Source organism: Ischnura elegans, chromosome 4 (genome assembly GCF_921293095.1).
Source record: "Ischnura elegans chromosome 4, ioIscEleg1.1, whole genome shotgun sequence".
In the NCBI taxonomy this organism is placed as follows: domain Eukaryota; kingdom Metazoa; phylum Arthropoda; class Insecta; order Odonata; family Coenagrionidae; genus Ischnura; species Ischnura elegans.
Window position 1 is genome coordinate 19049433 of NC_060249.1, and position 288358 is coordinate 19337790.

The following is a 288358-nucleotide window of genomic DNA, read 5'->3' on the forward strand; positions in this document are numbered from 1 at the left end:
ATTTTTTTTTCAACGTGGAGACAGTTAAATACGAATCATGCATTTCCGAGTGATAGGTATTTACCGAAGCCATGTATTTCCTTCATTTTTTATTGAAGCAGAGAAAATTTACCTTTACCCATGGAAACTTTGGGCGATAAAGATTATTCCAATTTTTTTCATTTAAAAAACTGATATTATATTTGATAAAAGTAAAAAATGTTCATGTATCGCACTCCATCTTTCAGGTTCAATATGGCATTAAATATTGCCAAGCCACTTATTAAATATTTCCACGGTCCACATCCGGCATCTTCATGACGAAGATGGGGCCTCATAAAATGAAACCTCCTTCCTGTTCGTTCTGAATGTTATTTCCCTATTGATTACATATCATGCCTTTAAATATTTGCACAGTCCACCTCTCCCGTTTTCATGTCGACGGTGGAGCCTCTTAAAAGGAGGCCTTCTTCCTGTTAGTGCTTGATCTTGTTTTCTTATTGATTAGATATCATACCTCTCCATTGGTAGTCCTGTAGGTTATGCATCATTTGTCCTCAATAAATTTTTTGAGGCATTTCATATTTACTCTAATGTACTCGGAGTTATATCTACTCACTCTTTCTTCCATGAAATTATCCGGAAATGAGCCAAATCTTTACGTGATTCATTCTGGCAGGAATATATACCAGAAGATACCAAATGCTAGTAAGGAAGTGGACATTTTCACAGCGCTTGAGTAAATTAGTGACCCATTCATTTCAAAGGTTCGGTGAGATAATTAAATAAACTACCGTTATGCTGCGCTCAAGTCCAATTTGTTCCCAAAAATCCTAACTCAAATATGAATTGTAGACTTTCGTTTATTTTGTGATCGTTTTTTATAGTTATTTATCATGACAAAGCCATAAGCTGCTTCAGCAAAGCATCTTTTTTATATTGACTTTTTAACTTTTATCTTGAGGTTCCAAAGGATTTTGGAACACTTAGAGTGTACCGCAACTGGTACTATCAAGTCATACAAGGATGTAGGAGGAAAATGCAAGAATGTTTGCTCTAAAGTGTTTGCTCTACGAATTTTACTGCGGTGAATTAAAAGGCTTGTTGTTAAACCTGAGGTTGAAACGAAGACACAGGCGGTGACGGATTCATAATGTTTTGAGGTATCACATGTACGTCCGCTCATTTTTTAGGTTATCACTCTTAGGCCGATTAACTTTAAGTGGTATCCTACTACACATGGACTTGGAAAGAGAGGTCCTTGTATGTCAGACTGGGTGGCAATTTTTATAATGCCAGGATAAATCACGCAACGGAAAAAATAAAACTTTTATCTGTTATAGATTTTTCGATGCCTTTCACTTTAATGAGGAAAGAGTTATTAAAATATTCTACAAATATCATTTAATTTTTATTACCTATACATAAGCTTGTCTTTCGTTACGTACTTACGCCTTTATTGATAATTGCATTCAGTACGATAGCTTGATGCAAATATATAAGTTTCAAAAACTATGTGTAATGATATTACAATAACATATTGCTTTTACACGACATTACAAACAAAGGTGAATGTAGTAGCCTGACTAGTAGAATATGCATGAATGCTCCAAGTAGCAAAGTGTGGTGCAAGAGGACTTTTAACGTACTGAATGTTAAAAGTGGCTATTGTTAAAATGCATCTTTTAAATATGATTTTCAATTCCTTTAATATGAGATGTAATGACCAAAATTTATTTGAGAATCTAAAGAAACTTTGCTCGGGAATGGTAGTAATTGTGTACGATATGAACTTGTAAATCAAAATAATGTTTGTACCTGACCGGTCTAACTCTATTATACATATTTGTATTTATTTTTTTACAATCGTTCATACTGCAACTATACATATGCGTATGATGTACGTTGAACACATGAATAAGTACATTAAAATCCAGAATAATGATACTCATAACATTATGAAATTATTAAGCATCATAAAATTATTAATTTTGAAATTTATTTACAATCTTATTTTTCCATTTTGCTCGGAAAAGGGAAAAAATCAGTCGTGGTATCTCGTTTTGCACCATACTGTCAATTAGTGTATAATATTTTATGAAGACGAACTGTCACATTTTTGGCTGTCACTTGTCCTGAATAGTGGCCATGAACGCGTTTCAAAAATTCGCAATCGAGATGAAATCTCAAGAGAAACAAACGGGATAGAATTAATTATTAAAGGGGAACGTACATCACCTGGAGTGGGACGTGACTCACGATCAGGCAGGAGTTCCCGTCTGGGGCACTTAACTGATCCGAGGGTAGCCGATAAAGCGTTGGTAATGGATATTTGTGGCTTAGAACTTGTGGGATCGGAATTAATTGCGATAGAATGTGAAGAGGGGGACCCTCACTGCAAGTCCAAGAGTCAAGGACGTACTCTGCGCTTTTTTCTGCTCCCGTCCTCAAGAGAGGGATTGCTCCCACTCCGCTGGTCTTTATGGACGTTTTACTCACTTAATACTAATAGGACGGGGTGGGTTATTATAACGCATGCGTCATATTTAAAATCAAATTTGTCTACTTGTTGATTACCCCGGTACTCTTAAGGTTTTTAAGAAATTTTTAATCAGAACTTTCAATTGGAGTATGCTTCTCTGCAAAAGGGAGTCATGGACATAGACAGCAGCGGAGAAATCAAGGGTGAGGGGCCTCCAGTGGAAGCTAGTGCTACTGAATGATGATGGGGATCAAATTAATTGACCGAGTTCTTTACACAATTTTATAAAAGCAAGTATAGGCTGTAACATCCGCATAAATTATCTAAGGCTATCAGACATCCAGGTTGTGTTAATTTCTTCTTGAAGGCCGGATCAATTACGATGAACCTATCACTTTTCGTGACTTGACGAATTTCTTGTTTCCATCTCTTTAAGTCATGTAGAAATGTCCGGAATATATCTAAATCTAGGTATTACACCGCAAACCGCCTCAACAAGCGAGCGAAAGGAAGTATTACTCAGCCAGTCGCTTAATTGTCGGAAGATACGAGAAAGGAGAAAGATGAAATTACTATAGACTTCGCTGTAAGATTAACGAGCACAGTTATTACTAATTTTTTTTTTAATTTTAGAATATATCGTCTTTAGCAATATCATGACCTTCCTGGATAGTCGTAACTTCTTACATAACTGGCAGCACGACTTCCGGAAAGGCAGATGATGCGAAACGCAGGTCATGCTCTTTATTCGTGACGGCGTTCTCGGACAGGATTCCCAACAGATATTTTGCCAACTGGTACGTGGGTGAGGCTATGCAACTTACAATAGGCATAGGGGCGCGCCATGTGTATGTATCTTCGGGAGACCATAGAGTCTATGTGGAGCCGGCGCTTGTGCGTGGAGGCAAGTGGCGGGTTCGAAAAGGGTGATCCAACTTCTAAACCAGAGCTATAGTCTCTCTGAAAATTAAGTCTGTTGGCTCCCAAGGAAGCTTACGGTAGGGGCTGCCCTGTAAAACATTCATGACTTTCCGGTAGTAGCCTTCGGTGTCCATAAATATGGTGGCATTGCCGGGTCACGGAAGGTGCTTTTTATTTGTCATGCTTGCTTAAAGTGGAATCGCAAGTTAAAGACCCATTGATACTTCGGCCCGTGCTTTTCCGTGAGATCACCAGGGAGTTTTCGTACCGTAGGATCGATGTCATCAATGAAATCATTGCAAGAAATTTTCTTAAGAGTCGGGGCGAAATTAAGACACTTTGACAGAACCGGCCTAGTTGGCGAGTCGAGGATCTGTGTAGTTTGACGACCAAACGTTTGGGGCCTAATGCTGGAACAGTCTAAATTGTGGCCGTCAATTTTCTGAAATACATGTTCTGGCTCTATTTTTCTTACTTAACTATCGCCATTGCGTCTCGATCGACATCTTGGGGCGAAATAATGGCTGCAAGGTAGAAATGAAGTTGTGGTAAAATCTTTTCATTGTCATCAACCCTTTTTCTTTCTCACGAATAAGTGTTAACCCGGGGAACGCCCGGAACCTACATGAGTGCTTTGTGGAAGGTACATTATATACATAAGGCTCCTCTATGGGGAGAAGACCATATATTTTGAGACATTAAGATGCATGAACTCTGGCAGAAAATGTTGAACGATGCACATGATTCGGAAAGACTTCGTTCTTCTTCCTTCTCGCAGTCAAAGTAATTGGAAATTCAAGTGACCGAGTTCTACTCTGAAGTTGCACCCTTAGAGTGCCCTCTGTCATTCGCTATTCCGTGTCGTTCCTAGGAATTCTTTATTTTCCGGTCACAGATCTTAAGATGAGCCTTCAGCCGTTTCTCCTTCCGCTTGTGGGCGAGTTTGGACAAGCGAGGTTTTCCTTGCTCTCTTTAACCAAGGGAGACTGACTTCTAGGAACAAGAAAGAAAATAAAAAACGGGGTATGTCGTTCACTGTGATCTCTGGGATATATTTCCTTTTCTGTAGCTATTTAATTATTTTCAATCCATGTCTCTCTCTTTGAGGACCACAACTTTTCCGCGGCGGTGAAATTCACAATAACTGACATGAAAAAAATTCCAGTGAATCAGCGATCGAACCACATATGAATCGCTAGCTGCAGAAAGGCATCATGTTCAAGTTGGAGGATTTTTCTTTTCTTTCTTTAAGTTGTTGCCAGGTGCAATAGTCAACGTTTGCTACCAAAAGGAAACATGTCCGTGCGGTGTTATAAGCATGACAACTCCTTCAATATTGTTTAGTCCAGGCCTTTTTTCAGTTAGGGGTTCGTATGTACCTACAGTTTGCCTAGCCTTAGTATAAAGAATGTCCGGGTTCATTGATTACCATGAAAATTTATCGTCGTTCGTGCGGCTAGGCTTCGGGTCCATGCGTTCCATCAAGGATAGAAACTCGAGGGAATATTGGCTACCACGAATTATTTCCGAATGGCAAAATTAGATTCAATAAAGTGAAGTCTGAACATGTGTTATCTGTTGATATCCATAACAAACTTCCATTATGCCAAGAATGTAAGTACAGAAAACCAATGGTCTGCGGTTCCATTCCAGCTCCAGGGAATGCTATCCAATAGCTTTTATTGGGTCTAGCTACCGTAATGTTTTGAAAACTTCATCAGTCCATGCTTGAAAATAAGTTTCCGCTATTTACAGGAGAATTATTTGTCGGATGCATAGAAAAGATCCCTTATTATAATTGTTCTTGTTTAATGTTCTAATTTTTTTATTTGCAATCGGCACCAAAACGTGAGGGATTCAATTCTTGAAAACATTGCTTTTAGACATTTCTATAGTTTAATGCAATATGCTAAAAGCGACACTTTCAGGCTATCGTCTTTTACATTGACAACGTATTTCCTTAAAGGTAGCTTTTATAAATAGGCAGGAGAAAAATCCGTGATGGTGTTACTAGAAATGGAAAACACGGGAATTTGGTGATGACTACTCCATTTCTAAATCACTTTCGTAGCAATGAAAAGCGTAAAATTAGAAATGAGTAGTATGAACTAATTCAGGTACTTGAGAGCATTTTTTTCGAAAATATATCGTTTTTTACCGTTGCGCTTTGGGAATTTGAAAATTCAGCTTCATGAATATAGCTTGCTTTTTTTTTACAGTGAATACATTTGCAATATTTATTTTAAATGCGTATTTTTTGCAATATTTTACAACATGACGTCTGGAAAAGTCAAAGTAGAGTCATTTAAATCAGCGCAAATTTTAATGTTTAAATACGCGGTTAAGGGTGCCCCTTCAAAATGTTGGCCTAAGAAGTAAAAAGAGAGTGGATACAAAAATATTTCAGATGTTGTATGGATTGACACTTAAAAAGAGGAATAAAAGCGGGTCGGTTGCACTATATGCATACAATTATTAAGTCTGTCATAAACCGGTCATAGGTAAGTTCCTATTATTAGTTCTGTCAACATAACATTAATTTGTAACAGATATTATTTTTATCGTATATTCACTGTGATTAATCATGTGATGCGTTTATTATCTCATTCTTTAAATCAAGAAGAGACAACCGTCTCAAATCTTGTTTGATATTTTCATTTATTAAGCTCTCGTGTATTTTACATGAGTTAAGATCCGAAATCAGAAACCAGCAAAAAGAAATCTTGGTAAGATATTCTGGCGATATTCCTCTCCTTCGTCTTAAAGAAAAGCGTCACGTTAAACGAGACGTTGGCCTGTCAAGAGGAGTCACTCGTTAAAACTCTCCAACATTTTGGATGAAAGAAAGCATCTCCATCATTCCCTTCGTTGTTTCGTGAAAGGCTGTGACACATGATACAGGATTCATCCAAATGAGGTTTCATGACGTTTTCCTTAAGATTTTATTGTGAAGAGAATAACAATAGTAGCGAGGGATATTCTATCTATGTGTGGCTTGGAGCTGCAGTCATTGCAGACCTACAAAACTGTGTAAGAGGAAAGGTGCTCTTACAGGAGATTTTACGGGACGCAAAGTGGTGACAAGTCGTTTAGGCACGGAGAAGGGAGGAAAATGAAGAAGCTAGGTTTACAAACGAGACCCTCAAGGATATTTTTTTGTTTTCTTGCCTCTGCCAAGTGAAGCTTAAAAATAAGCAGTATACGTTGCAGAATCCTTTGAATTAATATGAATCATAAACTAAAAGTTTAAATGCTTTTGTAAATGGCAGCTCAAAATAATTTTGACTACGGACGTTTGCTGACGCTTTGTAGCAAAAAACATTCTTGAAGTTTAAAATTATCTCCTATTAAAATAATGATAACTGTGCCGGCATAATTGAAGCTATTTTAAACCGAATAACTTTATTTAATCGAACTATAAAGCCGGAATTTTGGTTGTCACCATCAACTGACGTTAAATCACATGAATTCGTATTTTATTAACATGTTGGTGGTGTAAAAGAGGCAGCGGTTATTAAAAACGTAGTGATGATAAAGTAATAAAACATTATATATACCTATGCATTGAATTAATCTGCTGAAAAGCTGTTGGAAACCTTTTTTATAAGTCAACCTATATATAGATGAAAGAAATCGTCTTGATCAATTCTTACGTCCATCGTGCAAATGCTGGTAAACGGAAAAGAGTGTATAAAATCGTTTCAGGCTTGACATGGTGGAAGTTCGATAAATCCATGATAAAAGCAAAAATGGTAATTTCCATACCACCCAAAACTCAACTGTCAATCATGGTTTTAACTTGCTACGCCATTTTGAGGGACAAAAAACTTAATTCCGATATATGTCATATTAACATATTCTGTTATTTGCAAGTTTTTTTGGTCCCTCAAAATGACATAGTAAGTTGAAACCGTGATCTACAGTTGAGTTTTGAGTTATGTGGAAATTACCATTTGTGTTTTTACCATGGACAAATGAGGGAGGTTATTTGATGATTACTAGAGATTTTGTACGAAGAAAACAATTGTGGTTGCAAGGGATATTCAATCTATGTGCAGCTTAGAGCTACAATTATTGTAAACATAAGACGCTATGATAAAGGAAAAATGCTTCACAAGGAAAACTTATAACAAGTAGTTTACGAGTGGATAAGAGAGAAAAATAAAGGAGCTAGATATGTAAACGAAGCCCTAAAGTAACTTTTCTTAGACTACTAGTCGCTGCATAGTCTAGCTAAAAGTAAACAGCACAGGTTACAGAATCCCTTGAAGCAGCATGTAGAGAGGATCTAAGAAATTAAGATGGTAAAAGGTATCTTGGTAAGGTAGGCATTAGGTAGAGATGAAATTCTTTTGAAGGGAAATAGGAGGCCCATCTTTTCCCAAAAAAGCAAATGCATCTCATTTCTCTCGGTGAGCTGCATAAACCTCTGCGTTAAACTCGACACGAAGTGAAATAAGATAGTTTGGCTTAAGGCGGTTTTAATTTCTGGATTCATCTGGTGTGGAACCTATAAAATATTCGAAATTCAAGCATCGAGATATGTCTTTGCTTAATAATTTCATATCAAAGTGGATGAGAAATCTAACCCATGGATAAACTCTGAGATGTATAGGAAAATAAAATGTGGTCTTGTAAGCGGATGCCCATTTCAGATTTTTATTTGGAAAATTTAGCGCTGGTGGGTAGTTTAACTCTCCTTATCAGTATTAAAATGTCATGCGTAAAAAATGTCTTTTTTCTGTTGGATTGATTAAATTTTAACTCTCTGTTAGCATAATTTCTTAACAAAATTTTTGAAATTACCATTTAAACCAGAGCTAAAAAAACGTGAGTTTGTATAAAACACACTATTTAATGTTGTCAGTGAGCTCATGCCAAAATTTTAATTTTTTTCTAATATACGGTGGGTACCTTCATTATTATAAGATTTCTCGTTCAAGATAAACGAGACCATAATAAAATCTATACCTGTAAAAAAACATGTTGCTTCAATTTCTACTGCATGAAAATAAAGGGTTTACTTTTTGAATTGATGAAGTTTTATTATTAAAGTCAAGTGGAGTGAAAGATACGTTACATTGAAACGTAGTCATGCTTTGTTTGCGTTTTTTTTCATTCGGTCAGTATGGATTTTTTGCTATTTTGTTTTTAGATATCCTAATATTATTGTGCAATATTTTTAGGCATATTTTTACCTTTGTCTCTGATCGGTTGCGATTTAACACAACATGATATACTTCTATTGGTAACTTAATTGGTGGTTGTTATCTGAAGGGATAGTGTCGCATTAATGCTATCACTCGTACATATCCCTGATCTATCTACGAGATTTGTGAAGTCATTCTGGCTCCATAAATTTAAATGTTAGCGCAATTTAAGTTAGACTCATTTAGTTCCTCTACAATATAGACTCGCGATATACTTCGCCAATAACCTTCCCTCTGATTTCAGTTGGGGTAAAATTACAATTAGTTACGTGACCCTTCTTTTCAGCCAGCTTAGATTATGCAGTCAAAAGATTGTTTTTTTTTATGCTTTAGTTGCTAAGAATGTATGGTGCATTCAGGTAATTTAACCTCCGCCAGCAAAAATAAAGCAGGTACTCGCAATCTTCACGTTGGTGGCAGCATCGATCACAGCTTGATATGAATTGAACGGCATTCATAACAATACCTCCAATGGAATTTTTTCTCGTGGCAATTCTTGTAAATACCTCCAATTCTGCTCCCACCTATTCATATGAGATTCATTGAAAATTTTCATGATGAAATTCTAATCAGATGGAATTTTAAACCGAAAGACGGAAATGATATAGAACTGTTGAATCCGCTGCAAGTATGTACTTCATCATAATATGTCAAAAATCGTTGATTTGGTTTCACGCTGATTTCCATTCCTCTCTCCTATCTGCCTGCCTTTTTATAGAGACGTACCTATTTCTTCTCTTTCAAATCCTTCATAACCTTTCCCATTCGGGGCTGTCCCTTGCCCTTCTTCCCGTTCTCCCGTCCTTCAACGATTGTCTTTAGCAGGACATACTGTATAATGATGTGACCTGCTAAGTTGGAAACTTCTTAGGTCTTCATCTTAGAGTTCTAAATACTTATTTTTTCTTCCAGTCTTCCTAACGTTTCCTCATTACTTAGTTCGTCGATCTCTTTTATCCTCATTGTTCTTTGACATCACCAAATTTAGATTCATTTTTTTATTTAAAAAATCCTGTCCATTCACGCGAAATGATTTTTTTTATCCCCGGAAAGACTTCTTTGGATCGTTGGCACAGAATTCAAGCGCCGAGAGCACTTCGTGTGATGCTGCGAATGCTTCGCTCCGATCCACACATTCTCGTCCTTCCATGCGATTCGGTGTTCATACCTGGCCGCCTCCCAACCGACGCGACACGCAAAACAAGCGAATCCCGGATTCCGCAGTTGCGCCTGAATTCGGAATCGTTCCGTGTCCGCGAAAGCATTGCGACCTCGCTTCTAATTTCCTCCTCCCCCTCTGGCACGCTGTCTGTCTGCACGCCCTTAGCGTTTTAAGGTTTTATTCAACATTAAGTTGTACAAAAAATTTAAGAGATTGTGCGACATATCGTAACGGTAGTGGATACTCTTAAGCTAGTTTAGCACGTCGATGATGAAAATATGTGTGACATTCACCGGTGGAGCTCAACTCGTAAGTGTGAATAGGTACTTCAAACACAGCCAAGAGTGCATGAGCCCATCGAGGTCTTCATTCAATGTAACTTTCGAGTTGAAACAGTTCAACTTCGACGGCAGTAGGACTCGATGGTTATGGATAAACTGCAATCAGAAAATGCTGTTTTTACTATGCTAGCAAATGATAAAATTTTAGATTGTTTCTTTTTTAATTTATTTGTCACCAAGGATAACTGGTACAAATAAGTTTTATTTAATTACTTCACCATGCTGTTCCATCATACGTCACTGAATGCTGTATATCCTATCTGAGAGTTTGAGACTACTGGGATGTTAAATTCTGACTCAATGGAGCATACCGCACTCACTGCCCGGAACTCAAATTTAAGCTAAAACATTTCTGGGATTTCATTGTGGTACTATCAGTACCACTCTTCCCGATCGAAATTGGACCACCTTGCTCCTGGGTGACGAGGTAATTGGAGGAAAGGTATTTACTCTCCTCTCTGGACAAGATACCGCAACCTTCTCCCCTACCTCGTGCGAGCCGTCTCACGTGCGCCTATTATAATATCGCTAATAATGAAATTCCAGCACCTGTTTATCCCGCCAAATCCCTGAGAGCCGTCCTCTCGAACATCCTGCAAATTCGCAAACAACTCAGGGTTTACTCCCCGTACAGCAACCTACCCTCACCTTTCTCTCTTAACCAATGTCGTTTATAAGTCAGAAGTAAATTTAGAGGGGATCAGGTTGATATGGTGGCTACAACTACATCTACGTAATACCCTGCGAGCCACCTCTAGGGTGTTTGGCCGGGGGTGACAAATCACCACCATGCATACCGCTTGGTCATAGAAATATTACGCATACTAGCAAAATATACATGCTTATTCATAAAAAAACTTGCTAATTGTTAGTAATTCCTAGAGCAAATACATGCAAGGTTAGAACTATGAAAAAAAACATGCAATGAGTCACCCTAGCGAGCGATGCCATTAATCCTATCAATTGAGACAACGTTGCTATCCTTAATAGTACGAGGGAAGAATGACATTTTAAATCTCTCTGTCTTGCAGTGTATTTCTTTTATTTTATTCTCATGATCACGTCTACTATAGTATGATGGTAAACGAAGGATGTGATTCACGTCGTCTGAGAAAATATCTTCTTCGAATTTCCGAAGTAAGTTAAGCGTATACTTTGATCTACGCTCCTGTATAGATTCCCATCCTAACTTGAGTAACATACTGAAAACTCTGCACTTTTTGTCGTCACAACCCATCACAAATCTGGCCGCCATGCGCTGTACTCGATTGATTTCAGCTATTAGTCCTACTTCGTAAGGGTCCCATACGCTAGCAGCATATTCTAAGTGAGGCCTCACTAGAGTCAGGAGTATTAGCTTCCAACACTATGGGTCCGGGTTCAAATCCTTACGGTGGCAAATATTTTTCTGAGAAAGCGCGATCCCTGCTATAGTCCATGGTGGAGCTCACTCCGAAGAGCAGCACTCTTTCCGAAGGATGCGACGTGAAGCCGTGGTCCTCTTGACGCCTATCGTTCAGAGCAGGCTAATGCCGACACCGGGTTTCTGTCTACCTTTCCTTCCTTCCTTATGCCATTCCTAATGGGGTAAATGGTCTCAGCTGTTGGTTGCCTTGGTGACAAATAATTAAGTTGCCGCCTGAAGAATGTTATTATTCTCTATTTCAACATTCTTTCTTAAGCTAACTCTGGAACTCCCACCTTAGTGTTACCATGGCAATTGGAAATATGAGCAAATGAAATACTAATAATTAGGACCCCCGCGCACTGGCAACTTTTTCAAAGCGACTTTTTAGTTGCTTTGAGAAAGTTCTAATGAAACACACGGCATTGACTGTGGCCTCGCGCACCGGCGACTTTCTAGTTGCCACAGCTAAATAATTGCGTCCGGACCTATTCCGAGGGTGAGTAAACTGTTGCCGGCAGAAATAGACCACGTTTTTATAAACTAAATAGTTGCTTTGAAAAAAATTTCCAGTGCACGGGGGCCCTTAGATTTTTGAATTCTCATATTCCTTCTGCTTTTTAAGAATTGAATTGAATGAAAATAACATCTTCTACCGGAATATATAAAATGTATGCAGACAAATCGGACAATCGGACCAGCACATAATCTGGAATTTTGCCATTTCAACCATAGTTGCATGGACAGAAGTCTAAAATACCATATCATAAGGACAAATAAGATCGCTGAAGGAGGCTACACTGCAGCTAAATAGTAAGGAGAAGGGTACTACATAGAGACACTAACCCTTCGCGTGAGAGTTTTAATTTTTTTCTGCAACGTCGCGACGTTATTTAAATATTTTATTTATTTCATTTTTTAAATGATTAAATTTACTGTGGAACTACTAACTTTATATTTCCAACTATTCTTTTCAATAAAATGTTCCATATCTAAAGAATTTGGTCCGAATAGTAGATTTTGGATTATTTCAGTCTGAAACGCGAGTTTGTTTTTAAAAAAGTCAATTTTTCGGCGAAACGTCAATAGATTCGTGTTATACAGCTTCAACAAAAATAGTTGGAAAGATTTATGGTGCTACTTATAAAAATATGGAAGATATGATTTTTGGCCACCTTTTTTCGACTTCAGACCACTGTGCGTTGGTCGATTTTAAATCATTAATCGAAAATTTACTCAGAGTGGCGATGAATTTATTCTCAATTTTTACAATGGAGAATTTATACGCGTGAGGAATAGCTTGGAATAGATATGAAATCGATAGAATATGTCATCTCGAATCTATGGTTATTGGCTCTGATTATGACTTAATTCATCTTGAAATGCGGATCGCTCTGACGTCAGCGTTGCGCGTTAAGAGATTTAAAATCCATTAAAATGCGCGGAAGGTGAAAGCAAATTTAGTGGCCGCCTGAAATTTTTTATTATTCTCTAATTAAACATTCATTCTTAGGCTAACTCTGGAACTCGCACCTTAGTGTTACTATGGTAAACGGAAATATTAGCAAATGAAATACTAATAATTAGATTTTTTGAATTCTCATACTCCTCCTGCTTTTTAAAAATTGAATTGAATTGAAATACAATATTCTACAGCAATATATAAAATGTATGTATCGCCGTAGTCAGACAATCGGACTAGCACATAATCTGGATTTTTGCCATTTTAATCATAGTTGCATGAACAGATGTCTAAAATTGTTCTTGTCTGCCTGTTTATTTTTTCTTAAAGGTCCACCATATTTGTCATAAACTCGACGAATCTTTTTGCCGTCGTTTTGCTGTCTATTTTTGTATCTTCAGGACTTGAGAATCTATTATCCATAAATGTATAACTGCAACTGCTTGAACTGTAACCTATTTAAAAGTTTAAAGTCTAAGATAGCTAGTTTTATTGAAGCATTCTTCTCGTGTTTTCAACTAGACTAACCCAGTCGTATAGGCCGACGTTTCGGAAGACGACATGTCATCCATTCTCAAGGCGCTACTCAATGAATGTCCCATTTCACACTGTACCGAATCGACCGTTTAGCGAGCACAACCATAAGGCTCAGGTGTCGTCCGATTGGTTGAATATCATTTGAAATTCTTTACGTGCTTCCCTTATGTTTTTTATGTAGCTCATTACATACCTCCATGTATTGCTAAGATGAAAGCCAGTATCGCGATTGGAAATTTTGGAATTGAGGCTTCAATAGCTTCCTTAATTATGCAGTCCCAGTAATTTCGTGTGTGGCAAAGAATTTTTGCAACACCCCACCTAATGGCATCAATCATTATTCATTAATACTGTGTTCCGCCACGGCCGACTTCTCTGGTTGAGCTTATCTGAAATGCTCTCAGGGCTCTTTCTGCCTCGTGTCAATTGTTCGGCCTGTCTCTCCCACATATATTTTTCCACATTCACAGGGAATATGATAAACCCCTGGTGTCTTCTGTCCGATAGGATCTTTTGCCCTCACAAATCGGTGCCTTAATTTAGGTGGTGGTAGAGGGATGTTTTTGATATTATGACATCGTAAAATGGGATGGAATTTACCATATATGGTTGACACATATGGGATTAAGGCTTAGATGGATGTAGTTCAGTTGGTGCTCGTTCAGTTGAACATGTTAGTTTTGCAAATTATTCTCAAACCCTGAAGATTCAAAAATCATTGAGATTGCTAAACTTCAGTCAGAGGATCGGTTGATTTTATTAAAATGGTTTTGGTCTCCAAATATAACAAGATATAATTCTACTGTAACAATTGGCTGTGGAATTTTTTTTTATGATATCTATTGTTTTGGTAGTATTTGTCCTTGGTAAAAGGGGTTTTGAGGACTCTGTAGATCATGCTATGGAAGGCTGCTAACATTTTGTTAAGGTGATGCTTTTAGGTAGAGTGGAAGACGAGGTCACTATATGTTGTTGTGGTAAATACCAAATATATACATGTGCCATCTCCGATAGAATTGATCAAATTGAGAAAGTTCAACTTACCATTGTCTTGGAGTTCAACTGTAAATTTTATATTTTGGCTTAGAGAAGTAAGCATGCTTAGCAAAATTTTTATTTTATGTTTGCTTCCTATCCGCAGGCATGCTATGCCATATACTTTATGGAAACAATTGTGAACTTCCTTCAGGGGTGGGTGGTCATATCGAAATAACAGATTTTATAAATTATTGAGAAAAATGCATAATTATTATAAAAAATATCATCTATCGCTTACCTTACGAGAATTTGTTACACGCTGGAGAGTCACTCTTATTTTCAGGTCCGAACAGTAATAAAATTAAAACCACGGTGAAAATAAAAATATTTTGTTTGCAAAATGTAGCTACCGTCTGGCTTCTTCTTCACCTAATCTCCGTTTCGACGTACAAGACAAGACTACTAACTTGTAAGACATTTGTCGTAGCGTGTAACAATTTGCCAATCCCCGACTCATGAAGGGTAGTTACCTGCGCTCTCAGTTAATTCTCTATGCTGGCCTACATCTCTTTTCCTGTAGCAAAATGCTAGCCAGCCGGAGTTGCATGTGAGCATAGAAGTGAAAATCAGAGAGATTAAAGGTCTCAATGCAGCAGTTGTGATTCGACGATCTTCTTGAATCACCGGATCCAATCACTGAACAAAGTCATCGGTTGACACTCTCATTCTTCTCTGGCCGCCTGACTCATGTACGCTGGCTCTTTATCCTGCTTCGAAGTTTCTTAACCATTACCTTACGTTGATGTTACTTATGGAATTTTCTATAGTGACAGCAACGAATTACTAACGTCGGTAAATCTCGGCAGCAATGCGTTCATCAACTTGGAGAAACCGAATTACAGCTCATACTTCACTCCTGGCGGGAGACCATGTTGCTGTAGGCATGTTTAAATAGTCATTGTGCCTGATTCATGGACGTATCTTCTTTCAGCTTCAAAGTTTCCGCACCATTGCCTTTCTTTTCTGTCAATCATAATAGTCTCCCGCTAATAACTACCAATCGGAACGTGACGCGGTGACGCGTCATGACGTGACGGAAATACAAGATAGGAAATACTACAGCGCAATACATCTGCGCAGAACTTAATTAGATAGTCGCTGTGGTTTTTTCTTTCGCGACCGGTCGGATTTTGAAAAATAAATAACCCTCGTATTTACTCTTTGAGTTTGCACCCGCCCAGTCCATCCCAATCTCATGCTTTACTCCCCGTCTAATATGAAACCACAAACCCTTGTTTCCACCTTCTCACCTCGCGATGCCGCTTATTCCCATTCCATTCGACCGCCTCGCCTTCTCGCCCAACTCATCCCCTCGGTTCCTCTCTGCGCAGTCCCCCGCTCCCTCCCTGGCAACCCCTCTGCAGCAAGCCGAGCACCGTCAGATACGAATGCGCCCCCCCTCACTGAACCCCCTACTTCCCCTCCAAGGGCACCCTCCCCTTCGTGCCGTCTTTCGCGCTCCTCTCTGGCAGTGTTCCGCTGGCGAATGTGGACGCTTGACGCGACCAGGGTATTCTGCGCGAGTTACGAAAATACGCTTCTATCAAATCTTACCGTGAGTGTCAATGAAAGCCCGACGCGCTTCCCCTTCTCACCTCAGGGGTGAAGCAGCTCGGACCTTTACGAAAGTGCGACAACTCATCGATTCTGTTTTCTTGGAGTACTTCTAGCTGCCCATGCAGCGGACATTGCTTTCCCGTGTCGTTGTCTTGTGATTTTCGGTTCCCTCAAGCGTTTATCCTGCTTGCAGAACCAGGGAGTGCTGATTATTTCAGTTAACTTGTTCAAGGTGTCTTCATTATCGATGAGTATGACCATGGCGGGTAGTTAAAGTGGATTATAATCAAGAGGCATGGGTCCGCTTCAACTTACTAATTGCTTTAGAGTTCAGGCACACTTATGAATCTTTGTGTAGATCCTAAGCCTTGTCATTTTGTCTGAAAACTTTTGTTAAGTGTCGTGAGTTTTTGCTCTTGAAGTCCTGTGCCGATCAATGGACTGCCTATTCTTATCAATGAAACAGTCAATAGTTTAAGACCACTATTAGGAATAGACATTCTGTTTGGTGTGTGATAGCTGACCATAATTACTTCAGTCTTTGTATATATCCTCATTTGTGATACTGCGTTATTAAAATTCCTGCGAAGTGTGATTGGTTTTTCATCTTGAGGGTATTGAGTGATCAATGGACTGCCTTTTCTTATTAGTAGAACTGCTGATGGTCGAAGACAGTTATAAGGACTGAGGGGTTTCCAGTGGTGTGGAGAAGATAGAGATTAAGGATCATCAATCAAGTCGCAGCCTTTTGTTTTGTATCACCTAATCGTGCATATAAACTGTGGAATTGACATCGGTGGTCCGTGTCATCCCCTTCACGTGCGAGACGTCTTGTCTTCATTCAAGCGTGATTTGTGTGGGCGTCAGGATCGTTGATTTGCCGGATATCACTCCGGTCGTCGCCCGCAGAGGGGTTAGACAGTCGCCCGTGGCGTGATATCCCTTTTAGCGGCGACTGTCGGCTATTCGGCCGCCGAGGCATTTTCCGCCTCGACGCGGCGACCACTTCCCAGGGAGGGAGCAGAAATAATCGCCCCACTCTCCCACCGCCTGTCTTCCTCTCGGACGCTCCATTTAGATCATTGTATTTTTTGCCAGTGTTGAGGCTACGTCGTGAGTGACTGTGAAGTTTTCTTTCAAACTTTTTTTTCCTCATTTCGTGCTTCGGAAGTGTAAATAACAAGCATTGGAGTATGTGACGTGAGTGCCATCTGGAATGTTACTCTGCGAATATTTTCGGGAGATATCGTGAAAAAAAGTGGTAAACTGAATATTTTTCGTGCGTAAGAGTTTTCGGAGAGTTGCGATGTATTCTTCAAGTTTCACTAGCGCTTTTTGAGTGAACATGCCTTAGACAAAGCGCTTCTGCTCCAATCTCTTCTAGAAGCTAGACAAAAAATTCTTTCTTGTTTTCCTTGCGAGTAGTTGCGTATCGGATTCGCTCTTCCAGAGGATTCCTAATCAGGAAAGACATTTGTAGCCGAGGAGCGTCGTAATAGTTTTTCCAGCTATCTCAGCGCTTTCTTTCGTGGCTGCGAAATTTCGGGGCGGTAATTGAAGTCTGTGCAAAGTAAAGAGGGGAGCGAAAAAAGTGGAGTTAAAAGAAATAACAAACTTATCTTATACTCAGAAAAGTTCCGCCTTGGTGATTCCGTTCTTTTTTTATATCGAGAGAGCCTTTCTTAGTTGCTGGATTATGGGAGGGATTTTTCCCTTGTACGGGTAGATAAGGCAGAAGAATCCGCTGACGGATGAAGTAATGGAATTTTCGACGAAATTTCTCCCGGAAAAAATAGCCCCTTGTAGCATAAATCTCCACAGTTTAGAAGTTTTACCTATTTTCTATGCCTCTACTATCTAATATACTTCTGAATTTACTATATTGTTCCTGTTCTCGCAATAGGTTTCTCATGATTGTATAATTCTTTACGGGATTTTCTTTTCGTCTCTTTAAGGTGAGCCAGACCAGGATTACTCCCTTCGCGTGTCTTACTTGATCGCGCGCTACTCTTCGTGCACTAGAGATACTAGGAATTACGAGGGATTAATTCTAAATAACTTTGCCGGCGTTTCCTCAGCGGATTCGCCTCTTGTGCAAACTCCATTCCCCTTAAAGAGAGTTTGAATGTAACCATAACAATGAGGTAGGCACCGTAATTCACCTCAGAGTCGAAAACGTCGCATACACTTTCGCCGACTTTTTCACTAAAATATATTGCTTCTGATATAATTTAAATTATATTTTCTTAAATACTACTGTTAACCAAAAAGTAGCAAGGTACAGACTGCGTAGAATATTCCAAATTTCTTTTTCACACCTCCAGTCCTTTCTTAGGGCAGTAAATGTTTATTCTCCTCATTCAAGTTTCATTTGGTATGAGTAGTGACTACTAGAACGAGAAATATCCCATATTAAGCATTTTTTGCATATTCTCGCGGAACAGAATAGAAGTATTCAGCCCGAGGCCCACTCGTTGTTTATTGCCACAGTGCAATCGCCGTACAAACTTTCATCTAACAGCGGCATTAGCTCTTGTAGCGGGCGAGGGTGTTCTGTGAATGGTTAAGTTCATCGAAGCGTGAAGGTTTCCGGCGATACAATCGGTGAATGGGCCATAGTATTAGTCAAGCGGGTTAGTTCAAGGCGGGGTTTTGCCGTAAAGTGCAGCTCTGTAGCTGATGTTGCTCCGTTTAATAGCTGCCGGTCGAGAGCTTTGACGTTCTCCGTATCGTGTACCAACTCGATCGCTCCCTGACGATCACTAATTGAATTCAGCGGGAAAAGATATTATCAACTATTAATAATTCCTTTAAGAGTTCGTGTTGCGGATGTTGGCTTTGCTCCGTCAAAATACAGCAAGCCTAGTGCTATTACTCCCTGAGAATACTAGCAAGTTTGTTCTCACTTCGTGGTTACCATCAGTATTAAATTCAGAAGTGAGAAATTATTCCTTTTGGATCTGGATTTCAGTGAAGAATTATATCAGCGCGTGTGAATTTTATCCAGAATACTATACTACTTCTTATCCTTTTGGGTGAACCAAAATTTCTCAGCCACAGAGGGAGGACTAATGTCTTTTTTTTTAGTTTTGTGCGTATGAACCAGCGTTAAGATAAAGTGAAAATACTCGCCTGTGTCTGTTTCAGTGGACGATTTGTCGCTATCGACTTGGATTGCTTCAGTGAAGTGCGATCGTGCTGTGGAAAATAAGGCGCGAGTATATATCGGCGGGAGCGGAGTATATTGAAGGAAGAAGACATCGGACCACCAGCAAAGATACAAGACAGTGAACATGGGGCAAGTTGGAGGATACTTCGGTTGGCTGCTGATCTGCGCTGTCTCTTGCTTTCAAGGTATGTGCCTGACCAGTTTCAATCTATGCGTAGGCTTATATGATAGAATTTGGTAATAAAGGAATAACAATAACTTCCTGCCATGATTTCCAAGAGGGAAAATTAATTTGTTGTGTAAGATCAACTTCTTTGCTGATTTTCAAATACTTCATCGTTAATTCTTCGTAAAAACTTTTAGGGTGGTGCTCATCGTGATTAAAATATGTTCCTGCTAATTTTAGCACGTAAATGTTTGGAAGGTCCCATCAATTCCGATGCTTGTCGCTTTCTCAACGATTTTTGGTAAGGCAACGATTTTTCTTTGTACGTATTCCCGTGCTGTATCTTGGGAAAGGGAGGGGGAGAAAACGGAAACGCTCTGTGATTTAAAGCCTTTTTATCCTTCCTATTATACCGAAAAATAAGCAGACATGAAGAAATATCATGATTCGCACAAAAGTTTAAACGTAACTCAAAAACAAGAACCAGACTCTCTTTTTGCGAAAAACTTCCTTGACGCCAATCGTACCAATGATTTTGTAAAAAAAAAATTGGAATTGAAATGGACCGAAAATGGATTATCAGCAACAAATAAAAATGAGAAGATTTGCTGTAGACCCTAACACAACCCTTTATTGTATTCTATTTATATCTATTTCAGCAACCCTCACCCCTTCTTCCTGAGACACTAAATTCACATTAAACCAAAATTAAAAGTCAATATCTCATCCTATAATAACCCAATCACCCTCCATAAATACCCCCTGCTAAGAGTTATTTATTATTTGTTTTTATGCAATTGATTTGCAAAATTCCTAGTTAAGTTATTTTTCACTTGTTTTTATTTGTAAGCCTTTTGTATGATTTATTTATACACGTTTTTTTTTCACTATTATTAATCTATGAAAATCATACTTATGAAGGTTCGCGCAATAATATTTGATATGAAAAACCTGCAAGAGTTCAGTAATGTAAATGTACATGATGATGCTGCTTAGTGGAGAAACATGTTTGTACAAATATAAAAAGTTTGGTGGAAAAGCACGAATACAATTATTAGTATAATCACGAGGATGTTGAAATCAATGTAATACGTTTATATGATAGATATTGCATGGCATGGGCGAGATAATATGAAATTATTTAGGTATATAATACTCAGCGCCCAATTAAATAGTTTTACACCCACTTTCATAAATTAAATGCAGCTAATTGATATCATATGGCAAAGTTTCTTATTGGTAGCTTCACTTGAAATTGATTGCCTGATTTTAGCAGATTACACCTCACATTACTAATAGGGATTTTAACTTATTAGTGAATTTAGTACCCTCAAAGACAAAATAAATTTTAATTTCCTTAAAAGAGTGTGTTTATTATGGTGAGGTTATTTGTGTATATTACGGTCCTCTAATGCTGCTGCTAATTAAGGTTCCTGTACGACGGGGTTAGAGAAATTGAAATTCTTGATGAAACGAGGTGAATTAATATCTATAATTGATTGCAAACTGCACCACCAGTTAATTGTTTTTATAATGCGGTATTTTTGGTTATAACAAGCTGAGTACTCATTGAAATTTGCCTGTGCTGTTTCTCTTCACTCTCACTTGAAGTGGTAGAAATGCATCAAGCTCATTTAACGTTATTATTTCTTACGTTTCATAAACATCTCATCTGGGTCCTTGAAGTAGCTTTTGCATTTTATTGATAATAGTTATCGATAACTTTCCGGTATGTTTCACCAGATCTGATTTTTGGAAATTTCAAACAACTTTTTGAAGTACGCATATGGCAATTTTATTAATTTAACATCATAACGTTGTAACTCATGTCGAATATTCGAACATGCGCAAATTATGGGAAGAGATGGTGGATATATAATTGCGACATACCACATCTTTACAATTCGTTCTGACAGTACAATATTATCCAAGGCCACCGCGTTGGAAAACGTAAATAAATATTTATTGTATCATCTTCGGAGTGCACTTGGGTTCCCCACCGGGAAACCAAAGCTGCCAACCTTTCAGACATCCTTCTTCAGGGCCGATCAGCCATGTCAGTAGACTTCTAAGATGCTATACGCCAGGAAATCATCTGAGAATACACATTTTTTGTATCCTAGCATTTTACCTGAGGTCAAGACTGCAATATAATAGGGAATTGTGTGCGCCTCGCTTTTCTACTCGCTCAGATTGTCTTGGGTATTTGACGCGATCACACATACGGCTCTCACAGCGGAATTCGTGTTTGGGTGTGGGTTAAAGGGATTGATTCGTCGCCCAATGTGACCACACAGGACGCCCTTTATCGTGGTGGCTTGGTCGCGAACAATGGCGGACTGGAGCAGATCCGAGCGAAACTCTCCTCTGACCCATTGTATGCACTTGCTTCCCTCCTTACACCCCGCTTCGCTTCGCCCTTCGACTCCACTTCCCTCCCTTTCCTAGAGGAAGTATCCGAAGACGGTGACGGGGTAGGTTTCAGGCTATTTCCCTTGCTGCGCTCCTTTGGCGGGAAGGCGTTATAGGGCTTTCTTTTCTAGTTAAAATGACCTCTAAGGTTATGGGCGGAATATTATATAATAGTTAATCTCGCCGTCTACAATAGAACAAAGAAGACATAGCAGAGGAAAAAAATACCACCTTGGTAGTTAAAAAAAATATAAAATTTTATTGAGAAGAAGAAAAAAAAGGATTACGAATAGTCAAATGCCATTTTATAAAAAAACACAATTTTTTAAAATCTATGCATTAAATAAAAAGGCATTACTTTTCAACTTTCAAGTCATTAGATTTATAATTCTATTTCTCACAAACAAAATTTCTCATAGAACATTGGCAGCGCAGACATATTCGCTAAAAATAATTGATTATATAATCTTGTTGGTTGGGGTGAGTCACTGGACTCGCCGGTGCTGCAATTTCAATCTCGTCTTCGGCGCGGTTATTGAATTTTGAATAACGGGCTCGTAGAAATTGCATAAATGGTATTAAAAGCATCCAACGCGAATATCACCTACTGGCAAGATTTCGTCTCCAAGTGGCAGTACCCGGTGCCGGCTGGCAAAAGCACTTGTCGTAATAGTAAAGGAATCAGACTCGAGTACTGGTCAAGGATAATAATTTTTCTTCTGTGAAATTATTTCGCACATATTATATCTTTATTTCCTTCCATTAATTCAAGACGTTTAATAATATTTCTGCTAGATGGTTATTCAGATAGCCAACTTATTTCACGCAGAAGCATTAAAGTTAATGCTTTGCAGCCAGAGACAAATTATATGGTATTTATAGGGTTTTGGGTGATGTAAGGTTTTAAGCAATTTCGGTGTGTTACATGAAAATTCCTTGATATACTATTTTTATTCTAAATTCCTGTACTCATTACAATGTTTAAGGTTTTTTCACGAGACCTCCAAGAGTGCTTGTTACCACCCTCCTTTAACATTTAGTTTTTTTTAAATATTGAACTACTTGATTCGAAGCATCATTATTTCCTTTTTGAAAAAAGTTTGAAGAATATTTTGCTGATGATTTTAACTTTTAAAGAATAAAATTTTTGCCAATCAAGTTGACAAACGAAGTTACAGAATGGGAATGCTGTTTCAAAATCCAGAAAGAAAATGTAGATGTTTTTTCAGCAGACATATTTTCGTACAACCAAATAGCACCAAATGCTTTAAATATGTTAGCAGTATAACTTTTCTAACAGTGGCGGAATAGCAAACATAAATAATAAAATGGAAATTGATGATGCAAATCGGGGTTGATTGTCATGATGAAAACATGTTTTTCAATGCAATAAATACCAAACCGTCATAGCGACATCAGCACGATAATAGTCTGGATGTCAAAAGGGAAGTAAAATACCTATTTGCGACCTAATTCATCTGCACTTTAATTCCACTTAATGATCATTCACATTTGAAATACTGCTGCAAAACTGATTGGAACCGATAGTATCGGTATAGTGTAATTTATTGAATACAAGTATAGCCTCATAGTCGTTTTCATTTTATTGTAAATCCCCTTAATATAATCGGTTATGGTTCATATGAGCGGTATTAAAATTTGTATTTTTTGTAAGGTGTCATTACTTATTGAATTTCATTTCTCATTGTTAAATGTCATCATCGTTTTATTTGGTATGATGTGAATTGTCTGAACAATAACAATCGTTCAGCAAGTGTATTTCATTGAGTTTATTAAATTTACTTTCGAATGTATTGTATTCGTTGCAAATAAAATGCGATACAATTTATGCTTCTCTAGCTAACGTAGTTTTAATCGCTAGGCCGGTCCCCTTATTTGCGTAATTAGGAGGCCCGCAACTTTCTATAAACGAGTCAAAGGAATAATTGAATTAAATGTGACTTGGAGCACTACTTAAATTGAATGATGGTAGAATTTAATTGATATACTCTTTTATATCGTCTTTTTTATTCGGGTCCGATTGAGTTAATTTAAAATCTTTTTTTGTAAAACGGTATATGAATGCGATCTAGGGCTGAAATAAGTTTTATAGGTATTACTCAATTCAATAATACCTTTTATGTAAAAGTTGCTGTAGCCAAAATGATGGAAAGGGCGATGAAGCTATATTCTCCCTATCCATGAGACTAAAACATTTCCACCAGATATCGCCGGACACTGTGAATTGTATATTCTCCCTATTTTCTTTCTTTGACTATCGTAAAATATGCATGCACCAATGCAAAAGACTTTCAATTTTACGTGTCATTTTAACTTCCATCAATTTCTCTGTATCGTATTGATAAAAGGTTCCAGTATTTTCTTATTTCTTTAGGAAGTTCATCGTTTTACAATGCCATTCCCATGGAAGTGGTATACGAGGGCTGCTCAAAAAATAGGTCTAACGTCAGAATACAAAACGTACTCCATGTAGAAGTTATACTTTTAGGTTCTCTTCAAAGTTCTCTCCTCTCCAACTCACAAATTCTGAGGGAAACTTTTGGAAACAGTCCTGGAATGTTTATGGTTTGATGTCCATCAATTCCTTAGCCGCAATGGCCAAAATATCGAGAATCGTTTCAATTTCTTTTATTTTTAAAAGTAATTTTTTTTTTGCATGGGAAACTAGAAAACTTCGAGTTTCGGTGAACGATATACCTTGACAGGAACAGTAATCCAGTGTTTGTACAAAAAATCCCGAGTTCTGAGGGATGAATGCGATGAGCGTTTTGGTTGTAAGTCATCAGGCGTGAAACAAATTTCGAATTAAAGTGATTGTTCACAATTACAGTTATTGTTCAAAATCTCGTAACATGATATAACCGATATTTCTCTGACTTTAGCCAGCTCTCTGTTTATCGGACGCAGATTTTGATGTAACGTGGGTTATCAGTTGACGAGGAAGGATGCCCAAGACGCTCATCGTCTTGAAACGACTGACGGCCAACTTTAAAACGTCCATTCCACTTAAAAAATATATCATGCGTCATGGCAACGTCACCGTAAACCGTCTTGATTGTCTTAAAAGTTTCGCTTGCAGAATTTCCAATTATTACGCAGAATTTCCAAGTGACCCTTACCTTATTCTAGGCGCTCATTTTGAAATCCGCAGAACAAAAATACCCACCTCGCAAACAATAGCGTGGTAACCAATAATGTCAATGGTAAACATGCACTGTAATCATAAAGCGTCTAAAAAATATGACGGCTTGTAGCAGATTTGACTGGAAATCACTGGGTCAGAAGAACTAAAATTATCCTCGTATTTTTTTGACGGAACTCGTACTTTTATTGTAAGCCAAATAACCTATAAAACATGAATTAGTCAAAAAGTAGCGTCGCGTAAAACAGCTTGGTTAGGTGTGAATACAAGAAATTGTTGCTGTATCTTTTTGAGTCACGTGCCATATTTTTGAACCACTCGCGACCCATACAAATGTTTATTCGGGCTTGCCGTGCTCCTTGAGTGCTATTATTCTCTATCTACGCTTATTTATGCTAATTTGTACGCGGATCCCTGTCTGTTACTTAAACATGTATGTGTTGTCCATTTTTGGGGTAGTTTCGTTCTTACCTTTACTCATTCAACTCCCTTTCCTAAACTTAACGATCCGCTGAATAAGAGCCTTTACGTCCTGAACTTAAAGTATATTTTATTGTTCATGGTTGAGGTTGAAGGAAGTTGGTGAGAAATTATATTTATTTTCTTCTGCATGATAATTTCCAAATATACTCTTATCTTCGTTACTTATCTAATTGCGCCAACAAAAATAGATTTATCTGTTTGTTTTTCGTAATTTATATTTGAAAAACGGTATTTATAATTGGTTCTTGTTGAGATTGGATAGAGTCAACTTCTTTTTCACAACCATTTCAGAGCTAAGGATACCATATGACACTTGCCAACGTGCACTCTCAGAAACTTCTGGCTTTGCTGTTGAGCATCGGCTTTAACTCACTAGGAAACTTAAATGCGAGTTAATTTAAGAATAAATGAGTATTTGAGAACTTATCAGATTTTTGTGTGGATTTTTGAGAATTCATGGATTTATCTTTGCCAAATTGGGTTAACATATTCCTTAATGCATCAAATATATTTTGTATATTTTTATGCAGTTCTGTAAAAGCTAATAGCGAGAAAAAACCGGTGCAATATTAGTGACATACATTTATTTCCTTCACGTTTTCACGCGGGATGGAGTGGCATATTTATTAGGTCTGAGGTTTAGCATTGAAATTCGCAGAAACTGTTGAAAAAGGCGTGATCCTTCATTAACGCCGCATTTAACTCGTTTTACTTGATAATTTTAACTCTTACATCTGACGAAATTCATTCGTTCTTCTTCGGCCAGAACTAATATTAAATCATACGTGGATATGGGAAAGGACGTGTTTGCACGCAATTTCTGCTGAACAGATGAGACTGCCGTTGAACATGCGCAAATCAACGTTCCTAATCGATGAGACCTCCTACCCTCTTCAATTTCCTGAGTTTCGAATGCCACTCTAATCGCACGTGGTGTTATAATTCAGGGCTCATCTCCACACGTACTTTTACTACGTATCATTTTATTTGACACCTGCCGAAATTATTTTATCATGTTATATGAAATTAATTGCTCCCTTTCCTCCTTTACGCTTACTGATTTCTATCATTTGCGTTTGTAGATTACATATTTTGATCATCAATCGCACTTTCCCTGTCGTTTGGTATATTTTCTGTGTTTATGAGGAGTAAATCAAATTGTGGTATGTTATAAATTGAGAACAAGGGTTGGACCTAGCAAGAGCTTTAAAAATCACATTTCTAGTTTTAATTGTTGTGTGGAGATATGATAGAGGAGGACTGATTCTATCCGATAGAAGGCCGATTTCTGTTGCCGATTTTGGTCACATTTTAATCGGTCTTCAAAAATGTCCACGGCGGGGTGATGAGTGCATTGCGATCCACTTTTTTCCAGTAAGTATTTTGCAGAATAATGTAATTGTAATATATAACATTTTTTCAATTCTAGGAATATATATTTTTTTCATTTCAATTTAAGGTATAACATTTACTTCGTAATTTCGAGTTATAACATTGGAAATTAATGAATTTGATAGGTAACATCATCATGTTTATAAATTTGGGTTAATAACCCTAATTGTTCCTTATATTTCCTCGTGAAACTCGGATCAAATTGTCTGTCAGCGGCACGAGTGGTGACTTTTGTAAACCCATTTTAAATGCACGGTGGGTGACAACACATTTAGACACCGTCTTGAGGATCCTCTTTGGTAATATTCGTGTGAATGATAAAAGGTCACTAAGAAGGCTTATCTCTCGCTCTCAGCAGGTCATATTTAATCACTTTTCCTTTTGTACTATTATTATTACCTATTTAAAACTCGCTGTTTCAGCTGAAAATTTTAGGGTATATAAACTTGACTTTAGTAAACACTTACGGTCATAAAAATTCAAAATTTCTCTTCCACGAAAGATTGCGGCCAAATTTTAAAATTTCAGGTGAAAAATAAATGTTCTCAAGGCCATAAAATATGTGAAATTCTAGTCGATAGCATATGCTTTAAACAATATATTTGTCTCGAAAAAGGATAGTTGACCGGGAGAGATGCTTCTCCTTAAGGTCATACCCACCGAGCATTAAGTCAGTGGCTATATTATTAATTTTTGCACTTTTATCGCATGCAAATTACTACTTTTTATTCTAATTACTTATTAACTGAAAATATTGTATCAATATGAGCATCACAATATTTTACAAACGACCAAAAAAATTCTCATGCAATGCTAAGCAAAAATCGCAATCTTCTCTATGTGATAGATTGAAAATTAAAGTTTCTTGTGAACGCACAAATTTATTCAAAGACTAGACCGATTTCAACCTTTCTATGACATTCCCTTTTCCCTCCCTCCCGTTCAACGGTTGTGAGACGCTAAATAAATATACCACCCTGCCTATATATTTATTTTACTTCTTGATAAGGACCTGGAAAGGTAGAAACCAGTCGAGTCTTTTCATAAATCTGTGTTATTTAAAACAAAGCTTTATTTTCAATCTATTATTTCATGATTCTACCAAGTAACTTCGCAAGCAATTGATTTAATTCTCTATGCAAGTAACGTTGTTAAATGATAGTAACCTTATATAATGATAACTAGTCCAAAAAAGTTTTTTATTTAATATTATGCGAAGACTGCAATATCATATTAGTTACATTCATTTGCCGGTATTACGGTGAAGATTTTTTCCGTGTACGTTACGTAGTGACTGTTTTTTCATAGTTATGGAGCAATCTAGACGAGGAAGGCCAGCTGGAAGAGAGGAGCAGGAAGGAGGGAGGTAGGTGGAGAGATTGAAGGCGATGGGGATGCTGGAGAAAGGAGAGATAAAGGCCGATGTCTTCTAGGAGCGAGGAGGACCGAGTCGTGAGACGAAGTAAATGCGATACAGTTGCAGGGAAGAAAGGAGCTTTTAGGAGGGGGGTAAGATGGCGGTTAGGTGGAGAGTGTTCGGCGATTTGAGAATGCGGAGAACACCTTCAGTTATGTCTCTGTAACTCTCACTTCCCAGCATCCCTTAGGTTTTAGAGTTTTCGCAAAGACGGTTTCCCACCTAATGACCTCCACTTTCCCTCTAACATCTCCTCCTTTACCCATTTCGCCTCTTGTGGGAGTGATTCCGCTACTCTTCTGTTTCCAGAGCTGCCTTTCCTTTGCTATGCCCCTTTTCACCACCCACAAAATCAATTCTATATGTATATCACCTCAGAGACTAAATAAATTTCTCGATTTATCGAAGGCACTCGTAAAAAAACTACGAAACCTCAAGTATTTTTTTTTACAATGCTGCTTATAGCTTTTACTTCCGGGCCAATGGTTAATAAAAATATTTACTTTTGAAACTTTTTCAGAGCTATAGTGACTGAGAATGGATAGTATTAAAATCTAACTATAATGATAATCGTTTTGCTTTCCGTCTTATTATTTTTAAAGATGAGGAATGCTATGGGAAAAAAACGTCATTCATGTGCAAGTTCAAATCAACGCCTGAGAAGTGTTTGTAGAAATCACCATAATATTTTAATCGCCTCTATGTGTTGATTCTCCAACTGCCGCATATTAATACCGAAGATTAGCAGCATATAGCCTCCCAAAATTCTGTGTTCGATAAATTCTATAAACCCGAGAGAACTTGGCTCCTGGTCGTTGGGTCTCGGGAGAACTCCAAAGCAGACTTGCCAAGGTGTTGATCTATTTTAAAGAAGTAATTAGGAATATGCACCTCGACTTTAAAATTCATTTGCTAAAATATGAAATGGAAAATGAAAATGCATCAAGCTTTTTATTCCTAGAAATTTACTACTTTATAAATATCTGAATGCTGCTTATATTATTATCCATCCAGTACAAATACCTCAAGCATGAATAAAAGTGAGAGGAGAGAAATTATCATGATCGTAATCCTTCCAGACAAGTAAGCTGTCATCAGTAGCTAGTGAAGAAACCTGTGGCAAATATTCTCGATCCGACGGTGTTTTTCAGTGTGAGAAGAGGAAGGATAATTTTTTCACCGTTATAATCCGACCTCTTGCTAGGGCCAACCCTTGTTCTCAATTTATAACATACCACAATTTGATTTACTCTTCATAAACACAGAAAATATACCAAACGACAGGGAAAGTGCGATTGATGATCAAAGTATGCAATCTACAAACGCAAATGATAAATACATACATGATTACTGATTATGCTATGTTGTCAATAGTTGAAGACACATAATTTTATAATTAGATCATGGTATTATTTTTGGTGAGAGCTAGACGACTTATTATTCAGTGACGACAAGTTAGAGAAATAGAGAAATTTAATTCACCTGTTTGGATGAGTTATTTATAATATATTTAATTTACTGGCGAAATGTTAGCTACAGCAGAATAAAAATGATCTATGCCATGAAAAAGTGTAGCAGTGGCAGCCGAATATCAATCGCAATAGGAGCTAACGTCTCAGTTAATGACGCATTTTTTTATTTTTACAACTCCATCACATCGAAAATCGGGACGTGCTTGCGAATGGTGATATCGGCCGCGAGCAAGTGACGAGTGAATCTGCCGTTGCCTCTTGCCTTCGAGTTCTACTCGCGCTGGCTGTTTAGTCTACTTTTACGACCTAAGGGAGTCCGCTCAGCACTCTGAAACCATCGTGTCTCGCGCGCGTAGTACCGTGTAGAGAGCTGCAATTAGCCACCGCAAATAGGCGCTGGGTTGAAGTGTCGCCCGCTGCTCTGAGGACACAAATGTACGTACGTTCCCCCACCTTCCCCTACCTCATTCAAACCAATCTCCAGCCCGTGCCTTGACGTTGGTGTTTCTTTCTTCTTTTTTTATCCAACCGCGCTCAGCTGCGGTTCATTAAGAACCTCGGGGATTAGCAGCGGTGGATGGCTGTGTGTGACAGGAACGAGGTTGAGCTATGGGCTCAATAAAGTGCTCAAGGGTTTTCAACCGGGTGAAAGAGTCCATTATGTCCGACGTTTCGAGGTTCGTTACGGCCCTCATTTTGAGGGAATCTTGCTGGTAACGTGGGGCTGTCCTGCATTAATTATGCTTTCTTTACTCAGGTGTCTTCTCATTGGTTGGAATTTTCCGCGAGGACACTTTTCTTCTTTCCGATGCTGGATCCAATCTCTTTTTCACTTGATTGGAAACACGAGGGTACTTTATCCTTTTGTTTCCCCGGGAAAGCACCAGATAACTCTTCAGTTGGGTTCAGTTTTCCTGTTTCGAAGCGCGACGGAAGCAGAGGAATCGTTCACTGAGATCAGAAGTTGCATTTGTTTAAATCATTCGTGAAATAGAAGGGAAAAATTTGTGACTACCCAAAATATCTGTGCCAGTGAACTGATTCATTTTAATTTCCAATGAGAAAAAATCCGCTTTTCATTAATCAGAGACATCATTAGTGTTCTGGTTCATTTTCTTGTTTGGGGAGAGAACTTTTCCACAATACCGAAGAGTGTCTAAGAAGAAAAAATCTGCCCGAAATGCGTTTTTGGCGTCATCAAATTTCGGGTAAGCTTTTGACATTTTGCCGTGAATAGGTAAAGGGTTGGATATGGACTTTATGGAGTTTAAGTGTAACGGATCGAAAAACAGAAAAATATCGGCGCATTTATTTTTAAAACGCTTTCACAATCGTCAGTGGTTTTGAATTTGGTGAATGAGATCATTGCCTCCCTTACGCGGGCTTTTGATATTAATTTTGAGAAGGTGCAGAGAAGCGATGAAACGCTTGGCATGATTTCGTGGCGTCATCAACTTATCTGTGAATGGATTAAGGTAAACGTTTTTAGCCGCGAATAACTGCAGAAGTCGACGACGGATCGGAAAGCGGAAAATAAATGGGTTTCTTAATTCCTCAAACATTGCCACAATCGACGTAGCTATAAATGTGATGAACGATCTTATTCTTAATCCTGGTCACTTCACTTCACGGTCCAAAATAAGGTAGCAAACACAACAGTCCCCAACTCGATTTAAGTATTGCTCGATTTAAGGATAGAAATTCATCGGAGTATCTCTCTCTAAGCATTCTCAGTTCCCGCCTTGCGAGCGGCGTTTTTTTCTCTCTTTTCATCCAACTGCGCTGAGTCGCAGTTCATTAAGAACCCTACTAAGGATTAGCAGCGGTGGACGGTTGTGTGAGTGTCAGGAACGAGGTAACTGGAAGGCACGCCCTCAAACTCTCCCGCTCAGTAGCGCGACGGCAGCAATTCTAAAGCCTTCTCACCACATATCCCGGGCCGGCACCGTACGTTTGCAAACACGTAATCTAAAACGCGCGCGCGGTCTAGAGAGTTGGTTGGATGAGAGAGAGTGGGCAAGAGAGGGAATTCAAAAAATCTCTCGCTTGAATTAAGCGAGGGGATTTAAACAAAAAAAAAAAACAAATTTCCTCGGCCATAATTTCGCGAGACGAGCGAGTCGTCATCTGCAGTTGGTGAACTATGTTTCCTTTCTGAGTTACCTCCTGGCTGCCGGTTCCGCGCTCCGGTTGGGGAGGCCGAGTTACCCAGGAATGAGGACACTGGGGGCTGGAATTGTAATCAGCCACTTCTCCACATGTGGCGCACTTGCCATCTGTCGCGAAATGGCTTGCAATTGTTTTTTTTCAGCTTTGCTATGAAATATTAGTCATGTCCATTAAAATATGTCAAGGTCATTTTTTCTTATTAAACATACAATGGGATACACGAGTGCAAGAACCAGATAATAACCGGAGATGAAGTTACGAGAAAAATGAGAAGAAAATAATGGTTCTTGCACTCTGAGAGTAGAGCATTAGCTTTCAACGATGTCTTCTTAATTTATTTGTAACTTCTTCATAAAAATAACAATTTCAGATGGTAAAGGGGAAAAGGATCTTCATGTGTTAGTGGATATATCATATTTAGAACAATTGTCCATTATCTGGTTCTGCCTCTCATGTCTTCAATTCTACATCTTCAGTTACTCAGGTATGAAGCCCCAGTAACATATCATTTTCTCAACGAATGTGCGGACTTTACGTGATGGTCATGCATTTGGGAAGTTAAAATAATAAATACGAAATTGATATTTAAATGCCTTAATTTAATCAATATAATAACTGATAAATAACTAATTCAATACTTAATAAGTTAATCTACTAGGGCCGTTTGATTAGAGCGAGATTATTTCGCATTTCTCGCGAAGTAACTATCATTACAACAATATTCCGATTATTTGCCATCTATAGGTAAATAACGGTGAAATTTTGAGCTACTTGCGTCGTTTATTTTGCGTTTGATAGCCGTTTAAAGTAGACAACCTTGTGATTTTTAACGATAACGGAAAAAAGTTAATTTCGTGTTCTAGCTAAACATTATTTTTTGCATAAAAAATGTCGCCGAATCCAAGGAAAACTTGATAAATGCTATGAAAACTCTGCGCCATTAACTTAAATTATGACGGGGTGGTTTACTGAACTCCGTTGTGGTCGTACCAGCTCAAGTATCATTGAACGAACAGGACGCCCCGAAAAAGGTCGTATGCTGTAAATTGTCGATAAAATCAAGGGAATGAGAGTGGAAGTTCGAATAATTAATGTTCATGAAGTGACTGTTACCGTAGGTATGTCGAATGAGCGCTTATGTCACCTTTTACATGAATATTTGGGCATGAAATGCTATCCGCGTGATGGGTGACGCGATTATCCACATCGAGCATAAGCCTAACCGTATGAACACTTCAAAGAGGTGTTTGGCGCTGTTCAGCTACCCGAACGAGTTTTTTTGCCATTTCGTAACCGTGGACGAAACATCGTAACACAGCAGAGACCAAAGAATGTTCAAGACCATTGGTTTCTGTGTGTAAACGTACACCAAAGAAGGCTAATGCGGATCTGACGGCCAGCAAGGTCATGGCCACAGTTTTTGGAATGCACGCGGTGTAATTCACATGTATTATTTTAAAAAGGGCAAAACGATCACCTGCAAATATTACGCAGGGATTTTGGACTGGCTTGACATTGATTTGAAGAAAAACCGACCACATTTGAAGGAGAAAAATGAGCTGTGACATCGAACCATGCACGGGTGTTTAGTCACCATAGCAGAAATCCATTCATTAGGCCATGAACGGCTAACCCACGCAGCATATTCTCCAGATTTAAGCCCGTTCGACTAATTTCTGTTTCCAAATACGAAGAAATCGCTAGATGGTAAGATATTTAAAAAAATGGAAGAAGCGGTGAAATTAATGTATTGGGCTAAAAGAAGTCTATGTACAGAAGTAAAACCCTTTTTCGCCGAAAAAAATATCTATTTTATTCAAGAAGTCACGGATTTATGAAACTACCCTGGTTTTTCAATGGAATCGTTCACTTCAACCTGAAGTCGCAACTCATGAGAGAATGCGTTAGATGAAATAAGGAGATAAGTTAGGACGAAAGAAAAAAAAAACTCATCCTTTTTCTGCCATACTCTCTTGAGTTTAAAATAGTAAAACGCAAAATTACCCCGATTTTCATGCCTTGGTGACGTCATTAGAAAAATAATTAATTTACTCTTTAAGGGTGGTACCTTTACCTGAAGTAAGGGGTGGATAACAAGGGTGCAAACAATAACAAACCATACGAGCCCGATTAGCGAGGCCGAGGAATAACTTGTAAGCCCTGAACGCTTCGCAGGAGAGAGTGACGTCATCTGTTTATCCGAGGAAGAGTAATGGCGTCAATTTTAGTCACGAATGGCTCGAGAAGTTGGTGACCAATAGGAAAACGGAATATTGCGGTTCGTTTTGGGTTTACTATTCTATCATAATCCTTAGTGAAGAGTTAATGGGAAAGCGCATTATGTGCCTTGGTACATCTTACTTTTATCCGTGTATATGCCTCCCTCAGCACCTTTACGCGTTGGATTGCGACTCTTCTGGCTACACTAAGTATTTTAATTCTGCAGCAATTCCTTAAATTAGGTAAGACGCCGAGATGGAATTTGCTTGAAAACCACCGATGTTCCCCCTCTGTACCTTGTACCTCTGTACCTCTAAAATCTGTATCAATATACCTATCCTTATTTCATTATTACGGAGGCTTCCGCGGTGAGTTGATTGGTGATGGTTTTCCGGGTTTACACCGCGTTGATTCATGTTTTGCGGTGTAAACCCGGAAAACCATCACCAATATCCTTATTTCATTCTATTCTCCTAAAATATTTGCAATTGTATCTTTACTTGAGTCTTCCAAAACGCCTTATCAATTTTCATACGGTATTATACTTTCCTCTCATCTCAGTAATGCTACATACTGGATTCCTATTTTCCAAATCCATCTCATCCCATTGGATGCCTCTTTTAAAATGGGATAATACATGATGTCATTTGTTACATCCACTATAGTTACTGACGAGATAAGTGTGCCATGTCAAAAGTGTAGTCGACTGCTGGTTGTTTTCTATCACGCTGTCTTCGGGCTCTTAAAATAGAAAAACTCATTTGAGGAGATATTTATCAATTTAATAATTTTATGGATCACTTGGAGGGATAAATGACGGTTTTTCAACAAGAGTGGTGTCTTCCCAAACTCGTGTAAATTATCTTTTGGATATTAAGCCTTCCAGCTTATTTTATTGAAGGATTTTTTCAGGTGTTCGTCTACTCCAAGAATGGCTCCCTGCAATTAGTACTCTTTTTGGCTTATTAAATTTTAATACATTAATGATAGTTTTTCCTGGCGTGTTAAAATGCGATGTGTTCGGTGAGTGCTTTATATAATTTTATCAAATGAAAGTCCATTCATTATATATTTCATGCAACAATATTTTGACACTGTTTGTGGGAAAATATGTCCTGACTTGGGGCATAAAAACACCGAATACACATTAATCTTCAGAGTGGGAAGGATTTCTTTTGATTGTTATAGGAATGAAAGATACGGTCTTGAAAAACATTAAAATGGTACTTCACTACTTTATACCAACACATAATCAATAATACAATGTAACCAAAGACGTATTAAAGTACCTATGCCCATTCTAATTGAAATTATTTGAAGAATTGAAGCAGAAAAAACACAAATTTTTAGCTTCACTCATTGCTCTTACATTCAAAATAATAAATGCGTATTGGCAAAACTTTTATGATAAACAACTAGACATGAAAAGACGCATATGCAGGCAGACGTGGTAATGTTCTTTTTCGTGGTGGGTTTATGTAAAGTACTGAAAATAAATGAAATAAATTCCCGGGTATTGATACAATAACAGTCTGATTTGTTCTTTGTAGTACCTGTGTAGTAAAAATGGCAAATAAGGCTATCAAAATAGTCCAGGACCTGGTAAGGTTAAATGGGAATGCCCTAAATTTTTTCAATAATAACACGCATTAGAAAACCTTGGAACTATTTTCGGGCCTATTTGGAATACCAGTCCGTAATGCCTTCCGTCGTGTTAAAATTCATGATACACGAGAAGAGCTCATACCTTTGTTGTTCGCCATATATTTGAAAGTTCCTGGAGCCTCAATTGACAACCATTGCGCCGGGATGCGGGAATTCCACGCAATACTTTTGGTATTGTCGTGTTGATAAATATCCAGTTGAATTCCAAAATATACGAATAACATTCACTTTCTGGGAGGATTAACTGTGGCGTATCTACTGCATTCCCTCCTCGAAACCTCCAAAAAGACCGGGAAGGTCGCGGGAACTACTCTCTTTCACGCAACAATCGATCTTCATAAATATTCAGACTCGCGGTTTGGGTTTACTCTCGCTTTCAGTTTTTCCGTGCATTTCAATATCACCAAGCAAATCGCTTTCCCTACCTTGTGATTGCCAATTGTGAAAACAACGTAGTGGTCACGCCGTTGCTGATATACGGACCCTCCCTTTCCTGTGGGAAGATGATGTTTCGTAGTATTGAAGCTTCTCCCTTTCGGCATTCAGTGGGGATGAGAGGGGTATTAAAAAATAATGCTCTAATATTGTTCGGTAGAAGGCACATAAATGAAAAACAACTAAGCTTATGCATAAGTGTAATGTATTTCTGGTTCATACAGAATTTAAAACTTGTGAAGCGAAGCATGTGCAATAGACCTCTCCCCACGGCCGTTTGAGGCAAATTAATGGCTAGCACCCTCACGGTGCCACAACGTAATTTAACATACCGCTGCCTAGAAAACAGACTAGTCCAAACATAGTTCTCGGCTCATAGGCTTTGTCTCAACAAATATTTTTATCATAAAGGTTAGACAACTCTGCATTGCTGGATAAAAATATACTTCAGTGAAACTTTTCAGAACATTCTTAAAAATTATGATTTTTGGTTAGCTCACTTTCATGAGAAGTTCCCGGCCGTACTGTACCAATAATTTCAAGTTTGAATTTTTTTTATTTACATAACAATCACCATTGATCTGCAACATTGAACTACAACGATCTGAATGAAAATTTCATGCTCCTTTTTTAGTCGCTATTTTGGACTACACTTGATAAGTATCGCATTGTCCTTTTTCCATTTTTCATAACGGCAGCAGCTATAACGAGATGATTATTTTACATGCTTAATCTATATTCCTCATAATAATGAGTAGATTGAAGATCTAGGTTACATTCTTTAAGACCACGGTGTGAATTTCTCATAGTAATCTTTAAAGAGTTATTTTTTCGGTGATCCGTCTCACACAGTTAAGACCACACAAATTAATTTTATGAATCATCTGCGAGAAATTGTTTCCATTTCCAGAAAAAGAATGACGTCAGATACTGCCGGCATAGCTATTTAGAAATAGATCATTTTAGCGTCGACTTAGAGAACAGCTGTCTATTTAATGAATGGGAACTTTCACATCATAACTTTCTCAATTCCATTTTCAACATTCCAATTCAACTTTGAGTTGGGTGATATCTCAAGTAAATTGGTCGCCAGATCTCATTGATATTAGCATACTATCTACGATATATCATCTTTTACGCCAGTAGGAACATTTGTTGCCAACCCATTGCGTTGTTATCTCACTATCTTCCTCGCTCCCATCATCGCCATTGTCTTGCCGGTTTCACACGCTCGTTTCCGGAGTGTGTTTCATTCTACGCACATCAAGTCTCGGCCTCCGTCGCCAGTCACTTGCCTTGTTACGCTATGCTCTCGAGTGCACGTATTCGGGGAGCCAGATTGCACATTAGTACACTGGTAGGTACTACAATACCCGAATAGTCAGATGAATAAATTAATGCCCAGGGAATCAGACAAATAGCTCGCTACTTGAGGCAAAACTTTGAATGCCTCCGGGGTCACTTGATTACCTCGGTAAGTAATACTTGAGAATCTGGTTCAAGGAGACTTGGTAGATAAAGCTACAATCCCGTAGAAGATTTAGGTATGTGTCACTTGGATCGCTCTGCCATCAACAACGCGTCTGTAGACTTTAGTAGGTATATTTTAAAGCGCTTTGGGTTACATTGAGTGGGTGGCAGACTGGAGGATCCTCTACTGTAATATTCCTGCAACACCAAGCATAACTAACATGTAAAGAACGTTCGGCTTCATATCAGATATAGCCCTCACCAAGTAAATGAAAAAAAGAACCAAAGATAGCAATTTATATCAATAACAAAAATGATTATTTTAAATGGTTAAATATAGATTCATAACGAATGGACGGTTTGAGCTGCAGTTGATGAAATACGACATTAATCAATATGGATCTGTTAGAAGACAATCCTAAGATAGGCACTACGGAGCTCTCCACTCCATTCTTCTATTTTCTAACCGTTTTACAAGTACGTATTTCTTATCTTTAACACTCCTCCTTAACCTATTCCGTGAAATAGATCCGAGGTCTTCTTTTTTTCCTTCTTACTACTTACATGTCCCTTGACGATTGTCTTCATTATTGGCCATAATGTCTCAAGATATGCCTTTTTAGGTTTTTTCGCACTTTTTTCAAGGTTTTCATGAGGCTTCCCTTCTCTGTTAGTCTTCTTAGAATTTCCTCATTGTTCACTCGGCCGATTTAGTTGATTTCTATTATTTTTCTATTGCGCCACATTACGAAAGCCTCCTCTCTCGATTTCTCGGCTGCTGTCATCGTCCATGCCTCTGTAGAGAGCCATGCATGGCAAACTATCTCTCGGATCGCTTTAGCCTTCAGTTCCTCTCGTATTTTTCCTCCGGCCTCTATCCTGGCTTCCCCGTTTCCCACCCCACCATCCCGCCCACCTCCCCACGGGCGGAGCGAGACTGTGATTAGCTGCGCGCGAGCAGACCGGGCGCTCTTAATTACCTTCCGGAGGGAAGCAAAAAGACGGCGCGGCGTGAGGTGGCCGGAGGTGGAATGAAGGCCGTTTCACGGGCAGTGCCATTATGTGAGATCGGGGGAGGGGGTGGGAAATATATGGGAGTTGCAGCTTGAAGCCAGAAACTATGGAGCTCTATGAGTAGCCAGGAATTAATTTAACGAGAAACGACGCGATATGGGATTGCTTGTGGACCCGCGACGCAAGTCTATGGTCATATTCTTAACGCCAAACGGTAGAATAAGTAAGAAAAAAAATTTAATTAAGGACTTCTAAAGAAAATTAACTTCACAGCTTTACGGCTTTTAAAAAAAAAGCGTGGAGTGTACGTCATCTATCTTTCTCCATGAGAACCAACAGCACTGAGTAATATTTTTTCTTAGCCACATCGAAGTGCATTCCGGAGTTTACGTACTTCCCTATTGTATGTCACAATACCCTTCTTATTTTTCCTCTCAATAAGTCTTCTTTCATAATGTATATGGTTTGAGCTTCAAAACATAAATGAAAAGCGAATAAATCAGAGGAAATATTTTCAAATTCCTAAAATTACATGCTGATTTTCCATTGTAGCCAATATTAATCTTATCCTATGCTGATGTTTGCATTAGTTTTGTCAGGTTCCGCATTCGGTACGGATAATTTATTGCTATTTTTATATTAACCCGGGAATTAGACGGGAATGTGGAGGGTACGGGGGTGGGGAAGACTCAACCCTTCCGGAGGGACCTTCGCCTACACGTTGTGATAAAATCATATTATTTTTACCTTAATTGTTACCTGGGGGGGATTACCTTCTTCCACTTCTGCACGTATATAATGCACGCCAATTCGAGGGTGTGGAGATTGAGGGCGGAGTCAGTGGGAGGGAGGGAGGCAATAACTGAAACTCTGAAGCATTGATTAAAGACGGAATCGTGCGACAAACAATGTGTAGGTGCTGGTAGAGATGCGTGGGGGATGATGGGCAGCAGGAGGCGCGGTGATTATTAATTCTAAGATTGAGGGCGGTGGTGCTTTGGCTGGCATAGAAATCGGGGCAGAAATTGCAATGAAGGAGGTAAATAATATTGGTGGACGTACAAGTAGTTGAGGGGAAAATCGGTTGGCATTTATAAGTTTGGGGAGAAAAGAGGCGGGGGGGGGGGGGAGAGAATATCTTGCAGGTTTTACACCTGCGACAATTGCAAGGTGAGGGTGTGGAAGTGGTGACTGACTGCGACTTTTGAAGAGGGCGGGAGGCTTCAAATACGGTGTTCGGTGGTCTCTTAAATGTGATCCGAGGAGTGGAGGGGAAAATCTGAGAGGTGGACTTATGTTTTGAAAGGATGGGGTACAAGTCCTTCAATATGTTCTGTAGAACGTGAGCACCAGAAAGTAGGTGTTGAGCAGGTGCTCACGTTCTACAGAACATATTGAAGGGCAGGAAGGGAAGTTTCAGTCATTGCCTCCCTCCCTCCCACTGACTCCGCCCTCAATCTCCACACCCTCGAATTGGCGTGCATTTGGCACTTGCAAGCCAATAGCTTTCCGAGTTTGAACGTCGCATCCTAACGTCTCTTCCTAACCCCCCATACACCTCTCCCATCTATTCCCTTTTCCAACACTCTCCTTTCCTCCCCTTCTTACAGAGGTTGAGAAAGAAGTTAGTACTTCGAAAGCTTCTGAGTTTATTTTCCCGTGTGAGTGTTTCTTTTTTGTGTTTCTATGTTTATTGATATTGACTTTAACTATTATAACTTACATACATAATAATAACTTTATACACATATATAAAGAATCTTGAAAAAGTTTCAGCGGGTTGACCCGCTATCCTCAGTCACGGGAAAATAAACTCGGAAGCTTTCGAAGTACTAACTTCTTTCTCAACCTCTGTAAGAATCCTCGTCGTTTTTTGTCGTTTTTTGGGAAAAAATAGACAAATTTTCGTCACACGGGTAATCAGAATTTTACTGCAATGAAGACTTGCGATGGCATCACATTAATTTTAGCTCGTAGTCCATCTCAGTGGTCCCTTTTTCTTTGAATAATGCATGGAAAATCATTTTTATCGGTTTGGTGAGTGATGGTGGGGCTCACCTTAAACTGAAAATATTTTCCGATTTCTCGAATGATTCATGCGGAGGATTAAATATTTTAATTAAATATTTTGTATATTCCGTGAAATGGTCAAGAAGATGGCCCTAGAACGTAAATTGAATTTTTTTATGTAAACCACTTCTTCTCACATAAACTCTCTGCTAAACCGCATACACCCTCAGAATGTGACCACTTATTTTGCGCGACTATTAACGATGCTAATAGCAGTTATTTTATGGGTTGAGGTTTTGTTTCATTAAAAAAATCATTAAGATATCCAATGCGGCATGACCCACCGGTGGGTCGCTCCCGTCCTCCGCACCATGAAAAGGTAAATATACGGTTTTTACTCATTTTGCGGTCGTCGCCATTCATTTAAATGAAAAGTGTGAGACCTATAATACGATACGTATATTCAACTATATTCAATCGATGGTGCTGCACTAAGTTAAGATGTGACTAGCGGTCGGTTATTCCTCCGAGAACGATTTTGGTTTCATCCAGGCGCGAGAGTGAACCACCTTGGGGCACTGTTCTGGAAGGCCCACAAAATGAAGGATCTTTAGCCGTAGACCATGCGCCCCCGTGCTCCTCCACTTTCCTCTCCCCCACTCATCGGTGGAAAGTCCTCGATTGCAGTACCACTTGTAGACACGGGCTTGTAGATGAACCAGTGCGTGACCAACCGGTGGGTGACGCCGCGCAGATTGAAGTAATCCGTGACCCATCGGTGGGTCACACCCCAGCCTGGACCTGAGAAGGGAGTTTTCTGACTAACACATTACACGACTATAGTGAGCAAATAACCAATTCTTGTGTTGCCACTTTTTTATTGCAAATGATTTGCAAAGTCTATATGTTATAATGCATTGCGTAAACACGTCTGCCGGAGACATTGATTCGTTTCCCGTTAAATTGTGATGATTAGTCATACTTCGGACCTGTGACTCGTGCTTATGCCTGTATGATGCACGTGGTGCTTTCTAAATGAATTCTCTTACCAATCTCAGCAAATTCCAAATTAATCAACCATTGAAAGCGCATTAATAACTCTATTCAGAGGAAATATTAAATTTCCTGTGTAAGAGGACTAATTGAGTTATGCCGCTGTTCGCGGTCTTTCGACATTAGAATCATTTCACAATGTAAATTTGGATTAATTTCTTAGGCTGGATTCCCGCATCCTAGCGTGCTGGCTTGTAATACTGCATCTGGCTTGTAATACTAATCCATACTGCAAGGCAATAGAGGAACAATGGAATGAGGTAGGAAACTGCACCCACAAATACTCACGTTAGCATGTCACATGATTGTCGATGAGTGATTTTCAGCAGTCTGATGGTAGAACTTTGTAAAAATTTAATTACTGATGCTTGTACGGACATAGTCTAGGATGATGCGTTAGATCAGTGGTGAGCCGATTAATTTGAAATGCGTCACAATTCGATGTTGAAAACACGTTAAATGTGTGCTCGCCTGATGACGGGACACGGTTCACGACGCCAGTGCACGTTGTCGCAGCCAAAACCCGACGCACTCTGTGAGACATTTACATGGCTAGAGTACAAGCCATGGGCCGTTATATAGTATCATGGTAAATCTTACATAGCGATCTGTCTTTTCCTGAGTCACGGTTATTCAAAGTAATGCTGGGAACACTAAGTAAGGTTGAACATTTTTGAAGCGATAATTTTCAGTTTATCTGTGGCTAGCATTTTTCGTGAGTATTATAGCCTCTGTTTTGAAGATATATCTTTATCTTTAAGGCTTTTAGGCAAGTAGAAAAGTTTTTAGGCTCCAAGGGTTAATTTCTGTTATTCATCAACACTCCGCCAAAATTAATGGAGATAGGATTGGGAATATATCCGTAATATTGAGTTTATTCGCTATGAGAAATAATTTTTTAAATTGAAATAATGTTTTCCCTCCGATTAATTTTAGTTTACTTTTACATGAGAAGCATTGATATCGGTGGAGATGACCTTTCTATTACTGAATATTTAATTAATATATACCGAATGCTAAAAAAAGTTGTAGTTGGAGTTGGATTGGATTGTAGTTGGGTTAACTATGCAGAAATATTTTTTCTTTCGCTCGAATTTTGCATAAGTTTCGGTTTCCTTACGCCATTCCGCTTTGTACTCATAGTTCACTTTTTATTTTTATAATAATTATCTTTCTAAAATTTTGCATTATCAGTGGGGCACAAAATGCATTTATAGCACGATTAAGTAGGTAATATAAACATTTATGAGTGCTGTGTATGGTATTTAGGGTTAGTATTTAACATCGGAAAATTTTGTCCATATTGTACTATACCCTTACACCTTACAAATCAAAATTAATTTTCTATAAATTTTTAGAGTAAATTCAATGAAGAGTCTATAGTATTCATCGCTGAATGAAACGGCGATCAGTCACATTCCTGAGCCCTTGAATGAATAAGACTTCAGGTACATCATTTTTTCCTTTTTTCAGAAAGTTATATTTTCGTAACAAAGAGGTAGGATGATGCATTTATATGCAATTCCGAAAATTTCATAAAAGAATATTCCGATTAAATGATTCAAAATCCTGGGATTCTATTTCATGTTAAAAAATACTAAATATTTATCACAATTTCCACACATTCCGTCGATTAAATCTAATTAATTCTGATCGTAACTATATTAGTATTCCAATGTCTTCCAATATTGGCTTATTATTCTTTTTTAATATAAATTGCCACTATTGCAAGCCAACCACTTTGACTGCTTCCCATTTTTAACGTTTTGTTGTGAAAATAATGATAAACCTGTAGAAAGTAAAAAAAATGCAGCTCGGGCGCAGAGATGAAATTTAAATTGAAGTTATAGTCCTGAATGGAAGGGTATTTTCAGAAGCAAATTCAATAAAATATATTTTAATTTTCCAACGGTGGATGAAACGTAGGTCACGAACAAAATTAAATCCTAATCCAATTTGGCTTTATTTTAAGGCACAATGCAGTACAAAAAAATAAGCACACCTTTAAACGGAAATTCTCCCATTTCATACCCTTTGTGTCTCTGCTTTGCCTTTTATTTTTTTGCTTCGTCGATAGGATCCGTACCGGCCTCCCATCCCACAGGCGTCTTCCCCCGCTGACCTTACCCTTGCTTTCACCAGTTTAAAATCCCTCTCTCCCACGCTCTTTCCGCAAAGCTGTTCGAAAGCGCTTTGAAGGGAGCAAGAGTGGATTCGGCTAATGCATTACGTGCACATTGCTCTTTTTCTCCTTCTCGGAAGGAGACGGCTGCTGCAGCATAAAATGAATGAGTGGTATAGGAAGAGAAAGAGGGAGGAGTCGTGGATAAAAAGAAGAAATATGCAGTAATGGGGTAGAAATAAATACCGAACACGTTGAATGGAGTACAAAAACATTAATTGTCGTAGAATAAGTCCTGCACGTCATGTTGAAGAGGCATTATTACTTTACATTCAGTAAACATAATAAAGATAAACTGTTGTATGTTCTCTAGAAGTTTTAATAACCAACCCAGGTTTCAACAATACACTACATGACAAATGACATAGTGTATTGTCGAAACCTGAGTCGATTATTAAAACTTCTGTGGAACGTACAACAGTGTATCTTTATTATGTTTCCTGTCACCAAGTTCTATCTATATAATATAATTTCGACCGTTATTGATGCAGCGCACTATCTAATTTTTCTTGCGTTCGATTAGGAATAATTTAAGGATCTTCAATATAAAGGCCTTTATCTGAGTTAGCTTGGGGGTTAGACGTACTCTTTTATATTGAAACGAGAGTGGGAGAGTGAAAAGCATGATTTTGATATTATTGTCGTGCTGCAACTACAATATTTACATCATCTGGAAAAATATTAATGGTAAAAATGTATTTTAAATTCTGTAGATGCGCTTTTTCGGTGAGGAGAAAAGCAATAACTTGCCAAAACATTTAATTCAAGAATATTGCTGCTTCATTGCTTGTTTACTTTTGTAGAGATCGACAGAACGGCGTCGTTAGGCTGACTGACCCTCCAGATTTCGATCATGGCCGATGCTTGAAGCGGAATGAAAGAGGGAATGGAACGGGTGTAATAAAAAGAGTGCCGCACCGTTTCACGCTACTATAGGGAGTGGAATAGGCTTCCTTAACGATGTAGCAGAGGAGATTTGATGGCTTATAACAGGTTCAAAGATGTTGCTAGGGATTTGTCTCATTCTTTCATTTGTTTTCCTGCTGCAAACGGGCAAGTGATTTTTCTCAGATGATGAAAAATACATCAAATATTAGTTTTTAAAAATACCCTATAGTGCGAATTTAATATGGGTTGATAAGTATAATTTATAACTAATTATATATAATTATAATTTAACATGATGTGTGTATGAACAATGAGTCAATTCCTACATTAATCAATTTTAAATGGAATAACAATACATTTTTTCCCAATCTCTGTCATGGATAAACTCCATCTGTTTACTCGATGCTGCATATACCCTCTCCACACCTTGCGTCTAGTATAATCGCTTTTTAATCGGTTTTCAAACACGTCCTCAGCGCGGCGATGAGGTGAGAGCGATCAATTTCTCCTTAATGTTGGCCATATAATATTTACTGTCTCCAGGAATGGCATTGAAAGTTATCAATCTTATGTATCCAACCATTACGATTATAAATCTCGGCTAATTGACCCTATTTTGGCAATTCTCCGTGTAATTGACATCGCTCAAATTCGTCAGCGACTAGAGTGGAAACTTTTATAAACCCATGTATATTCGCGATGAGTGGCCACACATTGAAAGCGGGAATCCTCTATTGTGATAATCGTAGTTGAGAAAATGGTTAACTTATTTTTTGACTTTGCAATCGGAATTCTAATTTGTTTTGTACATTTTGACTCATCTAAAACAAGCAGCCAACCCTCAGAAAGGAAGGGACAACAAAAAATTGTTTTTCAGAAGAGTAGAAGAGAAGAGTACGAAAACTTAGAAAGAAGACGAAATAACTCAGTCGGCTATATTCTAATGCCTGTCCTAGACAACCATTGATGGACTAATGGATTTCAGGAACGGAAAAGAAAGATATTTGAGTAACCAGAACAACTAATGAGGGTTTAGCCGACCGGAAATGAAGGATGTTGCTGTCTTCAGTGCATCTTTGATGGTGGCGCTTGGGGTATAGGCCGTGCCTATCTAACCGAACGTAGTGTGTACGAGTCCCGCTGGGTAGATTACCTCTTGGGCTTTGATTATTGTATCATACATTTTTGTTTTTCTGAATCCCTGATGTAAAGGCAATAAGGTGTTATTTTCATGGGCAATTGGAGATAAATAAATGAATGTGAAAGAGAGGAAATATTAAGATGTGAAAAGAGAAGCTTATCGCAGGATAGAGTGGAGATTGGAATCCTAACAATCTTAGGATTATTAATCTGAGATGATAATGCTAACTTTTAAACAATACATTCGTAAAAAAATTATCTCAACGTGAATTTGAATTAATATGTTTTATTTCACTTACCATATATCGCGTGTACTATTGTTGTTAAATAGCCCTAATGAAGCTCATATTAGGGAAAAAGGTTGGCTGAATCAACGCCACTTAACTTTAGGTGGCATTGGCTGACTGCTCTTAAATGATATTTTTGTTTGACCAACGCACCATTAATTTCAAATGAATAAAAACACATTTATCTGCATCACAGTATACAATAAAACCATACCCCTCTACTCTCAAATCTTCAACTGCGAACTCCATAAGCTTCGAAAAAAATATGAGTTGCGCAGTGGCTGAGTAATGTCGTTATTTTGTGGGGGGGGGCACAGTACATCATTTTCTGCGGCTCCTCGGTGGTATGCAGCACCCATCTGCATTGATCTGTCTGAGGTCTGCCAAGTAGAGATAAATGGCTTTTAGACAACAATTAATTAATTTTTAGAGCATGGTTTGTTTTGATTGTGAAACAAATACTTTATTTGGTGAGCCACCATAAATATTGCCATATTTTCAATTTTTTTTAAGAAAATAAGGGGGGCTGGCGTCCCCCTCGCCACCTTTGAACCTAATCCGCCGCTTGAGATGCGCTATGAGGAAATATCGGAACGACACCAAACCAGTGGGAAATGCAAATGAAGGTATCGCAAAACCTGGGAAACGCCGTAAAATCGGCGGCAAAAAGGATTTAGCCAGCTAACGACCGCTCCTCGCACACAATGCGGGCCATTATAATCGAAGCAAATACCTTTCGGATACGCGAGCCTCTCTAACACACCAATGAGAGAGAGTATGGACGGAAAGAGAAGACAAAACTAGGGTCTCTGACGAGCCCAGGCATTATTTCTCCGTTTAATCCTCCGGCGAGGAACATATTCCAGAAAAAAAACATTAGCAAATGGTTTGCGAGGGCCTCTCCTATTAAATGGTGAAACTAATCCTAATCTCACCCACGTATATCCGCGCCTCCAACGAACCTCAATTATTATTTCTATTTTTTTGCTTTTAACTCGCTCACTGCCACTTTAAACATGAGCGTAGTGGAGGATTTTATCCACTCTTATCATTCATGTGTTCGTACATTAACCCCTCATGCTCTTTGGCATTGTTATAACTGAGACTCTTCACTTTATTCCCTGACTAGGAGCATAAGTTAAGGGAAGAAGTAAAACTATTTGATTCTATACTGTCCGTAATTTATAAACATTTTGACTATTCGTGTTTCAAAGATTTCCTTTCATCATGGGATTTGCTAACTCCACTAGTCGAGTCAATGAAAATTTAACTTTATGATGAAGCAAAAGCTTTGCAATTAGTGTAGTAAATGGTCATTAATTATGAGCAATACAGAATCAATGTGTTTTACTTAATTCAATTCGACATTCTGTTCCATCATATTTCACTAGGTACAGATTAATTCGGCCATATATTTTATCAAGGCACCGTGAGGTAACAGCCTCAATTAGTTCCATTTATCATATCCGCAAGAGTCAGTTCCGCTTTAAAAAAATAAGTAAAAAGATAGATACAATTATTGTTTTGAAAGCTGCGCTATTTAAAATTCACAGAAAACTGGTGAAGTCTTCAATGATCTCTTTTTTTTATAATTTGTGGGCAGTAAAGAGATGTAAATTGTATTCCTTGAACTATTATGCGTCCTTATTTTAAACGACACTCTTAAAAGTGAAATTCTGAAATATCATCTTTATGAACATTATTATGTACGCTGTAATGTTTTTAAATAATTGATCTAGTCAGTTGGAATAAATTGGGGAAAATATATCCCCTATGTATTGATTATGTATTAATTCCGTAAGTAATTTATGCGTTTTTAAAGGGGAGAGGGATTTTTGTTGTTGCTAGGAAGACTTCTACCACCATCGCAATTTTATTTTAAGGGTATTGGTGGAGGTGAAATATCTTGATGTCCCCAGCATCATATATTTTACATCAGATTTAGCCCTAAAAATTTGAATTAAGCGTGAAAATTCCATGTGATACTCCTCATTGTTGATGTTTTTTTCAGCCAATTGAATGTCTTTCATGAAGTTGAAATGCTTGGAAGCGAATGATTGACCGTATTGTTTTTGGAGTATGCTTCAGTCTGACGATTTGATCTGATTTCTTTAGTACCTCTTTTCCCTGCATAGTGCCCATCTATTTATAGCCCTAAATACCAGTGTTCCGATATTTTAACTTTCATATAATCCTTTCCATATTCCGTAACGGCCGGGTAGTCGACTTACCAGACCGGCGCGTGGCGTGAAATAGAATTTTCCTGCTTCATCGATTACGCAATATTATCCTTCATGCCTCACAAATCCCTTGGAGGATCACCGGATGGCTTTCCACGCCCCTGATCATCAAATTGGCCTTTACAGCGTTCATATGGTACACGGTATTTACATCACTGGTAGTTCCCAGGCCGGCCAGGCGAAATGGATGTCGGATTGAAACCGTCTCTTGCTTGACTACTGCGCTAAAGCCATGTGAATGGAAGGGCCGTACGTTTAAATGTGGGTATTAACGTCAGCTGCTATTATGACCAAATTCTCATAGGGTGTGAAGCACATTTACTCTGCCTGTCGACAAATGAGCCGCGCTACCCGCTCGGTTTTTCCGAGGCTCCAGTCCATCCCATTCAAGCTTGATTTTTGGTGCCACTTCGGATGCATTTTTATCTGTTTTCAAAAATATTCAGAGCGTAGCTAAGAGGTGGGAGCGATCCATTTTATTCTCAATATTAACTATTTAACTCTTACAGTCGTGAGGAATAGCATTGGAGAGTTTTTATAGATCACTTCATCGAAAATATAAATATTGGTTAACAGACCTAATAAAATCTTATTTATCCGTAAAATTTGGACCACTCTGCCCGCCAGCGACGTGAGTGGAGACTTTTGTGATCCTATTCACTTGCGCATTGGGTCACAACACATAAAGAGGCCGACTGATGAATCTTCAATTACAATATTCGTGGTTTTATATATGATTAGATAATAACTCCAATATAGTAAGGTAATAGTTGACATGAATTGTCACGGAAGCCAAGAGCGTCATAAAATTAAACCTTGTAAGGCAAGGTGCAAAAATTGCGATGCATGGAGGTGCCATGCCCTCTAAAAGCACACTCTTTATTTTATTTTCACTCTCTCTAATTAAGGCTAATTTCCGCTTAGGACTATAAAAAATTCTATTCATTGAGAGCATTCTTAGGCATCGTATTTTAATCAGTTTTCTAAAAAATAAATCTGAGGATTAGCAATTGACTATAGCATTTAAATTTTTTTAATTCCAGGGAACCATTGTGGCATGTATATTTGGGAAGGAATGGGTTTTTGAAACTCCTTTGAACCTTGTGTCATCATAATGAAATTTTCACTTCATATAGTAGACGTTCGTCAAAATTTCTCCAGCATATAAAGAAACTGAATCTGTGATTGTATTGGCGTAACGATTCCAAATTGAATTACAGGTTAAGGGACCTGAATCTACTTTATATACCCTGGAAATTAAAAAATATATGGCATGAGTGTGAAGTGAGTAAACCGTCACTAAAAGAGACCAATCGAGCGGACGGAATGATTCCTCTCAAGATGTGTGGCTGTGCAAAAAGAAAGTGAAGGAATACAGCCTTGATTAATGCCCCACTGGCTTTAGACCATAAATATTACTCATCCTGGTCTGTAAAAGACTTTTGCGCGCATGCTGGAGCATTCCTATCTCGTTCGCTTTAAATCCCTCTTCGCGAGCTGCATTAGCTCCACCCGCTCCCCAAGCCAGAAGCAATTCATCCTCATTCATCCCCTTTAGCGTATCAACGTCTTCTTTCATCTTTTTGCTCCATCGTCACGGAGGATGTAAATCGACGGTATTTGTAGCTGCGAGGCGGAGTAATCAAAGACGGACTTGAGTTGGAAAATTTGGACGTAACTTCGTTAAAATATTTATTCTTCTCCAGGTCTTGTCTTCCATTACGATTAAACACTCCGTGCCTGGACCGTTCTCTGGAATATATTTTTAATCATTAGAATAGGATGTTTATTTCTTCCTAGTGAACACAAAGAGAATCTTATGGTTCCATCAAATTGTTTAGAACGGTGCTTCTTGGAAATATTTGAAAACTTGAGACTCCTGGCTTTAATATAATTGGTTAAACTGAACTACAAATGTAGTATTGCACTATAAGAGCTAAATAAAGTTACTTAGTTCATAGGGCAAAGGACTTTAAAAATGTCTGTAGTAGCTATAAAGCCCTCTTCGCAAGTTGCATTAGCTCCATCCGCGCCAGAAGCCAGGAGCAATTCATTCTCATTCATCCCTAGTAGCGCATCATCGTTCTCTTTCATCTTTTTGGCCCATAGTCACAGCGGCTGTAAATCGTCGCTATTTGTAGCTGCGGAGGAATCAAAGGTTCTCTCGTGCTGGAATATTAAATGGCAAATTTGTCTCGTGGCGTGAAGGGCACTGATGATAGGCGAAAAGTCAATTAGAGAAGCTGGAGCGAGTTCTACGGCATTACAGCCTTGATTTATCCATCGCTTTAACTTTCATCTCTCCGTTGAGAAGCAAATAATTAATAACAAATCTGACGTCTAAACTTTTTAGTTTGGGTTCGTCATCTCTGTCTCTTAGAAAAAAACAATGTAATGGTAGGATGCAAAAAACGTATCGATAGTACTAAATATTAGTGAAATTCAAGGTGCGTGCACCAAGTAAAACACGTTTATAAATGCACTGCCTTTTCATGGAATATATATCTGATTCCCTTCATTTCGTTAAATATTGCGCCTGCTTCTAACGTGAGAGTGCTCGGGCAGGTAATTCGTTAACAGAAGATTTTGTTATTAGTGCATATTTTTGGTGATAAAGACATAAATACAATTCAGTTGGTACTATAAAATTATTTTTTAATCAGTGAATTATTCATTTAAGTATACCTCAGAAGCAAAATAATTAAGCATTGAGTGAGAATTTTATGGTGCACATTATTTATTCAGTATAAGAATTTAACAAGTAACAAAGGAGATAGTTTTGTAATAAATGAAAATTCAAAGTTGCGCCATTTCCCTTGCGCCATTGAACCAAGCTCTATTCTCGGTGTCCTTTTCATGCTGGCTCCATGCAAAATGTCTAGGTTTTATTTGATAATTGGGGTTCAAGCATTCATTCGTTGAGATGTCAATTCAGTCAGTGTCAACAGATCAAAAGTTAGATAACTTCAGTTGTAACTAGAAGATTGTGCTAGTTGCTGGATTTGGACGTCATTTCTTCAAAATTATTTCCATCTCCAGGGAACGTATTTAACTATGAGGAAGCACCTCCGAATCTATCAGGATCATTTTTCCGAAAAATTTTATTCTCTATAACAAGAAGTAATTTTCTTACTCTCGGGCGGAAGAATAGTCTTATGGAACATAGAATTGTTCAACTTTCTTCGTATTGAACAAACTTAAACACTTAAGAATTCTTACTTTATAACAAGCGATTGCAATAAACTGACAATGTATTTTATATCATCGGCAAAGCATGGCAAAAACAAGTGTAGATATTACAAAGGTATTGTGATTTAATACTAAATAGTACCTAGAAATAGCTGTATTGGTGAGAGAAAAAATTTAACCACATCAAGTGATAAAGGATTAAATCAATTTCCACCTAGCTATTCAATCAAATATTAACCATAAATGCCATTATATGTAAAAATATTATTATAAAAAGACAAGGAAATTAATATAAATTAATTAATTAATCTAAAAATAAATAATTTAAATATCATCTAACTCCATTAAATTTATCAATTAATTAGACACTGATTTTCAGATTCATTTAGATTTTCGGTATAAATTCCCTTAGCCTTAGAATGTGAATGCAGAGTGATGATTTAAGTCGTGTTGGGAGCTTAGGAATATTTCATTTCCTTAATATTTGTTGTGATTTTTATCGTTGGGGTTAGTGATTGCATTTCCATTCAAATATTTCATTACTTAACAAAGGTAATATTTCACACAATGGGACTAGTTTCTTTGCCTGAGTTTTAAGTGGTTGAAAATTAAATTATTATTTACTCATACTGTAGAGAGTGCTGTACTAGTATTGAGAATATTAGATAATGGTATTACAATTTTTCACGCCCATTATTTCCTCTGCGGCGGATATCGGGCAACACCTCTCTCTTCTTTTGTTTTGCAGCCATTATTTTGTTCACGGGAATACGCACCAATGGAATTCATCAATTTGTAGCGCTTTGGTATTAAGGGATTGCTTTCTGCAAGTTCGTGTTTGAATTGGTTGAAATGAGGATGCATTTATAGGATGATTAAGAATTTGTATCCTCTTCTCGCCGTTTCCATTTGTGCCACTTTTGCGCATGTTGTTCTTTCAAATCCTATATAAAATTTGCGTTGATCTCCTGATTTGATGTTTAAAATAGCAGTTTAAAAGTAGAAAAAACACGCGTCAGTCTTAATTTTGGAAGGCAGAGTGCATGATATTTAAAATGATCCCACTTTGGTTTTTTCGGTCGCTCTAGTATTGTTACTGCTCTCTGTAAAATATTTCTTGTAGTTGGCTTTTACTGCGATCTTACACATTCACTGTAAAATCTATACAGCTACATGCAGCATGCTATCCAATTGTTACAATAAAATTAAATATTTCCCAAATGTATTAAATTAAATCTTCGCTCTGTAACGTTTTTTCTATCGGGTTGTACCTACATCTTTTCTTTACAAGCATGTAGTCAAACCATGGCTTTTAGCTGATATAATGGAGACTCCTGACATTATTCATTAGTTCCGGTAACCACATTTTGCTGATGAAGAAGAAGGCGATTGAATTTAGACGCCAGGTGGGATATAAGAGGAATTTCTAAGAATTTTTATTGTTATTGTTTAGATAACTGTTTAGCTAAGTACTATTATATTATGCATTTTCGTTTTGTGGGGAAATGTTTGTTCACAATATTGTTATCTACTTGGTGGTCATTTTGCATTTATTATCTACTCTCCCGAAGTTATTATAATTTATTTACTTTACTTATTCTCTAATTGAAATATTTTACAAAAGATTTTTGACGGTGGCTAATATTGGCCACTGCAGCTGGAGCCGCAGAATTATATGAAATAAAAAAAACATCTCTGGAAACCTCGGATATAACAACATTGCTGTTAGTTTTCAATATTGCTGAGATTTTTTTTCTTACCCTCAACCTTTCAATGCCATTTTAGAAAATTCAAATATTCTGGAATTATTATACTATTGAGATTATTCAGCCGTCTCTATCAAAAGATAAATTTTACGTAAAGGGGCGAAATATGCCCTAATCGACTTTCTAATGGCCCATTTCAATGGTGAGTGTGTGTCAGAAATTTCGAATTTTAACTATGGAGTGGGCAATGAATGAGTGGGCTTCCATTTATAACGTAGTATATTGAGGATCTACATTAATAAAATGTTACAAAACACACCCTTTACGAAAATGACTCGGTGAGGAGGTATAAAAAACTATAGCGATAAAAGTTCTAAAAATTCATTGATTTAAATCATTGGAACACGGACTCTTTGGCTCGTAGCCCTAAAAAAATACCTAGGTATTCTCTGCCTCGAAAGAGGGAAAAAATCGGCCCTGTTATAAATTTACGAACTCAAACTGTTTATATCCACACTTGGAGCAGGTTAATGTGCGAAACGGTAGATATTTTTTTATTTTTGACAGTTTAATGGCTATAGAGAGTCAATGCTCGCTGTACTTGAGTTTATTTATTCCATCCGTGAAAATTTAGCTATCTATGGTTAGCTTCCCTTGTTAAGCTGCGGCGTTTAATGACCGTGACTGCGACCACGAAAGAAAATAAAAACAAATATAAAATTCAATGCATCAGCAACTCGTTAAGTATTTGAGCTCAGAACAAAAGCATGAATCGAAAATTGAGTTCGCAGTCATTTATAGTTGCGGAAACGCGCTATTTTTGGTTATGGCTCACAGTAGTGGTGTTTTCTCTGTGGATATACAATGGAGGATTAAAATATGCCGGTGGTTGAGCTGTAGAGAATCTAAAATATTGTCATTATTGTATTGATGTATCGTATGGAGTACTTTTTGCTCATATATTTTACTTATTTGAAGAAATTCTTCAAAAGAGGCGAGTGAAAAGGACCTTCTCCACACGGCACCTGGGCATGGCGACCGATACTCCGGTGTACATAAACGAGAGCCTGAGTCCAGGTCGGAGGAGACTCTTCGCTGCTGCGCGTCTTGCGAAGAAAGAAAAGGGATACAAATATTTATGGCTAAGGCATGGGACAATACTCATGAGGAAGAAGGAGAATGATCAAGTAATCACTCTGAAATCCTCTGATGACCTGGAGAAACTGTAAGCATTCTGTGAGTGAGTTATGTATGTCTTCAACCTATCTTTACTAACAAAATGCAGAGTACTGTTAATGATAGTGAATTTAATGGTGGCAGGTTCCTTGTCTTGCATCAAAATATAAGAAGTCTAAGAGCTAATTTTGATAAATTTGTATTTCAACTAATTAATCTCGATATAAAACCCGCTGTAATTGTTTTGACAGAAATTTGGGTCAATGACACTGAAGTATCTATGTATCAAATAACTGGCTATCGGAGTTTTGATGTGTGTAACAATAACTATAGGGCTGGAGGAGTTATTGCATATGTAGCAGATACTTATGAGTGTTCTTCTATTGATCTGGGTGAATTAAAAACTGCTGATATGGTTAAAATATCAGTAGGGATAAATGATTCTTCTTGGATAAGCATTATTGGTGTATATAGACTTAATTTTAATCCTGTTGAACATTTTTTGAGTGAATTGGAGAATGTATTAACCATCTCTAGTGAGAGGAATTTAATTGTAATTGGTGATATTAATTTATGTATATTACAACCCAACGATATTTCCTTTGAATATCAAACCCTTATGGCTAGTCATGGACTGGACCAGCTTATTCGAGTACCAACTAGAATTAGCAAAACGGGTAGTACATGTATAGATCACATTTTTTGCAGAAGTAGAGATAACTATAAGTATGAGGGAAGAGCGGACGATTGGGGTTTAACAGACCATCATGCTGTATCATGTTCTTTAAATATTAATGTACCCATTAATATATACGAACGAGTTTATCGAAGCCATTGTCGGATAAACTTTAACCATCTAAATAATAGTTTGCTAAGATGTGACTGGAATGATGTTTATTCACAACAAAATGTCAATGAAGCCTATGAAATATTTATAAATAAATTGAAATGCTGCATTGAAAAAGCTGAATACGTGTCAGACAGTAACAGATCGGGAGGAATGAAGAGGCCATGGATGACTTACGCTTTGTGCGGGAGAATTTCTAGGCGAAATTTTCTGTATAAAAAAATGAGGAAACACCCTGAAAATGAAAAGCTAAATAGGTACTACGTATCGTACACGCAAAGATTAGAATATGATATTAAAAATCGCAAAGAAAAGTATTACAGGGACCTATTTGATAGTAATGTCAATAATACCGCTGCTCAATGGCGCATTTTAGATTCACTCACGGGAGGAAAGCAAGGAAATGAGAATTGTGTAAAAATTAGAACTAGTAATGGTATCGTTGTCACTAAGTGCCAGGACATTGTAAACGAATTTAGTTCACATTATGGTAAAGTAATTCAAGAATTGACCCAGAACAATTATTTTGAAAGTAATACGAATAAATACAAAGAAATATTCCCAACCTCCAATTCAATTGACTCACTGTTTTTTGTTCCTACTGATGCGAAAGAAATTAGCAGCATTATTAAGGAATTAAAGTCTAAAAAATCTAAAGGTGTTGATAATATTTCCACACAAGTTATAAAAGAAGTAAATGCAAATATTTCGGAGGTCCTTGCCCATATTGCTAATCTAAGTATGTATACTGGAATATTTCCTAAACAATTAAAAACTGCAATAGTGATACCAATTTTTAAAAAAGGTGATAAAATGAACGTAAATAATTACAGACCAATATCCCTATTATCTGTATTTGCTAAAATAATAGAAAAAGTTGTTAAAGTCAGACTTCTTAAATTTCTAAATCAGCATAGTTTTTTCAATAAAAACCAATTTGGATTTATGAGTGGTAAGAGTACAGAGGATGCATTATTAAAATTCTGTTCAGAGCTGAACGACGGACTGAATAAGAACTGTAGAGTTGCTGGCTTATTTGTAGACATTACCAAAGCCTTCGACTCCATTAATCATAACATACTAATGAATCGATTATGGGAAGCGGGTATACGTGGAACCGCATATGATTGGTTTCAAAGTTATCTTTGTGATCGAGATCAATGTGTGCGTCTCAAAAATTGCTACAGTGAAAAGATTCGACTCACCTGTGGTGTCCCACAGGGGTCTGTGTTGGGACCCATACTGTTTTTAATATATGTAAACAATTTATGTGCTGGCAGGTTTAAAGGTCAATTAACGTCATTCGCAGATGACACTGCACTAAGTTACTCTGTTAATAGAGTTGATGATCTATATGAACACATACAAAGTGATCTATTAACACTCAATATGTGGTTTTCGGCTAATTATATGTTGTTAAGTGAAAAAACGAAATATATTATGTTTAGCATGAGTAAATCTACCTCAAACAAAAGTAAACTATACTATCAATGTGCAAATTGTATAAAAGATAATGTTACTTCCTGTGATAAATGTATTTTGATCGAACAGGTTAGTCACATAAAATATTTAGGTATATATTTTGACCAAAATTGTAAATGGAAGTCTCACATAAATAAATTAAAATCAGAAATGATTACTATTGTAAGAAAATTCTACTTCCTCAGATACATATGCCCTGAATCAGTGTTAAAAATGGTATATTATGCTCTCGTTAATTCAAGATTGCAATACGGAATAGCCTGCTGGGGTGGAGCATATTTTATCAACATTAAACCATTGATAGTGGCGCAAAAAAGGGTTATCAGGGTTATAACACGATCGTATAGGAAAAGCCACTCATTTCCTCTATTCAAAAAATTAGATGTCCTCCCACTAAGGCATTTATTCATTTATAAAGTCCTTAGAATATTCTATAACCGTAGTGGTGAAAAGGCCCGACCACAAAACTATGACATTAGAGCTTGGAGAAACTTCCATATACCTAGGCCGACGACCGAAATTTATCGACAGTCATACAATTACTTAGGGCCTAAATTGTTTAGTATGTTGCCGAGTAATGTAGCAAACTCGGAAAAAAGATGGGGATTTAAATCCGCAGTTAAAAAATGGCTTATGATGTGTGAGGAAGTAGAGTTTCTACTAAGAAAGGTGGGTTAAAAAGTTTACAATAAAAGGTATATTGTATATTCTATGTATGTAATTATGCGTTTATATAAGAAAAATAAGAAAAATAGTTATCCTTGTCCAAATATTTGAAATACGTTTTGTAATAATGAATGCAATCGGCAATAGAACAAATAACTGAATACAAAGAAATTTTACTTCTCATGTGTGCTAGCACCAGACCTATGTAAAAAGTTTATGATGGTAGCCCCAAAACTACTAAAAGGGGTACCTATATATTCCAAAATATTTAAGTATGTTCTAAAATGTAATATTTGATTGTAAATGGAATAAATTATATATTATTATATTATATTATATTCCTGCCGCAATAACGTTTTATCCATGTAGTAGCAAAAGTATAAATCTCTTTCCACACTCTTCAAGGCATCATTTAGATAAATGCCAAACTATTTTTTTTCTAAAATATAGGATATGAAATTACTTTGGCTAAAGATTACTAAATTAAATATATGATTCATTTTCATTTCTGAATGTATGAATTAATGTAACTTCTCAGTGCTGTAATAATACATGTTATAAATACTCGAATTGAATGTCATTTGATACATATTATTTCCGAAATATGTGGAAATTCATGGTGCAGTCTTCCGTCATAAATATATTTTAAACCTACGGAATGTCTCAATATACACTTAATTTATTAAAACATTTATATATTATCTAATATAAATTATATAAGGTTGACGTTTAAGTTAAATGGATTCTGTTGAGTAAATAATAATGTCATCTGTTCAACATAAAAATTGCATTACTCTTTACAAGGCCTCATTCTGAGAACAAAAAATGCTATTAACGAACGTAAAAGATAGTTGTGACATAGTCATACGGACATTTTTCTCAACCATGGCAATATCGTGGTTTTTATAAACAATTTATTGCCTATTCAAATTTAATATCGTCGTTGGGAGTGGTGATAGTAAACACCAAAATTGTTTTATTAACTGATAACAGCAGCTTTTAACTCAGAAACCAAGAAAACCCGAGAGCCTTCCCGTGAAATTAGGCAATTAATTTTCAATTGAATGCCACCGAAGTATTAAAAGGTATTTGATACGGTTAAATATTATACTAAATAGCTAATTTTGCACTGGTTGATTTCCTTTTGAAACTGCGAAAATATTTGTCCCCACTTTCAACTTTTAAGAAATTTTGTTCATGGACCATCCTGATGCCAAATGCGTCACGTCATATGTGATGTCCGTGTCTCTGCGTTTTGCAGCGGCGGCGGCGTCCGAAATGGGTCCAGGATAGAAAAGGTTATCTCCGCAACTCGCGTGGGACGTCTCCCACATTTCTTCCTTAAAGGGATGCGGTCTTCGATCATGCACGTGGAAATATAACCTTATTTACGTTATAATTTAGGAAGAAGGTCCCAATGTTAACCTGGACCTATAAAGCCATGCTGTTTATATTAGAAACTCCTGGCCTCATTCATGATATTTTTTGTGCACGAAAATTTCAATGGAGGATTCTCTAGTTGGACACAAATATCACCTATTGGGCATTCAACTGGATTTACAGAAGTCGCCACTGGTGCCGTTGACGGTAGAGCGATCAGATTTTTACTGGAAAATGAAATAGCTGTCCGGCTGCTGATATAAATTTATAATTGGTTTTTAATGATCCCACGAATTCATAACTTTAATGATCCCACGCATTCATAACTTACGAATGCATTTGCTACATGGAAGAATTGGATTGCCCTTCGCTAATCGCGGCGTTATTGATATTTTAAAAAACCGATTAAAATGCGAGTCAAGTGGAAACTCGAAGAAAGGTTCTACAGGATGAATTGGGACCTATTATATATGTAGCCGTTTTGGTTTTCAGCCAGTTTTTTTAGTAGCTCATGGGCAGTGCCATGCATAAGGAGTGTTGCGGTAGTGGCCCAGAGAAGGTCTTCATGACTCCTTACGTAAAGTTTTGATGCAGGAAACAATATTTTGCCCCAGAAATGCTTGTAATGTTTACATAAAAGATCGGTTGGCATGGGAGATATGATTTGCTTCGCCAATGTGGAAGTAGAGTTGAAAATAAAAACGAAACGACGACGAAACAGATTGCAACCACTTCCATACCGTCGGTGTCTTTCCGGCTCTCCATTTTTCCGTCCCCCAAGTAGCGTCTCTCTTTAAACTGTACATTTAGTAGCTAAATCATGGTTAACCTTTGACTTTTTCCTCTCAGGGAGCTTAATTTATGCCGTCTCGAGGAACATACGTTCAAAATTTAAAATTATAAGTAGAAGGGTGGAGGAAATTTCATATTGAACAAAACAATGTTTTCTCGTCAAATTGTGTTGGTGGGCTCTTCTCGAGGTTTCTTCCGGGCAATTTAGTCGATTTCCCATCGTTTCCATTACCTTACAAATGATAAACGATAGAAAATTTGTACATTTCACTCAGACCTCTCGTAAATCCTTACATCGTACTCGATTGGTTTCGACGATTGAGAGATATTTTCAGGGGCGAACTAAAATGCAGCTCGTCACGTCACCTGCCCCATGTAACTCTTTCGGGACCGACCCTTCTTCCTTACCCTTCTTCCCTTCATCCGGCCCTTCTACGATTGTTTTCATCAGGCCATCATGTCGTATAATGTAGCCAACTAATTTTTCGCATACTCTCCTAAAGATTTATAGAAAGTAGTCGAAGTATACACAGCTGAGTGGAATATAAAAATTTTGTTCCATTTTTTAAGTGCCCTGATTTCCACGAAGTATCGCTCTCATCCAACGGTTTGTTTCGAATATCGTCTCGGCCTTTGTTTCCAGGGGACTTGAATGAAATCTGAATGCTGACTCCAGGAATTCATAGAAAGAAGCAATTAGCTAGTTAACATAATATTTGACCAAATCGAATATAGCTAAATACTTTCGCCGTAGTTCAATAAAAATTACCTGATTTACAGGGAGAACCCTTAGGTGTTAATAGTTTTCACGGAATTCTTGGAGTCAGCATTCAAATTACTGGGAAAACAAATACAATATCGCTAACCTTGAAAATTCTCTCCAGCAGAAACAGTTCATTTTTATTGTTCCTGTTTGTCTGCCTCCCTATTTTTGCTACAATTACATATTAATAAATGGTCAAATTGAATTGGCAAAGTATTTCGCTGAAATGAATACTAGTTAAGAAATAAGTTTATTATTACATAAAATTCATGCCATGTTTACTAACCATACTATAATTCCACAAAACCTCTCAACCATTTTTGAAATAAGTAGCCTACAACCCCATTTTATTGCTTTATATTCTAAAAATGTAAGAATGGTTCATCTGTGTCATCATCTAAAAGTACATCTTGCAATTAATTCACTTTAAGAAATGCATGGTATGCTAGGTTTTCTTTTAAACACTGAAGGCTATCACGTAGTGAAAAAAGGTTAAATCATTGTCATCATTATAAAACCACTTCACAATTAATCAATTTAATAAATGCATGTTTCTCTGCCTTTTTTTTTAAACTAAAGGCATTTTAAATGTGATGCTAACATTTTCTTATAAATTTTGAGAAAAAGTAGGAAATGAGGTTTCCATTAACTCCAATATGTGGATGTAACCTTCTTCAAGCTGGGACAGAATGAGAGTATAGGAAACGAGTAGGGCGGAGTGAAGAGCGTCGTGTGTAGGGAGCATCTGCCACCAGCCAACCCCATAGAGTGCCCGCATTACGTATGCGTATCCGTTGAGGACGCGCTCTCCCACTCATGCAGTCCGACACTGGGGCAGGAACGGGGAGCCCAGGGGTGGGAGGAAGATGACGATCGAAGGGCGAAGGGGGAGCTGCGGCACGAGTCTACGAAATTGCCTCAAATTTCCTGGAGACTGAACCAGCCCGTGGGAGGAAGGCGGTGGAGAATCACTGAGAGCAAGTCATTGGAAAAGTGGTCGCAATCAAGAGTCTCCGGGATGGAGCGAGTACACGAGCTTTAAAAGCATGATCTCCCTCCACCTCTTTTGAATCACTTCGGTTGCTAAATGAAAATATATCATAAAAAAATCGAAAAAATATGGCAAAATTTTGCACTGCAGATGTTGCATTGAATCTTTTTTAAAAGCGTATCTTCAACGGATGTATTTTTAAAATACAATAAATCAATAACCAACGTAATAGTAGATGGCGATATTCTGTGGAGCCCAGTTACAAGTAGAAGGACCACTTATAAATATCAGTAGGTATGGCTCATAGATTTTTATTCACTGGCTGAGGTTTCGAAAAAGCTGTCTAATCTACACGCTGAAACTATCATATCTTTTCCTTTCGTTAAAGAGCCGCTCAATGAGCGCTCATGGCCACTGCGTTCCGGATAGATTCGCCGGATAGATTCGTAAATTAAAATTTTGTCCATTATCCATGTAAATTATAACTCTGATCCATATGAATAGGATTTCATCGCCTAATAGTTATTTAAAATAAAAATTTCACACTTTTTTGATTAATGAAAGCTACAAATTGTAAACCCATACACCAGTAGATTAATACTGTTTGCTATCAGAACGGGAACATGAAGCTCGAATCTGAAACCTGCGGTACTCTATGAGCGTCCTGGATATTTGCTGAAGTTTATGGTAGCCTATGATTTCTTTAATATATTACTACTGCATATTTAATACCATTTTGACTTTTTTCGTTGCTAATAATATGATAAAAGTTGTATGACTAAGTAACTCTCATATCAAATGATTTTCCTTGCTATTTCGCTAAAATCCTACATTATATCCTACAAATTATAATTAGTTTTTATACATCTAGTATAAAGAGTGGAAATTGAAATCCATTCTTTATCTTGAAGGATATGATAACGCAGCAATCTCCCGAAATTCCAAATTATTTGGAATAAACATAGCAAGAAAAATTCACATTCCAAGCTATGGACGAAAAAAGCCAATAAAATCCTTCCTCATGTCATTTATACGAAAGATCGATTAGGTAAACAACACAACGAGGAATCTAGAAATTTCCTAGCAAAATATTTGTCAATTAATAAAACGGCGATACGGTACTCTGTCAAAACACGATCGGAGGAGTGCAAAAGGTCCATCAACGCTATTATTGACATTCTATGCAGTAAATTTTTTTATTTTTTTTGTGTTTTAATTCCTATTTTTTTCTTTTTGTTCCAGGTAATTAGTCTAATCACGCGCAAAGCTGTTTGCACTGGATATCTTGTGGAACTCGACCGACGTCGAATGATGGGTTTACTTCAGGTAATCGAATTGAGTTATAATTTTTGTTGAAATGCGTTTGTTTTTTTAAAATGAAGTACAGGTTAATGTATTTGATTTGATGGTGCTATTGCTTCAGGTCTCATATTTTCAGTTATTCATGTGCCACTATTCCATTGACAAAAGGATCATAGCTTGGTCCGGATGAAATCTATTGCTGTTGCTATGAATGCTATTCCATTGAATATGTATGAACGCCGGACAAAAATGATTAAGACTTTTTGTTTTTCCCACAGCTAGATTAACTTTCAGCTTCCTATGACCTGCAAATAACTATTCAGGTGCAACAGAGGGCAAAAAGAGGCTGATTACAGTGTCTTTGCCACTCTTAGTTGCCAACAGTAAGCCATGTTTTGGTAACAGCATGGTCATATGCGTACCTCAATGAACTTTGACTCCTAAACCAACCCTGATGGTCAAATGGCAGTCGACGGATATTTAAGGACTTCTTTCTTGTCTCTGTCAACATTCCAAAGATAGGGTTCAAAGAGGCACCTATGTATCTCGTCAATACCTTAAGAAACTTTATGGTTAGGTAACCTAGTCGTCCAGATATCGTGGAGAATATAAGTGACATTTGACCTGCGCATGATCCTTCGATGTGAACAAGTGGACAATACGGGTATATTGACCGTACTATTGACTCAGGCGCCATTTAAAACCTAATATTCGACACCTTGGCAGCCAAGATTCTCTTTTGCCTTCCTTTGACCTCGGTGATGACCATACAAGAGCCACAGAAGGAGTAGTTGATAATAAAAGCATATATTACAAATATATAGGTAATAATAGTTTTTTTTAATTATACATTTATTTTGATGATAATGGCCGTAAATAAAAGTTATGCTTGGTAAACTCGCATCTTGATTTTACTTGCTATTTATGTTGATCATCTTAGGAGATTCATATTTTTTATAATTTAAAATGCCATATTCTGTTCACAATTACCTACACGTATAATATCTGTCTTTCATATATTATTACGCTTGGCTTTAACTTTGGAATATTATTTTCACCCCTGTTCACATTAAAAGACACACGGTTGAATGAATTTGTAGAATTACTTTTAGAAGTATGAAATACCATTTTTCGCGTGCGAAGCATTTAATTATATACTCAGAAAAAATATAAAAAAATGCTACCAGTATGCCAAGTCTCACTTCACTATTCTCAAATGCATAATAGCCGTGTCTTTAGCTCACTTGCGAAATCTTACCTCCTCGACAGGCTGTCTAATTTTCACCCTGTAGCTACTTACTCTCAGAGGCATGATTGACGTCTCGAGATGTAGTCACGCACAGGGAAGCCTTTTTATTCCACTTGCAATAAGCTAATCTGGCGTGCTTTAAATCCGAACTTCCCCGTAGTAATAAGCCTTTCAGGTCTCCGTCTGCAAGGATATTACGATTGCGTGAATTTTCTCGAAAACCGAGTTATATTTTATTTTCTCTCTCTTCCCCTCTGTCATTTTTTCAATGTTCTGATAAGGCACCTAGCGTTTTCTCAAAAGTGGTCGGAAATGATCCCATTGTGAGCGTGTTAAATGATTGAAATAAGTGGATCGTTTCATAGCACCGTTGCTGAAATTTGGTGAACATTTCAACTTTGAAATAAATTGAAGTGAGGTACACCCTGCTTGATTTTGCTGAATAGATTCCTTTTTCTGAAAACTGACTTGTTAACGAAAGGAGAAACAGTCATCTATTCCATAAATTAAAAAAAAATTGTATCACCAATATGCGTGACTGTGAAATCAAATGCCTTCAAAATTCCACATTGCAACTGCGAAGTGCATGTGGAAAAAAGTAATTATCCTACGAAATTATATAAATATCTACATTTTTGTTGTTGACCTGATATTCTATTTATTAAGTTTAAAATATTTATTCTATATTCATTTTAAACTACTACACCATTTAGCTGATTTCTTGGAATACTCGAGTTAGAAGTATTGATAGCGAGAACGATTTTACTTTCTATCGTAAATCCGGTTTTCAGTGGGTAGTCTTTCTGAAAAATATAGCAGTTTTTTAAAGCTGTTGCATATGCTAGTTGGAGTCATGAAACGTGTCCACCAATCTATTGACTTACATCAGACCATTTCTTGGTGGAATAAAGATATCTAATTAGTTTTCTTCGATGTTACTCTGAACTTGAAATAATACTTCACATTTTCTTACCTTCAAAGGAACAAGAGAATTTACATTAAACGGTCAGTAACAATGGAATCCAATGCAATAGTTAAAAATGGCCGAAAAGTGAAAATACTGGTTGATATTCCTGTATACCATTTGCCTCAGTATCATTATTTTGTATTTGAATGACTGATATTGAAAGAAATCGAAATTTTTTAACTACATCACGTCGAATAGCCTTGACATAAGCTCACATCAGATGTACTGAATCCTAATTCAGACAGCGTTTTCCTCGTATCATAATTAAGTTCCTTATTCTGGCCGAGTAATTATGGATATGTTTTCGGTTCACAGAATCGCTATGCTAAATTTTGACGACCGTAATTTTACGAGAATTTTTTCTAATCGTCTTATTTCCCAGACATGATGAATTAAGATAATTAAGGTATTATTATTAAGATTATATCTCTGAGAACGTATAAAGTTATCGTATTCGTTATTATTATCTTTTTATCTTATTTTCTGTGCTAGGTATATAATTGACATGAATTCGAAAATTCGTCCTAATTTTTCCGTTCTTTTAATTTAAGCTAAAATTATCAATTTCATTTCTCACGAAACCTAATGTTACTGCAATGTCCTAGATGACTATAATTAAATGTAAAACAAACGAATAGGAGTTTCCAGTCTCACCTTGGAGTATTTTTTGAATTTAAAATATATTTTTGCTATCGGTACCTAACAACTGGATGAAAACCCAGGCGATGATGATGTATGCCTAATTAACTATATAAAATATAGATGATTATTTTGGAAGTTAAAAGTTTTAATAAAATGGCGGTATAAATTGTTTTTCAACATGCATTTTTCCAATTTTTCTCATTTGGCTACAGCTGTGAATACTGACTAACTTTACTAATTCTGCCTTTAAACGCGGTTAATGGCTAAAATGTTTAATTTTTTTATAGAAAGTGATTAAAAATCTGTATTTGGCATACTATGCGTATTAAAAGAGTCCCATGCTGCGTGTCTTGTCGTAAATTATCAGGTAATGTCTTCTTTCCTGGTGCAACTTCGATAGCGCTCCATAAAAAAAAAATTTCATTTTAGTTCGTACAACGGTTTTCGAGTCAAAAATTCCTTTCATTTCCACAACTCTGTAAACCTAACGTGCGTCCGTTACTCACATTTCCTCAAAAACAACACAACACAAATCCAATTAGACATCCACACTAACTGATACTGCTAAGCGGTACTCAGGTATATTATCTGTTAGTGTGGTTGTGTTTAGCGCATTTGTTTTGTGTTGAGTTGAGTAGATTTTGAGGAAATGTGGGTAACGTACGCACCATCGGCAGATCTAGGGGGCGCCGGGGTAGGTTCCCCCCTGAACCCTTAAAAAACATGCAAGATTTTTAATACGGTCCCATTATCATTGCGTTCGTTTTGTATTACTAGGTATCCTTGTGCCCCCCGGAACAAAATCCTGGATACGACCTTGCTTGTGCCCCCAGAAAGAAATCCTGGATCTGCCCCTGGTACGCACGTCAGGTTTACAGGGTTTTCAGGAGCGAAAGGAATGTTTTAACTCATAAAGCTTCCCTGCTGGTGAATAGGGAGGCAGTGAAGGATGATATTCTAGTTTCTTTCACACTCCCTTGTGACTGACCATCGCTCGTATATTTTCCAGTTCTACATTTTATCATAGTATCGCCGAAGATTAGTTTTACTCATATACCACATATTTGGACGAAAAAAATTCCCCCAACAACGGAGCTGATACCTCACGGTTCTCATCCACTTCTGTAGCGGCTCCGCGCCCGATGCGACCCGCGTTGGGTGATGTGTGGCTCTCTTCCCCTTGCTATTCCTCTCACCTGCGGGCGACACTCGCTCATCTCGCCGCCATCAGCAAATGAGTACCCATAAATCATTTCCCAGGTGCTCCCAAAGATTTATATCCCCCAGCCCACGCACGCAGTCACCAGCCATCCCTCCGATCCGCCGTTTTTTCTCTCACTCACTGAGTTCAGTCGTCCCCTCCCCCAATCCACTCTTTTTCTTACTTTCAGGGTTCTTTTCCTGCACCTTCTCTTCGTCTTATTTCCCCTTCTCCCTTTTAACCGTCCTTATTTTTCGTGATTAAATCCCTTTGCTCTTCGGTGACAAAAATATGTTGGCCTAGCAGTCCCATGATTTTTCCATCTTGTTTCAGGTGTTTGTTTGAGTTTTGCATCAGGATAATAAATTAAAATCCTTGAAGCGTTAAAAAGGAATGTGAGTTAATAGATTAAAATAAAATAAATTTAAGTTAGCTTTATTTGAGCAGAGCTGAGGGAACATTCATGATTTAATTTCTACGGGAAGGGTTCATCTACATAATACCCCGCAAACCTCCAAAAGGTGTGCGGCAGGGGGTGTTAGGACACCAGCCGCTTACTAATAAAAAAAAATGAAGTGCTCTAACATATAGGGACTAGCGTTAATTAAAGTCCTTTATGGTTCGGGGGAAAAACGAATTCCCATATCTATCCGTTCGGCAAAACATCTCTCTTAATATATCGATCAGTGGCGGCTCGTGAGTCAAATGCTGTGGGGGGCGCACTCCACCGGGGGGTCATAATTTTTTAATATTTCGTGTATTTTATTAAGTTATTACGGCAATCTGGGAATTAAATTTTGTGATGCTCCGTTTTTTTCAACAAAAATACCTAGTTTTCCTAATAAAGCTTGATTAATAAATCCTTAATGCAGTAGACTCTCGGTCATACGGATAGGCTTAGTCCGGACTCTAGATTATACTGATCAATGATCTTGAAGAATAAAAATATATTTGCTGCGATATTTTGCAAATACAAAAGAAAATACGTAACTTTAGGTTTTAGCGCCTACATTCTTCGTGCGGATATACCCGCAATACACTTCTGTTGTTCGTTTTGCAATCATAATGCGTTATTTGTCAAATCTATACAATATTTGCAATTATTTAGGTAGCAATGACACTTGTAACACCTGAGGAGGGAGGGGAGTGTCACTGACTTCCACTAGGCAACAAACACTACTAGAATGCACGCGATTTGCTATGGCAGATGTAAACATTGATTGCGGTGTTCGCGTTGCTTCTTGAATACAATATGATTTAAAATGAATAATTAAACATATCTCACACGTTTTTAACAAAATCTGAAATACTTACATTCCTTTAGTTACATTGCAGAAGTCCATCCTTCTTTCCTTTTGTCCAGCAAAGTGATCAATTACACGTCGGACAACAATTTCTTTCCGACTGAACACATGGCAAGGGTACTAGTCTATAATAAACAAGGGACTTAATAAACAAGGGACGACACAAAATGGGCCGACGAAAAATACGACCAAAAAGAACAAGGTGCCTGGACACAGCATTGGCACAATTTTTCCCTATATATCACTAAATCAAAAACGAGCACTGTTGATTAATTAAAATTGTCTTCTTGAGTGTACACACAGCACAAAGAAACTTCTTAATCCGCAATTACGCACAGTTAACTCCTCGAAAATGATGTCTGAACTCATTTCACTCCGTTCTTTCCGAGAGCCTTGCCGTTACTATAAGGACGACTGAAGGGAGATAGAAATCGTGGTCCACTAATGCTGATTCAGCTGAGGGACGAATTTAAGGTCAGCAAAGGCATTCAAGCAAACAAAGGACGCCACGGACCATCTCCTTGAGTCTAATATTCATATGTGGTAAACACACTAAACGCCAACGGGTCCACTTGGAGTAACCATGTCTTCGAAATCATTGCCATGATATAATAGAAAATAAATTCTAGATCGTAAAAGAAGACGACTCTGAGCCACAGATGGGAGCTGTAAGGATCTCCGCACCATGATATGAACTCTTTGAAGCCACTTAAATCAGACCCAAGTGGACATTTTCCGTCAGACAGCTACCGCTCTGCCGATGAGGAATTAGGTGAAGATGAACTAATAGAACAAGGACGGCTAGAAAAATGATGAACCTACACTCAAAGGTGCATTCTACGAGGCACTTCTTGACATTCATTGAATGACTCTATTTAAAGTCACGTTTTACGGGTTAAATCATGTTCAATCCTTCACCCTATCACGCACGCACCTATTTCTTAAATTATAAATCAGTGGGGAGTGTTAACTGATTTTTCCCAATACTGCGCAGGTCTTTTGATAAATTTATCTGAAAAATAGGTTCCGCATTTATAATCATCGGGAAGATATTAATAAATTGTTAAGGCATAAATATTATGATATTAGTTTCCCCAAGGTTCTTGAAATTCGTAATCATAACAGAACTGCAGCAAATACTCGAGAATAGTTTTCCTACGTCAATATGGCCTTTAACTGGTTGGATTTTATGTGCTCCGGAATTCAAGCACCCAAAAACGCAAGCATAACGAGATAATTTATTTTCTGTAGCAATACCTACCAGTAATTAAAAATTAAAATCGTATAACTACACCCAGTACAGTGACCATTCTGATTCCGTAGGTCCCTTTTCTGTGGCAGCACCAAGTGGACGCCAGATTATACGCCCGCCGGGCGGCGCAGCGATGTCAACTCACACGTCGCTCTGCGCATTCTCGGACGACGTCCCAAGACTTCCATAAGGCACAACGTTAGACGCGTCATAGCACCAGCGGCCCCCACCACTACCACTCTCCATATAACTGCATGGGGATGGACTGGGACGTTCTGGCCAGCGCCCTACGGCTACAAATACGAACTTCTCGCGCTATTTCTTTTCGTGTTTTTCCTACACTTTCGATGTATGCGGCTGAAAAAACACTCTGATTAATTAGATGTATAATTATAAATTAATGAATATTTATATTTTTTACTTTTTCAAATATTTGGGAGGGGCGACGTCCGAGAGTCCTTATGGGCAAGCCGCCACTGATATCGATTCTATCGGACCTGGAAATATAGAGTGGCTCTAAAAATATGTCCTCTGTGTAGGTCTTAAAGATATCCATTCTCAATTTTTCAAGCAATCTAAGCCTAGCGCGCAGCCTCCGAGTCTCCAGCGGCTCCCAGCCAAATTCGCTTAACATCTTGGTAACGCTGTCTGTACGCCCGGTGCACTTTTTGACGAAAAGCGCAGCCTTCCTTTGTCTTTTATTCAGTTCACGGAATAAGTCTTTCTGCACCGGATCCCATGCGCTCTCTGCAAATAAATTTCAGCCACACGATTGTGAAATAAAGATATCATGATTTACCGTCTGGCATGATCTTGGTACATCTTATGGGACAAAACGTTTCCAACAACTTGAGTGGCGCCTCATTCGCTTAGTTTGGAAATTCACCATTTATTTCAGTTTTGGTATCTTCTGCATCAGTAATAGGTATTCGCACCCGGCGAAGAACCTCGAACCTTTCACGTCCTATGAGCAAGGTAATTCTGACGCCAGGTTTCTCTCCGCTCTTCCTTACCTCATAGCGTAAATGACCGTATTTGTCGGTCGCTTCCTCCAAATACCATAGAATGGCAGTAAATATTCTCTCACCTGTGTTGTGGTTCATTTATTTTTGATTTATCACCAAGGATTTTGTTGGTTGGCGTGCGTAGTAGGGGGTATTGCCGCTAGAGGGCGAAGGTATTGGAGATAGTGCTGAAACCTAAATAATGGTATCTCAGACTGGAAAGTTAGAATATTGAATCCCTCAGAAACGGGATAGACTAGTTTGATGGCTGCAAGGAACTATCCCGAAATGATAGTGAACGGGGAATAGGCACAAATGTGCGCAGTGTTCAGTGATTAAATACGGGGTTAAACACGAGGGAGAATCGTCCTGTTTAAGGTTTGCGTTGAAGCCTAGTCTTATGTTTTTGCCTCGAGGGCGAAGCGTGCGTTTGACGCGGAAAGGCGGGAGAGAGAGGAGCAGATGCGTCCCAGGAAAGTGGCATGATTTATTCGCGGGCCGCCGTGGTGGCGATGCATATTACATCCCCCTCTCCCATACCCCCGAGATGAGTGGATGTACGCCCACCCCTCGTTTCCCGTTTCCTTGTGAGGTCACCAAGACGCAACAGAGCTAACTCATTCTGCCAAGTCCAATTCACCAAATGGCCGCTACTTACGTAGCCATCTTCTGCTAACTGCTAACTTACGTAACATCTTCTGCCATCTCTTTGAAGTACTTTGGGACATAAAATTGAACTCCGTTCGAAATGGAAACGGGGTGACTTTGTCCGCCTATGTCACACCCAGTGGCGTAGCCAGCAATTTCGTTCGAGGGCCCGTGGGGGGGGGGGGGGGGATTTCAAAACCAATCGGGGGAAAATTTTTAAAAAATAAGGTAATGAGTAGAAGGTTGAAAACTAATTTTTACACTTTTCATGATCGAAAAAAAACTTTATTTTTCAAAAAATGTTTTTGTAAATTCATGATTTTTAAATTTTTTCTTTTCCTTTGAGACGAAGCAAAGTAATTGTATTTTTATATTACGTGGGGAGTCCAGGTCCGCCGGACCTCACTCGCTGCGCCACTATTCACACCGGTCAGAAGAAGATTAAAGGGGTTCTATACTTTGGATGAGGTAATTAGTCGAGCTGATCGCACTATATTCCGAAATTGATGTCCTGTTCATTCACAATGATGTTTAGGTTAGGCTGAGTTTCTGACTTATTACACTTGAAACTATCAACATTCTATTGTTGATAATGTTTTTGAGTCATTCACATCGCCCACAAATTTTCTTTCGCTTAAGGTAGAATAAATATCCCCGGAAGAATAACTAGGAGCATTGTTTTACTCTGTATCATATTAGCTTTCGGGATATATATTATAGCTTATGATTTTTTCAGCTAATATATGATTTTCGCATGAAGGACCAATTTTTATTGAATATAGAGGAGACTTTGACCCTCCTTTTTAGACGATATTCATCCAATAAGATAGAATCATATTTCATCGAAAATGACTCAACCTAGTTAGGCGGTAGTGTGCAATTTTGACCCCTCAAGTGCCCAAATGTACCTTAAACGATGGCTAATAGGGCTAATGTCTTGGCAAATGTTAGGGATTAAAAAAAATATTCAGCGGTAGATATGATGCCCAATCATAATTTATTAAAGCGACAAAAGTCTAATATTTCGAAAAAATCTGCTGGTCATGAATGCGTTAAAAAAGAGAGTAAAAGTGTCATAGCAAATGTCTTCTGCAGGGAATAATATATATGCAACGTAGAAAGTAGAATTTTAATCTTGCACGAGCATATTTTATGCAAGTATATTAAGTAATTGAGACAAAGTCACCATAGTTGACTGTTAGCAATGTGATTCGAGCGTATACGCAAATTTATTGTTATCTTCTGGGGTTTAAAATCCGTGTATAAAGTTACTGTCTCGGTCGTTACTCGATGGAACTTGCTACTCATTGTGACTGAAAAGCAACGACAATATAATTCCGCGCAATTTAGCCAACCAACCATAGCTTCGACGGAACACGTATGAGCAGGGATTAACTCTCTGTATCTTCTATTGCTAAAGTCAGGCCGTTCATCATCCACAGTACCTATTAAATATTACCACATATACATTATATCACGTTTCTAATCACATAGATAAACAAGCATGGAAAGCCAAACATTCAAACATATTTATTACATTTTCAAACAACGCCCTGTTGTATCGGCATTGGATAGGATAAATTAATAATAAGACATGCGGTAGATTTTAAGTATACCTATTGCTGTCGACTATTTTTCAGTCTGTTGGAATCATTGAGCTGAACTGCTCTTTGAATGTCAGTCTTCCTTTCCTCTTTCAAGAATATTTCACTCTATTTACTCCCTTTCCTCTTTATCTGTTTTTCACCTCCAATCTTTCCATTACTTTTGAATCCGAAAACCCTAAGTTTTTATGATGTAACCTTTTATGCTCCCTCGTTTCTTATCAAGCCTCTCATTTTCTTTCATTTTCCTCATTTACGCTTTGGCGTTCCTTGACCCGGCCCTGCGTAAACCATGACAGGGGCTTATTGCACCTTCAAGATTGCTGAATGGATCTATTTGGCTCACTCCTTAAATATATTACGGATTTAATTCGCCCGTTCAAAGCCGTTCCAATGAACACATTAAATAAGACACTTTGTGTGTTTAACGACTTATGAATCTACCCTTTCTTCTTTAAAAGTATCACCAGCACAAGTATTGAACTTCACCTTCTTTCCTTACGTAGGGCTTATTTTTTGTGAAGCGGTGAATCATATTTAAAGGCATATTTAATTGTTATCGAGAAGTCTTAATCTGAATTTTCTAAAAAATTTTAAAGTTATTGCGATGAATATGTTTAAATTTTAACTCAAATTATTTTTACGACCGAATATGCCACTTTTCTTTTCATGCTTAGTGATTCAATATATTTCCGAGTTTTTTCGTTGTTCATAATTCTAAAAAAACTTAGGGTAACAAAAAATCATGTGATTAAGATTTTTAACTTTTTAAACCTCTGTCAAAAAGATCCATAAAGCTAACTAACATAAAATAACTATAAATTTTTCGAGTCTATCTGGAGAGGTAATAGAGTTTTAGATTCGTGCGTAATAACTTCTCTTTACTGCATATAATCCGAGTACTCACCCTTGCCCCCATATTTTGGGAAAAAGCATGCTTTGACTCAAAGAAGTCATTTCAGGTGGAAATAAAACTCCTTATCGAAGTGGTTTTAGTGGTCACGCACGCAGTTTTTCATACTGTCGTTCTCAATCTACGAAATGGATCTGAAGAAAATGATTATTATTTTTCTGGAAAATACAGAGTTTTATCATTTTAATGATCTCTTCTAAAACATGCTATTTATGAGGCCCTGCGACAAAAGTTGAAGTCGATAATTTTTTTACGTTGTCAAAGTTATTTCGATTTTCGAACGATTTTAGACTCTAATTTCTACCTTATGCCCATACTAACTTACCCATTATCAGTTAAAAAGACACCAAAATTGTTTTCAAAAATTCACCAATGGCTTAGTCCTGGATATTTATAAGTTTCATAAAAGAGCCCTGCTTTGAATTAACCTAATACTATGCATCAGATGTAAGCGTTCTTTCATATTGCCAGCGTACCTCTACACTAAAGCAGAATGAAAGAACTAAAAAACCTCATCGCGCTCTATCGAGGGGTCGGGTTATCGAATAGTACCCAGACATGGAAGGTATTTGGATCGGACCCTCGGCGCACCACTGCACTGAAGGCCCCGTCAGACGATATTTCCGTCCAGATGTGCTCCAACGATAAGCAGATGCTTACTCAACTCTTTTCATGGAAGGCCATGCCCAGGTGGAATCGAAAATATATTACCTGCTCTTGAGCTCAGTGCAGCGGAGTCGACCTAGTCTTCCATACGGTTAGAGTGAATTTTCTGCTATCACTACCCCACCCTGAGAGCTCGTGGGAAACATTTTCATACGCTAGAAGTAAGTAGTTGTAAGGAGGAATTAGTATTTTTGGGAAAATTTTGTTTTAAAATAAATTCACAAGTCCTCCCGAGCACAGTACTGGTCAAAAGGTAATATATATTCTGTAGATGATGCACAATTAATAATGATAACAAAACTTTATTTAACCAGCGTAGAAACAAAAATGAGTGTAGCTGATCTCCTGTTCGGCATGTATTCTGGCATAATGATAATTTAATTCATAAAATATTGAATTATCATCGCCCTTTGCGCCTTATCTTTTGTCCAGTAAGAGAAAGCTTTTCCCTCCTGCAATCACTATTCCTCGCTCGCAAATCCCATACATCAGTGCGTCACGGAGGCCGGCACGACATTTTAATTTATATCCTAGCATTATTAAAATTATCGGATTGGCATACGGTAGCCCTTAAACCAGTCCTTCCCCAAACCCAAGCTGCGTCACCCATTTTCCCATTGGACTTCTTCTCTATTGACCTTTTTTTGATTGCTCAGTCCCAAGCACCAATTATTTTGGTATTTATTGTAGAACACAATCTAAAGCCTGTTTTTAGCCTTGAGGAGACATATTTTTGAAAACCAAACATCATTTTGCAAGCTCTACGCGTCTTCATTCTGACTGACCATGATTTTCTTTGTCAAGACTGAAATGACAATCATGGAAGAACCTAGGTCAGTCAGAGTACAGCATTGTGGAATTTACACATCGAAGTTTATGTATTCCAATCACTTTAGTGACTGATTTTAGATATTCCCTCCATCATATTTCCCACGTGGAGGCTCTTTCTCATAGCATTACCAATCTACTTTGATAATCTATTGTATATTTCTGTACCGGATCGGTTCTTCTTCTAATATTCTGGATGCCTTCTATTTTAGCACCTCATTAGTACGGGGATAGGATTTGTGTCCGTATATCGCCGATAGGATTTGTGTCTTAGGTGAATGAGGTATTGTGATGAATGGAATGAGATGAAATGATTGTTTTATGTTAGCGATTTCATATTTTTTATGTTTATTTACATATTTATGTTTACATATTCTATATGTTTCATATGCTAGGGAGCTTATTATTTCTCAATACGAATGATCCAGCATTGTAACATTTTTTGTGTAATATGTACAAAAGCACTCTAACTGAAGAACGAGTCGGTATCCCCAAAACGGAGTATTAACTCCAAAGGGGTATCTATGTTCCTGTAGCCATGCATTTCTTATAATTTATATATGTGTGGAACAACAAAAAATATTATTACATGAAGGCTCAGTGAAAATGGGTACTGCACTGCGTCCGTCGGATGGGGCATTTAGCCGTGGTCCCGTGGCGCATTTCGTTTAGAGCAGGCTAAAGCCGACGCCGGGTTTCTCTCCACTCCTCCCTCCCTGCCCTTTCCTCATGGCGAATATGACCTCGGCTGTCGGTTGCCTCTTCCATAATTCCACCTCATCTGTCCATTTGATCCTCAGTATTCACAGTACGCAGACAGGTTCCTCCACTTTTGCCAATTCACTTATTTATTCGTTTATCAGTCTTATGTCTTCGCTCTGCCCAACTCATTAGTCAGTCGTAATTCTTAGTTTAACCCTCCGTCAGTCGCGTCACATTTTGGAGCGTAATTTGTCGCGCGGCATCTCACAGGCGCTATTTAGGAATGGTACAAGAAAACACATGGCAATAGAAATATGTTTTAGCTGAAAAATCATTCGCACGATATATTGTTTCAAGCATGGTCATAAAATATATGCGTAACAATGATGGAGATATACATATTAATGAAATACTTAATACAGATTTTTTTACTGCAACAATAATGTCATCCATGTAATATTTTGATTACAATCATTAATGTATAGCAAAAAGTCGCGAACCCCAAGTTTAATGCTTTAAATAGTTGTTAATAATATTTTTTTTAAATTATTAAATGCATTTAAAAAGTTTGCAATGAATATTGCGAAGGAATTAGCATATAACGTATTGTTCCTCAAGTTGTCGCGTGGCGTCTACCAGACCCCGAAAGCAGCAAAATATTCGTATTAATTCCAGAAATGCGACGAAACATAAAATCATATTGAAGATTGATTCATACACATAAAATAGTAAGATACAAGGAAGGAAAGTTTCTTTACTTTGAAAACACGATGTGGGTAAAGAAATGAAAATGGCTTGACGCCTGGTAGACGCCTCGAGACCAACTGAAATTAAATACATAATAAAAAATAATATTTAGTAATGCATAGTATATTAATTAACTGGAGGGTTAACTGAAATTCAATATCATCATTATCATAAGTTATCTTTCCGAAGATTGGTTTGTTGCTGCTCTCCACTCTGCCTGGTAATCCTACCATATTTCCATATGCCAGCAACTGAAAAAAGTATTTCCTTTGGACATAATAATGTTTTGACTAATTGACGATACGAATATGTCATCGTCATTCGATCACAGTTCAGAGGCATTCGTATTCACCGGGACATAATATCGTTCATATTCTTCCTTTGCAGTAGATTGAGTCCTCAACCATTATTTGGTATTTCTAAGGGATGTTTTCATTTCTCTCTTTCCTTTTCAAATTCCTTTCTCACGAAGATAAACCACGAATTCCTCGACCGGAACCCTCCTTCCTTCACTCCACTGCCGCTTTCTGCCAACACCGCATGTCTTGAAGCGCTCTTGCGTGAGAACGTGCGATCACCAACAAGGGGAAGGGAGTGAGGTTCACGGTGGAAAACATTGAATCCAGATGGAAGGAATAGATATATTGGGAAACGGAAGGAGAGAAGAAGGCGTGATATTTTCTATTTCTCATATGGTAGGGTAGGATAATGAGGCATTGCTCTGCATTTGCAAGGTTTGGAGTACTTGCATGGAAAGGTATTGAGCACAAATATGAAAGTTTGTTGACCTCACTGCTAAGCTTGCTGTTTCACTGTTCACCTTATTTCGGAATACTTGCGTGGTGGATAAAACAGCGTATGATTTTCAACCGCAAGCGATCCTCATCAACGGGTTCTTACTATACATTACCTTCTGGCGAATCTCATCTAAACCTATTATATCTCATCGCCACTTAATACTGAAATATTAGAGGCATAAATACTTTAAACTCTAGTAATATGATCTAAAGCTTGAAATATAGAGCATGTTTTTCACAGGCCAACATCCAACGCGATATATTATTTTACTTCATACTTAAGACAGTAAATATGTGTCTTATTCTGATCTTTCCTAGTCACCCTTTGAAGAAGATAGTAGTTTTAGTTTGTCATACAATGCTTATTAGTTAGGATTGCTGTCTATATGCATATCAGATTTATTAAAATGCAAGATTTTCGGCTACTTATGCCGGCTCAGGGTTTTTAAACGGTTATATTTCCTCGGTGGCGGCTGGGTAAAGTCCTCGCCTCCTATACAAGAGGTCGCGGGTTCAATTCCTGCCAAGTTTTCCTTCTCCAAGGCATGGTAGTTCATGCACCTACAATCATTAAAGCTCGATGTAAAAGGCCAATGTAGGCTGTTTTTGTTGGAGTGGAAATAAAAAAATCAGTAAAATAATGTGAAAAAGAGTCATTAGTAAGTTCATTCATTTCCTTCTAGATTCAAGACGTCTCCAGGGAAGAGAGGAAATGAACTGTGATAACCATGCTGATAGATGATTATTTTGAAGGACATGCTTCCGTGGAACAATGTGAAAAGGCATCACTTACGATAATTGTATTAGCCAACGCCATTCTTAATGAGCATGCTCCCTAGCCTTTTTCTCTGATTATAAAGGGATAGTTTGGGTTCAAAGATAAGATATGGAGAGGAGGGCTGGCTTGCTCTGGATTGGAAGGGGTTCTGGCGCTCGGTAGTGAAAGGGCGTGCCCACGAATGGTCTCTTTTGCATGCAAGTGGGATGGTTGACCCTTTGAGACCGCTATCCGCCGCCGCCGCCGGCCCTTATCCATTTTTTCCCGGACCGCGACCCGTAATTCGCGCGATATCTCCTCCACCATCTCAGTGGTCCCCTCAATCCAAACCCACATCTCAACCAACTACCTCCCCGTCCCTCACATAACCCTTGGGAAGGAAGAATGCGCGGGTAATCCCCAAACAGAAGGCTTATCTTTAATAAGGTGTCGCACACATGCGCAAAAGAGAACGATTATAATTTATTCTTTTTACATAGATATTAACGTGCTCAACAAACGATGGATCATAAGTAAATAAAGGCTAACAAAATGAAAAACACACAAGTTTTACCGAACGGTTCCGGGTGGTCTCGGCCAAGAGAATACTCGGACGGCGGTGGCATAAAGTAGGGGCCATTTGACCACGTTGCCGCCGGGATCCTTGTGTAATTTAATCCACACCTGAAGAGGAAGAGGTGTTGAGTTTCGGTGGGAGGCGAATAGACCCCTCCCCTTCTTTCATTCCTCACTGTGCCCCTTTTTGCCTTCGGATATATACTCGTGCGTAAATAACCTTCAACGTGAAGATGCTGTAAAAAGCGTATAATTTATAATTTTTAAAAGGAACTTGCCAACATTCTTTCAAGATAAGTTCTACCAAAGTCCCCTACATTGCGATAATTCAACAACGAGGGAGGGGTTCTTGCCCAGAAAGATAGTTTTTCTACAAAAGAAGCACATTTCCCCCCCATTAGGTACACTTTTCTCCGTGGTAGTTTGTGGGATGCACTCAAAGAAAGAAGTCTTTCGGTAGGTATATCTCTTGCAGTGCCCCGAGTTTACATAACAAGTGTAATTAGTATTGATATTTATTATTTTTAATTTATGGTGACTACCTTCAATCACTCTTATATCAATTATCCAGATAGAACAATGATTGTAGCCATATCGCATCCACACGCTTGCCGCGTCGCCGTGCTCTTCGCCGCCGCCGGATAGAACCAGAGTCGACCGCACGCTCGAAAAAACAATTTAAAATTCGGGGTTGCAAGTTAGAGCAGGATTTTACTTCACGTTCACAGTGTAAAATCTTCATAAAATGACGTGCTATAAGTCACTTGGCGGAAGTATCTCCTTTTTCTCTACGTTTATGTAAAAAATTGGCTGAAAATAAGGTCCGCCAGTGTTATATACCTATCGTTATTAGTCTAACAAATTCTTAAATAACCCTATAAATCAAAGAAAAAATTAAGTTTTCACTAGGGTAGTGTAGCAATTTTGTCAATCAAATTATTCAATAAACCACTGCACGAGGATAAAGTTGGCAATTTTCAGAAAAAATCGAGGGCGGTCGTTTTACGCTAAATTTGTCCAAGTTTGACCTAAAATATATTGCAAACGTGAAAATAACTGGAAAGAAAAAAAAAACAGGAAAGTAATGCCTACCTTATTTGAAAATATTTATGCGAAGTTTCAACTTCTTAGATAAAAAAAAACGTTTTTGAAGTTTTGGCCAACTTTTTTCGATTCTAGACTGTGCGTCGACAGTGCACAGTGCACCCAGTGATGATCCCGAACAACTAGGGGTAATCATTGCAATAGGTCATTAACAGTACTTCCAATTTTAGACTGGTTATAAAATTGCACTGGCGGTTGCATGAATCAACGTAGCTTTCGAAACGCAATCAACGAGATGGGTTGTTGTTGTGCACCGGGCTTTTTCAACAGGACCACCGAAATTTATTTTTCGAAAAAACAATGCTTCGATAATATTATTGCTTTGAAGTTTTAATTACTTCTTGCAAGTTCCTCTACCTCGTAACGTTGAGAGTGTCATACAAAGGACACTGAGTCCTACATCGCTTCCGCGCCGTCTAACTTCAATTCTCTAATTAAGATGTTAGTCGTTGCATCGCTGTGATTCTCGAAGTGGTGATGTCAATAGCTCTAACAGCCCACCGCAGTTCGCACAGGCGTTCCCTAATATTTATTTTTCCGTCCGGTTTTCAAGAAAAGTCGTAGACACATTTCCATGCATCCAATTACACAAGCGGAGCCTTCACTTAACATCATAAGCTCAGAATCGTTGTTAAACAATCAAAATATCAGCAGTTAGTTGATGTAATTAGAAAAATGATGTAGGAGAAATTCAGTTTCTATATTTTTATTAGGCTTTGTTTTTAAATGATCATAAAAAAATCGTGAAATCCTAACACGGTAATATGTGATATCCTTTTAGTGGGGCGCGTCGATATATCGGCTTTTACCGCTTGGCTGAAAAGTGCGGCGCGCCGATATATCGGCACTTACGTTATTGTTGTTAAATTTGAGGACATTGAAGTAAAAAAACTTATATATCAGTAAATGTATAAAAATGTTGTGATTACTGTCCAATTAAATCTCATTAATAAAAAAAACGCTTAAAGATATCTAAAAAATTAACTATATAATGTTTATTTTTCCTAGTTGCTACATTTTATTAAAATACCCCCCACATTGTTCGACTGCTCCCCGGGAAGAATTGTAGCACTAAAAGGGTTAAATAGACAATTATGTATATATAATTATAATAGCCAAGTCATATTTCACTGTTATCAATTATTAACTACAATCTGGCTAATTTTCAACTATGTTACAACTTTTCATTAATGGATTTACGCACCATCCCATTGCTTTTTACATTACTGATTATGAACTATATGAGGGGTTATTTGTTAATTAAACTGAACTACATAGTTTATATCTTAGATTTCAAAGAATATATATGCGTCGATGATATATAACTCGAGGTTTATCTCCTTTAACTCTGATGTTGAAGATATTGAGTTCTGCGATACTTGCCCCCAATACACGGGTCGCGGACAAACACTCTCTCAGCGCTATGTGATTTCTCGGCCCAGAATGACCTTGATACAGAACGTTTAGCAGCTGTTCTCGAGACTAATTAATTTCTGGAACGGTTGTGGAGTGGAAGAGGGAGAAATATACTCATTTTGAGGAAGAAATAGAAGACTCGACGATCTGCAGCCGTGTGGTTTTTAGAACTGAGATACAGCCGAGGGCAGCCCCATGTAACATGTCATTGAATCCCGACAGTGTAAAGCGAAGGAACTACATAGAGCAGTAACATTCTGTTCACCTCGTAGAAGCTTGACTTAATGTGCCATTTTGAGCGCATTTAAGGTAGTTTTCGAAAATGTCCATAGCGTGGCGAGGAGTGTGGAACGATCCATGGATCATTATGTGCCAGTCAGCTTTTACTCTTGCGAAGAATAGTGTCGGAAGATTATGAGTTCTATGGACTATATAACCAAGACAATATTTTCAGTTAAGAGCCATATTTTTAGTTAATTAATTCATAAACAAAACGGATCGCTTTGTCACCAGTAACGCGAGTCGTGACTTCTGTAAATATATTTAAACGTGTGGTGACTGGTAACAAATTTGGTGGTCAACCGGGATACCTTATTTTGAAATATTTGTGGTATTTATTTTTATTCATATAAGAGTGAATTAATTTTGAAAAATACTGGGATTTTGAGGAGGTAATATTGATTTCCCGAAGTGAGGGTGAATGGGGTTGAAGCGAGCGGTGAGGCAGAGATGACCCAATTACCTTATGATATTGGAAACACCAGTCTTCGGGGGGTGCGAGAGAATTTTGGGGTGGACGGGGGATGGATTGAGCTATAATTAGTAAACAGGAGAGGAATACAGAATTTAGGATATGCGGGAGGGTGAAACCATGAGGAAAAGGGAAAGTAGGTATGTAAGGTATTTGGAACTGAAATTTCGGTTTTCTTACCCCTTGATTTCACTTCCTTTAAGGTACCTACATGTGCTTGGTGACTTAATTTTCCCTGCATCATACCCTTCCGCCGGCTCCAGATCAAAGATTAAAACATAGATATTGCTACATTCAGTCCTGCAAAAAATTAAATGGTTACGCGGAAACAAGTCCATAGCAATTAAGCGTATATTTATTATTCATTTTATTTAAAAAAATATTTTTAAAAAGTTTATTTTCCTCCATTACGTTTATAAGCCAATCAAAATTTCTTATAGCGTTATTAGAATATTGAACCATTTTTATCCGTATGACAGAGTTCTTAGTGTATTTCTCGCCATATCTAATACGGTCATCGGTATTTGAATCTTAATATAATGGTCATCGGCATCCTGTCAGTCATTGATAACCATTTATTATTAGTTTAAACATTCGGTATGGCAATTATAGTCCATCTATCGGACAAGACGGCATCGCAAATATCTGAAACAATACTTTGAGTGTGGCAGTATTGAAATTCCTTTTCTGCGGGGAAATTTTAATGACAACAAAAGAATTTTATTTACTTTGAAAGGTGGCTCGTACATTTGACGTTACAGGCTGTAGACGGAAGCATTCGCTCCATTTATATCTCCAAATATTGCCCTAAACCTTGTCAATTAACAAATTAATTTGTAACAGGGAGTTAGATTGAGGAAGGCATTACTTTTCTTGTAATGGTTTCTGGTATGAATGTCTTATTCTTCTTTTATGCTAATACTGTAAATTTTTATGAAATTCACTAAATTATTTTCTCGGAAATGGATGAGTTTCATTTTATGGTATATTTCTTTTCTATAGCCGTTTGTATTATTTTTTAAACTTGAATGATATTCAGCATTGATATTTGCAATCCTTTAGGTCATAAGCACTATGTTTGATAGCGCTCTTTTTTGGTAAAATTTTGTCTTAAAAATCTAACTAATTTAAATATAAGCACTCTTTACACTACAGCATTTTTACATTACAGCATTAGTTAAAGATGTACTCCCTAAGTCTGCTTGAATTCTTTGATCGTCTACACTTAATGCTGATCAGGCACGGTATCAATTGTTGGTATTTCTTCATCTACTATGCTCCTGGATGCATCCTTATATTTTCCTGCTGCGAAAGATCATTATTCATATTGAAGCGTTTTCCTAGTTCATTTTTTCCATTTTCGGACGACGGATATACTTCCGCTAGTCATACGGAGTTTTAGCTAAAGTAAGATGTAACGTCATTTAAAAATTTGCAATATAGTTTGAAATTATTATTTGCATTAAAATAATAATAATTTCAAGCTGTAAAACACAGTTTTAAATGACGTTAATCGATGAAATCACAGCAAAGTACATAGTTGTAATACATACATAAAGCAGGAAAACCGCATAACATAAAATTTTAATGCACCTTTGTCTTGGTAAAGTATTTATTTAGCAGTAATTTAATCATTGTACTCTAAGCTATATTTGGTTAGTTAGATGACGCAGATATGTCTCTGAATAAATAATACTAAACACGGATAAGGAAATGATCCTCGTTTCCCTTCGTCCAATCGTCTATCCTATTTGTCTTCTTTTATTTTGCACGCCGATGATAAATGAAAGGTCAATCGTGCGAACCGTGTTACGCGCCAGTGGTCCGACATCGTCGCTAGAATGAGGGGTCAGTATTCCTCGACCCTTCCTCGCTTTATGGCCGGGTACTCACTCAATGACCCGCCAACGGTCTCCGGTAATTTAACAAATCGTATTTTTATTTCGTCCTTTATTTTTTTGGTAAATTTATTCTGAAGCGGGAGATTCCTTTAGTCATTCATCATCTCGGCTTCTCATTCGCTGAAAATTTTCGTTGACGTCCTTCCAAGTGTTCTCCTTTCAGCCCAGCATTTCATGGCATAACTTAGCCTTAACGCAGCGGGGCTCTTGTATTGATTTTTCGGAAAAATATGGCCTTTTAGCGCTGAAAAGCATTAGAGGTGAAGTGGATTGATGCATTGGTATGACGTAAATGAATGGTTTGAATTTATAGTTTATATTTGTAGTAAAATATGCTCCTTGGAATTCGTCATTACACAATATTATAAAATGGGTGCGTGAAAATGCAAAATGCGAGTGTCGGAGTTTCATACATTTTCCAAAGAAATCATACAGTAGGTGTTTCACATTGTCGTCAAGGTGTTCATATTTATCAGTTAAAATTCAGTTCCCTCCGCGTTAAGGGCAATCAATTGGCGACCGAAGCCGAAATCTAACGAAAATGCTACTTTAAATTTGAAAATAAAAATTCTATTCAAACACTTTCTCGGTTTTAGAAAGAATGCCGGCCTCGGTGGCGGCGGGGTAAAGTCCTCGCCTGCCAAACATGAGGTCGCGGGTTCGAGTCCCGCCTGGGTAAGTTCCCCTTATCCAGGGCATGGTTGTTCGTGTACGTTTCATTGTTGAATTTGTTGAATACCCCGATTTAAAATGGCCTACGAGAGCTGTATTCGGAGGTTTAGGAATAAAATAAAATAAAACCTCTATTGACTCCTCGTCCCAAGATTATTGCCTTGCAATCAAAATTGTGTCACTACTTGCAAGATAGGCATTTCCTACTGACTCTCATTTTAGTGTTTAGAACACCCTCAGATGTGAATCTTGATTCGATTAATAGCTTACTGTAGCAAAATCTTCTTTATATGTATCACTGAATAGGTTGGAAACGTTAGGTAACTACTCATTTCATGCATTACGTTGTCTTCATTCTTTTCCATTGCTTTCCTGAAAAACCCTCATGGTATGCATACTATATTTAAAATATCGTTAGTTAAGATCTTAAATGAAGTCGAAAAATATGCGAATTTTTTATATCTTTTAACTCTACGATTTTTCTTACAATTAGGTGTTGAATATACGATTTAGCTGAAAGTTACACTAATATCATAAAATTCGACAAAATGATTATAACGAGATGGAAATTTTTGCGGCCCTAAAAACAGAATTTTAGTCCTAAAGACACGATATGAAGGACTGGAACCTATCGGCAGAGCTGGAATCCCATACATATCGACGGTATTGGAGAAATTACCAAGAAACTGAAAAGGCATCGCTGAAAAGGCGTGTAATTAATTCCTTCTTTCAGCCCTATTCTAAACCATCGAATAAGGGAAATTCATGTGGACTCGCAACCCCGAGCGTCTAACGGTTACCCTATGGGTGAGAACAAGTGTATGGGGGGAAAACGGGTAGAACAGTAGCAATGAGGTTGAAGGATTATCGAAGGCATCACAGACTCTCCAACCCGAATAATCTGTATTTGCAGACTATGTCATCAAACGCGGACTATCCATCATTTATGGTAGTGTAAAAATCCTATTTCTGAATACAAATTCCAAAATAACTATCCCATGGATAATTTTGAAGGGGAATTTTTAAATCGTTATTAAAAATATGTAAACTGAATGGCCTATTAGAATTGGAAATAATTAAAATAGGAATGTGAAGGGAGCCCCTCTGGAATGCCATTCAAGCATGCATTGGTAAAGAACGTCTGAGGTCAGCGGACTGACATTGAAACATTATTCATTGGGAAGAATTTATCTATCATTTGTGAAAATTAAATTATTATCTTCTCTTGTGAATGTTGCTTTGACATACTATTATGATGCTTTAGGGTGCTCAACTCCGATGGAGATATTCATTCCCTTCCATACATTTGAGCGCAGTGCGGAGATAAGTCAAAATGGTGCCAAATGTTGAAAATATGCCTATGTTCGCCGCTTGACTATATAGATGCGCTCGTTTTAAGTGCTTGGTTAACTTTATTTCTTTTATATGTCAGGAAAAGTTTAGGTTAGTTCCACCTTTGCGTTAACCATTTGTGTTGGCTAGAAATATCCAGATTTATTGTTCTAGTAAATTCTGTTTGAAATGCGAAATAATATTTCATTCTAAAAATTAAATACCAGTCTTGATAATCAAGTGGAGCTAAAGTTGGCAGATATTTTTTGCCTAAAAGTTCCAACGTTTTAAATATCTTATTCCTCAATAATGGTAAAGATTTATTTAATTGTAATTTAGTTTATGTCGATGTTACCGGCAAGTTTTCTCTTTCGCTAACAAAATGTAATGTTTATCATGTTAATACAATTTAATGAGTAATTACCAAATCATTCTAGATTTTTTAAATTTAAATAATAAACAAAATTTAAAAAAATCGTTATTTTTCACTCACTCAAAGTCTGTGTTGTCATTTCTTAAAGTGCAATTACACTTTATTTTACATGTAATATAAATTGTAAAATAAAATAATAATCTTTTAATAATATGAGTTATTCATTGTTTGATCTAAAATCTGACTGAACTTGAAATTACAACGGCAGTTTTCTTTCGATCATATTTCCACTGTATAAAACCTTACTTTGCTATCAGGCTAGGTGAATGTGTTGAAATATAGGTAAATAAGTTGCCTCTCATTGTTCCTGAATCCTCAGCCACAGTACTTAGTTAAATTAAAAAAATAGGGTTAACTCAGGATACCGGGTAGATAAAGGCATTTTAAGCAGTGTCTTAGTCCTCGGGGAGCGAGAAAAAGAAGTAGGAGGTCACGAAAGCGGCCGCATCACAGCCAAAGGGGTAACATCCCATGTCCCCGCTGCACGGAGCAAAGATCAGCGTACCGCGTTAGTGATTCTGCTGTGATCCACCATTGGCCTAATTAACCCAAATGCGCGACCGAGCCTTGAAACTCAAGAGTTTTTTTTTCCTCCGCAGTCACTGTCGACTGATGCCACTGTGACTTCGGGAGCTGTCCGTGTTTGCTCGACGAACGTGTATCATTTGCCCAAACGTCGAGTCTACGGCTTTAGGCGTCGCGAAATGTATTTAGCTCGTGTGTGATCCTTGCATATGGGAGACGTTCCGTGCGTGAATTGGACGCCTCTGTGTGTCTGAGAGCCAGCGGACCCTACAGCGAATGCAGCTGGCGTGGATGGCAGAGTACGGCTAGCTATACTCGAGTCCATCTTCTTTGTCACGCGCCGCTGTTATTCATATCCCGAGGACTTGGGCGAGTAGCAAATGAAAATTTGATGAAGCTCCGGGAACATTCATTTCTTTTTCGTTACAATGGGGGTCGTAGCTTTTTGGAAGGAAGCAAAGTAGAGTTAGTATAGGCTAGTGTTTTGTATAGCTGTAGGTAGGTAAATCTGTATTTTATTTTATTTATAAATTAATTTTACTTTAAATATACGCCGCTAATGTGATGCTTCCTATTTCGCTACCGCTTATTGGTTGTTAATTAGTTTTCGTAGGGGTTTACCAACAGCTTTTCTCTTGGGGTAGGGTAGGGAGAAGGGTCAAGAGAAACCTCGTGTCGACGTTCGACTGCTCTTATAGATAGGCGCAATGAAGAACACGGATTAATCACATCAGACAGACGGTGTGTTGAACTTGAAACCTTCTTCTCAAAACTCTGAAGCAGCGAATCTACGCCCGCAATGTCTTGCCAGTTATCTCCATGAGTGTAAATACGAAATTAATTTGACTAATTACACTGCGACATACCTTACATATTGTCGATGCTCGAAAGAATATTCATCTCGCTATGTGCAGAATGTGCTTTTTTCGGTATGTACTGTTGACAATAATACTATGAATCGTTGGCTGAAGACCGAAGACTCTTAAAAAGGTCATTTGAAGGACCTACATGTATTTGGAACCCTAAAAGACACTTCAAGGTTTTATAAATAATAATATATAATTTCGGATAACAATCCCACCCCTTTCAAGTGCCAAAGAAGTGTTTTTTTTATCTTTCTTAAAGAAATCATTCTATTTCGTGCTGTCGGCAGTTGGATTGAGTTAGAGGTATAAATGAGTGGGCACTAGCGTTGATAGGGTAAAAATCATTCTTTGTTGATGTTTTCAAAACCTGAGGCGCTTAGTTAGGGAAAATTTTCGTTTTAAGTAAGAATATTACTTTATCGGAGTAGTAAAAAAGAGAATGCTGCCTACATGGAACAACTAATAAGAGTCATACGTATTAGTTTGAGGATAAATTTTGTGGTGTGTATTCATAGGCAAAGCAATCCGATTGTAAAGTAAATCGACGGCAAAAACCTTCATAAAATTTTGAAACCTTCTTTAATGTATTTTAAATCACAGAAAATATATCCTACTACATTATTGCGGGCTCATAGGTGTATTAGCCTTAGAAACGTCATACCCATCTTATTTTTCCTGTGGTGGAATCCCTAAACTCTCCCCTCCTCTTTTCAGGGGCTCAACAACCACGCGAATTGTGATAGGTCAACCTGAAATGCTTGGGAGAGGAGGGAAATTACCCCTATTTTTACGCTTTTGTATTCTATACATGGGAAATTAAAGATTTTTCCCGTACTCTGTGCTAAAAAAGTGGGCGAAATCGGGGGAGTTTCGTCTTCATCACGGTAAAATAAAATCAGAGATATCTACTCGGGAGGAAGGCGCAAATAGTTTTCCAAAACGGGCAATGACCATGGCTAATGAGCCACAATATGTCATTTCTGGGGGTATAGCTCTCTACAAAATCGTACTTTGGGTAAAATTCCCCCGCTGGCTGTACCATTTCCTCCGTTGTTGCTTAACTGCGTCTTTTTGATATTAAATTCTTCATTTCTGGGTAGGACTGAATGTGTTTAAACTAATTCCTTCAGTGTCTTCAATCGTAAGGCTCCCGAAATGTTATTCCTCTTCATCCCGAATATGATGCATCTAATTGAAATTCAGTGGGTGGTAAGAAATATGAGGTGGTGAGAAGCCAAGGTGTACAAACAATGGTATCGTGGTGCCGGAACACCCTTCCGGCACTGGTTAACAAAAGAAATAATAGTCAAATAACACTTTCATCAATTTTGTTTCCTCAAAATTTCTAATACATACAATCGTAACCATATCATAATTTTTTGTGTTAAAAGTAAATAATAACTTGTAATAAAAAACACTGAATAATATTTCTTTTCTAAAAATAGGCACTGCTTATTTTGCCATAGCGTTACTGGCTACAAGTGTTTTTTTCTCTCATTAGAGTGAGAGAGTGAGGATAAGTTAATTGTTCGAAGAAATACACAAAAAATTGTTACCAAGGGATACGATTGAGTCTTATTTTTGCGCTGACATCGAGTGGAAAATCAAATGCACAATATCAAGCACCTAATTCATCTCGTTGGTTTTCAATACCTAATTTCTGTATCTAACTGTGTATAGAAAAAAGAAATCACTTGTACCCCTTGGCTTCTAAACCGCTCATATGTAAAATTGGACGGAGATAATGAGTTCAAAAGTTGAAAGGTGTTCCTGTTTGAGCGAAATTGATTTGAACAAAAGTAGAACAACGGAAATTTCCTTATACAGCAAAAGAGGGTTGAGGCAATCTCATAAATGCAGAAATTCAATTATTTAGAATGTTTTGTTTTGAATATTTGTTATTTTAACCATAAAAAATGTAAGTGTAAATTTGCTCTCAATGTAATGACAACAAACGTCTATTATCGTTTAGTTTCTAATTTAGCCGAAACTGAAATAACCAATACCCAAACTGATATCCCTTTGGTAATATCAACTTCTTAGTTAAAGATTTTTGCCTGTTTATCTGCTTGATAAATTACTTAGAAAACAGCATTTTTGAAAATCTATCTCCTGTTTTTTTATACTCAATTTAATAAATTTCTTACTGAGTATGCATATAGAAATTGTTAAAATTAGGATTAAACGAATCAGATGTAGTATATACTAGTGAATATTTCCATATAATTTCATGAAATGGTTCCAGAACTTCATACTTCGTAACTTACAAATCTCTCATACACTCCATAATATTATCTCCTCTTTACCGTCTTCTTCCGTATCTTGGCTTCACGTCGTTCGCCTTGTCGCACGGAGGAGAAAAATCTTTCTTCGTGGTTTTTCGAAGTTAAGCATGTAGATGAATAAGGCTCGTGTGCTTTGGGGTGGCAAATTGGACGCCACGACGACTCAAAATGCCTTTCGCCCCTCAACTCCGTCCGATGACCTCAATACTCCTTCCATTCCCAAATCTTCTTAACCTACGACGATCTACCAGTAGGCCAAAAGTAGCTGTCTTGGGTTGTGGAAAGTTTTCTCTTGTTTTTTTTTTTTAGGATTTCGACGTTTCAAAATATTACCATAGCTGAACCCCATATGCTTCGTACATTTTGCTCTTTGCACATCCTTGATAGAAAAGGCACTTGCAGTTTGTAGCGAGTCTTATGTCTATTTTTAGTCTTGACCAGTGAGAATCATTATAGAGAAGCTAGCAAAATGGCTTGAAATATTTTTTTACTGAAACAAAAATGCAGGTGCAAGTCTACAGGGGGTCTAAAAAATAGCTATTTTACCAGCTAGATTCTCGCGGATATTTCGTCCGCGAATTTTATTTCTGCTCCATTTTTGCAGCCTAGCGAGTTTTAATGTTCTATTGTGCGTATGCTGGGAACGTCTCGATTTTTTTACATTTTTTTCGGTCTTTCAGGAACGCTATTCCGAAGCAAAGAGTTATACTTAGATCTATCTCATAGATCTTTTATATTCACAAGGGGAGTGAAAATTGTATATTTTGTCAATATTTTCTGTGCCGGAGATAAAATATTTTTATGAGAATGTCGCGAAATTCCTTTCAATATCACTCGGACAGGCTCCTACTTCTGAGAGATTCTCGTCGCCAGAGATTATGCTTGGATTTCTTGTACTATTTCTGGATTGTAGACGTGTTGAAAGAATACTGTCGTCTTCATTGTGTAAAGTTAGAATAGCATCGGCAACGCTTGTCTTGAAGAGCCTTTGTTAGACTGTTAGCCTCTACGTAATGAAAAATCAGATAGAATGAAGGCTGCTTAGGATTTAGCCGGATTGACGTAAATTTTGTGTAAATTATGAAAATGAGTAAATAGTGACAGAATTATAGTACCCTATAGATGGAACATCTAATGATAATTCCTTATTTTTACAGCACTGAATGAAACAAATATTTTTGTACGCGGTTAAGCGCATAGGTGCAAAATTATATGTACCAAGTTTAAGTGTACCGGGACTAACCACGGTGATATCTTTACGGAGTCACCCGCAATTATGCTATACAAGGGGAGTGAAAATGGTATATTTTATTAATATTTTCTATGCCGGAGATAAAATATTTTCATGAGAATGTCGTGTCCTTGTATTATACTATTATTGTATATACCAAGGATGAAATTCGCCTTGAAAAAAAAATCATTTGGCTTTGTAGGTATTCGAACCCTGATCTCCTAAGTGCCGGTCAGATATTATATAAGTCACAACACCGAACCATCCCCTTTCTCGGCAAATCTCATGCTGAAAATCGGGAGACGTAATCGAATCCCAGTTAAGCCTAATGATTTTGTATCATTGCGAGTTTCATTCTTTTTTATTTTAAGTTAGCAGTGAAGTAAAAAAAATTTGCTTGAGTACTTACTGTTGTATGCCTTGCAGATGGAAAATATATGTTTCCAAAATATTTATGCAACATTTTGTTTATACCGGTTTTTACATCATTACGCTGAAAGATACAGCCATATGAGAGAAAATGATCCGCCATGATCCTTAATCTCAATGAATACTATAGAGGGAATAATTATTTTAAATACTAATGTACCTACCTTCGTACAACAGGCTTTTAGGCCCATATTCATAGGAATTCTTTACATGCATGTTAAGCATTAAGCATTTATACCTACTTGCCAATATTTAGTTTTGATAAAAATTATTTAATTTGTTCATTCAGAAGAGAGAATGGCATAAGAATCTTTGAAATTATCTCATTTTACAGTTATGTTTTTTTATAAACTAATTAAATTATTACTTTGAAATTCAATTGATTCATTTAGGAACTATCAACTAAAGGTAAAAACATTTTTCATGTCGCCTTTTTGTTTAGATTTTTAACTTAATTGAACTCTAGAATAAGTTTGGAGATGCTAACTCGTGCCAGGCTCCTTAAGAGACTTACAGGAACTCAGTCTGTAACGGAGTTTTAGACTATTTAAATATACTAGATGCAGTGGGGTCATTGCGACACGCTTTACTGTCACAGAAAAGCATGGAGGATTTACCTAGAGGCTAGTGGGCAAGTGCTGGAAATTGACGATGCGTATCCTAACGGGTGGGAAATATTTTTCGAGAATGCCACCTCAAGAAACAGTTTGGAAAGGAAGGAAGCTATTGTTGACTCAAATTCAAATGTGATGCGAGATATCTGAGTAAAATGAAATTTTGGTGGATTGACATTTCACAACGATAAATTCATTTTTGAAAGCAGATGAGAATCGAATTTCCGAGTGCGGATCCATGACCCTTTAAAAAAGTTTTATGCATTTATTTTCAAGTGTATAGAATTTATTTTGAGTGGACTTCTTATGAATTGCTGGAGATTACCTAAAAAAACTTCATTATGATTGAAACATGACCTTTCTGATTTAAGCAGATGGCAATTACTCCGCTTTCACTTTGAATAGGTCTTTATAACTTTTTCATACATAAAAGCCTGTATTTTGACGAACTTAGGCTCTCGACCCCTCCTTATGTTGGTTACTGTCAAAAGTACAAGTTTTAAACGATTATGAAATTATGGGCAATTATAAATGAAAATGCTAAAATATTTCACAAACATTTTCCAAGAGTGGGTACAATCAAATATTTATGATGCTATTTAACAAATATCTCAATTTTACTTGCTATTCGAGAAATTTTACAGGTGGGAATGATATTTCTATATACAGGTACAGAACTGTATGAAAAAAACACCAAACATTCCTAAGATAGGCCAAGACGCGTAGACATTCGTGCCCGTGATACGATGGTCGCTATCAGTGACTCAATAAGAACTAATCAAGAGATGTTAACAAGGATCCACGGAAAAATTAACTGTGCTGTAATAGAAGTAGTGATGTAGAGAAAAAAAGTTCACCATCATTAACTTTATCAATAACCGATCTTCATATCGGTTTAGAAGCACGGTAGTCTAAGTTGGGCTGCCCATGCAAAACGCATGCATGAAAACGGGGCTGCTAAAAAGGTCTTCATTGGCTCTAGAGAAGGGAAGAAAAGAAGGGGAAGAACGCGGAAGTGGTGGAAAGTCTACGTAGATTTCGTCTTAAGAAGGCAGTAAAGGAGGAGAGAGGGACTGGTTATTGAGGCTAGAGACGAATAGACACATATCAGTCGGATGTAGGAGGCTTGCTCGACATGCAGTATCTAGGAGCTCAGTATCTACTTATAGTCAGTTTTAAAACGTCATTATCGATTCATTTTTGTAGCCACTCTAATTGATGTACATTTATTAGAAATAACACCCTTCATCTAGTCACCGCGATGAGTACAGACTGCAGATCACTCCATTTAGTATCAATGTTTGAAACAGAGTATTTGCACTATCGAGGATTAGCATTGAAAAATTATAAATTTTTAGATAATGTAACCTTGGGGATGTTTGGTAGCCTTCTGCGAAGAGCACTTGGCTGCTGATCGAAAGTTACCGGGTTCAATCCCGGCCCCTTCGGCCCTCCACCCCAGACCAAATTTTTGGATATGAAAGTGTCCCAGGGAAAGGAACTGGTATGGTATGCTTTGGTATTTGGAGGAGGCGACCGACAGCTGAGGTCATTTGCGCCATGAGGGAAGGATGTGAAAGGAAGGGTGGAGAGAAACCCGGTGTCGGCATTAGCTTGCTCTTAACGAAAGGCGCCAAGGGGACCACGGCTTAACGTCCCATCCGACGGACGGAGTGTTGCGCTTGAAATGTCCTCCACACAACATTCAAGCAGGGATCGGGCAGACACTGAAAATTCTCTGCCACTGCCGGGATTTGAACCCGGGCCCACCGGGTAGGAAGCCAACACTCTATCCACTACACCAACCCGATCCCCGAAAGGAAATGGCCCCCTACGCTGAATGTGTGATATTTACACGCCTATGAATTATATTGTTGCGGTGATCTGTGCCCTCACCTATCCAAACAACCTTCAGGTCGAATGATAAGTATGTAAATATTATGTCGTATACTAATTTCGGTTAACAGCCCATCTTTTATAATATTTTTCCTTCAAATTTGCGTCATTCTGCCGTCCGCGTCACGAATGGTGATCTTTATAGTGACATATTGGGTGAAAGAAAGTTTATTACTGCCATTGCGTTTAGTGTCCCATACTGTGATATTTGTGACGCAAGCTTCTGTAATACCATGCTATCCATGGTGTCCATGGCAACATGGACTCAATGAACTGAATTTTAAGACCGCTTTGGCGGAAGGAGGTTGTCTCAGTGGGTAAATATGGAGTGCGTCAGATCGGACACGGACCGCTGTGGTTCTGAGTTTGGTGTGGTACGCTCCGAGATAAATTATTTGAGCCGCGTGCGTCTAAGGGCGGAAAAAAGGCCATCCATTTTCCCGGAATGGCCCCCCACGGACCACTTGATAGTTTTTCTTCATTAGTGCGCGGAGAGTTGTGTGAGCGGGTTGCGTATTCACGGGGATCGCTCTTGCCTTTTACTGCCTCCAACCACCCTTTATCCCTAGATTAAAAATTCCACCTCTCTTTATCATTTTATTTTACAACAGGCTATCACTATCAATGGCCTCGGAGGTGGCAGGGTTAAGTCCTTGCATGCCACGAAAAGGATCGCGGGATCCAGTCCAGCCTGGGTATGGTGGCTCCTGACCAGAGCATGGGTGTTCTTTTACATTTCATTGTTAAGTTAAAAACCCCGATATGATGGTGAAGTTGGCGGTGGTATAGGAATAAATAAACAACCCCCAATGCAATACTAAGTGTATTCCCTTAGAAAATGTAACCTGCACCGGCAGTGAAACCGAAACATCGAGTAACAACCGAATTAGATCTGAGGGGACGCCCAAACACATCTAAATATCAATGTAGTGGCCATCAAAAGCTTTAATCAAAAAGAACACATTAATTTGACCTTCATATCCCATCGTATTTGATACTTTCAATGGAAACATATTCATATTTTAAACAAACTTTTCCAACATCAATTCTGTCATTGTCCTCGTTCCTTTTTCTTCTTCCTACGTACCTACTCATCTTCCAGTCTTCGACGCCAAATGTATTCTCCACGACTTTTGCAGGATTCTCCTGTCGAACGTTAGATATGCTGTCATCCGTCACCCTTTTGTATGAGTGTACAAAAGTCCCCATTGGCGTCAATGCAATTCACTGGGAAACAAGCTCTAAATCAAGATTTCAACCATAATTAATGTTTAGGGCGATATCTACCGAATTAGTACCCTTATCATCATATAATAAATTTATCTTAGATATCTTTTGGATATTTGTAATCCTCTTACCAACAAAATCGTTGATTCCAAACTTATTTTGTACTTAACCCTCAAGGGTTTCGGTAGCCCAGGACCATTTTCTAGGTGGGCCTAAGGAACCGCAATTCGGGGCAGTAAATTTTTATTTAATTGAGCAAGGCACGATTGCTTCTGCTATGAATCTTCATTATCATATTATGGTAAACAAATGCGTATTCAAGGCGCTTAACCACTAAACTGGGGAGTATATGTTATAGTTAGCAACTAAGTATGGCGTTTGTTTAACGTAGGTTTAATTTACGAATGCTGATATTGGTAACAAATGGGTCGCTTCCAACTCGTCGCCGCGTTGCGGATATTTTTTTGGAAACCGATTAAAACATGAGCAAAGTGGCAGCATTAATCAAGCCCCCATGGAATGGAATGGGGCCTCCTCTCTATACTCCCCTTTCTGGTTTTCCTCGTTTGGAATTTTCTCGTCGGTTACGCGCCGTGCGGTATTAATTTTTTTATTTCGCCCGAGGGAAAAGCGGGTGCAAATCATTAAGGAACACAGAAAGGCCCCTGTAAGAGTGTACGCCTGCCTTTCCGTTAAGGCATTATTTTATTTTTCGAGTGTTCGAGCTTTGGGTTTCAACCTTTTTTTTCTCTCTCTCTTTCGCCTGCTTTCATCCTTATATTACGCATGACTCCCACTTTCCTCCTTCCTCTCAAAAAACTCAGCCCTCCTCGTTTCCCACGCACGACTCTTACCCGCCCGTAATTCACCCTCACGCAGCGTAATGCAGCATCCAGGGCACGCGCCGTAAAGTTATTCGGATGCAGTGTATTTCACTTCACCTCTGGAGAAGGTTGGTAGGTACTTGTAATTTTTAGGCCTCTGGGTGGTCGTTAATGCAGGTGCGCGGCTAAGTAAAATTACCCAATGTGTCTGAGCCGCGAGGCAGTAATGGTACTAGTGCGTCACTAACAGCGGCGCATTTTGCCTGGGACACCTTAGAGCGTGCGCTAGGTAATGGAGAACATTATGCTTTTACGCCACGGGCGAGTAAGAGGAGGAAAGCGGCGGCACATCGCATATACGTCCATCTTCCTCTTTCTTTTCCGGGTTTAATAAATGATGAAATAATTTAATTTCAAATAAAAATATTTTAAAAAGATCTGCTCCTTTTTTAGGTGTTTATTTTATCATTGCTGCATATTATTTATGCATCGAAAGTCCACCTAGATGACGTTTTTGTTATTCCGTTAGCACAGCATACCGGGTCACAGGTCACCGAAAGCTCCAATTTGGCTTTTTATCTACATTATTGTGAAAATGTCTTGGATCAATAAGTATAATTATATGTATCTACTATGCTCGGTAAGAAATTGTTTTTCCCTGAAACATGAAATTTTTTAACTCTAGATATAACTATGTCATAAAAACCACGAAACTCATTTCAATATTTTCACGCTAAACATTTTTTTTCCATTTTCCGCTAATATTTCAACAGAAATACACCGGGATCTAAAGAAAAGAATTTTTTTGAATGCAAGACATCATCCGACGGGAGAAATCAGTGAATAATTTCGTGGAACCAGAGCGTAGTTGCTGACTGATATTTATGATGGTGACAGATATATTTCTAGATTATTTTAATCATGCAAAAACTGTTGTTGGCTGATTACGTAGCTTATAAGGAAAACAAATGTCCTTAGAAATAGAAAAATCACTAATGAGCGTTAGGTTTTACATTGGAAGCTTATGTTCTTCGGCTATTTGGGTGCTGTAGTCAAACATTTTCCCCAAAATCTGCGAAGACTCTTTCTTTCCCAATGCGATAAAGATGACTCGCAGTATACATGCTTAGTAATCAAAACATGCATTCATATTGGAGTAGAACGGATACGAGGATGCCTGGATTTGTTCCACTGTAGACAACTTTTGCGAAAACTATTTCCAGTTCATTACGCCATCAAAGGGAAGTAAACCTCATCATGGTTTTATTCGATGTATTTTCTGCGGTCCATGTAGGAAGAGAACAATGGCTCATTGAAGAATCTTTTGGACAGGGAGGTATTATCACTTCGAGAAAACAATGGCTCAGGTCTCTGAGTGGGGAAAGAGGCACTAATGAGATTCTCCTCTCTGCGTGCCGGATGGGAAGTCTCGTAACTACGCGGACGACTTTCAGAATGAACCGTGTCTCGAGGAAAATGATAGGATCGGCATCTCCAATTTGTATGGTCGGGGGTAATCAATGAGGTGGGAATGATGGGGTTTTAGGGTACAGAGAGCCTGGGCAAGGGAAATGAGCATGTCGTTCAAATTTACCCTCTGGCGTCGGCGATTCAACTTCCTCCTGCCTTCATCGCGAAATTGTTGAGCGGATCACATTTTTCAACCCGTGCGGGTGGATGAAGTTTCAAATAACACTGTAGGAAGAAGGGTTCTCCGAATTTACCACTCTTTACCTGTCCATCATCCTTCATATGGCTTTAAAAATTGGATTGGATTGGATCAGAGCAGCGTAACGTGAAATTGTGATCCATAGTTTATCTAGAGAATGGAGAAGGAGCACCAGTTTAACCGATTCAGCTTCCCAGAACCAGCTTTTGTGGAGCATTCTGGCATTTGAGGCCAGGGAGGTTATTCTGTTTTTTCGACTGAGGGCTCAAATTCGGATGACGTTATTGATTTAGCCAAATACACAATAGATTTAGATGATAGGTTTGGAAGTGGAATGAATGGCCGCTTGCTGTGCACTAGTAATGGCTCAATTCCACGAAAACCGATCCTTCTTGATTGTTTATGATCGTGCAATTGACTATTGAAATGAATGATAATAAGCCAATACTTGCTGTTTTTGGGAAAGGATTAAAAAATAAATTTAAAAATGCTATATGCATATTACATAAAAATGTTTTTTTTTCCATTTTATCAAAGTTGTTATCTCAAGCAATGAATGATTCATTTGAAGATCTAAAAGCTATTCAAATGTTGCCATTTTGATTCGGAATAACAGAATAACCTCTAACAAGACCGTAAACAAGTCCCGGCAATTGAGTCATTATTTTGCTTTTAGATTTCGGGGTTTGGTGTTATTACTGTAAACGCAGTTTGTTCATATTCCTGGTTCTTTTTCTCCGAATAATCTATTATTCATGGTAAAGTTCTGCTACAGGAACATGTTTTTCATGTGCTGAATATCTGTTATCAATAACACAACCTATTGGTCGATTAGAAACACTTTATTCCGGCAACACCCTAAATCGTTCCTACATTTTAACTTTCAGTTTGTTTGCAAGCACCTTCTCATTTAGGCAGAAGGTGAACCGTTTGATGACGGCTATTGTTTATTTCGACTCGATGTTGAAAGTTATGGCAGAATTTTAATAAATAGAAGTGAAAGATACGATACTGTGAAAAAAAGATACGTTACACCCACTATATCATAAATAAACTGGTTTTCACGAGTTGCTCATGTCATTAGACCTTCATATCATTTATCTGTTCAGAGAGAACCGTCAATTAAGTTAAGAGTCGCACTCAAGAGTGTAAACAACAATAAATCACGCCAAGAAAACACGAGGGGCGGAAGGGTTGCTGAGACGTGGTGAGGCAATCGGTAAGAGTTCGTAAAGCTATCCTTTTATCTAGGAAGGGGTGAAGGTCTTCGATTTTATACAGTGAATATCCAAGAATGGTAGCGGCGGATCGAGAAAAGGGAAAATGCAGGTCTTTTTATTTTTTAAATTCTATCATGCCGACTCGGAAACGGAATCCAGGGTGGGCCCGCGAGGAAACACTCTCCATGTTAGGCCCAAAAGTCCGAGACTTTTCTTCACGGATCTTGGGACAAGGGAAGACAATGAAAAGAGTGATCCAAAGATTTATCCTCAGCTTATCCATCATAAGGAGAGTAAATTGTAATTGGCGACGAGACCGTTGTCGATGCCATTTCGGGAAGGAGAATAACTTTAATCGAGGCCCACTCAATGTCGGTCGGCGTCTCACAGCAAAAAATAGTTTGAGAAATTACAATGAGAGCCATTGTTGCTCTAACTGACAATTAATTTTAAACCTGACGACCGAGCTTTGCAATGATGGTTATGTTAATATTTCACTGGATCAATATGACAAAAATAAATTGCAAATAAAGAGTCAAATATTCCTTTTTTACTATACCAACTATTTTGCGTAGTGCGGTGCAGAAGTGTCAGTGGTTTTGTTGCTTAGGGATTACATTTCCCTAACTGAAAATTAATTATTACCATCAATACATGATTAAGCGGACTATTTTTCTGTGTAAGAAAGCGAGAAAGAGAACTCTCCGTTGTCGTTCCTGCCTTTTAATTTGTCCCAGCATTGGTTCTACTCTACACCGACGATAAGGCTTTCAGCCCCTCTCTCGTTAACACACACTTGCTCACTCATCAAGCTCCCACCTAGCACTCCGCCGTTAGCCAGGGTGACTCCCTTTCTCCCCCTTCGACTCACCTACGACTTCTCTCAATATGAGGAGATATTTTCTCGTCCAATACCCAGCCATATTCGTACGAAACAACAGTGTTAGAGGTTTTGGGAAAATACAATAAGAATCATTTGCACTAATATTTCTGCTGATTTTTTTTCACAACGATCCAATATTAATATAAAAATAATTCTGGTGTATATTTCTTTTATATTGGATAAATACGAAAAAAATCGGTGACAATTTTAGTGCCAATGATTCCATTATATTTTCCCAAATATTTAATACAGTTTAAGGGAAAGTCGCAGCTAATGTCAGGGTCCATAGCTGAGGGCGGAGGACAGCGAGGGACTACGGGGTGGGCTTTTGCGGTGATGAGGGGGCAAACATTCATTGCTCTGAGCTGCAATAATTGGAGGGGTGGAATGGCGTGTACTACGTGGGCGGCAGCCCTACTGGAGCCACGTCGGTGGGTTGGGGGACCTAATTTGAGGAAGTTTGTGACGGCGGGGTGCTTGGAATCGCCTCGCCAGGTGGAAGGGGGACACTTTTGTACATCTGGTGGTAGATATATTGTGGGGAGGTGTGTTCTTGAAAGGTTTGGTTTGGTGGGGTGGTACTGGGGGTATACAATTTGTGAGTGGGAGGAAACTGCGTAGGGTTGTGGGTGCAAATCGTTTTCTCAGAAGTATAAACGATTTTTGGGAGTACATCCATATCGTAATACCTCCCAAACCTTCTCAGTAGGCGTGTGGCGGGGGGGTGTTACGGCACCATCCCTAAACCAATAAAAGCAAATGTGCATATGAAGTTTCGCCCAGCACCTATTAAAGTCCTTTAATGCAGAAATGTTTCTCGGGTTTTCCACCGCTTAATGTTGTCTATGTCTCCCGACGTTTCGAGCAGCGCCATGCTGTTCAACCTCAGGGGATCTTCTGAATGCCATTTCTTAAAATTTGACACGTATATATGCACCTCATCCATGGTCAGGTGTAACCTGATTAGTTCCCGCGTTTTGCGCTTTTCCCGCCATTTTTGGTGCATATAAGGGATTTCATTATTGGTCTCCAAGCATTGCTGATTTGGAAAGAAGTGTCTCTGTTGATATTGTTGCGGTTGATACGGATATAAATGGCTTCCTTGACAAGGCGGTCCCAGTAGCCATGTGTACGGCAGAACAGTTTCGTATCTTTCCATTGCATGTCATGGTCCTCACTGATGGTAGGCTACGCCGCTGCAGACTTTTCCGATTAAGCCAGCCATAAGTACCTCTTATATTCCCTCTTCCTCGTTTAAATGGTCCAACTGGTCTCTCCAGTACATGTCTTAGCGCACTAGCATGGATTTTCATTTATGTCCTGCAATATGATTTCATAATGCTCTTTATTGCTCGGGGAATAACGAATTCCTATACCTATCCCTTCATAAAAATATCTCTCTTAATTAATTGTTTCTGTCAGACCTGTAAATATAGAGAGATTCCAAATTGATGCTTCCTAGGTCTCTTTGAGAGATATATGTTCTTAATTGCTCCTGCAGTCTAAGTCTAGCGCGTAGCCTCCAATTCTCTAGCGGCTCCAGCCCAATTTCGTTTAGCATCAGCGTAAGGCTTTCTGTGCGTCCGCAGCAATTTTTTTTGCATGCCATTATGACACTGAATTAAGGACGCAAGTGTTGACACTCGGTTTGTGGAACCAAAAGCGAGCCTATAAGAGGGAATGCTTACGGGAAGTGAAATTAAAGCTCATGCTCAAATGAAACCAGTTTTTCCTGATGAGATTAGATCCATCATAAATGAAATAGACTCCCCAATATCTCCTAGAAAACATATTTACCTACCATACTATGTTTTTCAATACTTTCAAGTGAAAAATACGGTGAAAGTATCGATGCGCGCCGCGCATTGTATTAAATGAAGATTTTACGTGGAATTTGCAAGATCTCTTTCATTTATTATCATGTGATATATGGTTTAAAGTCTGAAAAGTTTTAAATAGGAGGCCAATGATGAGTTTGAGCAGCAGTTTGTTTTTTTTTTCGCCTGCATGACCAGAAAGATCGAATTGCCGGTATGAGAGACCGGGCGTCACCAGGAATAACCGTGTTTCGGTGTCTGTTTACACTGCGTCGAGAGAGCTCTAGGACACGCTGAACCAATCTGCCGTTGTGAGGAGAAGGGACAAGGTGGCACACGCAAGCAAGCAGGCACGCATGCATAGCATAATGTCTCCCCGAGGCACGCCTTTCCAAAAGGGCTTCCTCCTATCTTCGCCCTGACACGCGCCCAGTACTGCCCTTGCGTGCACTAGGTAAGACCCACGGTCTGTTTGGCCAAGCCGCTTGTTTGGCTATTCTGTTTGTGAGCTCCGAAGCTGTAGCTAGGGTCTTGTTATGTCGAGAAATGGTACTGTGCCGAAGGACAGAACACATGAAGAGCTTATTTTGGGAGTTGTGAACGGGAGACAATGAGATAAATAGATATTCCTTACATATAAGTTCTGGACATTCAGTTCCTTGAAACGTTTGCATCGTAAAATAAGAAATAAAAACATCGATATCAATTGTATCATTTTAAATTAATGAATGCAAAATTTAATTGCGCAAAAAATGTCTTATTACATTAAAATTTGCATGTTTTTACTGGTGGCATTATCAAATATACGACATAGTTGACGTTTTACAATTTATTGATTTACAGTTTTGTTTCATACATCAGGTGACAAGTAAGTGGAACTTTTAACTGTTTGTATTGAAGGCCCTATTTCTTCCGGAGCAGATTTCCACAACCTAACATATGTGGCATATACCGATTTTATTGAGAAAATGGGTTAGCGAGAGAACATATGATTCTTTGTTAACCTTTTTTGTACATTAACATTATAGATTTTTTTCTTATACAAGTAGCTGTGACTTGATTAACTTATAAATTACAATTAAGATCTGATACTCCCATAGCCTATCGATTTTCAACCACCTGAGTCTGTCAAAAAATGGCTTAACGCGTTACTCTCTCCTTCGACGCAATTAACCTTTATTCTCCAACCCTTCTAGTAGTTTTTCCCGGGTAAGTAAATGATATCTCACTCATCATAGGCCGATGTATGAGTTAGTTTTTATTTTTAGGAGTATTGTTGACTTTGCGAACTTGGTAACACTTTATCAATAGGTTTATCCAGTTTTTTTTACCAACACCCCTTCTTGTGTGGGTGTTTCCTGCATTTTTTTTCTTCACCAAAAATACAGTCAATTAAAATCGTTATATATTTGCCGCAAATTTACATATTTCTTCATACATTATCCGTATTTCCATTTTTTTATAGTAAAGCACATTTTGATCTTACTCCTGTCGTTATTCTATGCAAATCAATGATATTTGATACAATAAATAAAATTTAGTTGTCTTTATATCTGTATGCAATATTTTTAATCACAACTTTAATTGACTAAGCAAATTTCTCCAAGCACATCGCTTTAATTTATTGACGAGGGAGCAGGTGGAAAAAGAGACTCCCTACTCTAAATCTCACCCCAACCATGGATATTTGCTTTTATAATAATTAATTTCAATAATTTAGTTTCCTTTAGGCGAGTGCCGCTGGTAGTTACGGTCCCTTAACGTTAGAGCCGTGCTCTTTCCTTGTCCGCTGACAGATTCCACGAAAACAACGCCTCCTAAGTATGGTGCCCCCCGGCCGGCTTCCGTTAATCTTACTCCCTCCCAATTACGTCTGAGTTGTTCATGTACCTGATAAACCCGGCGAATAAAGATTCAAAATTCACTAACTAATTACTAACTTTGGGGTATTCTATTATAAGTTTTCTTGGATATGTTACAATAGTATTATATATATTCAAGAAGACGAATAAAGATTCAATCCATGAACTTAATTTTTAAAAAGTGGAAAACAGCGTGGTATTTCGCGACGCCGATTCTATACTTACAAGGGGAATACACGACCTTCGCATCGTCGATCGAGCTCAAATTTTGCGATTCGGTAGTTTATGGGTACAAATGTAATATGCCGAAGCGAGACGACGTACTTCTCGTAAAATTCAGAGAAAAAAGCAATTAAAAATCGCAAAAAATGAAGCTGCGCTATATATCCCGTTATGAACGCCTTTGTTCGTGAAGTAGGCGACAGCCCTGTGGATGCGATATCCGACTGGGGGTGTGAAGGTAGCGAGTTCGATGCTCACGGAACTTTTTTTGTGTTAATTTTTAAGATTTTTATTGTTTAAATTTTTAAACTTCGTTTTCTTATCTTCGTTGCTACTATGGAATATATTTTTAAAAGTTTCTTTTTTAATATTTAAATCAGTAATGGATCAGCTTGGGATTAGGAACTGAGGATGAAGGGTGGATAGAATCCCGGCATCGGCATTAGCCTGCTCTTAACGAAAGGCGCCAAGGGGACCACGGCTTAACGTTCCATCCGACGGACGGTGTACTGCACAACTAGTGCAATCCACATTACACGCAGGGATTGAATTTAGGAGTGCCCCTTAATTCTTTACCGAGATTTGGATGTGGAAGGCCACTGGTACACTGCCTCACCACTCCATTTAATCCTTTATTTGCAATTTTCAGGATGGAACTCATCATAAAGACATGCAAAGCAAAGTGATTTGCGGCACCACGAACAAGCAGAAAAGGCGTTTTTTCCACAACCGCTACGACTGTCCATAATTTTTTAAGGAAAACTGGATGCTTGGGGACCACGTGCCACGTAATATAGATGGATTTATTTATTTATTCACCCCCAATAACCCCCGAAAACAGCACAATGAAAACTTTCCATCGGGAGTTTTAACAATCAGCAACAGAAAATCCCACACACCCATGTCATAAGGACAACCTATCCAGGTGGGACTCGAACCCACGACCTTCGGTATGGTAGGCGAGAAGCTATACCCGCCGCCACCGAGGCCGGCTTGAGCGGTGCTAAAAGATTATATTCAGAACGACACGAAGAAAATCCAATAGGGCAGTTTCCTTCATCAAAGAAAACGAAAGGCATTGATTGCGATTCGTTAACCAACATTAGTGTATTCATAATATACAAATTATCTGTTTTTAGAAATAACGGTCTAGACGAATGGCAATGGTCAATTTCATCCTCATTTGAAAAAGGCTAGATTGGCGCCGATGCGATGCCACTCCACGTGACGTCACAGGGGCCTATTTTCTATACGAGTAGATAGGAGTTTTACATCGTGTGAGTTTACCAATGCATGCATGAGGCACAGAGCTCAGGGGAACTTGTCTTAATAATCACCTATTAAAACTGGCTAAGGTCGGAAAGTTTTCTTCGTTTGATAAGGTATTAGAAATCCTTATTTAAGCCAAGCGCTACCAGCTAGCAGGGTACTCTGCTACCTGCTAGTATCAAAGCTCAAAGCCTCGCCCCAAGATCACCTTACTCGCGGAGCCAGAACGACGTCACACGGAGTTTTCCCGGCATTCATACTTAGCCGCCGCGTTTTCGCGCGCTTGAAAATTTTCACTTTTCATTTAATCGCTAAAAATAGATACTCTCCTCACTTTCATTTACTCTACGCGATACACAATAAAAATTTCGTCACTTTTCTCAGGATCTCTGACAGCCATGAAAAAGCTCTTCGGGGCAAGGGGGTTGGGAAGGGCAAACAGTTTTATTTTTAATCAGTCACACACTCTGAACATTTCACGCTACAATCACTGGCCTTTGAATTACTTTTCTCGTCTCGGCCGTAAGTCGTAGACACGGGGACCACTCACACCCACTGGGACCTCGTCGGGGGGGGCAGGGGAGGGTAAGGGCGTCTTCTCGTCAATGACGTCTTCTCCAGCTGGCGGCGAGACGTCCTGCCGTCGCAGTCGAGGGCGGAGATGATATGGGGGTCTCCGCGGAAGTGCCGGCGTGTCGACCTTCGCAGGAATGCAGCCTATCTCACGCTCACCGCCCAGATGATGCCGCACTGTTTGTTGACACTCTTCTTCGCCGGCCGCCGAGTTAACACTCGATTCTTCGTTACACTCCGTATTCAAGTCTGGGCTTGATGCTTCCTCTCGAGAGACAGTGGACTCAGGGGGGGAAACTTGAGGGATTTCACCAACACTAGGGGTGGGGGAGGGCTCACTTTGGGAAGGGGGGGCTTCAATTCGCGTATTCGGCGATTCTTGAGGAGGACATGTGGAATTAGTCATATAAGGTAAATTTTTCCTTGGTCTTCCCCTCCCCCTTCTAAACACCTCAGGGCGGAAAATACAGTCAGCTTCTCGCTTTTGTTTTTTGCACGCTCGATCAGCACACGCAAACGGAATTTCGCCAATGCATTCCTCCCATTCACTATCAGATACGGCCTTTCTCGGTCTGCCACGCCGTCTTTCTCCGTGGGGTGGGGGAGGAATCGAAAGATGACTAGGGTGGGGTTTCACTCGATCCTTATGTACGATCACAGTCCTATGCTGAAGCTGCAATTTTAAATTGGAGGGGGAAAGTACTTCTATCACCCTATACGGTCCTTTCCAGGGGCTGTGAAACTTTCGCACTTTGCCCGGTTTAAGAACTGGGTCCGTCAAGTACACATACTCACCCGCGACATAATTTCTCCCCCTTTTAGTGTTTTTTAATCCTTTAGCTTGTTCCTCATGGGCTCTGCGATTATTCCGTTTACAATCTTTCCAAATCACTTGCAGTCTATTTTGTAGCTGGGACACAAAATCGTCCACGGAAACAGGGGCGTTTTTCACGCACTCAAAGGGGGTCTTTAGCCTTTCCCCGAATATCACTTCATGAGGGGAACGACGTACGCTTCTATGCCAGCTTGAATTGTATGCACAGACTGCATAACCTACCCATAAATCCCAGTCATTGTTTTTGCAATTAACATAGTGGGAGATGATCTGAGCTATTGTACGGTGTACTCTCTCGACCCTGCCGTTACATTGGGGGTGGAATGGGGAGGTTTGTAACTTCTCTATGCCCAACAACCGACACACATTCTGGAAGAGTTCCGAGGTAAAATTACTACCCTGATCGGAAAGTATTTTTTCCGGGACACCGAACTTAAGTATCCAATCGCGCACCAGAGTAACGGACACAGATTCCGCGGTTTGATCCCCCAAGGGCGCCATCACCAAATACCGTGAAAAATGATCTATTATGGATAATACGTAACGATTTCCGCGTTCCGTTTTTGGGAGCGGCCCCACGATGTCTAGTGCAATGAATTGGAATGGTCGGTCCGCCTCCGGCAGCGGCTGCAATGGCGCCTTTGTCTTCCCATATGGCGACCTACGTAGACATGACACGCACCCCCTGACGTAATCAGTACAGTCTTTCTTCCATCCCGGCCACCAATACCGACCGCCCACGCGATACTTCGTGGAATTTACACCCATGTGCCCAGCGAGCCTATGGTCATGACACTGCGTTAGTATTTGCCTCCTCAAACCAGCAGGAACAACTACTTTGTGCACCCCTTCCTCAATTCGACACAGCAAGCCATCCGCAAATTCAAACTTATTCTTCCCGATCCATCCGATGCACTCTGCGTCTGCTTCTTGCGCCTCCTTTAGATTCAGTTCCTCCTCTGCAGCGACTTTTCTTACCTTGCGGCTCAACCCATCGGCATTCCCATGCAATTTCCCCGGCTTATGACACACCTCGTAATCGTATTCCGACAATTTTAATGTCCAACGAATCAACCGGCTATTAGGATCCTTCAGACTAAATAACCATTTAAGAGCCGCATGATCAGTGATAATGTTAAATTTTCGCCCATATAAGTAACACCTGAAATACCCTACGGCCCAAACGACGGCGAGTAATTCTCGTTCAGTGGCAGAATAATTTTGCTCCGCTTGATTAAGCCTACGAGATGCAAAGGCGACGGGATGTTCTTCTCCACCAATCTCTTGTGATAACACGGCGCCGAGGGCGTGATTACTAGCATCGGTAGACAACGTGAACGGTTTCCGAAAATCAGGATATGCCAGCACAGGGGTGGAAGTTAGAGAGTATTTCAATTGACTCAAAGCAGCCTCGCATTCAGCGTCCCACTCGAATGCCCTCCCCTTTTTAAGAAGATTTGTGAGCGGCTTTGCAATCGACGCGAATCCCTTTACAAATCGCCGATAGTAGTTAGCCAGGCCGAGAAATGACTGCAGCTCTCGGACGTTCGTAGGTGTTGGAAAATCTCGCACCGCTTGAATTTTTTCTGATTCCGGTCGCACCCCTTCACCACTTATCACATGACCCAAATACTTCACGCTGCTTTCCGCAAAATTGCATTTCTCTATTTTTAACGACAACCCAGCGTCACTTAGCCGCTGGAAAACAGAGCGTAACCGGACAACATGATCATCCACCGTGTCACTGAATACGATAATATCGTCTAAATAGACGAGACAACGTTCCGGCTTAAGGCCTCTAAGTACGCCGTCCATCATCCGCTGAAAACTTCCCGGCGCGTTCCTTAGGCCGAAGGGCATGCGTTTATACTCATACAGGCCACTATCGACAATAAACGCGGTTTTCTCCTGCGAGTCTTTAGCCATGGGTATCTGGTGATAACCACTCGTCATATCCAAAGTAGTGAAATAGCGACACCCCCCTAAATAATCCAAAGTTTCTACTATGTTAGGTAGCGGGTACACGTCAGGAATTGTGACAGCATTAAGTGCCCTAAAGTCTACACAAAAACGGTACGCCGGCTTTCCATCGGTAGACTTTTTTGGAACAATAACAATTGGGCTCGCCCAAGGACTGGAACTAGGGGATATTACCCCAGTTTTTAACTGCTCTTGGACGAATTGTTCAACCAAGGGCTTCTGGTGAAAAGGAATCCGATACGGACGTCGGTATATTGGACGAGCGTCACCAGTAGGAATATGATGTTCGACGAGATTAGTAACAGGGATGGATTCCTTTTCACTAAATAGTCCCCGAAAACTTTCTATTAGTTCCTGAAGAGGTTTCCTTTCCGACTCTGATAGGTGTGCAAGTTTTTCCGTGAGATCCCACCCCGACTTGTCCTTCTCCGCGCGTCTAATTGCTCTTTCCGGAACTTCACTAATTTCCACACCGTTTGCCGCGGCAATCGTCGTACCTCGACGTATTCTAATTCCCTCGTCACTCCAATTAGACATCATTACTATTACCCGGTTTTCCTCATCCACCCTACTCAGGGTCCGGGCAACGGCGCACCCTTCCACTTCGATCAATCTGGGTTCTATCACAACCATTTCTGCGCCCCCTACCGCCGCGCGTGGTACAGTCACTAGAAACCTTTTTTCCGACCGCGGCGGTATGTACTCCTCATCTGAAAGAATTACCGCATGGTCCTTGTCCGTAGTGATCCGGAACGCACTAAATGTCTTTTTCGAACGATCATTCTCTACCCCATCAGCCCCGTGCAGCGGAATTACACGCCCGTCTAGTTTCATTGCCCTTTCTGGAAGGTTGATTACACATCCGTATTTACATAGAAAATCTAACCCCAAAATCCCTTCAAAACCGCCCAATGTTTCAACTACTTGCACATTGATTGGATAAACATAACCGCCTATTTCTAAAGACACCGGCTTCTCACCATAACTTTTCAGCACCCGCCCCGCGACGCCTCGGATGCGATATTGTGACGGCTTCATCCCGCTCCCTCTACACGATCCCCGCACTAATAATGACACTTGGGCCCCAGTGTCTAACAGAAACGAGCACATTTTCCCTTCAACCACCGCTCGCACGACTAAGTCCTTCACTCCCGCACTCACCTGGACGGCTGGAATCAGCACTTCCTTTACCAGGGGTCGGCGCCGGCGGGACGGTCGACCCCTTTGCCGTTTAAATTGGCCGCCCGGCTCGATGACCCCTTCCTGCACTCACGAGCAAAATGGCCCTCCACGCCGCAGCTGTAGCACTTCCCACGGCGTTGGCTGCGACACTCACGGGCGAAATGGCCAGTGCGCCCGCAATTGTAGCACTCACGAGCCGTCACCTGGAACGCTCGACGACTGGGCGATGGATTACGCGGCGTCCTCTCAGCCTCCCGGATTCTCACTGCCGTCGCGACGGCGGCGTCGAAACTCTCGGGCATAGCGAGTCGGCATAGCCTGCCCAATTCGCCCGAAAGGCCTCTCAAGAAGGCATCCAAGGCACGCTGATCAGCCTCGTATCTCATTGCCTCCATCCGCTCCGGAGTTCCGCCGATTTCCGCCGTCCGCGCGTTGATCCGCCTGACTCGATCCGCGAACACTTCGATGTCCTCCTTCGGCTCCATGTGAATGACTGCTAGGAGCTCTCGGTAGAAACGAGCGGTCTTTTTCGAGTGATAGCGGTCGAGAATGATGTTCTTCCATGCCGAGTAAGTGGCCGCCGTCTTACATTCTAGTCTCGTGCGCTCGTACACCGCGGCTTCCCCACCCAGACGTAGCCGCGCGGCGGCGAGCGTTTCCCCATCGCTCCATCCGCTCAGGGACGCCACCTGCTGGACTCGCTCGAGGTAGGCATCGACGTCATCGCCGGGGCGACCATGGAAGGGTTCTATGGAATTTAGGAGGGTGAATTTTGCCCTCGCGGGTGAAGCGACCTCCTGCCCTTCTCCCCTGGCGACGACGGCTCTCAAACGCTCGTTCTCAGCACCCAGCTGCTCAAGTTTGTCTGCGAAGTCGTCGATCACCCGTTGGAGGTCCACCTCTTGCCCGCCGAAACTAACCCGACTCGCCATCTCGCCTTAGGTCGTCTCGTGTACTGCCCCCTGATACATATCGATCCCCACTTCGGACACCAGATGTAAGGTTCAGTATATCGATAGCATCAGGGAAAGGCAGGATTAGTTTAAAGGAAAAACTCCATTACTCAAGCAGGTTTATTGGGCACATCCGCACTCTACAGCCGCCAAACACACTCTCCGCTCTTCGTGGACGCAACTCCGATGGCCGTTCTCATAGCACGCCTCTCCGCGTGATATCTCCTCTATCTTCTAACTCGCGGCCACCCAAGAGGCTGCCTTCTGCTGACGCTGCACGGTTCTCACGCATAAGGCGATGGGGAGTGGGGTACGTTACAGGAAGGGTGATAAGACGAGACGCAAACCGCCAATGCAGCGGCCCGTGGGCGGTGGGTGGCGAGAGGTGGAAAAAGGAGGTCACGTCCCATCTTCGTGATACTTACATATCGTCATTTAAAACTCTAAAAGCGTGAAATACCTACTCGAGGAGTAATAATCTTTCTATTTAAAAAAATAATAGGTAACCACCCTATTATAATCTTACTACCTTTGTACCTCGGAGCGGCTATTTGTACTACTATTTACAACTCTGTACTAACTTACTGTTCCTTTTAATGCGGCGGTAATTGTGAGATTCCGCTGCGTCTGTATGAATCTCGATCCTAAGGTCTGGCACTTGGAGAAGAAGACCAATAGCTGAGGTCATTGTATAATCACGGAACGCAAGGGAAGGAAAGGTGAAGAAAATCCCGGCGTCAACATTAGCTCTTTTTAGAATTTACTCAGTGAACGTGTGCTGTGTGAAAAGTTATGCGGAAAATTTATTCACGATCATCGATTTTCCAACAGTTTGGTCTAATCATGCTATTTACTAAACTCTAACTAAGGCAATCCAAAATGTATAATTTTATATTTTTTTATATATTTAAACAGCTGTAGTCACCAGAAACGGAGTCCATCGCTGTACTTATCTTTTTATACTAATGAAAGGCATATTTTAAAATAAGCTACGCTCCCCCGTCATTATTATCTTTTATACGGCTGGTCTTTGTGCTCTCTATTGGAAAATATCAAAATATCGATGGTTAAAACTTCAGAATAAAATAAACCTATGAAATGGAAAATATTCCCCTTCTGCTAATTCAATTATTCCTTTTGATTGAGCGTTCAAAATACTAACACCCATTTGAAATCAGCGAGTGTAATCTGCCTCCCCACACAAATAATCATTAATTAACAGATTTTATCGGGCGGCGCTGCGACGTGACATTTTACGTGTTCAATTCACGAATAAGAACTCTGATTGGTTCACTGACCGCGGTTCCAACGCCATACTGAGCTTTAAAGACCCAAAAGGGTATTTTAAGCGTTGAAAATTTGCAAAATGTTGTGTGAAGAGCGAGCTGCCTGAATATCTGAAATATTATACGGTTTCGACCGCCCTCTCATCCTATTCATCAACCGTTCAGCCTACGTAATCCTCTGCTTCTTTCTCTCTCCAATTAATTGGGTGAGAAATTCGATATTTCTTTCCTCCTCATCCCCTATGTTTCCTCCCTCAGCCAGACGCATCAACCCCGGCGGTGTATGATCTTTTACATAGAATGCTCAATGACTACTTAGTTGCCCGCGGTTCGTGGAGTGCCCATTAATTGCAGTACTCCGTCGGGTAGGACGCGAAGCGGCCATCTGGTGTCTCGCGTTAATTTGATTCTTTTTAATACCTTACAACCGAAAACAGCGCTACTTGGCCATTTATCAGGGTTTGTTTTTCTCAGTGATTTCGGCTTCGAAAATGAGTTGTTTAAAACTCTAGCTATCATTTTAGGTTGACGTACTTGCCTATATCTTTACAATAAAAATTTAAAGAGAAGCATTCTACGATAAAAAAAAGTCTTGCGGTTTAGTAAGTAAATTCAGTTAAGCGGGCTTCACCCCGCCTGCAACGAGACCGCAATGTAAGAGCAGCTAAATGGCGACACCCGCTTTCTCTCCACCCTTCCTTTCCTTCTCAACCCCACGGTAAAATTGACCTTTGCTGTCTGTCGATTCCTCAAATCACCATATCATCCTACCCTTCCTATCTCCATCCGCCCTTTTCAATTCGGACACCACCCCTATATTTATTTCAGGTAGACTCCGAGCACTCCTCCAAAATCTTCCCTTTTCCCCAGCCTAATTTACCTTTCACCGCCTTTTCTCCTTTCCTCACATCCTACCCCACCCATTACCCCTTTTGGCGCTAATCACCCAGACTGTGCTATGGCTTTCCGACGTTGCTGTCATAATTTTTCCTGCCATAGATGTGTGCTCAACCTTAACGGCCATACTTAACCCTCCTCCATCCAATTTTTCTACAATTAACGTCCCATGCGTCTGGGTCTCAACTCAATACGTATATTTGCACTAACATATCTTCTCCTTATTTATAATCCTTAGAAAGGAGCCAGGAACTTGTATGGAAATATTGTTGTCGTGGATAATAATGGTTAATGTTCTTGAGAAAGATTTTTTTTGGGTTTACCTGAAAAAAATTATGGGTTGAAATTCTCTTAGAAGGAGGAAAAATAATAATGTAGGTGCATAGTGATCATGATATTATTTCAAGAGCAATGTGGCCAATAAGGTTCTAAAATATCTTCCACATTTTGGGCCCAAGTTTCTCTGAAATAAACTGCTAGAAGAAACTGAAAACCATTGGTCAGCCCTCTATATCTATTAAAACACAAAATATGGGGAAAAATTCACGGACTTATTCCTATATTGGTAGTTTTTCTTCAGGAACTGCAAAAGTTATGTCATAAATCTAAATGTAGGTGGCGGATATACTATCGATAATTCTTTTTTAGTATTCCATTGACAAAAATAAGCATCGTTAATCAGTCCATAAATTGGAATAGTGAAATAAATGTAATGGAAAAATTAGCCTTATGCAGCTCCTTATCCAAGAGTTGGTTACTACATCGAAACGGAGATCGTTGGCTCTGTGCATGTTTAAGTTGCTGCATGGAGGATATTGTATGGTTTCGGGCACGTGGCTTTTATTCTCGACTAAATCGGACCCCATACCGTCCCCTCAGTGCATTCGCCACCTTTTAGATGGCACGCGGCTCTCTACACCTGCGCTGACCCGCGCCCAGTGGCCAACCGAGGGGCTGCCATCTGCCGGATCACATTACTGCAATGTATGTTATCGTATGTAGAGAAGTCTACCGACAGCTGAGATCATTTGCGCCCTAAGAAAAGCGTAGGGAAGGGAAGGCGGAGGGAAACTCGGCGCCACGCAGTGGGGAACTGCCCAGAAAGCTGGCCATAGTGCATAAAAATTCCAAGATTAACCTGAAAGCTCGCAAATATGCTAATTTTGCTTGTATTGTTGCAACAATAGTTTGTTAATCATGGTGAATCGTCACCAATATCAATAGCAAATGAAATGCAACTACTTTTTAAAGGGTACTGAAAACAAATATTTCGTCAAACGGAATGTTTTGCTAAGTCTTAAATGTATGCAGAGCGTTCATATGTATATGCGTTAATATATATTCAAACGTTTGCATAAAATTACTTCCATAAGTGCAAAAAAATCGAGATTGAATATTTTAATTCTAGGATGTCACTATCAAAACGATGATTAAATAATTGTTACTTAGCATTGAAAAGTAAGTATATTACGAAAAGTAGAAATTTTACATCTAATGTAGGAATTGAATTATTGGAATTCAGTCAAAGTAAATAGGTTTTATATGTAAAACGTTAAAAAATTCCATAATTTAATAAACGTTAGTTGCACTTTTTTTCACCATGACTAGCAAAATTACGAAAAATTTAAATGAAAGAAAATGAAAATAATAAATGCTATTAAGTACATAATTGTTCATCCTTTATTTTTAAAATTACATCCACACAAACTTTATTTAATGTAGAATGCTCCTCTGTGTGTTCCAATGATGGAGGTAGGGACCTATATGTCCCCAAAAAATGAAAGCTGTGGATTTAAATAAGTCGTTTTTGGAGTCAAAATCTTTGGTAAAGAATGATACAGTAGCATTCGAACCGAGCGTTTCTGCAAAAAATGTTCACGAAAATGGTTGATAAATTAGGAACTTTTTGCGAATCTACGGATAATTGGAACATGAGAAAAGTTGAGAGCTCAATATTGCATCTGTCATTAATTCATGTACGCTACTTCTCAATGCAAATATGCGGCATTTCGGCGTTTTATATCCACAGCTCAAAGTCTGCACTCGGTCATTCAACGCAGTCACTTGGAATCTATAAAGAAGGTCCTAAACCGACTCTGTAATGCATGCCATCTTGGGATGGTACTCAAACTAGCGCTGAATTGTGTTTGCTTCTTCGGTTTGTTCACCAGCAAAATATTTTCCGTTTAATAATTTCGTTCTAATAAGCAACGAGTTCATTTTTAAACAAGTGTTCTTTCTTGTGTCATCTGCCTCAAATCCGGTCATGCCACGCACGGTATCATAAAACCTAAGAATTAACATACGGATGACTGAATTTACCAGGGATATCAAATATACGAATTTCGAAATAAAATATTCGGAGCTAGGTTACTCACTGGAATATAAAAAGCTGCCGCTCTGTTACTGAGATTTTTGATAGTCATTGCGCAATTATTTCCACTGGCTTCATGAACTTTCAGTGATGTATATTTTATGACGTACTATATGAAATATTCAGAAGAAACATCGATATCACATACATATAATATAAGTATGTTGGTTTTTTGAACGTATTGGACATTCAATTTTATCACTTGATTATGTTACATCAGTGGCATGGCAAAATTTAAACGATTCAGAGAATGAACTCGAGCGCTAAAAAATCCAACGAAATATTTGATTAAGGTGCTGGATGAATGACCAATATCGATGATCAGGTGAAATCACTAACATGAGTAATATTCTTCTGTCTTATTTCATACTTGTTAATATTATAATTTTACTAGTGACAGGCAATGCTAATTTTTTCTTAATTCAGCAGGTCTTTTCCGTTAGATCAGGAGGCCCCATTGGAAATTTTTCCCCTTTTTAAAAATTTGAAGAAAATATTTACGAGTGCTTTTGTATGATTTAAATAAAACAGTTCAATTTATACACATTTTAAGTACACGGCAATGTTTTCAGTTCTCCTGATGCTCAACTGTACATGCCCTCAATTGCATTACTAATATCTGCTTTGAATGGTAAAAGTCTTTAGTTAGCATCTTGTATTTAAAGTCAGAAGTTAGCATATTAAGTTTAAAAAACACTCGTTCCGAAGATACTCCGGTGCAAGGGACGGTCTGCATAAATGCATTGCAGGGCGAAGCTACCCACTCGCCTTCCCTGACCAGTCCCCTCCTACTTTTCTGCTATCATGTGACTGTGGGTGCTCAATTAAACGTCAATTTTGATTTTTTTTAGGGCTAGGGTGGGGCTTACTTGGTCTCTTGGCCTCCTTACCCCTGCCCCCAGTGAGCGCGCTCTGTTCTTCCGCTGAAATTGCCCCCACCTCCGCCCCACACACGCGGGGGTGGTTCATTGTGGGGGTGGGCGCAGCTGGCGAAGCGCCCAATCTTGCGTCAGCTGTTTCGCAACCCCCAAACTCAATGCCTCCCCCGCCTCTATCTCTCTCGTTGCCTCCGTAAGGGGAAGGATGGATCTGGTTTTGAGTGATCAGTAAGGCTTCGTTTTTAGAGCGTGAGCTGGGAAGAACACATGAGATCAGCGTAATTAAGGTGTGCATTACTTAAGGGTGTATTATTTTTAGGACCCTAACTGACTAACATAAGTAGTAATCGTGTTAAACGATTCTGTTCATATGTGCATACAATACCGATTCAGCAGAAAAATTGATTAAAATGACTCATGAGGTATCGGATTGTGACCAAATTTTGGGAAATCGTCTTCATTTATGTGTTTATGTGTTTTATATTCTGTCTTGGCATATAATATATTATATTTTATAAGTTATTTGTTTTGTTAAGAAGGGGAAATAAGTTTGGTATTGATATTCCAAAACCTTTTGTCTTTGTTATAATAATCGGTGTGCCTGCAATCTATTATCATTATTATTAGTGTTTGTTCGTATGGATATATATCCCGGTTAATAATTTTTTTAAATATCTACCTATTTCCATGTTGAAAATAAAAACGAGAGTCAATTTGTAATGGCTGTGAAATTTTTGGAGGCATTGGAGTTTTTTAGCCTTTGAACAGTGAGTCTTTTATATTGCAATCCTTGGTGTCGTTGGGGTAAAGTCCTTGCCTACGAAATCTAGGGTCACGGGTTCGTCCGGCATGGGTGTGCACCTATGCAGTGGATGGATGATTGTGTGCGTTTAATTGTTAAATTATGTGAATCCCCATATGAAGTATAAGTTATGCTTTTTCGGTGGTGCGGTAAAAATAAATAATTGTATATTTTCATCTATTGATTAATTTTAACGAATTACGATTGACCGATCATTTTTTTAATGCTCAATGGCCAAATTTTCCATCAAAGTAACTCTTGATGAGGTGACCATGAATATGCATGCATTTCATTGCCTTCCCGCATACACCGTCGTGTTCCTAGCGCTCCGAGCCTCGACATTGATGGAGGATAGGACGTTAATATGTCATCCACTGTGGTATGATGGCCTCAATGTAAGCAACGCACCAATTAAATTGGGGCAGTAAGGTCCCTTTAAGCTAATTAGCGGAGAGCAGCAAGGGAGGTTAAATCCAACAATACTCATGATTGGCCCCTTTACGTTTTGGGTACCGACCTTACCAGGAGAAATAGGTGAGAGATGTTATTCCCAAATGGTTACTAGACACTGAGTTGGGTTTTGATTAATATGAGCAGAATAGTGGCCGTATTAATGACAAAGATAACTGCTATGATGTCATGAGGGTAGCATTGAGAGGGGGCATGGGGAAAATGTATGGTATATCTAGAAATATGAAGGAGTGTGCAATGAAAGAACATGTAGATGAGATATAGGACTTCTTAATGTGCCTTCTCCATTCAAAAGGTTGACTTTCTTATTGTCACATTAAAAATAATCACTGAGAAGATGCAACTCAATGCCTGAGTAACTGTACCATGGTATAAAACTGTCCAGCCTAGGTGTACGTTTTATTCCTCTGGCTATTTTGTCACAAATCTTCTCGCTAAAATATTCTGTTGCTGGTATTATGGTTCTTCCCCTAAAAATTTGAAGTATACATTGAAACCATCTTAATTTAACTGTACTCAGCAATTCTTCGCTTTTTAGCATTCTTGTATTATATTTTCACTATAATAGATGTGAATGTCTTGTGCTTTGTTCCGTGATTCTAAAACCAATCTGCCTTTTAAATAGGTCAGCATGCGTTGAGAATGTCTGATGAAATTTAGAGGTAAATGGTTATTTTTTATCCAGGAAGAAAAATTATTTCTACAGTCAAGTTTTACTCGGAAAATGCATTTTCCAGAAATAATCTATGAGTGGGTGTATTGATAAATATTTCTGATGACCTAGTAGTGTGCAACTTGGGGCGAACGTCCGTTATGCCACTCGTTCCCATGTCCCTGGCCTGGGACCCTTGATGTGGATTGACCCGGAAAATGACGCCATGTGCGGGGCCTTCGTTTCAAGGGCTTCGCTTTGCTCTTATTAACCGTTCGCCCCCGCTCCCCAATCCAACCTCCTCGACCGTGTTCACGACGCCTTCTCCGCTGGCTGGCGAAATGGTCTGTGTCTGGCCGCCCATTTAACCGGGCTGACCTCAATATGAGAAGTCACAAGCTACTCTTTATGCGATCTCGTAATAACTATGTGTCATTCTACGCTAACTAATGACTGGAATGAAACCTTGACCTCTGAGAAACTGATGAAAATTGGAATAAATTTTTCTCATAAATTTTAAAACCCATTTGATTTGTTTTCCGTAAATCGAAAAAAATGGATAATTCATGGCCATTTTCTCTTAAATCAGATGCCTTTTTCCATTCACTCGAAGTGGTCAAAATATTGAAACAGTGGTCAATTTCACAGGTTTTTTTTTTTTAAAGTTTTAAAGAGTTGTGTGAAAATTTCTCGGGACCGCCATGGCCAGGAACTGGAATGCTGCCAACGTTTCGATGTCCAACTACATTGCCGTCTTCAGGACGGAAAGTGAATTGAGTCAAAGAGCGGCTCGCCTATGTTTGATTATAACTTGGTGTAATAAGGGTAGCACTTGATTGCTAAAAAAAATGAAAAATTTATTATTCTGCTCAGATAATGCCTTCCAATGCTGAATATTCCTTAAAATATACTATGTATTATTAAAACATTTTCATGATTTACTTCTGTGTATAAAACGTATTTTGTCCTCAGTTGTTAAGGACCTGCGATTGCTTCAGAGGGGATTAGAAGTGTTAGAGCGTTCTTGTCACGTAGAACTCTCCATCATTGTTTCTATATTATAGGATTTGGAATATATTTTTCTCACTAATTAGAGAAGCCATTTTACCAGTGTTATTCTGACTTGGGAGTAAACTTCCTAGTTAAAACTTTTGCAGTCACTAATTGTTTCATATGCTATCCACATATTCTGTAAAAAATGACAAAATTTAATTTCTGACCAAAATTCAGGCTCTTCAAATATTGACGAATGGTTGGTCCGGTAAAAAAATCCAGCCCCGAAAAACAACTGACTTTGTGGTACTATGGTATTTGGAAGAGGCGACCGACAGCTGAGGTCATTTGCGCCGTGAGGGAAGGGTCGGCAAGGGAGGGTGGTGAGAAACTCGGCCTTGGAATCAGCCTGTTCTTAGCGAAAGGAGGTAAAAGGACCACGGTTTAACGTTCCTTAATAAGTCCTCGGTGGGAATAAGTACGCTTATTTCCTTTTCTCTTACTTTTGCCTCATTTTTCTGCTGACGGCTTGTGTGAAAACACCCCCCTCCACATTACCATTGAGGCAGCCTGCGGGGTAGTATGTACTATATATGTTTTCATATCGATGGCTAAGTTCTAACAGCACGTAACTCAAATTCGGCCGGTTTTGGAGAGGTATCTTAAAAAAGTGTAGTAACATAAAAAAGTAAAATAAAAAAAACTGTTTGAATGCTTCTTTTTCAGTTTTATGAATTTTTGGTTTTTAATTTTAGCGTAAAATTGCAAAAAAAATAAATCTTTTTTTCTCTCATGAAAAGTTGCTATTTTTGAAATACGTGTTGTTAGAACTTAGCCATCGATATTATATTTGCTTCTGTGAAATTTTCTGGTGGGATACAAAGTATGATGTAGTTGACCGTAAATAAAATATGGGTAGTGACACCTTAAAGATAGCTCTGATCTTAGTTTTTTTGCTCAATCATCAGAGTCTCATACTTCATATTTTCAACTCATTGATTCTACATCTACATCTACATAATACCCTGCGAGCCACCTCTAGGGTGTTTGACCGGTCATAGAAATATTACGCACACTAGAAAAATATACATGCTTATTCATTTAAAAAATTGCTAATGATTAACTGGCACATTGATATTCCGATGGGATATACATAGTTTTGTGCTTATTTTATTCTCTAAAATCATGAAAAAATCTTTAAATATAATATGCAGGAAGCCATTATTTTGTGGTTAATGCCAAAGAAAAGATAGAGGTTGGTCGATGAGAAGATCTTGCAAGTGTACGTGAGGGGCAGTACATGCCAACTGTAGTCGAGATCGCCGTGACGTCATGTGCGAGGAACGACCCTACTGCAGCTGCGGCTATTCAAGCTATTTGTGCGATCGATGAGCCAGCGACCTTTATACATCCTCACATCGCCCTTTATTCCCGCTGAGTTCAGAGTTAACGGTCTATGTCATGGATAAATATGCATGTTTCTTGAATATGAGTTCGAGGAGATATATTCAACAGGAATTTCGGCTATTGCGTATGGAACCAAGATTGAAGCTGTATAGGAAGGAAGAGGCAACTACCCCTTCCACCTTTATGAGAAGATTATATTAGAAATCGTATTGCACCTGGTAACACACGCGATAACCTTAAGAACTGATAGTATTTGATATTATAGCAGAAGTATTTGAATTAGGATATGATGAATTTTTGAGCTTTAATAATATCTACTATCATTCACAACGATATCACAGGTAGGCTAAAAAGCTTAGGTCTCGTGTATGTTTCCTTATTGACTTCTATCCTGTTGTCTAAATTTTTGCTAATTTATTTTAATGTATAAGAATCAATAATTTAACAACACATTGTTTGACCAAAAAGGCGTAATGTTTCAATTGTTTTTAATATTTTTACACTTTGCTTTCCTTATTTCAAATGGCAGGCGACTCTGGACAGACAAATTGTTCTTGATGTCTCCGACTTTGTTGCAAAAAAGGATATATCGACTAAACATAATATTTTACGTTTATAAATCGTGGGTAATTTATTATTCATTCTGAGAGTGTAAGTTTAAGGAACCTGTAACATCTTTTACTTAACGCAAATGAATTCTTAATCAACTGTATTGAGAGAAAATTTAATGTTCATTTTTACCCCATGAATGCTTTGCTTTGAAATATATACAACCGCTTTTGGCAATGAAAACCAGAAGAAATCCGCTTGAGCACAACTGGTTTCCTGTAACTCTGGTACTCTCTGAATATGGGTGCCAATGGATTATGACGCGGTCGATTCAGTTACCAATGCAAAAACATCGACAGGTTCTCGATAATCAATGAAAACATCACCTAAGTTATTGAATGAAAGATATCGGTGTCTTGAATAATGCTGAGGGGCGGGATAGAAGCAGACCACGGAGACAGGGATGAACGACGCTAAGACGCCTGAGAGAGAAAAAGTATCGATTAAAATGCGTTAGTGCTGTACGTTGTACCGAAGATACGACTCGTGACTATCCTGGCTCATGGTAATTCAGGTACTGACGCACTGCAGTACACAGGAAATACCAAAAGAGAAAATTGAAAGCCTCAGCTAAGTACGCAACAGAAGTTGCATTTTTGAATAATTCAATTTTAAAGTCGTGAAAATGACATAGTTTAAAAGTAATGTTGAAATCTATATCATATTCTTTCAATTAACCATGCTACCATAATATAGTTTTCCAATTCTAGTTCTCGGAATCAATGCTGTTAATAAACTACCTTTAAAATCTCTTCATGATGAATATAATCTAACTTTTCCTCTTTTTTCAAATCGTCGTAATCAACAGTCGGCTGTGCAGAAATAGGTTCGACTTTAATGAACTAACTCAATTATCCCATCAGCTAATTTTTAAACGCCAACATAATTCCTCTGCTTTATATCCTTCGTCATTTGCGCAACGTGCCTTACTCGTGACTACCTTACCCGTTCTTCCCTTTCATCAGTCATTCAGCTCTCTTTTCCAAGACAATCGTGTTTCATGGTGTGGCCGATTAAAATGTAGATTCTCCTGCTCAAGGTGTTCATTAACCTTCTTTCCTAATCTTCTTTGAGCTTCCACATAAATCACAGGATTAATGCATTTTCTCTTCATCTTTTCCAAATACAGGAAAATGACATTAAACTTGACAAGTAAATTGATGATATTTCTTCATAACCCTTCAGAACTTGCAGAGGCTTCAGGTAATTTAGTTAGATATTTTACCTGCCGGTAGTGATTTTATCTTGATATGTTGCTATAAAAATGAAGATATGTTCTTTTTAACAAATAAGTCAGTATTAGCCATAATGTGACGTGAATGGTAAGCTTTTCCCATTGAGCGATCTCCTCTTTCTCAGAGGGCGCACCCTTCCTGCTCGATAGGTCTTTTTTGGTGTAATATTATTCGTCGTATCACCTTAAAATATTCTCGTTATATAGAGCCTTTTTGGCATTTACCTTTCAGTTGAAAAGGTTTCCTCAGAGTTTTCACATATCGATGGCTAAGTTCTAACAACACGTATCTCAAAAATAGAAAATTTTCTGGAGAGCAAAAAAACGATCAATTTTTTCTAATTGTACGCTAAAATTAAAAACCAAAAATTAAGCATACACCTGCCAACAAAGAGTTGTTTTTCGCTTGAATTTTTATTTTTAAATCTTATAACACATTGTTCAAGATAACTGTGTCAAACTGACCAAATTTTGAAAGATGTGTTGTTAGAACTTAGCCATCGATATGTGGTTTTTTAAATATTTGATATACAGCTAAATACTGGCAATATCTCAGGTGCAATCATATCCTAGCACTCAGTCGGCCAACCCTGTTCCTCTACCCGTTTATTATTGACCGAGACAACGGAAAAGTTGGTTTCAGAGGTATTTTACAGCCTGTATAATAATAGGCATTTGTGTCTTTTGTTTTCAGACTGATTCATTTCAGCCAATTAGCAGCTCAAATTTACTCTTCCGAAATTGTAAGTCTTAATGAGTGATACTTCACCAAAATACGAATAGAAAATATTCTATCGGTCGAGAGACAGGGATGCTTCTTTATTTTCGTTATTACCAATGGGCTTTATCATCAATTTTATAATATTTTTCATTGTAAAATTGTTTGAATAATGTAGAAATCAACGTATTTAGTTTGCCGATCCTACACCTGCTACCCCTTCTAATCGTGGCAAAAAATCGACGGTCTTAAACCTTAAGGCAATAAATCAATTACTTCACAAACTTCTGATGAGCGAGTAACCGTTTTTCAGCTATTCATCAGCCTTTTTCATGGTCTGCTTATGGTTCGTTGTTTAGATTCTAAATCACCAATTCCTGAAAAGTGTATGGTACCATTTTTATTTTCTTGTATTAAAATTGCGAGCAACTGGCTGAGTGGGGAATTTTTTTTTCAACGGAACCCATTTTAACCTTTCATCTACCGTATTGTACAATTGATTATCGATTGATGAACAGAGTGAAAAACCCCATAATCGTTCTGTGGCTGTCAACCATGTCTATTCTTTAATTTTCATTAGTGTCGAGGGGTTGGTGTACGTTAAAATTAGCACCATTGGCAACATATCGGCGTCGTTTATACGTCCTCCGGGCCAATAATTGCAGTTTGCCCCCATTATTGCTATTTCTGCCATTTCCCCCCACAACGCTGAAACGCTTCCCTTGAACATCGAGTCAGATTTTCGGAGAATTTTTATGTCTCTCATACCCTTCAACTTTCCTCAACCCACCACCATCTTGTTTATGCCCACACAAACTTCCTTTCCCTCTTCACGTCTCTCTCTCTCTCCCCATCCCTCTCAGTGTGCGATTTATGCCTTTCATTTCACCCTTTTCCCCTTTATTTCCCTCCCTCTCCTCGAATCAAGCTGTTTCATATCCGGGCCAAAGAATTTTTCTTTTACCCTTTTTTATTCTCCAGCACATCTTCCATATTCCATGACAACCCTTATTGTCCTTCCGATTTTTACCTTTACCCTACCCCTTTCCTTTAAATTTGTTAGTGCATTCATCATGAAGGGGATGGATGTGTTTATTTTTCATTTATGTTTTCCGAGCATATTTTTAATCTCGGGTCTCTCATGACGAACGCTCGCGCTCGAGTTCTTTGTTGGCACACAATCCCTTTTCTGCATTTCGGAGGCGTATGGGAATTTAGCACCATTGGCTTTTCATCCTTCCCCGTGCAATATATATCGTGGGTACGGTTCCGAAGTGAATGCCGTGCCTTCATTTTGTTGCCGGTAGAAAGAGGTTCATTCACGCGTGAACATTCCCCTGTTGCGCAGTGAAAAGAGATCGTGCTTCATTGAATCTTTTGACCCGAAATATCCACTTCTGCGCCTATCGGTCCCATGGATCATGTTTAATACGCTGTTAAAGCCGATAATACGTTGAAAACATTTAGGAAGCGCATCACTCCTTCTGGGCCGATTGTGTTTCATTTTTTGGTGACGTATTTCTGATTTAAAACCTACGCTGTTATCTAGAAAATTTTAGAGTAGTCACATGCATTTGTTCATTGCAAGTATTTTCCTATTTATCAAATGAAAAATTTTACTCCTGAGAAAATACCGGGCTAAAAATTTTGAATTGGGGATAAAATTTGAAAAGGGGAAGGGGAAAAGGGAAATACTACATATTACTTTCAAAATTTCAAGGTGATTACAAAAGTTTTAAGCGAGTAATTTGTCACAGAAAAGCTGAGCGAGGGGTATTCATCCTCTTCAAAACATTAATATGTCAGATATCATCAAATAAAGAGAAATGACAGGTGCCCAATACGAATACACCTTCATGCACCTAGCTCCTTATCATTCTTTGATGATACCCTTGATATTTATCATGCCTCAAACTTGATATCTTCTTTGAAAAGTAGTTTGCAAAGGCATTCATTATAAAATTAATTTAGTAAATGTAGGTAATTAAATAATCTAGGGAAAAATTACCGGCTGCATTCAGGACCCTATTGTATTTAAAATTATATTCCTAGTCGCCATTTTCCCTAAAACGGAATTAAAGGGGTAAAGGCTTGTACATTAGTGCGGAATAAATGGTGATCAGCTATGAAAATAATAACGTTATGTACTTAAGTGGGATGACCAATGGTGATTGAGGCGGGGAGGCTGGACCCTGTTGAATGGAAAGGTTCATCGTCCCGGAAACCTATGAGAGGTTGAGCTATAACGGCGCTCCTCATAAGCTTCACTTTTTGATCCATGCCGTGTAACTGCAAGATGCCATTTTGAGTCTATAATTACCTTATCCTGAGTATGTAATGTAACCAGGGCAGGGATTGTCAATCTTTTCTAACCTTAACGCAACATGTTAAGACTGGCATAACCACTTTTAATATAAATATCTTTTATTCAACTCTTTAATAGCAGAAGTATTTTTAGGACTTTTTTCCCTGTTGCATTTTCATTATTAATGCCCAATGAACAAGGAAAACGCAAACCTTTCCAATTCTATTGGTCTGTTCTACACATTTGGGCTTGCTAACCGCTTATTATCAGATAAACGTCCTAATACCTGTGCTATATATCAGATATGCTATATTAGTCAGATGGTTATGCTGAAACTGATGCCATTTTATGATTTTGTGCGTGAATTAGCACTTTAACACCCAAGAAAGCTATTTTTTCACTGTGTTAACTGCGAGCATGGGGAAATCACGTTAGATAATTTGCAGGAGGAAGAGGCAGGGATAGAACACTAGAGTTGGATGATGGGGTAAGTAGTGAATAAAGTACGCTTTCACCATTTGCATTATTCTTTACTCGCTTGAAGCATTTGATGATTTTCTGGAAAATTAATCTAAATATCCTATTACTGCTTACCTCTGTTATCTAGAGCGTAAGATTGTTGTAGTCCACCTCTCGTGCGAAGGATCTTGACTACCGCAGACCATATTTCCGTACCTTTCGTCAGTTCGATATCACGTTTTAGGCGCAGAAACAGAAATATTCCAGCTATCTATTGCTTCCGACAAATGTCACCGCCTCTCGCATCAATTGGGAATAAGATCTTTATTTGCTAACCTTTCCTCTCTCTTCTTATGCCATTTCAACCTCTATTTAATCTTTATATCATCTCACTGTAGTATTTTTTTGTATATGCACTTGAAATATAATATACTTAATACTTTACAAATGTTCTTTGTCTGGTAAATATGCATCTAACGAAGAAACGAGTTAAAACATCAAAAAATATGGTCTTCGCTTGCTGTGTATTTTTTTTATTGACATGAAGTGTAAAATTACAAAGCATAAAAAAATTACACTGTATTATTGCTGAGATTTAAGAATTATTAGTCAATGGAATTAGAAAAAAGAAGACAATTGTTTATGTACCTATGTAAACAAACGGGATCATTAATGAGTAATAATCACTAAAAATGTTTCGTTTTTTTCTTATTCTTTTTAGATTCGTTTACTTATAACCTAAAATCCGGCCTTCTCCATCAGGTGCGTGCTGATGACGTACTCTCAAAAATTTAGGATGTAAATATTATTGGCTTCCGCAACATTGATCCCTTGCTATACCATTTTCAGCGAGGGCACAAAGAGCGCGTACTGTAAACCATACTTTTTTCTACATGCGAATGGTATTCACTTGAGACGGAAGATATCACCTATCATGCCTCTCATCAACCGGTGGAGACGGCGGTTGTCTTCTCCATAGATATCGAGGTGGAGACAATATTAATCACTACAGTGGCACTGTGATATTCATTGGAGGCTTATTAATATTTACTTAAACGGCTATAGTTATAATTTCATATCCAGAAATAGTAACAGAAAAGTGCATTTTTCGTGTCCTAATTCAAAAAAGTATAGTAAGAAGTGCTTATTTGGAATATTTAAAAGGGTGTTACATTGTTTGTTCAATAGATCCTCCGTAAGTAATGCTGAAATGGGGTAATATTAATAAAACGCCATTATTGGGGCGAGAATGAGATCGTAATGTCCCTTTTTCTACCATCTTCTTCGCCATGTAACTAGCTATAAATGTTTACAACGATTTGCATTGTAATTAAAAATAATGCATGCACAATTTAAAATACGGACATAGATAAAAATTACGAAAAGCTTTAAAGAACATGTTGATACAGAGAATTACGAGCATACAAAATTGTGACAATATACTGATGTAGCACAGATGAATTGGATAATTTTTGAAAAAATTTAATTTAAAAACAATGAATGGCAGTTTGATTTGCTGAAATTTAACTATCACAAATGGAAGAAAACGTCAGTGTATTAATTTTTGCTCACTTAATTGTACGTATTGTACCGGTGTAATTTGCTCATCTTCATTAAAAAATTCCCCAATTGGGGAATCAAACTTACCTCACGTGTATCAGAAAAAAATTGCTGAGTACATACTTCAATTTAGATCAGGGAAGTCAGCTTTTTTTGCTCAATTTTTCACCACCTCTGCAAATTTTAGTTTCGCTCGTGCACTCCATGCCGTAATGGCTGTTATTAATTTCGTGGGTTAAGAATCGGTAATCCTTTTTATTTAGTCACTACCACCGGTTGTTATTCACCGTAAATTCAAATTCATCCTCTGATGCTCCATAATAATTCCTATAGTATTTCTTCTGCTAGTAATCCCAATTAAATTATTTCCGACGGATTACTTCAATGTACTTTTTAGTTAAATTTCTTATTAACTAAAACCTACATCTAGCTTTCGTCTCATCGCGGAGCCCTTCACATTTCGCGTAACGACTTTTTCCATTGCATTATTCATTTTTTCATGGGTTACCGAGAGAGATGAAAAAGAACCGAATTTTGACCCGAATTTTTCGTTTGGAGATACCAATCGGATGTGGGGGCATTGTGACTCTCTTTCATCCCGCGCAATCCATTAAGGTTGTGTGTCCCTTCCCTTCTGTTTTTGCTTCCCTAACGTTCATTCTCGCGTGCCTTCCTCCTTAAATAATATCGGCTCCACTGACACGCTTTTCGATGTCGTATCATTAAGAGGAAGCACTACCGGTATTTTTTAATTACGCATGTGTTGTTGACAGCTTAATGAATTATTTTGAAGCTTTAAGGTTATATGTATATTTCAAATTAGTACCAACATTTTTATTTACCTATCATTATAAGTTACTTCTTTTTAGATGTAAAATGTAATTATTTAAGATCCAAGCAAACGGTGAATAACACCAATACTCGAATAACTGTTGAGACTTTCAATTCCTACTCTATTGTAATTCACGAATTATGCAGGGAAAATAAATATCAAAACATTCTCTATCTCAAATTTTATGATTTAATTTTCGGTTGTAAAATTTAAATTTTTTATATGGAAGTAAATATTGGCTAAGGTTTACTCTTAGTTCCTGAAAAAATCCACAAAAAAGGAAAAAAATGCGATTGACTATGCGGCATTGACACATCCTCTTGACGAAAAGCATTACATACGAGGAGGAAAGAAGCCAAGGGGTAGAAGAGATTTCTTTTCTCAACAGAAATTTGGTAAAGGTAATTGTTAGAAGTAATATACAAACATTGGTTGCCAAGGGATACGAGTAAGTCTCAGTTCTGTGCTGACATAGAGTGAAAAATGTAATGCACCACTTGGTATATAATTGGTCCCGTTTGTTTTCTATGTCCAATTTCTGTTACTAACTGTGTAAAGAAAAAATAAATCCCTTGTATCCCTTGGCTTCCAACCCACTCATACCTAATCACTTATTCCTTGATATTAGAAATGGGCCTAGTCAATAATTTCAATCATATCGAACACCGATCACCTTTCACTTTTGTGAGTCAATCGATCGGTGGTCACTATCTTTGTCAATCACGACCGATTTCGGTCACTGCCTATATCAGTCACAACCGATTTCGTTCGCGAATGGTTTGTAGGAGTGATTCCGTTCATCAATCGATCACAGATAAGACGTCGATCGTGCATGTCGGTCGCTCACGACTGAGTCATCACTGCATAAGATTATGACGCAAAATTGAAACGAAATATTGTGGTGGCTAATGTTGTCTTGAGCTCCCTCTGGCCCCGGGTTCATACCTCTCGATGGAAAGATTTTTATAGGTTGGATGCTTGTATGTCTGCTTTTTGTTGGGTACACAGAAGGCGACAGCCAGGATAAGAAGTTAACCTACCAGTTAAACCCCTGGTGCTTTTTGGTATGGGGAGGCAAATGGTAGCGCCGGGTTTCTCTCCGTCCTTTAATCTTAACCGTTACCTCCTATCAAACAACCTAGGCAATTATTTGCCCCGTTGCGATCCCACTAAAAATACCAGCATATGAAATGTTTCCTCTTTAAAATATTGTTAAACATACAATATATCGATGTGCTTTCTTTCCCCGTTCAATATTTGTGGTCTTATGCTTCTTATCTCATCTGATTTGATTAAAAGCCTTCGCAAAATTAAAAATTTGTGAATTAAAGAAGAGAGAACTCATCAAAGACCATTCATTGCGTGTGCAACCATTTTAATTATAAACTTAATGGATATTATTAATTCCAGTTTTCTTTCTTGCAGGTAAGTTGGTCAACCCTTTGGCTGCTTTTTTGTGCTGCCTTGTGCCTTTGCCGACGCTGTCAATTTATTTGGTAAGGAGTGCTTACTTTTACGTAATAGTTATAAAACCTTTGTTGCAACTCATTATTATGTTGCATTTTTATTTGACGTCGGATGGGGAAATATAGTACATTACTCCCATTTGAATCATATTGGAGACTATTAAAAAAGTATATTATAAATAGTTACATCAATTTAGTAGGTATACAGAAAAAGTCTAGTTCATTGATTCGTTGAAAAGTTCTACTTTTTGAATTGCCATTTCTATAAATACTTTACTATTTTACTAATGTTATTTTACTTATGAATGATCCTTAATCTGAAGAAGACTAGCATTGTAAATAAATACGGTTATGCAGTAGTACTAGAATAGATAATTTAAATTATGGGAAAGTGGAGCAAAAATATTTACAGAAATAGGAATAATTTAATCACTTGACCTCTGTTATGAATAGTTTAGGACTAATAATTAAGGTAAGAAGCCTGAATATCCGAGTAAACGGTCTATTTGAAGTTTTCCGTGAAGATTTGTCCTCCGAATCGCTTCTACGAGTGAAGGTCACAGTACGAGATAGAGAGATGGAATTGGTTATTAAAGCAGAGAGCTCGTAATCAATTCATAATTGAGTAGTTCGAGGCGCATCAGGAAGGACGTCAGAAGCCGTGACGGCCTTACGTCGTACTTTCAAAATTCAATGGAAACTGGAGCGATACTAGGAAGTTGGTCTTTCATAATTTATAAACGAGCATTTGACATTTTCATGGCATTTCATCCAATAAAGTGTGTTTCATCCTCGCTTGTGACGTAACCACAGGGATGGGCATACAAAGCGTCATATTGAAGAAGCTAAGCTTGTTGGCACGAGATGTTTCTTAACTGCCAGGATTTCGACGATGATGATTTGTTATTTTCCAAACATTTAAGGAAGTGTAACTTGTTCCTTTACAGTAGGGTGGTGCGAAAAAACTCAAGTTACAAATTTCGGTTTCGTGCAAATATTTTTCCTCGGGGAATCAAGTAATCCATCCAACTACCAGTAACATTCTTCTCACAGCACATTGCGAGTTAGAATAAGATGTGATAATGCCAGAAAAAAGGAATGTAAGGTAGGGTGTTGCGAAAAAACTCAAGTTACAAATTTCGTGTCCCAATATCGCGGAAAAGTCGCGATACGTTTGTACAAGAAAAACAAAAAGAGAATTATTTCAACTTCTCTTTCTTTCCCGAGAAATCTTCCTGTGAAAGGTTCTCGGTCTAAGCTGCTACCTTTTTATCCAAACTTATATAAATTGGTAAAATTATAATTGTGAACGTAAAATACAAGGGGACATGGCAGCTTAGTGGCCAAGGCACTCCGATTACCGACTGGAGATTCCTGGCATCGATTGTCAAGTGTTCTAAGGCTTTTGCAAAAAATGCTAGAAGTGCGAGTCGACCAAGAGAAAGGTACTGCCTCCCTACCTTGAATTTGCGGTATTAAACGCCTATGGCTGAGTCTATAGTGAACCCTACCCCCTCATATACATACCAACCTTCGGGTTGAAACGCTGTGGCAGTGAATAAAAAACGTTATAATTGTGTCCTCCTTTCATCCTCAGCGGACATATATATATTTGCGACCGTAATATTATAAGTATTTTTACGGGGTAAAGGTCCCACCTGCCAAGCTAGGGGTCGTGGGTTTGAGTCCCGCATAGGTAGGTGGAAATGTGTGTTTGTGATCATCGTTGTTGTTTGCGGAATTCCCCTAATATAAGGGCGCCGTAGTCTTGTTTCCAGGTTCGTGAAGATAAATAAGGAAATAAGGCATATTAGTCATTTCTTCCCCTTCATTCACCTTTCCTGTTAAAATTATTGCAAATTACCGAGTGTGTCCCCTTATTTTTTTTCATTTTCTTTCCTCGAGCTCCCTGTTTTCATAACCTTTACGGTCTTCTCTTTAATCCGTAATTTTTCCCCCGGTCTCGGTCATTCCCCCGTTCGAATGTTAAACCTCTCCCTCTAGAATTCCCCCTTCCCCTATCGACCACTCCCCCCTGCGGCACGAACCCTCCTCCCATCTCGTTAACCGACATTTTTACGGTCGCGGCGTCACGCTCGTAAAATTACTGCCTCCGCAGTGGGGGCGGCGGCGGAAGCGACCTCGGGCCGGAGACACTGTCGAGTGGAAATGTTGCTTGTGTGCATACGGTCGGTCGGGGAAAGTCGGCGTTGAGGCAAGGCTTTGCCGGTTGGGGGGTGCAGATGTCGCTGACACTGGACGGATAAAAGCGGAGAGAAACATGGTAAAATACGGGAATAAATAAATCCGGGACTTTTCCAAGACCTTATCCGAAATTATGGGTTTCCTTGACGAATCCGAAAACAACTCGCAGTGTTCTAACCTTTTAGCAAAGTCCACGAAGCACATTTATCATCTCAGTGGAAAACGAAGGGGTTGTGTATGCAGTACGCTGAAAATACATGCATAAAATCTTACGTGTAAAGCATTGAAAGTAAACCACGGAATGAAAGTGGATATAATATCTATGGAGAACAATCAATGGAGAAATATATGATCTCAATGAACTTTTAGACCATTATCTACAATAAATGTTACATATAATGTATTGTACCAAAAACATTTAATGAAATTATAGCATCAATAGCTACATATCATTCCAGCATAATCACAAGGACTAATGGAGCTGAGATGACGTGGGAAATTTTATCTTGAATGCTTCCTTCAGAGAATAAAATGAGTAGTCGCGAAGTAGTGCTATGCTTTATATCTCTCTCGCATTTTTCTCCGCGAATCATTTAAATCATTTATAATAATAGAAGATCGTGTAATTTGCCTTTCTCCACCATGTCGTGATAGCTACATCATGACTTTCCTAAACAGTCGTAACTTCCTACAAGACTGTCAGCACGACTTCTGGAAAGCTAGATCATGCGAGGCGCAGGTCACGCTTTTTATTCATGACATTCTTAAATCTGGTGAATTGAAAAGACAAGTTGACGCATTATTTCCAGATTTAATAAAGTTTTAAACACGGAACCTCACAAAAAACGTTTATACAAATTAAAGCCATGCGGGTTCAATGAAACTGGTGAACTGGAAACATGACTTCCTGAGTGATCGTTAGTAAAAAGTAGTTATTGACGGGATTAGCTCTGATGTAGTTATGTCGCATCTTATTTTTCACCTGAAGGGAGCGTAATGGGGCCCAATTTTTTCATTATATACATGAATCATCTCTGCTACTGACTTAGCATAAAACACATTTATTTTCAGACGACACAGTCATGTAATGCGAAATAAGTAGTAATTTTTACTTATAAATTCTAGAATTGGATTTGAAAAAATGCATGGAATCCGCAGCATGAGTATGGGATATCTATTCTCAATTTCTTGAGCTTGATGGGATATATATTCTCAATTGCTATAACTACAAGTATTAGTTCATTGGTTATCAACCCATATCGCAAAATAAATTAAAATTATTAATAATTCTGTTCTGGTACTTAACATTGTGTGAATATATTTTATTGCGAATCATTAATGACAGCTTCCTGATCGAATACCGCGGTCATAAATTTTTTTAAATAAACACGCTGGACATGATTATCTTTGAAGATAAATTCCATACTAAAAAAACAATACTCATAAATGCTAATTGTTTAATTTATCTAAAAGCTTTTTTCAAACAATGCTCTACTTACTTTAATTCATGAAAAACTGGGCATTAATATTGATCCGTTAATATTATCTATGCATAATCACAGAAAGAAGTGAAGCATGGTTGACATGAAACTCAATATCTCGAATATTTCTTTTAATGAGGCTAAAAAAATATGTGCATATTTTCTACTTCCTATATCTTATTATATGTATATTCGCAAATGGAAAAAAATATTACTTAAATCGACGTAGGTAATTCTATGTGTTAATGCTTGCACGACGTCATATTCAATAAATAGTAGAAGATTGTATGAATGCTGAGGTAGCGTGCATTCGATTCGCGTGCCGCACGTTGACTAAACGTTGATTCATCGCGAGTAGCCCCGCTATTTTCCTGTTCCTGCTTCACCGGAACGAATGAAAAGTGTTCCATTAAAGATTAATAGGGCTTCGGTTTTTTGAACGTATATCATGCCTAACTTCATGGTGGTCTGCCTGACAGCTGAGAGTATCGTGGATAGAATTTCACCCAGATTATTTTTCTCTGCGTGGGTTGAGACAAAATCTGTTTGGTGTGGTGGCTAGTGTTGCCTTCTTTCTCCAAGGGACTGGATTCAAATCCCAGCGGAGGTTGAGGTTATTCAAAAGCTGACTAATCCCTGCTAGATTGCCGTGTACTTCAAGTGCAACTCTTCTTCCATCAGGTGGGTCGTTAAGCTGAGGTTGGCTTTGCGCCTTTCGTAAGGAGTACGCTAATACCAACGCTGGGTTTCTCTCCTGTCTTCTTTCTCTTCCATTCCCTCATGGCACAAGTGACCTCAGATGTCGGTCGCCTCCTCCAAATACCATGCTGAATAAAATGAGCATATTCGCTCAACTCTACTAGGCTCAACTATGTGGACGTTAATACTCGAAAATGAAAAGGAGACCTCGTTGATTTCCATTGATTTATTTCGTCCGTACGACATGTTTCGAACCGTAGAGGTCATTATCAAGTACAACAAATTTGAATGGTAAGAAAACATATATATGTACTCCTTGAAGGGGATGGGGGAGAGAGTGGGAGGAGTGGGTGTCAGGAGGGGGAGGGGAAGGTGTTGGGTTGGAAACCCCAAGTGGAGGTTGTAATGAGAATTGAGAAAACAACAGTTGGAGGACGGCACTGGTGAGATGGAGGGAAGGGGGGGGGGAGTTGGTTGACTCGAAAGGGTTTTCCCACGAGTCTGGGTTTAGGAAAAGGTAGGTAATCAGTGGGTGGGGAGTAGGGTGGTATGGTTCTGGATTTTTGTCCAACCGTGATGTTAAGGGACATGGGTGGACAAAAATCCAGGACCCTTACATCCAACTCCACACCCACTAATTACCTACCTCTTCCTAAACCCCGAATCAAATCAAATCGAAGTAAATCAGTGGAAATCAACGAAGTATCCTTTTCATTTTCGAAAATGAGCATAAATGACTGCATGATTGAGAGCAGACTGATTTGTGTTTCAGTCGTCGTTATATTTGAGTGGCTCAATCCTATTTTGGGGAGCGTGGTAGTTGTTGACGCTTGTTTGCGGATTGGTCCCGTGTTCATATTCCGGGGGAAGCTTCCGTTCACTCCCACTCAATGTGCTCCAGTAGTTACGGTGATGGAATACAATTCTGAAAATCCATGTTCGAGTCCTATCTGTGGTGACCTTTAAAAAACGTCCTTCTACTTTTTATATTGCAGAAACTTGCTATTAAATTAGGAAAAACAAAAAAATAAAGAGAAAAATTGGGAAACATCACATGCCGCAAAAAACTCCTCGCACAGAGAGAGTGAAAATTTTAGAGATAATTGTCAAAATTATATTTATAAGCATGCTTCTGTAAAAGAAAAAGTAGAAAGAAATATCGGAAAAAAGCACCGCACAAGAGACTCGATCTTCCTAGCTACCGATCCTTGCGCCACTAGTGACTAAAGTTGGAGTGCGTTAATGCGCAGGGACCTGTTTCACAGTAATACGGAAACTGCTCCCTAGTGGAGCCACCTATCGTAATATAAACTCTTTGGTGAGATATAACACTACCCCAGATGTGTGCATGTATTTGATCCGAATAATTCAAATCAGTAATAATCACGAGCGATTGATTCCAATGGGTTAGTGAGTCACATGATCGGAAATTGTTGCGCTTGAAATTTTTCTTTATGCCTCTATAGTATTAAGGCATCTACAATACAGCGAAGAAATGGAAATAGGAAGCTTTCAAAATGAGGTGTTTTATACAAAGATCGAATGGATAAGTCGTGTGGGTAATGTAAAAGTTCTGAAGAGATTTAGAGAAAAGTTGTTTGAAACGTTGGGTAGAAGACGAGACAATTTCTTCAGCTGCACCGTGAGACATGATGGTCTAATGAAAATAATCGTTGAAGGGCAGGTGAAAAGGAAGATGGCAGAAGTTGGTCATGGATGAGATGCATTAAGCCAGTGATAGAGGATATGGAGCAGAATAAATACGCGGGTATCAAAAGATTAACCAATAGGAGAACTGAGTGGAGAGCTGCGTCAAAACGATCTTAGGATTGATGACTGTTGATTGATAGTGTTGATGATTAAAATGTTCGTTCTTAGGGCGGTATAAGCCCTCGTAATCAGCCTTTGGAATGAATAATTGTGGCTTATTTATTCAATGTAAGGCGTGGTGGAATAAAAGCATTACGATGCCTACTTTAAATTAATATTTTTTTATTCCGCTCTCATTTAGCCTGGGTTACGTCAATCATCATTCGAGGAAAACTCTCGAGTTGAATCACTTAATGAGTGAAAAAAGTATTTGATCGTAATAAATTGCTTAAAATCAATTTAAACTCAATTATCAATTTATCTTGCTGAGTTAGAACCGGTTTTCTTCCCCGTTGATGATTTTCAAAGGCAGTCGAATAGAATAATCGAATATTAAGGTTTTAGAGATTTTTTTCCCACCAACATTGATTGGAATATGGATTTTCTGTCTTCGTACCGAACCCAATTTCAACTTGTTTTCTCTTTCTTTCCCGAGAAATCTTCTTATGAAAGGTTCCCGATCTTACCCACTTTTTATCCAAACCAATATTAATTATTAAAATTATAATTGTGAATGTAAAATACGAGGAGGCCTGGCAGCTTAGTGGGCAAGGCTCTCCGATTACCGACTGGAGATTCCCGGCATCGATTGTCAGGTGTTCTAGGGCTTTTCCGAAAAATACTAGAAGTGCGAGGCGAACAAGAGAAAGGAACTTCCCACCTACCCAGAGCATTACGATGGCTACTTTAACTTAATATTTTTTTATCATTTCGCTCTCTCTTAGCCTGGGGTGACTTCAACCGTCATTCGATGAAACCTCTCGAGTAGAATCACTAAATGAGTGAAAAATTATTAGGTTGTAATAAATTGTATAAAATCAATTTAAGCTTGAATGTTCCTCAAATGAAATGGTCAAAGAAATGAGGAAACCACTGATATGTGAATTGTTTTTTTAATTCTTTCAGCATGAAGCAATCTTATCTTGGCACTATATTCAAGAAGCAGTTATTTCTCAATCATGCAATTTTTCAATTTGATTACGTATATCTTCTGTTTGTATCACATTTTATCTCTCAATTATAATTTATGCGAATAAGTTACCGGAATTTTCTATTCTATAATGACTTTTAGTCATTTAACTACAATGCGTCCTTTTGAAGTGTTGAAGTCTTTTTCAAATGCTCATGTGCATAGCATCATAGAGATTTAGAGATCTTTTTGTTTCAGAGTAGCAGTGTATGGACGTCGCATTAGCACTTTCTATACGTCCCTGAGACAGATAATAACTAAGTAAATAATTCTTCCCTCATCTGGAGGACGGATTGAGATAAAATTATTGGCATCTTAAAAAACATAATGAATTTTCTTCCATGCATAAGATAGCCGAGACAAGTATCGCGTCCGTCCCTTTAAGCTGCCTGCAATCGCCCGGAGGCGGAAGACCCGGGCTGCTTCACATCGGCATTGCGGTCTTCGACCCCTCCCGAAACATTTGGAGCTTCCTACTCGGTCGCCATGGCAACCAGCATCCCTCCTTTACTCCTTATCTCTCTTTTATCCTGGTATACCTTTCTTGCTATCGTCGTAATGTTGCTCGGCAACCTCTGTCCAAACCTTACCATCGGACTGTATTTCAGTTATCGCTGAAGTCACTCATCACCATTGTGTCCTCAGGTAACCATTGTGTTCAAACCCATGCTTCCTTTCTCCCCTGAGTCATTCTGTAATTATTTTCACCGTCCCCTCTCTCGAAAGAGGAATAATTCGGGTCTGTTGCCCTGCTATTGTTTCGATATCATCTCTCTTTCTTACTTTATGTGACCCAAAGAGAGAATATCCTGATATCGGCGCAGGCAATGTGTGCTTTCGGGGTTGGATGCAAATAAGTAAATTGCAAAAGGAGACACATAAAAATAGTTACATCATTTATCCCTTGTTCAAGTGTTTTAAACTAAAACACTTTTTAAAATATACTTGAATACTATTGCAATTAAATGAGTGATATTTTCACGCTATCAAACTCATATGAGTTAATAGAGAAATTAAGATAACCGCGGTGTAGGCATGTAAATTACAAGGACATCGAAAAAGAAACTTTACGATGTCTTAGTTCTTTTTTTCCGCATAATGAAAACAAGGCTGACGTTCTTTTTTCTGAATAATGTACATTATTTTGCCTTTTGCCTTCATAGCTAAGGTAAGTTATTGCTGGCACTAGAGTTTGTCAACATGGTTTGTGTCCGAGATATGAGTTACCAAAGTTTGTTCTCTTTTCAAATACTACCCTCAAATACTTTTTATTTTTTATTATTCATAATTTCCATTAAATCCGTGATACATGCCACTAAATTACGTTTCAAAAATAGAGACTCTGTTTAAAGCTTTGCTCAATTGAACAACGGAAGTAATGATGCTACCCATTTTCTGAGCCAATTTTCGCTATTCATACATTTTTATCTCAATTTGAGTGCGAATTATTTTTGCACCGATAGCAGAACATAACTGTTTGAATCACTAATTTCATGATAGAATGAATTGGATAAGAAATTCTCACTGATTTATTGCATTACATATTTTAGATGGGTGTATACTTAGTGAGTGTTTTATATGGCTGATGAAAGCGGATGAATATATTGCTGCGTATGGGGGAAGATTATCCATTATTAGTCGCTCTTGTTGATTTATTTGATTTGATTATTGATTTCGTAACCTCAGGAAAAACTAAAAATATTGAATATAATATGCTTATCAAAGAGTTTTACTGTTGTATTATACTTAAAAATTTGGTAAAAGTTAATTTTTACTTTGAAATTTGAGCTATCAATTTATTTTTTTTTAATTCGGCAAGTCAAACTGCTTTTATTCCACATAACGTTTTCATGTATATTCCGTTAATCTTAACTTTTCGAGAATATTTGCATCTATGAAGTTGAAGTTTTTACACATTTCAAAATTTTTACTTTCCATTTGAAAAAAAAGGATGCTTGAATCCTACTACTGCAGGAGTGGATCCCCTCATTGATTTATATTCTTTTGCTGAAACGGTCACGGCGTCCCAGCGCTGCAGTAAACCACTTTATTCAACCCTAGTTTCAAAAGCGCGGCTTTCGTTTTTGGGAATTGATGGGATCTTTTTTTACCTTCTTTTTTTTAGTCGTCTGCAACATGTGTATCACTCTAGTCCGATGAAATCCCTCCAGATATCTCCGGTTCCACCGGATACATTCCTTTCCCCTTGTAATCGATTTTATCGACGGGGTAAACGAAAGAAAATTCTAGTTTTCGAGCTGGCCAATATTATCTCACCCTGTGCTGTGATACCATCGTCCCACGGAAGACGTTTTCACTCCTTTAATATTAGAACACGTAATTCATTTTTCCGCTCCAAGATGTGTTTTTTTCTATCCCTGAGAATGAAAAATACTTTTTAACGGAAAAAAGATTTTAGTTCTACTACGGCCTTATTTATTTTAAATCTATCATTTTGAACACTAAACCTGCCTCCTGGAAGAAATTGAAAACTTCATTTTTACCGAGCCATTAACGTTTTAAAATAGTTAAAAATCTTTTCCTTTCTATATTCTTTTTTAAACACTGTGATTTCAAGACATTTATACCGACAAACTTGGCTATCTAAGTCAACGTCAACTCTGCCTCACATCGCAAACGTTTTATTCGCTCAAATTCCTATTTTCTACGAAAAGATTTTTAGAAAATTATTAATTTTCCTCCACACTTTAAAGCATACAAATTCATATTATTTCCTTTTGATTTAAAATAACTCCACATTATATTTTGTATTTAATTTGATTCTATTGAATAATAAGGATGTTTCTTCTATTATTTTTCTGTTCATACGGAATTTGGTAGGTGCTGAATTGCTTACTATACTTAAAGCTTTTTTTAGATGTAGCTGTAGATTGTCATTCCTGTATTTTTTTACTTGAAAAGAAGTCTTAGCAATGGGGTGAAAAAATATGCAAGCCTGGAGTAAATTTTTCTCCAAAATGGGATTGTCACTGCTCGCCTAAAAAAGTAAGAAGAGTTACTCATCCGATAAATTCTGCAGGAAATAGGATTTTATAATACGGATAAGATCTTTCTCTGCGGAGAAGGTTCAACTTTAAAGACGTGCTTTGAAATGCTACACTTTATTCACACAGGAATAACATTGCATTTCTTGCTTGAATCCAGGTTATGTGAGCGTAGAGTTTGTTTAATGCTTTTCTTTAGTCAAATTCTCGAAAAAATTGAGGATGATGTTATTAATATCGAAAATAAAAATAATCTGTTGCTGTAAAGTGCATAAAAGTCTACAATCGGGAGTTAAATTTAATCCTTTTTTTCAAAACGTCTCTGAGAACAAATTATATTTATTCCATCGTTCCACAAATTAATTGAAGTTTCATTTCTTCAATATTTACCAAAAAATCCTCGTCTTAGTAATTGAAATATCTTTATAGGGTGATAAAGATTGTGAATCATTATTAGGTTCCTTGTATATGCAGCATATTAAGTGTAATAAGAAACATACATATTATAATAGAATTTGTCCTACTCAATTGAAAAGCAACTCTTGTGAGATTAGGAACAATGAGGATTTGATTTTTTTATCATGTTTTGTAGCTTAAGCATTTTTATAAATGTTAAAATGTTTTGTTGCATTATTCAGTTCATTCTTCGGGAAAAGATAATACTGTACGAGTTGTATTCAATATTGAAACATCTTAGATTAATATAAGGGCGTACTTAATAGCGTTTTTATTTTCTGCTACTAATATTTTACTTATTTACTTAATTTTACTTTTTCCACTTCAAAAATTTGTGGGCCTACTAGTTTTAGCGGTAAGCTACTGAATGAAAGGTTCTGGGTTCAGATCCCAGTAGAAGCCCATGGACGCCCCCAAATTAAATCATCGTAGAGCGATGTGGCACAGGAAACGATAGAATCACCAGTTCCCTGAATGTGTGAATATTTTCACATTTTAGTTTGGATTTAACTCTACCCTCACCTATTCAATTCAACCTACGGGCTAAATTTATCACCGAGTGAGTTATTTCACATTATGGTCATTATTAATCCAAAAAATATGATTGTGTTAAATTTGACCCATATATTACTGCCAAAGAGAACGTCTCGTGTTTTCTAGTAGCAAGAGTTTCCCATTGGTGGAGGGATCTGTCGTCGACTTAATCCGATGACAGTGGGTACAATCTCCGCTTGGAGCAAGTTTGCCGTGCACAACTCCAATCTGTGATCCTTACTCCGCCCTCCCTCTCCCCCTCCCCTCTCGTCGCCATGACTACCCTCTCCATCACGTTGAATTCCATTTGCACAGTCTCCGAATCGGCTTATCTAAATCGCTCCAGCCGATCGGGCCGCCTTTCACGGAGCACATAGGCTGTTGAATCGTTTTCTCCCGAGAACGATTTAAAAAGCCGTTGATTTTATTTTTAGCGAATTTTTAAATTTTAAAAGCATATTATTTCTAAATTTATAAAATTATTTTCAAAAAATAAATATTTTCAATGTGGGTGTTCTTATGATTCATTGTCTCGGGCGTTTTCTCATGGAATCAACTTAACACAGTGAAAAGTGAAAATTTGTAATCCCGTTTAAATTAATTATTGGATAACCCAGCTTCCGATGTAGTACAAAGCCATCTGGTTTTCATCACCAGATGAAAAAGTGCCTTTTTGAAAACTAGGTCCTCCGTTAGTAAATTTATGCAGAATTATAAAGTTGCATTTCATTATGGATGTTCGTAGTTACTCCACGGGCAGACGAAAGGGAGCCTTGCTTGGGTGAAGGGCCCTTCTCGTCTGCGATTCTCATTCCTTCTTCCAAGGCATCTTTATTCTTCATCGTGATTTTATAAAACGCTCTGGAAATGGTTATTTCATCATTTCCTTTCTATAGTATGATGGCTAGGAAATAGTCTCCGCCACTATTTGACCTAAAAAAATGTAATAGTGTGAAAATTATTGTGGTTTAGGCAACTGACAAAAGAGAAGGAGATAGGAGAATAGATTTCTAATTAAATAATTGGTTTCAAATATCTATTGATACAAGTGTAAACTAATGTATTATTATTTATTTAAATAAATATCCGGGGCCAGCAGGGGAAGGAAATAAGATGAAAAATTTCAATTCAGAAGGAGATGATTGGTCATAATGAACCATGCACATCCTTCTGAGCATAAAATCTATTTTAAAATTCGTGTGCATAATTGTATAGTTCTCATAAAATTTTTCTGTAAGAATTATATAACTAAAATTAGTATAAATGAATACAATTCAAGTAATTACATGGAAGTAGGATACGAAATCAATTGTTTAATTTGATTTTGAACATGAAGCATTGGTCAAATGACTTATTCTATCCTTCTAGTGAACAAGAAAATTGGCTAATTACACTTTTATTAAATAGGGGAATTTGTATAATTTATGTAAATTTAACTACAATTTGAAAGTTCACGAGAAAAATTCATATCCATATTTCCGTTTTTTTCCAAACTTGCTATCTCTGCATGCCATAGATATATTCGGTCTAGGAAAGGCTAGTATAAATTTCGAGAAAATCAGAAAGACGTGCATCAAACGGGTTAAAGAAATAGATACTTTTAATCCCTCTTATGAAGCTGGTTTGTTGTTTTGTGCCGCTAAAGAAAAACAAAGGGCTCCCCGGCAAATTCTAGGAATCTAGGTACTACATGCATAGAATTCCCTCCACATTGATGGAAATTTGAAACCTTTGTAGATGCATTGAAGAAGCAATCAACCTTCCATTTGTTCTAATCCTCAGAAACCATTCCAAAATGGCCATTTGGGAGGCATGAATGAAAGGTTTTACTAGTTAGGCATTCAAATAAGGAAATTGTGCGTTACACGACATCCATCTTATGTCGAGCTCACTGATTCATTTTCATATGAATAGCAATTGATTTAAAACAAAGGAAATATCACCTTGAGGTCCAGAAATTTTTATATTTTAATATTTTTTATTAAAAATATTAGATTGTCGAATTTGCCTGATTATGAGGATAATTGCAGATGTAAAACCTCTTTCAAGAAAGGTAAGATTTATTCTTTCCCTTCCGTTATTTTAGAAGTTGTACTAGTAAACTTAGGATGCTTAGCGAACCGGTGTATGGACTGACTGACCAGCTGCTACGGAAAAAAGGAATCCGTTGATTTTTTTATGCAGATGGGAGTGAGTATGCATGGAAGTATTTGTTGGCTACGGGCATGTGAGTGCTGAGGAAGTGCATTGAACGAAGAAGTGGCTGAGGAGAGACATCAGGATGGAGGAAAAGAGACGTCATGACGACTAGAAAGTACCTTTAAATGCTACCCGTGCAATCTTCTTTTCCTGTGAAGCAAGTTTCCACTGAAGACTGCTTTTAAGCGCTTTTTAAAAACTCTCGGAGCGGTTTGTTGGAAGAAATTCCCCACACTATGCTCTTTCTCGTTTCTCTTTCAGCAAATGTACCTTCCGTGCAACCCGAAAATACACTAAATATACTGGAAGCTACTAGACTGCCAGAGACTGCGTGCTAGGATTAGATTGCCTGAGCAATTGAGAATATACTATGCATTCCCACTAAAACGACGAAGTCCGTTTTTGTTCCTCTAGTTAGGTGAGATATATGAAGAGCCGAACGATTAAAGTTTTAGGCATTTCTTTTTCTGTCGAACAATGAGGGACTAAAACTGCATAAAAACGAACAGAAAGCGTAGCATAAAACTTGTCTACGAATTTGGCCAGGACCCGCGTGAGACTGACGTTGCGTGCTAGGCTTTCATTCCTTGAGCAATTAAAAATGGATGTTGTTCTCGGCAAAACTTAGAACCGCGATATATTCTAAGGTAGATAAATCATGGATTATATCTTTTATTTTATCCAAACGCATAGGAATATAGAAATAAGTAAAGTATAATTAGTAGGGAAGTATAGGAATTAGTATTTCCCCCAAACAATAAATGGTTTTAATGAATGCTAGGTGGGAACCGCATTTCCTTTTTTCATTTTCATTTTATGTAAGCGGCTGGTATTCTAGCACATCCTGTCACGTGCCCCTTGAGGAGATATTTGTGGAATAGTACGTATATGTGGACATCAAAATGCTTGGTGAGAATTTGTATGTATTTAAATCAATGTAATACTCACATTATTTCGTTTAATTGTATTTTGTTTTGGACAGCTAGAGCTCTAATACGCCCATTTAGACGATTTTCGGGATAATGGGTAGGCTGTAGTTGGACCCTTTCACGCCTGTATTCCGAGATGGAGTGAAATGAGACTAGTAATGGTGGAAGAACTCGGTCCACACAGTCTCGCGATGGATATACATTTCCACGGAGTATCTAGGAGCTCAAACTGGAGTGCATTTTGGAGGGGAGTTGAAAGAAGCGGATAGAGAGAAAGAGGAACCGGCCGTCATCCTCAGATGTTCTCTACGGTCCATCGTCACCGCCACCGCCCTGCAAACACAGAGTCCGCTCCCGACATAGTTGCCGACGGTGGCTCTATCTAGGAAAATAGCTCTTTTGTTGGCTGTAACGGGATTGAGTCCTCGCCTAGTATTCATTTTTTTTTTCGCCGGATTTTCCCGTAGTCGACGGTTCCAAACGGAGGACGTTTTTCGGCGGGTGCATCTGCTCCCTGCTACTTCGTGAAATGGGGTATTCCGCGATATTTTTCAAAGGGAGGCAACTCGCTGCCTGGTCCTCGCTGCTTTTAGTTTTTTTCCTCCCTCTTTTTTTTCGGAATCCTTCGCCTAGATCCAAGGCAGATTTGAGGTAATCGAACGGTTGGCTCCGAGTCTGTTGAAAAGAGGACTATTGGTTTAAGTTAAAGAGATGCTTTAGAGTGGAACTTCTCTTTATGAAAAATGATTTTTTAAATCCGGCTCATATTCCATTGAAGATTAGGGCATAATTCCACATCAAAGTGTGATAAATATATTTGCAGCGAATTACACCATAATGATGCGTATTTCAGTCTTAAAATTTTTTTGTGAATCGCTATGAGTCGGGTTCCTGGTTTCTTTTTATTTTGTCGTATACTTCAGTGGATATTACCGATTAAAACATAGGTGTCGATATTATAATATTTTTTTTACATTTTAATAGCTCTTATGCTGGCACTACCTCTTTCACAGAATATTTATTTCAACAATACCCGTATTTCTCTGCCTAGAATTGTCGAGACTTGCTTTTATGCCTCTAAAATGACTTCGTGTACTTTGCCTTATCTTTTCACTTGCTTCCTTAGTTGGCAAACCGAGTATGAAAATCAGGCATAAACTAAAATGGCCGTATCATAGCAAGGTAACATTAATTTTATCTAATACTTCGTTCATATGATATAATCTTAAACTTTTTATGGTGCGTAAAGTATAGACTTTTCAGTATTTATCAGTATCTTTTGAGATAGAAACGGGATGTACTTATATATAAATTCCGTTATTTGACGTTGTTACTGTTGGAAAATATGAATGCATAAATTTGGTGATGTATGTATTTCCTATGTATTTGTGATACTGGGTGTATGGATACCTTTGATCGATACAATCGATTGTTAATTGTCGGTGCGGTCTGGTTGGTAACCAGTAAATAAGTTGGTGTTCTTGAAGTTTAACTGTTTCTTTTCTCGCTTGTGTCACGTCAATGACTGTTTAATTAATAAACGCAAAGTCACGCTAAGTCTATAAATAAATCATTCAACAGTTATCGTGCTGGTGAGAACAGTTTAAATGTCTGGGTTTTATTTTAATTTTATATGCGTGGTAAAATATTTACTCTTATAGAGATACCAAAAACTTGGATAGCAAATAATAGCAATCAATAAATCATCATAATGAGTCATCCTCGCGTTTAAAAACACTGTCATTTGAGTAGTGTAACCATTCTAAAAATAGCTAGAGTTACACATTATCAAATTACTTGCTTTATAGTGATGATTTATCCTGCGATGCTTAGGCCTTCAATAAAAGGTCAAGGAAAAACTAATAAAATGTTTCATATCTCTTTGTATTATTATTCTTCAGTATGAAGGCGTTATGACTTTTAAAATATTTTATGCCTACGATATGTGGTGCTCGTGTATAGCAGCTTCTTAATAATCCTTTTTCGTTTTTAAAATTAATTCAAATGCTTTCGAGGTTATTTTTAGAAATCGATAGAATGAATTTGGAATTATTATCCAAATCACCACAAACTCAGCCTGCTATTAATGTTGACGTTTCGTCGAACGAAAAGGTAAGTAATGGAATCAAGGCTTTCATTAATATCGTTTGGCTGGCATTTCCTTGAAGAGGGAGTGATTTTCAAGCTATTGTAGTCGGTGAGATACCGTTAAAATTAACCTTAATTCTCAGGTTTGAGACATTTCCAAGACAAATTCTGTCGTGAATATAATTAAACTTTCATTTTTGAACGTCGAGACTTTGTTTCTGATTTCGAAAGGTTCCTATAATTTTTTGGCTTGAAAGGTGGAGACAAATTATATCCAGCATTTCAATTTCACAAATTTTAATCGGCAGCAGACTGTTTGGCGCCTCTGAAATAGAGGTGTAAATTGTCCATATATCTTGGAAGCAGGTATTTTTTTAAATTTAGTTTTTCTTCGATAACTCTGAGGACGATATAAATATACATATTACCTTGTTGTGCCTTAAGAAAATGAATGATAAGACGCATAAGCTTTATTTTTTGGTATATTCCACATAGCAAGTCGAGAGGTATTCCGATGCTTAGTATTTAATTTATTCGGTCCTATTATAAATGAAGTTTTCATCTATTATGCTCATAGCCTTCGTTTTCAGCCAAATGCGTTTCGCCATAGAAATGGATAATATTTTATTATTTTACCCAGCGAATACTCAAACAAGTACTTTGCTTACGTATCGCATTGTTTCAGTTTTTACATAAGTGTATGTGTTCAGCCGGTTTTCATTTAATCTCCGTGAGCATGTAAAAAAAGAGTTTGGATAAGACTTTATGATGGCACGGTCAGTTCGTAGAGCACACTGATTGTTTTAATGATTACTCTAGTGTTTGTGTAATCTCTTTGTTTACTTAGTGTACCTTGGCATCCAGTATGGTTGAGAAATATTTGAATTTAAGCTATTTTTCTTGGTCACATTTATGTATCTGCGGATTTGTCATGGAAGTCTATCACCTTTAATAATGTTTATTATTTGCACCTTCGGGCGTACATCTGACTGTGCACTCTATTATTTCATACAAAATGCTGTGAAGGAAGGCGGCATCAAACGTCATTTTTGGAACCAAAAGTGGTTCTATAAACTTGGATTGATTAAAGTTTCATCCTCAGGCCACTATTTAAACCTTTTAGTTTCCTTCCCTTTCGATTCCTACGGAGAGCTCTTCGTTTGCATGGATGGGACTGGAACTTCGCTTTTTAAATCACTTTGTATTTTGAATGGATGTGAAAATCTTTGATTGCATTAGCTCGATATTGAAGTGACTGATGAAATGAATGAAGGGTAAACGGAAAAGAAAAAAAGTAAGTAAAGAAGTATGTGGTTGCTAGCTCCTAAAGATACGATATAATGGGCTCTTTTACCTATTTATTTTTAGTTTAAACAGTTGCTTGAACAATAAAGAGACCCGTATTTTTCCAAATCTGTTGCCTGTTTCATTATCTATTCGCAATCACTACACTGTAAACAACGGTATACTTATTATCACTCCCCTATTTAGGTCAAGAAATTGCGTATTTGGCCAACTTCAGAAGAATGTCTAGCGTCACTCTTAATTTTAATGCATGGAAAAATCGTGTTAATTTGAATTCCATTCTCAGTGCATTCATTTCCGATTAGTTTGGGGCGTGGAAAAATGAATTACTGGGATCCTTAAAGACAGTTGGTTCACCCAAAATGCTCTATTATTTGAATCGATTTCTGTATACTTTTCATTTTAAATACATGGGAGTCAACCATTCCCGGGGCGCGGAAGCTTTTCAAACTTTATGACTTGATTTGGCACATTTTTAATTAAAGGTGTATAATTAGATGTGGTTTATAATGATCTCTTTTTGTGTTTTGAACTTTTCTTTGCTTTCATTTATCACTGAGATATTAAAATGAAACCATTTGGCGTCTAATTGGCCCATGATGGGTCACGTGATAATGCGGAGAGCTTACAATGTAGGAAAAGTAATTTTTGATTTTCGATATCGTAGCAAAGGCTTTCAATTGGTTTGGCGTCCGATTGCATCATCTTATCCTGCTTGACCGTTCTCCAGAACCCTCCCTCTACATTCTTTTTTTTGTCTACTCCCATTTTCTATGCGTTTATCGTATTTCCATGACAATGAGCGAAAATAACGGGTCATATGCATGGAAAGCAGGGGGTGAAATGAGGCGAGAAGCAAGTTTGGGATGAAGATTTGGCTAAAATTACTCCGTGTAGGGTCTCGCATTTATGTTACTGAAAGGAGGAGGAGGAATGCCGCAAAATGAAAACTGTAAGAATAAGGGTCCCCATAATTTTCTGCGAAAGTGATTCATTAACCCAAGATATCGATTGCACAGAAGAACGATAGGGTTTTACATTTTAATCATTGCCAGTTGTATGTAAAATAAAAGTATCATTAAAATAAAAATTTTAAATGCGGTAGGTTTGCCGCCTATTGCTGTAGTAAAAACATCCTCTAATCCGTTGAAAGGTAAAGGCTAATGGAAGAATGAAGGGCTCGGCATCTCACTTAGTTGAGTCTTGAGGATTCATGAGAGCTCCGTATTCTGAAGCAAAATTGTTCATACGGTGCCCGTACTTCGGCAGGGAAAGATTAAACCATCAGAGGTTTGGGGTTCTCCAACAAAGACGAAGTCGAAATAAAAGTAATCAAAAACATATGTGTTTTTTAGTTATTTGTTAACACAAGAATGACCTTTGACATGACACTGGTAACGATCACCATAAATGCCTTTAACACTAGAATGCCGATGGGTGTCATTTTGACACCCTACGCGTACATTTTTTACGGAGCTGGCCCTTAGAGAGCGTTGAGGAAAAAAATCTTTCGTGACTTTTATTCATTTTTAGATCTTAACAAAACGACAGTAAAAGGGATACCCCCCCTAATTTTTTTCGTCTCAAAAATTCAAATTTACCTTGAATGCCGGAGGGTGTCATTTTGACACCCAGTATATTATATCATTTCTTACTTCGGTTTAGGTGTCTCGAGGGATGCGGCTTGCTAATTATTTGTCAAATTAGTATAGTGTAGTACATTATCTTCATGTGTAGTACCTTTATGTATAGTAAAGTATATTTTAGTATAGTATGATACCTTCATGATTGTTTGTTTTACATAATTTCAATGAGCATCGGCTGTATACTGCTTTTTTCAAAAGTTTAGTAGCTCGTAAGGTAAGTATATTACGCTGCCTTTTGCAAATGATTCGCATTGAAACCAGCTAATTTTTTTTACCGCGGTGACACTTATTTGCCCTGAAACATTGCAGTGAAGTGACGCGCGCGACAATGCAGTTGACTGCTGCCGAGCCTCTGTGTTCGGCTGCCTGCCTCGCGCGCGTGTTTGGCCACGACCGTTTGGCGGACTGGGTCGCTTGTGTGTCGCGAACTGCTTCTTGACTTGCTTCGGCAGTTCTGTCCTGATAATGGCACTTCATAGACGTGTTACGGCGGAGCAAAGTACTGCAATACTAAACAATATTTCTGGAGACGTGTCGGAGAAAGGGTCTGATGCAGATGTTGAGTCCGACAACGATTGGGTTGCACAGGAGGTGCAATTTAGGTCATCCAAAAATGATTAAAATAGTGAGCACGGTCAGTTTCAGTGTTTTTATATTTCAGTTTAGTAATTTAATCACGAAAGATACACATATTTATTTTACAATACGCATATACACATAATTGAGTTACTGGATCTGCACTGGTTATCGGACAGAAAAGAAATTGTGCGTGGTCGTGACATGGTGTGCTGACGTGGAAGGGGCACTGGGTAGACTTCAAGGCGAAGTCAACTCCTTGTTCAAGATCCTAAGAAGGAGATGGCCATGCTGAGGAATCATAACCTGGGCCTGACATAACCATTGACGAACAGCTGTTTCTAAGCAAAGCCAGATGTCCATTCAAGTATTCATGGCACCAAAGCCTGATAAGTATGGGCATAAATACTGGTTTGCAGTATATAAAGACAGTATGTATTTGGTAAACTGATTCCATTAACTTCCAGATTGACCAGAGGCGTCAAGGACGGCTCTCGTCAAGCTGGCGATCGCGTTTCAGATCATGTTGTATTAAAACGTATGGAACCCTACATGAGCAAGGGCAGGAATGTAACCACTGGTATTTGTTTCACATCACTTTTGCTAGCTCTACTCGAAACAAAAGGGTATTTGCCTTTCGGGAACCGTAAATAAGGGAAGAAAGGAAATACCTGGTGAAATAAAAGCTTCTCGGGAAGAGTTGTAATCAACTAAATTGAACAAAAATGGTGACGTAACACTTACTGTTCATCAGGGCAAACAGAAAAAAATGTGTTCTTGTTCTATGATCTCTTCGCCTTCATAACCAGGCGATTGCCTGTTTTTTCTTTCCAGAATACTTTTGACTTGGTCACTATAAATTCCTGGATAATATATATAAGGAAATAACTTCACAAAAGATGTCCCGAATTATTTTTACAAAATTTATCAGAATAGCTTGCTTTTCCTTACATTGCGTCAACGAATATCTGGCAACCAAATCCAGAACTGACTTGGGATGGTCAGGTATAGATAAAATGCAATGAAAACAGAACTGTTGCTCTTTGTAAGCTTAGTGAAAAGTCAGTAAACCTACGGCCAAATCAGACCAAAAGTGCCAGAATGTAGAGAATCTACTATTTAGATGAAGATTTTTGTAAGTCTGTATGAAAAAGTATTCGATTTCTTTTTGGGTTTATACGAAGTTTTTGTATTTCATTTTTGAAAATTTCGTAGTTTTGTGGCCGCAATGGTTTTATTTTAATTTTCGTGTTTTGAAGCACGCTTCTACATTCTATGACGAAAAATTGATGAAAAAAGTTAACAAAAGTTATAAAAAGAAAAACAATCCTATCATATTCATTTTAATTGTTTTATGCATATAAAATTTAACCAATTACAGTGAACAATAAATACTTATCAAAAAGTATTCAATGATTATATATAGACGCACTTTTATGCGTCCACCGACGTTTCACCGTAATATTTTCGATCGATGCCGAATTCCAGGAGAGTATTTTTTTGTAAAAAAATTTTTACTTCAATGGTACAATATTAAAACATTCAGTTTTTTTAAATATTAGGGAACAAATTCAGTATCATACAAAAGTTGACACTATCGACTCCGAAATAAAACTAATCTGCAACGAAACATGCATATAAAAACATGGGTGTCAAAATGACACCCTCCCGGCATTCTAGGGGATACAAATTTCCCGGCATTCCAGTGTTAAGCGACAGACCGCATCATTTTCGGGGAAGAAAAATCAACACACACCTTCGAGCCTCAACTGGTGAAAATGTCAACTGCTATAATTTAGGAAAATTGTTAATGCTTTGTCGCATTTGAAATGAATTTCATTATTAAAATCAGCTGAAAACAAAAAATTTTCACCAAATTTGTTCATAAGATATCATTTACATTGGAAGATCTAGGAGAATTTCACCAGTTCTAGTGAACCGGATGACCACAGTGTGAAAGTAACTTGGGGAATGTGTGACAGCATCATTTACGACGAGACAGTGACCTGCATGCAAGTTGTAACACGTCGCCGAAAGTGTATTCCGCGGGCGCTCACGGGCAGCCCCATCGGCAACACGGCGCGCAGGAGAAGCGGGGGTCCGGCGGTGTCTGGCTTGGTTGGCAGTAGCTACACACGAACTCAGCAATGAATTTCAGCTAAATGAATGGTCATCACTGGCCATAGAATGCTTAATAGGCTTATTTGTGACTCTTTACGACGCAACATATCTACCTTGGTTTTGCTTATGTGTCTCTTCTTCACCTAAACTGTAAAATAATACGTAAAAACTGTTTTAAAGACATGATGGTCATACTTGAGTGGTATTCGTGCGTGGTTAAGTGCTCACTATGATATTTGACGATATTGTTGCCAAGGTTCGGCAAAATGAGTTAAATTACGGTATAAAATACAAAAACGGTCAATTACGGTCAACCTGACATTTCTCGGGATATGTATTCCCCCCCGCCCAAAAAACTTAATCTTCATGTTATTTGTTCCGAAAAATAAAATTCAATAAATCTCAGCGATATTGATCGGAAAATAATGGGATGGAGCGCCAAAGAAAAAAGTGAACGGTCAATTGACCGTCTCCGGTCATTCTAGTGTTAAATACTCTTGGTTAATTGCCTAAATAATGACACATAAGTGAGAGGGCCTCGAGGGCTCCATATCTAACAACACGTATCTCAAAAATAGAAACTTTTCAGGAGAGCAAAAAAAAAAATAATTTCTTTTACTTGCTCACTGAAATAAAAAACCAAAGGTTCATAAAAATAAAAAAGAAGCATTCATTTGCAAATGGAGTGTTGTTCTTTGCTTGTATTTTACTTTTTTTTAATGTTATCACACTTTGTTTAAGATACCTGTCTCGAATCGGTCGAATTTGAGATACGTGTTATTAGAACTTAGCCATCGATATTGTCCTTGAACCGTTGCTGGGAGACCCCTGTGTTAGATGATGGAGCGAGAACGACGCATGAGGCAAACTTTAGAGTATAAGTTCCTTACTCTTGGGTGTGGCGGAATCGCCGTTATTTTGAAAATCCCGATATCGGGAAAACTGGGAACAATCGGGCGCGAAGGAACGTGGAGGGGAGAGATGGGTTGTGGAAGGAATGATTTGGAGAGGAGAGTTTCAACCCCAAAAATGAAAGAAAGGAAAGGGAGGTTTCTTATTTGGATGTTGAGTCAGTCTGGTTTGGCGCCTCGGGGTAGCAGCCCAGGAGAAGGGAAGTGTTGGGAGAGTAGTGACGGCCGCGATTTATCCACCATCGGAAAATTCCTTGGAAGGAGTGCCAAGGGGAAGGTGAGAAGATTGTATAATGGGTCGCGCTGCGAGGTGCCTTGGAGAGGATTCTGAGGAATGCTTCCGGTTTGGGGGAGAGGGGGCGTTGAGAGAAGTGCTCCGCGGAAGATTTTGAGAAGGGCGACGTAGAAGTGGGGCCTGTTGGTGGCGAAGTTGGGTGCTGGGAGTGGAAACCTTTTAATGAAACTCGGGGTGGAATCCATTAGCACTAATGCAGATAGGAAGCGTGAGAAGAAACGAAGTATTTCAAATCGATATCTATGGTGAGCATCATAACTTCGTACTTGAAGTTTTCATCTTTACAAGGAGTTTTTTGAATCATTAAACGTATTATTTTTTTGAATCCTTTCGACCAATATTATTCACCAAATAACGGCCTGGACATTTTCAATGGCTAGGATAACTCGCGAAGTATTAACCTAATTTTGAAAAATGTCTATTGTATATTTACTTATGCATTAGTGGAGGAGTAGATAGACCAATAGAGTTAAATCATAAGTCCTGACCTTTTAAAGGTGAATATTTAAGTGGGATCGATTGTAGCGATCGTCGCAAATATTTGATATAGAATTTATATTTCAATTGTTAAAATCGCGTACTTAACTGAGGAGAACTTGCCTTGGGTATCATAACATAGTAAAATTGTACTTTTTGAGGCTCTATCATATTCGTAAGGTGTACCATGTTTCTTAGGGGAACTATCATTGAGAATAATTTTCTATCCTTTGGAAGCGATTCAAAATCATTTCAGTTGCTTTTATCGAAGTGCCTGAATAACTCGATGGCAATGAAAAAATATCATCTACATACTACCCCGTAAATTGCCTTAAAATGCATGTAACTTGGAGTTTTGGAGTGGATGGGATGGGATGGGAGGACACTGACCGTCAACTTTAAAAAATCAAATTATAAAAGAGACAGGGAAAGATCCTCTTCGTGAATTAACTGCAATTATGACGATAATATAAAGAGATTGGATGAAAGACCGCGTGCACTTTAACCATGGTGATGACTGAAAATTACGACAGGATAAATGTGGGGCTGTCCAAAAAAAAGCCCACCTCCTTGAACACCAGACGAGCCTCCCTTCGCCAATACATAAGTCAACTGGTTGTGATTTGATGTATTATTTTATCACCTCACACCTCCTTGGAACATGCCATTCATAGTTTATGGTGATAGAAAGAGATTTCAAACGACATAAACAATACTGACAGTCGTCAAGGGGACAGTAAGCCAAAAAAACTAAAAGTTCAGCACTTATTGTATGTTTTTTTTTCAAAATGCACCGTAAATCACGCGAAAAACAAAAATAGATTGAAATGATAAGAATGTGCATTTTTTTCTTTCCAATGGTATGCGTCTCAACTAAATTTGACCATTATCATTAATTTATATATATGCAAAAAAAAGGTCTGCAGTAGTGATGGGTCGATCATGAACGATTCGATCAAAAAGATTGAATTACTAGGTGAATCAAATGACTCATGATTCATTTCGTTAAACAAGTCGATCATCAATCATCAATCACTCCGGCTTCCGGTTTCATATCAATCATCCCGGTTTCCGGTTTGTTTCAAAATTTGGAACGATCGATGCTTGATCTCTTTTCGTCAGGGCAGAAACAGTTGTGAGAAAATTAAATACTATGTTATAAAGAACTGAATACTTGTGTAATCTTTGGCTTATATGTTTTCCAGCAGTTATTAGTATTAATAACACCACCACACGTAAAAGGAAAATATTAAGATGACTCTTGTAGGAGAATGTTAAGAAGTAGAAGTTGCAGCTGTTAACATTTTATTGTGCGGTCCATAAAATTATCCTGCAGATCAGATTCATGCAAAGTTTGTGTTATATTTTGATCAACTATAGTTAGAAATTATTTTATAAGTGTTAAGAAACTGTGGCAGTTTTGCCTTCCCAAATATTTTCATGACACTACTTCCTTCATTTTTGCCATCTCATTTACTCATATAGGAATTCAAGATAAAAATAGTATATGAAATAATAATATGGATAGCAATCAGCGTTACCAATGCTCTTCGCAGATGAGGCAGTATTTATTCGATTATTCAAAATGATCGATTGCATCCATTTATTGAGTCCTTCAACCTTGATTCCTCTGAGTCTTTTCAATCATGATTCCTTTGAGTCTTTTCGATCTCGATTTCTTTGAGTCTTTTCGATCTTGATTCATTTGAGTCTTTTCAATCATAATTATTGAATCAATTGATTGAATCATTTATGTGACTCGAGTCAAAATGATTGAATCACTAAAATGATCGACTTTGCCCATCACTAATCTGCAGTCATTAAAAACGAACTTTACATGTATTTCTTATGGAAATGACTCAGGGCTCATTCCAGGACCTCATGGGCCCTAGAGAAGAATAAAAAATAGTTTAAAACATATTCTCAGTCCTACTGAACATGCACACCAAATTTCATTTCAGGAATCAGTCCAGGCGTTTCGGAGGAATGTGGAAACAAAAAACCGTGACGCGAGAATTTTATAATATATTAGAGCTAATGCATAATTCTGCTGTGATGACACTATAATTTTTCCTTGCTGGAGCTTGGTTTGGGTTGGTCCTCTCTCACGCACCTAAATAATCTCTAACGGATGTGAAAATTCCTCGGGACTGCCGGGGTCTCGCTTTAGCAGGCGAAGCAAGAAAAAATTCACATATGGTGTGATCATTTTATCCTTTTGTCGGAGCACCTTTCTTACTTTATCGTTTTTGTCGGACTTAATAATATAATGCGGTTCCAAAATGACATCCATGTCGCAATTATAATCTTTGAAAATTTGGTTCAATCCGTTACTCATGTCTTTAGAACCGTTTCGTAATTTGCATGGTCTTCCAAATTAATTCTATGTTTCCTATATTGAGATCAAGGTCGGAGTACATGGAAGTAATTACGAAAGGCCGTAACGAGGTGTCGCATTCAACCTTTATAGATGGAAGCTCGGTTTTTTTTAAATCGGGGTCACGTCGCACAGTGGGTTGAAATCGAAAAGAGCCGGCCAAGACGTTAAAAAATTATTTTTTTTTGGAGTATAGAAATTGAAACTTAGCGAACTCGATGTCACTGCGTTAGCGAATGTTTTTTTTCGCATACGGATTTTAACAGCTTCATTATTTCCGCGAAATACATGCCCCTAATGAACAAAACAAAACATAAACAAAAAGTGCCCATATTGAATTTTTTTTCGAAATACGGCATATTGAAACTAAGTGGACCATTTATTGCACCTTATATTGCATTTAAATGAAGCAGCATTTTCAAAATGCTATTGACCGATTCATTGTTTCTAATTCTCATCAAATTTCACTACTTATTATCGGTATTTATGACCGGTAAAATACACAATAGCAGACTCTGTATAACTCAATATTTTACGTCAAATTATAAAAAAAGCATAACCGAGTTATCTCGAGATATTTACGACATATGTACAACAATTCCTTTAGAATGCGTTCCAAAGAAATGATCTGCCATCGCCAGCGACAATAAAATCAAGACCGATTTTTCAACCGAGCGGTCAAAACTGGAGACGTTGGAGAGTGAATCTTTTCTAGCATAGGAATTGAATAACAGCTTAAATATGAGTTCAAAAGTTCTTTACTTTTTTTTAAAACCTCATAGTTCTGTGATTTTTATCGTCGACTCATTACGAAATGGCGGAGGCTGATTTCAGTAAAACATTGGTTCATGTGTAATATTTGGGGCTTATGTAATGCGGGATTTTATGAAAGAAGGACACCGACTCTTAGATATATATACCTCCATTACAGCAAAATTTTTACATTATCTATCCAAAGTAACCATCTGCAACCGTTTGCAACACAAATTTAAATTTTTTTTACTGTGCCGCGCAGTTCCAGGCTGCTCCCTTCGAATAGTTATGCGTAAAATGAATGTTTTAGATATACTTATGTTAAGTAATTTCAACTAAAGTAGGACAAATAGTATTCTTTTTTTGTTTCTAAGTTGATGAATGAAAATTTATCTGATTAAATATGTCTGTTAAAATTATTCATGACGTGGAATGAGAGATTTTAAAATATTTCAGTTGAAAATCGGTAGGAAAATGGGTCGCAGAATAAGTAAACTTGTCTCTGAAAACAAAAAATACATTTCAACTCGCAATCCAAAGGAAATCCGAGTGTTGAATAGAAAACTAGGTGTAAAATGATATGTATTTTGGAATAACGTGAAAGCAATGTTTTATTCTAAATTTTGTTGACTTATTGTCTTATGAAAGTGTTTTCAAAATATTCTTACGATGCAATTCAATTAACCCATAGAAAGATGAGTTGGAAATAAGGTTATTATGATTCGCCTCAAGGAAAATAATGGAAGCAAGGGAATTTCTCAAAAGTCTGGCTAATTTGGGCAGATTAATCTTTTCAAAATGTGATGTCAAGTTGAAGCTCCCAGGAAATATGAATGGCAATGTCAAGGTAGCTAATGGGTTCTTTATCCACCACAATATCCACCCTAATTGATAGGTTGTTTTAAAATCTGTTATCTCCTACAGTTCAGTTCAGGGCTTAACACTCTAACGCGCTTCTTCTCGCAAACTACACGAAAAAAGGATGTAAACGAAAAAGAGGTAGATTTTACTGGCCGAAAATAAGAATGAAAAGGACCATAGGTATCCAGATGCTACGAAACTCACAATATATTTATACTGATGAGGATCCTCGCACGAACAGCAATACCTCCACGAGAGGAATGGGAGATAGAGGGATCAATTCTCCCATTACGGCTACTGTTGTATCCATGGACTGCTCCCAGTTCCTTGTAACGAATGTTTACGTATGCAAAATTATCGAGCGAGAATATCACCTAAAGTATAGTCGCTCAGTCACTTTGACTGTTGGAGATGACGAATTTCGTATCGATAACGAGAATTGGAGCTTAGGACTCTTTAGTACCAGTGTCATATACCGTCACTGTCAAAAATACCGTTTCTAATACTGTGCTTGTGCTTATTTTTAACTTTTAAGATGTGCTTTTTTATTGACTTAAGCGTTTTTATATTCAAAATTTGGCGGAATAATGTGATATTTTAAGCATTTAGCTTTCAATTGAAGAAAGAAAACAATGCTTGAATAGCCTTCAAACAATCCAAAGTGATTCTCGAATTTTTTTTTCATTTTTTTATGCTGCTATTTCTACCACCGTTCTCACAGCAGGGCATTTCTCCCTCTGTCTCTATAGGCTTATGAGACAGCGGCTGAATTTATTTGGAACTATCATACTGACCTCCACCATAAGAGTGTGCTGTTAACTGCTACGCTGAACTTTTTTTGGTATAAAACGCTATTCGGGGCGACGCGAGGCAACAGTCTGAATTATGATGCGGCAACTATTTCAGGAGGAGAGGACGCTTAAAACTAGCGAATGCTTGTGCTAGAGACACCATGAGCCGTGAGGAAATTGCTTGCTGGCCGTAAAAGGTGACCTGAGGGAGAAAAAAGGATGAAAAAATATTTTGAGGGCAGGAAAAGTTGAGCACTTTTGAGGGGATTGTGGCCATGGTGTTTTTTTCTAGTCTTCAAAATGAATGAGGCTCGTAAGAATTGATAGCAGTGCCATTAGCCTCAGATGATTAAAATTGAATTAACTGAGGATTAATTGCAACTCATAAAATCAACAGATATTTTCAAGCACCCCCCTTGTGTGTTAAAAAGATGAAAAAAAATATTTTAAACTAGAAATTCGTATTTTGGCATCAGGATCAAGGCACATTTACGTAAATATTACGAACCTAGCAAGATGATGTATTTAATTCAAATCATAGGATCTGTACCCGAAATAAATTGGAGAGTTAACAAATTATAAATTTAGAATCATCAACTTTGGACAATAATTTGAATTAAAGTAACCTGAAATATGTAATTTTATTAGTATAATCTTCATATTTGGTAAATATTGAGCAAATTATTATTCTTAATTGTAGTCGTTTATTACCTCAACTCATTCCACATAACTCCATTTAACTAAAAAAGATAGAAAAGCATAGTTAAAAATGAATTTAAGGTATTTAATTTAAGGTAAAATTTGCTAATTTTAAATTAATTTATCGTAGGTAATATCGAGACGTCGAAAACGAGTTGAGCTTTTAGTTCATGAACAAGTATTCATTCAGCAAAATTTCGTCATTTACAGTTGATCACCTCCAGCCAATTTATTTAAAATGTGTTTTTTCAATGATACTTCGTGGTATATAGGCCTGTTTCTGTCAATGCTTGTAAAACGTTAAGCAAAGTTATTTATGAATTGATAAAAACTTTTTAGTCAATGTCGAGTGATGTTTTCATTAATTAAAAATAAACACAATGCTGTAGAAAAACAAGCCCCTGACGAACTCATTTCGAACAAACCCTATCGGTGGTTTGCTCGAAATGATTTCTGGATCCATCACTTTAAATCTTGCTGCACTAGGCTACCATTTGCAAGTACAACATTTTTACTACTCGTTATGTGACGGTGATTTATTGCTTTCATAACCATAATTTGATACCTTAAATTCATTTTTAACAATGCACTTTTATCTTTTTTTTTTTAGGTAAATGGAGTTATGTGGAATGAGTTGGTAATAATAAACGAATACAATAGAAGGAGGGTAAGTGAACTATTTTCATTGAAAATTCGATATTTTTAAAGCTATGATATAGAAGTAACTTATTACCCCTAGGTGTGCTGTAAAAAAATAGTGAGGATTTCTAGGACGAGGGACAAGAGTTTTTATAGCTCTGGGCAAAAATATAATTTTCTAGAATAGGAAATATATTTCGTGTAAATGATGCACACTATTTTCATTTTTTTCTCTTCTTATCTTGACCTTGTTTAATACATATATAATGCAAAAAATATCGTTGTTATCTTTGTATTTTATATTGTTCATGTTTTTTCTTTCATAGCCCTGATAATGGTTTAAAATAAATCGAAACGTTGGCTATAACTTGTTCTCATAAAATACGTTGACCTAAACTCTAGGAAATATTATAATATGAAATGATGCAAACTAGTTTAAATAAATAGCTGCCGGTGCAAATGATAATTTACTATTAAATTAATTATATAATGAATATATAATTATCATCATTGATACTAGATTCAACGGACTTTATTCAGAGTTTCATAATGTGTTTACTTTGAGATTGATCCTGAACAGTTTGAAAGGCTTCGTTCACAAGAAATCTGTAGAATTGAAGTGTTTTCGTGTTTGTAACTGCAGCCTTTATGCATTTATAGCTAATCCTGGAGCCCAAATTCTACATACCTGTTATTTTCATTCCACATAGTTTCATCTCTTACCTATACATCTTGCCTCAGGAACTCTACTCCATTATCTGCAGAAATATTTTCCGGAATTAAATACTCAGCGACATCATCAAAGATTCCTTTCGGGGTTAATCTTTGACCTTTTAAGTAAACACCTTTTTAAAATTCACCGCGAAAGGAAGAAAGGCGGGGAAAAATCCCGCTTTAGCCCCGGGAGTAGACTCGCTTCTGAGGGGAGGCAGGTGAAAAACCCAACGAGGGCTTAACTCCTTCAAACTCGAAGGAGAATGAGTGGCCCACGTACTACAGTCTTTCTCCTCTCTTTTCCTTTCTCCGCCCCCCTCTCCTCCCACCCACCCCCTCACTCCAGCGGCTAATTTCCGCTTCCTGGAGGCAGACAATATAGTTGTGCATTTGAATGCAGATCCACCGGATATATACCGATTTCGCTACAGCCGTACGGATTCTAAGTCTCATCTTTGCTCGTTGTGTGTTGGTGTGCATGCAAATTTCAGTTCAAGAACTTAATCCCAAGAGTAGGAAAGTAAACAAAGAAAGGTCTTTGCCCTTATATTATTCTGATGGTATCCAAATATTTTCTTCCTAATTAGACTGACCTCAAACGGGCTATACGGCTTGAACGGTGGGCCAATTGTAAAGGAATTCTATTCTTTTCATTGTAAGTTCTAATTAACCGTGAGCAAGTTTGAAAGCTGGAAAATGTATTTGAACACTCCTTCTATTACTTAGACTTTACAATTTGTCAAAAGGAACCCAGATATTCAAAGAGTGATACCCTAATTTATTTTTAAAGTCATCACGTGCAGTTGTTTTCTTTCCACAGCTGCCCCTTAGTCATCCTCATTTAATGATCATGAACAAACATCACACCTGATTTTCTTTTTAATTTAGCGATCTTGTAGTGAAATTGCGGTATTTATAGATGTACCCGAAAGTCAGTTTATTTGGCGTGAAGAAGAAAAACATTTTATTTATTTATTCCTGTATTAAAATGACGTTTTGAGTCTTGTTTTTGATATTTTATAACCATAGAACCCTAACTTTTGAATCCGATGGATATAAGAGCAACATTGTAAATTAGTACCTATTGTAGTGCTGAAAATAAAATTATGGAATCAATTGAATGCCATTGTTTCATGATTTCTTTTAATTATTTGGTTTGCTATAATGTGAGTTTTATGTGTCCGGTTAACTTTCTTGGATACCAATTGCCATTTTTACTGTCGAATGTTCTAATTATTTAAGTTTTAACGGATAATATTAGGCCTAATATTTTGCTCCTTAGCCGTGAATCACATGAAAAAGAGTGTAGTTTTAAGCTCCTTCAAATGAAGCTCAATTCATTGTGAATGTTTGTGATTATATAAGTTAGTAAATAGTGTTAGAAAAAATATTAACCGTGGAAGATGTTTCAATTCTTTGAGTCGCCGTGCTACTCCTCTTTAGAGATGTGGGTATTTTTTCATAAGTTTCTATCATTGCTTTATAACTTATAATGCAGCGTGATCATTTGAAAATCTGTTATGCGATTATGAGCCCCCTGAAAAATCGAAGACCTGTCAAGAAATTTGAGGATGGCAGTTCTGGGAAAACTTGGTCGGGGCTTTGCAATGTGCCTGTCGGAAATATTGGTTGGCAAGAAGAGTTTTTATAAATGTGTAATGCACCTATATGGGGCTTCCATTAAGCCAGCGAATATCTCCGCATGGGCAGCCGTTTCGAATCCTACCTCAGGGAGAGGTGCATTAGCTTAGATACACTACTCCACAGCAAATATAGTTTCCTTGCGGGATTTCTCATGACGAGATGGAATCAGAAGGCTCATACCCCAGTTGTTTACTTACGCTGCGCTGTGACTTTGCCCAGTTGCGGGCATTAACTTTTCGTCACTTTTTTTATCACTTAGTGGTCCCGGATGAGCCAAGGCTGAAACTATTCGGTTTATGCTCTCAACTCTGCAACTAGCTCATGCTTTAGTGAGTGGCTTTACGACTTTAGCTTTACCACCACCACTATTTCCTGAAAGAGTCATGAGCTCATTGATGTCTAGTGTTCTCGTCACTATCCGATATCTGCGGCTGAAAACTTGAGTAAATTTGCAGGCATCATTTGGCATTACTTTCCTTAAAAAACCAAGTTTGTTTAAGATTTTTAGGGATTGAGAGAGACTGTGGGTTTCTGTGAAAAGGGGCCAAACACCGCTTGAATTAATGTTGTCAGCCATTAATTTATTACATTGATAGAATGGCTACATCAGCTTTATATTTTTATCAGTGCCTTTATGCCAGTGATACATTTACAGCTGGCTTTTCGTTGTATATTGTAACAAAATAAATGAATAAAGGATTTGATATGAAGCTACCAGTTTGTATTAGCTTTGGTCGCTACACTCCAGGATGGATGAAATTTTCAATGAAAATATCATTCGCCTTAGCCGGGATGCGAACCCTCTCGATTTCTCGATTGCCGGTCAGCCACGCTACCAGTTACACAATCCAGCCATTTTATTCCATGATGAATTTCAGACTGGGTATACTGAACTATTGTAGGTACTGATGTCCCAAGTATACACTGTAGCAGAGGAGACAAAGGTCGCGCTTACTAAGCCGCTGTCCCCGAGAAAAACCCAAATATGCAGTGCTAATTTACAGTCTTGAAACCCACGCGGGAAAATCCAAAATGCGCCTATGCTGTCAACTTTTACTGTCTCCACCCACTCTCCCTCTCAGCTAAAGCATTGGAAGGGTTAAGCATTCTGAAAACGGGTAACCCTGATATTATTCATGCCAATGGAAATCCTCAGCATCGCACTTCCCCATGGATGCGAGGAAGCGGGCCCTTTCAGGAGGGTTGGGGTGGTCCCGAGGGGGGATGAGTGGTGGGAGTGAAGGAGGGACAGTGAGCGGGAAGGGTCGCCGAGGGAGGGGGGGGAAGCGGAGGGGTCCGGGTGAAAGGGCTTTTAAGGTGTCGACGCGACGGAATAAGAGCTACCTCGTGTTAGGAAGTCACTGGGGAGAGCGTGGGAGAAGTAAGTTGTGCGGGGGAGGCTGCGGATGATTTTTTGGCTGTTGAGCTGATGCTTCTCATTGTTGGAGAGTTGAGTGGGTGGTGGTGTGTTACCGTTCTTTGCCATTCTATTCTCGGTCCTGAGTGGACAGGAGAATGCCTCCTCCGAAGAGAAACTACGCCCCGTGTACAACTCTATATATTATGAGGGGTTGAGAAGCCAAGGGGTACAACTGATTTCTTTTCTTAACAGTGTTAGGTACAGTTAATTGTTAAAAGAAATATACAAAAACTTGGTTGCCAAGGGATACGAGTAAGTCTCAGTTCTGTGCTGACATCGAGTGGAAAATCAAATGCGCTACTAAATATCTAATTGGTCTCGTTTGTTTTCTATACCTAATTGCTGTTACTAACTGTGTAAAGAAAAAAGAAATCACTTGTACCCCTTGGTTTCTCGCCCACTCATAGGTATCTTTAATTTTAGACATATCGAGCGTATTTCAAGTATCGAGCGGGATGAGCTGTTAGTATATTAACGCGAACTTACATTCCTGCTGGAAGGCACTGATTTTAACGTAAAAGAATAATAATAATACTTCATCTTAGATCGATTCACACTTCGTTTAAAGAACATCACAAGAGAAGATATTGTTGCTAAGTACATAAATTACATTGTTTGATCACCAACCAACGAGGACAAACAACATGATGAAGAAGTAAGCATAGAACATAAATCAAAATTACAAAAAACAACATGAGCAGAATTGATGAATGAATTACTGAGAGAATACATTATTAATAAGGACAAATTATTTGAATCCTAAATACGCTAATAATAGAGTAATGTTCTCGGTGCATCTTTAACGGTTCTTGAATGAGCCTTAAGATTTCATTTAAAATTATCTCCTTATTGAGTACAGTTAATTATAATAAAAACAAATTCATTGCATTGAAATCGTAATCATTTAATTAGAAAATTTTTCTGGAAAAATTATTTTCCGTATAAATTATTTTCCTTATTTTCGATAAATTCATTTTTGTCTGGCATAATTTGAATTAATAGTCTGGCTGGTAATAAAATGTTTTCCATTTCATAAATAGCTATCATGACTCAAGCAGAAGGTACTATAATGGTGGTGTTTACTCTGTGGCTGTGGTAGAAGTGTTCTGGAAGGTTTGCCGATGAAGCTTCAAGGAAAATTTTATTTAAGTCACTCAGTCACTGGTCGTGTATTATTCCCTGATCTTCTTTCCCTTCTCCATCCGAACTTATTTCATTCCATCCTCTTTAGCCCTCTTTTTTTCCGCCCCGTTTCTTCGTATCTCTTTTTCTTACTTCCTTCATCCTATTTCATTTCTTGGATTTTTGAGGCCATAAAAAACATATCCCTCCAGCTCTTAATGATTAATACCTTGCTGTTTCCATACACGATGCAAATTCCCATTATATTTTCGTAAGGGCTTCACAGATTGAATCTTCCTCCGGTTCTTTTATCCATATGATAGTTTGTAATTGATTTAAAAGTCTTATCCTGAATCTTTCAGAATATACAAATACTAAATTCTTGTTGTAACCAGTGATATCACTATTTGATGCATTTAATGAATGTATGAAGTGGTCCTTTAGTGTGCAGTAAGACTTGTAGAAGAAGATTGCTGCCCTAGGCTTTTTGTATTTAAACTTTTCCTTGAATATTTCTATGTTTTTGGCTGCCTATGATGAAATTTACCAGCCTTCTCTTATTCTGTATGATGAAATTTTCATCTCCTGCATGATCATTTAATCATTTCCTTGAAGACTAGGTTTGCTTGAAATGGAAAAATTATACGTTACCGAAGCCTATGGAGTACCTTGACATAGATCCTTGCAAATTTCCCTTTCCCTTGAAATAAGTCTTCTAAATATATAAATCCATAGCGCATTGCTATCTATTTCACATATTCCTTTGGATTTTTTTTATAAAAATGTTTGATTTAACTATTGATACCTACAGAGGGCACTGGAAGAATAAATTTTCACTCGGATCTTCAGAATCCCCTCAGCCTTGTGAAGAACAGCCAAATCCAGCCGAAGACTAACTGTTTACGTGACGTTACTTTGAATGCAGCACACTGCTCTCAAGAACTGAATAAGCATCTGATTCACCACAGATAACGCTGGAAATAGCGGTGGTTTTAGAGCCAGACGTGGTCGTAAAATGATACGAGAGAATTTGGCTATCAGAACATACACGAGTATCGATTTTTCTCACGGAATTACATGGGATATTGATTATAACTATCATGACTGAACGATTGCAACAAATTCTATTTTTCTTCTAAAGTAATTCATAACAATTTTAAACGCTGTATTACAATTAATTGAAATAAATACCCCTACCTGAGATGTAAGTATGTCATGTTTTTTAATTCAATTTTAGAGAACAGAGGTTTAAACGAATAATTAATAATAAATTAATAATTATAGAAAATGAAACATACCAAGCAAAATTCAAATTAGAAAAAATCCGTGGCAGGCTCGGCATGATCAAAATATGAATCTGCCGTACATGCATTGAATAATTTATGTATTTTTAATATTATAAAATGTAATATATTAGAAACAAAGTACAATTAAAATATAATATTAACTCACCAAACTAAATTTTTGATTCTCAACAGATATTTTTCTTCAATAAATTTGGTTTCGAATGCATATCTTTGATTGAAATTTATGCGTTTGTAACTCATCGAACATAATTTTTGACTCAAATATTAGTTTTAAATAAAATATTTGGCTTTAATATTAATAGCACTGATTGAATTTATATTAGTTAATTGCATAATTGTAAATAATTTCTGATTGGGGGAGATAAAATATTTCTAATCATGGGCCCTGTGGTAGCGTTGCTAGTTTTGAAGCTATTATTGAAGCTTTATTTTTTTGCGTTAAATTTCCAATTCTCCTTGTTTTAAAATTTCCTCTGGTAATTATTAGTGATTCTTGCGGAATGTGCATGCGATAGCTTTCAAATGTGTGCGTTTTTATCTCATTTGATATGTTTATGCCTGATTTATTATTCAGCATTTGCCAAACTCATCGGAACATTTTAACGTTTTATTTAGAGCTTCTTGCGTCTTACCCTCTTTTACTTTATTGAATAAATGTTCATTTACTTATTGAGCTTTCACCTTACATTAATAGTCTCCATTTCCATATGTATCCAGGACGTAGTCAATAGTAACTGTTTTTTCACGTTTCCCAATATGTATTTTCTCTACATGAGAGCCAGCTACTGAGTCATACTGAGCCATACTCAGTAGCTGGCTCTCAAGTATCAACAACTCTTTGCACGTAATAAGTAAATACTACCAGGTATATTTCGAAAAGGAAACCTCATTAATGTCATCTCAGTATTTCATTACGTTTATAGGTCAGAGAGAAATGCTAAAACAAGGGATATTTCTCTACCAATGGATTACACAGGAGCTCTCTTCACCAAGTAAATTACATTAATTATTACAAGCAGTACTCAATTGTTATATCACTCCAACGCGCACCGTTTTTTTTTAGTTCGCGCCTGGTGTGTTAACGAACCGCAAAATACGCATTTTGTGGTGGCCTGTGAGGTAGTATTTTATGCGTAAAAACTTCTGCAGCGATTAATATCTCTCATCCAAACCTCTCAAAGGTTCTTTTCCTTTTGCCGCCGGCTCCCTTCCTCCCTACATCTACAGATTTTACCCTCCTCTCTCTCTCCCCTGACCACATCCATTATTCACCAATTACAAGCTTTTAGTCTCTTTCCCACACAAGCCCCCATTCACGTTTCTCCAGAAGGATGACAATTTCAGCAAAGCTTCCTTTTATTTTATATGCTAGAGTTATTGCTATGTAAGTATTCCATGTAATTGAATAACTTATGCATTTTTATTGCGTACATAAACCGCTATAAACTAAATTATTAAAATAAATTTAATTTTCAATACGCTGATAACAGATCAAACCTCATTTTTGACTCTGAAAGCGATTTTTGCATTAAAAATTTCATCTCAATCAATTTAAAATTCAATGCCATTGCTTTAATTTGACATAGTCCAATGGAATCTCAATTCTTTTGTTAGCGTCCATAAGTGAAGAAGCATTTCATCTTCTTTGCATCAAATTTAGTCTTTAACAAGTACTTACCAGTATTTCTTTCTCTCTCTCTATCCTTTTATTTCTCTTCATGGTCAACATCATCTCTAACGCTCCTTGTAATCATGCCTCACCCTTCGTAATAAACTCCTTCACCTCCATCTTCCTTGACATCCCTGTCCTTTCCGCTTTTTCTGAACTGACTCAGCTATCAAATCCCATCCCCCTCAGATGTTCCTTCCCTTGCACCCGGCTCCCCTTATTTCTTCATCCCCACTGCACTTGCTGGGCTTACACCCTCCTCTCCCCACTTCCACTCGCCAATCGCTGATTTTCCCTCCCCCTCACATGCCCTCATCGGCGCTTTTCCAGTCCGTGGGTGGTGAGCCCACCCTTCCAGCTCATCATGCCCTCTCTCCCTCTCCTCACTCTGATGATTCAGCGAAAACCCGAGCCTCCCCTTCAAACCGTCTACCGCCGGCGAGACCTCAATCTTACTCCTCTATCCTTCTCCTGCTTGTGCGCAGTTGTTCTTCTTTATCCGTAAAGACGCTTTATCACTCCTCTGAGTCCTGTTTTCGAACGCTAATAGATGTAGAAAAAAATTTTTTTGAAATCAACAAATAAAAAAAATTCTTACAAAATATTAAATGGAAATTTGAAGCTTTTACGTGGTGGAAGGGCTCCATATCAATAATGAAAAACACTTTGTTACTTTCACAAAATTCACAGTTTCTATTTTATTACCGGTTTCGGCTATTATATTATTTCTATATTTATACTATTTCGGCGGTGTAATAGCCGAAACCGGTAATAAAGTAGAAACTGTGAATTTTGTGGAAGTAACAAAGTGTTTTTCATTATTAATACAAAATATTGCTAAAAATTATCAGCAGAAATACATTATTTATTCTCTTATGGGTTTAGTTTCAGGAATGGAATCGTGTTTTATTTAATATGCCGTAGATGGGTCTTTTTTTCAGAGCGATAAAAGACTTCATGCATTTATTTCCACAAAAGCTTGTCTTTAGGGTAAAAATATTACGAGTGCCTATTAGAATACTCAGAAATTGATTTACAATTCACGCTAACGCTCGCTTAAGTGTTAAATTTGTTTGGTGAAAATGCATTGTTTTTTGATAGGTTGAACCACAATATTTCAAGTATGTGAGGTTTGTTTTACCCAAAAGTATCTAGTTAGCGTTAGTAATTAAACCTCTCTTACAGATTATGCGATTCAGTCAAAGCCTTTGACAGTATTTCTGACCACGACATACCTTGGACATTCTTGAGTGTGGATATGTTAGATAAATTAACGGTGATGCATGGTTGAGTCGGGGGATAAAATACTCGCGAGAATGAGGAATAGCCCGGGTTTTGTAGATATTTTGCCCCTAAACTACAGCTAGCATTAGATAACCTCAAGAAAAAAATGCAAAAATCGTAGCAGAGTCAGTAATATCTCCGCTAACTTGAGTCTTCAAAGATAATCTCGCTCTCGATTGTTGCACGATAATATTATTATGGTTAGCAAACCATGGTCGTCAATATGTTACTTCATCGCCCTCTCTTCCTAATGTTATTCATATCCTCATGCTAGTCGGATTACTGTGAAGTGACACAACTTTTTCATCATCTTAATGGCAATGGTCGTGTTCATCATTGGGTGACTTTCATAGGTTTTTCGATATCTTTTTTAGCCAATTACTGCGGTGTTTACTTTTCGTTAATTCTATCTTTTCCATCCGTCGCGTCGGTAGGTTCATAAGAAACTCGTCCCATTAGTAAAAGCCTAACCAGCACCTTGTGTAACGAATGGAAAAAATCTTCTTTATTAATTAGTCGTTAGTCATAAGATGGTTTTATTTCCATTATGATTGATTTTAAGGAGAGAGTACGATCTTCAGAATCTAATTACCCATATACGTCGAACGAGTTAAACACCAGTGATCATAATGCTTATCTATTGCTGAAAATTTACATGGGCAGCCTTTGAGCAAATCACGGCTTTCTCATCCTCCATGTTTTTTTTTTTGTCTTGTTATCAACATTATCCTCCTTTTCTTCCCTACCCTCTCTTACCGGTCGTAATGCACTTCCAAAAAAAGCACCAGGTGAGAGAAATGCCTTGCAAGGGAATTTTATCCGGGAGGGCATAAAAGGAAAGAGTCGTTGCACTAAGGCGAGGAAGTGGAGAGGGGCACTAAACTCGGAATGGCGGAATGAGCGAGTGGGAGAGACTGTGTGGATGGTTTGCAAAGCGGAAGGTGCTCCAAAAAACGGTCGCAGAGACGCCTTTTGGTGCATGTTCCCTGGGGAGCCCATGGCGATAGAATCATGCGCATAAGCTGTGTAAGCGGAATACGGCTCTGGGAAATATGGCATACTTCCGTCGCTTCCATCGAATTTACATCCTCTGTTGCTCATTCGATAGATACTTGTCAGGGTGAGCAGGGTGGGAGGGGCTGCTTTTTATCCTACAATCTGATGAGGGACGCTGACAAAATGTCAGCTATTTAACTTAAGGTACAGGCTGAGCCATATTTATATATTTTTAAAATTTCAGAAGAACGGATGGAAAGGTGTCTTCGTCTGTAATGAAATTGATACAATGGCGGACCAAATGGGATGCTGATTTGAGTGAAGGCGAGGCAAAGAGGGTGTAATACCTTCGTCACCGTGTCTTGAGTTAGGGCAGTGGAGGAAGGCACTGGATGAAATTGAAATGTAGAGTTGGAGGCCAAAGACACGCGGAGATACCTTTCCTACTTTTGTTCTCAGGGCCGGCTGGGAAATACTCTTACCTGCAGTGATTGGTTTGCGTGTGGTGAAGAGTGAGATGGTCCCGTGTTAGCTTGTTCATATTCATTACAACCCGAATGGTAATCCACCGTATCATGCCTACCCTAGAATGTGTAACAAATAAGGAAGTGCCCCACGTATCGGATGGGGGATAAGAATATCGGTTTAATATGGTGGGCCGAAAAACAGCTTTTTCTCGGGATCAAATTTGTTCTATGCGGGAAATTGAAGACTTTCTACTCATATCACTGCCTTCAACTTTGTTCAAAATTGTTTTTAAATAACCATTTTCACTCGAGATCTTTAGCTTAAATTTTGCAAAAATGCAGGCTAAATTTGGAGAAAAACACAGATGTTAAAGAATTCACTGTAACTAAGCCCATTTCGGCAACAACCAATGATAAGTATAACCTTTAGCATTATGTGTACGAAGTCTAAAATTTGTCAAAAGAATTTTACGACATGATACCATAACAAGCTTCATTTCAGAGATTACTTTTTAACTAATGTTTGTTTTCTTACTCCGTCTGAATTTTCGGAAAATGTTTAACTATAGAGTTTGGGCTCAAAATTTTTCTGTTTCTTTGTCTACGAAGGAGGAAGGGCATTGCAGTAATAGCTGAGGCAGATGCTTAGGGGTGTGATGCAATAGGAATCGGGAAATATTTGATGGTCAGAATAACAGAGGGATGATTTTTGAGGACGGAACAGGTATAGCAGGGACAGATTTTACGGCACAATTTTATTGTACAACCTTGGTCCCAAAGACTGAGATATTATTATGATCTCAAAGGGATTTTAAAATATCTAGCTTTCGTACTTTTGTCGTACGCATTTGAAATTTCTTCTCAAAAATCCGACTTGCTACTAAAGCCAAATAAGGTGGATATAATAATTGATTTGTTATCATCATTAATTATCCTTTGTCCTCATATAAAAACTTCTATCCATGCGTCCCTTGTGAAAGAAATTTCCTCGACTTGTAAGGAATTTCACTTTTAAATTTAAAATGTAAAATTTATTTTATTCCATCCATCTTATTAACTTTTTCAAGCTGGTATTTCTCGCTACAGCTAGCCTATGCGCCAGCTCTGACAATTTGCAGGCGGGGTAGTGGTCGTTTTGTTCTCTCGTAGCGTGTGTTTTGCTGCAGGACAGGACTGAAATGCTAAACGAGCGAAAATTTAATACCTCTCCAGACCGATGCCACGAATGTACTGTTTCCGTATATCCCCTCCGTCTATGGAAGTGAACGCAATTAAAGTTCCATTTGCAGCAAAATATCTTCTCGCGTTCCTGAATAATTAGACCGCATGAATAGCCGCAGCGCGCATTATTTCGCTCTGATCTCATATTTGAGCACATAATTATGATGTATGGTAATTTTTGGCTCGTGTGGTTTGACGCGTGGAGGGGATAATTACCGCGCTGACACCTCCATAATGTACGGGACGTTGAACTTTCCGGTGGTGATTATTACATTTTCTGGTACACAACAATTTTCTGGAAGAAAATAATAGCCTAAGCTTGAATACAATCTATGAAATTAAATCATGTTGAGTTTTTTTTACTAAACTTCATTCCCTAAATAGAGTATTTCTGCAGGAAAATAGTGTTTCAATATATTACCAATTATAAATCAATAGTGTTCATTAATCAGTAATTATTGCCTTGCGTTCTCACTGAAAGTTATATAAAGTGTTTCAAGTGTAGATAGTGCGTTTTGACTTCATTTCTTTATTTGCTTTGTATTAATCATTATCGATACCTCCACTGCAAAAGTTCTCAACACTCGACCACCGGATCAAATCTGCTCATCTTGGAGACCAACAATACAAATGCTCCCAGATAACTGTAATCGGAGCACAAACGCTCGCCTCCGAAGCTCGGAGACTTGGAGGAGAGCGTTTATGCTCCAGCTACCACCACCTGAGCGCAAAAGTATTGCTGGGCTCCTAGATGAGCGGATTTTATCTGGCGGGCGATTGTTGAGCGCTTGTGCAGTGGATGTCTTTTTATGGTTTATTTCCGTGAATGTACTCTAACTTTTCAATGTTCAGACATTCAATTGCAACTATCTCCATATAAAACTTTATTTTATTTTACTTGAAGTACGTTAGCCTTTAATAAGTCAAAGGGGTTCAGAATCCTTCCCCCAAAAATTGGGAGATATGTCTGAGGTGATTTTTTTTCAAATGAACCCCAAAGTGCTGTTCCATTGTTGTTGAAGAGATGGAGTGGCACCCTGTGGGATATTTCATAGAATGTGGCATCTAGTGCAATTTTGCTTTCCTCTAACGCACTTATAGGACACAAGCTTTTAAGTTCTGTCATCAGGAAATGAGTGTTATAAAGACTCCTTTATATTGTTTATTACAAACAGTGTCTATTGAATCATCTATTGGCTAAGCTTCTCAGTAGGGAACGTGGAAACGGGCAGGTAATAAGATAAAGGCATGAGTGAATTCATCTTGGGTTTCCAACTAGATTAAAGTCTGCTTACTACGCGTGCAACATGCACTCCCTAACCCGGCAAGAAACCCAAGAAGAATAAATTCAAGCCATTCACCGGAAGAAACTCCGGAATCTTCAAGATAAAGGAAACTTACGATAGCCAGCCAGCCATTGATAGTCTATAACCTAATCTATCGTATGTATTCGGAATATTGCTCCTTATATTAGTGAAGATGCACACTAGGGGAGGAACCTAAGTTGAGCATATGGTGACGGACTGTATTTATGAGGACGTAGAGCATCTTACAGGCTTTGGCTTTTGGCTTTAATTTTCGATTACACTGCGTTGGATTTCCTCTTCATTCCCTTTCTCTTCGTTCTATCTCGCCAAAAAGCCTTATCCCTTCGATTTTCCGCTTCCCTTTCACTTTTCTCCTCGATAACTCCTCCCAAATTGCCTAAAATTCCCACGTCTCCCTCACAGGGATCTACGCTGTCACACATAACACGTCGAGTCCGTCTTCTTTTATCTTTTCTCAGACAAATTGTGGCTTCATGTCTTGTCTTCTTGGATTTTTACATTAACCTCTCATTAACGTTTCATCCATATCTCTTCCCATTGAGGTTGTTCACTCAGACCCAAAACCGCGATTTAAAAAAATAATTCGTTAGATAAATGAGATAGATAATTTTCACAAAAAATTGAGACTCCGTTATTCAATCGTTTTCTCATGACTTATAACTGAAAATAATGCGAAAGTTGCTGCCAACTTTACATGAGTCAGATCCATCAATCAAATTTCGGTTCATAAATTCGTCCAAAGAGATGTAACCCGTTAATACTAAAATGACGGAGTGAGCCAGTGAAATTCGTTCCTTCACTCCATTCACCAATTTTTTAATATTAATTCGTCCTTTTTCATTCACTTTGGAGAAATTTTGGTTAGCGTAGCCACATACATGCCATTGAATGTTTTTTAGGAAATAAATGATATTTTTCCCGGAACAACGGCATGCCATAGCCAAAATGGCTCTTTCTGTCGTTCTGAAAAAATCACTCATTAGAATGTTAAATACATACAAGAGGCCGAGGAGTAGCGGGAAAGCAAGAGGCTTTTTAAGCAAGAGTAAATGGCTTTATCAGTTGATAAGCGAAAGGGGTAGAGCCAAGCCAACAATATATCGTCGCGAACAGCTAAAGAAGTAGGTGACGGATTGTAAAACAGAAAAATGCTAATCTCTTCATTTCACGCACTTATCGAAATCAGCAATAATAAAAAATATTAAATGAGCCCATTCTCTTTCCCCGTTCTTCTTTTCTTGCCTTATCGATTCCTTCTTCCTGAGTTTCACTGGGGTTGCGTGGTGGCTGGGTGGGTGGGTAGAACGTTGGGATGCTGATCCCTGGTTCAAAATCAGGGTGACGCTTTTCCGGTTACACCTAGGCAAAAATCCTCGAAATGCGGGAAGGCGTAGGTATAGGCACTAGCCCTCGTAACGTGATTTTGCGAGTTTCACGATCCTGTGCCTTGACTGGTGTGAGCTTTGCTCACAAATATCAATAAAAACCTTTCATCCCTGAGTGAGCACATGCTTGCTTACCTGCGCACCATTCTCAACGATTTAGTAAAAGCTAAGAGTTCGGCTTTTTCTCGTTAAAAGCATGTTTTTAATTCATATAGGTTTCGACAGTTTGACTCGAACGGATTATGTTTTAAGTTTATATTCTTTGAATAATAAATTATGTTCGTTAAATTAAGAAAGTTCCGAAAGTAAATAGCTTCAAAATTTACATTTTTTCGTCTAAAATCTTGTTTTTTTTGGCTTGCTTCCTTAAAGAGTTTTTGTCTATCGAAACGCACTTTTATGATGTGGAATTTTATTTTTTCCCAGAGTATAATTTGTAGGAATATGTTTTGGGTTTCCCATTGGGTGACTACTCCCAACGTTTCAACGCCCGAGTCTGCCATCGTCATCAAGGATGGAAACCGACCGTAAAGAAGTTGGCTTCTCCTGAAGACGATGATTCCAAATATAACGTGTTGCTTCGTATTTTTAGTATACTTACCCCTTTTTCTCTACGCAGCCTTCATATTATGATATTTATTGACTCTTTCCCTCGACTAGTGCCAGCTTCTTTATTCTTTCACCTGATCAATGCCTTCTATGAATATTTCATCCTCCCTTACCCACTTTTTCTCCATAATCCGGTCTTCACGCTACGCTATACATCCCACCTTCCATCATAGCCGTGTTCTATACTATCTCACTTTCTTGTTATCTTTCTCCTCATCCTTTTGCTACGCCTAATTCGTCATCATTTGAATTCTCTCCTATCAATAATCTATTTCCAGCCCGAATTTTGTTATAATGACCGCGTTTACCTTGTCACTATGAGGTATAATATTGTGTTTTATTTAGAAGGATCCTCCGTTGCTGCAAATTTAGGTGCCTACTGGATGCTTCCATACTTGGTTCACTCATCCCTTTAAGTTAACTTTCGACATTTTATCGGTTAAAAAATTTACTAAGAACTTTGTTCCCTCGTCTAATTCGCAAGTCACGCATGCTTCTGAAAGATCCCGATATCTTCTCATGTTGAAAAAATATGCCATTTTTCCGTTACTTAAACGTTGGTTGCTGTGTAATGAAAGACAAGTTTCGCTCGCACTCCTCGAGGCGTCTTCAGGATGAAGATTCCCGTCCACCATATCAGCCGTCTTTCTCGCCGCCTCTTTCTGTCATACTCCCATTGGTCCTTATAAGTAGCCTCCTCCAACCAGGCTCTAGGTGTTATTCTTTGTCTCTATTGAAATCGTCCGCCCAGGCTATCTCAATCGATTATCTGATAAGTCTGGATTAATATCTGCCTTCTTTCACTGTGATTCTTGCTTTGTAAAATTTATCGCCATATTCCGGGGTCCAGGTGTAGGTACTCTGATATGGCCGGAAACTTAAATTGTGTACTTTTTGTGGCTCTTCAGTTCTCATGCATTCTCACTTTTAATCAATGAAAAGTCTCGCCTATATATTTTTATTTTTTCGCAAGAGTTAAATAGCTGATGCTGGGTTTTGTCTTTGGCCGTGTCACCAATTTTTGCTAAACAGTTAAATTTAATAAATGATAGCCCGGGCTTCTTTGTCTTCTTTTCTATTGCTAACCTTCGTTCTCACGCTATGTTGACTTACTTTATTCTTATTTGAATACTAAATTTTTTCGGCTAAATTCTAAGTATTTCATTTTTTTTAATTTGTGTTGAGGGTTTTGAATGGCTTTCTTGTAGCTTTTTCATTTAGTTTCTTTATATTGTAGCTAAATTTGGCAATGTTTTTCTATTTAAAATTTAAAAAGGTGTTTATTTTCTTCGTGTGGGTATGTTCAAGATAGGTGCCGTCAAATTCTCTCGTCACCTTCAATCCAATACCTCCCTCTCTCCGCGAAACAACATTCTAGTCCTGATATTCCCTCGGTTATTTGCCATACTCATCATTGGCTCCCTTGTTCTTTCCCTATCTCCCATCTATTTCACCACCATATTCTTTGATGCCTTATACTTCAGAAAAATTTCCGCCATCTAAGATGTAGGCCTCTATAGGGAGCAGCCTTTGCCGTGAATTTTGTTACCACATGGATAAATTACTATGACAAAAACTCGTGGTAATAGAAGATCGATCATTGCATTGCACTTTTCATGACTGCTTTTAAGATATGAAAATTACCCGTCCTGTAACGGAAACTAGAATGGAAATCAAATAATTCTCTTACTTTTGTCTTATGATTATTGATAATTTTTTATATTCTATTGTAACGGTTAGCCACCAACCATTTTATTTTATGTTGTATGCTTTGTTTTGAACTCGCGGGCTATCGAATCGGATGATTCGATAGCATGGCTGGTTTTCGCACGCCGCCGTCCCTAGGGACCGCAGAAAAAGGTGCGGCGGGTGAGGACGCAGGACAGAAAAAAGAGTGCAACGATGTTGTAGTGAGTGGTGAGTGAAATAATTGAAACCAAGGAAAGGAAGTTCGACACCGCGGAGCCATACGGACGCAGTAACGTCAAGGACAGAACGTAAAGTATCTGCACTCCATTCTCCCCCGCAGTGAAGACCCCCCTCCTCGTATACGGTGAACACTGTTCGTGTGTGGGAAAAGGGATTTTTTAAAATTTATCTTTGGGTTGTTATAACTTGGTCCTTTCATTGTTCAACGATTTTTTTTTGATTTCTCTTTGGTTGTTATAACTTGGTCCTTTCATTGTTCAACAATTCTTTTTTGATGTTATAATAAATTGTTATTTCTGTATTTTAAGGTGGCTAACCGTCATTTCCATCCGAATCATCAGCGTATTTTACTCGTGGGCGAACCCCAACACCCATCTGGGATTTCAAAATTTTCCAATTTTTTTTATTTCTTGCAAATAACCACTTCCTTGGGGCGTAGGCATCAGGGGAAGGGAGGACCCATTGAACGGGCTGGTTACACTATATTTCTTGACTTTTCACAGGAACCTATGGAGCAAATTTTGTGCATTAATGCTGATATCTATTCTTTGTGTATTGATATTTGTGCAATAGACATTGAAAAATAATGGAAGTCGTATATTACAAGATCATTCTTGTGAAAATTTCCAAACTTTTTCAATTCAAGTTGAAACGTTTTATTTTGTTATTTGACATCTTTATCTATACCATTGGGTACCGTAATTTGTTTTTAATTTGAAATTCCAAATTACTAATTGGTCTTGAATAACTTTAAACATTGCATTTTCCTCACAAGATGTATTCTCTATGAACTTAGTTTTGACAGCTGGGGTGTAATTCTTGAACAATGGAGGTCGATATTTAAATTATATGTTGAAAATATGTGTTTAAATTTATTCAAGATGATTTTTAAGCTCCAAAACGTGACTCCTGGAAATAAATTTTTCCTTAATTCGCATCAATCTATGGTTTGTGCCTCTGGACCTTGCAAAGGATTGTTTTAAAATGTTCATAATTTTGATACATTTGCAAATATGCTTTTAATGCTTTTGGGGCTGCGGTGGGCAATGAGGAAGGCATTGCGTGAGGAGAGTTGCGGAGCCTATTTTCACGGAAAGTTGATGGATTGGTTACTTTAGAGTGAGAGGGTGTGAGGCACTGTTGGAACTTTTGGGGCTTAGACTCGTGGGTGACGGAGAGAGACCTGAACATCGCGTGGGCCGTTATAAGGAAGAGAGGCAGGAGTTTGTTGAAAGAAGTAAGCCGAGGGGGCGTGGGGCGAAGGTCATTGCACGAGGAGAGTGGCTGTGGACTGAGGTCATGGGAGGACGGTTAGCCTTGAGGAAGTTGGGCGGTCAAATCACACAGAAGACTTCACCCTCGCAATATTTGATCTTCTGCTAAATTTTCCAAGATATTCCCTGTCATGAGCCGAATGTTTCCATCCGTAAGAAGGAGACAGACTCGGAAGGGTCGTTTCCACAGACCCGAAATTGCTGTTCGTTTTAGGAATGCAGTAGATGGAAGGAAAAATTAAGTTACAATGGAAAATAAGAATTCACAATCCAGCCATTGACTCCTAAGTTTAAGACAAGTTCTCGATTAATTCTATTTAAAAAGTTTGCTAATAACTTGCATTTTTTAATTTTATTTGTTGTTTGAAAGTGATATGAATCGAGTGTGACGATATCGTTTCCACCACGTGGCTATTCGCTCAATTACGATTATAATCAATTAAATGATTTGTTTAATTAAGGATATGACTAAACTAAATGTTGAAATTTAGAGATAAAAACTTTATGTTGGTCGCAAATAAAACTACATTCGTCGCATTCAATTTGTCAGTGGAGTAAAATATTTTTCATTACTAACATTAGTTAAACAGAATCACATTAATCGTATGTTAATTTTGAAGCGCATCTTAAAATGGTATTTTATTAAGGTTTCTCATATTTATCTCCTTAATACTTCTACTCAAATGCTGATTTACTTCCTCAAGAATCGTCCTTAATAAAGACAGAGTTGACCTATTTTTATCTAAGTTATGTCAAGTGGTATTACTGATCGAATATTTGTGGAATACACTGTGTTTTCTGTAAATGACAAAACATAGTCATTTTGTCAGTGGTGAACTACAACTTCCACAAAGTTGAGCCGGAAATTATTGAACGTGCTCATTCTGATTAGATATGCATTTCCATGTTCCTTACTAAATGTCCATATTCAAAGAATTGTTACTTTTAACTTTGCTTTACTTCATTCAATGATTAGGAAATTGATTTATTTCATAATGTGTATGTACATAACAATATATTATTTGTTTTCAAATACAGCCGATAATTATTCATTCATAGAGGGAATTTTTAGTTACGAAGTATATATACGCTTTTTATGCATTTATTTGGATTTACACTAGTAAAAAATAAAATGAATAATATTTAACTTTGTAGCCGATACAGAAATCAATAACTACCGATAAGAGATGGAAACCATACTTACTGTGTTGAGTAAAGTCTTGAAAGCCTTGGGATGAGAAGAGTAGCAAGAGCGCGTCTTAGATTTGGTGATATTTTTTATCAAAATGCAACTTTAATTTAGATATCTCTCGAAAAGACTATTTAATTAAACAAGATAAGGTTCACCACTTTCAGTGTTTCTCGTCTCCCTCTCTGAAATTCTTCATCTCACAGCTTTCTATTTAATACCATGGAAGTAGCTGTAGGAGTTGTACCTGAAGGAGCGTTAAGCACGCTGACCTTTTGGGGTACGTGAGTGGGTTGCGTGGGATTTCAGGGCGGCTTGAATCATCGTGGACTTTCTTTCCGCTTATCCCTTTAGAGGACTGGAAATAGGAAACAAAAGTTTTGATTGCCAAGAATAATTTCAGCATACAAATGTTTCCATCTGGGCGTCGACTTTGAATTTTTGTCTCATGGATTAACACTGGAACAACAGAGAGAGCCATTTAGGCTGCGTAATGCCGTTATTGTAGGCAAAATGTTACCTATTTATTATAGAAAAATTCGAATGACAGATACCTAACTGCACTAACATATAGATCTTTAAAGAGGATGAAAAGTCACGTAAGAACAAATTCATTAGAAGAAATTGTTGAATCGAGTGAAGGAACGAATTTCACTGGCACGCTCCGTCGTTCTTGTGATAGGTGTTCCGTATGAGACAAGGAATTTATTACCACGTAGGGCTAATGGACCGCTTTCGGTCCGCTTTTTCGGATTTTTGCCAATTGCGGGCCAGGCATAAGTCCTATCATGATGACCCGCAATCGTTACAATAAATGTAGCTAGATTTTCAAGGACTACGATTTTGGCATCTCTCAATTTTGAGGGATAAGTTTTCGACCGAAAGAGTAGTAAAACGATCAAAGTGAGTAAAAAAAATAATATACACCCAGAGTCACACATATTGTTAGTACCATCATCACCTCAAATTCAACTCATGTGGAGGCTTAATCATATAATTGACTTCTTTCTTCAGCACACGTTTTTGTTCACCCCTCAAACTACTTCTATGTCAACACTAGTACCAACAAGGTTTTTTTTAAAGAGCAGGAAAAGTTCAAAATTAAAAAAAAATCATTTAACACTTTTCTTATATTGAATTTAATAATAGGTGACTATATTTGTAAGTTGAAATTCTTTTGTGGCGTAATTTCCTTCCGAGTATTTAAGACATCTTTATATACTTCACAGTGCTCAATGGAAATATCAAACAAGTTCAGGTTACCACACACTGTACATAAGTTTTTTGGAGAAATGTGAATTCCAAATTGAATGTAATAAATCTAATGGATGATAAAGTTAATCCTTTGGCAACCCGGCAAGCATTATGATTTAAGGAAAATTTATTTTTCTATTTCGTCTCTAACAATTTGACAAGGTTTTCTGAGCGAATGTCGAGGGTGGAAACTCTCCCATTTCCTTTGTTAACGGACTCCCTCCTTAGGCAATGATCTGTGAAACTGAGCGGTATGTTTACTTTGTTTGTCAAGTCATAGTGATGGGTCTTCTGTTCCGTTTATGTCGGCCTCCAGTTTAACAGCTTTCGTATGGTGCAGTCCGCAAATATATTTTGTTTGAATGCGTACGTATACTTCGTAATTTAATTGAATAGTCTTGTTGGAAATGGATTTCTTGGATCTACTTTTAGTTTTAAGTTCCTATTGAAAACTAAGGTATGTTTTATAATTTTAATTTAAAATCAATTTTTTAATAGCCCAGGGATCCCAGAGATCTAACCGTTAGACTAGAGAAATTTTTATATGGAGGTGTCGAAAAAGTTCGAGTTACCTCACCAAATGGAATTTTTCTCGGGGAATCTATGGCTTAACGTAATGGTCTTTATTCGAATGGAATATTAATAGAATAGATGTAGGTTTTCTAATATATGCATAAAAAGGAGACCGTTGTAATAGTTTTTAAGGCCAAAAAGGAGCAAAACTTGCCGGACTTTACCTGGGAAGAAGGAGGAGAGAATAGCGAGTGGTGAACGTGTAAGGGTGCTGGAAAAAGAAAGGGATGCCGTGTGAGGGATTTAAGGTCTTAAAGGGTTCACGGGTTGAGCGCTGTGAGAAAGGCTTCGCTGAGAAAATTAGAAGATACCACGGCCAATTGAGCCCCGTAATTCAATTTCTCTCAGCTAATATAAATTATGGCCACGTTAAGGTTCATTGACTTCGGTCTTGATTCCGTTTCGCTCTGGACTCCTGTGTCGATATTGAGGCTTTGATTACATTTCCCTCACGAGGGAATCACGCTTTCTCCTCATTTTTTACTATTTCTAAAGCCGAGGGTATGATTCTTTTTTCTGCTGAAACTCTAACTTAACTCGGATCTATTTATTTAATTGAATGAACCTTAAAAATAAGTTATACCATTCTAGCGTCGGCTTTAGAGTTAATGAAAAATTTAAACCATTTTTTTATCCAATACGTTTCGTTACGATATAAGAATTTCTAGTAAAATTTGTCTTTAAGATTAACAATAACAATTTGTTTTGGCTATAATTACGGAAACACGCGTACAACTAACCCAAGAAAACATTTCTAGGGCTTAAAATCAATAATTGCATAAACCTTTGAATAATATCATATTTAAAAAAGCCTCTGAATTAGTATTTAATCCCCGTTTTCATCTCATGTTTTCCTTTGTACAAAATGAAATTTATGGTGCATATACCATTTATGCTTCAGCTTCGGATAATTAGAAGACGATATAAAGTTTGCATAAAATCTATTCTGATTATAATTTCAAGACTTTTACTTACTAATTTTACGTTTATTTATATATTATCGATTAATTTTTTTAGTTTTTTGCTGTCCTTTTCTAGCAATTCACGTATAGGTGCATAAAAGTTTGTCTGAGATAAAGTGGGTTATAGGCTGAAAAATTGGAAACAATTATTTTAGATACTTCAAATATTAGACCAGCCAAAATATTTTAAGAATGATTGGTAAAGGTTTTTGGTAACTAACTCTACGAGTTACTCCGTGAGTATCATTAGTTCATACGGTATATTGAAAAGTCGATTTTTATTTGTGTTATTAACTGTTCAAGGAACATAGGTGTTTTTACGGAGGAGCGCGATTCGCTTAAATCAGATAACTGTATCCTATGGTATAGACCGCTAAGTCATTCCGCTGCGTACTCATCTGTTCCTGGTTGCATATCCGCGCCATTTCATGCCATCTTCGCAAATTGTGCAGTTGCTTCCTTGGCTTTCTTGATAATCTGACTTGCGTGAATTTTTAGTAATGATCTAAAATTTTTGCCTGCAATTGCGCAATTAGTGAAGCTAACAAATGTAAAGACCAATCAGAAAATTTTAATTGTTTTATTAACTGTTCAATGAACAGAGGTGTTTTATCGGAGGAGCGCGATTCGCTTTAATCAGATAACTGTATCCTATGGTATAGACCGCTAAGTCATTCCGCTGCGTACTCATCTGTTCCTGGTTATTTGTTATTTGTTTTGAAATACATTGTGTGATGCGAATACTTGAACCATCCCTCACGCCAAATTTTCAACGAAAATTTTGTAATATTTTTCAGTTTATTTCATAAATTCTGTTGAAGTTGGTCAGTAGTAGTTTTCAGCAACACCTACATTTTCGGTAATTTACCCCCCTACTTATTTCATACTCTTTTTAGAATTCGCTTTTTTCCCCTCCATACTTATGACTTAGTCTTTGATTTAATTTGCAAATTTATGATATATGCTTGCGCATATACTGTTTTTATTCCTGAAAATTTAATGGAACAGTTAAAACTTAAATTTTATCCAGGTTTGGAAGCTATTGCAATTCGTTGTGATTTGTGCATCATGAGGATTTTTTATTTTATTTTACTTAATGTTAATTTAAAGAGAGAGGAGTAAAATTTATTATTAGAGTTACAGGTTGATTTCAAATTTTTAATGTTTTAAGGAGGGAAATGTATTCATTGGGATTCATATTTGCTCACACACCTTTCAACCTGCAGTTGTATATAGCTAGGTGAGGTTAAAGTTCACCCCATGTTCAGATACGGTCATGAGGATATCTAACAGTCGGAATAGGAGATCGTTTCCATGGGATTTCCCTTTTAACTTGCACTTGGAGGATTTTTTTCTAAGAGCTGTCCAGAAGTTTCATCTTGGTCTCTTCGATGGGAATTTTACCTACTAGGCCACCACGCTCTCTAATGATTATTTCCGGACTTATTATAGAGAACTTTGACCAAAGTAAGGTTTGTGATTTTCTATTCTGAGATTTTTTCCTGCGAGTGGTAATTCTTTTTCTTTTTTTTATCATATCAATTTCAATAGTTATTTTTTGTGCATGTAAGTCGACAAATGTTTTCAATTTGATTTAGCTTTTGTGATGCTCAAGCTTTAATTTATTCTTTAAGTTGATAAACATGACTAGTTCTTGAAAATATAAGAAATAGTCATTTGTACGTAATTTATGTTTCGTTTTCAAGAAATTGCCATTTCTTTCATTTTTCTTGTAAATGTTTTCTCTCTCTTTTCTCACAGCATTGAAATGGCATTCAAATGTATTTGAATTTCATTGTCTAAAATAAATTTCATTTTCATATCTTAAACGATTAAAAAAAGTTCCTGCAAGATTTAAGCCCGGCTTCTCTAAGTACGAAATTTGGAATACGATAATTTATAATTCTTATAAAAAACGCAGGTAAAATGACTTTTGAGTTTCTTCTCAGCTAATTAAGTATCTAACGAAAGGAATACTGTTTTAAAAAATATTTTGCATTCCTCCACGCATGAAAGTATTTTCGGCATTAAATAATGAATTTTATGAAAAAAACGCAATTTTTGGGAGCAGCAGGTAATTACAGAAGGGATTAAAATTCAACCCAGATATTTAAGATTGTCCAGAAATACATTTTCTGGTTCCGTATAGTTCAGTAATTTCAAGATTGCAATATTTTTCTCTTTTAAGCCTCAACAGGGAGACATAGAATTCTCTAAGTAGAGAGGGGCGTTGGTTCTCAATAAATTCTTAACGAAATTGATTGAAATGCGCCTTAAATAGCTCAGAGTACAGACAAGAAAGAAAGAGCTCACGAATTCATGAGTACTCTTCGATGACCTTATTTTTTTCTTGAGCCTACTTCATGTCTTCATTTTACGTTCTCATTACATAAAATTTCATTGAAAATGGAATACAATAGTGATTAGCCTAGCGCAGGAATTTTTTCAACTCACTCCCCTAGGAAACACTGCCCTCTACCATAACCTTGGCTGTACTGCGACCGACTGTACCGAGAAGAGCAAATATACGAGGGAATTTTAAAGCAATAACGGAAAGAAATTTCTCGAAAGTACGTCTGAAATAATGAACCGAATATCATACAACGAATCAAGTATCATGTAACTGTATTTCCACGGATTGGCATGTGCCCTAGGAGGTCATCATTGCTCATCTCATCTCACCCAGCCACTATTAGACCAAAAAAATCCTCTATCAATATGAATGGCTCCAGTTGTGGCTGTGACAATAAGGAAAAAATGTATGAAGAGCGATGTACCATTGACGGAACCTCAAGGTTATAATTTAGTGTAGCTGAAATTGTACTCTTGGGTTTTTTATAATATTTTCTCAAATTGGAAAATTATATTTTGCCAGATAGGCTGAGGCGCCCTCCATAGTCCTCATAATTGTTTTATTCTTCTTTTATTCGTTTGACATTTATCTTAGGACCCATACTTCCCTACCCATGGGTGCTTGGAAGGAAGCAAAAGAAAATAGCGATGAAACCATCGGGAGAAGGATTAAGGGGTCAATTTAGACCTTATTTTCTGTACTCAAATCATTATCAAGAAAAAAAATCGATGATGTTGTTCTATACAGGGAAGGGCATAGATACTAGATGCTCTGCCAGAAATAATGGGAAGAAATCTTTTAAATTAAATACCCAAACTAATGATTCAATATGTCATCCAGCTTCCATGCACGTGTATTTCCTCGCAATGGTGTGTGCCTCGTAAGGTCATTTTTTCTCATTACTTTTCCATTCTTTCTCCGAAGTTGAATTAAGGGTTCGATATTCTCGCGTGCGCACACCTTATCATTCCATCGAAGTCCCACCGCAGGATGAGAGCGAAAGAGAAAAGAAATTTTCTCGTGTCCATTGGTTTCCTAATGACCTCCGCGTTAATTAATATTGATCGCCTGGAAACAGAACGGACGCACGGGTAGATGATCTAAAGGCGTGGCAGTTGGAAAATTTTCTTCTTGTCTCCTTTACACAATCGATACCAACCTTGTACAACGAAGTGGGTCGAATTATGATTTTTTTAGCAATCGAATTTGCCCAGTGGTGGAAAATATTTTGCTTAAATCAGTGTCGCCTATCCAAATTTTTTTCTGAATCGAAAATGCGGAAATTCATTCTGATTATGGAGAAAATACCTATGGAGAAGAAACAACTGTAATAGGATCAATTTTCACAAAAATCGACGATAAAAACACATTTCAGCAATATATATACAGAGTTGAAAGTTTATGTAAATATTGCGTGAGAATGATGATAAAATGATGACTGTTTCTAATCCGCATATCACCAAAATGCCAGGCCGCGTTTGACATCACTTCATTTTTACCTTTTGAAAGTCGAATTGGCAGTAAAGTCACTTCTTTTCTGGTACCTAGTAACTCTTATAAAATGCCTCCATGATCCTGTAGTAGGAAATAATTCCCATTATGGTGGCTAAATAATTTCAAAATGAATTACTGTTTGAAATTCTTATCGGTATATCTCAAAAGTGATTTGTGGAAGTTATAACGTGTACTGAGAGATATAGTTATATGGCTATTTTGTGATAAAGTTGGTGCTATTGTATAGATGACGAGGATTATGAAGATGATCGTTTCCCAAGCGTGCTGCAACGTGCATTATCTGAAGGTGACAAAATTACCATGAGTCTTTCTCATTGTTATTCCGCCTCTTATTAATAATATCTCTTCATAGAGTATTCATCTTCACCATAACTTGCCTTGATGTGCACTTTAAAATCTAAAAATCTGTATCTTTAAAATAATTCCAGTTTTCATTCTTGTAAAATCGTTTTCTTGATTTTAAAATGTATATATTATTATGTTCTACCATCTTGATTTTTTTGGCAGAGAACTGGAATGCATAGATATGCATAGATCCACATCACATATCCATATCACATTTAGATTAACCATAATTATTGTTTAAAAACATACTGTTAATCTTCAAGAAATACAACGTCTACCGAAAATATACTTCGTCTCCTGACTCTAATTAACCATGACGTTATCGCCAGCATTTGAGCCAATTTCCTAATTACTGCGCGGATATGACAGAAGTGGTGATAATTAGTGCATCGTCTTTTCGAATATGCATAACGGCCGTTTTTTTACACGACCGTAATGCATATTCGAAAAATAAAAAAAATCAGAATGGTAGAACTTAATTAGTATATACATTGTAAAATCAAGAAATCGATTTTACAAAATTTGTATTTATAGTTAAAAACGAAAAATCGTGTTTCAATTTTTTTGGGTTAATTTCCATTGTTAAGGCCTAAAACTTTGGGAAAATACATAATTTTTTATGCACTTCAAGTGTGTATTTTTATTTTTCAAAACATCGTAACCGGCTAGACCCTTAATTGATTTAGCAACGAATCACGATTTCCTATGTAAGACCGCAACCAAAATGCGTTAGGAAATTTTTTCTTCCTCACGAGCCGGCCCAAAACTTGGGGTGCGCGGGATACAGGAAGGGGTGGCTTACACGAGTAAATACGTTTATTACGGTTTATTGATACGGTATTATTTCTTATATTTTTCCCTTCGCACCCCTTTTTTACCTCCATTTCCGCTCCCACCTCTCCAAATTCTAATCGCAAAAAAACTGCCGCGACAAAGACTGCTGGCTGACCCTTTCCAATTAAATCCGTTACGTGCTTGCGCTAGCTTGACTGAGATTCGAAAGGGTGATCAAATGGGTGTGAGGCGTACTGGGAGATGGAAAAAAAACTATTACTCCGATAAGGTGGGATTGTAAAGCTAATCGCTATTATGTATTTCTTCCAACCAATTTAGATTCCCCACTAGGGAAACCTTTGTTTTATTTTTTTTACTACCTCAAAATTACAGTCGTGAATGCAGTTTTATTTGCCCCTAGCTATCTTATTGTTAGTCACATACTACCCCTCAAGTGATACACGCGTCCTCTAATCGATTTACTGTGATTCTCATTCTTGATTTTTTTCCCTCAACTTTTCTTCCTTACTTTTGATATTATAAACGATGGGAGTGGTGAGTACCGAAATTACCTTTCAAAAACAATATTTTGTTTTCCCTTTGCAGTTCCTGTTGATTCATTTTCTTCCCAGACTATCCTAGAAATTTTCTCATAGGTGTTTTTTACTCACCGTTTACACACTGACCTACTCCGATTTATGCATTTCTTCGTTTATGTAATACTTTTTATGTCGTTCTTACTATATTTTATTATCTTATTTCCCATAAATCAATGGTTTGTGATCTAAAAACACCATATTGGACTTAATCATGTAATAAGCAACAGAAACTGCAACAGACCTAATCATCTTTATTCACAACCACGTGGTTGCAGTAAAAACTAGCCAAACTATTTCGATTTCTCCTACTATGGATAAATCGGTTGCGGAAGAAGACATGAAAATTGTCGCACATCTTCTTCAATTGCTCCGTTGTATATCTGTATTTGGATTGGTTCTCCAAACCAGCTATGGATATTAAATTGCATAGAAACAACATCCACGGCGTAATTGGGTTTTTCCTAGACCTCTGCCTGAAGGTCTAACTTCAATTTAATGAAGGCTAAGAGGCGCTTGTTAACAGTGGAAGTGAAAATAAACGACTTAAAACATGAGTTTACTTGGTAAAATGTGTAAGTCTGTGCCCTGGAGGCGGAAGCGGACTCAACCACTAGCATTTTGGAAGCTATAAAATAATCGACCTTGTGTTGAACCCGAAACAACTTCATTGATGCAATGCACTAGTGAACTTAGAAAGTTTATTGGGTGGGAAAAAAAAGTGCCACGACATGGGCGTACACAGCAAGGGGCAGGAGGGGGCAGTCCCCCCTAGAAGCAAAAATCGCAAATTTCTTTAAGGGTAATAATATTTTTTCAAGCAAATATATTTAAAAAATAATAAAGAGCTGTTACAGTTTCCTAAAAATATTGATTTCATTCACCTTTTCCATGCTTAAATCTTACCTACAACTTGAAAAATCATGGCTTGCCCCCGCCCCCACCCCCCTAGTTTTGATCCTGGGTCCGCCCTTGTGCCACGAATTTTTAACCCTGAATAGCTGATTCCGATAGGAACTAAAAAATAACCAATGGTGAATGCGTAGGTTTCCGCGGTGTAATCTCCTCCAATTGGCGGTGGTAGGTGGTAGCCATCGTCCCTATTAAAGGTGTCCGTCCGGTCTATATCAATTGCTTCTCGGATAAGTCTGGAATAATATCAGCATTCTTTAACTATTATCCTGGCTTCGTCAAATTTAATGTCATGTCCCGGTGTCCCTTCGACCTGAGGGCGCAGGCAGCAGTGCTAGCGAAACTGTTGTCATCAATGAACAACCAGACGCAATAGCACCGGAAGAATGGAGCCATTGGAATTACCATTGGTGTTTACGTCGGAAACGTGCAATTTTTTAACTATAGAAATTTTATTCTAGCACTCTGATTGGCCGCAAGATTGCCCTGTTGCCGGATGCTCTAGGCAAATCCACGAGACAACAAATCACGATTCATAAATACTTGGTATATTGAAAAGAAATATTAGCTACAATGAATAAATCTTCCTTGTTCAGCTATGTCCTCTTACGGTTAAACTAATATAATAAATAATAAAAAAAACTAAAATTGCACAAATAATGGCACCCGTAATTATCAACGTTATTATAGTTCCGGTTCATAGAATCATTCTTTTAGACCAAGGGTCTCCAATTTACTAGGCCACGAGGGCCACATTCCAAGTTCCGAATCGCCCCGCGGGCCGGATAGCAATATTGCCGATGACTGAAGTATTCGATTCCAACGTCTACTGAAGTATCCGGTGGCGTATTTCTTATTTACGAACAATTGAAGGCGATTTGAAGTGTAGCACAGCGCTGCTATGCTCCTAGCGGCGTCTCACAAAGTTAAACGAGCGAGAATCGCGCGATACTTGAAACGAGTGCGCGGGCCGGATGAAAGACCTCCGCGGGCCGGATCCGGCCCGCGAGCCGTATTTGGAAACCCATGTTTTAGACCATAGATTCCTTTAGGACCATTCTTGCCGATGGCTTATGTAACTTTAATTCTCTCCTTATGACATTACAAATAAATTTCTCCACAGGTGTCCCTGGGATTCGTCTGATGGAGGTGAGGATTCCGATGCACACAGTGAGAGACCATAGCGCCCGATTGGAGTGTCACTTCGACATGGAAGGGGAGTCCCTCTACTCCGTCAAGTGGTACAAGGACGGAAACGAGTTCTACAGATACCTCCCCAGGGACATGCCCCCGGCGCAGGTCTTCCCACTCCCTGGAGTCACCGTCGATGTGAGTACTTGTACACTAATAATCATCATGACTTCATGTTCTCCGTACATATTTAAAGTATTTTCAATTATCTGCCATGAGGCACTTTGGATAACCGATTAGAAATAGATGTAATGGTCAAAGATGTTTTTGAATATCTTTTAATGCACCAATTGCTACAGACCTTCAAATTATCTTGTGCATGTAAAAATTCATAATTTTATAAGCAAAGAAAGATGAATTTTTAATCTCTTTTTGCAGATGGAGCGAAATATCCAGTATTGAATGTAATATTCTTAATTTTTGAGGCATGGTTATTTGAAATCTAAAATTCATTTGAAAAAAAAAGGAATTTACTACGCTCTTGCCCCACATTATATCCATGCGCATTGCCAAATGTGGTTGACTTTCATGATCTCGCTCTCACCCTTCCCACCCAAGGGAATCCTCAACACTTCTTTGGCATGGAAAATTGCATGCTCAAACACATGGAAAATTGCATGCTCAAACACATGAAAAATTGCACTCTTACAACAAATATCGGTTAAAAATTAAAAATCTTAAACGTATGTTTAATTTATTTTTTCAACCAGTGAATTTTAAATAAAATCAATTTCAAAACAAAATTTATGATGCCCTTTCTCTGGATTATCAGTGACGTTACATTTAGGAAACATTGGAAGTAACGAAATCGATAAACCAACTTCTCTTGCTAAGTTATTCGATAGTAATTATCTCGTAATCTTAGTTTTTCATTCAATATGCTGTTTCGTGATATCACTCTGGAAATAATTGACTTTATTCGTAATATTTTAATTATATGCGTCTTACCGTTTTTGAGTTGGGAAAAAGATTATATGGTAAAACTCATTTGGTTGTCTAACCCTGCTGTGGGATCACAATATTCCTCATCAACTCCTATGAAATCAATTTCTCAATTGAGTGATGTGAGCGTGTTACTAAATTACTTATTCCTTTGTACGGTTGACATTATTTTCATGAAATTGTAGCGCTCGAGGCGGATCACAGGGCATACGATAATTGGCTTTCGTAGGCATTTCAACAATTTTTTCATGCTATGGGCCATTTTTAATGCAACTATATAATTTTTTAATTATTATTTCTGGTTAAGGAAAACCTGGACCAAACTTAACCTTCTGCAATAAATTTATCTCTCTCGGTGGTTCTTCTTAGGTCATGTTTGACCAAATTACACCCGTTAGTATCAAATATTTATTTGGAATATATATCGGTCGCGGCAGGAGAGATTTGACGGGACGGCATTTTAAACATAAGAGAATTTTAATAGTTGTGTAATCTCCATAATTTTACCGCTCAGATAAAATATTCTCATTCAGATTACTTTATGGCAAGTGTGAGATGTCTTAAAGTAGACGTGATCATGAAAAATTATTTTCTAAATGGCAATTATTTTGTTTTCACCCATTAATTTTTCACAGAAGATATTACCACACTTTAAATATTTCCATTTGTTCATATTAGTGAAATATTTTTGGTCTATTTTTAAAATTCATAATAAGGAATTCCATCTGAATTTGAATCTACAATGTACTACATGAAACTATAATCCAATATATAATACCGCGGAAACCGTCTTAATAGTTGTGTAGATAGGGATGATAGGGCACCAGCCGTTGACTGAATAGTAAAAGAAAAAGCACGGTGGAGATATTTTACTATTGATTCTTAATAAATATACGATAGAAAAATTACTTAATTTCAGGCGGAAAAATGCATTCATTTGCGCATTTGTTTGGCAAAATGTCTCTATTTTTGTCTTTTCTGCCGGAGCTGAAAATACAGTGGTGATAAAAGATGATATTCTTCCTCAAAAAGATAACTATTCTTAACAGCTCAAGCGAACTGGGATTTCACATGGCCTAATATTCTCCAGCGGATCCAAGCCTAATTCATGTGGAAACTATTGAAGTGACCATATATTTATTTGTGATAAAACATCATTCTTCCAGCATTTCTTCGTCATCATTCCTTTATGATATTTTTTTCCGGTTGTTTCCTCTTCTCTTTCTTATAGATCCACAATTCGACGGAGAGCACGGTGGTGTTGTCTTCGGTGAACCTGTCGAGTACCGGCCGCTACCGCTGCGAGGTGTCCGCCGAGGCCCCGTCCTTCCAGACCGTCTCCGAACATGGAGACATGGTCGTCGTCGGTGAGTCATCCAATATGTACTGGCTATAATCAAGCCCTATGAATATGAATTTTGAAACCTGAACCAATCTTAATGGTGGAAGTAATATAATCGAGAATATGCGCCTTCTGAAATCTTCATCAAAATCAAAGAATCTCGGGAACAAATTCCGAGTGAAGTGTTCGTACACCTCTATTAAAACAAAACCTGTATTTATGAATTCACAAGACCATGGCTTGGTGATGGAAAAGCTAAATGCGTAAAGTAAACAAATTTTGAGTCATATTAAATGTTATTAGCATAGTTATTTTTTTCATTTTCACTAGGAATCCCAATTTTTCTACAGTTTCAATCCAATTTAACTCTCGAAGTATTTTAAAGTGCCATTTTCTTATCACTAAAAGGAAATAAATAAAAAAGCATATATGTTACATTAGAGTAGATTGAAACTGGTGAAAATCAATAAGTATAGTATCTCAATTTGATTTAACCTAGAATGGCTTATGTCTTATGCATATTGTCTAGCCTCAAATTCTTCTAAATTTAATTTCAGTGACTTTAAATTTACGGATGGTGATAATCCTAAAATATGCATGTTCCGAGTAAAACTTATAAATTGAAAGTAAATCCCAGGAAAAGGGACACTGATTGCATCTTGCTTTGGAAGAGTATATTAAAGCCTAGCAGGCTACTGGTGGGTGAGATATTTCATTTGCTTGGAAGCTTACTAGGAATTATTTCATAGTAGTTATTCTATATTACTTGGAAAATATTTTGTCCAGTGTTAAGTAAGAAGATTACAGCTAACTTTTAGGCCCTGTGTTCAGTATTAACTTCATTTGCTGTAAATTCGTTTATGAGGTCTATCTTAATTTTCACTGTAGTCACCGCTCGTTACTCATTAAAAGGTCCTAGTACAAGCTAGACATTTTTCGTTAGCAGAACGAAGAATGATATAACTAATTTTCATCCTAGACTCAGTGATATATTTAAAATCTGAGGTACCAACAAACGAAGTATCTGGGACAAACGTTGGGTGCTATATATATGCGTATTACGCCGGCGAAAATTAGGTGCATCTCGTTAGTGCGGGGTGTTAAATTTTAAAATCATGTGAGAAAGAAATCGTGGTAGAGGAAGCACCGCTTAATGCTGCTTAAATTTTAACACTTACTTGAATTAATTACATGAAGAGGTCATCTGGGAAATCATTTCTCAACCCCGCATGAGAAAAGAGGAAAGATTGCGGAAACTTAATCAACACCAAGGGAGAAAATTAGATAAGCAATAAAATTTTCTTTCTAGTAGGAAATATGACGCAGATTTATTACTCATTTCAGTGCTTTTTTCTTTCAATGCTTAATCACAATGCTGAGACTTTCCGAAAAACATTCTCTTTATACCTACCTTTAAATATTACCCTGTATTTTTTTAAAATGCCAATTTGGCTTAATATTAAAAGAATGTTTTCACAAAGAATGTTGAACTTAATCGTACCTGCTTATAAAGTTACTTGGTCACGTGCTTTTTAGGGTTAACTTCGATGTTTTCCCTCTCATCGTCGGGAAGACACTCTTAGAATTATTGCAAAAATTACTTTTCGTAATTTACCTCAGCAGCCTCTGAGGTAGGTATAACTGCTAGATATTCTGTTGCTTGACTGAAAGTTTTAAATGGTCATGGCGCATCATAATTTAATGGCAAAGCTCTTACGGCACTTCAACTCTGCGGTAGAGCAAGTGGGTACCACTGATAACTATGGCAACGGTGGTAAAAGTTTCCCACAGTGGAAAATAATTATCTAAGTGCAAAACTTTGCTACGATTATCTTCCGTGCCGTGAGAGACAGTGTGGAGACCCTTGCAGCAGAGGACGACAAAGAGTGTAGCAGGAAACTTTGTCTTCAGTGCACTGTCTCCTGAGTTTGGGAGTAACTTTTGGAAATCAAAATGTCGGTCTGGGTGACTGCCGGAAAGTGTTTCCCGTAAGCAGCCCTGATTTTTAATGTACGCGTTAAAATCGTAAGTTAAACACTTTCTTGCGGCAGATAGCTGTACCGAGCTAATCTATCGGGCTTAATTGCTAAGGAAAAAACAGATAAAAGGATTATTTATGTAAATGATAGATCCAAGATTATACATTCAACATTAGTATTATTGCTGATAGAGCTGTCAAGGGAATATATTTCCAAATTTAGAGTTTTTTGACATTTTTTACTAGGCTAGGATCTGATGGAGACTTGCAGGCTACGTTCTAGGCTTATATTTATTGGGGAATAAAGTACAGGTTCTTTCAGAGTGACACAGATTAAATCAATTTGGATCCTCACGGCATATGCACATTCCACAAGAACGATGCAATAATAGATATCTTTTCTGAACAGATAACCGTGGGAGTAAATTTTTACCCTGATCAATAAAGGACGGCAATTTACGCTAGATGAGAATCATTTGTCCTATCACTCCAATGCGAAGTTTTTCCTTTAAACGGCTGGTGTCTTAACATCCCCCGCCACACTCCTAGTCAGCCGACCTGCTGGGTAGTATGTTGCTGGAGAAGAGAGAGATTCACGTTGAACAGAGTGTTTTTGCCCCCAGGCAGAGGAAGAAATGAGAAAAGATAAGAGGTCGACTCCATAGCATTGGAAGACCCCGGTCTGCAGTACCTTTGGAAGATAAGATGCTAAGATAAGGACGGGATCGTTTAAGGGGGAGATAGTTGGTATTAGATGGGATTGGGAGGATGTGGGGAAGTTGAAGAGACCTTCGTTGGTGGCCACCCCTCTCTTTAAAGAACTTATTTTCGAAGTTTGCTGGCCCTGGAGACATCTCAGCCACTCAATATCCCCATCTCCCATCCTCCTCATAGTAATTCTTTGCTTCAATTTTGTGGTGTGTGTAACCTTCAACTGAGTAGTTATTCTATTATTATTATTGTACCTGCAAATGAGAATTCGCGGCTTTATGTGTATAGTGAAAGTACAGCAGAACTGGTCACACTGTCTAAGTCTATTCTTCAAGTAAAAGCGATTAGCGAATTCGGTCCAGCGGAGAACGACTTAGCAGTTGAAGAATCGAGGAGCCTCGACTTTATAGGATGCTTTTAAACTCAATTCGTTGAGTGCATCAGACAATAACAGAGAATGCCAGGAATTGCAGAGGAAAGTAAGTAATATTCAGATTAATTGTGACTGTAATCTCTTGTGGTGACATGGAGAAATAAAATATATCATCATTTATTTTTATGAAACCGATGAGTAATGGAGAAAGAGAGAGACCCACTCAGTGAATCGATTAGCGAAGGAGATTTTTATGATTTTACTTGAAAAGGTAGTTGCAGGGATTTTTTCAATAATCCACTCTCTGCAATAGGTCATAGGATTGCGTCTTAATTTTATTAAAATCTTAAAAAGGATTGAAATTTGAGGTCATTTTGACTGAGAATTGATGTGATAATGCTGAGGAATTGGAGTAATTTAAACACACTTTTTTATTTTTCAGTATGATTTCATACATTTTTTCACCCAAAAAAGATATCTCGTTGTTCTGCAAACATTTTTCCTTACATTCTTCTGAAACCAGAGTGCCTTACTTTATTTATCTCAGCAAAGTTGCGTAAACGTATTTAAGAAGATATATTTACACTTTTTTTTACTTATGGAGCTAGTGAAAATGTACTCGCGTTCATATATTCTGCACTCTATGCATTATGCACAGTAGAGTGCAGTTTTTCAAAGGAAGCATCGCCACCCAGTCACTAGAGTGTGAGGCTTTTAATTTAAGGTTACTGTATTCAAACACTGGGTCGGAAACCCCATGCAAATCCTTGAAGTAGGCGATGCCCGAAATGAAGCCCCGTTTCTCTGAATGTGCGTATTTTATCAGATGCTAATCCTGGGTTGACCTCTAGCCTTACCAATGAAACATCAGCCTTGGGGTTAGGTAATTGCGTGACGGTGTTTTCTACAAACATAGACGAACAATTGTTGCTATTGCTTTTTGATTTCACCTAAATAATTCCACAGACGTTATAAGCCTATTGAAGCCTGCTTTCCTCCTAATGAGGAAACGATTATGCAAGCTGCAGAAGTCTCTCTTAAGAAGGCCTTTCAAATGGGGGTTGGTCAGAGTTTGATGCCAACCTCGGGAAGGAAAGTCTAAAGCTGTGTGGAAATTCCTTGCGTAATGTTATGTGAGCCCCTTAGTTGGATGCTGAAAGCATGTATGGACCTACGTTCGTGAGCTTCTTCAAGGTTCCCATGCAAACCGAATTGTCAACAGATAAATGTAGGGATGCCTTATTCCCTCCATGACAACCTTTCCCACGTCTTTTCTACTATTTCTTCTATCAGGCCTTCTCATATCCTTCTCGATTCCCTTTAATGGAGAATAGGTGATGTATTCATTAGTTAGGTAGACTCTCAATACAAAGGCTGCAGATTTAAACACTAAACCTCAGATAGATACTTCGAGTTAAATAAAATTAACCGAAATATCATAAGGAAATTTGGTAGCCAACGACTTACTTAAATTATTAAATTTCATCTATGGGAAGCATCTGGTTTACGTTTAGGCACTTATGGAGATAAGTAAAGAAAGGTGAAATATTTTCTATTCATTAACTAAATTTTTAGAGGGTGAAGTTCAAAGAATCGGCTTCATTATTGTTGTGTGGATGGCTAAGGTAAAAAAACACCACCATACAGAAGATGTTACCTTTTCTTCTAGCATACTCTGTAAGACTTTTGTTGAAATAAACAATTTTTAAATGTGCTGTGAGTTACAAAGCATTTTAATGAAGCATGGATACATCATCACAGGAGCAAGATGAAAGTGGAAGGAACTTATGTAAGAAGAATAAGTTGCAGATTGACTAATACAGAAGACAAGGTAATGGAATCGAAGTGCACGAAGGAAGTTGAGTTAAATAGACAAAGTAATGAAGTAGCTCATTTTGCAATTAGTGCAATAAATAGAATGTTTATATCTCCCGCCCATACGTAATAAGATTCGATTTTACCCTCCCGATGTTTTGGCCGCGTCATTTATCAAGAGCTCATTGAAAAGTGAGTAAACTCGTATACATTTTTCGTTTCCCCGGGAAATATTCAAGGCTATGGGCAAGGAAAATGATCAGAAAAATAAAGAAAGGCGGGTCTGATTAAAAAATAATGTCGAGCTTTAAAAAGGTAAAATTATTCGTGTCCGTCCAAATAAAGCTTGAAAAAAAGAGATAAAGCAATGCAACGATCTAATCATTTTTTAGGGCGGCGCACAGTGGGCTGAAATCGAAAAAAGCTGGACAAAACCTCGAAAATGGTTTTTTTGAGTATGGAAGTTGAAACTTTGCACAGTTGTTGCCAACACATTAGTGCATTTTTTTACGCAAAATATTTTTCTTAGGCTAATTTTTTATTTAAAATACATAGCCTCAAAGTTGAACAAATTTGGCGCAAATTGCCCGCTTTGAATTTTTTTCGAAATTCAGCATGTTTAAACTAATGTCACACCTTTAGTAGTAATTCAATAGCAACAAAAATTTATAAAATTGTTAAACGGTTTGTTATCATCGATTAACATCAACTTTCACGACGTAGTTGTAGTATTTGTGACCAATACGATACAAAATGGCGGACCCTGTTTTTCGTCGAATTTTTGTGTTTATGTAGGATTTTTAAAAAAGGATCACCGAGTTACCTCGAGATATTTACACCACATATACAGCAAAGTATATAGATTATGATTATCGGAAGTACAGCTGCGACCACCTGCGACGCCGAAATTAAGATCGATTTTTCGAACGTGCGGCACCGCCCGGAGCTGGCTGCTGGCCACGGGAATTGCCGTACTCGACGGATGTTGGATAGTGAATCATTTTAAGCAAATTTACTGTATAAAAGCTATGATATATTATTACTACATTTATTTTCCTTTTGTTTTAACCTGATTTTTTTTCTATCTTGTAATATTTATCGTCGATGCAGTACAAAATGGCGGACGCTAATTTCATTAACATTTTTGCCCGTGTGTGGCTGTATAAAAAGGAGGACACCGAGTTGCTCTCAGATATTTACATCGTAATTGCATCAAACCTTTTAGAGTCTTCATCCACGGAAATAATCTGCGACCGCTCGCAACAAACTAAATAAAATCGATGTTTTTACCGTGCCGCGCAGTCCGTGGCTGCTCCCTGGGCTCCTGGAATGTCGTGACGCAGCGTACATTATAAAGCGCTATGAATGCATAGCCTTTGCTGAGGATGTATTTAATGTTATTATTAACGATATAGTCTTTTAGGCTTCTTTCTCAGTTCTTCCATTTTGATAAAAGGTTATCAATGAATATTTAAATGAACCCTATGTACATGTAATAGCATCACTCCGAGTCGGTTGATAAACTGTCGCTTTCACTTCGAGGCTGCACGATTTCTGGGTCATCGTCATTTAGTAACAGTAAATTCCTCACTTCTATCGGCATTATTCGGGATTTCTTCGTAATTAGGGGTGCGGTGTTGGATATTACAAGATCCGAGGTCAGGAGGAGCCGACGAAAAAAGTCATCGCTGGGGGATATTCTAAAGTGCTTCCTGCTAAAGCTTTCTCGATATTTTCTGCTATCTTTATTGCGTGCTTCAATTGCTTCTTCAGATAATTTCCCTAGAGGAAGAATCATCTCTGAAGCTATACATGCTCCGTGTATTAGGACCTTATGAACGGTCGGGGGCACCATAGAACTCATAAACAAATATTTCTCCGACCTAGGCTCATTTTGCCAAACTTGCTTATACTGTGAATGCCCAGAACTGCCGTCGAAACCATATTTACAAATCAGAGTGCACTTCAATTCACTTCTGGCATCAGGAACAGTTGCCACGCAAGCTAGAATCCGTGAGGCAGTGTGCGAGAGGAGAGTTTGTTGATTGACTTCGCACGATATTTCTATAATCTCTATGCCATCCGGGTACGCAGCATTTTTAGCAAACCTCACTCTTTCATAGTTCGGGTATAATTTATGACCATGGCTTTCAGCTATTTTCCGAAGACCCTTGTACTGGTATTTTGTTAGGTGCATCGATATGATAACAGAAAGAGCCTCGTCTTCTGACATCATGGAGGAACCTGAGATTGGTGTCTTCCATTTAGCTAGGACTCTCCTTGCTCTGCTTGGATTGGTCGTTGTAATTTCTTTCACTAATTTGGAGGCCGCCTCATCTCCTTCCTCTCTTAATGTCATCGATGCTGCGAATGATAAAGTTGCCGCCGAGTGAGAAGATCTAAGACTTTCAGTCCTCCTCCTCTTAGTTCTTTCGCTAACTTTATCATTTTTTCCGGGCGTCCACCAGATTATAATGGGATCAAAATGAGTAAAAAATCGCCCTTAAATGCATTAAGATAATTCAACAACTCAAGTCACTTTTTAATCGCATATACTTACCCAAAGAATTAGAAGCTGTTGTCAATTCTAGAACGTTTTCTGGTACATGTATAGGTGCTTTCATCCACTCAATATTTCTCCTCAAAAATCTTTAATTGTTTCTACTGCAGGCTTCTCATTTCTTTTGGTAGCGAATCAAAAAATATCGTTTAAGAGAGTCACTAAGGCCCTTCGTAGCTTCAATATTACCTTGCGCGTGAAATTTTTTCGTCAGATATTAGGTACATTAAAAATTCATATCTCTCCGCAAAGGATTTACATCCGCATTTGACAAATTTTTTATGAAGCAATAGACGAGTTACCTCGAGACCAGACATTTTTAAAATTGCTCCAAATTTGTTGTTCAATTCAACACGTTCTATTTCAGGCAAACGAGTTACCAATAACAAGTAACATACATGAAAATTAAAGAAAGGGTCAATTCTAGAGGCGTTAATGGTAAATAAAAAAGGAGAAATTGCTTATAGCACGAGGAAAATATGAAGAACTACAAATGAAAATCTCTTACCGGTATGGATGATAGATGCTTGGTGAATGAGAGATTGACACCGCCAATGCAGTTAAAGCAGAAAACCGATGAGATTCCCCGGAGTTCTCAATATCCAAAGCGCGTGTATCCGAGTGCATTCAAAGTCACCACAGCAAAACTAACCCTTTCACTGTATATTCAAAACTAAATTCATATATGCATTTCTTTCTGGAAACGGAATTTCCGAAAAAAGGTAAAAGGGACCGCACACGAGCAACGTGGGGTAATAAAAAGACCCTTTTCGCGACTACCGCATGGGGTGGACGGGCAAATACCAACCAGCTGCAGGCTGGTCGGTTGGTTGTAAAATCTATTTTGTCCTTGAGGTTAGAAGCAGGCTAATAGAGCCGTTTTACCCATCCAAGGGGTAAAATGCACGAGCGGAATTGTCAGAGTTTCAAGTCAACTAGTTTGCATTCGGGAATTTGGTAAATAGTCACTAGTCAGTAAACATGGACAGAGGAATGAATTCATTTACCTAAAGTGACAAAAAACCAACTTGAAATGAAATGGTAATAATTATGTTGGAATAAAACATATCCACAGCAAAGACTTCATAGCGCTGTATGATGAACGCTACGTCACGACATTCCAGGAGCCCAGGGAGCAGCCACGGACTGCGCGGCACGGTAAAAACATCGATTTTATTTAGTTTGTTGCGAGCGGTCGCAGATTATTTCCGTGGATGAAGACTCTAAAAGGTTTGATGCAATTACGATGTAAATATCTGAGAGCAACTCGGTGTCCTCCTTTTTATACAGCCACACACGGGCAAAAATGTTAATGAAATTAGCGTCCGCCATTTTGTACTGCATCGACGATAAATATTACAAGATAGAAAAAAAATCAGGTTAAAACAAAAGGAAAATAAATGTAGTAATAATATATCATAGCTTTTATACAGTAAATTTGCTTAAAATGATTCACTATCCAACATCCGTCGAGTACGGCAATTCCCGTGGCCAGCAGCCAGCTCCGGGCGGTGCCGCACGTTCGAAAAATCGATCTTAATTTCGGCGTCGCAGGTGGTCGCAGCTGTACTTCCGATAATCATAATCTATATACTTTGCTGTATATGTGGTGTAAATATCTCGAGGTAACTCGGTGATCCTTTTTTAAAAATCCTACATAAACACAAAAATTCGACGAAAAACAGGGTCCGCCATTTTGTATCGTATTGGTCACAAATACTACAACTACGTCGTGAAAGTTGATGTTAATCGATGATAACAAACCGTTTAACAATTTTATAAATTTTTGTTGCTATTGAATTACTACTAAAGGTGTGACATTAGTTTAAACATGCTGAATTTCGAAAAAAATTCAAAGCGGGCAATTTGCGCCAAATTTGTTCAACTTTGAGGCTATGTATTTTAAATAAAAAATTAGCCTAAGAAAAATATTTTGCGTAAAAAAATGCACTAATGTGTTGGCAACAACTGTGCAAAGTTTCAACTTCCATACTCAAAAAAACCATTTTCGAGGTTTTGTCCAGCTTTTTTCGATTTCAGCCCACTGTGCGGCGTATAGACCAGAAAGTATTAGCTAATTAGATAGGAACAAATGGATAAGTCTTATGCATGATGAGTAATCTGGAAAGTTTATTGGTAGTGTTATGTATCCTGTTTATCAATATGTTTAAATGACATAATCAATGCAGTAAAACAGAATTAAAATGAACTAACTTTATGGAGGCATTAAGATTGTGATGACCAGTATTCCTTATTTATATTGACATGGTAAGCGAGCGCTTTTTTGAATTTTAGTTCCCCAGTGCTAACATCTACATCACAGCTCTCAGTAGTCTGCAAGTGCATAAAAATTGAATCAAAAGGCTACGATTTGAATGCAGATGATCTCTTTATTTCTCCCCTAGTAATTATTATTAAGCTTCAAGAAAAGAACTCGTTCTATTCGGTGAATCACTTTGTAAAAAACAGCTAGGTATCTTCCTTCACTACCATTTCTGAGTTTTCATACAGGAAGGCTTCTTCTTTTTTCTTGCTGCACACTTGTGCTCGTGTGCTTTTATGGCTCTCCACCGCGAAAATATCGCCACTCATCGGCACGTAATTCGCGTGAGATCCGTCTTGTACGATGGCAGCAAAGAGTACCCTTTCATGCCTTTAAATCCCTGTCTGCGGCAAAAGGATGTGACTATATGACACCCGGTATTACCCTCGGTCCACCCTCCAGGCTTCCGCTAATAAAAATGAGAAAAATAATACGCAGACCTGCGCTATGGCGGGAAAATACCTTCTTTTATGTCGTAAAGCATCACTTTTATACGTTCTCGGTGGGGGAGATGGGCACTAAACGAGATCTTGAACGATTGGCAGCACGCGATGTAGATGAAATCACTGAAGCCTTGACGTAAAAAATAGAAAGAAAGAAGCAGGGAATAAATTTGAGAAGTTGTATTTGTAATCTCAGTGACACCTAAGGCCATTTACGAAATAAGAATGGGTATGGTTAGGAAAAACATATGAATACTTTTGCTTTCAGAATGATATTACTACTGTATTTATTCAGGCTACTGCCGCTCTTCTTCGTTTTAGGAGAATGTTATGACCAATAAGATTTTTTTTAGATATTATTATTATTACGATTATACATTTATGTAGAATTGACTGAAAGTATATTTCTATTAAAGACTCTTTCAAATGCTACGTCGAAATTTTTTGGCAAAACTTTCGCGAGTGCCCGTTAATACCGTAAAATGCCGTTAAAACTATTATGAAAAGCCACTGCGTCATCTAGAGGAATGCAAGTCAGCAATTACATTTCATTGGCCACGTGCAGCTATGGAGATTATTCTGCAAGGAGGTTGTCGTTATATTTATCCTCATTCATTCAAATTTACAGCAATCCAGTTTCAAGCAATATTTCTAGATTCTCATCAGTTAGCCGGTTTCATCATTAGAGATTTAGTTAAATTGATAGAATTATGTGGCTAATAAATGCAGTTTAACTCTTGTTTTTTAATCAGCGTACTATCTTAATCGAGCTTCATTTGAAAATGCTGAAAATTGACTTCAATTCTGGAATGTTTTATGCATTTCGAATTCAGTGCAAGTTATTGAGTCTCAATAAAGCAATTGAGCGTGATTGATACATGAAATACTTTTTCACCAAACTCTAGGGAGACCATCGCATTTTATTTTTCTATAAGTCGTTGAAAAACTTTTTTATTTCATCTTGTTGGCAGCCTTGCCTGTAGAGGGTCCTCGCATCTCGGGAGGCCGTCCTCGCTACCAGGTTGGCGACACTGTCCGCGTCAACTGCACCTCGGGGCGGTCCAAACCGGCGGCACAGCTGATCTGGTTCATCAACGGAGAGCAGGTGAGTAAAAGAAAAGGGATATTAGGATAATGGTTGCTGGCTGATCACAATGCTCCCAAGCATTGCAGTTACTCTCCATACACTTAAAATTACGCCGAATACAGGGAGTGCTGATAGTTGTTACTATTTCAGTGCAGGACCTCACCTCAAACATAGCCCTTGTGATCATTATACTAATGAAATGAGTGTTCTCACCCCGTACATGCTGGTTTGATTAAAACTGTTTCACCAGTCATCCTCCGAGCACATTAAAAGCAAAGGTCTAACACTGAAGACAAAAATGACCTGTAGTCATTCATAGCATACCGAGAAAAACTGTTTTAATCATACCATTATGCACGTACGTAATGGGAACCTCAAAGATCGTCAACCCTTAACTTGAGCCCCGTGGAATGTTTTGTCAAGAAATATGGATCAATGTTGTCTTAATCACCCTTTCTCTGGCTTTTAAATTTCTGGCTCTAAAATAAATATTATCCAATTGGGAATTTCTGCATCGCTGTATATTATGTATTATGGTTCGTAGCAAATGTTTTCCGAATCTTCTGGTTACGATGCAAGAATATGGATTGTTTCTGATGTTATGGTATAAATTGCCCATGAAATGTCAAAATCTAAAAGCAACAAAGCAGCTTTTTTTTTAAACAACGCCCAGCTTTGTCCAGTAATTTCTTTTACGGTATATCCGCATTAGAATTACAAGTTGCACCAACGTTTTTTTCTTTGATGTACAGGCTTCCTCAGTGTAATCCTATGTTGGTGATTATTCTATACTCTTAGGCTGCTTTACTGAGCAAATCATCGCTGTACGCAGCAATACTAGAAAATAACGGAAGCACTAATTTCGCTTTAGCTTGAGTTATTTACCTGTTGTTGCCTGTCGCGCCAAATCTCCGGAATCGTGAGTTACATTTTATATTTTCCCTCTACCAGGCGGATTCCTCGTTCCTTCGTGGTCCGTTGATGGCTAGTGACCGTGAGGGGTTGGAGACTTCGACGCTAGGATTGGAGTTCAAGGTGCGGCCCAAGCACTTTCGGCGCAACGGCGACATGAAGCTCAAGTGCCTGGCGACTATCGCCACGGTGTACTGGCGCAGCAACGAGGAGAGCGTGGAGGGCGACAGGCCGCACAAGGCACCCGCGCTCGAGACAAGAAAGTGGCAAGGGGACGCTGCAGCATCCGCTGAGGCCGCTGCATCGGCTTCCGGGGAATTTGGAGCCGATCGGAGCCGAGGTATACACGTACATACATACACGTATACACGTATTGATGACTCTTCTCTCTTTTATTGCTCTGTATTTTTGAGTGCTGTTATTCTGATTCACGATAAGAATATCACGGTCAATATTGATGAAATTCTTCAGATCTCTTACCTCAAATGTGAAAAATGACATATTTACCAACAAAATTGTTGAAAAACTTAAAAAATGGCAATAATTTCAGCCTTTAGGCTATCTATCAAGATAAAGTAAATAACAAATCCGTCATATTCACCATGAGGTACTTTTGAATACAATGCTATCAATAGGTACAATAACATTATGATATAAGAGGTATTTTCCAAGCTACGTTGGCCATTGTAATACAATTAAGTGGAAAATCAACTGTAATTTCCCTTCTTTAGCAAACTGTGCCCTTCGTTTGCTGAAGAAAAGGGATTTTCATGTATACCTATAACGAGATTAGAGTTTCGTGTAATACCAGGTCCAAGATGAGTTTTTCAGAGACCCTAAAATTCAGCTCAGTATTGACAGATAACAAAGACGTGGAGGGATTAGGTGATGAGAACGATGAAATATAAATTTACAATAGGCCTTCACAAGGAAAATTATTTTTCCTCTACTTAAAGAATTCTTTCTCTCCCGGTTCTTTACAGGGGCAGCAACCAGGTCCGCAGGCGTATATAGCTGTGATCAACTTTTTCTCCTTCTCCTCTTTGCTGTCAGCAGTATGTTTGTCTCCTCGACGTCCTGCGTGAGCTTCGTCCCTTTTAGTAGGTAACGATTCTCCTGAGTATTCTCGTAAGCCAAGTGATTTTACATCCCGAATGATCCTTGTGGTGCGACCTACCCCTGATCTGAACCTCGCTCCCTACCGGCTTCTCAAACAACCGCCGGGGACAAAATAAGCAAAACAAAACAGTAGTTGTGTCATTGTAATGTGCAATTATCGGGGGGGGGGGGGGTACTTAGAACCCGTGGATATATATTATGGACTTTTTATGGGACGGACTGGACTTTGAATAAAACAAGAAGAATGGATTCATTTTATAAATGTACAGACAATTAATTATTTATAAAAAAATTCCTCACAAAATAACTATCTCCATCGATTAACTTAATTCTAGTGTGAATGGGTGTGTGAGTTCATTTGTTATGTCGTGATGTATCTCTGATATTTAAAAATGTCCCGTGTCATGCTTTGCACGTATAATCAAGAGAAAATGAAAGTAATCAGGCAACTTAATTTTTATCTTTTATGTACTCACTCATTTTGTTGCAATGCCCAAAGACATTTCATTTGTTCTAAAAAGTTTGTGCTATCTTTTATATCATTTGCTTGGCCAACGATCAACGTTCAGTCATCAAAGAATTGGATCAACCAATACCTTAACGCATAATTTTGGGAAAACCTAGTACTGCGAATTTCATTATTTAACTTTCGACTTTATGCATTTGCACGAATGAGCAACATCCAAGAGATTATTTTTAAAGTTATATTGCTGGGAACAATGTAAGAATATTTTTTTGAGAATGAGTTGAGAAGTCACATTGATTCATACTTTTAATAAATTTATTTTCGACTTTGTTTATAATTCCTCCACAAACATGGAATGTCGGGATATATAATTAAAACAAACGGCTGTCTACTTGCTATCACTTACCATACGATTGGTTTGGATAGGGGTGGAAAAGTCCGTTTCCTTGGGCCACGTCCCACTGCAAGATCTCTATAAGGGTTTTCAGGTTCCTCACAAAGTATTTTGGCTGAATCCTATAACGTAAGCTGGCTTCACCTGGCTCAAACATTTGGCTGTTATCTAAAAAATACTGTTTGAAAACATTTTAGAACCAATACGTTCTTCTCGAAAATTTTAGTAATCCCCATAAATGATGAAACTTCTATGATGAAACATTTCGATGGATAAGAAATTTTTTTTAAAATTATTCAATATGTGTACTCGGTCTTGAACGGTCTTTGGTATGAATTATCAGTGACATGTGATTTTTAACTGTGGAAATCTGGAATACTTTCCTGCTTCTTTCTCAAAATGATGGCAATTTATGAATTCTGTATTTTTATTTATCATTTTTTCATGAAAATGATGCCTTTATGCTTTTCAAAACTTCCCATCTCCAAGGGTTATTTTATGGCAATGCCAGTTTCAGCTGGATGCATTGCATGCTTTCATTTTAGTCAATTACCTGAAGCAGTGGGTATATCATGATATGTGAAAAGAAACATTTATGCATTTGCTTGGTTGTTGACTCAAACATAAGTGTGAGAGAATTTAAGGTACTCTGAAAATAAAGTAAAATACCCTTTCATACTTTGTTTAGCACATTTTTGTATTTTACTGAGGATCTTATACCTACATAATCTGCATTAAATATGTTTATATCTATTTTTATATTATGTGTATGTCAGAATAATTGATAATATATGTAAAACTTTTCAGTGTTAATGCGCCCTTTGTGTGTTTGTACAAATTGTTGGATAAATGAATCATTGTTATAAATAAATCAAAAATCCTTAGGCTCTGTTTGTGTAGCTGCTCTCAATGAACCTGTTTGTTTGGACTTGGCAGAAATCGGAGGAATTGTTACAAAGGATATATTCTGCAATCACAGATTAGTGGGCTATCAAAAGGCCACAATGCAGTTGGGTGTAGAATGTAATTACCATCAAGGTATTGAGTGTAATTTTAGGGTCCATTCTCAGTCACCCCGAAGAGGAGGATGTTGATGATGCCTTTGATTCTTAATTTGATGAAGACCTCCAGGCTTAGATTGCCTCATCCTCTTCCCTATAATAAAAATTCTTTCATAGCCGATTGTTATAGCTTAAATTACTAATTTGGATTTTTTTTCACCAAAGGAGACACCATGATAGTCCTGGACACAATATACCACTCCCTCATGAGATTTTTACCCTATCCCATTTTTTAAATCGATGTCAGGGGTTTAGTATAAAGCCCCATGGTTTCAGCTGTCTAAAGTTTATTCCTATACCTGGTGCTGGGATGATATTTCATCAAAGCAACGAGGGTACAAGTTTCACTGCAGAGGATAAAATCAGGAAGATTTGAGCTCGTGTGACAAATTTTTTGAAAAATTCGGAAAATCAGGGAATTAAGTTAATTTAATTCATGGATGGTAAGGGAAATTGAATGCTGAATTATGAAAAAAATCTTTATATCTTAAAATCTGCAAACTCTCAAATAATTGCATGTTTTTATTCAATTCTTTACAAATAGATAAATTTTTGGGTAGGTAGACGAAGACAATAAATTAAGGCATTATTTTGAAAAGGAACATGGAACAAAGGAGCTAGGGTTGAAATTTAAGGCAGTGAAAAGAGACTGGGGTAACTGGGGGTAAGTAAGTGAAATTATGCCTAATTTGAGTATAGCGCCGGTACATCGACGAGATTGTGGCGAATCGGCTGTAATATGTAAAAGATGATTTGTCCATTTTTTAATTTTAAGTGTTTCTCTATCCTCTGTAATACTACTTTCAAATTATAAATCATGTTTTTATTGATAGCAATTAAAGCCTGCGTAAATTGTGCTCATCCACTCTTTTAGCTGAAAAAAAAGAAAAGTGTAGCGAATTTAGGAGCTAGATACTCAATTGCGCCGTACAATTACGCCAGAAAACTGTATCACTCGCTGACTCCTTGCCGCAGCGTATTTAAACCATGGCGTTAGCAACGCCACCAATGCAGCACTAAAGGCGTACGTAGTATAGATTTTCATGGTCTATTTAGAAACAATTTTCGGATTAAGAACCATCAATGTCATCTATTTCTCATTTTAGAATTGTACTTTCCCATCAACAAATACAAAAAGGTTGTTTTAATGCCTAGGTTAGCAGCGCTAGAAAGTAGGTAACGACCTGGAAAACGTTGGAGACATCTATCCTGTAGACGGGGAAAGTTATGACTGAAGCGCCCTCTATAGTGTAAGATCCTCTATTTCTCGTCGTGGTCTGGCTAAAGAAGGAGTTGTGAAATTTTATCCCTTAAAAGCAGTGGACGTCTACTTCTGGAAATAACTCATAGCATAGAAATGCGGAGGAATAGACTCACAGATTTCTTTTGAGGCACTTAAACTTTTGTTTAACTTGTGATGTGACTTTTGTAAGGAGGGTTCATGGATTTTTGTTGATGGTTTCATTCGAGTGGTGTAAGAGGTTGGCTTTTGTGGCAAACCCAGCGAATCTATTTAGTGATTGCTCGGCGGATTGCAAGCGCAGGTATTCAGTGGGACAAGGATTTCCTCGGAATTTCAAGATGGAAGTTGCAAGTCCCCAGCATTCGGTAAGAAATATCAATGTAAACAAATGTGTAGCTTAGTTATAAGAGCGTGTGAATTGATTTTGTAGATCCAGTGTCCATGGTTTCAGTTATTTTACGTCACGAAATTCCTGCAGAAAAAAGATGTATGATTTTAGTTTGTTTCTCGTCGGTCTAGGATTGGTGGTTACTTGAATGATTTTGTAATAAGAAGTCGATGTGTTTTACGGTGCATTATTACATTGGACAGGTAACATTGTTATTGCATTAAATTAATGGAATTTATTTGTTTTTAGTTCTTCATTCATATTGTTCACATTACACCACCATATGAAAAATGCTATCTTCCATTTGCAAATATTTTCACGTTGAAGTTTCCTAATATTAAACGTCATTAGCCTAGGCTCACTAGGGAATTTTTCATAAATGTAGTTTATTATATGTCTCTAATTTATTTTCTATACTACATATTTCATTTGTTTCCTATTGCTTCCCCAATTTTGCTCAGCATACCTTGATAATATATCAGTATCTCAAAACACTCATGTTGAAAAAGTGTTCATTCATACCCTCTGTCTATTTCATATTTGCGGTATGCTCTTCTCCTGCACCATATTGAATGTATTCTCATGCATACTTCTGCCTGTGCATCTCTTCCTAATATCCTTATACTCGGCACTGAAAGACGGAACCTTGGCCATATAACTCCACCATATGATAAGGAGTTTTTCAAGTTAGTAATGAAAAAGTCAGCCATTCTCAAAATCAATCGGACATTAGAAAATCAGTTGAAACACACCATTCAGCAAGTAGGGGACCTGCAATACAACCATGGTGGTATTCATTCTATGACTCTCTATGATTTTATTCTTATTTACCATTGGTAACACTTTCAATTCAATTCTACTTGGTATGCATTTAAAGTGGGCAACAAATCAAGCAGAGAAAATATTCAAATTTTTTCTCCTTTTGTAATCCTACCTCCAAGTTTGCTATATAGTGCTTGATACTTAGAAATGCGTCATCAGGTGATAATTTTAAGTATTATCTACTTTTGCTGTATATCCTATTAAACTGACTGATAACGTCGTTCTTCTACCTATTAATCGATATTTGTGCAATGAAATGGATGGTGCATTATTTTGGTAAATATTCTAGAAATTTTTGCATATGCTTTACCTTTGTTAAAAAAAATTGTCTCCAATTTATTCTTTATTTATTCATTATGGCCACAAATATATAGTGCAATCTTACTGCCTGTGTGCCACATTGCATGACCTTCATCGTTTTTTCATCAGGAATATTCATCTCCTTAATTAAATTTGTGAATGACTGTAATGCAGTATCCTTAAAGTCATTTTTGACGCCTTTTTTGAAATTTTAAAAGAGAGAAATAGATGTACTCAATGTTGTTTCCCTCAATAAAAACCGCATGGCAGCTTATTTTTATGATATCTGGTGGATTTCCATTGGTATGTGCTCTTTATATTTTCCGAAACTGTTAATTATTCGTAGGTATCGCCATAAACGTAATCGTTCTCTCGACGAAAACGGTAAAAGAATTCCTAATAATGGAACTGAAATGTTTTAGAGATTTTCAGTTTTTATTATATAAAAGCAGATTTCATAACAAGCTATGGTTTTTGCCACCTAAATGAGATCTTTTGCTTAAAAACAAAACAATGATACCTGTTTTTTGATTAAATAATGATGCACAGATGGGTATATTTTCTTACTTTATGACCGGTTCTTAATGTGAGAAGCATTATTTTTGATTGTCGCAAACAAGATAATGATTAGGTATCGCGTGATTAGTAAGTGCTTTCGTGGACAGGTTTTCTTGGGTCTCTTATTAAGGATAGATTTTCTTCATTGATTCATTCTCCACTGTTGCGATTTTGGACACCCTTAAAAAAAGGATTAATGCATTTTGAATGCCACCAATTTCGTTGATCGAGGGAGCTCTTTTTCAGTAAATGTTGCTGTAGAGAAAGTCTATTCTTTCACCAAATTTATTACAAGTATCCCATCAGCATATATCGATAGGTAAAATTGTTGTAATGTTTTCATTCTTGCCAGCTACCTTTGCGTTGGGTGTGGCACCAATGCATGCTCTATTCTCCTCACGCTCGGTTTAGTCCAATTTGTCAGTCACTAGCGATTAGCTATTATTGGAGTCGGAGGCAGCACCACGTAGTGTTGTCGACGGCTGGTACTTGGTGTAATTTCACGTTTTCAAATTTCTCTCCCGAAAATTTTATATTTTGTCATTGCAAAGTCTTTTTGCATCTAGAATCACGAGAAGAAAAGCCAACATCCAAACTAATTTAATCCATTTTATATAATTGAGCCCGAAGTAACAGCATCATTGAAAAAAATAACACATAATCAGTAAATGATTTCATAATTTTTAAACTTCATATAAAAATTTGAATAATATATTTTATTTTGCATTGCAATTCAAGGCCCGGGGAGTGCTTCGATGCACGAGGAAAAAGTACCTGAATGCCTAGCAGCGTTAATCAATATCCTTTTTGATGCGCTGGAAGAATGGTCTGATACTATTCATTCTCCACTGAAATAATCTAGAGCCTAAAATGATTTTTTGCAAAAAGGTGATGTGAAAGCGCCGAGGACTTTCTGTGGAAGTCTTTGAAGATATTGGGAGACATTTTTTAGAATCCGGAAAATGAGATTTTAGAAAAGAAATAATAAATGACATTGATATTAACCATTCCATGACTGAGCCTAGCAAACTTACGCGAACGACTGGGTGAGGTATTTCAGGTGCCCCATTTATAATTCATAAATGATGAGTCTTATTATAAGTTTCTCCTGTTACTCAACACTATGGCTCTCTTTTAGTGATATAGTATCTTGCTTTGCATGATTTATAAATACATTGCAGGCTACATTTAGGTTTTTACATTGATTTAGTGCGAAAAGGCAGGAATCTTATATATTTTGCTATTCTAACTGTAAATTGGCTAACATGCTATGAAAAAATAAGTACAATGGGTGTCATTTTGTGGAATATTGGCGTTATTGAAGTTATATTATAATAAAATTTATTGCATTCAACTTTTATCCCCGCACTCGCATAACAAGCATGTTTTTTTTCTTGCCACCAAATGCTGTGCGGGCTAACACATTTACCACACCAATAAAAATTGAAGGTTTAAAAACAATTTAAATGCAAAAAAATCGTTCGTCGCCTAAATAACGACAAAGTGGTTGAGCTCAAATACAAAAAATATCAAAGGGACAAAATTTAAAAAAAATTATACAACATTAATATAATTTAGTGTAACTGAATTACCACGCTCAGTCACGGAAGGGTTAATGAATAAAGTATAATCAGGTTTCTTGGAGGGTCAATCGATTACTCTGTGACATTCGGAAAAAAGTGTGCAATGTTAATGCAGCATTGAGGATTCTGGTAAATTTTCAACTATTTTTATCAAATGGTAGATTGAATCTTAAGGATGAGGCTAATCATCGCCCTAATCTTACGTAGCCCAATGTAACGTAACAAGGGAAACATAATGAGGAGCGTTGATGGTATTTGTGTCAAAAGTTGAAGGTAAATGCGTCTTAAACAGTTCCATTGACACAATTGAAAAGAATCAACCCGCGTAAATGCGTCGAAAATTTAAATTACATACCTGTATACAACTACACTACCAGGAAGATCCCTGAGTAAAGGAATTTGCAAAATTGTAATAACGATTATATACGTAAATGAAATACGTAATATTTTTTCAAATTTTCATGCAGTAAAACCAATTGTTCTACATGCTCAGGCAGCATATTTAGCAAAAGACAAATTTCTGCTGGCCTTTTCCTGCCAAAATTGCAATATTTGGAACTTTGGGAATTTCATAAAACATTATATTAACGATTTGTATGGGTCTTGAACCTTCATGGAATTTAAGTGGACGAAGCGAACGATCTATAAAACTTAAGATTATCCTTTGTTGAGCAAAATAAGTATACAAATTTCTCACTGTATTCAACCTCCTTTAGCACTCTTGTTTTATAAGTGCAAGAAAGAAACTAAATCCAACAGGGAAATAAACGAAAATTAACATTGGACGCATGTAGTACTCACAACGGCTAACAGATGACACTAGTTGCGACTTCAAAAACCGATATAAACTGGCATTGCCCGCAAATACTTTGAAGTTGTATACTTTTTTCTTTTAGAAATTTTGGAAATTTTTACGTATTCTCTCAGAATTTGTGTAAAGAAAGTAAGGTTGGGTACTAAAGTATCGCATAAGAAAGTATGACCGATGCAACGGTCCACTCCGGTTACCTACTCCGAATACGTCGCCGGGTGGGAAGATAGTTGGTATAGAGCAAGATGGAACTCCCAGGCCAAGACGTATCAACTTAAAAAACGATATTATTTCATGAGTTTCATGATAGGGCTTCCTATCGGCAGATTTCTGAACTTATTGGCCTCGATAGCTCTTTAACCGAAACTACTCGACTCGAACTGACATTTGTAATGCTACTCGAAAGACTGGAGTCGAGTACCAACTCCTCGACTCGACTTATCGAGTACTCGCACATCCCTACCTAAAACGAATTAACAAGTGTGGTAGTAAATCAAATGTTGTCTTTTATATCGGCTGTGAAAGATTTGATATGTTTTAATGAATTCCAAAGAAAGCTCCTTCGTTGCTTTTAAATCGGCTATTTACGTGAAATTTTTTAGGTAATTGATTATTTGTGTAGTTAATAAAGAGTGTCACCCCACGTTAAGGATAATGCGGTTGTGCTTTTATTTAGCTCAACTGTACAGTCGACGTTGCCGTAGTCTTTGCCGAATGATGGATTATTTTCCCGAGGTGGGTTTTTGGTAATCACCGCAAGAGGTTGAGTTATAACGTTGGAGTTTAACATATCTCATTCCCGCGCTCATTTCCTGCAACCGTCACTCCACCTCACGGCAATGTAACAGATGCACTTGTCTGTTCATTTCTCTTTATCTCCGACTTCACGTATTCCCTTGATATTTCTTTTTATGCGAGGTTTGCTTCCCTTCCTTTCCCATCTATATCACCTCATTCTACTCAACTCTTATTTCCCATCCTCTTCATCCCTCGCCTTCTAATTTGCACTTCAGAAGCCATGATCAATTACCTATTGCTGTTAAGGAAAAATGATAACTCACGGAAATGGAATAGTCCCACCTGGAGCTATGGTTGCGACGCGATTGAGTCTATTTTGATGAATTGCAGGAAAGCAGGGGTGTGGCTGTGTGAAAGTGGTCATTCTATTTCGGGTATCCATTGCACGCGCTGTCAACCACCTGGTATTTGATTACTGAAGATTATCAGCTTAAAATAACATGCATTGTTCTGGTCACCCTAATGACCCTGCCTTCTTCGTGGGGTACGTATAGCTACGTTGGGAAATTCTGCCTTCTTCCCAAAGTAATATTCCCCGTGGTCACTTCTCTCTTTATCCCCTGCCGTTCTGCGCATTACGATTCGAGGAACTACCTATTCCTATTTGTCTCAGACCTACACCTCGCAACCACGTTATATTTCTCTATAATTTTTGCACTGTTCGTTTGCCTCTACCACTGAATCTCAATTTTTAGACCGTCGCTGGAATGAGTTTTCATCGTAGTAGTATGGTGAGTTAAAGAAACCATCCCATCCCAAAATCTCAGCATTCCTACACCCTAGCACAAGGGACCATCACCAACTTTTTCCCTTTTGGGGAATTTCCCTCAAAACTGTGGAATAAGGGACAACTCTATTTTTTTATGGAATGCAATGCAACCGTATGCATTCGTGAATCCAACGTATGTCTCCATTTTGTCTCACAGTTACTGATATCACATTTCCTCAATCCTTTATTATTGGCTTGAGCAAGCCCGGACGTTCATCTTGTTCACAGGGAACGCCATTTACGACTTATCTGAAAAGAAATCCTTTGCTTTTCTCCCGGAGGTCTCTCGAGATACACGTGTCGGATAGCGAAGAAAAGCTGTGAATGAAAAATAGAAGCAAAGAATAAGATGAAAAAAAAATCAATTGTGCTTCCTGAGTCGTGTTGGAAATATTCGTCTCGTATCGAGACTGTTCGCTGGAAATAAATAGGAATTGTTTGCCTGACAACGCCTACGACATTGCTGCGAAAGACCTTTCATGATGTGTAGGTTATGGATGGATTTATAGGGATAGTCTTTCAGCTCTGTAAATAGTATGTTGAACGGGGTAATTGCTTTGGTGAGAAGGAGAACTGCGCTTAGTGCGATCTTTAATAGTGTAAAAAGGCTTATGGCTTTACATTGACTTGAAATAAACTACTTGGCATTTTTAAGGTGAGTTTCTGGACGTGCAAGAATTAAAATATTTGTGTAATCTTAATTTATTTGAATATATAAATCATCATCGTATAAAAAAATCGAATTTACTCAATCCCATTGTTTTCAAGGTTTAAATCTAAACGAGGCTAATGCATATTTTTCGCACCAAGAGAAATAATTAGAAAATGTGTCTTCATACTGTATATGAGTAAAAATACCTTCTTTTCTCTTCAAAATACATGAATTTAACTAAAACATTTTATGCTGTGAAATAAAGAAAAGGGTTTTAATTTTTGATTATGCCTAAACCATATAAATATGGAAAAAGTTTTTATGGAATGACATCAATTATATGTAACCTGATTTTTTTTTAATTTGGTGCCTTATTGTCAGCTATAAGCTATCGATCCATAATTAAAATTAAGATGTTGATGCTTTTGTTGAAATTAACAAGGAATTTCTTTGTAATGCTATGGTAAGTCCCCCATGATAGAATTGCAATGCTTTGCAATATGTTTTGGAGCTACGTTCTTTCTGTCAATATTTAAAGTGTGTTAAAGTGAATCCGGTGGTTTTTTTGAATACTGGCAATGGTTTAAATTGACTCTAACTATTCATCATTGGTAAATAATGCATACATCCAGCATATCTACTTATTAAATTTGCGCATCCCTTTGAAACTTCTTGTGTCACGTGTGTAGGTATTCAAACTTATTTCTCATCCGCCATTAAAAAACCTCCTTTCTAATTCCGACAATGCCTTTTTTCACGCCCCATCTTTCCGTTTCGGATATACTATTTTAGCCTGCCAATTCCATGCCTCTTATCTCATCCTTCTTCATGAAACGAACCTTTTATTCTGTCTTATCGTAATCTTTTATATTCTTCCATTTCCGGTTCCTTCATTCTCCGACTCTTCTTTATTCAAAAAGTATTTTTTTCTTTTGCTAATCTTGGCGTTTCTTCTATTCCTTTTCGCTGTTTTGAACCGCACCGTCACGGAGATTTAAATCTTTTGTTTTGATCCACGATTTTTTCTGCCTTCATTTTTTTTATACGTAGAGAGGTCCTGGTCCTGGCGATTTTATTTTGAGTGAGAGACTATTGACTATACTGATCACTATTGTTGCCTGGCATTTTCGCCGGATATAGATTTTTCTCTTCCGTTACCTCTAGTGCAGCTACAGTGGAACAATTTTTTCCCATTTTCCATTTTATTTGGATGCAGAATTTCCTTATAACCATGTTTGTTCGGATTGTCCCTTCATCACAATATATGACTCGTCGAATTCAGTCGCGTAAGGGAATTGGCCATATCCGTAGTCGAGTAGTGCAAGTGCTTTAACCGAAAGATAAATATATTACTTTCCGTGCTATAAACATTTTGCCGTCGAAAGAGTCCCTTGTCATATGAATGTGGAGTGCATGTCGCCATATGCTCTCGATTTAGGGATTATGGGATAGCAAAAGGAAGTCTAGTGTTTTCCAGGATTTGAACTTGAAGGAGGTATGGATTTGAAGGAGAAAGAACGGGCTGACGATGAATTTTGGACATTGAGAGCATAGATGAGGGGACCTTTGGTGGTACATTATGTGTTAGAAAAACATTCTAAAAGTCTTATTTAACGATAAAGCACATTTATGGATGAGAAGAAGATATTTGTACTCAGTAGATTGTGATTTTTAAGTAGATTTTTTGAATCGAGTTGAAGAATTCGGGAAGTACTTCGATTGGTTTAAACGGCAGATGGGGGAAACCTTTTCGCCTCGATTTACATTTACCTATATATTCTTTATTTTCCTCTTTTCAAGAGGAACGAGGTCCCTCTTTATAGTCAGCCCATATGTGCAAGCTTCTCAAAAATGTATTGAATGGGTATTGAGAATTAATATACGATATTGACGAGTTGGACCTCTTGGAGAAGAATAATTGAATATGAATTTTTCTTTAAATTTTAGTTGTAAAGCTAACGATTTTTGTGCCTAAAAACTAAATTTATTGTTTGTGAACACAATTTAGAACTCGGAAAAATTAAACCCGAAAGAGGTTGTCCCTTTGTAACTTCCTCTCTGCGTACCGCTCCGAAAATTGGAATCCTGCCTATATCTTTGCAAAGCCGGTTCTAGCCACGATTTCGCAGAACTTAGCAGACGTTGCCTCAGGGATGGACAGAGCGAGTGGAGGGCTGGTTATTAGCTGGCGAAGAGGGAAGAACGGATTCTACAGGGGAGGTATTGGGGGGTATTGGGGGGTATTGGGGGGTATTAGGGAGTATTGGGGGACTGACCAGAAGCTAGAATCCGCGGCAAATTTAAAACGCGCGTCATTTCCTTGTGGTAAGAAGTTGTAGGTTGTAGGGGCTGACACAATGACAGAGTCCCCTCCAAACTACGATTGCCTCCGGCTCGCTCCAGACAAACCTAGGATAAATACGTACAGAATTATGAATAAATCGGAGAAACGCTTTGAACGCTCAATGAAAGGGGGCCTTTTGCAACAAATATATTTCCCAGGTATATAAAATGAGCGAAACAAATTCAGATGACATCGTACCATGACGAGTAGGGCGTGTTAATTTAAATATGTCATATTAACCAAGTTATTACATTTAATGTGTGAAATAGTTAAATGCACCTTCCCTATTATGTTGTTGATGATTGAGTTATAATTTTTAGAGGCATGCTTTTCCAAAATACTTTGATTGATTCCGGATTATTTCAGATAGTTACTTTGTATCACTGTTTAAACTCTTTTCATGCACTATGTATCCTACATGACATAAGGAAATCATTTTTTCAACAAATTGAGGCGTGTTTAACACAGCATTGGTTAAATGCACTGCATCTCATTTCATGAAACATTTCTGGTGTAGTTCCTAGGAAATTAGCAAAGCCTTAAAGGGTTTACTATAAAATGGATGTATGATCACTCAAAAATGCCGATATAGAAACTTAATAATTGATAACAACAGTTTATGAACACGACATAATGTTTGTGATAAAATTTGTATTATCTAATAGTTGCCATCCGAAATATTGAATACAAAAATAACTCAATACTCAAGTTTTATTTATGTGAACGAAGAGTACTCTTAATTACTCGGAGAGAGATTATTTGGCAAAAACTTTACCCCAATCGAAGGTCCGTCACAAGTAGTTAACATAAAAATATTATGCCGACAAATGTTTATCTTTGTTCAATAATTAATCGAAAAGCTTAGTAGTTAGGACTATTTAAGTAATGTGAAAGATGGATGATTAATTATTGATTGGTACTTCAGTGTGACTTCGTAGCATTGGCCCGTTATTCATGAAATGTGGGACGGGTTTCGGGCAGTTGGGAGGAGGTAGGGTGGCACTGAGGACTACGGCCCTTATGCCCTCGGGGTCTTTACGTCGCCACGCAGATATCGCCACGGGAAGTGGTGAAAGGTGGAGGAGAAAGGGTCGTCCTCCAAAATGTCAAGTGTGTTGTTTCCAAAGCTTTCTTTTCTATTTCCACCGACCAATCCGCCCTATAGCGGGCCAGTTTGAAGAACTCTGCGTACAATCAATACTATTAGACGTTAAATGTCAAATTGCTTCATTATTAAATGAAATGACTTTGTTAGTTTCACGTATTTAATTTCACACGACCATGTTTGTCTCGGTGATGATGACGCACCGCAATGATACCTGTCGCGTGACATTAAACATAAAATTGATATTAGGAAAGTGATATTGTTTTTTCAACTCTGTTTCTCTGTTTCGATCAACTACCCACGAATATTGTTTTCATGTCATTTTTTGCAATGCCTGTAACCATTCATCTCATGACAGTAAAAAATGTAAAATTTCAATATATATAAAAAAAAATAAAATTGCAGTGTGTTGCTCCAATAGGCATTGAAGAAATGATTCTAAATCATCATAGGAAGAAGTCGTACAGGAACAATAAAATTCAATCGTATTCTAGAAATTACATCAATGCTACCGTTATATAATATGAAGGACATATCGGCTGTATAGTGTACGTTTGAGTCTGAGGTAGTGCTTTTTAAAAATAATTCGTGCAGAATTATTAAAAAAACAAGAGCTGAAGTATTTGTATATCTATTTATTAGATTTAATTTCTTTATGTACTCTTTTTAAGGTAAAAATCTTAGACGGGATTTTTCCCTTTCTCAACTTTGCTTAAGATTGGGGCTCAAATGACAATAATTAAGGGCGATTGAGGCAAAATAAAATAAATGCCGTGAGGTAAATGCTAAAAGCCTAACAGCTAATTGGTGTCCAGCTACCACAGTAATTTTAACTAGATACAATAACTGTTTGGTGTATAGCGCTGTATTTTTAGCAGTGAGCAGGGTAAAGAATTAGACGAAGATTGATGTCATCTGTGGTAACGGCGGCGTGTTAGTGAACACTACGGGGTCTCTTTTGAAGTGTTCGCTTAATCCCCGATGGGATTTGCAAATTTAAGCTCCGTTATTACACCAACACTTGTTTGTTTTAGAAAGCTTCACAATTCAGTCAATTGCATAATGTCCCTGGTGCTATTATGCTGTCCTGAACAATTGGGGGTGTTGCAATGCTGTTTGAATAAGTATAACCAATTTCATAGATGAATAAGCGAGGAAGGGAAATAAGTAGACAGGATTCTTGTATACACTTACGAATAATAGTTCTTTTTGAGGAAGTAGATAATATTTGAAGAAGTAGATTCAAAGTGAGGAGGTATATGACAGGTTATTTAACTATAATGCAAGGTAAATATTCCTTTAAACGTTAAAATATGCCTTGATTATATTTGAAATGTCATCTAAGCATAATTTTGAAAACTTTTTCGTAGACTTTCGAATCTTCTTGATCAAGTGACTACTTTGTTCATGCTTCATGGATACAAAACTCTATGAGAGGTGCTGCCACAGGCGGCAACAAGCCGAACTCTGCACTGAAACCTCAGCGGGGCAAATAAAAGAATCAAAATCACCTTTTTCCACTCTAAATCTTTCTAACAATTCTTATACTCTCACGCCTTCCTTCTCTAATGTTAAAATAATGTTCTTTCTATTTCGAACGTGGCATCTTGCTGGAATCCGTGAAACGCTTTAGACTGTCGTCTTTGATTCCCAATTTCCCGATTATTTCATCTTCATAGAATCGCTCTATCACTTGATCTTATCATTCCTTCAACGCCATAGTCACCTACCCTACGCAGGTTTTTCAATGAGTTTGTCTATTGGTTGACGGACTGTGCCAAAATTCATTCTTTTTTGAAAAATGCCACTTTTCAGCAATTTTCCCTAACCAATCAATATATCAGGGCTTCAAAATGAAAATTCTTTCATAATTCCCACAAGCTCATCACTCAATGCTTTTTGCGTCCATTCCTACCTTTACTAACATTTGCAACCCCATTCCTATTAAAAATCTCTCCCTTCTCTAACCCCATCCTATTCATATCCTAAGTACATAACTATATCGAGACGTCTTGGATCTTCTTTTAGTTTAATCCTCCGGCACCCTCCATGAATTTTTATGAATAAATAAACGTGAAATATTTGTGCAAATACGTAAAATTTGAGTGAATAAACGCGCAAAACATGCGTTTGGTCACGAAAAAAATGTTGAAGCGGAAGGATTGAAATGTGTTATCAGGTGTCCATTTGAAGGCAGTTTTCAGAATTCTTACTTCCCCATCTCTTATTCCATATCATCGTAATAATCCATCTTCTAGATTCTCTATCACTTCACAACCTTCTTCGCAAGTTCCATCTTTCATTTTTCCTCGTTTTTAATTGTCTGATATGGAATTTATAGGGAATCTACGTCTATGAGTCCATTCCACATAAATAAAAACAGACAGAAAATATATTAACCATTAATTAACTCGAATTTAAGTATACCGGGACTAGCCACGGTGATAACTTTTACGGGAGTCACCCGCAATGCACAATTGTGCGAAAAATCCACAGAGAAAAAATCATTCGCCTTGACCGGGATTCGAACCCGGATCCCTCGATTTCCGGCCGAGTGCTTTAGCCAGTTAAGCTACCGAGGCGTCATTCTTCCCTGTGGAAATTTGTGGACTATACCGGACAAGGTGGTATGGACTGCTGAGCATATTATGCGACGAGCAGTCCAAATCGTGCGCAAGGCGCCACAGCCGGAGAGTAAAGTCCGGACTTTGAACACATATAGGTGTTCCCTCTTTGACGAATTTAAGTATACCGGGACTAGCCACGGTGATAACTTTTACGGGAGTCACCCGCAATGCACAATTGTGCGAAAAATCCACAGAGAAAAAATCATTCGCCTTGACCGGGATTCGAACCCGGATCCCTCGATTTCCGGCCGAGTGCTTTAGCCAGTTAAGCTACCGAGGCGTCATTCTTCCCTGTGGAAATTTGTGGACTATACCGGACAAGGTGGTATGGTGGTGTTCAAAGTCCGGACTTTACTCTCCGGCTGTGGCGCCTTGCGCACGATTTGGACTGCTCGTCGCATAATATGCTCAGCAGTCCATACCACCTTGTCCGGTATAGTCCACAAATTTCCACAGGGAAGAATGACGCCTCGGTAGCTTAACTGGCTAAAGCACTCGGCCGGAAATCGAGGGATCCGGGTTCGAATCCCGGTCAAGGCGAATGATTTTTTCTCTGTGGATTTTTCGCACAATTGTGCATTGCGGGTGACTCCCGTAAAAGTTATCACCGTGGCTAGTCCCGGTATACTTAAATTCGTCAAAGAGGGAACACCTATATGTGTTCAAAGTCCGGACTTTACTCTCCGGCTGTGGCGCCTTGCGCACGATTTGGACTGCTCGTCGCATAATATGCTCAGCAGTCCATACCACCTTGTCCGGTATAGTCCACAAATTTCCATAGGGAAGAATGACGCCTCGGTAGCTTAACTGGCTAAAGCACTCGGCCGGAAATCGAGGGATCCGGGTTCGAATCCCGGTCAAGGCGAATGATTTTTTCTCTGTGGATTTTTCGCACATTAATTAACTCTGTAAATTATGAGCCCGACTATGAAAAAAGCGTACTTATTAAAGTTGGTTTATTATTTTGTTTGGGTATCCTGCGATTATATGCGTCTTATTTCCAAGCCAATCAAAACATGCGGCTTCCAGCGAAGAAAAGGTTATCGAATCCTCCTTGAATCTGTAATTGCCTTTGGTGTCGACGTTGGGCCAATAAAGACTTGGGGGATGAACTTTGCTTGCTAAATTGGCGATGATTTTTTTATTCCATTCGTGGACGGTCTTAGACTTTGAAACTGCGCCGAATTTCATTTTATTTCGAATGTAATATCAAATATATAAATAGAAGCTTCGGTAATCTCTCTAGTCGAAAGTCAGTGACCGTCAATTATGTCTATATGTCACACTGAATTGTCTTTCAACTGAAAATAGGAACGGTAAGATGATTTTTGTGCCTGCTTCAAATATATGAAATATATAGTATTTCTCGTTGTTGCTCTCGTTATTACATCATGAAGTTGTGTTTGGCTTCGGCTAATCTAAATATGGTTCGTCAACTAAATAGCTGAATGCATTATACATTAATATTATTTTAAATTAATTTAATTAAAAATATAAAAGGCTAAAGTAATGATCGCAGAACACCTTTTTTGTGGAAAGGAAATCCCTTCTCCCAATCAATCATCAAATGAATTCTCGTCTATAAAAATATATATGTTAAAATTCTTAACGCTATGATGGGTCGCCGTATTTAAAACAGACAAAACATTTCGGACAATGATGTTCATCCGTATCTACAACGGCCGTGGCATTCTTCATCTTATCCACGGTGAGGCTTTAGTCTTCCTCTTAAAGACGATGTGGAAGCCCTCTTTCCATTCCTTATAGAAGGAGGAGAGAACCGCGGAAGACGTCAGAAAATCCGAGCACATATGTCACGGAGATGTCGCGAAAAGAAAGCTCTTCAGTTCCTTATTCTTCCATTTGGCTCAATGCCAGCCGCTTTGGGTGGCAAGAAGTTGAGTGAAAGGATGGGGGGGTTTTCCGTTGCAAGGGGTGAGAGGGTGAGGTTTGAGTTGCGGCAGCCTAATCTGAAGGAGGTTGGAGGGAGTTTGCAGAACCCTTGGAAGGAGGGGAAGGCTACGTGAGGTGTTATCTCTAAACTTCCCTTTTTCCGTCTCATTACGGCTGCTGACTCCTCTGTCTTATCTCCCGCCAATATTTCTCCAACATTCCTCCCACCTAAATGATATTTTCTCTCAGCTTACCTCGAATAACTCCCCAACCTCCCCCAACTATCCAGCCACCTCTTGTCAACGCTGCCATTTCACCACCCTTTGTTCTGTAACATTCTCATTCTTTTTTACTTGCCCCATTCCACTCCGGTGGCGTCATCTAATAGGCTCCTTGATGATGGATTCACTATAGAGGTGTCAACCGTATTGTTTTAATGTAGCGAATAAGAGTCATATCGGTAATAAGTAAAACTTTTGTTGTAGTTAAAGTGAAACGGTAACCAATATTGTCGTAAAACAGTTAAATCCCCAATTTTGTAGCTTCCTAACCGTACCTCACCTAATAGGTCACTCAAACCTTAGGAGATTTTTGGCCCAACTGATGAGACATTCGAAATTGAGTTGAAGATGACCTTTTTTTAGGTTGTGATTTTTTTTGCATTAGGCCTTAGAATTAGTAAAGTAATTTGAACTTTTCGTGTTTAAGAATAAACATAGAAATACATTTTTTTATTGTATTTTTTATGTATTTTAATGACCGAAGCAAGTGTGTGGGGTACTAAAAATTCCTGTAAGCATGAGATAGAGAAATGAATAGTTTCTAACTCCAATCTCTTCCAATTGAATTTTTATTGCCGTAGTGCTAATCCATCCTCAATCTAATATCTTCAATTCCCAACGTTTATTGCTGTGTTCGTCACCCTTAGGTTTTCAATTTTTCAAGCCTCAGCATTCCTCCCCCCTCTTCAATCCTATGCTACCGCCCAACATAAATCTTTGTCTCTTTATTTTATCAGGAAATCCGAACTCCATCTCTGGAATGGCTAGTCCTAGTCGGGGAAGTGGAGAAGTTACTAAAATTTCTCCGTCTCGACTTGTCTCCCTTTAAAACTCCACCCTCGCCACTATTCCCACCCACCACTCTAGAAATGGCTACTTCAAGTGGTGGAGTTGAGATGCCGGTTTTTCTTCTGTATTTAAATGCCCAGATTAGAGATTAATAAGTTAAATAATGGCATATAAGAGGTTTGAGATGGAATCGAAAAAATATAATGTATAACATCACCTAGTACTACCAAAACTATAATTTTCTTCATTTCAGTAGAAGTCTGAAAAAATTACGTTCATCATCGAATCACCATATAAATCGTCTGCTAATTGTGAGATATCTGGATATGTCAGCGGTGGTCTTTTAGTAGAGGGAGAAAATTTATTTACAATTGCTCTCAAAATCCAAAAATTATGTTTTAAATGCGGTAAATTCGTTTTGATTAAAATGAAAACTCAATGTGGAATAAAATCCGAATCGTCTTCTCATGGAAGTTATGAAAAAAATTGTTTTTGCCGCATAAAACTTATAGCGCTTAAAAATTATTCTATTCGACAAATGGCGAGCAATTCCATTCAGTCATTATTAAGAAGATTCCGTAACATTATTGGCTTTATGCGCTTTCGTATAAGAATTTATGTGTCATGAGTGACTCATAACTATGTTGAACTTTGCGTCGGCAAGATGTACAAACATACCTCTAGTAGTGGATGAAAAGTAGTTGCTAGTGTAAAAAGCTTAAATTATGCGTGAGGGGAAGTGGGGCACGCAAAAATTCTGATGTATTCTCTTGCTATATCTGGTTGGCTCTTTTTTCAATTCAGCCGGCCCCAGCCTCCTTTTTGGTGACTGTAGTGGCGTTTGAGAGTGTAGGTTATATCTGGAGGTTATTAACGGATTCAAGTTAGAATAACTGTGGAAGTTCCGCAACATTTCCTATCATGACCGCGCAGTAGTCAGATAATTCTCCTTTCTCCTAGTGTTGACTAGGCGTTTTATTTTGGTATTTAACCGGAACCTATGGTCATTAATTAACTTAACCTATTATTTTCTGTCGGTGATTGCGAATGAACTCATACATTGGAACGCATGGCACAGATCTACACTAATAACTTGCTGTTAATGACATTTCTTGGTAAGTTAGATTATTTTGAGCGTGGCCTTTTTCTTAATTTACACGGATTAAAACTCGAAAATTTAAGTTCTTATCATGTTCAAGAATTTTGTACCAAATGCGCACTACTACAAAATCACTAGAAGGAGTTGGTCTAGAGGGTAATATAGGGTAAATGGAGAGGGAATCATTCGCATTTCATTGAGGGAGTATGCCAGGACATTATAATATAATCCTATTTTTTTATAATTTTCCGTGGTCTGGTGGTGTGTTATCAAAATATCTAGCCATATAAATGCATATTATCATGTAAGTAACTGAGTTTGAGAAGGTAGCGGAATAAAATGACTTAAAGTGAGCGGGGTGAATAAATTTCAAGAAATATAATTTTTCAAGAAAATAGAATTAATGGGAGGCGGATCTAGGGGGGGGGGGAGGCACGGGGGCTCGTGCCCCCAAACCCTTAGAGAATAAGCAAAATTTTTAAAACGGTCCCATTGTCAATGCGTTCTTTTGTATTACGAGGTATCCTTGTGCCCCCACCCCAGAACAAAATCCTGGGACCTGGAAAGTATTCAAAACTTCAAATCGACTGAATTCTACTAAGTTTTCCCCCCACTTTGTCGTCATGATTCAAGAAGTTTTAAAAACCATTGGAAGGTGAGCCAATGTTTCTCCTGAACCGTCATACAAGTGTATGGTGGTCCAGGGAAAACATTGGCTTATTTATAAAAACAAATGCCTGGTACGCTAGGGGATTCTCGTGCACCAGAATTCGTTGACCAGATACTTCGACCAGTCGAGTACTCCGATAAGTACTCGACTACCAAATCAGGACATGAGTACCCATATATTCTTCTGGCTACGCAAGTACTTATCAGCTATCAGTAGCGGTGATAGTATTCATTCAAATTTTTAAATTTTACTAACCAACGTTATCAAATACGAATGAAAAAACATTTTAGTATGGAGGTGCTTGACTACTCGTCTAGGTATTCATGCATTCAGGCTGGAATTCTTAGAATAACAATTCGGATGCACAAATACAATTGTGATTTTTAGAGTAGATAATCTTATGCTTATCAGAATAATCGAATATCATCTGGTTATTGAATACCTCTACTCGAGTATATTCCGTCATTTTCTACTCCAGACCTTACTACCACAGTCAGTTCTTTCTATGTCTAATAAGGCAATATATTCTAGCAGCTGGGTAAACGGGAGAAATAAAATCACAGTGGGGACCGACGGGAAAGCGTGCGTATTCGTGTGAAAGTATGTGGTGGGGAGGTACAAGTTGTTGGTTGAAAGGGGTAATGAAATGCAAAGTTCATGCGTTTCTGGCGTTTGCGGCACTGCATTCCGTTCGGCGCAATAAGTCGCTTGCTAACGTTTTCATTCTCGAGCAGGGTAGGCGAAATATCATCGCATATGGCGAGCGGTTCATGATGATGACGATGACGTTATTGGCGGGAGAGCGGTGGGATGGAAAATATTTTCGCTGCTGTGCGCTCTAAAACGTGTGTGCAGCGTCACCGATTTTAGCCTTGAAATCATATCCACGCCGGTTTGCTCGGAATAAGCACTGAGGTCTTATGCGTGCATATGAGTTTATAATTGAAATAAAACTCCTTCATAGGGGAGCATGGAGAAAACTCCTTATTAAATTTGGCAATGTTGAAGAGTATCCGAGGATCGGAGAACCATGTAGGCATAATTTTTCAACTTCATCAATTTATTTGTGAAACGGTTAAGGCCAATAACTTTTTACCCGTACGAGTAGTAGGTGACGCATTTAGATGCGGAAGTATATTGGTCTATATTTTTAAATATATAAAAATTGAAAGTATACAATAATTGGTATGGTATTTGGAGGAGGCGACCGACAGCTGAGGTCATTTGCGCCATGAGGGAAGGGTGTGGAAGGAAGGGTGGAGAGAAACCCGGCGTCAGCGTTAGCCTGCTCTTAACGAAAGGCGCCAAGGGGACCACGGCTTAACGTCCCATCCGACGGACGGAGTGTTGCGCTTGAAATGTCCTCCACACAACATTCAAGCAGGGATCGGGCAGTCTCTGAAAATTCTCTGCCACTGCGGGGATTTGAACCCGAGCCCGCCGGGTGGGAAGCCAAAAATCTAGCCACCACACTAACCCGATCCCCCTCAATAATTGGTGAATTAGCGAATTGTATATTTCACAGTTTTGTCTTGCTTCCTTATGCCTCAAGAGCCATGGAGCTGTAGCGTCGCTCAGCGTAGTTGTCCTTCCATCACCAGATCACCGTCATCCCAACAATAGCTAATGTTCCCCTTCCGAGTGAAATACTGTATACCAAAATTGGGCAGTGGTGCTGAAAATCTATGAGCGATTAAACCCATAGTGACGGGGAGAGTGTCTATACTTAGGTTGGACATATTTGACTTTTGATTCCCATTTTGAGGATGAGCTTGCTTTGATTTAGAAGGGAGAGATGCATAGACGGAATGGTTACTCACTCCACCCACTCCAGTCTCTCGCTTGATAAACGCCCCCTTTCCGGGGATGAATAGGTGGGGGGAGCGGGTGAAACACAGCGGAGGTTAGTAGTGGTTTTGAATTTTGAATGGAAACAGGTGGATCAAGTACAAAGGAGTAACTGGGCAGATTAAAAGAAGCATTTTGAACATTTTGTCATGAGTCTGGCACCGATTCACCTTACAAGGAGGACTAAGTCTTTGCTTCAAGTATGGTTACAGTTACCTTTCATAAAATGTTTTTAAATTATCCAAGCTCTTTCATGCACGATATATCTAATGAAATTTTCCCTTCTTTCATCAGATATAATAGGTACCCTTAGTTATTTTTAATATATAATAAATTTTACCTGTCATTCCTTGGTGAACGAATGGTATAGTTAATGTGGATCACTTTGTATTTTTGGTGACTATGTATTAAATTATGATTAATAGCTACATTTTGAAAAAGTAAAAACCTTTAGAAATATTACTTAAAGTGTAATCGCTTTTGGTAGCTCAATAATTATAGCCTGGGCGCTCTTTATTTCTGGATTGTATGGGACGAAAATATTTATTCCTTTTATACTTACATCTTGTGATGCTATTGAGCAAAAAGTAGTGCATTCATTGCGTTAAATACCCTCCTCTTTTTAATGCCTTCTTTCATCCTTCTTTTCCTCAAGATCTTACCCTCCTTCCCTCTATAACTCCCCCATCACCCCTATTGACTCGCCATCGGAGGATCCTGCATGCAATGGCGAAGGATCTGACGAAGGGGTGACTCAAGCATACAGTCTTGCACCCCTCTTTTTTCTTACTTCACTGTTCGCCGCACTGGGCCTTAAAGACGAAGAATATCGCACGGGTTCAGGAGGAACCATGTGCCGAAATTGGGATTAAATTTAGAGGAAGAAGAGTACTGATGGTGAGTCATATGGAGATGTGTAGGTATATAAGCACAGATGCTGAGCGTTAAAGCTAAAGCAAGGCGGTACGAGGAGGAAAGAGTCTGTGGGGTAGCTATCAGCAAGGGTTAGGGTGATAAAACCCCCCAAAATCCTATGAATGAAAATAACGATATAAAAGCGATTTTACTTGTTTGACATGGAGTAAAAGGATTTGTTAGTAATAAATTAGCCCTTCATTTTGTTCAAATTTTTAGTTATTTGTATAATTAACGATTAGTAATTTATCCTTGTTTTCCTAGAACAGATTCACATTCATTTTTAAGAAAAATTTCGTGCATTACTACCCTGGTACTGAGAATAACTACCTGAGTCATTCCGTCATTCCCCAATCCAAGAACAAGTTACGACAGTGCATCGAAAATCACGGGAGTGAATAGAAATTGACCGATTTTTCTGCCATCGCTAATCACCCAGAAGCCAGAAAAGTGTGAAGTGTAAGCTGAACGATGCATATAGGAGACTGTACTACGTTAAAGCCAGTCTCTCCTGTAAAATGTGGCTTGTCATTCCTTTCTTTTGAGGAGCCCATTGTCACACAGTTTCTTGTTTTATCGTTCTCCCATCCGAAATCGCATTTCTTTACTTTAAATGCGTGGGTGTAAAGGGTAGACAAGTTTGAGTGGAAGAAAAGTGTTCCTCATGCAGCCTTTGTCTCACAATTTTCAAATGGAGAAACACGAAAGTTGTCGCCAAGTTTTCAAAAGTCGTTAATCTTTCTAGTATATTCGTTGATTAACTTGCTCAGAGGGAATTCCTAATTGAAAGTAGGGATCCATCACGAAAGTGAACACGGAAACGAACCACGAGCAGCCGAGGAATAGTTGAGAAGCGGTAACACGCTCCGCATGAGTGTATGACGTCATTGAATTTTCTGACAAAAATTAAGGCCATTGTTTTTTTCCGCGAATAGGTCGAGAAATAGGTGAATTAAAAAGAAACTGGAAAAATTCAAGTTTTTCCTTAAGCGCTATCACAATGCACGATGAAATTAAATGGTGGAACGAAATCATAGCTTGGTTAAGAGATTTAATAATTCAACATGACATCGACCTTTGCATTTCACTGGCGCATTTAGCCTGTTCCATCTCTTATTCCCTGAGACCGGCGGCCAAATTCAATATCAATACTAGCAAGCACCGAGTATCCCAATATAAGTTTCTCTGAGTAAAGATAAGAGAATACAAACATTTGTTTATTGGTGGTCAACAACATAAGGACCTGTAGCAGGCGTCGGGGTTGTCTGCTAGCAATGATAAAGCACTGTAGTGGTTTGGACGATGTTTATTGATCCGTTCCAATTTCCAGACTGACCTGTCGGCCGATTGGCCGCAGTATTTATTCTATGGGTGCACTTCCAGAATCTTCTACGTTAATGTTCTTGAACATGAAAGAAATTTCTAGAAAAGACATTTTAGAAGGCAAAAAATCAATAAAAATTTACACACTCTGGCACGGGGAATCGAACTCGGGCCGCCCGCTTGGAATGCGACCGCGCTACCGCTTGGCTGGGCGGCCTGATGTAAAAAATGATGATGAAGCGCAATTTATCTCCGGGCAAGCGGAGTGGCGGCGAGGCAGTAGGTGCGGCCGCACGGATCCATTTTTAATTCATATAAAAATGAATCAAAATAATAAATTCCACTGTAAAATATTTTGGTTGCCTTTTTAATAAACTATTGTTTTCATCAAGTAAAAAGAGTTATTTTATCGTTTAAATCGTTATCATCAAGGAAAAAAATTATCTTATACGATTATTAAATGAAAAAATATGAAATTATGTTCTTTCAACCTTTTAACGGTTAAATTTACTATCCGATAGCTCAAATGTAATAACTTTAAATGTAAAAAATACGCCTTTTCATCAATCCCTCATTATTTTACCATGGTATAGCACATTCAAACGCACCTATGTCTTTTTGAAATTGATATTGAGAATTTTACTGTAGTCGGGTCATTTAGGCGATTAGTTTTTGGGCATTATCATGGCTTTCCGTCGCCTATTTGTCGCTTCGGATATCCAAACATATTCGCCTGGACATTCTGATTTATGTAAATGTACACAATGTAAGATCTTTTTAAATACCTCCATATTCTTCCTAAATTATGGTTTTGGATTGAAGGTTGCTCTCATGCGCACAACACAGTGTAAAACGAGATCATTATAGAGTGATGGGCAGTTGGTTAACGTCAATTCTAATTAAAGTTCTGCCCCAGGGAATTACTGAATCTGAAGGCCCAGCTCAGGTAGGGTAGGCACTTCCAATTAGCTCTATTGAGTCCACTGCTAGCTGTGCGTGGCAATGCATTATTCACATTTGCTCGCGCCGTCGTCCCACTAAGTTTGAATGAAGGAAAACGTCCATCGTGTGGAACGGGATATATCTTGAGGATAGGCAGCTAAGTCCAATGCCTTTGAGAGCAATGGATGGGAAATCACCGAGAGTTAATTTTAACGTTGTCTGAAGTTAAAGTTTTGGATTAAGATGGATGATTTGCCGATTTTCCATACTAACATAATCTCCATTCGTTCTTAATGTTTTAGAAATTAAAATAAATTTTCTTCATCCAAATTTATATTCACGTGGTAAATATATTTTAAGAGGATTAATAAATTCTTTTACATTACATGAGGAAGTGGAGATAGCTTTGGTGATTATGAGGAGCCATTGTGGAGAAAACAAGCTGGTTATGATGATTTGAATTAAATTTTCTCTATTTATTCGTTCATTTACGATGTCGAACTTCTAGTCGAGGTGAGGGTAGCGCTTACCACGCACTAAGTCAAAGGCGTGTGAAAATTACCAACTCAGGGTTGGGGGCCAGTTCCTCTCCCTGGGCCGCCTCGCACTTTTATGATTTGATTGCAGAGGTTTTAGCCTGTATTTGAACCCGGTGCCCTCCGATAAAAAGTCCAATGCTTTACCCACTGCTTCACCATGCTCCCCAATAATGCCGTTTCACTGTTATAAAAAATTAAGGGATAACTTATTTTTTCGTTTTGTATCACTCTTTAAACTTTTCCATTTTCCACGATGAACAATGATGCGGCGTATTTCATGTTAGATAATGCCTTTCACCTAATTCTCCATGCATTATTTTAATTAATTAGATATCCCTTATTGCTAATGAATGGTTTTGCAAAGGCTGAAGTTACCTTTAAATAATATTTACAACATTATCGTTCAAACGTTCTTCATATTTAAGCGACTTAAAACATTTAAAGGACAATTTGAATACTGTAAAACTGGTCCAGTAGTAGAAATTACGAGGTTATAAGGACAGCGTCGATTGCAACGGGACAATCATCCACGAAATTAAGACGGAAGTAGGATGAATAAAGTTAGTGGTCGAACGAGAATCAGTAATTTTATTCCATTCATATAATATCTAGACCATAGTGCTTTCTAACTAAAAAACCTTTAAAAGGGCATTGTACAAGTGGCTAAGGTTTTTAGCACCCTTGATAGTAGTTTCCGTTGTCTTGCTAGCAGCCACGTTCAAGGATTTTATCGATAAAATGTATAAAATGATTAGCGGTACTACTATTGTCAAAATAAAATCCATTTTCTACCACGTTATTCATTGACTTCAGAAGGAAAAGCAACGATGATGCAATGTTCTGAGGTTGGCTCCTTACAAAAAATTATATGCGGTGATAATAGACTAGCTGTCTACATAATACTTTATTGGGGTGTTGTCATCTACTCTACCTTAATACGACATTTTCATGTTTACAGATTAATTTTAATTTTAATTTCGTCCCTGATTGACCTTATTTGACAAAAATTATTATATCCTTGGGGTTGGAGTCCTTCATTTTGAATTCGTGACAAGGTGTGTCTCAGTGTGTATGATAAATTATTCCAAGCGAATTGCCATATTTTAAAATATGAGTACATAATTTTAGCCAATTACTCGCAGAAAACGGCTCATTTCTCTTGCTTAGATCATCGCTAAGACTTTATACCTAGATTCTTTTTTATCTTTTTTCATTAGTGTAGACTAGGTACGATTGCGCTAGGGTACGGTAATGACGGTCGTCGTATTAGCAGAATTATAGGGAGTATCGAAGTTTTACAAGGGGATAGGGAAGAAGTCTGAACCTGTGTCTCTGTATTGCGTTAGCCGCCGCAAGTTATGAACGCTAGCAAAGGCCCATATTGGTTTTCAACAGTCAAATGTATTTTTGCTCTATTTCGTTTTATGATTTTTATTACAGAATGTTGAGTTTTTTTCGATAGAAGATAGACTTTATCAGCTCAATAGTAGCGATTGAAGTTATTTTGTATCGTCATGGCATTTTTTTGGCGAAAGAGTGTTCTGAGTACGGTCGTGACGCGCGTAAAATTTGCTTTTTTATTTTAGATGCTCAGAACATTCGTGCGAAACAGTGTTTTCTTAGACACACAAACTCTCGACAGTGTTTCCGCCTTTCGGAAAAACAAAATCATCAATAATATCTGCATAAATATATTTTTATACATTACAATTAAGCCAAATAATTTGTCTCACGATGTACTGAGTTGTTAAGATGGGTGATAGAAGGAAATTAGTTAATAATGTGATATCATCAAAAAATAGAGCTCCTATAAATATAAACTTAGACATCCTCAACAATTATTACTCATCGGGAGACATTCGTCACGAAAACGTTACTTATGTTACTCCACCCATAGAGAATAACGCCCCGAATGGCCCTAAGAGAAACCAGTTCTATTTCTCTCACGTATCTATCTCCTCAGTTATGAAAGCATGTACAGCTATCACAACTAATGCTAAAGGCTACGATGAACTAAATATTGTAATAATAAAGAATGCCCTCCCGGCTATTCTTCCTGCTCTTTTAAACATCTTTGATTCATCCCTCCAAACCGCACAATATCCCTGCATTTGGAAGCATTCTCTAATTCATCCAATCCCGAAGTGCTCTGAACCCTCTAATCCATCTGATTATAGACCAATAGGTATCCTATGTACTTTTGCCAAGATATGTGAGCGTGTGGTCTACGAACAACTGAATAAATATATTATTGAAAATGATATACTAATTAATTACCAATCTGGCTTTCGAACTGGATTCAGCACTCTAACTGCCTTGTTAAATATCACTGAGGATATCAGAGGAGCAATGGACAGGCGCGAGGTCACAATACTGGTACTATTTGACCTATCTAAAGCCTTCGACATGGTAAACCACGAAATACTACTCTGTAAGCTTATTAAGTACAATCTCTCTTCGAGTACTGTAAAATGGTTTCGGTCTTACTTAAGCAACCGTACTCAATCAGTCATCGGAACAAACAACACCAGATCCAACTGGACATATAACCGCAGAGGGGTAATCCAAGGTTCAGTCTTAAGCCCCCTGCTATTTTCCTTGTTTATAAATGACCTTCCTGAGGTTCTAATGCATTGTAAATACCATCTCTACGCGGATGACTTCCAGATTTATTATCATACGGCAGTATCAGATCTATCTTCCACCATAACATTAATCAATAATGATATCCAAAGAATAGCTTCCTGGATGAGGAAAAACCAACTGCAACTCAATGAAAAAAAAAACTAAAGCTATTATATTTGGTCCTAGACATCTTATTACTCAAATTGATGAATCCGCTCTTGGAAAAATTCAATTAGAAAATCGTGTAATACCGTACGAAGAAACGGTTAAAAACCTTGGTATAATATTTGATAAGGAACTCAAGTGGAAGAAACAAGTCCATGTCACAAAACAGAAATGTCTGAGCATACTACATCAATTGTATAGAACCAAGAACATAGTTCCGCCCAAAATTCGAACCACCTTGGTTCAGTCACTAATTTTTCCTCACCTTGACTACTGCTCCTCTCTGTTTACTAATCTCTGCGAAGAAAGTAACAACAAATTGCAAGTAACAATGAAATCTTCAATGCGCTACATTTATGACCTAAAAAAATGGGATAGAATATCTGATACTTACGTTCGATTACGTTGGTTGAAACTAAAACAGCGTCGTTTATACCATGTGATCCTGCTTGCCTATAAAATTTTATCCACTCGTAATCCCGTTTACCTAGCTGCTAGATTTACCTGGAAAAAAGATCTACATGCAGTACCCACTAGGAATCACTCCGTAGATCTTCACATCCCTCAACATAGCACACTCCACGTAACTAAATCCTTCACAATAATCGCCTCTAGAGTATGGAACTCCCTACCATCCAAAATTAGAAATACTAAATCCATACATGCCTTCAAAACCCAGGTGTACGATATCTTAATAAATAACCCTAAAATGCTGTCTGTCTAAAACTGATTGAAGTAAAATTAAAACGGTGTTAAATCGTATGGCTCTAACATATGGTTGCAGAAAATTGAGTGTAAAATTATGTTAAATTTGAGTGTCATACTAAGTTGTTATTTACTTTTTTTGTTTTTTTTAATACTGTTTGTCTGACACTATTGTTATATTAAATTATCGCCTTGATTTCTTGCGATGGTTGGTCAGTTACTCCGCAGTATGATGTTTTCCCTTATGTTGCTGTTGTTTTGCCGTATTGTCTGTGTGCTGACGGCGGTTTACGAGTAAATGTTATGTATTTCTTTTCATTTTTTGTTTTTCTTTATGAATATGATGTCACCAAGGAGGGGAAACTAAAGTATCTCCATTTTGGAAACTGTTTCTCCTTTCGTTGGTATTGTTTTTGCCTAATTGTCTGTAAGTTGGCGGCTGTCCGCAACAAGTGTATCTTATGTGTTTCTTTTTATTTTTTTTCTTTTCTTTTGGGAATGTAATATCATGCTTAACATGTGAAAGTTGTGCAATGGTTTTCTCATGGGCCACAGGCCCACGAAATAAACGAATTTATTATTATTATTATAATAACTCAAATATTTTATTAACCTCCTTGCTATTTTATGTTGTGATATTTCAGTGTCCAACAAATAGGAACGACAGCATCAAAATACATAACACGTTGCGCGGACGTTTATTCTGAACTCTCTCCTTATGGACCTTATATTCTTGTAAATTCCTTTATAGCATAACTAGAAATGTTTATTTAGCATCTCATTTTATTTTTAATGAAAACTGATGCGTAAACTATATCGTGTATATGAAGACTGGTATAATAATTTTAGATGCTGCACTGCCTTATTAGTTGTAAATGATTGAAGTGTTCCCAGATTTTATTTCTTGTAACTAAGTTGCAACATTTTCTGCAAGAAGATTATAGTGTATTATATTAAATATTTCTAGCAATTAAATTGATTTCAGACCACTTAACAGTAATTTGGAAGAATCTCACAACCGAGTTGTGGTCTGCTGTGATACTTATAATTGTTTTTATAATTTGCTCCTATAAGCTAACCATTGTGGTCAGGGATACAATTTAATGTTTATGCCCATTAGAATGCACAAATTACATTAAGAAACAGTCTTTGTTCAGCCTAGTTGCCTACTTAGAAAATTAACAGCGTTCAAATGAAAATTGCCACAACCGTACCTTCTCCCTTATTTACCTTATTTAGAATTAATTAAATAGTCGTTAATGGACTGGAGAAGGAATTGAGGGGAAGCTTGACTGTTACAGTTTGTTTTGGAAGTGAACTCGTTTACACTGGGAACTTAAAAGTGATCAATTATAAAAATTCCTCCTCATTTGAGTATCTCCCTCACTTAAGTGGTCTCAGTTGGTGTGCCTTGCCCACAAGTTCCGCTCAAGCAGATGAGCGTCCATTGGGTTGAGAAAAAGGGTCGCCTTGACTGAACGACGACGCAAATGCTTTAAGAGATTGGTGTGGAAGGGGTAAAGGGACCAATTAATGAAGTGGGGGATGATTTGAAAACCATTAAGAGGAAGAAATTTCTAAGAGGTAACCGAGGAGCTGCCAAAGTATGCAGAAATTAATGGAAAAGCCAGTGAAGTGTAGCGAGAAGAGAGGAGGAAAAGACCAATTTATATACTGTCTGTGCTATTTTGTTCTTGATGGAATTCCGATTTGTGTTTGTACCTTAAAACCTTTCTGAATCATTTTACCTTAAAACTGTACTCATTTTGTTAGTTGACGTCAAGATTTAAAAGCTTGGGGATGCTCACGTCTCTTAACTTGGAGCTGCATAGTATTAAAGGAGGCCTTCGTGCAGCTGTGGGTTCGTTGGCCCGCTTCCGTCCTAATCAAAGTGCTGCGTCAGTGACCTATTGAGTCGAAAGGCTTAGCTCAGGTTAAGGTATTTCCAATTAGCCCAACTGAGTCCACTGCTAGCTATGCGCGGCGATATATTATTCAAAATTCTTCGTAGCATCCTTCCGTTAATTTAAAATCAAGGAGAACGGCTATCGCACTGAACGTGAAATTAGTCGCACGGGTGACAGCCATTCCTCGTAGTCATATTTCATTCACCGGCTTCATAATACCCATCAAATTGCGAACTCAGAGGGGAGTACCTGGATAGAATCAAGGTCTATTCCTGGATACGTACTTGGAAATAATTTCCGAGAAGAATATCTCAACATTTTTATGCTGGAAACATACTTACTTGGAATCATTTTATCGCTTAGAAAAGTGATACACTTCCGTACTTATGCTTTCACTAATTTTTTTAGATCCATCAAAAAGCTTGCTGCAACTCCTCCATTTATTAGCCTTAAATTTCCACAAAAGTACCAAAGCAAAGTATGAGTTTCTATTGCGATCACCATTTTCTTTTTCACGAAACAGTGGTGTAACAGTTTGACACAATATGAAAGTTAATGGATAATAAAAAGATATGAATATTTATTAAAGATAAAATAATAAGATAAAATAAAAATACATAAAGATACATATAGGATATATATAAAGGACAGGCCTTTGCAAATATTTTTCTGCATTTCTTTTTCTGCCACCTATGGTATTGAGATTAAAGCGCCAATTAATTACTTGGCCTAGTGAGGATTTTGTTAACTGTTTGCGATTCGCGGCGCATGATTCTGACAACGTAAGAATCTCTCCGCAATATTCGGAGAATTTGCGCTGAAGAATTCTCCAATGGCAGCTTGAGATGGAAGCCTCCAGTTGATTTTGGTGCCTGAGTGATGTGAGAATCATCCTCTTTGATGCAGCCGAAGGGCGATTCCAATGACGCGGTCAAAACCTCGCCTGAAATAGACGTGACCTTCCCACACTGACTCCCATTACTCCTCTTCCGCGCTATTCGTGCGTTGGAAAGCGTGCCTTGATTGAAATTGCCTCTCTTGGGCCTTAGTGGAAGTGTGCTTTGGAGCAAAATTGTTCCCGTGGCTAGTGATGCTTAGTGCGGATATAAGTGAATCACCACTTCATTGTCCTCCGTTAAGACGTGGCTATGTGGGGCTGCTAAAGGGGGCTCGGTCATATGAGTGCGTGTGTAGGTACTTCGTTGCTAAACCGTCGAGTAAACAACTACTTGGGACTACTCTTTGACAGTCCCAACCCATTAAATCTAGATTTTTTTGTTACCTACTTCGGACACTTTTAAGTCGGATTTCAAAAATGTCCTATGCACACCGATGAGATAAAATCGACCCATTTTTTCTATAGATTCTCGTGTTCACGACAGATTAACCACAATCACGAGGAATGGCGTTGAAATTTTTTGAATGCAATAGATCACATCATCACAATTATATACATCGGTCAATAGCTGTAATTGTAGCTTACTCCTTCGTAAAATTTGGATCCTTCTGCCCGTGAGGAACGTGCGTGGCTTCTTTTGTAAACCGATTAAAATATGGTGGTGGTTGAAAACATATATAAAGAAAGAAATAGTGGAAAGAATAATATAAGAAGAAGAGAGTTGAAAACACACATAATAATATTAGCTATACTCTTATGAACCTTGCTTGCATTCTAGGGCCTAAATGCTACAAAAGACTATTTCCAATGGTCTTGACGGCTAAATACAAAATTGAGTTTTACCCTACTGATTACCGGTCGTTGCGATATTTATCCTGCCGCAAGTTCGGACATTTGATTCGCGCTTAGACCATATAAACTACAATTACGTATTAGTTTAAAATATTCAAAGTGATATTTTCTCCTGGAAAACCACTATTTATGAGAAAATGACTAATTGTTTTATGCTGGGTGTCTTTATGAAGAGATAAATATTACCTTCCTCTATACAGAGAGAGTAGAGAGTAGACACTTCCGGGAAAGGAATGATCTTGTGGGTGCAGTAGGGGCAAGCACCATAAATGCCATAGGCATTCAAAAGGGAGGGGTATCAGGCGTGTATTAGAGGCGGGAAGTGGGTGATTTTGAGCTTTTATATCTTATTTTGTCGTGACTGAAAGCTGGTGTCTTCTTGAGGAGGCGATATAAATTGGGCGCATTAGCAAATATATTGCGGTAAAAGAAGTATGTTGGCAGTGTTTTGGAAAATTAATTGCCTCGTATGTGATTTCTCTAGCATTTTATCGGCGCGGCATGTTTTAAAGTAATAGATATAACGTTGGGCAATTTGCATTGCTAATTGAGTCGGTTGCATGTTAATAATTGTATAAAGCTAAGCCTTGCATACTATTGGAGTTAAAGAAAGTTTCTCTCGGAAATATTGGTCCTTTTCACTACACATAGAAGTTGATACACATTTATGGCGTTATAATCGTCACCCTTTTCTGACCTAGTGTTGCCACCGAGAAAGATTAGTTTTTTTATAGCATGCATGTATTTTCAACTGAAACATGATTGTCATGACAACTAAATATTTGGTTATTTTACTTGAATACACAAAAGAGGTATACACTTAGTATGCCTACCAAATTTTTCGGCTGGTTTTGAACCCCTCGACTACCTTGCTCGCTACAGCCTTTCATAATCCTGTAAAGAATTAATCACGGCGTGAGAGTTCATACTTGAGCGGAAGTTCGGATGAATTCCGACACTCCTACCTGCTAAGGAACACGAAATTTTAAGTATTTAGCTTCCTCGTATTGGCGTGCGTCGGTCGCATGACGGTATGAAGGTGGGAAGAGTTACGGTTGTTTTTTAACGCGCTGGAAATGGAACCCGGGAAAGATCGGATTTTTGGGTAAGGGGGAAGTGAGCGTGGGAGGGCGGGTAATGCGGAAAAAAGAGGAAGGGGGTGGTTGCTTGCTGAAGTCGTTACCCGCTCACCACGCCGCAAGAATTTCATAAATTTGGTAGTCCGTTCCGATGTTCCACACGCGATGGCGTATTCCTAAAATTACTACCGACGATATTTTTTCTTTCTTGCTACTTACCACTGCGATTTCCTGGGAATTTGTATTTTCATAGTCGTAATAAATACTTCGTCTTATGCCCTAATGTATATTTTAGAAAAATGAGCTCTCCTCTGTTCACTTGTTTAAAAAAGGGTTTAATAAAACATTTCTTTTTTCATTTAACTTTTTATAAAATCGCGATGGTAGGTGAGAAAACTATATATATTACGAGACTCTGGTGTGCAAAATTAATTTTGTTAGAGATACAGTAGAGAGAACCAATAAATGTACCTACTTGAAAGACTTCTTTTAATGTGATTTTATCTTCAATTTACCAGTGTTAAGGGACAAGTCTATTACGACTCAACGTAAAATGCCTTATTTCTACCCAGTTGCGTGAAGTAATAACATTTATACGACGTACATGGAAATAGTTTTTCCAATAGTGAATTTTTCCGAGCCTAAATACTAGCTTGAGAAATTTCTTAGGAGTTTATAACGCTTTAAAAATTACAATGCTGCCAAAAATTTGTAAATTCATAGTTTCATATTCTGTACCCAAATTTAAGTAAAACATTTAAATAATTATAATTGAAATTGAGATGGCGAATTTGGAACTCAATTTTGCCCACTTTGCAATGAAAGGTTTGGAAACTTACTTACCCATATCAATACTATAATAGTGGTTATTCATAATGATTACACTAGAAATTACTTTTTCAACAGACTTCATATTTTAGTATATAAGAGAAAAGGATGAGAGAACCGTAGAAAAAGTAAATATATTTGGATGGATCACTGAATACTGGGAGAATAAGCCTTACGATGCAGTAATTTATCCCAGTACTAAACACACTTGTACCGGTAAAATTTGAATAGGGTGTGTGCAAGAATAAACACTCTCCTTGTTACAAATATAAGTAGCATTTCTGTTTCTTGTAAATCTGGAAATTGACGCTGAGACATTGATGGCCATGAAATATTTGAAATAAATATAGTAATATTGAGGAAGAATCAACATTTGCCCCAATCTCAATATATATATATATATATATCAGAGCAAATGGATTAGAAAATTCTGAAAATTTAAGATTGGCGTAGCGTTTTATACTAGAAAACGTCATTAATAATCGACGAAAAATATATCATTTAATTTGAATAAAAAATGGTGCACTAAATCTGTGACCCAGCAGTCCGACCTTGCAACTCTCAAACAATACCGATGCCAGGCTTTGCTGTCCCTTTGCAATAATAAGATGGGACTTGATGATTGTGTTTTGTGGATGCAAATTGTAGAGCGGCCGTTGGGGTAGAATAATAAAATTTGAATCGGGAGGAAACGAATGAAAAATGAAGAGAAACTCTCCCGCCGTGGACTTAATCCAGCCCGATGAACTAGAAAGTTTTGGGGCTTTCTGTCCGTGGGCGTTATTCACTCATCTTATAATTCTTTGATAAATGAGGTTATAACATGAGTGAAATCATTTTTATAATTTCTCTGTGGAAATGCTATCCTTCAGACCCGTTTCTGGGGTGTCAAGCTGAATTACATAGCGCAGAAACTTAAATACGCGCCGTCATGGGCTTCTTTCCATTAATTGCCTTTTTTTTACAGAAATTGAGTTAGCTGATTACAAATCATAATCTATTTATCCTCGAGTAATTCCAAGAAGAAATAACATAAATTTCACATCCATGCTGGAAATGAATGGATTTTATAACTTCTGGAAGTTATCTGGAAGTAATAGAAGAAAATTTTATCAACACTGGCGTGAATCTATTCCGAAAAATAACAATATTTGTTAACAGTTTTCCTTCTACAAACACTGACTTTGTTGCAAAACTGATGACTATGTTGTATGCAGAAAAATGCAATAAATTTCACAATGTATGACCTACAAATGTTAAAAAAAAACATCAAAAAGACTAGCAAAATTACCTTAATGAAAAAGCTTTTCGGAGCGACCAGTATCATTGTCAACGTATGTAGGTTGAAAAGCGACCGTTGAAACGGTTAAAGAAAAATGGGATAGAGGATTCTGGTAAACGGAAAAAACGAAATAACTAGTTACGTATAAATAAATTTCATGATTCTCGTAGTCCTTTTCCATCTTAACTTTCTTTCGTTAGTCTTAACTTTCAATGCAAATAAAATTTTCTGCCGGAATGAAGAGAATATTAACGGTTATAATGGTCGGGATCGTTCAGCCTAGGCGTGCTGCAAGACTTGAGGATCCCTATGTAAAGGCAGGGGAGCTCGAGCCTGTGGAGGTTGTTGGTGGAGTTTGAGGGGACAGGGAGGCTATTGTGGACCAGAGTCCTCTGAATGGCAGTTCTCTACACTACTCCCTCATAGGGTCTTTGTAGTGTATTATTGTCAATCCAGAGGACTCTTTTGTGGACACAAATAGGATGGCATCTGTCGTAACTTTATGGAATCTCAAAATACAAGTTTAATCATTAAGAAAAACTTTGTACACCTCTACAGAACTTCTTATTTCACGACAATGATTTCGTCAAACAGTTGAAATCGTCATGTGACGACTGTTCGATGGTCGTGAAATTAGTAATACTTTAGAAATGTATAAAGATTTTCCCATTGCCAACGCAACTAATTAAGACACCTCAAAACATTTTCTAATGAGCATGATTGGCTAATACCGATTATACTTATATTATAATGAAATTGAGAATAACGCAGTAAGTACCGAAACCGTTTCTGTTAAATTAAATTTGTGTTAGGTCGTTATTACCCCCATCATCTTGACGCAATTCCATAAAGTTGAGCCAATAAGGATTCATTGCATTGGTTTAGTATGGTCAGCTTTACTCTCTACATGATATAGGCTCTTATTAAAAGGAGAAGTAATAGGATTATCGCAGTATATTTTCAAGGTAGATACAGATTTCCTTTGTTTACTTTTCCCTTAATCTGTCAGAATTATTTTTTCCTACAATTCAGGCCACGTATTATTAAAACAGTGCATGAATGCACTTGAAAAATATAGGAAACTTTCACTTAGGAAGTAAACAACCGGTTTCGCTTTTAGTGGTGTCCTTAGGACCGACTATATTAATTTCAAACGCAGTCACCATAATGAGATTGAAGTTTTGTGAGTTTCGGTGCTGTCTTCATCATTTGGATGGTGCGTAGCCACTTTCAGCGCTCTTGTTGAAACTTACTCCGAGGCCTGACTCCCAAAGGGTCCCACCCTTTCCCTCTCCCCCTGCCTCACTAGCGCCTTCCAAGCATCGTCCTTCGAGGGTTTGTGCGCGGAGTCCCATCTTACAGCGGTGGAATGGTGACGGCAGTGTAGCGTTGCGTGGATGCCTTCTTATTTGTGGCCTCTCCTCCATCCCTCTCGCCCTCTACTGCCATCTGTCTCCCCGTGGAGTAGGACATCGGGCGACTTTGGCCGGAGGACATCGGCGTCGCAGCATTGTCCTGTCTTTTCCTCGGCCTCATTCCCAAGGGCGTCATAACATCTCTCCTCACACTTCGTTGCCTTCTCCATCTTCCTCAAAATGCCTCCAACGCCTGCTCCTCCCGCCTCACTGCCTCTCATATTCTTTCCCAGCACGGCGTCTCCCAAAACACATATGAATATATCATTTGTAAACATTGTGCTCCAGAAATAATCAACTGTCTACATTTTCATGGTTTGATCCTCTCACGCTCAAATATCAGCTAATCAAATTATCGTGATTTCTTATTACGTTGTGAGTTTCTTGATAAGGAACGCATATTTATGAATTTACCCAGCCAAAAATCGATTTTCATCCGTGGGAATTTAATGTTGTAAGGGAAATTTATGTAAACACATTCTTCTCATTTTCTCTTTTTTTCGCGACTAATTTCTTGTGTAAAATATAAAATATAGTCTTATAATCCTGAAAAGGTTTGCATTTAAGGAAACACTGCGTTAGCTTTTCATTTTGACAGCGTTTAATTTATGTAAGTATGAGTTTAAACCAAGTCATTAAAACTTAAAGGCAGTTGAAAAAGTAGTAAACATCGATAAGAATAGATTTTTTCATACGGGGTACATAAAAAAGAATAGAGACAATTCATATAAAGATAACGTGGCTGGGGATGTATTGATAAGTAGGCTCATGAATCTCGGAAGTATTCTGATTCAGGCTTTATGTGAATAGACATGGATTAAAACGGAGCAAGTTTTTTGTTCTACTTGTGAATTTTCTTCTTGGCTTAAAAAATTCGTATTCTTAAGCATTTAACCTGAAACCTAATCAATTAAAATGCAAGCAGCCTCTAAATAGCCTACTTAAGAATTTAAGAAATTATTGATTGGTAGGAAACTAAGTGCAAGGCTAGATACCGACGGACATGGAGCTTATTGAGACCTAGGTAACGCATTCAATGTCACATGATAACGCCATCAGAAAATGTAGTAAATGATTTTCATCATTGATAACGAGGTCACTTCACCCTTTGTAAATGTACGATATTATTTCTAAGCAACTCCAGATTTTAATATCCGTTTAGTGGTTTAAAGATAAAAAAGGAGTGCATTTTTAGCTGTGTTTAAGAAAAATCTGGTCTATTTTTGGTACGTTGTAAAATTGATAAAGTATGTTTTGCCTCTACGACTATAATCATTGAGTAGGTGATAAACACATTTTTAAACGAAAAATATTCTAGTTTTCATTATCCCTCTAAAGCGTAGAAAGGGAGTTATTTGAGGAATTGCATGGTTTGGAACAGCAGCAGATCACTTCGGTACCCAGTTCTACCAAGTATGCGTGCAGCCTTAATGCTGGATCTACAATGAATTGAATACTTTTCAATCGATTGATAGCGATTGAATTCTCTGCCACTCCCATCCACCCTTGCCCTTCTCCGTCTCATTCGTTTTTTTATATTTTTGCACAAGTTCTCTCGCTCGTCTTATGCAAGGGGCCGATCCAATATTTACAGTTCAGCGTTTCTGCTGCGGGTTCGTCCCACTTTATTGGGAGGGTTTAAAAGGGATTGAGAGTCAAGTAGGGGAAAATAACAATCTGGGGAGGAAACAGATGTAGGGAGAGGTGAATAGTAGCACAAGGATGAGTACCTACAGTGGGGAGGGAACGTTTTGGCATTTTTAATGTTAACAGTTTACATGATAAACGGTATAGTTTTATTACAGTATATTTTGAAGGAGGTGACCGACAGCTAAGGTCTTTTGTGCCATGAGGGGAGGGTAAGGAGAGAAGGGAGGAGAGCATTAGTCTTCTCATGACGAAAGGCGCCAAGAGGTCCACAGATTAACGTCCCATGCGACGGACGTAGTATTGCACCTGAAAATTCTTCCACTTGACTTGAAATTCTTTCACTTGACACTCAACTTGGGGTTGAGGATGTTTTTGAAATGTTTCCGCCACTGCTCGTATTTGAAACCGGGCCCACTGAATGGGAAGCCTAAACTCTAGCCATCGCAACAACCGGATCATGCCATTAACTTTTTATTTTATTGTAATTTCTAATTGAAGAGGTTAACGTAGTCTAGGGCCTCAGTTAAACCACTAACACCGTGCATCAACGCAGGGCTACACCAGAAATGTAAAGCAATGTCATTTAGAAAAGATGTTGCATAAACTTGACGGTTGATGGAAGGAGAGTTGTCAGCCCATCTAAAGATACTAATGGATGAGAAAATAGGGTGAGAAAGGGAATTATTCGCGCTTAGAGATGAACGGGAATGGAGGACGAGCATTTGGAAGGAATGTGGAGGAAATTCGTGGTTTTCACAACGCCCTCCGATCTTTTGCCTATACCTACCCCTTATCAGATTTCTAATTCTCCCCACATCAGATTCATTATTTTATCCATATTTCCGAAGGAATAAATAAGGTGAGTCACGAATTGGCTAAAGTGAATACGCCCAAAGAGGGAAATTCATATTCTAACCAAAGATAGAGGGAAAAGTATCACTGAAACTGGTTTTCCTATTGCCTTAGGGAGTCATCAAACGGGAAGAGAACAGCAGTAAAAACAATCGGAGAACTATATTCGGAGTTATTTTTTGTTCCAACTTAAATTGTCACTTGGATTTACTGTCTTCGGACATATTCATAATTACCAAGATAAATGGATCTCTATTGCACCTGGTCTATTTTCCCTGGAATACACTCGACGCTGATTGGACAATCACCATTTTGTCAGGAAATTGTTTTTTAATCATAGTTGGTAGAGTGCAATAAGAGATAAACACTTATTTGAGAGCATCACCATTTCCACTCGTTTGGCATTGAATCCTTAACATGCCTAATATGTTTTATAATAACAACTTATTTTACAACGTACCGCGCGACACCATGGACTTAGTTATAATTTTTGTTTTTACGATGTGTTTATTCTCAGTTCTTGCGTATCATGGAAAACCTTCTGGTATATACAGTGTTTTTATGCATTGCCATTAGAATCCTCACTCTAATTCGACAATGCTCTACAAGTAACCTGTTGCTGATTATCTTCAAAACAATGATAAATTATCGTGTGCATGAGTTTAGCGTGAACTCATTTTTTGAGATTTTTAACTATCTAAACTATAAAGCATTAACGCAATCTAATCAATGACATAAATACTTGAGTGAACTCGGTTGCCATGCGATCAGGGATTCAGTATTTTCATTCACGTGAATCTAATAAAGGTTAGTTGCAATGTTGTTTACAGCCATGAATTGTTATATTCACTCGTGCCAGTTTGTGGCGTGGTACCAGGTCTAAATAGGTGGGATGTAGGTAGGGGACAGGCGTCAGCTGCTGTAGTACCCTTATGAATTGGACGCTCGTGTGCTTGTACAGCATCGGAAACGATTGTGTCCTTAATCGATTTCTGCCTGCCTCAAAGACCACGCGAACAATGCTATCTGCGTAGTACTGCCTTCACGTTCATCCACATTGGGTATATAGGTTCAGGTCAAGATTAATAAAGCATGCACTTCATCATTTGGGATTATTGTTCCAGATTCGGTATTCATTTCATAAGAGGCTTGGTTAATTTAACTATTTATGCTCATCACCCAGAATACAGCCCAATGAGGCCATTACAACATAGCGTGTATGACAAATTCCAACGGACGACCACAAGCATTTGTGACGGCTGCCCGTCCCAACGCTACTGCGCTCGCCGCTCTTCTTTTGTCCTCATTATACTCCACCCCCGACCGCGGTGATGGCGCACCGGGCGGTAGAGAGGAGGTGAGCCGGTGAGGCAGTAAGCAAGGCAGTCGTTCGAAGGAGACCCGAGGGCGAAGATTGCCCTAGTCAGTGAGTTTTTAATTTTCGATAGCGATGTTTTTTTTGTGAGTGACCTGCTGTTCAGATTCTCGCTTCGAGTAAGCCCATTCTGTTTGGTGAAAGGCCAGTCTATACCTTAGTTTTTTTCATCCCGATTCCCTTCCCCTTATTCCCGGTGATGAAAAGGGGGTGGTTTGATCGCTAGCGCGATCCTCCCAATTTACTGAGGGAATTACTTTCCCCTACCGGGGAGTTGGTATTATTCCGAGTGCGGGCAAAATAATTTCTCCCTTGCTTAGCATCCCGTACTGACGCTCAATAGTTTATCACAACGAACCTAGACCCACAGATTAACCCGCGGCACAACTGTCACACATTCATGTCCTGCGTAAGGGCAACCTGCCCAGGAGGGAATGCCGGGTCCTTGTTTGACGATACGCTTTCATGTATTCGTGTAATCATTCGTGTATCATTATTATAACAATGTTATTATTATAATGCTTCATTATGTTCTTACTGGCTTGAGTCCGTGGAACGGGAGACTGGACGAGATGAGGCTTACAATTGTCCGTCTAAGCATAGCATGACCGGCAGAATGAAAGATACATTTCACAATTCTTGGTGAATTGGTAACTGACATTCTTGGCGCTGGCACCTCGAATTGTTAATTCAAAGCATTTTGTATTAAAATGTTTCATTTGATGCTGATGCCATTATCACTAACATAAATATAATGTTACAACATGTTAATAATACTATGATAACAAATAAATAATAAATGTCTAAAATATGCACGATTGGTTCATAAACGCTTCCATTTGTTTTTTATGACTTTTACTTAAATTAAAAACCTCATAAACGCTTCATGCGCCTATAGATTCAGATAAAGTATACCAAATTGAGGTAAAGTAAGTATTTGTGGAATGAAGTCTCATTTCATCAAAAAAATAAAATTCACGGCCATTTAAATTCATTCGGAGCAGTCGATCGTGGAGATTTTCACTGGTATATCCCACCTTGATTAATTACAGCTCATTGGATTAAATTGATATGATTTCCAACTAGATTAAAGTTATGATAAATTCCCACAGTTAATCATGAGCGTATTCTGTTTGGAACGTCAATCTACTTTCACCCTTTCACTGTTCTAGAGGAAATTTGGAGTTCTTAAGCAAAATTTCATCTCTGAAAGGCTCTCAAAATTCAGTGATACATTAAGCCTTCAGTAGATTGAAACTATTGGAAAAAACATCATCTTACAATAAATGGAGAAAGGAAAAGGAAACGAAATGTCGGCTATGTTTAAAATGCTATTATATTTTCCATTGGTATCGAAAAGCGATTAATAGCGATTTGCGAGTATAATAATGGCAAATTATCATCGATTATTTTCACTCATACATTTGAAATGATAACTCTTCTATCAAGCAATCACGGGTATAAGTTAATTACCTGTAAGTACTAGAATTAATTTAATTGTATTTAAACTTCATAATTGATATAATTATTTTTAAATCGTAGATAAGCGTTGAAAACTTGATATTTACTATTTTCTTATTTATTCTGTGCATATAAAATAGCAGATATTATGTTTACATTTTTTATTCAAAATATTGTCGTGTGCGTTTATGTTTGAGTCCGGCCTTGCTTTAGCTACCAAAATGGATGATTAGCAAAATACTTTAACTTTAAAAATTTTGGGCGTCTTAATGATAATGATAAAATGAATAATTTTGGACACATTTTCAAAATCATCAGTACTAATTTTTTTGGTCACTTACATTTCGTGTATTCATGCAAAGTCCTACAAATTGTTTTGACAACCAGTGGAATACTCGTTTTGATTCCGCGTATTTTTTGTCGAGATGTCATAGAGACAGGGCTATTTCTTTTAATTGAATTATAAAAATGGCATGGTTGCACCATAATATTTACAGCGCTTTATTTTGAAAACCAATTAATCTTTGTATTTAAAATGATGGAGTCTTGACCAAGTATTTAACATTCTTTCAAATTGCATTTTATTGCATCCTTTGAGATCACATTATATCGTAATTTTGTGAAGAGACCTTGTGTGAACCTTATTCTATTCCATGTCAACCTTTTCCAAGATCTCCCTTGCCGCCCCTTCCACGCTCAAGCTGCTTTCTCCTCCAACGGGATGATATCCCTGGTTTTACTCCCTCTGCCTTTTTTCCCATAATGTTCTTTTGTTTGACGCCAAATGTTCATGCTCTCATTCTTTAACCGTAATTTTTTACTTCAAAATGATCCTCTCCCTATCTATATTATTTTATCATTGGCATATATTCTCAGCACTCAATGAAATGCGCTCCCAATAACGACTGAAAACTCTTGAAACCGGTCAAGTCATATCAAAAGTTCTGCAAAATCGCCAAATTACAGCATCAGTGAAATGAATTAGTTCAAATTGGTTTTCTCACCGACAATGTATATAATGTAAATTATAATAGCTAATAACTTTTACTCCCATTCATACATTCATTAAGGTAGTCAAGCATGTTTTATATGACGGTGGGCCGAATGCATAAACCATGAAGTTACAATTATAATTTTTTGCAAACATGCATTTATTTAATTTTATACTTATGTTTTACTGTTAACTATGTAGTAGATTTGAACCATTCGTGTGTTAGTTAGCCTACTCAGAACCTCGGTTCAAAAGCCAGCACAACATATTATTTCATTTCATTTCTAGTCTTTGGTTCCTGATTTTTTGAAAATAGTAAAAATGTTATCGCAACTCATTTAATTTCACAATTGAGTTCTACATATTCTGCTCTAATTATATATTTCGGTTTCAACAACTATCTCTTCTGAAGAACATATCAGAATTTCAGACTTCAGATTTAAACTCGTTTGCCTACATAATATAATATGTTTTGGGAATTTGAGTGAGGAGTGAACGACACCATAGTTTTACAAATCTTTTAACACTCCCCCTAAGACTCGGGCTCTTCGGGACCCCTGGTTTAGAGAAACGATCGGTACTGCAAAGACGAATGGAAGTGCGGGAGGAGAAATGAGAGTATGGTAGCTTGTGTAGGAGGTAAGGGATTAAAAGCGTCTGTCCTTTGCGAGACGGGAGTAGCGAGCGACGTCTTCAGCAGGGTCTTCATTAGGAGCGGTCGTATTAGGGCCCATCTCACTGCTAATAGCGAGGGTGGCGGGTCAAGGCGACACAGGGCGAAGGAGTGCGATTAGGACGACGGAAAGTCTCTCTTCTTCTCGGAGGAAGGAAGAGGGAGCCCGCCGCTTTGGGTCTTTGGGGAGAGAAAGGCTTCCTGCCCGGATGAGAGGGTAGAAGGGCGCATTAATAAGGACAACCTACTGCTTCCCTAAACCCATCCCGTGTCCTTCCGGAGACATATAGTTGGTGGCTCGTAATCAATTCCGTTCGGAGTTGCTTTTGGTGTTGTTATCGTTATAAAAAGGAGCCAACCGGCAGGGAAAGATTTTTTTATGCCTGAGAGCTGCAAGGGTTACGATACGATCAGGGGAATTAGATAATAAGAAGAAGAATGATAAACTTTCATTCCAGCCTTACGAGTAACATTTTCCTCATAATATTAAAAAAAGATGTGCAAATGTCACAGGAGGAGTAGGAAGTCTTGCTTGCTCTTCTCTTGTACTTGCTCTTCTCAAAGTAACTATTGTTTACAAAGGTTTCTTGAATTTTTTGGATCAAAATATATTTCATAACTACCAATCGTTTGAGGCTCATATAAAACAATGTCTGAGGAACTAAAAAATATGGTACAAGAGGGCATTTTGACAAGGGTGCTGTGTAAGGTGATTTCGAGTCCAACAGAGTAAACACTGATTAATTATTACTCACTTAAATCAGGCTTTATTGGCGTTTAGAATGAATTTATTTTTATGACCTTTTGGCGTAGTTATTTGGTTATTTAATGCGCCAAAATGAAGAAAATGCTCTATCTGAAAACATATGCGAGTTAATATTACTTTTAATTTCTTGTCTTGACACATGCTTGCCAGAGGTATGCAATAATATTTTTTTTAATTTTAGTACTATAGTCAGAGATGGTACTCATTACCTTGAATAATAATGAGAAACGGAAGGTTACGAGTCAAACTAGCTTTTCAAGTAATGAATTACATTTTTAACGATACATTTGGTCAATAGATTTCCATGACTATTCACTTGCTCTTCTCGATCAGCATCATCAAGAGATATTCGTAATCAGTTTTAATTCCTTACCTTGTATCAATTTTCCCTCTCATACGGGTTTGTAGTGGCCATTGGTTGAGAAATTTCTCATTAGAAAGACGATACACGTGTCGGGGAAATATGTTTCCCATTTTCTTTTTGTATCTTTTAGCTCACTTTCTATGTTACTTTTTCTTGCAGGAAATAAGAGTTTTACCTGATTTTTTTCCTTCGTATTGCAGATTATGATTTGTTTTTAATATTTACGTATTTCATAGTACCTGCGTAGTTATTGAATGCTCACAAGGATTAAATGTTCCTCGTATTGCTTTTGCATTTAAATATGTGACGTTTTAATTTTATTCACTATTAATTACTTACAATCAAAACTGCGTAAAAGTAAATATCTGAGGAACTAAAAAATGGTACAAATGGGCACATCAACAAGGAAATTGTGTGAGATGATTAAAAGTATATCATCAAAATACCTATGAATAAAGTTTTCTCCCTCGTGCAATACCACATCTGATATTTATCTGCCTCATCTAAACCTGTATTTAAAACTTAAGAAACCTCATTCTTGCATGCATTTCCTGTTTAAAAATAACTCTTTGTTCACCATAACTTGAATGTTTAAAGTGTAATTGTAACACAAACGCAAGTGGTCTGTATATGTCTACGCGTTGGGAGCCATTGGCCAGAACATATCTGCGTATGATTGGCCTGTGGCTGGCCTGCTTTAACTGAATTAGAAGCGTACTATTTCATATTCTGGATCGATTAGCTAGATCCCAGGGCGACCCTTTCGCTTCTGATGGTTGACCTATGAACTGAATCGGCCCTGCATCAATCTCGCGCCACTATTGTGGTCAGAAGTCCTCGAAAGCGCCCCCCCCCCCCCCCGTGAATGAGTGAATGGTTTACCTTAAGCGCTCCATCTCGCTACATGCAAACCTCTTGCCAAGCACTTCATCCATTCAACTATTCAAATACACCTCACAAGGAAGTGATGGAACGCCCAAAATGAATTGAAAAAAAAAATTCAAAACACATCATTTGGCGCCTTACAAACACGTCCTGAATCAGGAACTGGGACTTACTGATTCAAGGTGATTAAAACCATAGGATTTTTTTAAGTTTTTCATATTATCATGGTATTTATTTCACTGAAGGCATTTGTATTTTTTATTTCGTGGATTTTTATTTACCATAGATTTGCAAAATCCGACGTCCAAAGACGAAGGATCTTGCGATGCTTAGAAATGCATAAAAATTTTAAATTCCCTACATTAGCAGTTTTATTAGATGACTCTTGAATCTGAAGCAAAAAATTTAATTTTTTTTTAAATTTGTTTTAAATGTAAATGCTATTGTAAGAAAATTCACAATAAGGGAAATAAAAATATCAAGACCAAAGTGCAGGTCTATCCAGTATATATATGAAAGCTTTAACACTTCGCCTGGCTTCCATTTTATCCATGAAATTGCGCAGTCAGAATAATAAATGCATCTTCAAATATTAACCTCATACTAAAACATTGCGGGTAGATGGAGAAATATTTATAAAAGGTGCCGACAGAAAACAAATGTAAACGTACCTCGTGTCCTAGCATACTCGATCTCGACCACTTCATAAATAAGCAAATACAAATATGTCAGTTTTGCTAAAGTTACATTCTTTCAGATGGTTGTGGTTAGAACAAAATTGACTACTTCTTGGTTAACCTTGTGGTAATCCATTATAAGTTTTTCCTGGAAGTTCTTAAAATCAAACTCGATAAATGCCGACATTCCTTCTCCATTTTTCGGAAACCCTGTTATACCGATCATGTCATCCCAGCAAGTTCAAGACACCATTACTCACACAAACTTATGGCTTTTTATTCCATGATTCATCGCCTGTTAAGCATACCACTTTCAAAAGAAGACTTTAAGAAAGAAATCACCACCATTAAACAAATTGCTTCTGCCAACGGTTATTCTCAAAATTTAATAGATAAATTGATTTAAAAAAAACAGAGAAGATTGGCTATTGACCAAATGTTTTCGGCGAACGAGGATAAAAAGAAGCAGTGTTGCACAGTGTCGTACCTCGATGCACTTCCTCTGAAAATGGCTCATCATTTACCCAAGAACAAATTCCGCATGGCTTTTAAACCATATGCCACTCTTAGGAGACTGATCGTTAAATGTAAGCATCAGATAGACCGAATTGATAGATGTGGAGTATATTCATTCAAATGCAGCGATTGCAATGGTGTATACGTGGAACACACTGGAAGAAGTTTTGAATTCAGGAAGAAAGAGCATATAAGTGCTTACAAACATAACAAAGATGAAAAAAGTAATTTTGCTCAACACTTAATATGTAACTGCCATAGAAGCGATTTTAAAATGAATATTTTAAATTTTGCAATGACCGCCGTGAACTGGATTCTAGGGAACAGTTAGAAATTTTAAAAATTATTGAAAGTCAAGACAGTACTCTTATAAATGAATATCTCTACCCATCCTTCTCCCCTATTCTGGCGTCCGTTTTAAAATTCATCAAGTAACTAGGTAACAATTATAAGATAAACAGATCATAATTACCGCCTGATGATGATGATTATTCATTGAAACCCGGGACGCGCTCTTATATATAAAAAAGTGGAATAAGTAATTGTGTATATCCAGGAAAAACTTGGTTGTAGTTAGTATTTTAAAGACACACAGCAGCTTCATCAGTTTTGAGGTTCATCAGGGATAATGCTTCCTTGGTTTCCCCTCTACTCATTTCAAATTTTCGTACTGAAGGAGCAGCCTAAGACCGGCAGACTCTAAAACAATGGAAATTCAAATGCGTATCAGCCTACTCTTTGAAAGCTGAGCCGTAATCGAAAGATTTTATGAGTTTCTGTTCCAGGAAATGAAACTTGAATATCACTCCGTCTTCTCCTCAAACTACTTCAAACTCTGTTTTTTTCGAATTATCATCTGGTAAAATATAGCATGGAAAATTTTGCTTAGGAAAGCATTTTGTTATGTGTTGGTCTTTGAAAAAGAGTTCTTTGAATGCGATGGAATGAGAAAAGTTATGTCTTGTCTTTGTCTGATGTTTTTTCTTCTTATAAGCTCTACACGGAAATAAATCCGTTTACATTATTCATATCTACTTCTTCAGAAAACTATATCAAGCGAACTTTTGTTAAATAATTTTATATTAGTCTTACGTATACCACTTATTTTTTTTAATTTTTAAATTGTGAAATATTTTCCTATCTACATGCGGTATAAAACTAGAAACAAAAAGGGGTCAGTAATATTTGAATAAATGACGACAAAAAACTAAAAATAGTATGTAAAATATCTTTCAAAACACAGACAGTTAACACAAAAACAAGCTGGGGAATTTATCGTGATGCTGCTACCAGTGGATACTTCGATATGGAAAGAAACACCAGGGTGTGCGTCGCATAAAATATTTTGAGCAATCATTATTCAATTCTTGCATCAAACGAGAATGAGTTAAATAATGACTGATGCATTCCTTTTTTATAGACCTTAGCTTAGAATGAAAGAGCTAAAAGTTAGCACTTATTGAAAAAAGTATCAATACGATGGGTATCAATAACATAACAATACAATAACAGTAGATGGGATTGTTTAAATCCCTGAACAAACCTGAATTTAGGGAGATTGTAATTAAGTATTCGAGTGGAAACCTGTGGGATGAATAAGTACCTATGGGATGGGTAGGGTACAGAAAAATTTAGGCTATGTGTTACAATTTCCTTTTATCATTTCCACCGTATATAGGGGGGACAAGTCACGAAGAAAGAAAAAGCAAGAAGTGAACAAATGTTGCAAGGAAAGTGTTTTCCTTAATTGATTGACTAATAAGGGCGTTTTCTGGGTTTTGTTGCGGCAATAGCCGGCCTCAGGCAAAAAGTCGTAAATTTGCTTCGAGGGAAGCGTTTGTGACATTTGTTATTGAACACAACGGTATTAGAGTCTTAATTCTCTTAGACCGGAGAAGCATGCATTTTAGTGAATCAGCTAGCTATTTATTTCATTTGCGTGATTCTGGAAGTTAAATTCGTCTTTGGTAATTGACAGACATATTAAAATAAACTCTATCGAAAAACGTAGTATCAGATAATTTTAAAGTATTCACAAGTAGACTGTCACACAAGTTAGTCACAGCCATCATTTAGCCCTATTAGTTTCTATAAGAAGTACACTTTCTTTTGTTTAGCTAGGAAAGAAAATATTAACATATACTTGCTATTAAATTATCAGGCTACGGAAAATGATTCCTGCGATTATGCAATGCCTAGCTAATAATGGCATAGTTGAAGATATGCATGAAATCAATCCCAGGGTATAAGGCCGGTGACTATAGCTATCCACTACAACAAAGCTATTTCATTCATGGTAGATATTATAATTACATTAAAGAAATGATTGATGTATGTTCAATGCATTTCCTCAACCAAGTTTTCTCTCGCGGTAACCACCACTTGAGTCTCTAATAAATTCTTTAATAAAAAGAGTCACAGAAAGGCAATTGATAATTACGATATGAATTCCTTTCAGCGTATAATACCGCGTTATATGAATGACTAACCAGTCCAATTAACAATTAAAATAAGTTCTTTGGATTTACCTATTTTTCATATATTTCTAGGCGTGAAATAATAATATTAAAGCATTTATAGGAAAAGGCGGAGGGGTAAAGTTATCGCCTGCCAAAACCAAAGTCGCGGGTTTGATTCCCGCTTAGGTAGGTTTCACCGACACATAGCATGGGTATTCGTGTACGTTTAATTGTGACATGCTATTAAAAGTCCGATGTAAAGGCCAAAGACGGTGTGTGAATAAATAAATAAATCTCAATAGGAACGACAATTACCTTACATTGTCACAATCTTATTCTAATACAAATGGATTTTACATAGCTACGTCGCTAATCCAAATGAAATTATCTCTATTTCAGTTCACTGATTCTTTCGAAGGTAGCGTTAACACAAGCTTTTGGTTGAATCCTTCCATTTATTATTATTTTTAGACTTTTCAAATATTCTTCTGCATTTTGTATCAAGATTTTGAAATCAATATGATTTCATCAAAAGCACGTTTAAATAAACTCAAACAGCACTTGCGTGTCTATTACTCCCGTATAGCACTAAAGTAATGTCAACCGAGGAGGAACAGGTATCTTCACTGAAGCCTCGAGTATTCTTCACCAAATGCTCATATTTTTCGCTCTCGATCTGTCCGAGTGGACGTCCATTTTGTGAGTGGCGAGGGTTTCATCCATCTTTGGAGGGATGAAACCTCGCCACAGCCCCATCGCAAACAGCCCCACGGGAGGGATGGCCGGGAGAGGAGGGAGAAGGCAGTGGTGTGGTCAAACCAGTAACTTCATCTCCACTGCTCCCAAAGGGGTCGGCCGGTGGCCAAGGAGCATGGTGGTCAGCGGATGGGCCGTGCGGTATGAGATAGGAAAGATGCTAACGCTTGATATTCAAATCGATGGAATTGGGGAGATGTCTAAAATAATAAAACATTATTATTTCAATAAAATTTCATCACATCAATAGGGAATTGGATACTTCATTGCTAAGTTCATTATGTATCTCGATTTCATTTTCCTTTTCCTTGAACTCATTTTTTTAATGTGAATTAACGTATCAGAGCATAGGATAAGATTATTCGAGTAGTTAAAATTAAACGTATAGTGACACACAGGATATTCATTTGGGACCACATTATATTTCAGAGCCAATATAAATCAGGAAATAATGAAAGGATTTATTGTAGCACGGATAGGTTATCCGAGTTATTTTTCTCATAGGAAAGCTGGAAACTGAAGTAGAATTAGCTTAAGTCCTTGCAATTCTAAGCCAAAAATATCCAATCAATTCTAAACTACATAAAAGTAGGCCTTTTGAGGAAAGCACCTGAGTCCAAATATGATCCCATGCAGAATAAACACTTTTTGATGCGAAAAAGGATCAAGGAAGGGTAAAACAGCAGTTTCCAAATTGCAAAAATGGAAATAAATAAGACCTGGAGAGGTACAGCTAGTAAAGACTTCGTAGATAAGAACAAAAAGAGCTAGCATCTTTTCAAGACCCCGGATAAAGTCGAGGTTTGGCATGCCTTGCTGATGAAAAAAGTTCTTGACTGAGCTGACGAATGATAGTTATGACGAATACTTTCATTAATTTATCATCAATTCACTTGGCACGTACATTACTACATTCTCACCCGTCTTTTGGAGTTAGACCTTTTAAAGTGGACATGCTCTCTACCGAGCTTTTCGCCGTGCAGGCCAACGCATCTCGCAGGGATCATTCAAACGGATTGCTGAGAGGGACCCAGCATAGTCGCGAAATATTTTATGTGAGAGGCATTAGCGCCACGAGGCATAGATGGACGGTTTGGAACTAAGTAAGAGTTTGAAGAGTGGGGTTGAAGGTGAATGGAGACGGATAAGGGTCGTGGAGAGAGATACCATTAAGAGGCTCTCATGACGGGCGACTTTTATTATCGTGTATTGATGTACTACAAGATGGACTCAAATTCTTGTACTAAAAGTAGATAAGTGGAATATTTTCTTTTCACTAAAAGTAATAAAAAAAGCTCTCTTCACTTTTAATGACAAAATATTTAAGATAGCGAAGTAGAATTACGCTGCACTGAAAATAATTATTCCATACTAATGTTTGGAGTGTATATTACTATGATATGTTTTCAGCTGTTTGTTGAACCTAATCCCTATTATAAGTATTAAACGTGATTTAACTTCATTCACTGGATTAATAACTTAAACATAGCAGAGTGATTATAAAAAAATTCCTTTTTAGCTAATACCAAAAGACTAAAAAATGCATCGATTTACTTGTTATTAGAACTGATTCCAAACAAGAAAGGTGCGAACTTCTTTAAATTAACGGAAAAATTTCGCCGTTGTATACTGTGAAGCAAGAATGAACTTTACCACATGTGCATAAGTAAGAGTACTGTTGTTAGGATTTCCGCTTCTAAAAAAATTCTTATTTGTCTTGTTTAAGAAAAGGTCACACCAGGGCATACATCACACCTGTAGCTAATTCATTCACATCATCCGTTAACTTTTATACGATTTTGAGCCCAACCCAGCAGCCCAGTTTACTAGTTATAATTTGATAAAACAATTTGATTAACCCTCTTTAGAAGTGATATGTAAAGAAAATTTGATGCAGAATATATTTTTTTATGGCTCATCCTTCTATTTATGCAGGAATTTCACTAGATTTATTTGAATGGACGTGCATTTTTTTATTATAAGACACGAAGAATGCAAATTTTGTGCCGAAATAGTGTAGTTGTAACTTCATACTCAATGAGTATCATTAGGATGTTTTCTTTTTATTACGCCTTGAATTAACTGAAATAATGAGGAAAGATACGGGAGACGTATCTTCCAATTCAAATAAAGCAAATGGTAATTAGTGAAATTTGTTGTTGTCTTTAATTATCAACATACGCATTTGATTTTATTCATCTGCTATACATGAAATATATCCCCACACTGGCAAAGGATGCATGAAGCAAATGATTAGAGGCAATAATTTTGCAACTGAGGAGTGGTAGATGGACGCATTTGGTACTCATGCACGACCTTACAAATTTTAAGGGTTAATATACGAATCTAATTTTAATATGAATCAACACATTTTCCCTTCAAATATCCTCGTTCATAGCAAGAAATAGGGTGAAGAGCAAGCTACAATTCTGGGAAGGAGCGAGTAGGCCTGTGGGAGATCCAAGTGAAAGAGAAGGAGAGATGGAGAAATTGAGCTTGCCTGGGATATTTATGAGTGCTATTCTGGTTGCTTGCGGTTCCCTGGGGTATTCCCTCTTCGGGGGAGAGCGGAGAAGTGACAGGTATAAGTGGAGGACGGAAGAAAGCAGGGAGGAAGGGAAGACAGGCAGTCTGTTGGGGTGGAGTGGGAAGCGGCAAGAAAGAGAGAGTTGAATGAGAGAAAGTATTCGGAAGGACAGAGTGGTTTGAGGAAGGTGAGGAGGGGGAAAATATTTGTTATGGAATGGTATTTGGAGGAGGCGACCGGCACGTAAGGTCATGGGCGCCATGAGGGTAGTGTAGCAAACGAAGGTCCTCCACCCATGAATTTTACATTTTGGTCTTCAGTGCTTATTATGACACGTATTTCTTTTCTCTTAAATTTGTAATTGGATATACCTACAGTGGAACTTGGTTATAACGTCATCAAAGGGACCAGAAGATTTTAAACGTTATATCCGAGTGACGTTATAAAAAAAGTAGCCTTAAATCTGAGTGAAAGGACAAAGTAAAAACGCAAATGTTCTGCTATATGCAACACTGTTTATTGAAATCTACTCGTACATTGGAATATGCATAATAAAAAAACGTTCGGGTAGTGACACTTTAAACTTCTTATGACGCCTTGGTCCATGGGCTGAAGAATACTTGTACAGTTGTAAGGAAAAAAACAAGATTTATGTTGGTTAAATGTAATTTCGGATGTGCTGCACAATTGTCAACTAGAAGAAGAATTTTTCTGTTTTTTAAAGATAACTGTTCATCCCACTTCCTTCACTCTTCTTGTAGAATGTAGGGGTGGGAAGGGATAAGACCCAGGTATGCTGGACAGCCCCCGCTCCCTCCAGACACCAATTAAACAAAAGAGTTGCACCCCGTCACCTGCTCAACGTCCAGCTTGTGATCTGTTTTTGCTTTTGATGTTTCTATACATGGTTTCTATAAACTATGGGACATAATACTATCAGACTACCACTTTTTCAATCTATGAATCGCAAAATATTTGACGCTATACCCGAGCGTCGCAATATTTGTTGACGATATAAACGGGTTTTCGTACAGCATAAAATGTTCAATTTTGGCTGGTCTGTATAAAATGTGACGTTAAACCCGAGTTAACGTTACAGCCGATGCCGTTATAACCAAGTTCCACTGTATATGTAGTAGCCATTCCACCTTAAGCTGGTCCTCATTATTTTATTTTCTTACATGGGAATAGTTTCCCTTTTCTGAATTTGAATTTTTCGTAGTAGGAGTGATATGGTGATATTTGGAAGAGCATTTGACATTTGCGCTGTGAAAGAAGGATGGAGAAAAATCCGGCGTCAGCATCAAGTTGCTCTTAAACATAGGCGCCCTGAAAACCATGGCTTATGATCTCATCTGTCGGACGAAGTGCTCCACTGGAAGTGCCCTACACTAAGGAGTCAATCACAACAACGTGATCTACCTAATATTTGGTAGCTATGGTGAAGGGTTGGGTTGCCGAAGATGGATGGAGTAGGGGGATGTAAACTAGGGGGTTTTACTTCGGGGTAAATGTAAACAAAAGCGATCCAAGTGGCTGTGCGGTGTAAAAAAAAGCTTTAACGTTGAAATCTCCGAAGTAGGTAAGGGAAATGAAAGAAAAAGTAAATGAAATGTTAAAAAATGTTTTTATTAAACCCGAATACTTCCACTTAGCCGTTCGTATTAATTTTGATAGATTTGAAATGATTTGACATAGATGGGCATCCAATTTGCCATCCCACTCATTCACCAGCAGCTCACTGGAATTCTGTTCTGACTGAAAGCTCCATGTAAATACAAATATTTTCCTCTCTTACCCCTTCTACTTCCTTCACCTCACCTCACACTCATTCTCGCTGGCTATATAAAGGAAAACTCTTAAAAAATAGTCCACGTGATGATGACGCAGTAGCATTGAATGTCCGAGTACTCAATAAAAAGTCAAGGAGGGCACTGCAAAGTATTTTATTTATTAATCCTCGTAACATGCTCCACAATATCTCGTCAGACACCATGGTGTGTATCTAACGGTAATGTGGCTGCATTCATGGCACGAATTAAGCTACTGAAATAATTTTCGGTTTAAGGTAAGGTCTTCATGTAGGCATGGATGTAGCAAACCACACAAGGTTATTCCTAATACGATTTTATACGTTATATTAAATCTAAAACGTTCTCACCCCTGCATCCGTCTGTAAGTACATACTTCAACAAATTCATTACTTTTTAGGTGTCCTCAGCTTATTGATGCATAATACCTGTTACTCCTTCGTGATTGGTCGCGTTTTATCTATTTTTCATGGAAAATAACGTGCATAATATCTAACATTATCATCTGAAGAATTTCAGACTATAAGTGTAGCACACCCCTCTCAACATTTTGTAATACCCCGAACATTAAAAAAAAAATAATTTTGCAAAGAATTATCGGGGAGACGTATTTAATTTTTGAACAGCGGTAAATGGTAACAATAGTCAATTGATAGCGCCATTAAAGGTGATGAGGATAGAACACATCAATAAATAGCATATTTAAAAAGAAAAACTCCATGAAAGAGAATTGGTCCAGCGGGTGAGGTGCCTTATTTTTTATTAAAAGCTGGGAAGTTGCATGAGAGTATCTCGTTTTACCCATTTGTTCAAGCTACTGTGACTACTACTATCTCAAAACTTTCACGTACATATACTAGCACTTCACGAGCGCAGAAACTTGAGCTGTAAGTACCCCTTGTACAATCGTTAATTCGCTAAATATTACAACTTTCATTCAAACTAATTGTAGATAGTTCACAGCTGTCATGAGTTCATTGTCATTTCATAGAGGGTGGCCTAACGTGAAAATTGATTGATCATCACTTTATATTCGGAAAACCTAACTTTTCTTCATTAATGCCATTCTTTCATTACATTTATTATTCTTTGGATAACTCCTGAGCATATTTAAATATGCTATCTAAATTCTAGTTTATTATTAATCACTTGCTCTTGAATCAAGCGAACACAATGTTCACATGCTTTAACCATCCCTTTTTTAATTCTTAGAAATAGCATATGATGAAAAAAGGATTGTCTGCGGCTTTGATGTGGGTGAGATGATTCATCTTGGTATTTAGGATTAGTGAGATGCATGAGTGCATCTTTTCGGATCCTCTTGAGCGTGTTAAAGCAACAGCGATCGGAGTGATTACGCCGTGGAGCCCCTAGACACGTGCGATGGATTTTCAACGAATCCACCGTGGCGGTTATCCGCCGCTGCATTGGGGATTTGGCTGCATTTGGCCCCTGCGGACGGAGGCTTTGTGCGTGAGCCGGGGGTTAAATTCATTCCACCCCACTATCGTAAAGGAGCCTTCCGATCTTCGAAAATGTATAGCCCAATCCGTTATTCCTCTTTATAATTCCATTTTATTGCTCGCTCTTCCGAACTGATAGTTTGGTTACCATGCCGTCCGTAGATATTTTTTATGCGACCGATTTGTATGGTTTAAATGCGTAGAAAATAGATATCGGTTAAAACTCACGAAAAGTGCCAAAGAAATCGTGGTACGTTGTAAAGAAGACTTAGAATTTTATATAAAAGTGTTGGACCAAAAAATGTCTTATTTACAACCTTGAAAATCTCGCTGAAAGCATTGCAATCTGGAGATAAATAGAAATATACAAGTCCATATGCGAAAAAGGTTGCATTACTCGTATATTTCTTCAAGCAAGCTTCACTAAAAAAAACATATGGCACCAGATTCACAATATATATCCCATTCCTATGGTTCCTCAACACATGTTATAGGTCAATATCCCATGAGGAATTATTAATTAATTTCTAGCTATATCTTTCGGCTTTCATTAATTTGAAATCATATTTATTACAGCGGCAGGTCACCACCCATTGGCTGATCGACAGATGGGAGATATGTTAAGGTAATATAATCGTATTTGTGTTATTTAACTTTTCTATTATTCTATATGCCGCTGTTGCACATTTACGAATAAAATTTCGATATATGTAAATAGATTAGTATGAAGTGCGATTCAAGCATTCATAGAAAATATTTGTTCTTCTATTTAAAAATATGGTAATAATGTCTCCTTGGCCTTCTCCATTAAATTATCATCTTAGTTATTAATTACGGAATGCTATACGATGTGAATGTTATTCTGAATGGAATTGAACAGCTGACAGTTAATTGTCAAAGATGCGCGTCGAGAGAGTAACAATTGTAATGAAGGGTGAGGGGAATTATGAAAAATAGCCAACTCTTAGGGCTCTGATCTTACATGTATCTTTGTGCTATATTGAAGTCATGAAGTTTGGTTCAGCTTTATCACTGTAGAGGTCACAATAGAAGAGATTGAAATAGTAATTCAGGGGGATGACCCGGCGGAAAAACGAATAGCCAGGGGAGTATCTTTTCAAAGTCACACGTAAAAGAACTTAAAAATTCCAGAGAGGATAAATAATTTTTATTGACCGGGACTCGAATCTCCTAGCTTCGCGCTAGGTTGTCTACCAGTTAAAATACCAAGGCATCATCATAGTCCACTATTTCAGGATATCTGGGTTCGACTCAACATCAATTATATGCTTAGAAGGCTTCAAAGTGTTTTTAATATTTTTCTGTCAATGATTACTTTATGACGCTACAATTTATAAAGATATGAAAGGATAAAAACATAGAAGCAATATTATAAAGCAGTCTTGTAGGACCATTTGGACAAATAAAGAGACGTAGTTTTAAAACCCGAAAGTCATCAATTTTCCAATCTGTCTATGGTAGATTAAAATTAGTTTGTTTTGACTTCTGAAATATAGCATTTGATAGTTTTACTTTTATGGCACATGCGTACTGTTAAATCCAAAAAGCCAGCTACTATTCAATTTCCCATGCAGATGACCTTCTGGCAAAGCCTCTGCTTATTTTGATTGAATGCGTTCAAAATCATTCTTAATAAAACTAAAATTCTGTTACTCTCGTTCAAAATTTTATGATTCATCGCGGTGTATCGCATTAGTGTGCTAATTTTGAATATGGGTATAATTCAAATTTGCGTCATTACTAAAGAACGCTGTCAAAAATCATGCATTTTTAAGGGTAAACATATGGCTTGAATTATTCAAGAACCACCTGCTGAGCATAAATTTATAGAGCATTTTTGCCTTCCAAGCAGAACGGAAAATTTGAGTTTGATTTATAAACGGTGTAGTTGTATACTGCGAGCTTCCTTGCTAGCCCTCGTCACCAGTTGTAAAAGAATCGTAGATTGTTTTATTTTAAGGGTTTTGTGAAAAGTTCATTGCACGAAATTTTCGTGGTGAAATTCACAGACTATTTTAAATTACTTGTAACTTTTGTATAGCATAACCAGCTATTTTAAAAATTCGCTCTATTGTTAAACATCCTAATGCTGCAAGAAATAAGTTTATTTTGAAATTATGTTGAAAATGAATATAACATTGGGATGTTGAGGTATTTTAACCTCTGTACCGTTTGACCTGCAATCATGAATCCAATGAACTAGCTATTAAAACAGTTTTCGTTTCACGCATAAGAGGTTAAAAGACCATCATTATTCGCTCTTAATGAGTCCAGTTTTCCAACCTATATCAGCTTGTCTCGAGAGAATTATACAACGACTGATTCAATCCTGTTTTTTAGCCAGGTGGGACAGGTGGTGGCATGGGCACATGCACATAATCCTTTAAAAAATCAAAGCTCCGCAATTTTACTTGGCGGGCTTTTATGAAATCCCGAACGATATAAGTTGCTGTAGCTAACAAAGTTGGAGAATTTGGATATACGCTTAATGTGCATAATCTTTCAAAAATTTATTGTCTATAGACTGCTTTTAATTAAAAAAGCATTTAGATTAGACGTTTAACCCAGTGATTTAATTATACATAATAATTGTTTAATGTTTTTTTTTCCAAACTCTTGTAAACTTGGAGGTACCTTGGCGTTAAATTATCACTGATTGCTGCAATAACCAAAGCTTCGATTCGGAAAACTCACGAATATAATGATATATTTCACAACGTTACTTTATTTCTGTTGAATTCTGAGTTTGCTCATAACTTACCGCTAAGAACTCACTGTCCTGTTGCCTGGAACGAAAACCGAATGCGACGTGCTCAAGCAAAGGTGCGCTAATCCTTCCCCTTGACACCTTCGCCTCCGAACCCTTACACTATATTCCTGGTCGTTAAAGCCCTCCTCCATACGTTTCGCACTCCTTACCCTGCGTATGTTTGCATATATATTTGAGCCCCTTGTAAACCTCAACCTCCCTTATCCTAGCTACACGCTCCCATTGTCTGCCTTCACGACAGCGCCTTCTCCAACCGCCTAGACTGCAGTGGAGAGTAATTAACTCGGCAATCATTAATCAAGCGTCTCCCGTCCCCTTATGTCACATCTAGCCTTAAGGGGAGAGCTTCCTCAACATTCCCTTGTACCAACTTCAACCACCTACCAACTGCTAATCATATCGAATGCTGTTCCTTTCATCAACCTTATATGCTCAGTCTACGCCAATTCACTTTACTATTCTCTATATTTATGTAAATCTACTCTTTCCAGAAAATTTTGTACACGTTTAAAACTTTGTATGAAGTAATCGAGTATTAAGGGTCATATTTTAAAATAATGGTGAAATTTTCTATTATATACGCATATTGATAAATTTTACCAATTATAATAATCAAAAACGTTTATAACCGTGGTGCATCATATCCGTGTGTCATATGCTCTTTTTACCAGGCATAAATTTTGTGAAACCCGCGAATATTAAACTCGACATTTCCTATGCTAGTCGTGCAAACTCATTTCTTTCATGAAGCTCAAACGGTGTTTTTTCTTACTATTCATCATGATTGGTTATTATTACAAGTGTTAACGTGAAATATAAAAACAAATCCGCATTGAAAGTAATCGATTGACTTCATATTGATCGAATCTCGAATTCTTGCTAAATGTGATCATGTCACGCCGCAAAATTATACTAAACCTTTTTTTTGTACTCGTTGTGCTAAGTATGATTCGGCCACTCGAGTTGCCTTTAAAATGAAAAATACAATTCATTCATTGATTCATATGCTTGGACAAAGAAATACACCTTGGCGAGCACAAATGGCATCGAGGGAGGGAGAACATCGGTTCTTGCAGGACTTTGCTGGTATGGTGGCTAGTGTAATGGTTTCCAACCCTATTGGTCCGAGTTCAAAACTTGGCGATGGCGGTGATTTTTCAAAGAATGCTTGATTTCTTCCTGAATCATATGTGGAGAGAACTTAAATTGAATCACTCTATCTGTCGAATGGGACATTAAGTAATGGTCGTTTTGGAATTTTTCCTTAAGAGTCAAGTAATGCTAACGCCGGTTTCCTTCCACCCCTCCTTACCTATTCTTTTCCATGGCACATATGACATGAGCTGTGGGTATCCTTCTCCAAATACTGTATCATGCATTGTTATCGATCGAGTTGAATGTGTATCTTCTGTCGTTGTCCTTCCCCGTTCGTGGCTCTCACTCCTCTTACCTCCACTCCACTCCCCTCCGAGCCCGCGCCCTTCGTAGTCCCGACTCACGAAGCCTTTCTCATCCGTTTAACTCCCTCACCGAGAATTAATTTCCCTAATCAAGTTTTTATAGTCCATAAAAGGTTTATGACGTTCCCATTATCAAGCAATCATTTCCGTTTCGCATGGTTTATGCTAATGTTTTAATCCGATTCCCATGATTAAGTGAACGTTACGAAACCCGTGAGTAGAGATATTCAAAAGAGGTACAAGAAAATGTTAATTTAATCAGGAATAAATAGGTTTTTAAGCTTGCGTAAATGATAAGGATACGAAACCATTAATTAAAGCTTTTATTGTAAGTCCTATAGCTATGCTTCAATCATAATTTCTGTACTTTTCCCCGCTATCCGTGAAATAAAATATAAAATTATCTTTTCTCGAAGATTGATGTGCAAAATTTGAATTTAGAGACATAGAAGTTGATATTTTTTTTATTTTTAGATTTTGCCAAGAAATAAATTTTAAAGCATATTTAATCAGTATTCATTCAAATTGCAATCATCCCTAGAATTAATTGGGCTTAACTTATACTTCAATGGCAGGGTTTATTCATATTGGCCAATGTCATAGATTCCAGGGTCTAATGCACAAACTTCTTGTACGCCTTTCATCTTCCGTAAGTTTGACCATCACTGCAAATCCACAATATATCGTGAGTAATTGGCACATGCCCAAAATATGAGAAGACTTTCCTGTCCCCCTGATCCGCCTACCTGTATTGACGGCGTCACACTTATGGAATAAACTTCCTCACTTCACGCTGGACGAAATGAGCTCCGTATCCGCGCTTATTCTACACTGAACGGCTTCTGAATCTCGGCCTTCATTTTTTTTTTATTTTTGTTGACGCCTCCACTTGGTGCGGGACGAAGCTCGTGAAAAGAGAGCCTGGTTCCTTTTTTTCCCCTCCGGAGAGGGCGCCAGCGAGAGGAGATAAGGACGTCGTGAAACGGCTTCGGTCAGCATCCTCATTTCCACCGAAACCTCACCTTCTGCCCTCCGGACGGCAGATGCCTCTCACCGCCCTCAGAATGGCCCGCTCGTCTCGTCTCGCCTCCACGAGGCCTGGCTGTCGCTCTATTATGGTCCTCACAAATGAGCTGGCTCTCACCCACACTACATTCCCATCCTTATTCTCTCCTTTTCTATCACATATTGCCAAATTACGTCGTTATCAACCTCTGATGCATCCAACCTCTCTTGTTTTTCCAACGGACGTAGGCTTTTAACTCTTTTGTGGAGGTGATAGAGGAGAGAATGATCCATTTAAGGTCAATATTTGCATTATTCAGTATGGTATATGCACGCACGATTAGTATAATTTATGAATTCAATTGATTATATTATCATATAAAATTTGGTTAGCTACCCTAATTATTGCTTATTTACTCTTGAAATTTGGATTGATCTGCCGTCAACGACACGTGTGTTAACTTTGACGATAGCACATTTATTGGCATACTGGAGAATCGCCTATTGTGAATTGGTGGTCTTAGCATATTACATTCAGGTGGTCATAATAATTTACCTGCCAAAAGAACCATCTGTCCGTTTGTATTCACTGTTATTCTGTTACCATGCCCCAGGGGCGGATCCAGGATTTATTTTTGGGGGGGCACAAGGAAGGCCGCATCCAAGATTTGGTCTTGGGGGGGGCACAAGGATACCTCGTAATACAAACGAACGCAATGTTAATGGAACCGTATTAAAAATCTAGCATATTTTTTAAAGGTCTGGGGGGGGGGGGGGCACGTGCCCCCGTGCCCCCCCCCTAGATCCGTCTATCCCATGCCCAGTCATTTCTCTCTCCGAGAGTTAATATCTGCTCGCAGTAAAAAAAATCTTTTCGAAGTTTAGCGTTAAAAATTACTAAAAAAGGAATTTATTTACCTCTTTAGACACGCGTCTCATTTATAGCCCCTTACATCCACTCATCAGTTTATCCGTCATTTTCTGAATGCATTTTGTAAAAGTTTAAGATGACAGCGAACGTTTAAAAAAGAAAAACTTCTCGAAAAATATCTAGACCATTGAAGCAGGTATTTTTTCTAATTATTTTGTCGCCAAGGGTTTAGTTCAGCAAGTTTAGTTCAGCTAATCAGCAAGTTTAATGAGCCATCTTTAATATCATGTTGCAACAATCATAGTAAATATCCACAAATTTATTCACTAAATTTGGTTGAAAATAAAAAAACAATAACCATAATAAATATTCAAAGAATTAATTCCGATTATTTCAACGCTATAGGTTTACTACAACTAACATTAGCCAGCTATAAGACGCTAATTCAACGTTTGAAACGAAAGTTCTTAATATTTTTTCGCTAACTTCAGATGGCTCCCGATATTTTTAACCAAGACAAACGCCGAGGAGTGATGCGCCTTCTTAATACCGATCTTCTTCAACGACCCCATCTGCTCCCTCATCCCTCTTCATTTTTTTACGACTCCCCTCTCCACGGACGCCAATGCTTCGCCGATAACGTGGCGTGACAATTAATTCCGTTAAGCCTAAGGGCTCTCCGACGCCCCCTTCTGGGAACAAGATGAGGGTTCGTGTGTGCGCGGAGGAGGGGGGTAGGGCAAAGGGTAATGGTGTTCCAAGGATATGGAGTCTCTCGCCGAGGGTTTATTCTGCACCCTAATTCGAGCGGGCGGCGGGAGTCTTTCGGGAACTCGGTGCGAGGATCTCCGATGCGTCATCGAAGCAAATCAACATATTTTCACGTTACTTACTCCAGGTGTGTTGGTATATTCCTCAATATTAAGTATTATTTAACATTGGTAGAATTCTCTTGTCGGCCACTAGCTGTATCGCCACTCACCACGAGTTTAAAGGGATAAATCATTAAATCATCACTCGCATCTCGAACGGCAGATCGATCCGTATTTCACGAGGAAAGAATCTAAAATTAGGCCATTAAAAAACGATATTTATTAACATGCAGATTTAATGCATCGAATTTATAGCTTTTCAAAACTATTCCTCGAGGTAGCAAATACTCTATCGCAAGCGTTGGGAATACATGGATCGCTCTTCAATCCTTGTGCAAAGTCTTTGGTTTGAAAACGTAATCATATCCATGGTACCCATATCCTTTTTTATCATTGGTATTGCTTATGGATATCCAGAACACAAATTTTATTTATTCCTTTTATCTGATTTAAGGATGGGAGTTCGAATTCAATTCATACCTTCATATTTCTCTTTTAAAATTTCGAATGAAGTTTAAAGTAAATGCTGTTATGGTATTTCAAACTAGGAAACGGTGTTGGTTAAAAGGGAAAGATACTATAAGCCAAAGGTTGTGGCTACCTCGGGACCTAGTGCAATGATAAGGTATGAATCTCAGATGAAAATGTGTTTCCTTAATAAATGATATTTTTTACGTTTTTGCAATTGCATATCTCATTTATGACTAGTAAATAGTATAATTAATGATTAATCGATAATTTATGCTTTTGGTTATTATTCTATCATCAAATGTTTAAATGAATATAAATAATTCTATAGTATAATATCAATTATACCTATAAACTCTTAGTTTCTTACACAAACAGATTGATATTAATAAAAATCCCAAATCCTTGACATGGTAAGAGAACTGATCGGTCGCTGTAGGTATCTATTTCTAAACGTAGCTATTTCTAAGTCGAAGTAAATGTTTTTGATTATTTAGAAGATCAATTAGTTTTATTATGATGTCTCTGGCGTTATTTTTGTTAACAATTAATTAGTTATCATCTTTCCATGAGCTTGAAAACATTGAAAATTGATTTGTAGGTCAACGGCGCATAAAAAGTAATGGTAATATTTTAATTCTTTCCAGAGGAGCTCTAAAAACGAAACCATGATTCCTTTTTTAGTGATTCCCGTTCATTGATTTGCCAACGCCTGGAAGAAACTTCTTGAGTAATCAATGGTTTTGACATGGTCATCTCAGATTAAGTTGAATTAACACTTGTAAGTAAATACGATTGAATAAATGACGTGAGATAATGGTGGAGTCAAACATTCCGGGAAAGTTAGATGAGATTACAGGGTGCATGAAGGGAAAAGAAGGTTGTGTAAAAGAATAGAAAGAATAATTGAAGCTCTGAGGGGCATGAAGTCGAGATTACTTGGGTCGACGAACGAGCGGGATAGGCCTAAAATGTGGGGGACGCTGGACCATGAGGCAATCTTTTGCGTCAACAGGACGCACAAAATAAACAGCTGACCCCCAGTTCACCCCAGCCCCTGCTACCGTGCGAGTTGTCCCTGCTAACCCCCAAACTAGAAGCCCATGCCACTTCCTTCCTATCCATCGCTTCCGCAAACTCTAAGATAAAATCCCGATCCTCCTCATTCAGTCTCCCGGCTTCAATCGACTTGATCCTTCCCAAATGGCTTTGCAGGGGCGTAAAAGTAATATTTGGAATTCTACGAGAGATTTAAGCTACGGTGGATAGGATATTCCACTTCCCAGTGCGTACCGAGAATCCTTGAGTCTCTTTTTCCGGGTTGGTAAAGATTCGCAGCTTCCAAGTCTTACACTTCGACGATGCACCGTCAAACGACGTTTATGAACGATAGAATTAGAATGTATTAGCGATGCACCGCCGTAAAAATAGCCACAAAATTAGTTTTGGAGACATTTTCATCGTCGTTTAATCTTCTCTCCCATAGCCGTATTTGTTTGCCATTCATTCATTGATATTTTTAGTGCATATAATAATTACGAGAATATGAAAAGTACCTGTATAACATGTGAACGAATTTCCTTTCTTTTCTTATATAATTGTGGGATCACAATCATTTTTATTCTTTGTAGTGATGAAGACCACTCATTCACTGCATGGTCTTTTGAGATTATTATTTCAATTTCAGATTTTTTTCAAAATCCAAAAAAATATGATTCGCGTGTCTGGGAATGTATCCAATTGAGATTCATTTATGTTTCTCATATTTAGGTTTGATTCTATTTTGAACTTTTACCAATATAATCTCTCCAGGAAAACTAATAGAAATATAAAGAAGATAACAGAAAAATAAGGGCCATAATCTCCTCCATTTAATATTTTACTTATTGTGATTAGAAAAACATTGTACACATTGAAACATTGTATATTTACGCACCTAAAGGCCGATTCATCATCAAATTTCTGGGTGGATTGTGAACCTGGTTGCAAGGGGACAGGGGCACAGCTAGTAATTAAGGCTAGGGGGGGGGGATTTCAGGCGCAAAACACTGGGGTGTCTGAGGGTGTGGAATACCCGCCAGGGTAAGCGGGAGATGCGGTGGCCCTCCCCTCGAAAAAATTTCAGATAAATGGTTGAAAATTGTGAGTGTTACGGCATTCTTAGGGATATTTTATTAATGTTTACACATTTCTATAAGTAATATTAATCCAATTAGGTGAAATGGATTAAACTTAAAGATTTTCTGAGCTCTGGGGGGGGGGGTTTATCCCCCAAAACCCTCGCATTGCTGCGCCACTGCAGTGAGTAAGGGGAGAGAGGGAGGGGCGCTTTTATAGTAGGGAGTGCCACGCACTACGATAAATACAGCTCTAACTTTTTATTCGTTTGGGAATTTCAGCCATGAATTTGTGTAACCCTCCCTTTCCTCTTTCACAAGTATGCAAAAATTAATAAACTTATAAAAATAAGCATTACTTAATAACATATGGGAGAGTCACTACCCTTGTAACCTCTCCCTTTAAATTTAATCCTGCGTGACATACCTTTATTTGGGATAAAATAGACTTCAGCTCCGAGAATTCGGTAAAAATTCAGAATTGGAAACATTATTTTATCTTCGATGGTCATTTGGTAGATAAATGTTTCTTGAAAAATTATTTTGGTTTTCTCAGATTATCCAAGCCACTATATTGCTCTTCTTTTCAAGAGCTACTAAGTTGTCAACAAACATTGCCAATCGCCTTACCCATATGCCCGCCGAATGCCATTAGACTTCTACGATGCCATCAGTTTCCTCTCATTAGCTTCACTTCTGCCGGGACTCGGCTTCACAACTGTGTCCCAGTCTGTTATCCTTCCTCTCTTGCGCATACTTCCTAATCTGATTATCCGTCACAACGCCTCTCGGAATTGCTTCCTACATATCAGGTAATAAAGTTTTGGCTCCCAGCTCATCCTTGTCTGACATCACTGGAACAACAGAGAATCAGCTACAGCGCCCAATGTATTTTAGACATTTTTTATCTTTGGTTAGTGATTAAGTGATTAATCCCATTTTATTTTCGTGAGATAAATTTCTGTATTATATTTTACGAAATATTTTGAGAAAAGGAAATTGAGATATAAATTATCTTGAGAAAGGCAAAGATAATTTTAGCTGATTTAATTATAAGTTGAACGTTTTGAGTAACCAAAATAATTAGTAAGGGCTCAAATATTTTGTCACCTAAGCCAGGGAATAAATTTACGACGGAAATGATGCCCATACTATTCTTTATATGTTTTCATTTTTCTGTTACTTACCTTCTAAATTAATTTATTCAGATCCTGGATATCTCTATATTATCGAACTCTATATTATCGTCATTCATTTCATCGGCATTGAATAGAAATTGTCCTTTGAATAGCCCATTATGTATGGAGCTATTTGCTTTTGCAAAGTCTCTTCGAATTAAAACTATTGGGATTTTTTTATCCGAGTGAATCATATCAAATTAACCAGAAAAATTTCCTTTTTTAATTTCCGGTTCAAATTTCAAAATTTTATTTCAACATCTTCCACTGGGCAAGATGATTTCATTTTTTGATGTTTTGGAGACTACCCTTATTTTAATGTGTAAGTCGCCAGCAGTATTAATATATTTCCAAGCGGCCGTGTTTTTTCCGGGCTGGTTGAAGCCGGAAATTTACCCAGTATCACCAGGCCATCAGTAAAATCTTTCCTCTTCTAATTGTCGGTGTTGGCGGGATTTTGGCTCAAACCTTGTTTCTTACCTCACCTTAAAAACGGAGAAAACAAGAAAATTATTAAGACGTTTTGCCAGTATCGTACTCAAGGGGGCATGGAGAGAAGAAGATTTGACGTAGATGGACTGAGTAGGTACCGCAATGGTCCAATGTACCGGAAATTTCCGATTCACTGGCTTGGAAAGAGACATCAGGAAATCGAATTCAGATCCCTTCCGCTTAGCTGAGTCCTCAATCGGGTTTCATGTTTCTGTGAATTCACCAGTTGAACTTCATGTTTGGACTTAAATTCTTATCGAGCTTCCGTTGCATGTAGGAAAGATAAGTATCTAACCTTATCTGCTGATTATTGTTGGATATAAAATCCGTACAAATAAAAAAAGCTGATAGACATTAAGTCAGCATTCAGTTCGAAAAAATCTGTGATTTGAATTTATAGTGCGTTAATTCATAATTATCCTTAGAAAAAGAAGGCATGTATAAATATCGGCAGTTCATTGTAACAGAAGTTTAGCATCTGAGAACACCGTGTGACGTAATAACTTCAAATCTGGACCTATCACTACAAATGCAAAATTATGAATTAAATTCTCAAAAGTTACACATTTAAAAAATCCAAGCTTTTCAAACAAAAGTCAATTAAAATATATGCCTTTTTCGGAGGGTTTTATTGATATGAAATTAATGTAAAATTAGGTACAACGAATCGAGTCAGTTTTATAGCTTACTTTAATTTAACTTAATCAGGCCTTTTTAAAATATTTGTGGCTCTGGAGCTCCACCAATATTGTGTATGCATATGGTTCATGGTGTTAGAGTCATGGATCCGTGTCTAAGGAACAGATTTCACTGGTGATCATATTTCCACATGTTTACGCATCCACGAAGGACGAGGACATTCATACTTGTTCACTAAAATCTCATTTTCTTTTCATAGATATTGTGGTCACATAAGAGGGTACGGGGATGATCCGATTTAAATTAGTGAACTAATTTCTTCCTTTTGAGCAGATTTTATTTTCAAGCAAAATATATTTTCATACGTTCATTTCTTACACTTATTATTGAGCCAAGAATTAGGAAGCATAATAGTCCACCAGTCTAGAAGCTAGGACTGCAAATTCTTACGGTGGCTCTTGGTAAGTGGAGACGAAAACATACGCTTCGCTCAGGTAGACAATAAATTCAAACGCGTTCATTCTATTTCACCTCATTTGAGGAAGTCGGGAGTTTGAATTTATCGCTTCGTATTGTGGTAGTCCCTTGCGACTGTCTGGGCTCCACCGTCTCACCCCACCTTCGAGGACAGTGTTGTTTACAAAGCAAATCGAGTAGGAGATGTAGCAAGATAGAGAAATATGGGGAGGTGATACATAAATACCGATTGTGTTGCATGCGGTGCAAATGCAAAGCTTGCCACTGCGATGTCCTTGGTGCGCGGCAGCCCGGACGCAAGATAGGAGAGGGAATCACGAAATCCCAGAGGACAAAATAAATATCGTCGCTCTATCTTGAGGTATTTGGTCGCCAAGGAGGTTGTAAATATACTGGAGGAGGAATAAATAACTGGTTCCGAGCTTTGAGCGCAGTGTGGCAGGAATGGGGGTGCTTGGGTAGGAAAGCTACGCTACTTTAACCAAGAATTGATAATCCCATAAGAGTCAATGCTAACTATTTGGTGTATTATTCGGTCATGATCGTTGTTACGTTAAAATAAACTATCGCAAAAAAACACAGTAAACCTTTTTTTCTGTCGTTATGGGAAGGCTTCGTGAATGTATGCCTCGAATATCTTATCCCAAGTAAAAATTATTGTCAATCACCACGGTTCGGCTGTGCAACTAACTTAGCCGAAAATAACATTTTACTAGTGTAAAATATCCATTCCCCTGCTCTTGTACTGGTAATTAATAAGATAACAGCAATGGAAATCTTGCGATAGCGGCCCGGTCGCAATAATAGTATGAAAGTATGCTCACGACGATATACTATCACCACTATGGCTATATGGGTAGTTTAATATACAGTGGTATGACGAAAAATCGGAAAACTCCTACGACAATTAAGGCGTATGGTTGCATTTTCATTTTATAAATCAGAGGTGATATAAGGAATAGAAGACTTCATTATAGACGTACACTGTTTGAGACTAAGTCCGAAAATGGTCAAACCAAGGTGGTGGAATTCTGGCCACGGTTAAAACTCGAATACAGCGCCTCCAGTGTATTTACAACCTCTTTGTTGGTCGCATATTGACGATGTAAACATCTATCTTTCCCTTCTCGGGGACTACATCCAGGAAGCCCCAGTCCCTCCCGTAAAAGCTTGAAGGATGTTGCCACTTTTGCCGCATGTTTCAATGGTTTTTGAAAATGTTTCAATGGCGGACATGAGTGATGAGCGATTCATTTATTTTTTGCATCCCAAAGAGGATCCAGCGAAACAAAAAATTTGCATATCAAAGAAAAATTAAAAATGGCTCCTCTAATCGTACTTCATCTAGAAGCATTAGCAAAAATGTAGCTTCTTATTTTATATTTCCCGGTATATTGACAATTTTACGTAATATCATTTCGCTATGGTAACATGTTCATAGGATAATTTCCGATCCTTTCCAAGAGAAAAATGTAATGGCAGAAAAAAAATCTCTCATTTGTTTCGTTATTCCATATTTAATATAGTAAAAATACCTGAAACATTAAACATAGAGGTTAACAAAAAAGGAAAAAAAAACTCAATTGAGTATACTTGTATCAATAACTGTATATTATATTCTTCTCAAATCTTCTATTTTATCAATGATTTTAATACATAAAATCGTCGGCTGAAAATTGTGAAAAAATATGTAATCGTCAATGATTACTTTGGCCCTAAAATTGAGATCTTTTGAAGTCGGTTCGAATCGACATGTTCAAAAATTCCAGCAAGTCGAGTGAACTGACCCAAGAGTCATCGGTTTTGGTACCTGTATATTCCCATCAAATAAATGGTGACAGTCTCACATTGATTTCAGCGAAGAGGACTTACAGATGAACAATTTACGAATCAATACCAAGTGTTGTCATGTATGCTAAAAAGAAACATGTCGGAAACAATAAACTCTCTCGGCACCTTTCAGTCAAACGCGAAATATTAATGCCGATATCCATTCTCTGCTCCCATATGGATCTCAGAGAGCGCACTCAAAGGATTCATGCCCGGAGAGGCTTTGCAAATTGACAACGGAAGGGAAAAAAAGTCCTCAATTCACAATTGGGGTGGGGGAGAGGGTGACATATTAAAGAACTTTTTGATACAGATTTATTTTTGGTGCTCTTTTTAAATTTTATCCCTCTCGACTAAGTAGATAATTTTCAGAGTATCTAAATTCTGTATGTATAATTTTGTAACTTGCCAATAATCCTCAGCAGAAACGAATTTATCTATCACTCGTAAAAGAACTTGGGTTTTCGGGGGCGTGGGTCAGATTTTATATCAGCACCGCAATTGGCAATGGTACACGAAATTTTGTCAAATTTTAAGGGGAATGAGGTGTTTAAACTCTCTCATCCCTCATCATCATATCATACATCTACATCTACATACTACCCCGCAAGCCACCTTGAAGGCCTGTGGTAGGGTATGTTAGAACACCGGCCATTTTCACGAAAAAAGGAAATGCTCTAGCGAAATTACGACTGGCATTTATTAAAATCCTTTTTGGCTCTGGGGAAAGGAATTCGCATATATATCCAAACGGCAAAATATCTCTTTAAATTTATCGCTTCTGTCGGACCTGGAAATACATCTACATAATACCCCGCAAGTCTCCTAAAAGGCGTATGGCAGGGGGTGTTAGGACACCAGCCGTTTACTGCTATAAAAAAAATGAAGGGCTCTGACGAGGTTGGCACTAGCGTTTATTAAAGTCCTTTATGTTTCTGGGGAAAAACGAGTTCGCTAATCTATCTGTCCGGCAAAACATCTCTCTTAATTTATCGCTTCTATCGGACCTGGAAATATAGTGTGACTCTAATATATGTTCTCTGTGTCGCTGTTAAAGATATCCATTCTCAATTGTTCAAGCAATCTAATCCTAGCGCGCAGCCTCCGAGTCTCCAACGGCTCCCAGCCTAATTCGCTTAACATCTGGGTATCACTGTCTGTACGCCCGTAGCAGTTTTTGACGAAACGCGCAGCCTTCCTTTGAATTTTATCCAGTTCGCGGATTAAGTCTTTCTGCACTGGATCCCATACGCTCGCTGCATATTCAAGGTGCGGTCGGAGGAGAGCGAAATAGCACCTTTCTTTCACTTTCTCATCCGAAAATCTTCCCACAATACGCTTGACGAATGCTAATTTCTTCAGGGCTATGCCACAAATATTCTTTAGGTATATGTGAGGTTCGAGGTTATCGTAGCTCCCAGGTACTTCACTTCGTCTGTTGCCTTTATGTTAATGCCATCCACTGCATAAACATGGTTAGAATTGGACGAATTCCGCAAGAAATGTAGCGCCATGCATTTGCTCAGATAAAGTCGAGTCCCCACTCTTGGCTCCACAAATGAACGTTGTTTAAGTCAGATGATAGAATTTCATAGTCAGAGTGATCACTAATTTCGCGATAGATGACAGCGTCGTCAGCAAATAAACGTATTTTACTGCTAATGTGGGAGCAAAGACCATTAATGTATATAATGAACAACAGGGGGTCGATTACGCTTCCTTGTGGAACACCTGATGTATCTTTTACAACATCGGAGCTAATTCCGTCAAGAACAAGGAAAGTGGGGTTCTAACATAATGCACTCCGTGTCACTCTTGATGACATCCATTCGCAATTGTTATAGCAATCTAAGCCTAGCGCGCATCCTCTGAGTCTCCAGCGGCTCTCAGACTAATTCGCTTAACATCAGGGTAACGCTGTCTGTACGCCAGTAGCAGTTTTGGACGAACCGCGCAGCCTTCCATTGTATTTTATTCACTTCGCGGATTAAGTCTTTCTGCATCGGATCCCAAACGCTTGTTGTATATTCAAGGCGCGGTCTGTCGAATGCGAAATAGCACCTTTCTTTTACTTTCTCATCTGAAAATATACCCACAATACGCTGGACGATTCCTAATTTCTACAGGGCTATGCTGCAAACATTCGTTATATGTGTTCTCCAACAGACGTCTCCAGGTACTTACCTTCGTCTGTTAACTTTATATTAATACTATCCACAGCATAAAAGTAGTTATAGTTGGACGAACTCTGCGAAAAATGCACCGCCATGCATTTGCTCATATTAATTTCGACTCCTCACTCTTAGCTTCAAAAGTAAACGTTTAAATCCTATGACAGAATTTCATAGTCAGAGTGATCACTAATTTCCCGATAGATGACTGCGTCGTCAGCAAATAAACGTATTTTACTGCTAATTCGGGATCAGAGGTCATTAATGTATGTAATGAACTAAAGAGGACTGATTAAGCTTCCTTGTGGAACACCTGATGTCACTTTAACTACATCAGAGTTAATTCCGTCAAAACTACTTTTTGTTTACGATGATTCAGAAAGTTGCGTATCCAGTTTACCACTGTTCCGTTTAAGCCACATAACTGAAATTTGTATAAAAGTTTTTTGTTTGGTACCGTGTCGAAAGCTCTCTTTAAATATAGAAATAATGCGTCAACATGTCTTTTCGATTTGAGAACGTCGTGAAGAAAGAGCTCGAGCTGTGTATCGCATGATCTACCTTTTCGGAATCCGTGCTGACAGTCATGGAGGAAGTTACCACTGTCCAAGAAAGTCATGATATTGCTAAGGATGATATGCTCAAGTATCATGCCTGTAGCAGATTTTAATGAGATTGGACGATAGTTGCCTGGGCCATATGTTTCCCTTTCTTAATATTGGTGTAGCGCTTGCAATTTTCCAGTCTAGTGGTAACTTTCTTTCAGATATTCACGTCTTGAATATTATCTCTAAGTAAGATGCAATCTGTGGATCTAACTCCTTGAGGTATTCCCTGCGGACCCGGAGGATTACTATTCTTTATCAATTGAAGTTAAAAGTAGTTACGCCACTGGTTTTCAGATTGCTTATACATTATGACAAAATATATTGTTTACAAACATGGAATATAATATTGCTTTCATTTCCATCGTAAATTTTGCTAGGATTACGCTACCTTGGTTTGATAAGGTTCTAGCCGACATTTTTGCAAAATTTGGTGTTTTCACTCAAGATAACTAAGTTTATGTTTCTCTATGTGTTCACCGGTTTTTATTCCTCTGTGTAATATAATAACAGATTTTGAACAGTGACAAAGTTCCAACTGCAAAGAGAAAAAAACTAATATTTGGTGTGACAAGGTTCTAACTGCATTTTACTTATTTTATTACTCATATAAACATGTAAAAAAATAAAATAAATAACATATTTTCTTAAAGTAATAATTATTAGTGTATGTAGTGGATCACTAGTGTATGTGCCAAAAATCAAAAATAAATTTCTATTAATAATAGAAATAGAGCAGTTTAAAACTTTGACAAGGTTTTTCTCAAAACCATCTGAAGGTCAGTTAGAACCTTGTCAAACCAAGGTAGCGATTACTCTACCAATGGCAGTTGCCCCACATATCCGGTGAAAATATTCTTATTAAGCGAAAGAGTCAGCCCATTCTATTAGCAGTTGCAACAGTTTGCCGTAGTCATTAATGAATAATTTCTCCAAAATTCCGATTTTCCTTATGATACTCTCAGTAATGCTTACATTACTTGTAAATTAATTTTTTTAGCAATGCGAATTTAGCTTTAAGCCCTTATTAATTGTATAAAACGGTAGATGCTTCTAAAAGTATGTGCTTTTTTGTTTCTTCTCAGACACTGCAAATTCAATGCAAAAAATAAGTGGAGTAAAGCTGTTAGGTTTAATTATGTTTGCTATTTTATTCCCGCAAAAAGGTCAGAACTTAGCGAGGCCGTCATTTTTTGAGTGACTGTTGAATCTACAGTTTCTGTCGAGCAAGTACTTTCAAGCAGACGGGAAGAGTTACCCCGGCTATGAATCGGCTCGCGTGCATTTATCGGCAGCTTCCGTAAAGTTTTCAGTGTTGTCTCTTTTGGAATATGAAAACTTATGATCTGAGGGTATGATAAGGGAAAAACTTCAATCAGAAAAATCAACAAAGTAATAGGAGCAGATCGCTGTTGAGAGAATTGCAAATGTGCAAGTTCCTCTTTTCCTATCGCATAGGTCGTCTTTTGAACTTTGCTAAGTGCCAATGAGGTCACATAGGGATTGGAACAGAACACCAACGCGGATAGAGAAGGTAAGGAGTATAGAAAAAAAGCAAGACTCGCTATTCTACTTAATACTGCTCCTGTTTAGTTACCGGTTAACGCCACCATGACTGCTGCCTTCATACTCTACTTCCTTCTCTACTCTCAGGGTCCACGATTGCCAGGCATAGTGTATTTTTCATGTGACTACAGCAATGAAGTTCAGGAATATTATGAATTCTTTAGTAAGGTTGGAATGTAATTATCATCGTGGTATGTTCCTTATATAGCATTGCTATAGCGAGGTATAGTACTCAATGGAATGGAATATTGTATATACAATAACTCCACCGCTCTCAGTATGTTGGAGGTATCTTTTTTCTCGCGAATTTACCTCATTTCTGTCAACACGGAGCATTGGGAATAATGTTTTCCAATTTGGCTTTCTCCATTTCTCCGATTCAATCTCAAACTATACCTTACATGGGGCAAAAGTACTATGACTCGTTTGAGTAGACTTCGTTTGAATTCTCTGCGTGGTGTTCTTCCTTGTGAAATTTCCAATCCTTTTCCCCGCCCTCCAGCTTCCAAGCTGCCATGAGTGCCTCCCTCAGCTGGTGGGTGAGGAAAAGGGAAATACGAAATGGAATATTCAATTCAAATCCTCTGACCAAATGCTCCAAACCAAAAGAAAGGTTTGTAATTTCCGCTGTTTACGTATTCTCGCGTTGCTGCCTCTGATTCGGAGCCTGAACTGCGAGGGGTCAATCGCCTCCTTTCCTCCCAGCCCTTGCTTCTGAATACTATCAGCTGCCTCGATACGGGATATTTGAGCGTTGCATCCTTCCGCAAGATTTAGAGGTGTGGTAATGAGCAAAGAGACATACTGCTATACACAAAACGCCGTTTTGAGTAAGTACCGCTTTGAAATATAAAAAACAGTAAACATTTGTGACAATTTTATTTTTAAATGACACCCCAAATTTCAGCTACTCATGAACGTAGTTTCCGTCTATATTAAGGCACTAAGAATATCGAATAGCATGCATTTTGTATACCGTCTACATAGAAAATTGCCGCCTGAGTTGACAGCCACCGTAAAACTGCAGCAAAAACAGTTTTGCAGTGGCCGACCACTGTGTTTGTTTTTCTATTACGACAGTATACAAAATTGCCTTGTTCGATATGATAAGTGCCGTGACATTTACGGAAATTATGTGTAAAATTATTTTAAAGTACGGGCTTTAATTTTAAAATTGTTGCAAAAATGTTTCGTGTTTATTTACGATTAGAAAACCGTACTTGATTAAAAAAAACGCGCCTCCTAAAGCCAATGCTCATGCAGTCATGAACATAGAGCGGATGTCCGGTATGAAATACTAGGCAGTGTAGATATAAATATTTTATTTAATATTCATAACTTTCAAGGCTTCAGGTATGCAGCACCTTCACAAATAGTGTCATAAATGGAATGGCTTTCTGTTTATTGGTGTTAATAATGAAGTAACGTGAACTAAGGGCGTTAAGTAATTACAACTCAGCTTTTATAACGCGCGGTTGAAAATTAAATACAGTAAAATATTTCCCGTTATTTCATCTATTCAAAGTTAAAAATATAAATATTTGAGGTAAGAATGGTTCAAATTCGTTTCTTGCATGGAACCTTCAAATTTACTCTGGGCAATTTAGTGCAATGATTTAAACTCTCTCTCTCACCTTCTCTCTCTCGGGACTGCCTCGGGTCTGTTCTCGAGTGTTCGTGTTTGCCTATATGCATGCATTTATGTGTACGATGAGTATGTAAATATGTAGCCGTGGTACTACTTTTTTTAACTTTTTATTCCACCATTAAGCAAAAGTCTCTGTGGTCACATAAAACTGCTATATGCATTTGTGTCTATATTCTATCTGCTAGTGTAGTGCTCTGTAGAAGATCATAGAGACGGTTGTCATGCAAATTATGAAAGTTGACCTCCCTCTTCGCCGGTCTAGTCTTTTGCACCGTGAATGTTTGAGCAAGTCTACGTTTTTATGAAACTCTCAACAAGTTTCATTGGAACACATTTATCTTATTTTATCAAAATTTCATAATTTAACTGAAAAACTGAGAAATATTACTATAAATTCGTCAAGTATCATCCTGAAAAAGTGTACTACAAGACAGCGAGGCTAGGCGGTAGCTTTTTCATTAAATTTCTTTAATCCCACACATGTGGATTCAAAGTGAAGGTGCTTTCTGAGAGTGCTGACCTGTAATTATTTAATTTCCCTTCTTAGGTATATCTTGAATGTGATGCTTGGATTATCACTTAGCACGTGTTTGGGATGATACTTTTATAATCCCATGCCACACATGATATAACCACTTATCTGCCACAATGCCCGCAATATTTTTTTTCTCCGAGGGATCTTTTTAAGCGAAATCCGTGTCAACATATGTTTAGGAACGAAGCGTATCTGTTTATTTTAAAGCACTGCGAGAAAATGTGTGAAACTCAGCCGAAAGCAAAGCGAGTTGCTTTCCCCTCCCATCACTTTCGCCTGTTTTATTGAGCGGCGTTTCCCGCAACCGTTTCTCTTCGCCCAGAAATAATATTTGCGCTTCACGTGAGAGGGCGCTCGTATGTGCTACTCTGTTTACGCTGTGGCGAGGGGAAACCACTTCAATAAATGTGTGCGAAGATCAACCCTCTATATAATTTCCCACTTCTGTCCCGAAACCCACTACCTACCCGTAGTGCTTCGAAAAGCCCCCTAATATAGCTTGATGCTGTAAATCAGCACTCGGCGATGGACGGATGTGTGCGCCTTTTTATAAGTCGCAAGTTGCAATTATTTCATCGCGGTCGATGGTCTCCCAGTACTCCTAATATAACATCGTGATGGGAATGAAAATGAATGCACTATCTCGGACTTTTATAACGTATTTGAAAGAATAGAGGCAAATATAGGTGTTTGGTTTTCGCGCCCCAAGTCTATTTTACTTTTTGGCCTAAAGAGGGCAGTGAGGGACTTGCCTCTTATCCCGACACCTGTCGGAATATTTCGTTGATATGTATTGCTTTCCTGGGACCATGAGGCGACGAACCCGGCCTCACTCACGGACGAACCGTCGAAAAGGTATCACCATTATCATTCAGACGTCTGACGGTGGAGCTTCTAGCCTGGAGACCTGGGGTAAGTCACTCAGTGCTCTCCTGCAGGCCCATTATCTTTTTTTCTGTTTCTGATTCATACAGTCCACTTTTCTTTCCGTAATAATTATGAAATGTCCGGCCTATCAATAGCTCACTCGAATTCCGCCCGATTGCGGACGGAACGAGAGACAATAGGATTGACAGGCATTAGGTCCTAAGGGCCGTATTCTTAGTGGACCCTACATATCCGTCCCTACATAACAAAAGGCCCCTACATGCGTTTCTCAGTCGACCCTACATAAGTGGTCGGGGGTAATTCCGTCGTCAAGTCCTCTGAGATGACGTAGATGATGGCGCAGTGCTAATTTTACACTCTGCTGGTGTAATGGAACTAACTATGAAACTAAGAAAATACGACCGAAAATTTATGACCGAGCATATTGTTTTTGTAGGGTGTAGGACTGGTTCGGATACCCTACATCAAGTAGGGCCCGTTTAGTTCCAAAAACGGCCATATGTAGGGCTTGATGTGGCGTATGTAGGGCGAGATCGGTTTATGTAGGGGCTGATGACGTATCCAGGGTCGGTTGGCCCTACAGGGTCGACTAAGAATACGGCACTAAGGCTCTTCCAGATCATTAAATTTTGTAAACTTTATCTGGTAAAATCAAAATGGGTCAAATAGCAAAATTAAGGAGCTTTCGTTAGGAGGGAATAAAGGTTGAGAGAAACCGGGAGTCGAATTAGCCAATTTAATTAATGTCTAATATAAATCTCTCGCTATTAGGTTTTATTTTTTGATCGAAAACTGCAAAGAAGTATCTAGATAAAAATGTCCCATGCTATTGACGTCATTGTTTTTCTCAGCTTCATTCATAAAATTTTCTCATAGTGGCAGTGCAATTTCATCTTTTTTTGATTAGTATTTTAGAACACTAAAAGTGCACCAGTGTAGCGCCTACACCTGCACCGTCATTTTGAAAAAAATCTTACTAACTCATGCTTCAAGTGCAAGACTTAGTGGAACTCGTATGGTGTCATGTCTGGACTGTACGGAGTTCGATTTAATTGCTCCTAGCTGAGCTGCTGAATAAGATTTTAGTGTTATAGTTATTTGGGTAACAGTAAGCATTTTGGAATCAATAAGAACAAAGCCTGCAATGACCTAGATAATCCGAAACGATATCAAGCAAAAGTGGTCTAAAAATTTTAGGAAGTTTGGCAGAAAGTCTTGTCTTCGTAAAACTTCTGTTCTCATGAATTTGTAATCGATTCTTCTTCCGTAGTCTTCATTGTGAACCGGTTGAAACACTTTGAGCCTCTTCTTGGATATTTGTTCATGTTGAGGGTTCAAGAATTGTCTTAAGTATTTTAAATGTACAGGCACATGGAAATTGATTTGGGAAAGCAATATAAATTGCGAAATCTGTATCGTAGGAACCAAAGGGATTACTCTACATCTACGGAGCAACAACAGCAGCACGACAGTGGCTTTATAACGAAACTGTACTCTCTTTCCTGTTTTGCCTCCTAGTTTAAGGATAGAGAAAAGCTTCACTCTGTAATAACTGCTTTAAATTCAACAGCGTACAAATGTTACACCTGTGTGCTAAGCCCGCGGGATTTTCCTCGACTAGCACCTTTTTAAATCAGAGGACACATTATCTACCTCATAACCGACGAGTATCAGTACACGTGAGGTGTATATGTATCCCCTTATAGCGAAACACATTAATGATGTTAAGGCCATACTAGAAGCGCAATCACTCGTCCCGCCTTTTAAAACATTGAGAATAAAAAAATATCAAGAGAGAAGACGGCCATTCGGAAAATGTAGGCAAAGAGACAAAAAGCACGGCAGAATGCATAACCGGTGAATTTCGCTGAGGCTGTTAACGCGAGAATTACAGTCCAGGATTATTTGTTTATTCTTTTGCAGATGCGGACGGAACAGCGACGTTGGACTGCCGAAATGGGTAGGGTTTGTTCATCGCCGGCGTATTAAGCTGAGAAGAGTGTGAAACTGCGTTGGAAGAGAGCCTTATCGCGTGACGTGCTGCTGTTTAATAGGTTTCCCGATCGGACTGGCCGCGGCCTGTTTGTTGGCGGCGTAGATGGCTAAAGAGAAGGCGCAAAAACACAGAGGCCGTATTTTTTCTCCATTCGCTCCTGGTGCCAGGGAGATTATGTCTGGGGATTGCTGTAGACGGAAGTTAAACGGACCGGTGTGGTCGGCGGTAGAATTGCATTCGAAAACTCATCTTCTTTTGACCACTTAAACATATTTTTCCCCTTGCGTCATGATCATCCGCCTAAGCTATCGCAAAAATCTACCCTGCAGTCATAAAGGACGCATTTGGGACGTGATGATATCTCATTTTTGGCACTCCGTGAGATGAGAAATAAATACATTGCGCTAGTTTCAGTGACTCAAAGGTTGCTGTTTTGTGTCTTCTAAGTGTACCACATGATGGTAGAGAAAATGAACTAACATATATATAGGTCCTCCTAAACTTTTGAAATTTTTTATCGTCAATAGATGCCGAGTTAACTTTGTTGAAAACCGAATTAGTATTTGGTTGAAAATACTTAGATATTTACTTTTTAAATTACACTCAAATTTTTATTTGGAAAATCCCGACGGGTTTCAGCAGTCACAAATCGTTACTAAGGGTAATAATAATAAATAAGATCAATTTTATTGTACTTTAAGAATTATTATTACTATGTCTTCCACTAAAGAAATCGCTTGATTTCTTAAAAATTCCTTTTACTTAATACCCGAAATTTCCTTATCCACATCATATGACTTTCTTGCAAGCCTAATTTTAGAATATTTATTAGTAAAAAAAGCTGCCCCAAATTAAAAGGCCCTCACATGTTTTCTTCATTTGAATTTAAAACGTGCCCGTAATATTTCTCTGGTTTGCAGAACCCACCCTTATTCCTCGACGAATTTATTTGAATTAATGTGCTAGTGAATCATATTTGAAATCAGGATAACATCATGGGAAAATATGAATAAAGAAGACTTCTTTAGAAACGCTTTAGAGTCCAACATTTTTCTCTTCACGATCATCCCGTAGCAATATTTTATCGCACGCCTCTTCGTTCACTTTTTTTTTGCTGTCGGGTGGTATATAGGTAAAAAAACATTTATATTTAACTCAACGGGCATTTATTTGATACTATTGGCAATCTAAATATTTTACTAGCGCGAGAACTGATTTTCAAGGAATGAAACAATAATGAAACACTGACTTGCAATTTTCCACAAAAATAAAATTTAATTCGACTCGAGTTTCGATGTTACTACATCATTTTCAAGGTACAACTGAGAGAGGAGAAATGGGGTGGAAAGTGCTCAAGGAGGTGGCTGGAATGGAAGTGCAAGGCGCGGGGGAGGGGGGGGGGTAGGGGAGAGTGGAAAAACCAGAGGAGGTAAAAAGGTTGGAAATTGAAGGTTTTTTTTCCAGGGTTAACAAACTTTGAACATAGAAATGAAAGCATTTGAATACACGTGGCGGTCTTCTTATCTTCGGGTGTTGTTTCCGAGGGACATCGGTGAATGGTGTGGAAGGGGGGGGGGTGAAAGACGTCTTCTGTGCCCGTAGGCTGCCGTGCGGATTAGTAGGGGGCCTCGAGGACGCGTTCTTCTGAGGGTGTGTAGGTGGGGGTGGGGAGCGGGGGGTCCGCGGTTAGGATTCACTGTATGGTTCTTGTGGGATCTCATTCACGTCGAGTGGGCGATAGTAGGGGGGGAGGAGGGATTGTAACACTTCTGGGAAACGCACTATTGGAACTCAATGGAAAGCAAGGGCGATTTTGAAAGGTAGAGGTTGTCGTTGAGAAAGGAAACCTGGGAATGTGGAAAATTTGTGGAAAATTGCAAGTCAGTGTTTCATTATGAATCAATTCCACTCCATCTCGCTTGATTCTTCTAATGAATGAAACAATAATTAATTACGGATGTAATGAGAATTTTCCGTCATTTCGTCATTCACATTTTAGCAGCGGAATGTGCAATTGAATACACGGCTATCAACGCATGTATTATGCTCTACGGTTTTTTAACGGTATTGTATATATTTTTTTCCAATTTTCTCGATGGCCATTGGATAGTATAGTCAATAAGCAAAAGAGAGCGTATTTTGCCGCATTCAAAATCCCCACCGAATAGATCGCCGTTACGTTATGACAGAGAAAATCGCATATTATATAGCCTCTCTTTTATACTTTTCAATTTCTGGCCACATGATAAGAAAGAACAGACTAAGTAGTACTATCTATGGCAAAGACTATGAAACCAGACCTTAGTTAACTTAGAGGGTAACTATAGTACTAATGTTCAGTTGGGTGAAAAAAATGAACGGGAAGATAAGCGACAGAAGTAGTAAGTGGACATTGTGAGAACGGTACAGACTCTTTT

At 37.9% G+C, this 288358-nt stretch overlaps 1 protein-coding gene across 1 annotated transcript; it reads left to right on the plus strand.

Moving 5' to 3' along the window:
* The first annotated feature begins 16026 nt into the window (after window positions 1-16026).
* On the plus strand, window positions 16027-206276 carry LOC124157120. Its single transcript, XM_046531624.1, has 6 exons — window positions 16027-19448; window positions 189458-189663; window positions 191699-191834; window positions 202984-203117; window positions 204051-204351; window positions 204995-206276. The coding sequence occupies exons 1-6, from the start codon at window positions 19388-19390 to the stop codon at window positions 205117-205119; spliced, it is 963 nt and encodes a 320-aa protein (XP_046387580.1). The 5' UTR covers window positions 16027-19387; the 3' UTR covers window positions 205120-206276.
* The last annotated feature ends 82082 nt before the right edge of the window (window positions 206277-288358 follow it).

What these genes read in the sequence shown, in the direction of transcription:
- LOC124157120 (XM_046531624.1), top strand. Translation starts at nt 19,388, where the DNA reads ATGGGGCAAGTTGGAGGATACTTCGGTTGGCTGCTGATCTGCGCTGTC. An exon ending in CGCTGTCTCTTGCTTTCAAG is followed by an intron (nt 19,449 to 189,457) that starts GTATGTGCCTGA and finishes ATTTCTCCACAG; the next exon opens with GTGTCCCTGGGATTCGTCTG. An exon ending in TGGAGCCGATCGGAGCCGAG is followed by an intron (nt 204,352 to 204,994) that starts GTATACACGTAC and finishes GGTTCTTTACAG; the next exon opens with GGGCAGCAACCAGGTCCGCA.